Genomic DNA, 269,853 nt, shown 5'->3' with positions numbered 1-269,853 from the left:
GAAGCTCTGAGTTGCCAAGTGACAGCCTCAAAATCTTAATGATTTAGAGATGATCTGCAAAGAGGAGTGGACCAAAATTCCTCCTGACATGTGCGCAAACCTCATTATCAACTACAAAAAACGTCTGACTGCTGTGCTTACCAACAAGGGTTTTGCCACCAAGTAATAAGTTTTGTTTGCCAGAGGGATCAAATACTTATTTCTCACTGCAAAATGCAAATACATTTATATAATTTACACAATGTGATTTTCTGAATTTCATTTTTGATATTCTATCTCTCAATGTTAAAATTAACCTACCCTTAAAATTATAGACTGTTCCTGTCTTTGTCAGTGGGCAAACTTACAAAATCAGCAAGGGATCAAATACTTATTTCCCCCACTGTATATCTTTTGCCCTTCTTCATTTTGAGAATGTGTCCCTTTTAGTGGCTTCCCTTTCATTATTTTTGGGAGTTCTACTTTAGGATGGTCTTGGATTAGAAAAAGAAAATCTATTCCCACCTCCCCCTGCAGAGCCAGCGCCATGTCTGTTAGTAGAGTGCAGCCCATCCCCCTCCACAACGCTGACCGACACTCGGGCACGGATTATGGACAGATGGCGCTGGTTCTGTTCCATGTTTTTATCATGGACCTCACTTACAAGCAGCGTCTGCATAAGATTCTGGAATCTGTAGTTGGGAGGGACGGTCGTTTTATGATCTTCCTATTACGCCTAGTAGCTTTGTTCTTGTATAGTCGCACTACAAGCGCTCGTAAACTCTTCTATAAAACCAATAGGATATTGGTCACAATGAACAGCGAAGCCAAGAAGTGAGAACCATTATTCAGGTAAGATTATCCATGCAATTTACAAAAAAAACTAATAGCAGCTTCAATGAACATTCAAGATGGCCGCCGTTGGCTGTGCACAGCAGGCAGACACGTTACAGGATGGCGGGGGTTACTGCACAACATTGACTCCTACCTTATTAGTACTACCCCAGTAATGTGACGCTGGAAGCCCGATTATGAAAGGATCAGGATGAAAACCAGTGTCGGCAGCTCTTCACGAGAACCCCATGGCTCCGAGCCCCAGATGACATGCAAGGGTTCAAGTACGCGGGACCCAGCTAATCCGCTGACGAGCAGGATGGCTGCAGTGTACAGAGCTCAAATTCCTCCGGAAATACAAAAGGGAGGAGTGACTTCTGGACTACATTCTTAATATCTAATATTGGCTTTTATTTTTGTTTTTCAAAAGTGGTATCCCATTACTTTACTTTTCCTCCCCCCAGTGTATTCTGCAAAAAGTGATGGGAAATGCGATGTGTAGGGCCATCCTATAGGGACCAGAGCAGGTTTCTCAGAGTGCCAATTCTGTGGGGTCACTGCTCTACCTCATAAGGACTAACTTATTTTGTAGTTCTGAAAAGCCGATTAGATCTTTACCGATACCTATTATAGGGGTTGTCTGGGACTCTAACATTGATGGCCTTTCCTTAAGGTACCGTCACACTAAGCGACGCTGCAGCGATACAGACAACGATGCCGATCGCTGCAGCGTCGCTGTTTGGTCGCTGGAGAGCTGTCACACAGACAGCTCTCCAGCGACCAACGATGCCGAGGTCCCCGGGTAACCAGGGTAAACATCGGGTTGCTAAGCGCAGGGCCGCGCTTAGTAACCCGATGTTTACCCTGGTTACCAGTGTAAAATGTAAAAAAACAAACACTACATACTTACATTCGCGTCCCCCGGCGTCCGCTTCCTGTACTGTGTGAGCGCCGGCCCTAACAGCAGAGCGGTGACGTCACCGCTGTGCTGTGCTTTCACTTACGGCCGGCGCTCAGTCAGTGCAGGAAGCGGACGGCGAGGGACGTGTGACAGACATCAGAGGGTGAGTATGTAGTGTTTGGTTTTTTTACATTTTACACTGGTAACCAGGGTAAACATCGGGTTACTAAGCGCGGCCCTGCGCTTAGTAACCCGATATTTACCCTGGTTACCATTGTAAAACATCGCTGGTATCGTTGCGTTTGCTGTTAAACACAACAATACACGCCGATCTGACGACCAAATAAAGTTCTGAACTTTAATCAACGACCAGCGATATCACAGCAGGATCCAGATCGCTGCTGCGTGTCAAACTCAACGATATTGCTAACCAGGACGCTGCAACGTCACGGATTGCTAGCGATATCGTTTAGTGTGACGGTACCTTTAGGAAGGTAATCAGTGTTTGATCAGTGGGGGTGCGACACCCGGCACCCCCTCCGATCAGCTGTTATCGGTGACGGCCGGAACAGCTCAGTTGTGGAGCTGTCCACAGAATAGTGGCTGCAGATGGTACTACACATCCGCCACATATTGATGTCAATGGGTGATGGATTTGTAGTACCCAGGGGGGCTCTGCAGCTCCGGACACCGCTGACACAGGAACAGCTACAGCACCATCGATCAGACATCGATGACCTATCCCAAGTATAGGCCATCAAAGTTAAAGTCCTGGACAACCCCTTTAAAGGCTCCAAATGAGACTCTGAAGTTTTGTTTTGTTCGCAGTCTATGTGTCAACAGTATAAAGTTCCACAAGATGGGACTTATGATATACCATAGCAAAAAACATTAGTCTTTAAGGGATTATTCAGACATAGACATTGGGCCATGGTTTTAATCACACGGTGAAAATCCCATGCTTCTACTGTAAATTGCCGTGGTCTTCTACAGCAGCACAGATCAAGCAATTTATGTTTAAACCATTTGCGCTTTTTTCCAGGACTTTTCTCTTCGAAGCGGCAAGAGCCCTGCATGTGATAGTGATTCTTAACTTAACTAGGAGGTAGGGACCTAATATCCAGTGTCAGGTCCTGGGTGACCACCATTAGTCTACCAGCAACATCTACAGAAGCAAAGCACAGTCACATCGTGCACACTCCAATATCTGCTTATCATGGGCAACAGTGGACCTAAGCCTGGAAACTATGCAGGGATCCATATTTCTAGTACAGGACACTTATGTCAATCACGAGCCTTATAAATGTACAAAGATTTGGAAATGATTCCTGCTCCACAGGACACGTGGATTGAAATCATGAAAGGAAACTGAACACATCATGAGGTTGGCCCAGTCCCTTCTCTAAAGAGAAGATGACTGCTTCTGAATATTCCCAGAGCCTGCAGACACACACTTATGGCGAGCAGCCAGTACTCGATGAACGGGCGCTCATAGGAAACATTTAATAATACGAGTATTGGTCCATCTAAACAGGACCACAATCGGCAGACACTCGAGGAAAGCACGGTTTCATTAGGTGCCATAAGTTTTATCCTTATCGGCAGCACATTGCCCAGTGTAAACTGGAGACGTGCTGCCGATACCGTGTGTCCCCATCATTGCTTCATCATCAATCTGCGTATATGCTTATATATAGCCTATTGTCAGCTGTTCATTTGCCTGGATCAGACCGACTATATAGGACGTTAGTTTCTGGTCTGGTCGATACTCCCCCTCCCCCCAGTATATCCCTACCAGCTCCCATCACACTGTTCCCTATAAATAAATAGAAGCACTAATATATTAGCAAGTGGCTAGTAAGACCTCTAAGCAGTCAGAAACACTGCTTCATCGGAGTCGGGATCCTTCCCACTGTCCTCGCTGGGTAACGAGTCTCCACCACTTGGAGACCGGCAGCTCAAGTCCTCCACTCCAGACTCCTGGTCACTGTTGGCCGACAGGTCAGGGTCCGAGCTCTTCAGATGGTCCTGGGTTAGGATGAGGGCCAAGTCTTCCTCGCCTTGGGATGGACTACGAGAGGGAAACAGCTTCAGATTGGTGCTGTAATCTTGAGGCGTGTTAGCCGGAGAGTGTTTGGTGACGCAGATCTGGAAGTGGTGGATTTTTGCCTGGTCACTGAGATTCTTGTTGGTTTCATTTGTCTCTCGAGTTTCCAGTTTTGTTAATCTCTAAAGGAAAAATTGTTAGACAAGAGCAAAAGTTCTATTAATTTTATCCTTCCATTGGGTCAGGACATGTTAATGTGCCGTTACGTAACCACTGCGTGCTGGCTGATCAGCAATGGTCCCATGGTCTGTTAGGAAGGCCGGCCACACTTATGTTATCGGCAGCACATTTCTCCATTACAAAGCACAATGTGCTACCAACGATCATTTCCAAACTTGCTCAAAAATAAATGCACCAATGAATATTTTGCCCCCACATCGGATGTTTGTTGGCCTGGTTAGACCGCCGATAGTTGGGAATGAGAGAACGCTCCCTGACCCAATTATTGGCCGCCTAACTGAACCTTTACGCCATGAAAAAGCCCTAACGCCTCAGTACTCAGGGATTATGGACGCTGAGTTTTTGTTTTTTTCTTCCCAGGGCCATAACTTTTTTAGTTTTCCGTCAATATGGCCATGTGAGGGGTATTTTTTTCTGAGACGAGTTGTACTTTTGAGCAACACCATTGGTTTTACCACATACTAAAAAACAGGAAAAAAAGTATAAGGCTATGTGCACACGTCAGGATTTTTCCTCAGGATTTTTCCTCAGGATTTGTAGCCAAAACCAGGAGTGGAACAATTAGAGGAAAAGTATAATAGAAACATATGCACCACTTCTGCATTTATCACCCACTCCTGGTTTTGGCTACAAAACCTGATGAAAAATCCTGACAAAATCCTGACGTGTGCACATAGCCTAAAAGTGCAGTGAAATAGCAATAAAAAAGTGCAATTCCACAATAGTTTTCTTGTTGTTTTTCTCCTAGGTTCACTAAATGCTAATCTGACCTGCCATTATGATTCTCCAGGTCATTAGGAGTTTGAAGACACCAAACATTTCTAGGTTCTTTTTTTATTTAAGTGCTGAAAAAAAATCCAAAGTTTGTAAAAAAAAATTTTTGCCATTTTTCGAGACACAGTGTCTCCATTTTTCGTGATCTGGAGCTAGGTGAGGGCTTGTTTTTTGTGTGCAGAGCTGACGTTTTTAATGCTGTCATTTTGGTGCAGATATGATGTTCTGATTGCCCGTTATTGCATTTTAATACAATGTTGCGGCCACCAAAAAACATAATTCTGGCATTTTGATTTTGTTTCTCGTTTCGCTGTTTAACGATGGGATTATTTCTTTTTATATATTGATAGATCGGGCGACTCTGAAAGTCGCGATCCCAAATATGTATTTTGTTTAGTGTTTTATTTTGAATGGGGCACAAGGGGGAGATTAAAAGCTAAATTGGTTTACACTGAAACCGAAGCTGAGGCATAAACATCAAATACGTGTAGGTCAGGAAGGTGGATTTTCAGTGGAAGTCCTGCCATACCTTCTCCATGAACGCCATTTCCTCCTCTAGCTGCTGGGTCTCTTCTTTTACTGCCTGGAGAAAATCCGTCACTGACTGCCGAGGGTGCATTCCTTTCTCAAATCGGTTATAGAGGCCCCTCCAAAACCTTCCATGGGGAAAAATAAGTAAGGGGTTAATGTATGCACAGCTAACCAAGATGGTCATCAAGAAACTCTAATGATAAATGTTCTTAAGCCCCATCACTGAACAGCCTTTTGTGCTAGGTCATTGTACACACATGGGCTCGCTCGCACTGGCGCATGTTCTCTCATGTGAGAGAATCGGGCCAATCGTATTGACACTCGGCGCAGACCGTATCAGAGTGATCCGAGTGTCATCTGAGAGTGATACGATTCTCTCACATGAGAAAATCACAGCGCAGGTACGGAAAAGATGGAGAGATTAACTTCTCCATCTTCTCCATTGTTTCTGTGTCTGTACATCGGACTGCATTTGGATGGTATCCGAGTGCAGTTCAAGGTCTCACACGCTCCCTTATACTTGTATGGGTGCCCATGATCTGATTATCGGAGTCACTCTCAGCTTCTCAGCTTACTGCAATTTTTTTCTCATGCCGATATAGCAGAAATGCATTGCCCCACAGAATAACACTGGGCCGAGTGCTGTCCTATAAAACATCATATAGCACTCGGCTGTGTTATACATGCGTGTGAGGGAGCCCTAACAGGGATTCTTTCTTCTTTCCTCAGATTAGTCCCTCTGGATGATCCATGGCTGGGGGCTTCAGATCAGTGAAAATCTGTGGTGGCTAGTGATGAGCTAGTGTGCTCGTTACTCGAGTTTTCCGAGCAAGCTCGAGTCTCAACCGAGTATTGCCGATGCTCGGATCCCTGCCCTGCATGTTTTGTGGCTGAAACATGGCGACAGTTTACCCGTGTATGGCAGGAAATCCCTGCATCTTTCTTTAAGCCACGCAACATGCAGGGCATGGATCCGAGCATCGCATCCGAGCACCGGCAGTACTTGGTTGAGACTCGAGCATGCTCGGAAGACTTGAGTAACGAGCACACTCGCTCATCACTAGTGGTGCCAAGCTAGGCCCCATTCCCCGGACAGCACACACTGACACCGGCTATCCTTACACTTGCCACATGTCCGCTTTGGTATTTTGGTGACCTTTTCTCCATATATAAACATTTGAGGACCAAATTTGCCCTTCGTCTTCCGAGTTGCAGCCTAGTGCTGTCCTTCATTATTCACTGACCGGCTACTGGAATGAGCTCGGGAAATCTGTCACTTTCTTTTTGCCTATGGAAGAGCCACTGATAAAAACAGACTATGACTGCGGTGCTGACTGGCTTCAGGTCTCCTGACCCAAACTTGACTTTATATGAACAGGACATCCATTTTCCAAGGGGTTGTAGCAAGTATATACGCAATCCCCTATGAACAGGATTTAGGATAACTTATTGGTCAGTTCCATAGAGAATGAATAAAGCAGAGATGTACGTGCTCCACCTCGGCTGTACTCAGATAGGACTCTGCAGAACCTCCTTCTAGGGATTGTTAGGGGTCCCATCCCAGCAGTCGGACCCCCGTAGATCAATACTTAATCTTGTATTTTATTGCAGTCTGAATATGTGGTAAATTAATCACAGTGCCACTAGCTGTCATAGATGTCAATAAATCTGTGTAAAGTGAATGGATCTGTGCCAGGCAGAAGGTGGAGCGGACGCCTAAATTCTGAGGGAACCCCAATAATAAATGTAGACCAGGTTACAGGTGAGAAGTGCGGCGCCTTGCACGTCTCCACTGAGTGACACGTTGGGCTCAGGATTCTAGGTCTGCTTTATTCAGGGCAGAGGAGATCAATGTAACGTCTTACCTGAAGTGGCATGGAGTGGTGTTTGGTCTCAGAGTTCCTTGTGTCTGACTGTGATCCGGCCTGTACAGAGGGTTCATGTAATCCAACCGCTGCTTCCACAAGTAAGACCAAAGGGAGTAGGTTCTCTCCTGAATCCTGGAAGAGGATGATCCCATCACTGACATGTAGTTTTGAGAGCTGGAAATAAACCCTCAGCCCTGCAGCCTGCTCTAACAAGAAGGGCTCATGCAGACCGACATTTTTTGTGTACGAGTCCTAGTTGTGTTTTTCACGGATGGCACTTGTACCTAGAAGAGTGATTGGGGCCATTCACGTGTCTGATTATTGGAGAGATGAAAAATTGAGGCAAAATGTGCAATATTCATTGAAGTGTCGGATCAAAATCTACAATGCAAGTCTATGGGTCAGTGGAAAAAAAAACAACGGCCATCGGAGTGTTGTCCATTCTTAGATGAGAAGAACAAAAAAAAGACTTTTTTTTTTTTTGCTTTTTCTATCAGAGACAAACTGATAAATCTCAGACAATAAAATCGGACACTGACCAAACTCTGGTATATGATGGTATTTATGGTATTTTCTTATATGAATGAGCCCTAAGTTCTAGTGATGAGGGAATATACTCGTTACTCGAGACTTCCCGAGCACGCTCAGGGGTCCTCAGAGTATTTTTTAGTGCTCGGAGATTTAGTTTTCCTCACCTCAGCTGAATGATTTACATCTGTTAGCCAGTGCAAGTACATGTGGGGGTTGCCTGGTTGCTAGGGAATCCCCACATGTACTTATGCTGGCTAGCAGATGTAAATCATTCAGCTGCGGTGATGAAAACTAAATCTCCGAGCACTAAAAAATACCCAGAGGACCCCCGAGCATGCTCGGGAAGTCTCGAGTAACGAGTGTATTCGCTCATCACTACTAAGTTCTCTTCCTTTTAAGACCTTTTCGTGTTTCTTTGTACAGTAGCTGTGTAGCTTGATAAGTCATAATTGGAAAATCCGGCTACAAAAAGGTCAGTACGTCGTGTCGGCCTGAGAGCTCAGGCAGACAAGCGTATAAATCAGATGTGTGCTGTTTGATGGAATAGTACACAGACAGCACACTGACCCAACTCATTCAATAGGGCTATGGATGGAGATGAACGTTTTGTTTTGTGGGTTTTTTTCCGTCCATTGCAGCATGCGCTATTCTCTTCTGAATCTTGGAGGAAAATCACCCATTCAAGTCTATGGATGTAGAGAAAAAAAATAACCAGACTGCACAGAGAACATCCACGTGACACCTGAGGTTACGGATGCATTTCCCTTGTAAACCTAGGAAACTGTATTTGATCATGTACATTTTTTAAGCAGATTGCATACAGACGGCACACGGATGTAAAAAATGGACAAACTGACGGCACACGGAAGATCTGATTTTTCTGGATAAAACTTGGACACTTTTTTTTTTTAGTTTAAATAGTTTTTATTAAGGGAAATGTTAAACTTGGACAATTTTTTGCTACGCTCGTCTGCAGCTGACTAGGATTCCCCCTTGCGTGGCCATATCGTTCAGTACACCTTCCCACTTCTTTTCCTCTCTATTGACAGCTCTGGCTGCATAGAAATAGAAAATACGTAAAATGGAAAATGAGTGGGAAGGTGCAGCGAACTGCTTGGCCCCACCATGGTGCACCGAGCGCCTGTACTTGATTTGAACAGTCTTTCTGGGCTGACGGAGACCCTGTATAAGAGATAACCGGCTGAATGCTGAGATCTGACTGATGGGACTTTCAGCAATGCTGACAATGGGGCTCTTCGGTGATCAGTATAAGGCCTCATTCACACGTACACATGTAAACAGGTATGTAAAAAATGGTATTGGTGTCATCAGTTTTTAGGATCGTTGCATCATCAGACTATGGTCCGCATGTCCGTTTTTACCATCAGTGTATTTTCTCGTATGGATTTATAAATTATAAAGTTTCTCTGATACTTTGTAATGTAAACTAGGGACAGCACCCCGATGCCATCCGTGCTACGATGCCGTCCTACTAGAAGAAAAACAGACCTGTCTCTGTGAGTTTTGCACAGACACGTAGTCCATGAAATTACACGGGCGTGTGAATAGCATTAGCTTATAATGGGTACGTGTTGTGTCCGTGAAAAAAAAACCCAACAGATACCATACGTATGTGCAACATGGACGTCTGAATGAGGCCTCGGTGATGGCTTGACATTTTGAGAATACACCATTAACACCATGATCCTCTAGATACAAGGATGCATCTCATGTCCTTGGCTACTGACATGCAAGTTAGGAAATTTTGTAACCAGGAAAGAAGATCTCCAAAATGTCAGCAGTGCTCAGAACAGAGAGTACCTTCCAGCAGTGTCTTCGTGTGGGCCCTCGGTTACATCAGGACCTGGGTAATGCCTAAATCCATGTACCCAACTTATTTTATTATTGGTATTTTGACTTTACCATTCTACTGCCAGCGACCCGGATGGGCAGGAAAAAACTGAAATGGTTTAGGCTTACGTACACATTCAGTCTCCAGATCAGAGGGAGTCCAGGCGGTCTGACACCCCCACCACCCATGAAGTGATGACATCTCTCCAATACGGTACCACTTTGTACATTCTGCTGCAGGACCTCTGCACAGGTATGGAACATTTGCTGCCAGGTTCAACCTTCCCAGTTTATAGGTGATTGCTGAATCTCCAGACAGTGGGGCACCCTGTGATCAGATCATCATCGGTGACCCTTCAGCCAGCCATATCCTATTCCTATGACCTATAGTGACCATACACAGAGCACATATTCTCTCACCTCAGTTCTTTCCTCTCCTTCTCGCAGTTGCACAGAAAGTTTCCATACTGACAGGAGTATATATGGTGTTGTATGTGGACCAAGAATCTCTCATTAAACTCAAACGCACAGGGAAACTGCTCCATCAGCTGCCAGACACATTCCAGGAACTGGTCTATCACGGGCGACACTTCCTTGGGATCCCCATCTAAATTTCCATACCTAAAGAAAAACATTACGCTGAAGCAATGCATTAGGGCATATGCATACAACATCTTTAGGTGGATGCCACTCCCCAAACTGCCTGAGAATGGGAATAACACAGAAAAATTACAGTAAGTATATTATATTTACATGTTTGGTGGGGTTTTTCTCCTTTTTTTCCCTCAAATAAGAACTTTAAAGCCATCTTATGGATTTAATTAAAGATTAGATTTACTAAAAGTACTGCAATCATAAACAGGCAACAACATAATGTAGAAAAAACACACCCCACAATAGCTGCCTGTAACGTGGGCTGCTCCTGTGTGAGACATATAATGACACCCTGCTCTGATATCTCTGCACTGAGATTACAAGTTGCCATGAGCACAACTGACATAAGTGTGATACTGACACATCTCTGGACAAGCAGTGTTGAGGAGCAGAGATGATTGCTATGATAGGAGATTTGGAATGTGACACTGCTAAACTCTGCTGTGCTGTGCCCCCACCACACTGACTACTGGGACCTTATCTGAAAAGGTGTTGTTTGCTGAGATTAGAGTACAGTACTAATCATGCAGGAGGTTAGACCAGGAAAAGTGGGGCTCTCATAACTAACACACTGAGAAAGCTGCTCTAAGCTATAATGGGAGCTTGTTCTTCTTTCTCTAGTATGTTGTTGCCTGCTAATTGGAGAGCATCATACAAGGAGGCGTACATGCCCCCTCCCTCAGTAAAAGCTCTCTGATAACACCCACTTGGAGGTAATGAAAATTAACTCATTAGGTGCCAAACACTTTGATTGCTAATATCCCTGCAACAGTGAGATTAAAAAAAGAACAAACAAGAACATTTTATTCTGCTCTGAAGCTACAATGTGTTTTCAGTTCAACATGAAACATTTGGTGCAAGGTCCTCTTTAAATAAGCGACATATGTGCAGTGACCAGCGTTACCTGTGATTAAATTTGTGTCCAAATGAAATCCAGTCTTTTTCAATTAACACCTAATAGTAATTTGGAAAAATAAAATTAGAATATGCAAAAAAGTATAAACTCAGTAAATCTCCACCAGTATATAGAGAATATGACCTAAAACCTCTTACCATAAATCCTCTGATGGTTCGGTAATAGGGGTCAAGTAAGAGACTGGATACAGAGCAGACCTGAGCGGTGCGGTCCCATCCATCAGAACAATGAACGAGCACGCTGGCGCCCTCTTCTGACACGGCCTAAATGTGCAAATTAAATGTAAAATATTACACATTTCTACATTTACAAACGCCATTTGTTCTCGGCACTAAGAGGATAATTTTTGTACAGTCCATGCCTAGAGCAGCACAAACCAGACAACCAGCAGTACAATATGAGCAGAGACAACACATCTGAATACCTTTGTAATGAAGATGCCAGCATCCAGGATTGTTTTCACGTGTTTTAACCATCCAGAGGATTCGAGACCCCAAAGAAATTCACCCATCGAAGGAGACCGGAGCTCACAAACTGCAATCATGAGCAGAACAATAAGCTCACTAGATCAGATTCTCTATGTGAAATATTTCTGCTCCAAGACTTGATCTAAATCCTCCAACTACACACAAGATATTTACTTAAAGGGGTTGTTGGAGATTATAAAACCACTTGATGGTGGCCCGATTCTAACGCATCGGGTATTCTAGAATATGTATGTCCACGTAGTATATTGCACAGCCCATGTAATATATTGCCCAGTGACGTAGTATATTGCCCAGTGACAGAGTATACAGCACAGAGCCACGTAGTATATTGCCCAGCCATGTAGCATATTGGCCAGTCACGTAGTATATTGCCCAGCTACGTAGTATATTGCCCAACCACGTAGTATATTGCACAGCGACGTAGTATACAGCACAGAGCTACGTAGTATATTGCCCAGTGACGTAGTATATTGCCCAGCGACGTAGTATATTGCCCAGTAATGTAGTATATTGCCCAGTGACATAGTATACAGCACAGAACCACGTAGTGTATTGCCCAGCCACGTAGCATATTGCCCAGTGACGTAGTATATTGCCCAGTGACGTAGTATACAGCACAGAGCCACGTAGTATATTGCCCAGTTACGTAGTATATTGCCCACCCACGTAGTATATTGCCCAGCCACATAGTATATTGCCCAGTAACGTAGTATACAGCACAGAGCCACGTAGTATATTGCACAGCAACATAGTATACAGCACAGAGCCACGTAGTATATTGCCCAGCCACGTAGTATATTGCCCAGCCACGTAGTATATTGCCCAGCCCACGTAGTACATTGCACAGCCCACGTAGTATATTGCCCAGTAACGTAGTATACAGCACAGAGCCACGTAGTATATTGCACAGCCCACGTAGTACATTGCACAGCCCACGTAGTATATTGCCCAGCCACGTAGTATATTGCCCAGCCACGTAGTATATTGCCCAGCCCCGTATGTCACAGGTTAAAAAACAAACATATACTCACCTTCCAGGGACCCTTGTAGTCCTGTCGCCTCCTTCTCGCGCAGGCGCGCAGGTTCTGTGATGACGTCGCGGTCACATGACAGTGACGTCACGGCAGGTCCTTCTCGCGCACGACCTGTGATGACGTCGCGGTCACATGACCATGACGTCATGGCAGGTCCTTCTCGCAGACCATCCTTAGCACCGGAACCTGCCGCTTGCATGGAGCGGTCACCGGAGCGTCGCGAGGAGCGGGAAAGGTGAGTATATAATTATTTATTTATTTTTTTTATCATTTTTAAACATTAGATGTTTTTACTCTTGACGCTGCATAGGCAGCATCAATAGTAAAAACTTGGTCACACAGTGTTAATAGAGGCGGTAACGGAGTGAGTTACCCGCGGCATAACGCGGTCCATTACCGCCGGCATTAACCCTGTGTGAGCGGTGACTGGAGGGGAGTATGGAGCGGGCGCCGGGCACTGACTGCAGGGGAGTAGGGAGGGACTAATCGGACTGTGGCCGTCGTTGATTGGTCGCGGCAGCCATGACAGGCAGCTATGGCGAGACCAATCAGCGACGCAGGATTCCATGACAGACAGAGGCCGCGACCAATGAATATCCGTGACAGACAGAAAGACGGAAGTGACCCTTAGACAATTATATAGTAGATGCATCCCTCTTGGGTTGGGTAGGATACTCCATTCATGAAAATGTAAGATCTTGGATTATTTATCATATTGGCGGTCAGCCACTTTATATAAAAATTTCCAAAAGGACGATAACATTTTATGTTTCGTACATACACCTACAAGTGAGTTCCCCAGAGTTTGCCAACTTCCTAAGGTGCGCCAGGGACATTTTTATTTTTGTGCTTTTTGTGTTAATGGAGCTGACGTTTTTATTTATACCAATTTGGGGTACATACAACGTCTTGATACCTTTGTACCTTTTTACAATATTTACCAGAAAGGTTAGTTATTATTATTATTATTTATTATATAGCACCATTAATTCCATGGTGCTGTACATGAGAAGGGGTTACATACAGAGTTATAGATATTGTTTACAGTAAACAGGTTTACAGTGACACACTGGTACAGAGGGGAGAGGACCCTGTCCTTGCGGACTTACATTCTATGGGATAATGGGGAAGAGACAGAAGGTAGGGGTGAGGCGGCAGCTCTGGTGGTGGTGAGGCGACAGAATGGTTATTGCAGGCTGTAGGCTTTCCTGAAGAAATGGGTTTTCAGGTTCCGTCTAAAGGATCCGAGGGTGGTGGATAATCGGACGTGTTGAGGCATGAATTCCAGAGGATGGGGGATATTCGGGAGAAGTCTTGGAGGCGGTTGTGTGAGGAACGAATAAGTGTGGAGGAGAGGAGGAGGTCTTGGGAGGATCGGAGATTACGTGAGGGAAGATATTGGGAGATTAGTTCAGAGATATAGGGAGGGGACAGGTTGCGGATGGCTTTGTAGATCAGTGTTAGTAGTTTGAACTGGATTCGTTGGGGAATTGGGAGCCAGTGGAGGGATTTGCAGAGGGGAGAAGCAGGGGAGTAGCGAGGAGAGGTGGATTAGCCGGGCAGCAGAGTTGAGGACAGACTGGAGCGGTGCAAGAGTTAGCGGGGAGGCCACAGAGGAGGGTGTTGCAGTAGTCGAGGTGGGAGATGATGAGGGCATGCATAAGAGTTTTGGTAGATTGTGGACTGAGGAAGGAACGGATTCTGGCAATATTTTTGAGTTGGAGGTGACAGGAGGGGGCAAGAGTTTGGACGTGCGGTTTGAAGGACAGGGCTGAGTTGAGAGTTACCCAAAGGCAGCGGATTTCAGGTGCGGGAGAGAGTGTGATGCCGTTTACCATAATAGATAGATCAGGTAGGGGGGATATGTGAGATGGGGGAAAGATGATGAGTTTGGTTTTGTCTACATTGAGTTTTAGGAAGCGAGAGGTGAAGAAGGAGGATATGGCTGACAGACACTCCGGGATTCTGGACAGCACAGAGGAGACATCTGGGCCAGAGAGGTAGATCTGAGTGTCGTCCGCATACAGGTGGTACTGGAAGCCGTGGGACTTTGAGTTGTCCTAGGCCAAAGGTATAGATGGAAAAAAGTAGGGGCCCTAGGACAGAGCCTTGAGGGACTCCAACAGAGAGAGGGCGAGATGAGGAGGTAGTGTGGGAGAGGCAATCCAGGACAGGGCAAGGTCTTTGATGCCAAGGGAAGAAAGAACCTGTAGCAATAGGCAGTGATCGACTGTGTCGAAGGCAAAGGACAGGTCGAGTTAGTGCCATATTTTCATACATACGACTTTTACGGATGCAGCAAAAGCAATTGTTGGTAAAAATGGGGTCATTTAAAATTTTATATATATTTTTACAAACTTTTTTTTTTTTTTTACATTTTTTTTTGCGCCATTAGGGGACTTAAACCTTTTATCTGTGGATTGCTTATATATACTGCAACACCACAGTATAGGGATATTTACTGGAAATCATGGCCTCCTATAGCACACAGCCTGTGGCCAAAAGTACTAAGAAAAGCCTTAAGGGTAAGGGCATTCTGCCCATAGACCACGTGGCCATGATGGGGCACAGTAGCTGGGAAGGCCCGACGCTGCGTGCATGCTTCTTCCACAGATCATTCTGAATGATGGAGCCTCTTTTTCCTATCGGTCAGCCTGTATGTCTGAGCTCAGTCTCAGGGCTGCAGGTGCCATAATATCACTAGACCAGGCCTTCTGGGTGGAGTTTTTTTATTTTGCCAATAAAAAAAAAGCATACACTGTGTGATCCATTGTACATTGTGTGGGGATTGCGGAGCAGCCGTCATACTGTGTGAGGGAACTGTTGGGGGCCGTCATACCGCACGAGGGAACTATTGGGGGCCGTCATACTGTGTGAAGGAACTATTGGGGGCCGTCATACTGTGTGAGGGAACTGTGAAAGCCATCATACTGTGTGTGTATATGTGCGGGGGGGCTGTAGGAGCACCATACTGTGTGTGTGTGTGGGGGGGGGGGGGGGGGAGTGTAGGTGCATTATTCCGGTGGGGTTTGCCATGGGATCATTTTATTCTGCATGTAGTGAGTATTGTGAGAGAAAAAATATGATGGGGGATTCACTGTGATGTATCCTACTGTTTGGGGGGCATCATACTATATGGGGCTAAAAAGTAACCCATTGATTGACAGCGCACATTCAAAATAGTTAACAGCCGCCATTAGCTTCGTCTGGAGTCATGCAGACTCCTTCTCAGGATGTTACTTCACATCCTCTTGCAGGAAGAAGCATTTTTGCTTTCCCCACTAAGAATGCATTTACAGTGACGGATTAGTGGCAGAAAACTACCACTAATTGGTAAATAATTAAAAGCCTGTTTACACAGGAAGACCACGCTAAACAATGTGCGTTGAATGTTCAGTGGGCATAGGCTACTATTGTTCTTGGCAGTTTCGACAATACAGGACAATGCGCCACCAAGAACAATGATTTTTAAGCCTGATTAAAAATCATTTCACCCTACGATCAAGCATTTTTCTCATTTTACACTATAGCCTAGTTACACTCCACTTCCCAGCAACGCTCGATCGTAATCTTTCAGTGTAAATGCACATTAAGTCACAGCATTGGCTGACCATTCCTGTTCTGTAGAGATTCACACCAGTAATTTTATTATCATCACAGGCAGGATTAAAATCAAAGATAATATCTCTATCATAAAGATAAAAGGTGACCTTCTCCCCCTCTCTGCACAATGACCTCTGCACAGGTCAGAGAGCATGCCTATAAGCCAATGGATATCCACACTCTACAGCATTCTAGTCCATAAATCCGCTGTACGGCTTATCTATGAATCCTGTTAAATGCAGCTCAGGTAAGATTGCCACCTGATCATGTAGAGAGATTAGAATGAGAAAGTCTCGACAATCAGAAATTAAAATGATATTGAAAAAAATGAATATTTATCAATGTCTGGTTTTAATAATTACAAACTTCTAACTGACATATTCTCTTTTAAATAATCAAGGCTTGTATGAGAACGTCGATAGTACTCGGACTTCACAAGCGACCCGGGTCAGATAGTATTTATAAATCTCGCCTCCACTCCGGGTCGAATGACAATCAGTCAGGAAGAAGGAAACCACTAGAATAAAATTCCGCAGGTACAACAAACGTGATTGTATATTATCTTTAGGATATATTTAGTAGCTGTACCGAGAATTATATAATAAAGGCTCAGTGGTCAATGTTCTCCTCTATAAAACATTCACATAACATAAAAATAAGTAACAATGCATAACACTGACAGGGTAAATATAAAGCTTCCTCCGAATAGGAAAATGTCCCACAGTGAGAAGACGACATCTGAAGACTCGACAATGACACATCACGATGGAATGATAATCTCCGCGCTTCTCCTGCTGAGCCCTCACCTCTTTCCAGGACATCGAGGAAAGAAAATACCTGACTATTCAAGGAACCATCCCTGAATAATTCTCAGTATTCTGAGACATTTGGCTGCATCCGTTCGTCATCGAAATAAGGATCTCCAACACCAAACTGTTGTGACATGCGGCAAATGTTCTACTGTGTGGTATACTGGGATCTACGGGGCGTCAAAGTCTGGGGGTGACCATTACTAAGAGGCACAAAGCCCATTGCATAAACTACCAGTCTACTGGTATCTTTAGCTGTAATGGAAGCAAACTACCTAACTGAAGCCCACCATACATATTAGACTAATGTCGGTAGTATAGTCCTTCTGATTAGCAATGTCACTTAGCCCATGTGCATGGCATTAAATTAGCTTAGGCATCCATGGTTACGAGTCCCGACCACCCATAGTTACAGTTAGTTGTTAGTGGTTTTAACCATGGATACATACTGATAGGATATTTAGATTGTGAGCCCCATTGGGGACAGTGATGATAATGTGTGCAAACTGTAAAGCGCTGCGGAATATGTTAGCGCTATATAAAAATAAAGATTATTATTATTATTATTATTATGGATATCTAAGCTACTGCAATGTGCTACATATGGGGTAAGCAACATAACTAATCAGAAGAACTATACTACATTTCTAATTGTAAGTATTTGCTAATATTATTATTGTTACACCTATACTGGGATAATATTTTGAAGATGTGAATACCCCTTTAAGTGTCCGACGCGTACAATTTTGGACATATGATCCGTCTGTTTCCCTGGGGATAAACTATAACCAAAGATGTAGAAGAGCGCTTCTCTTATAGAGAACACAGGAGCCCTCGGCTGAAGTGCTCGTGTATGGGAGAGCCCATTACTGTTGGAATGGATGTGGCATATAAAAGGAGACAATGATTATCACTATCAAAGTTAAGATATTTAGTCCTGACTTTAGGAGGTCTAGGTCCAAAAACAATTATTAACCGGGAACAGTGTATTATCTAGACCACGGCTTGTTCGTCGGCTGATTGCATTGTTTATGGGGGTATAAATAATCCTCACTTCTGCCCATGTAAGCAGGACGTACTGCCGACAGTACACAATCTGTATGGGGGCAGAACGATCGTGTAACAGCTTGCTGGGCAGCCTCAGTGACTACCGCTGACGTCACTGAGCATGCACAGACTCACAGCCTGACCTGAGGTCAACTCAACAGCATGGGAAAAATTTCAGAAACTTTCCCACGCTAGAGAGTTCATGTCCGGTCAGGTGGGGAGGCTGCGCAGGCAGCTTTTCATTCATTACACAGTGGTTTACAGTCGGGGTGGTAGCATTAGCACCGCTCCCGGTTGTAAACCATTTAACCCCTTGTTTAACCCCTTGAGATGGATTGCAGCGTGGGACTTGACTGTACGGCGGACAGGTATGGGATACTGTTGATTTTTTATTTTTTTACAGAAGAACGAGGGCTTGGATTGAGAGTGTAATAAAGATGGAAAACCGGTGTGTTTAATTTTTTCATTAAAAGACTTTAATCTTAATGTGTGTGTTTATTTTTTTAACCCTTTCATACTATTAGATTAATGGATAGGTGTCTTATTGACACCTCTCCATTATTAACCTGGCTTAATGTCACCTTACAATAGCAAGGTCACATTAACCCCTTAGCACCCCATATGCCACCGCTACAGGGCAATGGGAAGAGACAGGCTAAGTGCCAGAATTGGTGCTCCTTTTCTGGAGTGGCTGGGTGCTGGTATTTTTAGCCAGGGGGGGGGCAATATCCATGGCCCCTTCCTAGGCTATGAATATCAGCCCGCAGCTGTCTGTGTAGCCTTTCTGGCTATTAATTATAGGGGGACCCCACGTCAGTTTTTCTTTGGGGGGTCCCCCTATTAGAATAGCCAGTAAAGGCTAAATATACAGCCGCGGGCTGATATTCACAGACTGGGAAGATCCATGGGTGTTAACCCCTCTTTGCAGGCAACAAATATCGGCCCCGGTCGTCGGCTTTCCCTCTCTGGCGAAGAAAATTTTTTAGCTTGTAGGATGGAACTTGTGGAGCCAATAAATAGGCTTCCACATTATTTATTCATGATTTTCTGGGCCGGGATCCATTATATGTCTATTTTGCAAGCAGGCGAGAAAATCTCGCCAAACGGATGTCACACGGATGCTTAGATGCGAGAAAATCGCATCCTCGCATTGCGCACGGATCACTGTTCACATTTCTGCGTTTCTCGGCCGTGAAATACGAACCGATTTTTTATACGGTATGTGGGACTCCAGCCTGAGTGTGGCTTCAGTCCACACATCCACGTATGCAATGCATGACCGCACTCATTCATGTTTATCTGTACTCCTGAGATCTCAAATGAAAGTGACCTGTTTATCTCACCAAAGGTTACTGACGCACTTGGTCTAAACTTAAGGTACCTTCACACGAAGCGACGCTGCAGCGATAGCGACAACGATGTCGATCGCTGCAGCGTCGCTGTTTGGTCGCTGGAGAGCTGTCACACAGACCGCTCTCCAGCGATCAACTATGCCGAGGTCCCCTGGTAACCAGGGTAAACATCGGGTAACTAAGCGCAGGGCCGCGCTTAGTAACCCGATGTTTACCCTGGTTACCAGCGTAAAATCTAAAAAAAACAAACAGCACATACTTACATTCACGTCCCCCTGCGTCCACTTCCTGACTGACTGAGCGCCGTACAGTGAGAGCAGAGCGGTGACGTCACCGCTGTGCTGCTTTCACTTTCACTTTGCGGCGCTGAGTCAGAGGAGGAAGCAGACTGCAGGGGACGCAATGTGAGTATGTGCTGTTTGTTTTTTTTACATTTTACGCTAGTAACCAGGGTAAACATCGGGTAACTAAGCGCGGCCCTGCGCTTAGTAACCCGATGTTTACCCTGGTTACCAGTGTAAAATATCGCTGGTATCGTTGCTTTTGCTTTCAAACACAACGATACACAGCGATCGGACGACCAAATAAAGTTCTGGACTTTATTCAGCGACCAGCGACATCACAGCAGGATCCTGATCGCTGCTGCGTGTCAAACGAAACGATATCGCTAGCGAGGACGCTGCAACGTCACGGATTGCTAGCGATATCGTTATAATGTCGTTTCGTGTGAAGGTACCTTTAGTCCTGCAGTCCTGCTTCACCCATTTGTTTCCTACAGATCATCTTACCTGAACTTATCATATGTCTTCCTAGGCTGTAACCCGAGAGGAGGCAGTACATTGTAAAGACGAGGCCTACAGCGTAACAAGCCCAAACCCAAGAAGCCAACAAGTACCAAGTCCTGTGTACAAAGACATTCCTCCTCGTGTTGTCCTGGTCAGACAAGGAGCTCACATGGCTCATTACAGGACGAGATGGAAGTTCTCCTACAGTGACCCTACACCCTGAACTTAAATGTGACTATACATATCTAATGTTTGGACACCATATCTAATGTGACCGTTCTGTTGCTAATGACTCCCTCTTATCTTATTATTTCCTATAATGGCCATTGCAGAGACATGTGGAGCACTGTGGAAAGTCTGCACCATGCCTCTCCTGCTTTTCTATTGATGGTGCTGGGTCCGTCCCAAAGGAGAGACGTGGATCAGACTTTCCACAACGCTCCCATTCCTCTGTACTGGTCATTATGAGAAAGAAGAAAACAGGGAACTAAAAGAGGGAGGCAGAGCGGAGTGCATAAAGTACGGTGACTATTTATTAAAATATGTACCGTATTTTGCGGATTATAAGACACATTGGACTAGAAGGCGCACCGCAAATTTTAGACAGAAAAATACGAATACATTTTTTTAATAAAATGGTGGTGCATCTTATAATCTGCTTTTACAGTAGCTTATTAAGGGGGGCCGCTGTGAAGCGGGATTCCAGTAGGCAGGGGCTCTGCAGCAGGAAGCTGGCGGCAGCAAAAGGAGTGGGGCAATGCTGTGGGCCCCGGACGGCAAGATCTCAATCTGCATGCACCGCCTCCGACAGTCATTTTCCCGAAGTCAACCGCAGTGAAAAGGATGGGAAATGCGGGGACTACGGTCATTTTCTGAAAATCCAAAGCTCAAGCAGCCTTGCACCGCCAAGCACCCCCTCCTCCCAGCCCAGGGCACGCACCACCACCCCAATCCTGCCGCCGCTGCCAGCTTCCTGCAGCAGCAACCCTGCCTCCTATGACCCTGCTCCAATTTATGTTCATATTTCTACAATTTCTCCCATATTTCAGTTAGCTAAAATTACCATATATTGGAAAAGTCTTGAGACAACACCCTTGGGTGCTGTCTTGTAAGAAACACCTGGGCAACATGATGGCTCAGTGGTTAGCACTATTGTTCTGCAGTGTGGGGCATACTGGATTCCAATCCCACCAAGGACAACATCTGCCTGGAGCTTGTGGTGTCTTCTCACACCCTTCCTGATTGAGTGATTTCTTCCCACACTCCACAAGACATAGGGAATGTAGATAGTCATCACTGCGCTCTATGAGGCCCAATGTTTGCACAGTGTTTTATAAGGAACAGAAAGAAAGTAATGAGAAATATACACATTTCATGCAGTTTTTAGCCTTTGAGTTTACAGAGGCCCACAATCTGCACTTACTTATGCTGAAGAATCTTCAGGAAGCTGTAGACTCTTAGCTGTATCATAGATGTTAGTGTTCCTCAAAGGGTTTCTCTCATGTGGTATATTCAGAGTGCACCGCTCCCGGACTTTGTGCTTTGCTTGGACGGTGCACTCCTGAAGACTGACTGTTCAGATCAGCAGCAAGCTTGCAACGCTGGTCCAAAATGTTTTTTTTCCCAGGCTGCAATCTTTGCAAGGGTTAATTACAAAGCTGCTTTTTTTACAAACACATGTAATTTTACCCATTTATCAACTTGTGACCACCCCTTTTTAAAGCCATCCTGGCATAGGATGTAACAATATTTTTCAAACTGTTCCTGTAAATGAATGTACCAGTACAGCGGGCACAGGAGCTGTGCCTGATGCAATCACCATGGAAGGTCATGTTAACCGCCAGAAGAGCCCCTGCACGCAGCAACACATCCCGAAACACACTGACAGTAGCGTGAGAACCAGCGGCAGTGAAGAGCGGTTGTGTCATTAAGGTTACCGCAAGTCACAGCCAGCAGTTCTAATGCTACCCTCAGTGTGTCCCGGTGGCCGTGGTGAGCAGTAATGCTACCCTCAGTGTGTCCCGATGGCCGTGGTGAGCAGTAATGCTACCCTCAGTGTGTCCCGATGGCCGTGGTGAGCAGTAATGCTACCCTCAGTGTGTCCCGATGGCCGTGGTGAGCAGTAATGCTACCCTCAGTGTGTCCCGATGGCCGTGGTGAGCAGTAATGCTACCCTCAGTGTGTCCCGGTGGCCGTGGTGAGCAGTAATGCTACCCTCAGTGTGTCCCGATGGCCGTGGTGAGCAGTAATGCTACCCTCAGTGTGTCCCGGTGGCCGTGGTGAGCAGTAATGCTACCATCAGTGTGTCCCGGTGGCCGTGGTGAGCAGTAATGTTACCCTCAGTGTGTCCCGGTGGCCGTGGTGAGCAGTAATGCTACCCTCAGTGTGTCCCGATGGCCGTGGTGAGCAGTAATGCTACCCTCAGTGTGTCCCGGTGGCCGTGGTGAGCAGTAATGCTACCCTCAGTGTGTCCCGATGGCCGTGGTGAGCAGTAATGCTACCTGTTGTGAATTTGGATTCTGGGCTCCCCCGGTGGCCGCTTGTGGAATTGGACTTGTCATCCTCTTTCCTGTTTCACCTGGTTCCATCAGTAGTGGGTGTCGCTATTTAAGCTCATTTCTCTGGTGGTTTCTTGCCGGTCAACAATGTTATCTGATGCCTCTCAGTGCTTGTTCCTGCTTCTAGACAACTTCTAGATAAGTTGGACTTTTGTCCATGTTTTGTTTTGCCTATTTGTTCCAGTTCACAGCTGAAGTTTTGTTACTGTGTCTGGAAAGCTCTCGTTGATCAGGGATTGCTACTCTGGCGTTATGAGTTAATGCCAGAGTTTAAGGTAATCTCTGGATGGTGTTTTGTTAGTGTTTTTCTGCTGACCATGAAAGTATACTATCTGTCTTCTGCTATCTAGTAAGCGGACCTCAAATTTGCTAAGACTATTTTCCTGCTGCGTTTGTTGTTTCATCTGAACTCACCGTCATTATATGTGGGGGGCTACTGTCTTCTTTGGAATATTTCTCTAGAGGTGAGCCAGGTCTTATATTTCCCTCTGCTAGCTATTTAGGTCTTAGGCCAGAGCTGGGCATCTAGCGATAAATAGGAAATGCTACCTGGCTATTTCTAGTTGCGCGGCAGGCTTAGTTCATGGTCAGTATAGTTCCATCTTCCGAGAGCTTGTCCCTCTATAGGCTTGCTATGATCTCTGCCTGCAGAGATCATGACAGTTTGACCGGCCAATAAAGTGTTAAAGACCCAGGTTGAGAAAGGAGAGTTATAAGAAGTCTGCTGGAATTTTTTTTTTTTTTTCCCTCCAGTCTGCTTTGCTGCAGTTTTTTTTTCTCTCTCTCCTCCTAATCTCTGTATGCTCTGTGTGCACCTGACAATAATGGATCTCCAGAGTGTAACTGCGGGTTTGAATAATCTCATCACGAAAGTACAAAATTTACAAGATTTTGTGGTACATGCTCCGGTATCTGAGCCGAGAATTCCTTTGCCGGAGTTCTTCACAGGGAATAGAGCTAGCTTCCAGAATTTCCGAAATAATTGTAAGCTTTATTTGTCCCTGAAGTCTCGTTCAGCTGGAGACCCTGCTCAGCAGGTTAGGATTGTGATTTCCTTGCTCAGGGGTGACCCTCAAGATTGGGCCTTCTCATTGCCAGCAGGGGATCCTGCGTTACGCGATGTGGATGCGTTTTTTCTGGCCTTGGGCTTGCTTTATGAGGAACCTCATTTGGAACTTCAGGCAGAAAAAACTTTGATGGCACTATCTCAGGGGCAAGACGAAGCTGAAGTTTTCTGCCCAAAATTCCGTAAATGGTCTGTGCTTACTCAGTGGAATGAGTACGCCTTGGCGGCAACTTTCAGAGAAGGTCTCTCTGATGCCGTTAAGGATGTTATGGTGGGGTTCCCTTTGCCTGCAGGTCTGAATGAGTCCATGACAATGGCTATTCAGATTGATAGGCGCCTGCGGGAGCGCAAACCGGTGCACCATCTGGCGGTGTCTATGGAAAAGACGCCAGAAAGTATGCAGTGTGATAGAATTCTGTCCAGGAGCGAGCGACAGAATTTTAGACGGAAGAATGGATTGTGTTTCTATTGTGGGGATTCTACTCATGTTATATCAGCATGCTCTAGGCGTACAAAGAAGCTTGATAAGTTTGTTTCCATTGGCACCATTCAGTCTAAGTTTATTTTGTCTGTAACCCTGATTTGTTCTTTGTCATCCATTGCCACGGACGCCTATGTTGACTCTGGCGCCGCTCTGAGTCTTATGGATTGGTCCTTTGCCAATCGTTGTGGTTTTGATTTAGAGCCTTTGGAGACTCTTATTCCTCTGAAGGGGATTGACTCCACCCCATTGGCTAATAATAAACCACAATACTGGACACAAGTAACCATGCGTATCGATCCGGATCACCAGGAGATTATTCGTTTCCTGGTGCTGTATAATTTACATGACGATTTGGTACTGGGATTGCCATGGTTGCAGTCTCACAACCCAGTCTTGGACTGGAGAGCAATGTCTGTGTTGAGCTGGGGATGTAAGGGTATTCATGGGGACGTACCTTTGGTTTCTATTTCGTCGTCCATTCCCTCTGAAGTCCCTGAGTTCCTCTCTGATTATCAAGACGTCTTTGACGAACCCAAGCTTGGGTCGTTGCCTCCGCACCGTGAGTGCGATTGTGCCATAGATTTGATACCGGGTTGTAAATATCCAAAGGGTCGTTTGTTTAATTTGTCTGTGCCGGAACATGCTGCTATGCGGGAATATATAAAGGAGTCTTTGGAAAAGGGACATATTCGTCCATCTTCTTCTCCCTTGGGAGCTGGGTTTTTCTTTGTCTCAAAAAAAGACGGCTCTTTGAGACCATGTATTGATTATCGGCTTCTGAATAAGATCACTGTTAAGTATCAATACCCATTGCCATTGCTTACTGATTTGTTTGCTCGTATAGAGGGTGCTAAGTGGTTCTCTAAAATTGATCTTCGTGGGGCGTATAATTTGGTGCGGATCAGGCAGGGGGATGAGTGGAAGACCGCATTTAATACGCCCGAGGGCCACTTTGAGTATTTGGTCATGCCTTTTGGTCTTTCTAATGCCCCTTCAGTTTTCCAGTCGTTTATGCATGATATTTTCCGCGATTTTCTGGATAAATTTATGATAATATATCTGGATGATATTCTGATTTTTTCTGATGACTGGGACTCTCATGTCCAGCAGGTCAGGAGAGTTTTTCAGGTTCTGCGGTCTAATTCTTTATGTGTGAAGGGGTCTAAGTGCGTTTTTGGGGTCCAGAAAATTTCCTTTTTGGGGTATATTTTTTCTCCCTCTTCCATTGAGATGGATCCCGTCAAGGTGCAAGCTATTTGTGACTGGACTCAGCCCTCCTCTCTTAAGGGTCTTCAGAGATTTTTGGGCTTTGCCAACTTTTACCGCCGATTTATTGCTGGTTTTTCGGATGTCGTTAAACCACTGACTGATTTGACCAGACAAGGCGCTGATGTTGCTAATTGGTCCCCTCATGCTGTAGAGGCCTTTCAGGAGCTTAAGCGCCGTTTTGCCTCTGCCCCTGTGTTGCGTCAGCCTGATGTGAATCTGCCTTTTCAGGTTGAGGTTGACGCTTCGGAGATCGGAGCTGGGGCAGTGTTGTCGCAGAAAGGTTCCGACTGCTCCGTCATTAGGCCTTGTGCCTTCTTTTCTCGCAAATTTTCGCCCGCAGAGCGGAATTATGATGTTGGGAATCGGGAGCTTTTGGCCATGAAGTGGGCTTTTGAGGAGTGGCGCCATTGGCTCGAGGGGGCTAGGCATCAGGTGGTGGTATTGACTGACCACAAAAATTTGATTTATCTTGAGACTGCCAGACGCCTGAATCCTAGACAGGCGCGCTGGTCTTTATTTTTTTCTCGCTTTAATTTTGTGGTGTCATACCTACCGGGTTCTAAGAATGTTAAGGCAGATGCCCTTTCTAGGAGTTTTGACCCGGACTCTCCTGGTAATTCTGAACCCACAGGTATCCTTAGGGAGGGAGTAATTTTGTCGGCCGTTTCTCCTGATCTGCGGCGGTCCTTGCAAGAATTTCAGGCGGATAGACCGGATCGTTGTCCGCCTGATAGACTGTTTGTTCCGGATGATTGGACCAGCAGAGTCATCTCTGAGGTACATTCTTCTGCATTGGCAGGTCATCCCGGAATTTTTGGTACCAGGGATTTGGTGGCAAGATCCTTCTGGTGGCCTTCCCTGTCACGAGATGTGCGAGTCTTTGTGCAGTCATGTGACGTTTGTGCTCGGGCCAAGTCTTGTAGTTCTCGGGCTAGCGGACTGCTGTTGCCCTTGCCTATTCCTAAGAGGCCTTGGACACACATCTCGATGGATTTTATTTCAGATCTGCCTGTTTCCCAGAAGATGTCTGTCATCTGGGTGGTCTGTGACCGTTTCTCTAAAATGGTCCATTTGGTTCCTCTGCCCAAGTTGCCTTCTTCTTCTGAGTTGGTTCCTCTGTTTTTTCAGAATGTTGTTCGATTGCACGGTATTCCTGAGAATATTGTTTCTGACAGAGGTACCCAATTTGTGTCTAGATTTTGGCGGGCATTCTGTGCTAGGATGGGCATAGATTTGTCTTTTTCATCTGCTTTTCACCCTCAGACTAATGGCCAGACCGAGCGGACTAATCAGACCCTTGAGACATATCTGAGGTGTTTTGTCTCTGCTGACCAGGATGATTGGGTTGCTTTTTTGCCATTGGCGGAGTTCGCCCTCAATAATCGGGCCAGTTCTTCCACCTTGGTGTCCCCGTTTTTCTGTAATTCGGGGTTTCACCCTCGATTTTCCTCCGGTCAGGTGGAATCCTCGGATTGTCCTGGAGTGGATGCGGTGGTGGAGAGATTGCATCACATCTGGGGGCAGGTTATGGACAATTTGAAGTTGTCCCAGGAGAAGACTCAGCGTTTTGCCAACCGTCATCGTCGTGTTGGTTCTCGGCTTTGTGTTGGAGATTTGGTGTGGTTGTCTTCTCGTTTTGTCCCTATGAGGGTCTCTTCTCCTAAGTTTAAACCTCGGTTCATCGGCCCTTATAGAATATTGGAGATTCTTAATCCTGTTTCTTTCCGTTTGGACCTCCCTGCGTCCTTTTCCATTCATAACGTTTTTCATCGGTCGTTATTGCGCAGGTATGAGGTACCTGTTGTACCTTCAGTTGAGCCTCCTGCTCCGGTGTTGGTTGAGGGTGAGTTGGAGTACGTTGTGGAGAAAATTTTGGACTCTCGTGTTTCCAGACGGAAACTCCAGTATCTGGTCAACTGGAAGGGTTACGGCCAGGAGGATAATTCTTGGGTCAATGCATCTGATGTTCATGCTTCTGATCTTGTTCGTGCCTTCCATAGGGCTCATCCTGGTCGCCCTGGTGGATCTGGTGAGGGTTCGGTGCCCCCTCCTTGAGGGGGGGGTACTGTTGTGAATTTGGATTCTGGGCTCCCCCGGTGGCCGCTTGTGGAATTGGACTTGTCATCCTCTTTCCTGTTTCACCTGGTTCCATCAGTAGTGGGTGTCGCTATTTAAGCTCATTTCTCTGGTGGTTTCTTGCCGGTCAACAATGTTATCTGATGCCTCTCAGTGCTTGTTCCTGCTTCTAGACAACTTCTAGATAAGTTGGACTTTTGTCCATGTTTTGTTTTGCCTATTTGTTCCAGTTCACAGCTGAAGTTTTGTTACTGTGTCTGGAAAGCTCTCGTTGATCAGGGATTGCTACTCTGGCGTTATGAGTTAATGCCAGAGTTTAAGGTAATCTCTGGATGGTGTTTTGTTAGTGTTTTTCTGCTGACCATGAAAGTATACTATCTGTCTTCTGCTATCTAGTAAGCGGACCTCAAATTTGCTAAGACTATTTTCCTGCTGCGTTTGTTGTTTCATCTGAACTCACCGTCATTATATGTGGGGGGCTACTGTCTTCTTTGGAATATTTCTCTAGAGGTGAGCCAGGTCTTATATTTCCCTCTGCTAGCTATTTAGGTCTTAGGCCAGAGCTGGGCATCTAGCGATAAATAGGAAATGCTACCTGGCTATTTCTAGTTGCGCGGCAGGCTTAGTTCATGGTCAGTATAGTTCCATCTTCCGAGAGCTTGTCCCTCTATAGGCTTGCTATGATCTCTGCCTGCAGAGATCATGACAGCTACCCTCAGTGTGTCCCGGTGGCCGTGGTGAGCAGTAATGCTACCCTCAGTGTGTCCCGGTGGCCGTGGTGAGCAGTAATGCTACCCTCAGTGTGTCCCGATGGCCGTGGTGAGCAGTTCTCGTGCTACCCTCAGTGTGTCCCGGTGGCCGTGGTGAGCAGTATCGTTACTGATTTCACCGCTCATCACAGCCTCTGGATGTAGCAGTGTTGGGGAATCTTTGTGGGACGTCCATATTATGGATTACAACGGACTCTTTGGATTACTTTTTTATGGTATTAAATGGAAGTGTCCGGGAGTGCTTGTCCGATGAGGTAATAATGAGGTAATTATGAGGTAATAACTCAGGAACGCTTCAACGGATCCCAGTGATTCTGAGATTGTTTTTTCGTGACATATTGGGCTTCATGTTAGTGGTAAATTTAGGTCGATAATTTTTGTGTTTATTTGTAAAAAATCAGAAATTTGGTGAAAATTTAGAAAATTTCAAATTTTGAATTTTTATTCTGTTAAACCAGAGAGTTATGAGACACAATATAGCTAATAAATTACATTTCCCACATGTCTACTTTACATCAGCACAATTTTGGAAACAAATTTTTTTTGCTAGGAATTTATAAGGGTTAAAATTTGACCAGTGATTTCTCATTTTTACAACAAAATTTACAAAACCATATTTTTTAGGGACCATCTCACATTTGAAGTCAGTTTGAGGGGTCTGTATGGCTGAAAATACCCAAAAGTGACACCATTCTAAAAACTGCACCCCTCAAGGTGCTCAAAACCACATTCATGAAGTTTGTTAACCCTTCAGGTGCTTCACAGCAGCAGAAGCAACATGGAAGGAAAAAATGAACATTTAACTTTTTAGTCACAAAAATGATCTTTTAGCAACAATTTTTTTTATTTTCCCAAGGGTAAAAAGAGAAACTGGACCCCAAAAGTTATTGTACAATTTGTCCGGAGTACGCCGATACCCCATATGTGGGGTAAACCACTGTTTGGGCGCATGACAGGGCTCGGAAGGGAAGGAGCGCCATTTGACTTTTTGAATGGAAAATTAGCTCCAATCATTAGCAGACACCATGTCGCGTTTGGAGAGCCCCTGATGTCCCTAAACATTGGAGCTCCCCCACAAGTGACCCCATTTTGGAAACTAGACCCCCCAAGGAACTTATCTAGATGCATAGTGAGCACTTTAAACCCTCAGGTGCTTCACAAATTGATCCGTAAAAATGAAAAAGTACTTTTTTTTTTTTTCACAAAAATTTTCTTTTAGCCTCAATTTTTTCATTTTCACATGGGCAACAGGATAAAATGGATCCAAAAATGAATTTGGTGGGCAGTTTCTCCTGAGTACACCGATACCTCATATGTGGGGGTAAAGCACTGTTTGGGCGCAAGGCAGGGCTCGGAAGGGAAGGAGTCCCATTTGACTTTTTGAGTGGAAAATTTGCTCCAATCGTTAGCGGACACCATATAGCGTTTCGAGAGCCCCTGATGTGCCTAAACATTGGAGCTCCCCCACAAGTGACCCCATTTTGGAAACTAGACCTCCCAAGGAACTAATCTAGATGTGTCGTGAGCACTTTGAACCCCCAAGTGCTTCACAGAAGTTTATAACGCAGAGCCGTGAAAATAAAAAAATAATTTTTCTTTCCTCAAAAATCATTTTTTAGCCCGCAATTTTTTATTTTCACAAGGATAACAGGAGAAATTGGACCTCAATAGTTGTTGTCCAGTTTGTCCTGAGTATGCTGATACCCCATATGTGGGGGTAAACCACTGTTTGGGCACACGTCGGGGCTCGGAAGGGAAGTAGTGATATTTCGAAATGCAGACTTTGATGGAATGGTCTGCGGCCGTCACGTTGCGTTTGCAGAGCCCCTGATGTGCCTAAACAGTAGAAACCCCCTACAAGTGACCCCATTTTGGAAACTAGGCCCCCGCAAGGAACTTATCTAGATGTGTGGTGAGCACTTTGAACCCCCAAGTGCTTCACAGAAATTTATAACGCAGAGCCATGAAAATAAAAAATAATTTTTCTTTCCTCAAAAATAATTTTTTAAGCCCGCAATTTTTTATTTTCACAAGGGTTACAGGAGAAATTGGACCCCAAAAGTTGTTGTCCAGTTTCTCCTGAGTATGCTGGTACCCCATATGTGGGGGTAAACCACTGTTTGGGCACACGTCGGGGCTCGAAGGGAGGGAGCACCATTTGACTTTTTCAATGCACGATTGGCTAGAATAAATGGTGGCGCCATGTCGAGTTTGGAGACCCCCTGATGTGTCTAAACAGTGGAAACCCCTCAATTCTAACTCCAACACTAACCCCAACACACCCCTAACCCTAATCCCAACTCTATCCATGACCCTAATCACAACCCTAACCCCAACATACCCCTAACCCTAATCTCAACCCTAACCACAACCCTAACCCCAACACACCCCTAATCCCAACCCTAACCACAACCCTAACCCCAACACACCCCTAACCCTAATCTTAACCCTAGTTCCAACCCTAACCCTAATTCCAAGCCTAACTCTAATTCCAACACTGAGCCTAAGGCTATGTGCCCACGTTGCGGATTTGTGTGCGGATTTTTCCGCACCGTTTTTGAAAAATCTGTAGGTAAAACGCACTGCGTTTTACCTGCGTATTTACCGCGGATTTCCAATGTTTTTTTCTGCAGATTTCACCTTTGAATTCCTATATAGGAACAGGTGTAAAATGCTGTGGAATCTACACAAAGAATTGACATGCTGCGGAAAATACCGAGTGGTATTTTCCGCACCATGGGCACAGCAGATTTGGTTTTCCATAGGTTTACGTGGTACTGTAAGCGTGATGGAAAACTGCTACGAATCCGCAGCGGCCAATCTGCTGCGGATCCACAGCCAAATCCGCACCGTGTCTAACCCTAACCCTAATTCCAACCCTAACCCTAATTCCAACCCTAATTCTAACCCTAACCCTATTTCTAACCCTAACCCTAATTGCAACCCTAACCCTAATTCTAACCCTAACCCTAGTGGGAAAATAAAAATAAATATATTTTCTTTATTTTGTTTTGTTCCCTACTTTTGGGGTGATAAAGGGGGGGGTTTATTTATTATTTTTTTATTTTGATCACTGTGACAGGATCTATCACAGTGATCAAAATGAATGAACGAATCTGCCGACCGGCAGATTTGGCGGGCGCACTGCACATGCGCCCGCCATTTTGGAAGATGGCGGCGCCCATCCTAGAAGCCGGACGGACACCGGGAGGGACCCCGGGACTCCGGAGGTATGGGGGGTGGGATCTGACAGCGGGGGAAGGGCGCCGGACAGGACGGAGGGGAGAGGAGGGGAGAGGATTATGGCGGGGGACATAATGGAGGGGAGGATCGCCGCTGTCAGTCACTGGAGTGGGCAGATCGCGGTCTCCAGCTGTGGCTGATGATATTGCAGCATCGGCCATGGCTGGATTGTAATATTTCACCAAGTTTCATTGGTGAAATATTACAAATTGCTCTTAATGGCTGTTTCACTTTCAACAGCCAATCAGAGCGATCGTAGCCACCCCCCTGGGCTGAAGTACCACTCCCCCTGTTCCTGTAGGTCAGGTGAAATTTGAGTTAACCCTTTCACCCGACCTGCAGGAACGCGATCCCTCCATGACACCACATAGGCATCACAGGTCGGATTGGCACCGACTTTCATGACGCCTACGTGGCGTCACAGGTCAGGAAGGGGTTAAAAATAAAAGACTTTGTGTGTGCTTTTTTTCCTTCAACTTATGAGGTTAGTAATGGGTGTGTCTGATAGACACCTCTCCTTTACTAACCCCTGGGCTTGATGTCAGCAGACATTGCAAAGCTGACATGAACCCCAAAACCATTACCTCGATTGCCAATGCACCAGGACAATCGGGAAGAGCTGAGGCTAAATGCCAGAATTGGTACATCTAATGGATGCCCCATTTTGGGGGTGGCTGAGGGCTAGTGTTATTAGTTTGGGAAGGGTCAATTTCCATGGCTCTTCCAAGACTTTTAATATGTGCCCCCAGCCATCTGCTTAAATAGAGGGGACCCCCTTTTTAATAACCAGTAAAGGCTATGCAGACAACTGCAGGATGATATTAATAGTCTGAGAAGATCCGTGTATATTGGTCCCTTCCCAGAATAATAACACCAGTCTCCAGCTGTCTGCTTTCTCTCAGCTGGTTTGTAAAAATAAGGGGAACCCCACGCCATGTTTTTCATTTATATGTATTAGCTAAATACATTGTGCGATAGCACTCACTGAATGTGTTGGGGAGCACTCACTTTGCAACTGGATTAAGGCACACAGGAACGTTTTTTCACTTAAACAGTTCACCCGGTTTATTTAGACACAGCATAAACCGCATAAAGTACAGTCCACTTATTTACATCCAAGAAACATGTTATGACCACCAGTCTGTTCCGATAGCAGATACACCTGTCTGCCTTTCCTACAACCCCCTGGTCCAGGGTTACCTTCCAGGAGCTCCGCTCCACACGCTGACCTGACTTCCAGGGAAAATGCCTTACTGGGACCACTGACCTGTACTATGTCTTGCTCGATAAGCTGAAACCTGTCAGTTCCAGACCCACAGAAGGACAGTGATTTTCCCCAACTCAGATAGCCATCACGGACTTTGCAGGCACATGTCGTCCTCCACGTGCTTCCAGGAAAACCTGTCCTATTCAAGGACCTTCTAACACAGAGACCATGTGACCAAACCACAGTCTCATTATATCCCAAGAGGCATACCCAATGATGGGATGTAGGTGGTTAACCAGACCCGCCCAACTCTCTGGGTAACCTGCAAGCCAAGCCCCCATAAACTAAACTAAACAAGGCACGGGGAACTACAGGTCCCAGAGAAAACATTCCAGGCTTACAGCGCAGAGGACCTCCGCCTCTGCGACACATACCGGCCATTCACAATAACGCTGGTCACTGTCTCACAACATGTAGAATAATCTACACCTGCACTGCACTATATATATCTCACTGACATCTTTCTATTTATTGTGACGGTTCACGCTGTAAATTTAGTGTACTCAGCTGATGAAATGTCGGGTTTCCTATGAGATGTGTGTCGTGCTTTTTTTTTCTTGCACCCATCGGCGAGTTTTGGCTGTTTTACACGGCCATACACAGCATGCTGCGATTATTTCCTCACCCCAAGTCCATGACAGATGAACTCTGCCTCATTGAATTGGTGTGAGTGAAATGTGATTTTTTTTCTCACGTTGCCCTGGCTGATTTTATACGCTGATGTGAATGACCCCTAAGTGTGATGATTTATTTTGCTGATTTACACAAGATTGAACAGTTTTCTCAGTGTAGAAGCGATTTCTTCCCTTTTTTTTAGTATATGCGTCTTCTGCATTAGGCGATGTAGAGAGAGTTTTAGATTTATTTTCTTATGTTACTTTGAGCTCTGCCTTACAAAGCTCGAGAGTCATCAGTGCCTCGATTACAAAATATTACAGACCAGTAATAAACCAACGTCAGCCCCATATTTTAAGAAAAGGGCACGAGATTTCAGATCTCTCATTCACTGTGCTGGGACAATGAAACGATGCTGAGTTTTTTGCTTCAAAAGTGTTCGGAAAAACTGCGACGTGTGAAAATACCGTGAAGAATATTTACCTTCCAACATCTTCTGTAAGCTGTTCCTCATCACATGGATGTTCTCGATGCCAATAAACTGAAACTTGATGTCCGAGTAGTTATCTTCATTCTCGTAGCCTTTTCCTGCTGCTCTGTTTGCCATTGCGTTCAGCTGGAAACACATCAAGAGGTTATTCTAATGGAGCCATGAAAAGCTGGAGTACCGACTGTTGTTTAAAGGGCTTTTTTTTTTTTTACTTAAAGTCATGTATTTGGGGCCAAAAATAATGTTTGCTGGTGGGTTTCATAAAAAATGTTGCACCATTTGCCTACTCTAGCCTCGGTGTACTGTCTATTACTGGCTTCAGAATGGGCCATCTGAGCATCTGTGCAGGAACTCTCCTTTATCTGGCTTTTCTGAGCTCTTCTCAACCGATTTATGACCATAGACCACATCAAAGCTGAATATGCACAGAAACAAAGAGTCTGCAAACAAGATGCACAGTTTTTAATCAAACCTAATAGAAAAAATGATTTTTAGCCCCAAATACATGAATTTAAGTATTAAGGGGTAATCCACTTTTGGCGACATTTATTTTAACTTATATATCTCTAGACTGGATATAGACATTAACATACACTCCTCCTGAGATCATGGAATATAGCCAAATGGCAGATAAATTAGAAAGATTAAGCCCTTTCGTACTGTAACATGTCCTCGGTTCTTTAAAGGGATTGTCCGGTCCAAATCTATAAGTCTGCAGTCACTCCCACCAGCGCAGGCACTATGCACTGCTGGGACCTGCCGGTTTCTGAGTCAGGACAGGAGGGTACGTATGAGTTGTATATACTCCCAGCCAGTGGGGGCAGACTCTCTTCCATGCACTTGCATGGAGCAAGGCCGCACCCTCTAGTTGACCACACACACTGGACAGCCACATCATTAGATGGGGCGTGGCCTCGCTCAATGCAAGTGTATAGACCTAGGTCACACCCACTAGGTGGGTCAGAAACTGGCGACTCCCCGCAACATACTGTGCGTGCGCTGGGGGATCATATATATGCAGTCACACAAAGTGACTGCGGAACTACTGGTTTGGACCTGACAACCCCTTTAAGGAAGTGAAGAATACAGCTAACATGGGTTGTTCCCAATATAAAGCTCCCAGAACCAAATTTGATGTCATGTATGCAATCTGGCTGCCTGTGCCTGACATCCATAGAAAGGCAATTTGGGAGGTCCCGGAAGTCAGCTGTTCAGAAGCTCTGGTACTGTTTTTGGTGATTGGCTGGGAGGACATGTCAGTCAGTGCTCTCCCTGGAAGACTAACACTCATGTCAGGAGAGCCGACGGTCAGCCCGAGGATTCCAATACGATCCTCGCACAAGAATTACAGCCATCTGTCTGCCCCTTAGTAGGAGTATAAAGCCCAGCACAACCTCTGCTATAACACATGCAGCCATCAGTGATTGGCTCTGTACACTGCAATCACTGCGATTACACAGATAACAGGGCAGCTGAACACGCAGGTGGCTCAGTGAGAGCTGCGATTAGGAGACCTTCTCTGGTGGCAGCCAATGCTGGGGTCAGTGATTTTGAAAGATTTATAACAGCAGCTTGTCAGGATCTGAGAGGTAGGGGATGAGCAGTTATCTGCTGTATAGACATCAATGTGCTGGGGAGAGCTGACTAAAAAGCTGGCGGTTAACCCCTCTCCTGGAATGTACTTATTGTGCAGGCTCTAGGCAGACACTGGAGGCCGAGCTCCATGGAAACCAGCTGTACATTATGAAAGATGAAAGCTGTCAGTGCAGGAGAATAACAGCAGATAGAAAAAGAAAGCCAATTGTAAACTTGCTTATCTTTATAGTAACTAAATTAAGTAATTTAATAACATGGGACTGTTCATTTAATAGAGAAAGTCACAGCTTACTTTACCGACAGTTACATCAGTCTGCTACAGAAAAAGCAGTGATAACAGCCATTATTGCAAGTTACATGGGACTGACTGAATACAATGGTTGCCCAGTGCAGGGAAGAATATTGTGGCACTGCTCTTATGTGCTGATATAATATAGCATCTGCACCAAAGGACGTACTGTATGTAGCCTTATGGACACATGACTGTCACCCTATAGAGTACTCATCACCGTTATGCAAGATTAGAAATGTTTTGCTATGGACAACATAATACTAAAAGACACCGATCCCTGGCTACAACGACCAAACAAATATACATACATACTTCAGCACAGCAATGTCACTTTAATAACATATTTAACAATTATATGTAAGCCAAATAGATGAACTTTGCATTGTCTTCACTGTGATAGAGGAATAATATAAATGGCGAGTGCAGCTCACAGAGAAGACGCTGGGTGGCAGCACGTCCTATCTAACTAAGCAGTGCAGGAAAGGAAGGAGGACTACAGGTTATATACACAAGGATTCATCTGCCGCCCATCTACGGATATTTTTGGGTAGGTTTCATGATGCATGTTCAGACACTATCAAAATTATTCAACCCAAATTGCAAAATCGGTTTACTCGCAAAAACTTTCCAAAGTTTCTGCTGTTTACAAGAAAACAAAGAGGAATAATATACAAAGCAGAACACAAGTACTATATCGAGTGGTTTCTTCTAATTCACATGTTAATGACTGCTGTAGTTTCAGAATGGCTCACCCCTTCATGATAAACACATTTACTACTTAGTAGAACATTCTCTGGCTGTTATAACCTGCTTCAAATATAGGCAGCTATTCTTCATGCGCAGCGGCCTCCAGGTCACTAATATTCCTTGCTTTGTGTGCTGCCCCTGCCTTCTTCAAATGCCACCAAAATTTTCTATGGGGTTCAAGTCAGTCAACTGTGACGGCCTCTCCAGAATCTTCCAGGACTTAAAGAAGTTGTCCACTACTATAAAGTTTTTTGTTTTTTTTCATAAATCTTGCTATTATGTGCCACTGAAAACATCTACTGTGTTTATTTTAACAATATTACCTGTTATCATGATGTAGCAGCACATCTTCAGTGCTGGATTCAGCTCTCATGGGGTTAATCGACTACTTTCTTATTGTGCCCTAATACTACAAGTTCCATGATGCTTTGCACTGTCCTCTAAGCCCGAACTTAGCACACCCACTCCAAAACACACCCAAACCCCTCCCTCCTCTCCCTCCTCTCTCTTCAGGCTGATGAGGAGAGGTCACATCTTGGTCACAAGCTGTAAAGCCGCACCAAGAACTGCACAACCATGGTGATCAAGCTTTTAGCTTTTTTTCTTTCTCATCTATTTCATAGTATATATAGTTTAGTATACATATGATATACTGTAAAGAGATCCTACTGCGTATATGTCTTAGATATGTAAATTACACAGTACATGTGTGGTTATATGTGTCCATCTACATACGCTTGTGTGCATGTATATATATTATGTGTGTTCTTATTTTACACTATTTGTGCTCATATACAGGAGAGGCCCCAGTTTCAGAAACAATATATGGGCCATTTGCAGAAATAACAGCTCATCCTAAGTCACAATTCCACCTGCTTTCGAGGTAGAAATGGCCCCCATTGCATTTTAGCTGCACAGATTGCACCAATATGCGATCACACCTTTTATATACACACCAATATATACTTCTATGTGTATGTATGGAATAAATTATTTATTCATATACATACACTTTAATATTTTGTTGCAGGGATATATACATACATATAGAACTTTGAAGGGTTTGTCCACTATTCTAACAACCCCCTCTCAGTCTGTATGTTTACTAGATTCCAGTGCCTGCACGTTCCAATAGTGTCGGCGCGGTGTCTCGCAGCGATTGTACCTGTGGTCAATCAGTGGCCGCATCACTCTCACCACCTTCTAAGCAAACTCTTATATCTGTAGGAAGTGAGTGTTGCTGCATTTTTATTAAGAATTACCAAATGTAAGCCACTTCTTCCTAAGGCGAAGACAGTGAAGCAGCCACTGATTGTCCACAGGGTTCACATAATGACACTGACACAAATTCTCCGTGAGAGAAACCGTGGTGACAACATTGGGAGTATTCAAATCACATCCTTGTATTCACTCTCTGAGTGTAATATGAGTAACCAAAAATCTGCATTCACACTGAGAAATTACAGATTTGTAGACTGTAGTCTACACTGTGCATTTTATAGATTCAAAACAGTTTTAGTATCATATATTAAAGGGATTGTTCAGTACTTGTCCATTACTTTATATTTATGGTCTTTACTTTGGTTATGTCATCACTGGGATTGCGATAACCATATCTTCCACCCTCACCGATGATGCGTTTTTATAGAAAAAAAACTGAAAAAACACCCACCACCATCACGGTGATAAAGGGATCCAAACCCTAACCCTACCCCTAACCTCACCCCTAACCGTTTAATGAACATTTTCTGACAGTCATAGTGCCACGATATTTCAGTGCCACGTATTTCAGTGCCACGTATATAAGTGCCACGTATGTAAGTGCCACGTGCCACGTATGTAAGTGCCACGTATGTAAGTGCCACGTATGTAAGTGCCACGTACGTAAGTGCCACGTATGTAAGTGCCACGTATGTAAGTGCCACGTATGTGCCACGTATTTCAGTGCCACGGATTTAAGTGCCACAGATTTAAGTGCCACGTGCCACGTATGTAAGTGCCACGTATGTAAGTGCCACGTATGTAAGTGCCACGTATGTGCCACGTGACACGTATTTCAGTGCCACGGATTTAAGTGCCACCTATTTCAGTGCCACGTATATAAGTGCCACGTATGTAAGTGCCACGTGCCACGTATATAAGTGCCACGTATGTAAGTGCCACGTGCCACGTATTTAAGTGCCATGTATGCAAGTGCGATGTATGTAAGTGCCACGGATTTAAGTGCCACGGATTTAAATGCCACCTATGTAAGTGCCACGTATTTCAGTGCCACGTGCCACATATTTCAGTGCCACGTACGTAAGTGCCACGTGCCACGTATTTCAGTGCTACGTATTAAAGTGCCATGTATTTCAGTCCCACTCCCGTGTAGCGGTGGGATATGGGGTAATAAGGGGTTAATGTCACCTTGCTATTGTAAGGTGACATTAAGCCGGGTTAATAACGGAGAGGCGTCAATTATGACACCTATCCATTATTAATCCAATACTAAAAAAGGGTTAATGAAACACACACACATTAGGAAAAAGTATTTTAATATTCTTCATTTAACCATACTTACCATACTCCAGCACCTGCAAAAAAGTAAAATAATAAACCGTATACTACCTGTCCGCTGTAGTCCAATTAATAACGAGTGTCCCACGACGATCTCCCCTATAGAACAGTGACATTGGGTGGTGTCACTGCTCTATAGGACCCTCAGTGACACACTGACAGAAGACAATGGCTCCTGTAGTGCATCACTGAGGTTACTAAAGTTCACTGGTCTCACTTTATGGCAAAAAGCTGCGTGGGAACTTTCTCATACAGCATGCCATAAAGTGAGACTAGGGACTATTTTCTCACAGGGGTGTAGGAATACATTGTGGGGAATACATTGTGGAAGGATACCTTCCTCCCCTCATTGTGTTCCTGGAGCCCCTGGAGAGTGGTTGCATCAGCAGAGGCTCCTGCTCTCCACGGGAGATCGTCGTGGGACACTCGTTTTAATTGGATTTCTGCGGATCAGGGAGTATAGTGTTTGTTTATTATTTTAATATTTTTTACAGATGACAATGGCTTCGGGGATCAAAGTGACAAGTGATGGTGAGTATGTAATCTGTTATATGTACTGTATGTCTGTTGTATGTACGTACTGTATGTGGCATGTTTCATGTCGCATGTCACATGTTGCATGTCGTCGCATGGTGCATGTCGCATGTTGTCGCATGGCGCATGTCGTCGCATGGTGCATGTTGACGCATGGTGCATGTTGATGCATGGTGCATGTCGTCGCATGGTGCGTGTTGCATGTCGTCGCATGGTGCATGTCTCATGTTGACGCATGGTGCATGTTGACGCATGGCGCATGTCGACGCATGGTGCATGTCGCATGTTGACGCATGTGCATGTCGTCACATGGTGCATGTCGCATGGTGCATGTCGCCGCATGGTGCATGTTGTTGCATGTCGTCGCATGGTGCATGTTGTCGCATGGTGCATGTCGTCGCATGGCGCATGTCGTCACATGGCGCATGTCATCACATGGTGCAGGTCGCCGCATGGCGCATGTCGTCGCATGGCGCATGTCGCCGCATGGCGCATGTCGTCGCATGGCGCATGTCATCGCATGGTGCATGTCGCATGCCGCCGCATGGTGCATGTTGTTGCATGTCGTCGCATGGTGCATGTCGTCGCATGGCGCATGTCGTCGCATGGCGCATGTCGTCGCATGGCGCATGTCGTCCCATGGTGCAGGTCGTCGCATGGCGCATGTCGTCGCATGGCGCATGTCGTCGCATGGCGCATGTCGTCGCATGGCGCATGTCGTCGCATGGCGCATGTCGTCGCATGGTGCATGTCGTCGCATGGCGCATGTCGTCGCATGTCGCATGTCGTCACATGGCGCATGTCATCACATGGTGCAGGTCGCCGCATGGCGCATGTCGTCGCATGGCGCATGTCGTCGCATGGCGCATGTCATCGCATGGTGCATGTCGCATGTCGCCGCATGGTGCATGTTGTTGCATGTCGTCGCATGGCGCATGTCGTCGCATGGCGCATGTCGTCGCATGGTGCATGTTGTCGCATGGTGCATGTCGTCGCATGGCGCATGTCGTCGCATGGCGCCGCATGGCGCATGTCGTCGCATGGCGCATGTCGTCGCATGGCGCATGTCGTCGCATGTCGCATGTCATTGCATGGTGCATGTCGTCGCATGGTGCATGTCACATGGTGCATGTCGTCGCATGGTGCATGTCGTCGCATGGTGCATGTCGTATGGTGCATGTCGTCGCATGGCGCATGTCGTCGCATGGCGCATGTCGTCGCATGGTGCATGTCGTCGCATGGTGCATGTCGCCGCATGGTGCATGTTGTTGCATGTCGTCGCATGGTGCATGTCGTCGCATGGTGCATGTCGTCGCATGGCGCATGTCGTCACATGGCGCATGTCGTCGCATGGTGCAGGTCGTCGCATGGCGCATGTCGTCGCATGTCGACGCATGGCGCATGTCGTTGCATGGTGCATGTCGTCGCATGGTGCATGTCGTCGCATGTCGTCGCATGGTGCATGTCGTCGCATGGTGCATGTCACATGGTGCATGTCGTCGCATGGTGCATGTCGTATGGTGCATGTCGTCGCATGGTGCATGTCGTCGCATGGCGCATGTCGTCGCATGGTGCATGTCGTCGCATGGTGCATGTCGCCGCATGGTGCATGTTGTTGCATGTCGTCGCATGGTGCATGTTGTCGCATGGTGCATGTCGTCGCATGGCGCATGTCGTCACATGGCGCATGTCGTCACATGGCGCAGGTCGTCGCATGGCGCATGTCGTCGCATGGCGCATGTCGTCGCATGGTGCATGTCGTCGCATGGCGCATGTCGTCGCATGGCGCATGTCATCGCATGGCGCATGTCATTGCATGGTGCATGTCGTCGCATGGTGCATGTCACATGGTGCATGTCGTCGCATGGTGCATGTCGTATGGTGCATGTCGTCGCATGGTGCATGTTGCCGCATGGTGCATGTCGTCGCATGGTGCGTATGTATGTATGTATGTATGTACTGTTTTTTGGGGGTTTTTTTACATTCAACACATTAGCCGGATGATGGGACTACTACTGTCCCATCATTGGCTAATGTGTCACTCACTGTCAGTGTAGCAGGCAGAGCCCATGGGACTTGTAGTCCCATCGGACGATGCCTGCACACACACGCACAGCGCCGGCACACACACACACACGCACAGCGTCGGCACACGCACACACAGCGCCGGCACACACGCACACACAGCGCCGGCACACACACGCACAGCGCCGGCGGGCAGAAGCACCGGCGCCGGCGGTCACAAGCACCGGCGCCGGCGGGCACAAGCACCGGCGCCGGCGGGCACAAGCACCGGCGGGCAGAAACACCGGCGCCGGCGGGCACAAGCACCGGCAGACCCCCGGCGACCGAAGCACAGCCCAGCCACACATCATGATCCCAGCACTAAGCAGTGAGCACACACAGCCCCGCCCGCCCCCAGCCCCGCCCACAGCCCAGTCACTCTTGCTGAGTGACTGCTGACTGTGGGGGCTGGTCACGCCTGCTGCTGACGTCACGTCAATTTTCAGAGCCTGGAAATTGACGTGACGTCGGCGGAAATGAGCGGCGGCTGCAGTCTGGGGGTCATGTGACCCGGACTCAGCAGGAGGAATAGCGCCGCTCACAGGCGAAAACGTCAACAGAAGGTAATGGCACAATTCATTAGGGGCCCCGGGGGGGTACATTGGGGGGTTAATTGAAAGTAGTGGACAACCCCTTTAATCTGAAATCAAGAATTGGTAGATTGAGAGGTATTCTTAGGTTCAGTGTCCTATTAGAAGGTCCAATGACACACAAGCTTCAGTTTCTTCATTGAAGGCATGATGTTTTCTCCTAGGTGGTCCTGATACTTGACTGAATCCATCTTTCCCTCCATATGATGCAGGTTTCCAATGGCAGAGAAAACAAAGCATCACCGAGCCACTGACAGGCTTCACTGTAGGCATCCTCAAGCCTCTGCCATGCTTCACTGTAGGTATCCCTGGACCACCACCATGCTTAAATGTAGATAGGGTGTTTTTTCATCGTACGTCTCATTCTTCCTCCTCCAAACATACCACTCATCTATAGGCTCAAGAAGTTCCAGTTTTGCTCCATCACTCCACAGAACAGAATCCCAACGCTTCTGTGATTTATATCCTTTGAGCATACTGAGCAGAGTTTTCTTGTGCTTTGGGGTCAGTAGAGCTGAACATCTTAAGAGTTCGGGCATACAGATCTTCTCTGTTTAGTATGTGCCTTATGCATTTATCTTGCTGCAGGCTTGCTTTTTGCAGTCACTCAAGGGTTTTTCCTGCTTCCTCATGAATCTGGTGGCAGCCGGTGATAGTTTCCTGGTTTTGCCACATCCTTATGATGCAGCCGGTGTTCCTTTGATCTTCTCTTATACTAGTTGTGCTGAAGGCTTAAAAAAGTTTGCACATTTAACCAATAAGCCAAATTTGCAATGTGGGTGAATAATTTTGAAGGGAACTGTAATTGTAAATTTGTCGATATTTGCACATGCAGTTTTCATAATCAATGCTCAGTATACACCGCTTAACATATACGACGCATAAGACAAAGGAAGCAGAGATCCATTTCACACCCAATATGGCTCCATAAGCACAGTATAAGGCTCGCCTCCAGCGGCAATCTAACAGTACACTTACTTTTGGTCGGGTGTCAACAACATAAAGGAAATCGCTTCCTGGATTTGCTTTTTTGATCGCCTGTAACATCTGCTCATCCTCGAGGCAGCGAGCACTGAAGCCGGAGAGAGGCTGACTACTTCTACAAATGGAGGCCTAGCAAAAAAAAAAAAAGAGTCTGATTTCAGAAACTAAAAACTGCAATCTGCATCACATCACACGGACATTTTAGTGTAAGGCATCCGATCATCTAGGCTTCTTATATCATTAACTGGTCCGGGAAACCATTCATTGGGTCACAGGATGATTAGGGCTCTGTTCACATATACACCATTTTTTATTTTTTAAGGCTATGCTATTTTCTGCAGAGGGCACCAATAGAAAAAAGTTTATTTTATGGTATATATGGCAGATCAAGGTGACATATTCCTCTGCATGCATCCCCGCATGTGTTGTGGCTGCGAGTCATGCAGCGGCGGGGATTAGAACATAATAGTCGAGCACGCTGAAGCCACAGGAGCATGCTCTGATAACGCCTTATCCCAGCACATTCGCTCATCACTGACTGTCATATCTAATACTTACATTGTTATCTTGGCAATAATAGGACAGAGTGGGAAATCGACCTCGGCTCCTGAATTTGGAGCTCCCAACGATGATCGGCACACTGGCAGGTTTAGGTACGTACAGGTCAGTGGGATATGTATCACATACCTGAAAGACACTTCTATTAGTCTTCTAGTACTAGATGAACAGCATATATTATATGTAAAGCAGTAAGGAGAATTACATTAATTAATTCATAACTGTGATTACACTTTGGTGTCATCCCCATTATGGTGAGGGGCCAATTTTACATTGATTTTACATAAATGTACAGTTATTATAAATAATACACCTGGCCCAGTAATATTATCAGCTGTACGTATGCATCCTGGGCACACCAGAATCCCATCTGTATCATATCCTAAATAACGGCAATACATCCATGCACATGCGTGGTTTCTCCGGTCCGGACATTTTATTCATATCTACAGCAAATGACTATGAAAGCAAAGATCCGTAGGAAAACTTTGGTGCGGATGTAGGAGCTGCTTCTCATTGGTCCTGTACAGTTCATAAAAATAGAAGATGGCGCCGGAGCTGGAAGATATCACCATTTACTAGTATTAAAATTTCCCACCTGAACATATCCGGGCGCTCTCCTCCGTTACATGCTCACATTTCTCCCTCCCGTATAATATCTCACATAGGGATTAACAATGTGGTTACACCACGGAGACTTAACGGAAGGTGTCATCAAAATATGATTTAGTCAATTTTTTGTGCTAGATGTATTGTTATTTTTGGGGGCATATCATTATCTGTATTTAAAAAACAAAATTAGACTCATACTTTCTGTCCTTTCAGTAAGAGTTTTCAGCAGGCTCCTTATCAGCAGAGGCATGATTGCAATAACAGGAAACGCCTTCATACAACAGATCCACCAATCACAATTGGCGATGTCACAGCTGACCCTTTACCACTCACCTTCCCAATGACCTTTGCACATGCTTTACTCTGATATGGATAAAAAAAACATTTAACTTAAAAACGATAGGTCATTTTTTGATGACACCATTGCCTTTAGGAATGAGGGAGGGGGAAACACTGTGCATGTCCCTTCATTGGCACTTGTGAAGCCCTGAAAGATAGAGGTGAGTGATCAAACAGAGTAAAACACTCAGACTACACTTGTACGGGGACATATAAGAGAGGAGACCTCCAACAATTGCTGAGGTGGAAGATTTTAATCTTAGAATATGGTGAAAGTTTGGAGCTCTGGGAATATCTTCCACGTTTAAGCTCCAAATTACTATCCACAATGGTAACTCATAAGAATTCTTTGTGTGTTTAGTTAACGTCTGAGCCATTGTTGTCGTCTACCGTTTCCAGCGCTGCTCCGCTCCCCACCTGCATAATGTGACCATCAGCTCCCACAGCGTCTTCAGTGTGGACCAGACGTCACTTTCTCAAGTCTATGAGACTCAGCATGAAGGATCGAATGTTCTCTGTGTAAGGCAGCATGTCAGAGCTGTGGTCACACGAAGCAGGAGAGGATCGCAGCAGCGCTATGAACGGCAGAAGACAGCAATAGGTGTTTTATACGCACACAATACTGATGCCCGACTGCGGATTTGAATGAACATTCGTCGGCCCGTCATCGTCCAAAACAAATGATCACTTGCTTAAATTAAACAGCTGACAATAGTTCGTTATGGTCGAACTCATCTCGTATATTATGGTCAAGTCCCAGCAGCTGAATGATTCGCAAAGCCTCAATAACTGGGGACAGTCAGCTATTTTGGAAGCTATCAGCAATTTTCATTTTATTTTCCCCAGTCATACATTTATGATTTCTCTATCTATCTATCACAAGGGGAAGCCGTCATTAGATTGGAAAAAGGGATTTCAACATGACAGCCGAAATAAACCCTGGGGACTAAAAGTCATGTGCTCAGAGATCATCAGATGGAAGACATAAAGCGTCAGTGCAGACTACAGATAACAGTGCTTCCTCTTATTTGAACAGGCCAATATTCCCAGTTACCAACAATTATGGGAGAATTAGGTGAAATCACATATCTGTGACTCATCTGCTGTGGATTCCGCAGTGGAACAATCTGCAGCAAGCTGCGGGTCTCACTGAGATGTACCACAGGTTTTCATTATTTGCCGTAGAAATCTGCATACTGTATATATGAAATCCACAATGGCAATCAATTTGTGCTGCAGATTTTCTCCCATTTTTTTTTTCCAGGAAATTGGGAAGGAAAAATTTACTGGTCAGGCCATTGATGTGGGTCCTCGACATTTATTTTTCTTACTACTGGGAAAAGATCCCTTTATTCAGAAATATCTGATTTGATCCACTAATTGATTGCTCTTACTTACACGATAGTCACGATTTACATCACTGAGCTGCCACTGGCTTTTTGGTACGCCCATTCGGATATACTCCTCTTTCAAGTTGATTAGCTTCCATCCTTCCTCCCGCTCAGCCTTGTCCAGTTTTGGATTAAACGAAAAGCAATACAGCTCTTCATACTTGACTAAGAAAAAAAACAGGACATGTAGTAATACAAAGAGTACAATAAAGTAAAAAGGGTTAGAGTCAATATACTGGAGGGGTTGGCCACTTTCACAAATGTGCTAGGGACATGGTTTTGGCCAATTACTAATACACTATATGGACACAAGGATTTGGATACAGCTATTCATGATTGAAATCCATTTTTTATCTTTCAGTCCGATTCCCACAGGTGTATAAAACCTAGCACTAAGCCATATAGTCTGCCGTTACTAACATTTGTGATAGAATGGGTGGTTCTGGAGAGCTCAGTGATACCAGCGTGGTTCTGCAATAGGAGACATTGGTGGAACAAGACAGTTTATGATATTTCTTCCCTTCTAAATTTTCCACCATCACCTGAGAGTGATATCAATGAAAAGTGGAAGGAACCAGAGCAACAATGTGGAGACCATATACTACAAGTAGTCCTTTAGTGACTATATATGGTTAAATAGATAGTGGGCAGCACTTACTTAAAGTACTGTCACATTAAGTGACGCTGCAGCGATATAGACAACGATGCCGATCGCTGCAGCGTCGCTGTTTCGTCGTTGTGTGGTCGCTGGAGAGCTGTCACACAGACAGCTCTCCAGCGACCAACGATGCCGAAGTCCCCGGGTAACCAGGGTAAACATCGGACTACTAAGCGCAGGGCCGCGCTTAGTAACCCGATGTTTACCCTGGTTACCAGTGTAAATGTAAAAAAAAAAAAAACACTACATACTTACATTCCGGTGTCTATCGCGTCCCCCGGCGTCCGCTCCTCTGCACTGTGTCAGCGCCGGCCCTAAACCTAAAGCAGAGCGGTGACGTCGCCGCTGTGCTCTGCTTTACGGCCGGCCGGCGCTGACACAGTGCAGAGGAGCGGACGCCGGGGGACGCGATAGACACCGGAATGTAAGTATGTAGTGTTTGTTTTTTTTTACATTTACACTGGTAACCAGGGTAAATATGGGGTTACTAAGCGCGGCCCTGCGCTTAGTAACCCGATGTTTACCCTGGTTACTAGTGAAGACATCACTGAATCGGCGTCACACACGCCGACTCAGCAATGTCAGCGGGTGAGCCAGCGACGAAATAAGGTGCTGGCCTTCTAGCTCCGACCAACGATGTCACAGCAGGATCCTGATCGCTGCTGCGTGCCAAACACAACGAGATCGCTAGCCAGGACGCTGCAACGTCACGGATCGCTATCGTTGTTAAGTTGTTCAGTGTGAAGGTACCTTTAATACAAACGTATACACAAGGATTTGTTCACCTAGCTGGTATTTAAGGAACAAAAATTGAAGCAACTAATAACTCAGTATTAAAACAAAGTTATATTGATTTATAGATAAAAAAAACATTTTAAAATTTCTGGAATAAAGTACTGGAAAATGGAGGCATAATTGAAGTCCACAATAAATAAATTAATAAATGGCATAAATAAATAACAATGAGTTATATAATGACTTCCAAGGTTTTCTTTAAGTAAATAAATCTAGAGCAAATAATAACTGAGCATCAGCACTTTTCTAGGTAAAAATCAACCAAGAATTGGTTTAAAGTGCATCATGTCAAAAGGTGATATTATATAAATGTATCCTGACATAAACATGCCAAAATAAATAGATAAATAATTCAAGGTTAAACAATTCCATAAGGTGATCAATAGAAGGTGCTATTAATTAACAATTCTAAGGTGTCTTATGCATAGAAAAGGAAATCACTTGTCAGACATTCATAGTTGAAAGCCTAGGATCCTCTAGCTGCAAGGCTGTAAGTAAAGGACATCTCTATTCATGTTACATACATTTTTCTGTCCATATAACAGCCTGAACTGACAGGGGTGAATAAGCTTTGTGCCAGATATCACAGTAAGGCCGGTTTCACACGTTAGAGTCTCTGATACCTGTAGTGACAGTTTTCTCACGTACCGGAGACACTGACACACGTAGACCCATTCAAATGAATGGGCCTATGCACATGTCAGCGTGTTTTCACGGACCGTGTGTCCGTGTGGAAAACACGGAGACATGTCCGTTTTTACCCGGACACACGGGCCGCAAAACATGCCACACCCGTGCACACGGAGAACAGTGCACACTGTCTTCTGTGCACGGACGGCCGCTGAGGAAGAAGCGCTACTGTAAGCGCTGTTCCCCTGCGTGTGGTGCTGAAGCCGGCTCTCATCCCTTCTCCCATGTTCGCGAGCAGGGGACAATGAATGAAAGAAAAACCCAACATGGGGTCCTCTCTATGTTTTAAAACCAACCCGGCAAAACTCACAGGTGTGGGCTGCTATTCTCAGGCTGGTAGAGGGCCATGGATATGGCCCTCACCAGCCAAAAAACAGCAGCCCACAGCTGCCCAGAAAATTCAATCCAATTCTGGAGCTTTGCCCGGTTCTTTCCACTTGCCCTGTAGCAGTGGCAGGAGGGGGAATGAGGGGTTAATGTTACCTTCCTATTGTAAGCTGACATTAAGCTGGCTTTGTAATGGAGAGGTGTCAATAAGACACCTCTCCATTACTAATCCGATAGTTGTTAAAGGATTAATAAAACACCACACAGTAAGAATAAAGTATTTTAATGAAATCATACAATACAAAGTTTCCCATCTTTATTATTCAGCCAATCCAAGCGAAGCCCTCGATCTCCTGTAAAAAAAAAAAGTAAAAATAACAAACAACAATATACCCATACCTGTCCGGCGTACAGTCAGTCCCACTACGTAATCCATATCTGGGGAATATATAGTTTACAACCGGGAGCGGTGCTAATGTGACTGCCCCCAGCTGTAAACTACTGCGGAATGAATGAGACGCTGCGGGCACAGGCTCAGTAACTAGCGGTGACGTCACTGAGTCTGTGCTCGCTTGCCGGCATGAACTCCTGTGACCCCAGGACTGTGGGAAAATGCAAGTTAAGAGGTCAATGCAATTCAAACTGTCACAGTGACCTCATCACTTGCATTCTCCCACGGTACTGATGCGGCACACGGTTGCCACACATGTACTGCACAAAGTACACACACGGATGCTGATATCTCCGGTACAGGTTTTTCCGGTACCAGAAATATCAGGATGTGTGAAACCGGCCTAACACAGCATGTATATAAATTTGGAGGTCAGTAAGTTACCTCTACGCCGCTGCCGTGTGTGGAAAAGGTGCTTACGGATTCCAGCCTTCTGGCTCCAGCATGCATTTTTCCTTTAACCCTTATGAAAATGCAAAATTTGGGGCCAAAATAACATTTTTGTGGGGAAAATTTGATTTTTTTTTATTTTCACGGTTCAACATTATAAACTTCTGTGAAGCACCTGGGGGTTCAAGGTGCTCACCACGTATCTAAATACATTCATTGAGGGTTCTAGTGTTCACAATTGTGTCACTTGTGCCAGGACAGGTTCTGAAACTTGCGTAGAAGTGTGCTCCGCACGGTGACTCTTACATCCAGGTAATCCATTGCCCTTCTTTTGCCCATAGGTTGGCTTAATATTTTACTGCTGGTTGTCAATAGGGGCTGTATCCTCCTCCTATTCATTATACTCCATGCAAGGAGTTTACAGCACTCTTTGCCAGTCAGTTTATTACTTATTGTCCATTGCAATTATAGAAACATACAATTCTGGATTCACTAGGCACCAGCACTTTACTGTGTGGCATATTTCTGGTCACTCTTGATTAGTATATATTTTTTTCACATATTGCTATTTTTACACATGATTTTCATTTGTTATTATATATATATATATATATATATATATATATATATATATATATATATATATATATATATATATATATATTTAGATTTAAAAAAAACATTTATTTATATATTATTTCTTTTTTCAATTTTTCATTTCATTATTTTTTGTTATATTGCAATGGTACGATTAATATTTTAATGATAAAACCTTGCGTATTGATTTTCAATATTGCTCTCTTTTTGATTTTTTTTTATCATCTTATGCATACTATTTTATATTTTTGCCAACACAATATTGAGAATTTATTTACCACTTTGTATATATTTGATCATCTACTCACTCTTTAGTGCAATTATGTAGGCACCTCTTTTTTTAGTGCTACATTTTACCCTCACTAATAAAGGTATTTTAAACCTAAATTGTATTTGTTCTATTGTTTTATGACCTTTGTTCAGTGTTTTGTATTTTTAGTTTTATCTTTCGTCTCTATGCAGTATATCACATAGAAACATTTACCAGACAGCTGGAAAATAACAATAGTATGTGTTAAGAAAAGTTCAGAAGACGGGGAACATCTCTTGATTTGTATGAGGCTGGGGAATTAATTCACATTTGTACTTCTCTTTTGGGAAATTTATGAGGAAAAAATAGCTAACCCGATTCTCCAATTGTATTCTTTAAGAGCAGCTACTTGACAAAAGGTCGATACCAGCCAAATCATGGAAGATTTGAGGACATGGCTCCATTTACTATTCAGATGCTGTAATTTCCCCCTCACAGTCCCAGAGAAGACAGTCTCACCAGATTTGGCACTTAATCTGGCAAAGTGAGGCCACATTCACACTATCAGTATTTGGTCATTTTTTTACCTCAGTATTTGTAAGCCAAAGCCAGGAGTGGGTGATAAATACAGAAGTGGTGACATGTTTCTATTATACTTTCCCTCTGATTGTTCCACTCCTGGTTTTGGCTTATAAACACTGAGGTAAAATACTGACCAAATACTGAATGTGTGAACATGTCCAATAATGAGACAAATCACCCGATTTCTTAGTATATGAAATATTTTTTTTAGAAATACACATTATTGTCACTTTTTTGTTTTTCTCAGAAGCGATAGATCCTCAGTAATAGGGTTCTCCAGGAAATAAAGAAAAGTAATTATTAGGAGTTTTATAATGTGCACACAGTGACTTTTGAGGCTGTCTTTTTTAACTGGCCGACATTTTTTAATTCCATTCAACAATAGCAGTTTTTCATGCAAAAGCTGTGACAAAATGCTGAAAAGGATATCGAGATGTCTTCCAGGCATCTTTTGGGGGTTGTACTGTAAAGTCTAGAGCGTCTTCCAAGCAGAAAATATCTGAAGAATGGTATGTTCACTTCTTTTATTTAAATATCGCTTTTGAAAACCTTAAAGAGATTATCCATGATTTCTTTTTACAATGTGCCTAAAAAATAACAGGCAGGTAGCTGCTAACAGAGGCAACTGTTATGCTTTAAACATGCCACTATCACACCCACACCCATCCTCAAAAAAACTCCCTTGACCCATCCCCTGTATCTAGCTATAGCTTCTCCCCTATGCCTCAAAACTACAGGAACAGAATATCCATCTTGAACTCCCACCTCTCCTCCAGCTCTTTCTTTGACCAGTTACAATCTGGTTTCCGACCACATCATTCAACCAAAACTGCCCTAACTAAAGTCAGCAATGATCTACTGACCGCCAAAGCCAAGCGACACTACTTTGTCCTCCTCCTGCTTGACATGTCCTCTGCCTTCGACACTGTGGGTCATTCCCTTTTATTATAGTCTCATCACAGACTTCACCCTATCTTGGATCTCTTCATACCTCGTAGACCAAACATTCAGTATCTCCCCCTCACCAACCATCTCCTCATCTCGCTACCTATCTGATGGTGTCCCCCGAGGTTCAGTTCTAGGACCCTTGCTCTTCTCCATCTTCACCTTCGGCCTTTAGCAGCTCATAGAGTCTCATGGCTTTCAGTATCATCTCTATGCTGATGACACACAGCTCTACCTTTCTGGACCCAATATCGCCTCCTTACTAACAAGAATCCCACAATGTATGTCCGCTATTTCATCTTTCTTCTCTGCTCGATTTCTAAAACTTAACATGGGCAAAACAGAATTCATCATTCTTCCCCATCTCAATCAACCTCCACTACAGACCTATCCATCAAAGTTAATGGCTGCTCTCTCTTCCCAGAATCACAATCTCGCTGCTTCAGGGTAACCCTTGAATCGGCTTTCTCCTTCAAACCACATATCCAAGCTCTTTCCACCACCTGCCGACTTCAACTCAAAAATATTTCCAGGATCAGTACACTTCTTAAACAAGAATCCACAAAAACACTAGTGCATGCTCTCATCTCCCGCCTTGACTACTGCAAATTCCTAGTCTATGACCTCCGTTCTAATACTCTTGCACCCCTCTAATCTATCCTAAACTCGGCTGCCAGACTAATCCACCCATCCCCCCACCATTTCCCAGCTTCTCCTCTATGGCAATGCCTTCACTGGTTTCATCATTGCCCAGAGACTCCAGTTCAAAACCCTAACCATGGAGTATAAAGCCATCTGCAACCTGTCTGCAACCTAGTCTACCGATTACCTGCACACAACCGCCCGTTTCTCACACAATCTGCTTCTCTACTCCCCTCTTATCTGGTCTTCCCACAATTGCATACAAGGTTTCTCCCAACCATCCCAAACTCTCTAACCCAAAATACCAAACTCTTGCCTACTGTGGAAACCTTTAAAAGGAACCTGAAGACCTACCTCTTCAGACAAGCCTAAAACCTATAGTAGCCCTCTTTCCACCACACTGCTGCATGACCAGCTCTACACTCACCTATTGTATCCTCACCCATCCCTTGTAGACTGTGAGCTCTCGCGGGCAGGGTCCTCACTCCTTCAGTACCAGTCGGCGACTTGTACTGTTCATGATTATTGTGCTTCTTTTTTATTATGCATACCCCTTTTCACACATAAAGCACAATGGAATAATTGGCGAAATAAACATAAATAATATTAAACCTGGAAGCGGCACAGAGCGGTCATAGACTGCTCCTGCCGGTGATTCAGCTGCTCCACATCGACAGAACAGCTCTTCTTCCGGGCTGCTGATGTGACGTCAGTGAAAGGTGCTTAATCGCTGGCAGGAGTGGTCAGTGACAACTCTATGCAGGCAGAGACTGGCATCAGGCACAACAGGCAGGTAGTCAGCAACTACCTGCCTGTTTATACTTAGGCATATTTTAAGAAAAAAAATCCTACATAACTCCTTTAAGTGGTTAAAATACATTCAGAAGCCTGAGCTATTTTTACATAGAAATACTGTTCATATGTTCATTCTTTTCCCCATTTTCTGGGCACATTTTCAGGAGATTTTCAAAAGGGGAACTGCTCTAAATCTGCCTGAAAAAACATTGTGTGAACACACCTTAAATAATATAGCTAAGAGATTATATAATATATGAGACAAAGGGAATGTGTTAGTTAATTCATCATATAAATATATTAATATCTCGCAAAAGTTATGCCATTCTCCGGTAATCCTGTTCATATAATACCTGGTCGCGAGAGTCTGGCTAGAGATATGTAGATATCGTGGCAGTCTCTTTCCTGAGGGATGATGAGCTGTATAATCTGGAAGTTCTTACAGCGCAGAAGTAATGGACACCCTGAAGCCGTCGTTGCTTGTTTTTCAATCCCAGAGATCAGACTGTGAAGAATCTATAAATATAAAAGAAATCACAGAAAACCTGATACATCACTGACAACGTGTTAAGTTTACCGCTGACAGATCATGCAGCAGCGACAGAAGATGCAGAAGGTAGAGGTGAGCGTCCAATTACCGTAAACGCCAATAATAGGAAAGTGCAAATAGTCTTGAAGTGTAAGAACATAATGGCAGAGATTCATTAGAGTACGTCCATATATAACACAGAAAAAAAAAATTGCTCGATTTTGTGAGTCTGTTGCGATATCCACAGGATTGACGGCAGAATTAGCTTGTGATTTGCAGTTAATTTCAGGTTACGAAATAAAATCTGCAGTGAAAATCCTTACTGTCAAGCCACAGGCAAGCTTAGCTTCCCACAAGTCAAATAAGTACATGCACCGATCAAGAAAAGTCAAATCTCATCCATTTTGCTGCGACTGTAATAAGATGCGGATTTTCCACATCAGAAAATCCACAACTTACCCACTCTCTGTGAACATACCCTTGCCAAGATAATGGCGTCAAGGTCCATTTACACTGCATAATTATCCTTGGGATTCCTAAGAACGCACGTTTCATGATAATCACGCAGTGTAAACAGGCTGACGATCATCCGACGACTGAGCAAAACACTTGTTTGTTGGGTGAAATGATCTTTTGTGCTGCACAAAAGATCACCGTTCTCGGCAGCACGTCAGCCTATTACAGATCGTCCAGTGCTCTACTGAAGCAGGGTTGGACTGTGTGAACACGTTATTAAACGGCCGCCAATCGGAAAGTATGTTGCCGGTCATTTAACATTGCGAGCCTTTACACTTGCACAGAGACTCACATTTATCAAAGATTATCTAGAGAACTCACTTCGTCTCCGCCACTCCATATTTATCCATATTGCCAAAATCTAAATAGGGTATCCAAATTGCGACTTTTTTTGCAATTTAAAAATGGTTGGAAGCGTAAGTGCATATATTCAGGAGGTAAGCACCCGACCGTGACCACAATCAGGATGGATTCATAGCCTTCCGTCCACCATAAGGTCCCTTTGTAACGAAAAATATATATATACTGCATGGTATACGTCTCTTTGCAGTAGTCGTGATAGGCCAGATAGGGGCCTAAAGAATACAGTGAAAATCACTGATGAAACACTGATGGTAAAACAAGACACACGGACCAAACACTAGTGATGAGCGAATATACTTGTTACTCGAGATTTCTCGAGCATGCTCGGGGGTCCTCCGAGTATTTTTTAGCACTCGGAGATTTAGTTTTTCTTGCCGCAGCTGAATGATTTACATCTGTTAGCCAGAATAAGTATATGTGGGGATTCCCTAGCAACCAGGCAACCCCCACATGTACTTATGCTGGCTAACAGATGTAAATCATTCAGCTGCCACAAGAAAAACTAAATCTCCGAGCACTAAAAAATACTCTGAGGACCCCCGAGCGTGCTCGAGAAATCTCGAGTAACGAGTATATTCGCTCATCACTACCAAACACTAATGAAACTCAGGTACCAAAGACTGAAGACCATTTCTTATCATCTGAATCAGGGCTTACATGTATTTATTCCACGCCTTTTTTTAAGACAACTGTGATCTGTCTAGAATATGCAACTGTTTTGAGAAATTTATACAGAAATTACATTTATAAATATAGTGGATTTTTATGCCAAGAAGTTCACCACAGCGACCTTTCTCATTATTTTGAATTGTTGGCTTAGGTACTAAAATGGTGTAGTAATAGGTGTAAACCACTGATAAGTTTGACTTAGGCTTTTACGTGAATTAAATGTTTTAATTTTTAAACATTTGGTGCAAATACAATAATAAATGTCCCCTAAGGGGTGCAATTCTCAACACCCATCCAATTCTGGAACTAAATTATCGATAAGATAGGCCATCAATATCGCCATAGGGGTCTGACCCACAGCAAACCCACCAATCACCTGAACGAAGGAGCGATAATGCTCTATCAAGCGCCACAACTCCTCCATTGTTTAGCAGGCACTGCTCCATACACTATCGCACGTTACAAATATGGGAAGAAATTAATTAATGAAAGGTAACAAAATGTCCATATATTTTATATATCTCCAAAATACTAAATAAATGTGAACTAACCCAAGTTTCCTTGCGAGTTTCTGAGATATTTTCCACAAAGATGACATGCGTTGCTGTGAGATACAAGGTTCCCAACACTGGCTTTCTAGAGGATATCCGGTCAAGCAGGCGGACATTTTCAACCTTAAGGAGTTAAAAAGAAACAAGAACACAGATTAGTTCATATTGTACGAAATGCCCCCCATTTTCTATGTAAAATAATACACCATGCTTTTTTGTGAACTGCAGTTCTAAAAAGTCTGTAAGAGCTTGCTCACACGGCTATATTTCCGAGTCCTAGTATGTGAAAAAAATGGACAGCACTTGGACTAATGTTACTCAATGGGGCAGTGCAGATGAGCATGGGAAACAAATCTCAGCATGGAATAGTTTTCTTCGTAAATTGGATGAGACTCGCCCATTCAAATCTATGGGTGTGCAAAAAAAACCAAACATCAGAGCCACAGGTTTTTACCGATACATTGCAATTCTGTAACACAGGAAACTGTAAATAGTTAATATCTACTGCTGTAAAAAGAAAAAGAAAAAAATAAGGATTACAAATGGACAACACACAGATTACAAAATAGTCCCACTTTCTGGATGAAAATCGGAACAATTTTTTTATATTGTTGCATGAACCTACCCTAAAAGTGATGAAATGTGACATTTCTTTGGGGATATTTGTAACTATTTTTGTCATTCTCCGACAAGAAAAATGGCCAAACGCAGTTAAGACTTGATCTATAATCAAAAATGTAGTGAAGGTGAAAAGTAAAGGTATGTGCACACATTGCGGATTGGCCGCTGCGGATTCGCAGCAGTTTTCCATCAGGTTTACAGTACCATGTAAACCTATGGAAAATCAAATCTGCTGTGCACATGCTGCGGAAAATACAGCGTGGAAACGCTGCATTGTATTTTCCACAGCATGTCAAATTCTTTGTGCGGATTCCGCAGCGTTTTACACCTGCTCAATAATAGGAATCTGCAGGTGTAAAACCGCAGGTGAAATCCGCACAAAAAACGCACGCAATCCGAGGATTTTTCAAAAACTTAGGCTATGTGCACATGTTGCAGATTTGTATGCGGATCCGCAGCGTTTTTGGAAGCGCGGAACTGCATCAAATCCGCAGTGTAGTGCACAACCAATGTTAGTCAATAGGAAATCCAGAATTCGTGTGCACATGCTGTGGAAAAATCAGCGCGGATTCGCAGCGTTTTATTTTCTGCATGTCAATTCTTTTTGCGGATCTGCAGCGTTTCTTCAACCATTGACTTACATTGAGTCAGTCAAATCCGCAGCAAAACCGTAGGTGTAAAAAGATTTGCGTTTTTGCTGTGGAGTTGTGTGCGAAAAATGCTGCAGATAGGGAGGAGGAAGAGTGTGTGTGCGGAGACTGTGTGTGTCTGTTTGTGGGTGTCTGTGTGTATCTGTGTGTGTGTGCGGGTCTGTGAGTAGGCAGGCATCGTCCGATGGGACTACTAGTCCCATCCGGCTATGTCTGCTGTTACATAGAACAGTGACTGAATTAGCCGATGATGGGACAGTAGTAGTCCCATCATCTGGCTACTGTGTTCAACAGTAAAAAAAAACATATACACATGCAGTACATACTCACCAAACAGCTAATCCCCTACACCCTCGATCGCATGCAGAAAAATTAAATAATAATCCAACAGTATACTCCCTGTGCCGATGTAATCCATTTAATAACGATTGTCCCACGATGATCTCCCATGTAGAGCTGTCACATCGGGAGATGTGACCGTTCTACAGGGCTCTGGTGATACAGTGACCGGAGGTAATCCTCCCGCAGTGGATCACTCCGCCGCCTAAATGTCACTATCACTTGCAGCACCGCTGCGTGAAAAATTCTCACACAGCTGTAGTGCCGTAAAGTGAGAGCACGAACTCTGGTGACCTACACTGCGGGAGTATTATCTCCGGTCAGTGTGTCATCGGAGGCCCCAGTGACAGCTCTACATGGTAGATCGTCGTGGGACACTCGTTATTAAATGGACTACATCGGAAGAGGGAGTATTTGTGTTGGTTTATTATTTTATTTTTATTACAGGAGATCGAGGGCGTCGAAATAAATTAGCTGGATAATAAAGATGGCAAACTGTTTAGTGTTTTATTTCATTAAAATACTTTATTCTGGCTGTGTCTTTATTTAACATGTAACAACTACAACCCCTGGCAAAAATTATGGAATCACCGGCCTTGGAGGATGTTCATTCAGTTGTTTAATTTTGTAGAAAAAAAGCAGATCACAGACATGGCACAAAACTAAAGTCATTTCAAATGGCAACTTTCTGGCTTTAAGAAACACTGAAAGAAATCAAGAACAAAAAATGTGGTAATCAGTAATGGTTACTTTTTTTAACCAAGCATATGGGAAAAATTATGGAGTCACTCAATTCTGATGAAAAACGTTATGGAATCATGAAAAATAAACAAACAAAAAAATACTCCAACACATCACTAGTATTTTGTTGGATCACCTCTGGCTTTTATAACAGCTTGCAGTCTCTGAGGCCTGGACTTAATGAGTGTCAAACAGTAGTCTTCATCAATCTGGCTCCAACTTTCTCTGATTGCTGTTTCCAGATCAGCTTTGCAGGTTGGAGCCTTGTCATGGACCATTTTCTTCAACTTCCATCAAAGATTTTCAATTGGATTGAGATCTGGACTATTTGCAGACCATGACATTGACCTTATGCATCTTTTTTCAAGGAATGTTTTCAGAGTTTTTGCTCTATGGCAGGATGCATTATCATCTTGAAAAATGATTTCATCATCCCCAAACATCCTTTCAATTGATGGGATAAGAAAAGTGTCCACAATATCAACATAAACTTGTGCATTTATTGAAGATGTAATAACAGCCATCTCCCCAGTGCCTTTACCGGACATGCAGCCCCATATCATCAATGACTGGAAATTTGCATGTTCTCTTCAGGCAGTCATCATTATAAATCTCATTGGAACGGCACCAAACAAAAGTTCCAGCATCATCACCTTGCCCAATGCATGATTCATCACTGAATATGACTTTCATCCAGTCATCCACAGTCCACAATTGGTTTTCCTCAGCCCACTGTAACCTTGTTTTTTTCTGTTTAGCAGTTAATAATGGCTTTTGTTTAGCTTTTCTGTATGTAAATCCCATTTCCTTTAGGTGGTTTCTTACAGTTCGGTCACAGACGTTGACTCCAGTTTCCACCCATTCGTTCATTTGTTTTGTTGTGCATTTCCTGTTTTGGAGACATATTGCTATAAGTTTCCGGTCTTGACGCTTTGAGGTCTTCCTTGATCTACCAGTATGTTTGCCTTTAACAACCTTCCCATGTTGTTTGTATTTGGTCCAGATTTTAGACACAGCTGACTGTGAACAACCAACATCTTTTGCAACATTGCGTGATTATTTACCCTTTTTTAAGAGTTTGATAATCCTTTCCTTTGTTTCAACTGACATCTCTGGTGTTGGAGCCATGATTCATGTCAGTCCACTTGGTGCAACAGCTCTCCAAGGTGTGATCACTCCTTTTTAGATGCAGACTAACGAGCAGATCTAATTTGATGCAGGTGTTGGAATGAAAATTTACAGGGCGATTCCATAATTTTTTCCTCAGAATTGAGTGACTCCATAATTTTTCCCCTATGCTTGGTTATATAAAATAACCATTACCGACTACCACATTTTTTGTTCTTGATTTCTTTTAGTGTTTCTTAAAGCCAGAAAGTTGCCATTTGAAATTACTTTAGTTTTATGCCATGTCTGTGATCTGCTTTTTTTCAACAAAATTAAACAACTGAATGAACATCCTCCAAGGCCGGTGTTTACATAATGTTTGACAGGGGATGTATAGGATTAGTAATGGAGGGGGAAGAGAGAGGCTTAGTGCCGGAATTGTAGCATCTTAGAGATACGCCATTTCTGGGGTGGCTGAGAGCTGGTGTTTGTAGCCGGGGGGGCAATATCCATGGTCCCTTCCTAGGCTATTAATATCAGCACGCAGCTGTCTGCGTAGCCTTTTCTGGTTATTAATTATAGGGGACCCCACGTCATTTTTTCGGGGGGCTCCCCTATTTTAATAGCCAGTAAAGGCAAAATATACAGCTGTGAGCTGATATTAATAGCCTGGGAAGCTCCATGGGTATTAACCCCTTCCCAGGCTATAAACATCGGCTGTCACTGGCTTTCCCTCTCTGGTTTTGAAAATTGTGCGGGAGCCCACACCATTTTTTTCCCTTTTTTTAAAATTAAACAAATATTGCGTTTAAGGCCGAGGTCACACTTGCGAGAAACTTGCACGGGTCTCGCACCTCAATACTCGGCAGTGCCGGGTACTGAGGTGCGAGACTCGTGTGAGTTTTTTGCAAGTATGACCCCGGCCTAACGTAGATTTTGAGTGTGTGTGTGTGTCTTTATTTAACTCTTTATGTATCATTTATTATGTTTATTACTAAACATCGGGCTTGGTATTATATATTTATCTATCTATCGATATATCTATAGATAGATAGCTATATCTACAGATAGATAGATAGATAGATATATCTATAGATAGATACAGTGCCTTGCAAAAGTATTCGGCCCCCTGGAACTTTTAAACCCTTTCCCACATATCATGCTTCAAACATAAAGATACCAAATGTAAATTTTTGGTGTAGAATCAACAACAAGTGGAACACAATTGTGAAGTTGAATGAAATTTATTGGTTATTTTAAATTTTTGTGGAAATTCAAAAACTGAAAAGTGGGGCGTGCAATATTATTCAGCCCCTTTAAATTAATACTTTGTTGCGCCACCTTTTGCTGCGATTACAGCTGCAAGTCCCTTGGGGTATGTCTCTATCAGTTTTGAACATCGAGAGACTGAAATTCTTGGCCATTCTTCCATGGCAAACAGCTCGAGCTCAGTGAGGTTTGATGGAGATCGTTTGTGTACAGCAGTTTTCAGCTCTTTCCACAGATTCTCGATTGGATTTAGGTCTGGACTTTGACTTGGCCATTCTAACACCTGGATACGTTTATTTGTGAACCATTCCATTGTAGATTTTGCTTTATGTTTGGGATCATTGTCTTGTTGGAAAATAAATCTCCGTCCCAGTCTCAGGCCTTTTGCAGACTCCAACAGGTTTTCTTCCCATCAATTTTAACCATCTTCCCTGTCCCTGCTGAAGAAAAGCAGGCCCAAACCGTGATGCTGCCACCACGTTTGACAGTGGGGGATGGTGAGTTTGTGGTGATGAGCTGTGTTGCCTTTACGCCAAACATATTGTTTGGCATTGTTGCCAAAAAATTCGATTTTAGTTTCATCTGACCAGAGCACCTTCTTCCACATGTTTGGTGTGTCTCCCAAGTGGCTTGTTGCAAACTTTAAACAACACTTTTTATGGATATCTTTGAGAAATGGTTTTCTTCTTGTCACTCTTCCATAAAGGCCAGATTTGTGCAGCGTACGACTGATTGTTGTCCTATGGACAGACTGTCCCACCTCAGCTGTAGATCTCTGCAGTTCATCCAGAGTGATCATTGGCCTCTTGGCTGCATCTCTGATCAGTCTTCTCCTTGTTTGAGATGAAAGGTTAGAGGGACGGCCGGGTCTTGGTAGATTTGCAGTGGTATGATACTCCTTCCATTTCAATATGATCGCTTGCACAGTGCTCCTTGGGATGTTTAAAGTTTTGGAAATCATTTTGTATCCAAATCCGGCTTTAAACTTCTCCACAACAGTATCACGGACCTGCCTGTTGTGTTCCTTGGTCTTCATGATGCTCTCTGTGCTTTAAACAGAACCGAGACTATCACAGAGTAGGTGCATTTATACGGAGACTTGATTACACACAGGTGGATTATATTTATCATCATTAGGCATTTAGGACAACATTGGATTATTCAGAGATCCACAATGAACTTCTGGAGTGAGTTTGCTGCACTGAAAGTAAAGGGGCTGAATAATATTGCACGCCCCACTTTTCAGTTTTTGAATTTCCACAAAAATTTTAAATAACCAATAAATTTCATTCAACTTCACAATTGTGTTCCACTTGTTGATGATTCTTCACCAAAAATTTACATTTGGTATCTTTATGTTTGAAGCATGATATGTGGGAAAAGGTTGAAAAGTTCCAGGGGGCCGAATACTTTTGCAAGGCACTGTATCTATAGATATCTATCTATATCTATCTATAGATATATCTATCTATAGATATTCACTTATATTTGTTTTGTGTGTGTAAATATTATATTTGAACATGGTATGTGATGATATTATGGTATTCAATGGAGTATGTAAAAGAAGAGGTTGGACAAAGAAATTACATCAAAATTCTTTTTTTTGTTAAATAGTAGATCTTTAATTTAGCTTACAAAAACGCAGACAAATCCGCATGAAAAAAAACCATGAAAATCCGCATCAAAAACGCATCAAATCCGAATGGATTTTCACCTGCGTTTTCTGCCAAGAGAGGAAGAATCCGTGCAGAAAATTCCACAGGCAAATCCGCAACGTGTGCACATAGCCTTAAGAGCTCATTCAGACATCACTGATTTTCTGGTAAGCTAAAAGTGATCTGAGTTTCATCAGTTTTTCATAAGTTTTTCTCGTTTGGAAAAAAACTGATGGAGGTTTCTCCTGCTTCTCCAATCAAATAGTCCTTGAAAATTGGATAGAACACGAATGGCAACTGAGTGCTATCCATGACTCGAATCAAATTGGATTAATCAATCCCCAAAATAGACTCTAATAGATCAGAGTTCTATTTCTATCCGAAAAGAACAGGGACAGAACCTGTACGTGAAAAACTGACGTCTGAGTGACCCCGAAATTGTGAGGTAAATGTACATCTGCTCCATGCTGCACTATTTGCATCACTCATCTCTATAGTATCCTGTTAGATACAAGTATCAGTGGAGGTAATATAGTGGGTACGGAAAGTATTCAGACCCCTTTAAATTTTTCACTCTTTGTTTTATTGCAGCCATATGGTAAATTCAAAAAAGTTCATTCAGAAATTTAGAATTTTTTGCATATTTATTAAAAAAGAAAAACTGAAATATCACATGGTCATAAGTATTCAGACTCTTTTATCAGACACTCATATTTAAGTCACATGCTGTCCATTTCCTTGTGATCCTCCTTGAGATAGTTTTACTCCTTCATTGGAGTCCAGCTGTGTTTCAATAAACTGATAGGACTTGATTTGGAAAGGCACACCCCTGTCTTTATAAGACGTCACAGCTCACAGTGCATGTCAGACCAAATGAGAATCATGAGGTCAAAGGAACTCGCCAAGTAGCTCAGAGACAGAATTGTGGCAAGGTACAGATCTGGCCAAGGTTACAGAAGAATTTCTGCAGTACTCAAGGTTCCTAAGATCACAGTGACCTCCATAATCCTTAAATGGAAGAAGTTTGGAACCACCAGAAGTCTTCCTAGACCTGGCCATCCAGCTAAACTGAGCAATCGTGGGAGAAGAGCCTTAGGGTACTGTCACACAGTGCAATTACGATCGCTACGACGGTACGATTCGTGACGTTCTAGCGATATCGTTACGATATCGCAGTGTCTGACACGCAGCAGCGATCAGGGACCCTGCTGAGAATCGTACGTCGTAGCAGATCGTTTGAAACTTTCTTTCGGCGCTGGATCTCCCGCTGTCATCGCTGGATCGTTGTGTGTGACAGCGATCCAGCGATGCGTTCGCTGGTAACCAGGGTAAACATCGGGTTACTAAGCGCAGGGCCGCGCTTAGTAACCCGATGTTTACCGTGGTTACCAGCGTAAAAGTAAAAAAAAACAAACCGTACATACTCACCATCTGATGTCCGTCAGGTCCCTTGCAGTCTGCTTCCCGCTCTGACTCTGAGCGCCGGCCGGAAAGTGAGAGATCACAGCGGTGACGTCACCGCTGCGCTCTGCTCTCACTGTACGGCTGCACTCAGTCAGAGCGGGAAGCAGACTGCAAGGGACCTGACGGACATCAGATGGTGAGTATGTACGGTTTGTTTTTTTTTACTTTTACGCTGGTAACCACGGTAAACATCGGGTTACTAAGCGCGGCCCTGCGCTTAGTAACCCGATGTTTACCCTTGTTACCAGCGAACCTCGGCATCGCTCCAGCGCCGTGATTGCAAAGTGTGACCGCAGTCTACGACGCTGGAGCGATACTCATACGACGCTGCGACGTCACGGATCGTGCCGTCGTAGCGACGAAAATTGCACGGTGTGACGGTACCCTTAGTAAGAGAGGTAAAGAAGAACCCCAAGATCACTGTTGCTGAGCTCCAGAGATGCAGTAGGGGAATGGGAGAAAGTTCCAAAAAGTCAACTATCACTGCAGCCCTCCACCAGTCAGGCCTTTATTTCAGAGTGGCCCAAGAGAAGCCTCTCCTCAGTGCATATGAAAGCCTGCATAGACTTTGTTAAAAACACATGAAGGACTCCCAGACTATGAGAAATAAGATTCTCTGGTCTGATCAGATGAAGATAGACCTTTTTGTTGATAATTCTAAGCGGTATGTGTTGAAAAAAACAGGCACTGCTCATCACCTTCCCAATACAATCCCAACAGTGAAACATGGTGGTGGCAGCATCATGCTATGGGGGTGTTTTTCAGCTGCAGGGACAGGACGACTTTTTGTCATTGAAGGAAACATGAATGCGGCCAAGTACAGAGATATCCTGGATGAAAACCTCTTCCAGAGTGCTCTGGACCTGAGACTAAGCCGAAGGTTCACCTTCCAACAAGACAATGACCCTAAGCACACAGCTAAAACAACAAAGGAGTGGCTTCAGAACAACTCTGTGACCATTCTTGACTGGCCCAGCCAGAGCCCCGACCTAAACCCAATTGAGCATCTCTGGAGAGACCTGAAAATGGCTGTCTACCAATGTTCACCATCCAACCTGACGGAACTGGAGAGGATCTGCAAGGAAGAATGGCAGACGATCCCCAAATCCAGGTGTGAAAAGCTTGTTGCATCATTCCCAAGAAGACTCATGGCTGTACTAGCTCAAAAGGGTGTTTCTATTCAATACTGAGCAAAGGGTCTGAATACTTATGACCATGTGATACTTCAGTTTTTCTTTTTTTTAATAAATTTGAAAACATTTCTACATTTGGTTTTTTTTCAGTCAAGATGGGGTGCAGAGTGAACATTAATGAGAAAAAAATGAACTTTTTTGAATTTACCAAATGGCTGCAATGAAACAAAGAGTGAAAAATGTAAAGGGGTCTGAATACTTTCCGTGCGCACTGTATGTGCCAGCCTGAATGGCATACGCATGGCCTGCCTAGACTTGATCGGCTGTAGTACAGCAAGAGAATGAGGGGCCCCCCATGTATATCATGGGGGGTACATGGTTACACAGACTCTGTACAGAATAAAATATATTATTTTATTTGATCAATTTTGTGGTATTAACATTAGTGATGAGCGAATATACTCGTTACTCTAGATTTCTCGAGCATGCTCGGGGGTCCTCCGAGTATTTTTTAGTGCTCGGAGATTTAGTTTTCATCGCTGCAGCTGAATGATTTACATCTGTTAGCCAGCATAAGTACATGTGGGGGTTGCCTGGTTGCTAGGGAATCCCCACATGTAATCAAGCTTGCTAACAGATGTAAATCATTCAGATGTGGTGAGGAAAACCATCTCCGAGCACTAAAAAATACTCGGAGGACACCCGAGCGTGCTCGGGAAATCTCAAGTAACGAGTATATTCGCTCATCACTAATTAGCATATGTTTTAGTTAGACGGAATAGGTTAGAAGGTCGTTTGAGCCAGCTGTGCAAGGGCACCAGCAGGTTGGAACTGGTTTGAAGCAGATGTTCTGTGCAGTCTTTTCAAAGGATATGATTGGTCGCCAGCAAAAGAGCGGGAGATTTTCAAACTATTTAAAGCCAGGACTGGGCATCAGCTGGCATTCTCTGACAGAAGAAGATAGAAGACACTCTCCCACCCACCCCCTTTTTCTAAGAAACTGTCGTGATGTGTTTATTAGGCCAGGGTCACACTTGCGAGTGCAATGCGAGAAACTCGCACGAGTCTCTCGCCTCAATGCCCAGCACTCGGGACAGGATCGTTCAGCTACATAGAAATACATGCAGCCACACGCTCCGGTCCCGAGTGCCGGCGGCAGTGCCGGATATTGAGGCGAGAGACTTGTGCGAGTTTCTCGCATTGCACACACAAGTGTGACCCCGGCTGTGAAGAAACCAGATTGTATCTTAATTTCCCAGACAACCATGTTTTTGCAAAACCAAAAGAACTGGCTTTTTATCTGTATATTGGCTTGTGAATTTAAGTGTTTATGTCTGGTGGGTCAAGAAGACAGACTTGCCAACTGATATACTATCTAACATACTGTGTAAGTCTGTAATAGTGACTGTACATTGAGTGTGTTAAGCTTTGTTTATTGATGTGTGCTTATATACTAATAGTGCTACTTAATCCCATCACCATTGTTTACCTTATCTTGATGTTGGACTGAAAGACCCTGGGTAATTCTAAAAATAGCTTACATGCCTTGGGTATAAAAAGACTCAGAGATCACATCCTGGGAGACTGAAGTAACACAGAGCTATCAGCCAGACATTCTGCAAACCACCCAACAGACAAGAGAAAGGACTGCAGCCAATTCATCATGGCAGCATCACGAGGGACACTAATCTATGATTCTATAGGAAACAACCCAGGGGTTTTTCGGCTCCGGTTGGAAGGACACAGATCTGATCCAGTGACCATCTCTGAACCATGGATATGTTTGGAGAAAGCCAGGGTTGGGACCCGCTGGTCGCCTGGTTCCATGGAGATGGTCAGATAAGCCAGGTGGTGACTCTCGTGTCAACAGGCTTTGGACCTTGTATGGACTCTATGGACAGTTCTTGGTCATCTCCCTATGCTTGTCGTTACCCCTTCTCTGTGCGTGCATCCACAGATGGAGTAGCGACCCTGGGAGCTCTGACATCATGTCAACTGGCTTTTGGACCTTGTATGGACTCTATGGACAGTTCTTGGTCATCTCCCTATGCTTGTCGTTACCCCTTCTCTGTGCGTGCATCCACATATGGAGTAGCGACCCTGGGAGCTCTGACATCATGTCAACTTGCTTTGGACCTTGTATGGACTCTATGGACAGTTCTTGGTCATCTCCCTATGCTTGTCGTTACCCCTTCTCTGTGCGTGCATCCACAGATGGAGTAGCGACCCTGGGAGCTCTGACATAACATCTACCATTATCTCAGCGAGTCAGCGGAAGGGTGAGGCCCTGTAATGTGCACCATCTTGGGGTAATTGGTGGGATTGTTCTGTTTGCTATTGTGTGTTGTGGTTCAATAAAGTATTGCCACACTGTTTTACCCTAACCCTGTGTTGTCTGTGTAGTGTATTGCCCACTGGGAGATAGAGAGGGCGTTCAATGGTATGAGCCGTGGTCCATGCAGTCTTGCTAAAGACAGCCGGGCCAGCGAACGAGAGCACCCACTGACCCCGTTTCTCCACAATTGGTGGCAGCAGTGGGACACTACTCAGCCCGACGGAACCGGGGGAGCTGCAGGGGACTGGTGTTCTCACACACCATCCAGGGCTCCACAACAAGGGAGGTATACAGACCGACCCAGCAGACCATTGATGAGGCATGCACAGCAGATTTTGGATGCCACTATATCCAACCCCACCAAATCGACCTTGGGAAGAGGACCAGAGTGGCTATATGACCTCAACAAGAAATGGAAACTACAGGAGATGTTCCAGCTTCAACGGATTGAATAGAATTTAATGCAGGAGCTACGAAATGTGGAGGAAGCCATGCGTGGACCCAATGGATACCAGTTGTTGCGGAACCCCTCAGCACCCAGATTGTGTTGTGCAGTTATATGTGTGTATGGTGGGTTCCATGTGGGAGGCATGTCCCTGGTGCATCGGCCCACGGCCTGCGCACCTGGGCAGAGGGGACAAGATGTCACCCTTCTAACCTTCCCCACCTTTGTGATTCCTACGGTGGATATCGGCAGGCTCCGGCCCCCTGCGGCTATTGTAGTGTGTGTCTGGCCTGCTGCTTTTCAATGGGCCTGCCCTCTGTACCTGTGTGGTGTATATTCTGTGTCCTGTGAGTGGAGTGTTGTCGCACTGGAAATACGTGGAGAAGCAGTGATCTTTTATATGCGTCCATGTAACCAAGGAGTTCCAGCCAGCGTCCTTCATTCAGACACCAGCCAGGGCAGAGTGGGCCTCCTGAGACACGGGGTGGTGCTGAAAGAGGTACTCCAGCACGGTAGACCCCGTTACACCAGTTGTTACTCTTCAATTACGTATGGAGTTTATTTTCGTAAGGAGCATATGGAATATGCTCTAAGGAAACTGGATGATCCGAAGCCTATCATGTCTGGTTAATTAAGATGGCGGAGGAATGTGAAGAAACCAGATTGTATCTTAATTTCCCAGACAACCATGTTTTTGCAAAACCAAAAGAACTGGCTTTTTTATCTGTATATTGGCTTGTGAATTTAAGTGTTTATGTCTGGTGGGTCAAGAAGACAGACTTGCCAACTGATATACTATCTAACATACTGTGTAAGTCTGTAATAGTGACTGTACATTGAGTGTGTTAAGCTTTGTTTATTGATGTGTGCTTATATGCTAATAGTGCTACTTAATCCCATCACCATTGTTTACCTTATCTTGATGTTGGACTGAAAGACCCTGGGTAATTCTAAAAATAGCCTACATGCCTTGGGTATAAAAAGACTCAGAGATCACATCCTGGGAGACTGAAGTAACACAGAGCTATCAGCCAGACATTCTGCAAACCACCCAACAGACAAGAGAAAGGACTGCAGCCAATTCATCATGGCACCATCACAAGGGACACTGATCTATGATTCTATAGGAAACAACCCAGGGGTTTTCGGCTCCGGTTGGAAGGACACAGATCTGATCCAGTGACCATCTCTGAACCATGGATATGTTTGGAGAAAGCCAAACCCGCTGGTCGCCTGGTTCCATGAAGATGGTCAGATAAGCCAGGTGGTGACTCTCGTGTCAACTGGCTTTGGACCTTGTATGGACTCTATGGACAGTTCTTGGTCATCTCCCTATGCTTATCGTTACCCCTTCTCTGTGCGTGCATCCACAGATGGAGTAGCGACCCTGGGAGCTCTGACATCATGTCAACTGGCTTTGGACCTTGTATGGACTCTATGGACAGTTCTTGGTCATCTCCCTATGCTTGTCGTTACCCCTTCTCTGTGCGTGCATCCACAGATGGAGTAGCGACCCTGGGAGCTCTGACATAACATCTACCATTATCTTGGCGAGTCAGCGGAAGGGTGAGGCCCTGTAATGTGCACCATCTTGGGGTAATTGGTGGGATTGTTCTGTTTGCTATTGTGTGTTGTGATTCAATAAAGTATTGCCACACTGTTTTACCTTAACCCTGTGTTGTCTGTGTAATGTATTGCCCACTGGGAGATAGAGCGGGCGTTCAATTGTATGAGCCGTGGTCCATGCAGTCTTGCTAAAGACAGCCGGGCCAGCGGACGAGTGTACCCACTGACCCCGTTTCTCCACACCGGCCTAAGAGGGATAATCGCCCAGCTTTTGCTGGGTGGAGTTGGTCTTTGGTTAATATTGATAATTGATTACTATGAGAATTGATAGTATTTTATTATTATTTAATATGGTATATTTATTAATTATTAAATAACTCTTAAATTACATCACGGCCTAATTTTATCCACACTAATATTGTGTTATTATTGTTATTTATTAAAAAGTAATAACCACGATTCCCATTTTCTGCCCTGGAGGCATTTACAGAAATGATATTGAAAGGGAGAAAAGAGCATGTCCTAACACCTCTCCACTGGAGGCGAGCGTCAGAGTCCCGTTCTCAGACACGTGCAAGATCCAGTGGTAAGGCCTGCATCTATGGCACATTTGTGGCTACCCTGTGGATGACAATACACCCTTTAAAAGCAGCCAAAGTGTCTTAGGACAGGAGATTTTTGTAATAACAGGGTTAAAAAAAATCTCTGTGAAAATGTCACGGGTATGTCACTCCCTGATGTGACTCCTAGAGGATCTGAGATTTGAAGGTCACAACATTTAATAGATTGAAGGTCCTCTTTAGTGTCCGTTTGTCGTTTATCTTGGAGTGGATTTACTTTCATTCTAGGCTGAAAGGGTTAAGGAGCCTTTCCCTTCTGGCTGTGACCTTGTAGCTTGAGCAGCACCTTGTGGTGACCACTCCCTTCCACCATATAACCCCACTCCTAGCTTCAGTCCTTGCCGGTTATAGTTCATCTATACTGACCTCTTTGAAGGAGCCTGGCTCTGGATGATCTGAGGTGTTTGTTCTGTTGCAGCAGTGAAGTTTCTTGTTGGAGAAGCTAAGGAGTGTTATTTGTTGTATCTTTTCCCACTGTTTGTGGTACCGTCCTCATATTGCCTTATTATACTAGTGGGACTAGTGTCTTGCTGGCCTATGCACTAGACGGCCAGAGAGGGCTTAGGCACCTGTTTGCTCGCGGAGGAAGGACCCGTCTAGAGGCGATAGAGAGTGCAGAGATCTGACTCAGGTTTATTTAGGCCTGACTCGTCTCCTTATCGCCAGGGCCTTTCTTGCACATCTTCCCTGGAGTTCCCTTCGTGCTGCGCCACATGCTGAGCTTCCTCTGGCCGCCAGCATGACAGAAGGGTTCAACTTCATCTCTGAAATCTATTTTTTTTTAGATATAGCCCTTATTAATAACAGCTTTACTTCTTGCATGTGATCATATATTCCAACAGCAGGATACAAGCCGTCTTATATGATATCTACACGCATTTGTGAAAGAGCGTCTCCAGTGACAACTAAAACAATAGTGCGATTGATTCTTTATGGTTTTCATGATCTTTTCCTTCCAGGCAGATACTTGGACATAGTGAGAGGACTAGAAAACTCATGGGGCCATCTTGTATTTTACAGTTGTAAGATATTACAGTATAACACACAATGTACGGTATCTAATATATAAAGCTGAATGAGTGTGTGTATGTGTGTATGTGTGTGTGTATGTCCGGGATTGGCATCTGCACCATTGCAGCGCTACAGCCACAACATTTTGCACAGTCACACGTCTGGACCCCGAGAGCGTCATAGGCTATGTTGTGAGGTGAAATTTTAACCCCGCGCGTTCCAATTCACCAAACAATTTTGCCCCTATCTACATAATGGGGAAAAAGTGAAAGGAAAAGTGTTGGAGGAAAACTGACAGCTGCCAGATGTGAACAAGGGGGACTTAATGTTATGACCCCAATGGCAGAGGGTCTCAGAATTTATAACCAAGTCTGCAAACACAAAAAACCAGCTCATAGGGCAGTGGTAACTAGGCTGACCGTATACCTGAACCTAGCACCACAAATAGCAGCAGCCGGGGAACGTACCTACGTTGGTTCTAGACGTCTCGCGCCAGCCGGAGAACTAACTAACCCTAGAAGGGAAAAGATAGACCTTTCTAGAGAGAAACAGAGAAAAGACCCCAAAAGTTGGATACAAGCCCCCAACAAATAATAACGGTGAGGTAAGAAGAAAAGACAAACGCAAGGATGAACTAGGTTTTTTAGCAAAGAGAAGCCCACTGACTAATAGCAGAATATAGGAAGATGACTTATACGGTCAGCAAAAACCCTATCAAAATTCCACGCTGAATATTCAAGAACCCCCGAACCGTCTAACGGCACGGGGGGAGAATATCAGCCCCCTAGAGCTTCCAGCTATAACAGGAATCACATTTGGTACAAGCTGGACAGAAAAAAGGAAGCAGGACTTAGCTTATTTTGCGAGAACCAGGACCAGCAGACAGGAGCAAACAGAAAGGAACTGATTACAATGATGCCAGGCACCAGACTGAAAATCCAGGAAGCTTAAATAGCAACACCCCTGGACTAACGAGCCAGGTGGGTACCAAGCTAGAAAAAGAAGCTCAAAGTGTCATGTCGCTAGTGACCACAAGAGGGAGCCAAAAAGTCCAATTCACAACAGTACCCCCCCTTAAGGAGGGGTCACCGAACCCTCACCAAGACCACCAGGACGATCAGGATGAGCAGCGTGAAAGGCACGAACTAAATCGGCCGCATGAACATCAGAGGCGACCACCCAGGAATTATCCTCCTGACCATAGCCCTTCCACTTGACCAGATACTGAAGCCTCCGTCTGGAGAGACGAGAATCCAAGATCTTCTCCACCACGTACTCTAACTCGCCCTCAACCAACACCGGAGCAGGAGGCTCAACAGAAGGAACCACAGGCACAACGTAGCGCCGCAACAAAGACCTATGGAACACGTTGTGAATGGCAAACGACACCGGAAGATCCAAGCGAAAGGACACTGGATTAAGGATTTCCGAAATCTTATAAGGACCGATGAAGCGAGGCTTAAATTTAGGAGAGGAGACCTTCATAGGAACAAACCGAGAAGACAGCCACACCAAATCCCCAACACGAAGTCGGGGACCCACACCGCGGCGGCGGTTGGCAAAACGCTGAGCCTTCTCCTGTGACAACTTTAGGTTGTCCACCACATAATTCCAGATCCGCTGCAACCTATCCACCACAGAATCTACCCCAGGACAGTCAGAGGGCTCAACATGTCCCGAGGAAAAACGAGGATGAAAACCAGAGTTGCAGAAAAATGGCGAAACCAAAGTAGCGGAACTAGCCCGATTATTAAGGGCAAACTCAGCCAATGGCAAGAAGGTCACCCAGTCATCCTGATCTGCAGAAACAAAACACCTCAAATAAGCCTCTAGAGTCTGATTTGTTCGCTCCGTTTGGCCATTAGTCTGAGGATGAAAGGCAGACGAAAATGACAAATCAATGCCCATCTTAGCACAAAAGGATCGCCAGAACCTGGAAACAAACTGGGATCCTCTGTCAGACACAATATTCTCAGGAATGCCGTGCACGCGAACCACATTCTGAAAGAATAAAGGAACCAGATCGGAAGAGGAAGGCAGCTTAGGCAAGGACACCAAATGGACCATCTTGGAAAAGCGATCACATACCACCCAGATGACAGACATGCCCTGAGACACCGGAAGATCTGAAATGAAATCCATGGAAATGTGTGTCCAAGGCCTCTTCGGGACAGGTAAAGGCAAGAGCAACCCGCTAGCACGAGAACAGCAAGGCTTAGCTCGAGCACAAGTCCCACAGGACTGCACAAATGACCGCACATCCCGTGACAAGGAAGGCCACCAAAAGGACCTAGCCACCAAATCTCTGGTGCCAAAAATTCCCGGATGCCCTGCCAACACCGAGGAATGAACCTCGGAAATGACTCTGCTGGTCCATTTATCAGGAACAAACAGTCTGTCAGGAGGACAAGAGTCAGGTCTACCAGCCTGAAATCTCTGCAACACACGTCGCAAATCCGGAGAAATGGCTGACAAGATTACTCCCTCTTTAAGAATACCAGCTGGCTCTGAAACTCCAGGAGAGTCAGGCACAAAGCTCCTTGAAAGAGCATCAGCCTTCACATTCTTTGAACCTGGTAGGTACGAGACCACAAAGTCAAAACGGGAGAAGAACAATGACCAACGGGCCTGTCTAGGATTCAGGCGTTTAGCAGACTCGAGATACATCAGATTCTTGTGATCAGTCAAGACCACCACACGATGCTTAGCACCCTTGAGCCAATGACGCCACTCCTCAAATGCCCACTTCATGGCCAACAACTCCCGATTGCCAACATCATAGTTCCGCTCAGCAGGCGAAAACTTCCTAGAAAAAAAAGCACATGGTCTCATCACAGAGCAACCAGGGCCTCTCTGCGACAAAACGGCCCCTGCCCCGATCTCAGAAGCATCCACTTCAACCTGAAAGGGAAGTGAGACATCAGGCTGGCACAAAACAGGCGCCGAAGTAAACCGGCGCTTCAGCTCTTGGAAAGCTTCCACGGCTGCAGGAGCCCAGTTAGCAACATCAGAACCTTTCTTGGTCATATCCGTCAAAGGTTTAACAACGCTAGAAAAGTTAGCGATAAAACGACGGTAGAAGTTAGCAAAACCCAAGAACTTCTGAAGACTCTTAACTGACGTGGGTTGAGTCCAATCATGAATAGCTCGGACCTTGACTGGGTCCATCTCCACCGCAGAAGGGGAAAAAATAAAACCCAAAAAGGGAACCTTCTGTACTCCAAAGAGACACTTTGAGCCCTTAACGAACAAAGCATTCTCCCGCAAAACCTGAAACACCGTCCTGACCTGCTTAACATGGGAGTCCCAATCATCAGAAAAAAACAGAATATCATCCAGATAAACAATCATAAATTTATCCAGATACTTCCGGAAGATATCATGCATAAAGGAATGAAAAACTGAAGGAGCATTAGAGAGCCCAAAAGGCATCACCAAGTACTCAAAATGACCTTCGGGCGTATTAAATGCAGTTTTCCATTCATCTCCTTGCTTAATGCGCACAAGGTTGTACGCACCACGAAGATCTATCTTGGTGAACCACTTGGCACCCTTAATCCGGGCAAACAAGTCTGACAACAGAGGCAAAGGATACTGAAATTTAACAGTGATTTTATTCAGAAGCCGATAGTCTATACAAGGTCTCAAAGATCCGTCCTTCTTGGCCACAAAAAAGAATCCCGCACCAAGAGGGGAAGAGGATGGACGGATATGCCCCTTCTCCAGAGACTCCTTGATATACGAACGCATTGCGGTATGCTCAGGTACAGACAGATTAAATAATCTTCCCTTAGGAAATTTACTACCTGGAATCAAATCTATAGCGCAGTCACAATCCCTATGAGGAGGAAGAGCACTGGACCTGGACTCGCTGAAAACATCCTGATAATCAGACAAATACTCAGGAACTTCCGAAGGAGTAGAGGAAGCAATAGACACCGGCGGGGAATCACCATGAATTCCCTGACAGCCCCAACTTGACACTGACATTGCCTTCCAATCCAAAACTGGATTATGGGTCTGTAACCATGGCAGACCCAAAACGACCAAATCATGCATTTTATGCAGAACCAGAAAACGAATCACCTCCCGATGTTCAGGAGTCATGCACATGGTTACCTGTGTCCAAAACTGCGGCTTATTTTCCGCCAATGGCGTAGCATCAATACCTCTAAGAGGGATAGGATTTACCAACGGCTCAAGTACAAAACCACAGCGCTTGGCAAATGACAGATCCATAAGACTCAGGGCAGCACCTGAATCCACAAACGCCATAGCAGGGTAGGAAGACAATGAGCAAATTAAAGTCACAGACAAAATAAATTTAGGTTGCAGATTACCAATGGCGACAGGACTAACAACCCTTGTTAGGCGTTTAGAGCATGCTGATATAACATGTGTAGAATCACCACAGTAAAAACACAACCCATTCAGACGTCTATGATTTTTCCGTTCATTTCTAGTCTGAATTCTACCACATTGCATTAAATCAGGTGTTTGTTCAGACAACACCACCAGAGGATTAGCGGCTTTGCGCTCCCGCAAACGCCGGTCAATCTGAATAGCCAGCGCCATGGAATCATTTAGACTTGTAGGAATGGAGAAACCCACCATCACATTCTTAATGGCTTCAGAAAGGCCATTTCTGAAATTAGCGGCCAGAGCACACTCATTCCACTGAGTAAGCACGGACCATTTCCGAAATTTTTGGCAATACACTTCAGCTTCATCCTGGCCCTGAGAGATAGCCAGCAAGGCTTTTTCTGCCTGAATTTCAAGATTGGGTTCCTCGTAAAGCAACCCGAGCGCCAGAAAAAACGCATCAATATTTGCCAATGCCGGATCTCCTGGCGCTAACGAGAAAGTCCAGTCCTGAGGGTCGCCCCGCAAGAAAGAGATAACAATTTTAACTTGCTGAGCTGAGTCTCCAGACGAACGGGGTCTCAGAGATAGAAACAATTTACAATTATTCCTGAAATTCCTAAACTTAAATCGGTCTCCAGAAAACAGTTCAGGAATAGGTATTTTAGGTTCTGACATAGGACTACTGGTAACAAAATCTTGAATACCCTGCACACGGAGCAGCAAGCTGATCCACACTAGTAATCAAGGTCTGGACATTCATGTCTGCAGCAAGCTCAAGCCACTCTGAGGTAAAGGGGAGGAAGAAAGAGAAAAAAAAAAAAAAAAAAAAACTCAGAATTTCCTTTCTTATTATCCCACTTCTGCAATGCATTAAACATTCACCTTTGGCCTGGCATACTGTTATGACCCCAATGGCAGAGGGTCTCAGAATTTATAACCAAGTCTGCAAACACAAAAAAACAGCTCATAGGGCAGTGGTAACTAGGCTGACCGTATACCTGAACCTAGCACCACAAATAGCAGCAGCCGGGGAACGTACCTACGTTGGTTCTAGACGTCTCACGCCAGCCGGAGAACTAACTAACCCTAGAAGGGAAAAGATAGACCTTTCTTGCCTCCAGAGAAAAGACCCCAAAAGTTGGATACAAGCCCCCAACAAATAATAATGGTGAGGTAAGAAGAAAAGACAAACGCAAGGATGAACTAGGTTTTTTAGCAAAGAGAGGCCCACTGACTAATAGCAGAATATAGGAAGATGACTTATACGGTCAGCAAAAACCGTATCAAAATTCCACGCTGAATATTCAAGAACCCCCGAACCGTCTAACGGCACGGGGGGAGAATATCAGCCCCCTAGAGCTTCCAGCTATAACAGGAATCACATTTGGTACAAGCTGGACAGAAATAAGAGCAAATGCAAATAACCGAAAAAAAAGGTAGCAGGACTTAGCTTATTTTGCGAGAACCAGGACCAGCAGACAGGAGCAAACAGAAAGGAACTGATTACAACGATGCCAGGCACCAGACTGAAAATCCAGGAAGCTTAAATAGCAACACCCCTGGACTAACGAGCCAGGTGGGTACCAAGCTAGAAAAAGAAGCTCAAAGTGTCATGTCGCTAGTGACCACAAGAGGGAGCCAAAAAGTCCAATTCACAACACTTAAAGAGTGAGAGCGATGGCGCCAAAGAGTATATACCATACAGTTGCTAAGGTGGGGCCCCAACATGGGATAATCACCACACACGGGGATATGAACACACACACAAAATGCGCCACACACTACCACGTGCTTGAACACATATATCACCCTCAGCACACATTTCACCACACATACACCAACCTCGCCACATAAAAGTCGAAACACAAAAGTCGCTGCTCAAAACTCGCCACGCGCAAAACTCGCCACATGCAAAACTAGGCTCACGCAAAACTTGTCACACGTACAAAACTCTCCTCATGGAAAACTCGCCACACGCAAAACTTGAACACGCGGAAAAATTGCCACATGCACAAAAGTTGCAACACATGCAAAAGTTGCCTCACACAAAACTTGCACATACTCAAAACGCACCACACATAAAACTCGCCACGCGCAAAACTCGCCATGCGCAAAACTTGCTGCACTAACCTGTCACATGCAACTCGACACACAAAAAGTTGCTACACGCATGTCGCCACACAAAACTCATCTCACAAAAGTCGCTACATGCATGTCGCCACACGCAACTCAACACACACAACTTGACACATGAAACTCGCCCTAAAACACACACAAGTCTGGTAGTATCCTTCAAAAATCAAAATCTGATTAATAAGCAGACAAACTACAAGAGCAACAAATGTACCATATAGGAAATACGGCAGCTGTCAGTCACATGACCAGTCTATTATGTGTATGTGTGAGCTAATACATACTGCCAGGGGGTGGGCTTCCTGTTGGCTGGGGATTTATCAGGCTGCCAATTTAGCTTACAAATACTGAGGTAAAAATACTGACCAAATAATGTGTGAACGAGGACTAATACAGGAGGAGATGACATACAGATATATACTATATACAGGAGGAGATGACACACAGGTATATACTATATACAGGGGAGATGACACACACATATATACTATATGCAGGGGAGATGACACACAGGTATATACTATATACAGGAGGCGATGACATACAGGTATATACTATATACAGGAGGAGATGACACACACATATATACTATATACAGGGGAGATGACACACCGGTATATACTGTATACAGGAGGAGATGACATACAGGTACATACTATATACAGGAGGAGATGACACACAGGTATATACTATATACAGGAGATGACATACAGGTATATACAGTACTATATAAAAGAGGAGATGACACATAGGTATATAGAGGAGATGACATACAGCAGGTATATACTATATGCAGGGGAGATGACATACAGGTATATACTATATACAGGAGATGACATACACGTATATACTATATATAGGAGGAGATGACATACAGGTATATAGTATATACAGAAGAGATGACATACAGGTATATACAATATACAGGAGGAGATGACATACAGCAGGTATATACTATTTACAGAGGAGATGACATACAGGTATATACTATATACAGGAGATGACATACAGGTGTATACTATATATAAGGGAGATGACAAACATGTATATACTGAGGGGAAAATGAGAGGTGTGAGGTGTAAATGAGGGGTGTGAGGTGAAAATGAAAAGGTGTGAGTGCAAAATGAGAGGAGTGAGGGAAAATAGTGGAGTGATAGGAAAATGACAGATGTGAGGTTGAAATGACAAGTGTTAGGGGGGAATAATAGGAGTGAGGGAGAAAATGAGAGGTGTGAGGGGGAAAATGAGAGGCGTGATGGGAAAATAAGAGAAGTGAGGTGCTATAACTAACCACAGATATTTACTATGCCCAGGCAACGTCGGGCTCTTCAGCTAGTAATATAATAATTATAATATATTAATATTGCGTAGAATTAATTTCAAACTATTGGTTCTCCCTACACAACAATCTCGGTCTCTCATGTGGCCCCTGGGGAAAATTGTGCACCTCTGATTTAGGCAGTGTAGAGACTGAATGTATTAATGGTTTATTGACCCCCATATATTAAACAATAATAAAAGTTAAGGATTAGGGCTTGTCAGTGAGGCTATTCTTAAGGCTACATCCCCACGGTCAGTAATCGGCAGCGCTTTGGATGCAGCACATGTCCGCTCGGTCCAAAGTGCTAACGACTTATTAACACAGGTGATTCCGCATGTGTTCATTGAACCGAGCAGAATCACCGCACCCTATACATTGGACTGGTGATATTTATCTTGCGGAGACGCAGCGTCTCCGCAAGATAACTTTACATGCTGCAGTCTAGAAAGACGTGCCGCATGTCCGTCTCCGCAGGGAAGCCGGAGGAGTCTGTGGACGCATAGTGGAGATGAGATTTCTTGAAATCCCATCCACTATGCTGTAACAGCTGGACACTGCGGGTTGGACGCTGCGGATGTACGCAGCGTCCAATCCGCAACATTTACTGACCGTGGGAACATACCCATAGGGTTTCCCAACTGGTTTGAATTAATAGTATTTCTAGTTTATTTTCTGTGCAGTCACTCACCAGATGCTATGGGAGAGGGGCTAGAAGTGTTTCATACAACTTTGGCTCTAAATCAATTATGTATCAAGTAATAAGGAAAAGATTGCACCAATCAAATGTACGAGCAAGTATGTAACAAAATAATACATACATTCGGTATTTTCATTAGTAAAAAAAAAGAAAAACTATATTACTTCTGGGAATTATAACTATATGATCTAGTATTAAAGGGAATCTGTCAGCAGGTGTGTGATGTAATCTGAGAGCAACATAATGTAGGGGAAGAGACCCAGATTCCAGTGATGTGTCACTTACTGGGCTAGGTGTTCTTTTTTCAATAAAATCAGTGTTTTATCAGCATGAGATTATCTATAGAGGACTAGTTGTCTAATGCCATGTAGTCCTCCAGCTGTGTTGTCTGCTGTTATGTAGTCATCCAGCTGTGTTGTCTCCTGCCATGTAGTCCTCCACCTGTGTTGCAACCTGCCATGTAGTCCTCCTGCTGTGTTGTAACCTGCCATGTAGTCCTCCAGCTGTGCTGTCTCCTGCCATGTAGTCCTCCAGCTGTGCTGTCTCCTGCCATGTAGTCCTCCAGCTGTGCTGTCTCCTGCCATGTAGTCCTCCTGCTGTGTTGTCTCCTGTTATGTAGTCATCCAGCTGTGTTGTCTCCTGCCATGTAGTCCTCCAGCTGTGTTGTCTCCTGCCATGTAGTCCTCCAGCTGTGTTGTCTCCTGCCATGTAGTCCTCCAGCTGTGTTGTCTCCTGCCATGTAGTCCTCCAGCTGTGTTGTCTCCTGCCATGTAGTCCTCCAGCTGTGTTGTCTCCTGCTATGTAGTCCTCCAGCTGTGTTGTCTCCTGCCATGCAGTCCTCCAGCTGTGTTGTCTCCTGCCATGTAGTCCTCCAGCTGTGTTGTCTCCTGCCATGTAGTCCTCCAGCTGTGCTGTCTCCTGCCATGTAGTCCTCCAGCTGTGCTGTTTCCTGCCATGTAGTCCTCCAGCTGTGCTGTTTCCTGCCATGTAGTCCTCCAGCTGTGCTGTCTCCTGCTATGTAGTCCTCCACCTGTGTTTTCTCCTGCCATGTAGCCCTCCTGCTGCTCCTCTCCCATCACTGATTAGCAGGTTTCTGCCGATGCACAGTGTACACAGAGAGCTGCCAATCAGAGGTGTGGGAAGGTTATACAGAGCTCAGCATTTATAGCACTGCTAGATCTGCAGCATGTGAAACAGTGATTTTATGAAAATGACACCACTGGAATCAGGGTCTCAGCCCCTACATTATGGTGCTCTCAGCCCCTACATTATGGTGCTCTCAAAGTATATAGATTCCCTTTTATAAATAATGAAGTGAGTCCCTGTACATAGGGTATCTCAATTCACTTACTCTGCCATGTAGAGAAATAATAGCCGATCACAGGCAGCTCTCTCCATGTGTGATACCGGAGGGCGCTCACCTCCATGTACAAGGTTACGTTATATAGAGGTTATTCCGCATGGTCTCTCGTTACGTGGCACTGGGTGACCTTTTTTACTTTGCACTTGGCACATAATAGGTGAGAACTGTGTGCCACCCCCATCTCATACTGAGCCAACAGGCAAATCTGACCTTCAGATAGGGAAGCGGCTGCTGATATTTGGCATTAATAAGCAGTAGTGGAATGAGTGAGCGACGGTGAGCTGCCATGTGTAACGGGGAAATAGTGATGTTGCTTCTTGTAGAAAGAATATTATTCGCCATGTGTCCCCTTCTTCCCACCACACAGACACACAATATGCTAGTCGTGCCATCAATGTCTAATGGGGTCTTCTCTCCCTTCATAGCACCTGGACCATAAAGATGCTGCGTATGTAACATGTCCCCGGCCTCCACTAATGATGGCAGCAGCCCCTTCATGTCCCCGGCCTCCACTAATGATGGCAGCAGCCCCTTCATGTCCCCGACCTCCACTAATGATGGCAGCAGCCCCTTCATGTCCCCGGCCTCCACTAATGATGGCAGCAGCCCCTTCATGTCCCCGGCCTCCACTAATGATGGCAGCCGCCCCTTCATGTCCCTGGCCTCCACTAATGATGGCAGCAGCCCCTTCATGTCCCCGGCCTCCACTAATGATGGCAGCAGCCCCTTCATGTCCCCGGCCTCCACTAATGATGGCAGCAGCCCCTTCAAGTCCCTGGCCTCCACTAATGATGGCAGCAGCCCCTTCATGTCCCCGGCCTCCACTAATGATGGCAGCAGCCCCTTCATGTCCCCAGCCTCCACTAATGATGGCAGCAGCCCCTTCATGTCCCCGGCCTCCACTAATGATGGCAGCAGCCCCTTCATGTCCCCGGCCTCCACTAATGATGGCAGCAGCCCCTTCATGTCCCCGGCCTCCACTAATGATGGCAGCAGCCCCTTCATGTCCCCGGCCTCCACTAATGATGGCAGCAGCCCCTTCATGTCCCCGGCCTCCACTAATGATGGCAGCAGCCCCTTCATGTCCCCGGCCTCCACTAATGATGGCAGCAGCCCCTTCATGTCCCCGGCCTCCACTAATGATGGCAGCAGCCCCTTCATGTCCCCGGCCTCCACTAATGATGGCAGCAGCCCCTTCATGTCCCCGGCCTCCACTAATGATGGCAGCAGCCCCTTCATGTCCCCGGCCTCCACTAATGATGGCAGCAGCCCCTTCATGTCCCCGGCCTCCACTAATGATGGCAGCAGCCCCTTCATGTCCCCGGCCTCCACTAATGATGGCAGCAGCCCCTTCATGTCCCCAGCCTCCACTAATGATGGCAGCAGCCCCTTCATGTCCCCGGCCTCCACTAATGATGGCAGCCGCCCCTTGCTGCGTAGACCCCATTATAGTGCTATTGCATACATGGCAGGCATGTCCTTATAGTGTGTGCTCTGCGTCCTTGATCACAGGGGACATTGTTCCCCCGACCTGTGACCTCTGCGGCAGGACACGTCACCGTAATGAGGCCACATCTGCAGATGACATCACCCCCAGCAGATCACCATCCTCCTATACACAAGGACAGGACTGTGATCGGTGAGGGGCTCCCCAACCATGTTGTTAGGACATTGCCCCCATAAGAACTGAGGTCACACATTCCAATATTGTGATAATCATTATAGCCCATACAATCCCATACAGGCACTGCTCTGCACATGGACAGCGCCATCACATGCAATAGGAGGGACGCGCAGTGATGGATGTCACTGAGGAGAAGCTCCATAATGACCTCATAATCCCAGAGCAGCAGGCCGCACCGCGCACAGGATGCTCCATGGCATCCCGCAGCATCACCAGGGAGCGGGGAAGGCCGGGCGGATGCCGGCTGTGAGGAGGCTCCCTGCTGGGCCGGTGCCGGCTGTGAGGAGGCTCCCTGCTGGGCCGGTGCCGGCCGGCTGTGAGGAGGCTCCCTGCTGGGCCGGTGCCGGCTGTGAGGAGGCTCCCTGCTGGGCCGGTGCCGGCCGGCTGTGAGGAGGCTCCCTGCTGGGCCGGTGCCGGCTGTGAGGAGGCTCCCTGCTGGGCCGGTGCCGGCCGGCTGTGAGGAGGCTCCCTGCCGGCCCCGCTGGCGCACTCACCTTAGGCAGCCTGATGTGCTCCATGTTGTGCTGCGGTCAGTGCAGGAGGATGCTGGAGGCCATTGGCTGCTGCTGGGAGCTGACGCTCAGTGCATGGGATGTGGATGGCGGCAGGCTCCTCCTCACCAGGTGCTGCTCACTAACCCTTACAGCTCTGGCTGCCTCATCGTTATGTGGCTGCAAATCAGCTTTCTGTACAGACACATAGGAAAAGGCAATCGCCAGTGACAGGTCTACAAAGCTAATGTGAACAGTGAGAAGAAAATAACAATACAGGGTCACCTAGAAATGTAGACTAATGCAAATAGGAGAGAAATGGCCATGTGATCAGCGATAATGAACATAGCCTGCTGTCACTGTGCCTGCTGCGTACTATCCATCTAGCATCCATCTATCTATCCATCTATTATCTATCAATCTTCTATCATTCATCATCTATCATCCATCTATTATCTATCAATCTTCTATCATTCATCATCTATCATCCATCTATCATCCATCTATCATCCATCTATTATCCATCTATCATCCATCTATCATCCATCTATCATCCATCTATCATCCATCTATTATCCATCTATCATCCATCTATCATCTATTTCTCTTTCTATCAATTTTTCTATCTATCTGTCATCTATCATCTATCTACAGTGGGGAAAAAGTATTTATTCAGCCACCAATTGTGCAAGTTCTCCCACTTAAAAAGATGAGAGAGGCCTGTAATTGACATCATAGGTAGACCACAACTATGAGAGTCAAAATGAGAAAACAAATCCAGAAAATCGCCTTGTCTGATTTGGCAAGATTTATTTAGCAAATTATTGTGGAAAATCAGTATTTGGTCATTAACAAAAGTTCATCTCAATATTTTGTTTTCTGTAAGGCTGGGTTCAGATTGCGTTTCGGCAGTCCGTTAACGCCACCATTTAGCTCTATTTCGGGTGCATCGTTAGCGATGTGCCGTCATTGAGTGACGGACCCTGGGACACGGGCTGCTGCATTTCCGGGTCCGTCACCACTAGCGCAGATACAGCACCTGCTAGCTCTATCTGCGCTAGCAATATCACATATCGGCACTTGCGTTAACAGCAGTCCGTTAACGCATGTGTTGAATGGGCTGCTGTTAACGCAATGTGAACCTAGCCTAAGTCTTCAAAGGGTGGCACACCCTGTTGGTGGTATGTTGGCCCATTCCTCCATGCAGATCTCCTCTAGAACAGTGATGTTTTTGGCTTTTCGCTTGGCAACACGGACTTTCAACTCCCTCCAAAGGTTTTCTATAGGGTTGAGATCTGGAGACTGGTTAGGCCACTCCAGCACCTTCATATGCTTCTTATGAAGCCACTCCTTCATTGCCCTGGCAGTGTGCTTGGGATCATTATCATGCTGAAAGACCCATCCACGTTTCATCTTCAATGCCCTTGCTGATGGAAGGAGGTTTGCACTCAAAATTTCACAATACATGGTCCCATTCATTTTGTCATGTACACGGATCAGTCGTCCTGGTCCCTTTGCAAACAAACAGCCCCTAAGCATGATGTTGCCACCACCATGCTTCACAGTAGATATGGTGTTCTTTGGATGCAACTCAACATTCTGTCTCCTCCAAACACGACGATTTTTGCTTCTACCAAACAGTTCTACTTTGGTTTCATAAGACCATATGACATTCTCCCAATACTCTTCTAGATAATCCAAATGCTCTCTAGCAAACTTCAGACGGGCCCAGACATGTACTGGCTTAAGCAGGGGGACACATCTGGCAGTGCAGGATCTGAGTCCCTGGCGGTGTAGTGTGTTACTGGTGGTAGCCTTTGTTACCGTGGTCCCAGCGCTATACAGGTCATTCACTAGGTCCCCCCGTGTGGTTCTGGGATTTTTCCTCACCGGTCTTGTAATCATTTTGACCCCACAGGGTGAGATCTTGTGTGGAGCCCCAGATCGAGGGAGATTATCAGTGGTCTTCTATGTCTTCCATTTTCTTATTATTGCTCCCATAGTCTTCCCAGCCTGGTGCAGGGCTACAATTTTGTTTCTGGTGTCCTTCGACAGCTCTTTGGTCTTCACCATTGTGGAGTTTGGAGTGTGACTGTTTGAGGTTGTGGACAGGCGTCTTTTATACTGATAACAAGTTCAAACAGGTGCCATTACTACAGGTAAGAGTGGAGGACAGAGGAGCCTCTTAAAGAAGACATTACTTGTCTGTAAGAGCCAGAAATCTTGCATATTTTTAGGTGACCAAATACTTATTTTCCACCATAATTTGCAAAATAAATCTTGCCAAATCATAGAAGGTGATTTTCTGTTTTTATTTTTTTCTCAATTCCCTCATTGTTGTGGTCTACCTATAATGTCATGATGTCAATTACAGGCCTCTCTCATCTTTTTTAAGTGGGATAACTTGCACAATTGGTAGCTGACTAAATACTTTTTTTCCCCACTGTAAATGTACCAGAAGTTCCTAGGTTCTGTATAGTAGCATTAGCGTTGTGAACGGTAGTGTCCACCGCTGGTTCATGGGCATGCTAGTGTATGGTGAGAAGTGAGGGGTTAAACGGGACCACGGGATTAATTGCGGTTTCTACCAATCAGGAGGCCGGCATGTGACCGGAAGTGACATCGCGTGTGACGCGAAAAGGTCCTGTTCACCAATAGGTATCGTATAAGAAGAGGCGGTGAAGTGTAAGTGCAGCACCCCCGGTTACTGGTTGCTGCAGTGAAGTTACTTTTCCTTCGGGGAAGGTGATGTCATGCTCAGAGGCAAAGGAGTTCTCTTCACCAGGTAAGGCACACACATGCAACACATTCTGAATCCAGGCCAGGAGGGGGAGTTCAATACCCGGATTAAGCGGAACTTCCCTGTATAAAGATCCTGACCTGGAGGAGGAGCTAGGGAGTTGTTCAGAGACACTGAAGGAGAAGGAAGTCTGGAACTGAGAGCAGACAGAGAGGCCTGGCAGCCACGGGGGAGCTTCAGCCTCTGGAAAGGACAGATAACCTGGAAGGGTTGTTGAATGTAGAGTAGCCGGAAGGGAAGGAGCACAGGAGAGAGACAGAGCTCAGAGGGGAACTGTGGCAGGGCACCCTCAGAGCTGAAGCGCAATAGCCGGGAACTGGGAGCCTGAGGCTCTTGTGGGACTCTAGGACACAGAGCAGAACCGGAGGGCACGACACTACAGGTTACCTGTCCGAACCACGCCTGAGACGCAGCAGCACCTGAGGAGCCCGGGGCATGTTAGAGTCCCTGTAAAAAGGCTCAAGCTGCCCGTCGTGCAAGTACCTGTCCCAGGACAGGGGGAAACTGGAGGACCCTGTAGTAAGCTTCAGGCAGCAGGGGCCTCACCTTGAAAGGCGCAAGTTGGAAAGGCTCACGGACCTCTACTGGTACAGGAGAACTCTCACTTGCCTTTGAGCTGGACCACCATCATCTGTGCCTGGTACCCTGGACTGTGGCCAGCAACCTGCAGTAAACCAGGTAAAGACTTACAACTTGTCTCCTCTCTTTCATTCACCGGCTATACTATCCACACCATAGGACCCCTGGAGACCCCGCTTCACCTGTGGGAAGTGTAACATCTGGGCTGCCGCAACATCCCCCAGGGGACCCCTCTAATGCAGCGTCGGTCCTACTACTGACCGAACTCCACAGGTGGCTTCACGACAAACTTTAACGTTGATGCCCAGGGCCATAGACCGGGTCGCAGCCACCGTGACATCCCTCTTTGCAGCCGGACCCGGTACCGAGTATCCCACTGCCTTGTGGGCGCGTCATAAACCTGTACGGCTTTCGTGTCAGTCGGCAGGGAGTTTTTTCCACCATATGTAAAAAACAGATCGGCATGGTAATGATGGTAAATGGCCTAACCAGGTAGTACTGTAGAATAATAGCGTATGGCAGGAGACATCGGTGGGAAAAGTGAATTTATATGAAGATCTAAGTTTGATTCTGAAATAAAGGAGAGAAACAAACTTTTAGAAACATGCTAAATTGTGAGAGGACACCTGGCAAGAAAAGGAATGTCAAGTAAAGTAGAAAAGATCTCAAAATGAATAATGCATTAGGGGAGATGTAGAGTTATGTCATATTAATACACTAACAATATAAACCAATATACCACATTCATATGAAAACCTGAAGGTCATATTCCCTATTTTAGCCTTTTGGAGCCAGTGAATTCAATTCATGGATCCAAAAGGCTTCCCTGCATTCTAAAAGGTGGATACTATCACCTCCTTGGCGAGGTGGGGGGGATATATTCAATAATTAAAAATTTTAATTGAGTGAATTTGTGTCCTGCTGTGATGAAATTATATTGTAAGGGTAGTGGAAGTGTCAAGGAGTTTTCACAACAGAGCACTGCCAGAAGGCCAGAAGGTTTTTCTTTCAGCAGGACAGGGGTTAATCGGCCATGTGGAAATCCCTGCATTCAGCTGTGCTTGGTTAGCCACTCCTGTCTCTATAAAAGCTAGGCCTTCTGGCCAGATCCTTGTCTGAGTTAGCACTTGCTAGATAGATCTGGAGAGTGAGCAGTTGGTGTCTGGAGAGCTGGAGGAGTTTATTGTGCGACTGTTGCTTGGTTTGTATGCTTGGAAATTCCTCATCCTTACCTGCCTTATTTTCTTCCCCCGTCCTTCACACCCTGGTGAATACCGCTGTTATTTGTGAGAGTATATTTGTGTGAGTGCAATTTTCTTTTACCCTTGTCTTTGTTCCCCTGTCTGTCGGGTTGGTGTACTGCGGTACACGGTAGCGCCTCTCTTCCTCGGATGGGGAAGGGGACAGACACAGGGCTGCAGCTAGGAGACAGGGCAAGGGCGGAGGCCCCGGGATCCTCGCCATCTGAGGTATCCCAGGGAACACGGCGAGCTAGGGCGCCCCCTAGTGCTAGAGCCAGGAAATGTGCCCCTGGTCCCAGTTTACTCGCCAGTCCTATCGTGACATTAACTTAGACCAAAAGCCTTTTTCTGATCCATTATGGATCCTATCACAGCGCTGACAGGGCAGTCGTAGCAGCTCAGTTTGGAGGTGGCGGATTTACGCACGGTGGTTTCACAGCACCCTGTTATATCTGGTGTGGGATCTCGCCCTCCAGTCAAACCATTGTGGAGCCCAAGGTCGCGCTGCCAGACAGGTTTTCTGGCAGGCGGGACAAGTTTGTTGTGTTCCGTGAGGCCTATAAACTTTATTTCCGGCTGCGTCTGGTATCCTCTGGTACAGAGGAGCAACGGGTGGGGATTGTTATCTCGCTCCTGCAGGGGGACCCGCAAGCATGGGCATTTTCTCTCTCATCTAACTCACAGTCACTCCAGACAGTAGAGGGCTTCTTTCAGGCTTTGGGCTTGGTGTATGATGACCCTGATCGTGTCTCCTTGTCTGAGTCATCTCTGCGCCTACTTCAGCAAAGAGACCATCTGGCATAGGAATACTGCTCTGAATTCCAGCGGTGGGCCACTGACACTAGGTAGAATGACCCAGCCCTCCGTAGTCAGTTCTGCGAGGGTCTCTGTGTGAGAGTAAGGGATGTGTTAGCTCTCTATGAGACTCCTGACTCCCCTGAGGCGGCCATGTCTCTGGCAATTCGCGTTGATCGCCGTCTTCGTCAGAAACATAGGGAGTCACCTCTGGGGGCAGGAGGTCCAAGATTGAGCGTGATCAGTACTGATTCCACTGTGGAATTCATGCAGGTAGATGCGGCGTCCCCACCTAGCAAACTTGCATTAATCCGGCGTAAGGGGGAGTGTGTTTCTGTTGTGGCAAGAAGGGTCATTTTGTGAGCACATGTCCTACCCGTCACTTGTTTAAACAACCGCCGGAAAACTAGGGGGCCCGGGTTGCGGGGAGGTTGTAAACTTGTGTTTACTCATAACCTAGGTGGGAAAGGCTTGTTTTTTCCTTCCAGCTATTTTATACGTGGGTGAAAATAAGGTGGACGTTTCCACCTTCTTGGACAGTGGGGCGGGGTTTAATTTGATCGACGCTAGGATCGTTCGGGACCAAGGCCTTGTCCCACATACCTTGTCCAGACTGATACCCATTACAGCTATCGATTCCGGCCCTCAAAAACAGGGGCACTTCAATCAGGTGGTCCATGACTTATGGCTACAGGTGGGGGCCATACACTTTGAGGTGCTAAACTGCTATGTGCTTGAGGGCCTGCCCTCACCTGTGGTACTGGGACTTCCTTGGCTTGCTCTGCACAATCCGGTAATTGATTGGCAGACACAGGAAGTGGTAAAGTGGAGTACATACTGTCAAGGACACTGTTTGGGCCTAGAGCTTCCCCCTCATCGTCCTTATGATTGGGCCATTAATCTGGTTGCTGGTGCCAAGCTGCCCAAGAGCAGACTCTATAACATCTCAGGTCCAGAAAGGCAGGCCATGAAGGACTATATTACAGAAAGTCTGGCTAAGAGTCATATCCGACCATCCTCTTCTCCCCTTGCTGCGGGGTTCTTTTTTGTCAAGAAGAAGGATGGGGGGTTACGTCCTTGCCTGGATTTCTGGGAACTTAATGCCATCACTGTCCGTGATCCGTATCCGCTACCTCTGATCCCCGACCTCTTCAATCAAATTGTTGGGGCAAAGTGGTTCTCTAAGATGGACCTCAGGGGGGCGTACAACAGAGGGAGATGACTAGAAGACTGCGTTCAATAGGCCAGAAGGACACTACTAGAATCTGGTGATGCTTTTTGGGTTGACGAACGTGCCCACCATCTTCCAGCACTTTATTAATGTCATCTTTAGTCACCTAGTAGGCAGGTTTGTTGTTATCTACCTGGATGATATTCTTGTTTATTCACCTGACCTTGAGTCACACCAGCGACATGTCAGACAAGTCCTACACATATTACATGACAATAAATTGTATGTCAAATCGGAGAAGTGTATGTTCTCGGTTGAGGAGATCCTTTTCCTTGGATATGTATTATCTGCCACCAGTTTTCGCATGGATCCGGCGAACGTATGGGCAGTATTGGAGTTTGATCGTCCAGAGGATTTGAAGGCCTTACAAAGGTTATTGGGTTTTGCCAATTACTACTGCAAATTCATAAGAAACTTTTCGGTAGTAGCCAAACCACTCACTGATATGACTAAGAAGGGGACGGACTTCTCCAGGTGGTCCAGTCCTGCCAGGGAGACATTTGACACATTGAAAAGGTGTTTTGCTTCTGTTCTGCTTCTTAATCAGCCTGATGTCACTCAGCCTTTCATTGTGGAGGTGGATGCATCCGAGATGGGAGTGGGGGCTGTATTGTCACAGGGTGCGTCTCCTGGTAAATGGCAACCATGCGCATACTTTTCTAAAAAACTTTCGCCAGCTGAGAGAAACTATGATATTGGTAATAGGTAACTCTTAGCTATCAAATGGTCATTTGAGGAGTGGCATCATTTTTTGGAGGGAGCGGTTCACCTAGTGATGGTGATCACTGACCATAAGAGTCTGGTTTACTTGGAGTCGGCAGAACGTCTTACACCTCGTCAGGCAAGATGCGCATTATTCTTTACCAGGTTTAACTTCTTTGTTACTTTTAGGCCGGGGAGCAAAAATGTTAAGGCAGATGCTTTGTCCCATTGCTTTCCTGGGGGAGGCGATAAGTGTAAACCGGTACCTATTTTATAAAAAGGGGTAGTGATGGCGTCTATATGCTCCAGTCTTGAAAGAGAGGTTGCTGACGCTCAGGGGGACGCCCCTGCTACCTGTCCACTTGGCAAACTGTTTGTACGAGGCTAATCTCCGTCTTAGAATCCTCAGTGAACATCATGATACGGTGCTGGTTGGACATCTAAGGAAGAAGGCCACCGCAGATCTACTTACTCGGTGTTTTTGGTGGCCAGGTGCTTATAAGGATGTTCAGGAGTATGTGGCCGCCTGCAATATCTGTGCGCGTTCTAACACCTCACATACTCGTCCATCAGGGGCTCTCCAACCATTGGAGATTCCCAGCAGACCTTGGACTCATTTGTCGGTCGATTTTATTACGGATCTACCTGTGTCTGCAGGGAACACTGTAATCCTAGTGGTGGTGGACAGGTTCAGTAAAATGTCTCATTTTATTGCTTTGCCTAACTCCAAAACTATGGCTCAAATCTTCATCAGGGAAATAATCACACTGCATGGGATTCGTACAGATATTGTTTCGGATCTGGAGGTGCACTTTATCTCCAAATTCTGGAGGGCGTTTTGCACCCTTCTGGGGATCCATTTGTCTTTTTCTTCGGCTTTTCACCCGCAGTCTAATGGGCAGACTGAACGGGTTAATCAGTATTTAGAGACACATCTTAGATGTTTTGTGTCTGAGAATCAGGAGGACTGGGTGACCTACTTACCGTTGGCTGAATTTGCAGTTAATAATCGCTGTCAGGAATCAACCGGTAAGTCCTCGTTTTTCGGGGCATATGGGTTCCATCCGCAGTTTAGTTTGTTCAATGGTGATCGCCCTTCTGGTTTACCAGAGGAGGAACGGTTTTCTTCTTCTATTTCTACTATATGGCATGGGGTGATTTAGGGTATGTGCACACGTTGCGGATTTGGCTGCGGATGCGCAGCGGATTCGACGCTGCGGATTCCCAGCAGTTTTCGATGCATTGTACAGTACCATGTAAACATATGGAAAACAAAATCCGCAGTGCACATGCTGCGGAAAATACCGCGCGGAAATGCTGCGGTTTATTTTCCGCAGCATGTCAATTCTTTGTGCGGATTCCGCAGCGTTTTACACCTGCTCCATAATTGGAATCTGCAGGTGTAAAAACGCATTTGAAAACCGCACAAAAACCACCGTTAATCCGCAGGTAAAACGCAGGATGTTTTACCTGCGGATTTTTCAGAATTTGCGTGGAAAAATCCTCACACGAATCCGCAACGTGTGCACATACCCTAATAATTTGCGAAAAATGGGTTCCAAATATAAGGCCGGCCTCACACTAGCGAGTTTTACGGACGTATGAGCGCATAAACTACGTCCGTAAAATACGCATTAAACATGGCCCAATGATTCCCTATGTCCCAGCTCCTATCTGCCGTATTTTACGGATCCGTAATATACGGTCTTGTACGGCCGTAGAAAATCGCAGCATGCTGCGTTTGTCACCGTGTTGCGCAAAAAAATCGCCAATGAAAGTCTATGGGTGCGTGAAAAATACGGATTACACACGGACCAGCAGTGTGACTTGCGAGAAATACGCCAGCCAACGCCAGGTGCAAGGAATTGAGCCAAGCCCTCAATCATGAATCCCAGACATGCTAATTAGCTGAAAACGCCACACAGACATCCCGGAAGTCTGGGGCTCGCCTCCACAGAGTTGCATGCATCATGGCCAGTCTAATTAATGTGGACATGCTCCTCATCCTGGTCCAAGAAAGGCCAGAAATATGGGACCAGCGGGATCCAAACTACTCCAACCGGGCCAGGAAAGAGGCAGCTTGGAGGGCCATCTGTGGCCTCCTATTCCCTGATTATGCCCAACGGCCACGTGCGGAGCAGACAAGACTAAGTAAGTACACTCATGTATTCCCCAGATTTGACTTTACAAGATGCTTTCCCTACATGATGACTTGAAGAATCATTTTTAGATATCTGTGTCATTTATGTCCATTTTGTCAAATCCCAAAGCTGATTAACAAGGCCAAGTGTTTATGTACATAGGTAATCTTGATGTTGCGCGGATAAATATTTCTTGGTACTCATACCTCGCCCAGAGGGGTGTTGCCCCTTGTCTTTATTTGTCCTAAATTGTCACATTAGGCTAATTCTTGCAGAAGGCATTTTTATTTCACATTCACAATCCGACCTAATGTATGTTTGCAAGAACAGGGTTCTCTCCCCTCCCAGTCTGTGACTGTAAAGTTTCCAACTGTGACCGATATATAGACCACTGCATGTAACCCCTTTCACATCTGCTGCACCATGTAAATAATGGTGCAAGAAACCCCCCCCCCCAAAAAAACAAAAAAAAAAAAAAAATCACTGACAACTGTAAGAAGCTATGTTCCTACTGATCTTGCTCAATATTTTTGAACATGTAATTGCAGTGGATGATGTAATGACACGATGGCGCAGCATCCGGGACCAATACCGGCGTGAAAGACAGCAGCGGGCAAGAAGTGGGTCATCAGCCCCACTCAAGAAGCGGAAATATATCTACTATGACCGTCTTTCATTTTTGGATGTCAGTATGAATCTGAGGCAGTAAGTAATAACCTCTCCACACATTTTGATTGATAATCAATCTTATCTTGTTATTTTTACGGTTCTTACATTGCCAATTACATGTAAGGATGTGTAAATATAGTGCAAAATATAATGTAAACAAGGCTAAATTCAAAAAGGATCCTGGATGAGAGAGGACCCTGCCCGCCAAACATCACTACCTACTACAAGGGATGGATGAGAAGGTAGTAGGCGAGATTAGAAATGTTCATGCAGTGGTTTGTTAGTTGGTTTGTTACTGGATGTTCTGTGATTGTTTGAAGATGTGGGTCTTCCTGTTTTTGTTTGAGCTTGAAATGTTAGGCCACATTATGATGTGTTGTGATAGTGTTGTTAACCTTTGGTGTGATCCCACAGAAAAATCTGGTATATTCATGTGTGAATTTGAGATAAGAGTGGAGTAGATGTTGGTCTGATATGAGGTTGTGTGTATGTTTTTTGACACAATATAGCTCACAGATGTGTAATTAAACAATGGGCAAAAACTAATCCCTTTTTTTTTGCATTTTATTAACAGAACACAGTCTAACCTCACAGAGAGGGAGACCGGGTCGGAATCGGAGGCTCTGATCGATCCTGTAAGTGTTGATGAAGAGGTGGCAGGCCCATCTTTCCAAGCTTCAGCATCCATCCTTGAGGACCCATCAGCATCATCATCACAGCAGGCAGCAGCAAGTGAGGAAGATGCAGCAGCACCACCACCCTCAGCACCACATGATGCTGAAAGGCCTGAGGAACATGCCCAGAGCAGCAGCCCTCCACACCCACTGGTGTCATCCCCACAGGCAGCTGGGCCTTTACGGAGAGCCCGCCGAAGGAGAGAGCTGCAAGCAACAAGAAATGATGTTGACGCTGGGGTCCTCAATTATTTGGCCAGGGCAGCAACGGATGATGGAGAGGAGGCCTTTGCCCGCAGCCTTGCCCGTTACCTTAGACCCCTTCCCCGTGAGGTGAGGCTACGTGTGAGAGGGTGTATGCAAATCCTGATTGATTTAAGCACAGCTCCAAATAACCCCTATGAGGTGTTTGAATATCTTGAGCGAAGGCAGCTTTCCCAAACCAACCTCTTGCGCCTTCAATTCCCTCAACAGGAGCAAGATCAATCAGGATTTGCAGCACCTCCTCCACGTATGCCTCCACCTCAACCCCTCCCACCACCAAATATACAAAGGCCATCAGTCTACCAAATGGCAGCCTACAACCCCCAATCCCAATATGGCAACTTTTCCAGACCCAGTGATGTAGGCTGGTCCCAACCTGGGTTTGGACAACATGGCCATTTTGGGCTTGGGTATGATGCAAGCCAATATGTCCGTCAGCATGAGGCACAGAGACAATTGGCTTATGGACACCACCCAACTGGCCAATATGGACAAGGCCAGTATTCTGTGCCACAAGCCAGTGCATCCTCACAGGATGAAGTCACATTGGCCCAACAAAGGCCCCCTGACCAGGACCCAGAGCAGGCACCATCTCCCCCGCCAACTTACAGGGATTTGTAATGTATTGTTGTTTTGTGGCCTAATCTTTATATTTGTGAGCTGCCTACCATGGTTTTGTGTTATTTTTGGCACCATTTAACCTTTTCTGTTTTTTCTGGTTTTAAACTTCACCCTAAAAAAGGAAAACTAACATATGAAAAAAATATGTTAACAGGGAAACCAAAAAAGGCTGGTTCTTTAAGTAAAATGTTTTTGAAAAAGCTAAATGATGTTTTGGTCAAAATCATTATTGCATCACACACATATTCTAGAAACATAAACATAGGGTCAATAAGGAAACACAACACACACAGTACTTTTTCTGGGGCATAAAAAATTATATTTCACAAAGACATCAAGAAAATAAGAAAATTACAACTGAGAAACAGCATAATCTTGCCAGGGAGTAGAACCCTGAGGAGATACAAAATAATTTGTCAAAACATCCCTAACTTTGACTCCAGAAAGGGGACGGCGCGGAGGAGGGCCATGTGGTGTTGGCCTAATTACACTACGCAACATGTGTTCATCATTACCATCTGCAAAGCAATCATGTATGCGGGTAAAGTTGTGCAAAATGACTGATGCTTTGATAACTTCAGTGACGGTAGCCTCACTGAGCTGTATGGCAGTCTGGAGGACACGCCATTTTGCCACCAGAATACCAAATGCACACTCAACCAGTCTCCGCGCCCTAGAAAGGCGCAAATTAAATATCCTCCGACGGTGGTCCAGGTTGCGCCGGGGATAAGGCCTCATGAGGTGTCTGGTCAGTTGGAACGCCTCATCACCAACCAAAAAAAAAGGCATTGGTTCTGCAGTGGAGCCTGGGAGTGGTTGTGGTGGTGGGAGATGTAACTGGTTGTCACGTAGCCACCGACCCATTATAGACGAATTGAATACCCTAGAGTCTCCAGTTCGGCCATAGGCCCCAATGTCTACAATTATAAACCTGTAGTTACTGTCAACTACAGCTAACAGTACTACAGAGAAAAACTGCTTATAGTTGTAGAATTGGGAGCCCGAGTTTGGCGGCTTACGTACCCGGATATGTTTCCCATCCACCGCTCCAATGCAGTTTGGGAAGTCACAATTCACCTGGAACCCATGGGCTATTTTGAGCCAATCAGCCTGTTTTGGCTCAGGCATCACAAGGTCCTTGAGTCTATCCCATATTTGCCGACATGTTAAACGCACAATGCCAGAAATGGTTGATTGGCCAATCAAAAACTCCAGGTGGAGTCCCGCAAATGACAATCCAGTGGCCAGGAATCTGAAAGAGAAACACATACCAAAAAATTACATATGGGTCAAGAGTGCACACAAAACATTTCTCATAAAAAAATCCCAAACAATGCTGGGACAAACCAAAATTACAAAGGGAGCTTAACTAAAATATTTTATGATCTTTGTCACATCTGCTTGTGACCTAATGTACACATATTCTGGGTCAAAAATAAAGGAAACAAACCCATAAATACAACAAAAGGTATGTGAGGATGTAGAATACATACCGTAATGTAAGGAGAAGACGTTCCTCGGCGGAGATGGCTTTGCGCATCATTGTGTCCTGAAATGTTATTCCTGGGCGTAATATCTCCAACAATCTGTCAAATGTTTGGATTGTCATGCGGCAGTAGAGATAGAACTTTTCTGGATGTGCCCGCAGAGCTGTATATAGCCGATGAAAATGGCCTTTAGTGAGGCGTTGGGTCAACAGAGGATGCACCCACATTCTTCTGCTCCTCCTTCGCGGATCCACAATCACAGGGTATGGCTGGCCAAACCGACGCGACAAGACCCAGTTAAACAAAACCCGCTGTGTTGGGGTGAACTGCAGGTGGTCAGACATGGTCCAAATGTTAACCCAACACTCCAACAGATGGCAAACCACAAAATGACCATATGGGAGGGAGACACCTGTTGTAGGGGCCTTAAATAGGGTTGATGATGGTAATTTAAATCAAGTTCAGCCTCAAAAACCGTTAATTGTCCATTTTGTCAAGTTGCGTGAAAAAAACGCAATACGGTGGACATACGGATTACATACGCAACATTACCTGCGCAAAATACGCCACCACACCTTGCCTACGGAGTTCGTACGGATCACCGTATTTCGAAGCTTGAGGCGTATTACGGCCGTAAAAAACGGACCGTAATTTTATACGCTGAGTGTGAGGCCGGCCTAAGAGTGTGGCTGATCGGAGACATTTGGTGGGTCCGGACCTGTGTGTTGGTGACTTAGTATGGCTGTCCTCAAAGAACATTAAGCTGAAGGTTCCGTCTTAGAAATTGTGTCCCAGGTTTATTGGTCCTTAAAAGATCTTAGCCGTCGTCAATGCGGTGGCATTCCACCTTGCTCTGCCACCTACTTTTAAAATCCATAATGTTTTTCACCGTTCACTTCTCAAGAAGTACGTGGCATCTACAGGACTTTCTCCTCTGCAACCTTCTCCTGTCTTTGTCGATGGTAATCTCGAGTTCTAGATAGCAAAATTCTTAGACTCTCGTCTTGTTCGTCGGTCACTTCAATACATGGTACATTGGAAGGGGTACGGTCCTGAGGAGAGTATGTGGGTTCCAGCTTCTGATGTCCATGCTGCCAGACTGGTTCGGGCCTTTCATGTGGCACACCCAGATAAACCAGGCCCTGAGGTTCCGGAGGTCCCTCGTAGAAGGGGGGTACTGTCACGGAGATACCGCGACAGAGCAGTGTCAGAAGACCACAACATCTGATGGCTCCTGCTTCGCCGCTGAAAAGAAGTGCAGCGCCCCAGAGTCCTGGTCGTTGCAGTACTGATGCTCCGCCGCTAAGGGGAGTGTTGGTATGTCTGATGGCACTGAAGGAGTTCACCTGACCAGGTATCACAGACACCAATACACTTCACAGTCTGGCCTCCAGGGGGAGCTAAGGGTGCTATGTATTAGGCCACTCCTCACAATCTGGTTAAACTGGGGGTTAGATAGGAAGTTAGTCAGAAGCTGACTGGGTTGGAACCAGGCAACATCCTGTGGCAGAGGGTGTTGCAGGGGAAGATTCAGGGGGGTCCCTGTCAGGGGTGGGATCCTGACAGAGGCCTAGCGAACAGAAAGAACGTAACGGGACCGCGCCTGCACTTCATTGCGGCGGTACCCCAAGAAAGGACAAGAAGCGAGGTTTATTGTGAAGAGTGAGAAACGAGATCAACGCAACAAGGAGAAAACACCAGTAGGAGTCGTGCTGTAAGACCGAGGCAACATCCTACTGAGGCGCGTAGCCGGTGGCCGGAAACGCCGAGGAAGTATTGAGCTCCAGGCCTTACTTCAAACCTACGGCAGGACAGTCAGTTATAGGCGGGCTGTCTCACCCAAATCACCTAAGCAGACATAGGGGGCAACAATTGGAGAGGGGCGACTCTAGGGTCCCAGAAGACCTCCAGGCCTACCTGTCATACGGGTGCGTCCTAGCCATATCATCTGGGGGACGGAGAAGAACATCAGAATCAGTTGTGAGGGAACTTCAGAAACAGACACAACAGTTGTGAGGACTATCCCGTGGTGCTAAGCAGGGAAGGACTACAACACACAAGCGCTAGAAGGTAGGCACAGATTTCCACCTGCAAAGGGAACTCTGGAGGTGCCATCGGACCGGCCAGTCTCAGTTAGCCCTGTTAACCGTACTTCGGATTGAGGATCCTGAAGCCTTCAGTAAAGAGGTAAAGAGACTGCAACCTGGTGTCCTCGTTATTCATCGCGACCTGCACCACACCATCCTCACTCTCCACTTTCACTGGACGCCCATCAGCAGGGTCACGGACCGGGTCTAGCCACCGTGACAATCCCAGAACCAAGACAGAGAGGCCTGGTACCGGGTACCCCTCGGCCCTGCAACGGTGGGGGCGCTCCAGAAGCACTTCTCCGGTGTATTAAATGTGATTGTTTTCTTTCAGGAGGACAGGGGTTAATCGGCCATGTGGAAATCACTGCATTCAGCTGTGCTCGGTTAGCCACTCCTCTCTCTATAAAAGCTAGGCCTTCTGGCCAGATCCTTGTCTGAGTTAGCACTTGTTAGATAGACCTGGAGAGTGAGGAGCTGGTGTCTGGAGCACTGGAGGAGTTTATTGTGCGACTGTTGCTTGGTTTGTACTCTTGGAAATTCCTCATCCTTACCTGCCTTATTTTCTTCCCCCGTCCTTCACACCCTGGTGAATACCTCTGTTATTTGTTAGAGTATATTTGTGTGAGTGGAATTTTCTTTTACCCTTGTCAGTGTTCCCCTGTCTGTCGGGTTGGTGTACTGCGGTACACGGTAGCGCCTCTCTTCCTCGGGTGGGGGAAGGGGACAGACTCAGGGCTGCAGTTAAGAGACAGGGCAAGGGCGGAGGCCCCAGCAACCTCGCCATCTGAGGTATTCCGGGGAACAGGGCGAGCTAGGGCGCCCCCTAGTGCTAGGGCCAGGAAAGGTGCCCCTGGTCCACAGTTTCTCTGTAGTTTCTCTGATGTATAGGAGTTCACATGGGCATTTAATTAAGTAAACCACATATGAGCTATCACAAGTTGTATATGCAGCGCCCCAGAGTCCTGGTCGTTGCAGTACTGTCGCTCCGCCACTAAGGGGAGTGATGGTACATCTGATGGCACTAAAGGAGTTCACCTGACCAGGTATCACAGTCACACATTACGCTTCACACTCTGGCCACCAGGGGGAGCAAAGGGTTCTATGTATTAGGCCACTCCTCACACTCTGGTAAAACTGGGGGCTGGATAGGAAGTCAGTGAGAAGCTGACTGGGTTTTGCCCAGGTAACATCTAGTGAGAGAAGAGCGTTGCTTGGGAAGATCCAGGGGGGTCCCTGCAGGGCCGGACTGGGACTAAAATTCAGCCCTGGCATTTGAAGTTACACAGGCCCACTTGTCACATGGTGACTGTATAATATCTTTGTACACTTGTAGGCAGGGCCGGTTTTAGGCAAAGTGGGGCCCTAGGCAAAGTTTAAAATGGGTCCCCAAATGCTAACATATTGCACATCACACAGAAGCCTTTCTGTTGTATTTACGTGCGCTGAGTTCAGGCCGCTAAACGAGTTTGATCGACAATACTGAAGTTGTTCAACGCTTGTTTCCCGGCCTCTTTCCACCAGCTGAGGAATAATGATGAGACAGAACGATCACTAATAGATCACCATACAGTATCATGTTTTCAGCAGCACATCTACAGTTTACACTGGCAATGTGCTGCTGACAACAAGGCTTTTTGTTCCAGCAAAAACAATCCGAATATGCAGCATTTTACTTGTTTAGTAAAATACACCCCATAGTCCTCCATATATTATAATGTGCTCCATAGTCCTCCATATAGTATAATACACTCCCTATAGTCCTCCATATATTAAAATACACTGCTCAGTCCTCCACATAGTATAATACACTCCTCATAGTCCTCCATATAGCATAATACAATCCTCATAGTCCTCCATATAGCATAATACAATCCTCATAGTGCTCCATATAGTATAATGCACCGCCACAGTCATCCATGTAGTACAATTCACTTCCCATAGTATAATGCACCCCATAGTTCTTCATATAGTATAACGTATTCCCCATAGTCCTCGATACAGTATAATGCAGCCCACATATAGTATAATGCAGCCACCCCAGAGTATAATGCAGCCACCCCAGAGTATAATGCAGCCACCCCAGAGTATAATGCAGCCACCCCAGAGTATAATGCAGCCACCCCACAGAGTATGTAACCCCCATAGAATATAATACAGCCCACCTCCCCATAATATATAATGTAGCCCCCCATAGAATATAACGCAGCCTCCCCCATAGAATATAATATACCCCCACAATAGTATATAACACAGCCACATAGTACATAACATGGCCTCCCCCATAGAATATAATATACTCCCCATAGTATATAGCAAAGCCCGCATATTATATAGCACAAACCGCATAGTATACAGCACAGCCTGCATACTATAGCACAGCTCGCGTAGTAGATAACACAGCCCACACAGCAGTATTCAGCACAGACCACACAGTAGTATACAGCACAGACCACACAGTAGTATACAGCACAGCCCACGTAGAAGTATACAGCACAGTCCACACAGTAGTATACAGCACAGCCCACAGAGTAATATATACAGCACAGCCCACAAAGTAATATATACAGCACAGCCCACAAAGTAATATATACAGCACAGCCCACAGAGAACTATATACAGCACAGCCCACAGAGAACTATATACAGCACAGCCCACAGAGAACTATATAAAGCACAGCCCAGAGTACTATATACAGCACAGCCCAGAGTACTATATAAAGCACAGCCCAGAGAGTACTATATACAGCACAGCCCAGAGAGTACTATATACAGCACAGCCCACAGAGTACTATATACAGCACAGCCCACAGAGTACTATATACAGCACAGCCCACAGAGTACTATACACAGCACAGCCCACAGAGTACTATATACAGCACAGCCCACAGAGTACTATATACAGCACAGGCCACAGAGTACTATATACAGCACAGCCCACAGAGTACTATATACAGCACAGCCCACAGAGAACTATATACAGCACACAGTAGTATACAGCACAGAGCACAGCCCACAGAGAACTATATACAGCCCACAGCAGTATACAGCACAGAGCACAGCCCACAGAGAACTATATACAGCCCACAGCAGTATACAGCACAGAGCACAGCCCACAGAGAACTATATATAGCACAGAGCACACAGTAGTATACAGCACAGAGCACAGCCCACAGAGAGCTATATACAGCCCACAGCAGTATACAGCACAGAGCACAGCCCACAGAGAACTATATACAGCCCACAGTAGTATACAGCACAGAGCACAGCCCACAGAGAGCTATATACAGCCCACAGCAGTATACAGCACAGAGCACAGCCCACAGAGAACTATATACAGCTCACAGTAGTATACAGCACAGAGCACAGCCCACAGAGAACTATATACAGTCCACAGCAGTATACAGCACAGAGCACAGCCCACAGAGAACTATATACAGCCCACAGCAGTATACAGCACAGAGCACAGCCCACAGAGAACTATATACAGCCCACAGCAGTATACAGCACAGAGCACAGCCCACAGAGAACTATATATAGCACAGAGCACACAGTAGTATACAGCACAGAGCACAGCCCACAGAGAGCTATATACAGCCCACAGCAGTATACAGCACAGAGCACAGCCCACAGAGAACTATATACAGCCCACAGTAGCATACAGCACAGAGCACAGCCCAGAGAACTATATACAGCCCACAGCAGTATACAGCACAGAGCACAGCCCACAGAGAACTATATACAGCCCACAGCAGTATACAGCACAGAGCACAGCCCACAGAGAACTATATATAGCACAGAGCACACAGTAGTATACAGCACAGAGCACAGCCCACAGAGAGCTATATACAGCCCACAGCAGTATACAGCACAGAGCACAGCCCACAGAGAACAATATACAGCCCACAGCAGTATACAGCACAGAGCACAGCCCACAGAGAGCTATATACAGCCCACAGCAGTATACAGCACAGAGCACAGCCCACGGAGAACTATATACAGCCCACAGTAGTATACAGCACAGAGCACAGCCCACAGAGAGCTATATACAGCCCACAGCAGTATACAGCACAGAGCACAGCCCACAGAGAACTATATACAGCCCACAGTAGTATACAGCACAGAGCACAGCCCACAGAGAACTATATACAGCCCACAGCAGTATACAGCACAGAGCACAGCCCACAGAGAACTATATACAGCCCACAGTAGTATACAGCACAGAGCACAGCCCACAGAGAACTATATACAGCCCACAGCAGTATACAGCACAGAGCACAGCCCACAGAGAACTATATACAGCCCACAGCAGTATACAGCACAGAGCACAGCCCACAGAGAACTATATACAGCCCACAGTAGTATACAGCACAGAGCACAGCCCACAGAGAACTATATACAGCCCACAGCAGTACACAGCACAGAGCACAGCCCACAGAGAACTATATACAGCCCACAGTAGTATACAGCACAGAGCACAGCCCACAGAGAACTATATACAGCCCACAGCAGTATACAGCACAGAGCACAGCCCACAGAGAACTATATACAGCCCACAGTAGTATACAGCACAGAGCACAGCCCACAGAGAACTATATACAGCCCACAGCAGTATACAGCACAGAGCACAGCCCACAGAGAACTATATATAGCACAGAGCACACAGTAGTATACAGCACAGAGCACAGCCCACAGAGAGCTATATACAGCCCACAGCAGTATACAGCACAGAGCACAGCCCACAGAGAACAATATACAGCCCACAGCAGTATACAGCACAGAGCACAGCCCACAGAGAGCTATATACAGCCCACAGCAGTATACAGCACAGAGCACAGCCCACAGAGAACTATATACAGCCCACAGTAGTATACAGCACAGAGCACAGCCCACAGAGAGCTATATACAGCCCACAGCAGTATACAGCACAGAGCACAGCCCACAGAGAACTATATACAGCCCACAGTAGTATACAGCACAGAGCACAGCCCACAGAGAACTATATACAGCCCACAGCAGTATACAGCACAGAGCACAGCCCACAGAGAACTATATACAGCCCACAGTAGTATACAGCACAGAGCACAGCCCACAGAGAACTATATACAGCCCACAGCAGTATACAGCACAGAGCACAGCCCACAGAGAACTATATACAGCCCACAGCAGTATACAGCACAGAGCACAGCCCACAGAGAACTATATACAGCCCACAGTAGTATACAGCACAGAGCACAGCCCACAGAGAACTATATACAGCCCACAGCAGTACACAGCACAGAGCACAGCCCACAGAGAACTATATACAGCCCACAGTAGTATACAGCACAGAGCACAGCCCACAGAGAACTATATACAGCCCACAGCAGTATACAGCACAGAGCACAGCCCACAGAGAACTATATACAGCCCACAGTAGTATACAGCACAGAGCACAGCCCACAGAGAACTATATACAGCCCACAGCAGTATACAGCACAGAGCACAGCCCACAGAGAACTATATACAGCCCACAGCAGTATACAGCACAGAGCACAGCCCACAGAGAACTATATACAGCACAGCCCACAGAGAACTATATAAAGCACAGCCCAGAGTACTATATACAGCACAGCCCAGAGTACTATATAAAGCACAGCCCAGAGAGTACTATATACAGCACAGCCCAGAGAGTACTATATACAGCACAGCCCAGAGTACTATATACAGCACAGCCCACAGAGTACTATATACAGCACAGCCCACAGAGTACTATATACAGCACAGCCCACAGAGAACTATATACAGCACACAGTAGTATACAGCACAGAGCACAGCCCACAGAGAACTATATACAGCCCACAGCAGTATACAGCACAGAGCACAGCCCACAGAGAACTATATATAGCACAGAGCACAAAGTAGTATACAGCACAGAGCACAGCCCACAGAGAGCTATATACAGCCCACAGCAGTATACAGCACAGAGCACAGCCCACAGAGAACTATATACAGCCCACAGCAGTATACAGCACAGAGCACAGCCCACAGAGAACTATATATAGCACAGAGCACACAGTAGTATACAGCACAGAGCACAGCCCACAGAGAGCTATATACAGCCCACAGCAGTATACAGCACAGAGCACAGCCCACAGAGAACTATATACAGCCCACAGCAGTATACAGCACAGAGCACAGCCCACAGAGAACTATATACAGCCCACAGCAGTATACAGCACAGAGCACAGCCCACAGAGAACTATATGTAGCACAGAGCACACAGTAGTATACAGCACAGAGCACAGCCCACAGAGAGCTATATACAGCCCACAGCAGTATACAGCACAGAGCACAGCCCACAGAGAACTATATACAGCCCACAGTAGTATACAGCACAGAGCACAGCCCACAGAGAACTATATACAGCCCACAGCAGTATACAGCACAGAGCACAGCCCACAGAGAACTATATACAGCCCACAGAAGTATACAGCACAGAGCACAGCCCACAGAGTACTATATACAGCCCACAGTAGTATACAGCACAGAGCACAGCCCACAGAGAACTATATACAGCCCACAGCAGTATACAGCACAGAGCACAGCCCACAGAGAACTATATACAGCCCACAGCAGTATACAGCACAGAGCACAGCCCACAGAGAACTATATACAGCCCACAGTAGTATACAGCACAGAGCACAGCCCACAGAGAACTATATACAGCCCACAGCAGTATACAGCACAGAGAACAGCCCACAGAGTACTATATACAGCCCACAGTAGTATACAGCACAGAGCACAGCCCACAGAGAACTATATACAGCCCACAGCAGTATACAGCACAGAGCACAGCCCACAGAGAACTATATACAGCCCACATCTCTTCTCTTCCTCCCCTCACCTCCTCCGAGAATGGCCCCACAGTCCAGAAAAAAAAAAAACTCTCCTCACCTCTCCTCGTGCCCAGCATTGCTTCCTGGTTCCTGCTCCTGTCTCAGCAGCTGCAGTCTGCCCGGGACACAGCAGGTGCGCGATGATATGACATCATCGCCCACCCGCAGTGTCAGAGGCAGAGCGGGGAATGATGGGAGAGGAGCATCTGTAGACGCTCTCTCCTCCATCATTGCATTCAACTGTACCGGCGTCTATACGCCGGTATAGTTGAATGCGACGGCGGGGGCGGCGGATTGAGCGGCCCACCACTGGCACCGGCCCTTCTGGCATTTGCCAGAAGTGCCCTATGGCCAGTCCGGCCCTGGGTCCCTGTCAGGGGTGGGATCCTGACAGAGGCCTAGCGAAAGGACAGATCGTTACGGAGCCGCGGCTGCACTTCATTGCGGCGGCATCTTAAGAAAGGACACGAAGCGAAGTATATTGTGGAGAAGTGAGAAACGAGATCACAGCACAAAGGCGATAGAACCAGTAGGAGTCGTGCCCCGAGATCGGCAACATCCTACTGAGGCGCGTAGCCGATGGCCGGAACGCCGAGGAAGTATTGGGCTCTACGCATTACTTCAAACCAACGGCAGGGCAGTTAATTTTAGGTTGGCTGCCTCACCTTAATCACCTAATGAAGACAATGGAGGCAATTGTGGGAGAGGGGCGTCTCTAGGGTCCCTATAAAATAACCCCAGGCCTACCCCGTCATACGGGTGCGTCCTATCCATATCATCTGGGGGACGGAGAGAAAGAACAGAAACATACACGACAGTTGTGAGGACTATCCCGTGGTGCTCAGCAGGGAAGTACTACAACACCCAGGCGCTAGTAGGTAGGCACTGATTTCCACCTGCAAAGGGAACTCTGGATGTGCCTTCGGACCGGCCGGTCTCAGCCAGCCCGGTTAGCAGTGCTCTGGATTGCGGATGCCGAAGCCTTCAGTAAAGAGGTAAAGAGACTGCAACCCTGTGTCCTCGTTATTTACTGCGACCTACACCACCACCTACACCTTTTATTGGGCGCCCCTTAGCAGGACCACAGACCGGGTCGGGCCACCGTGACATCCTCAGAACCGAGAGACCCGGATTCGAGAACCCCGCTGTCCTGCGCTTGGGGGCCGCTCCATATATTCTTTGATGTCATATTTTTTGCCTGTTTAGGGGTGGTGTATTAAGTTAGTTCTTAGTACATTGTTGCACTTATGGCATTGGAGACATGGAAATGTGCCGGATTTTGGAGATTGAAGAAATCTCGGACTGGTATTTCTGAGTGTTTTACCAAAGTCAGACTGTACAAGTGTGTCTCTAATGTTGGGTGCTCGTTTAAAGCATGGTAGAAATGGTACCTGAAATTCTTTTACTGTGGGATATGCTGTATGGAGAATATTCCATTGTTTACGGATGGTTTTATGTAAAATGTGAGTAAACGGGTGGTAGGTGTGTACGAAGTGAATGCGATTATCAACAGAAGGACAGGTACATGAGGTGGATGTCAATACAGCAGAGGATTCTTTTAAAAGATTAGGTGGATAGCCACTTTCTGAAAATGTCTTGTTCATTTCCTCTAATTTCTGCTTTCTTAAGGAGGGATAACTGACAATAAGTCTCACCCTTTGGAATTGGGACTTGGGAAGAGACCGTATTGTTGAGATGTGTTGAAGACTTCAGTAATGTAGCAGACCATTCCGGTCAGTACGCTTAGTATATAGCTCAGTTGTCAAGTGTCTCTTAGTGTCCTTAATGAATAAAGTGTCCAAAAAATTAACATGACATTGTGACATGGTGAAAGTCAAATTGCTCCAAGAGGAAATGAGAACTTGTAAAAAGGTGACAAGAGACTCAAGTGGGACGGCCCCTCCATATGCAAAAAATGTTGTCATAGTTCTGCTACTGCAGTCTTCATTTTGAGATCCCCCCCACCTTGACGAGGAGGTGATAGTATCCGCCTTTTAAAATGCAGGGAAGCCTTTTGGATCCATGAATTGAATTCACTGGCTCCAAAAGGCTAAAATAGGGAATATGACCTTCAGGTTTTCATATGAATGTGGTATATTGGTTTATATTGTCAGTGTATTAATATGACATAACTCTTTATCTCTCCTAATGCATTTTTCATTTTGAGATCTTTTCTACTTTACTTGATATTCCTTTTCTTCCCAGGTGTCCTCTCACAATTTAGCACGTGTCTAATAGTTTGTTTCTCTCCTTTGTTTCAGAGCCAAACTTAGATTTTCATATAAGTTTACTTTTTACCACTGGTGTCTCCTGCCATATGCTATTATTCTAAAGTACTACCTGGTTATGCCATTTACCATCATTACCATGCCGATCTGTATTTTACATATGGTGGAACGCAAATTCCTGCCGACTGTCACGCAAGTCGTACAGGTTTACACTGCACCAGCACTTCATATACGATACATATTGGTGAACAGGACCTTTTTGTACAGCGCCCCAGGATCCTGGTCATTGCAGTAATGTCATTTTCCTCTAGGAGAGAGTGATATTACGTTTGGAGGCAAAGAAGGACAACTGCATCCAGGTATCACAAACATGCAACACATTTCACACTCCAGGCCACCAGGGGGAGCTCTGCTCCTATTTATTAGGGCTCTCCCCACACTTAGGTAAAACTTGTGACTTGGGGGATAGTTAGTCAGTTGCTGGCTGAGCTTTGCTCAGGTAGTTGGTCCCTGACAGGGGTGGGATCCTGTCAGAGATCGAGGAAGAGGGACACGGAGCTGTGCATGCCCTGAGAGCTGCAGCTTCCAGAAAGAGACACTGAAGGAGAACTGTATTGCAGAGAGGGTGAAAGTCGTAGCAAAGGAGTGGATGCCAGGAGTGGAAAAGCCCTACACAGGCTGCCTCCTTCTGAGGCGCAGGATCCCGGTAGTCGGAACACCGAGGGAGCAACGATCCTTTATGCCTTGCTCCAGAGACTGGCAGGACAGCTAATTTCACGTTACCTGCCCGCCCTACACCCTGGAGGCAAGGTGGCACCCCTTAGAGGTTGGGGCATGATAGAGTCCCTGTAAAACGCCTCAAGCCACCGGTCATACGGGTTTGTCCTATCCTATCCGGAGGACAGAGAGAGAGAGACATAACATCTATAACATCTGTGAGGACCTTATGAGAAGCTTAGCAACACCGCAGCGCTAGAGGAAGGCTACTGATTTCTACCTGGAGAAGGGAACTCTGGACGTGCCTCCAAACCGGCCGGACTCTGCCTGCCCTGTGATCTGGTGCTCTGGACTGTGGATGCTGAAGTCTTCAATAAAGGTAAAGAGACTGCAACCTTGTGTCCTCGTTCTTCACTGCGCCTCTCACCATCCACCATCTCTACACTGGGAAGCCCTGGGGACATACTTCACCTGTGGGAAGGTATACCATCTAGCTGCCATAACATCACCCCAGCAGACCCCTTAAAGCAGCGTCGGTCACCCTGACCGAATACCACAGGTGGCGTCACGAACATTTCCCCTTTAAAGACCTTTCCCTTTTACATGGACATCCCAGGGCCACAGACTGGGTCAGCCAGCATGACATCCCCCCTGTGAACCGATGGACCCGATACCGAGTACCCCGCTGCCCTTGGGGACGCTCCATTTGCATCACACGTGATGTCACTTCCGGTCCCATGCCGGCCTCCTGATTGGTTGGAACCATGGTAAATCCCGCCGTGGTCTTTATAAGTATGATTTTTTCCATTAAGATTTTTCTTTTTCTAGTTCTTTTTCCTTTTTTCATCTGTTAGCTTTTTTCAGTTACATTCTCACTCAGTGAATGAAATGATTGTTTTGTGATTCTTGGTGATCCCTATCTGAATATTTTATATACTTTGTCTATACCTCTGGGTGTATCTATTTTTTTTACATTCTTATATTGTTTTCTATGTTTAATTTTATTTTAGTACTCTGCTGAGGGTTCTGTTTACCGAAACGCCATCCCTGTACTATTACACTGCTATTAAACTATTTAAAAATTCCATCTTCTGCCTGAGTGCCAAGTTTACCCACAATATTGTCAGGTGTGGGTATAAAAGGGACTTCTCTCCCTCTCCGAGGAGACTCTACAGGACGGCAGTCGAGGCATCATGGCTCCAACTGGAGGAATACAGATTTTCTCCATTGACCATCACTGAACCCACGGAGATGTTTGGAGAACCCAGGTTGAGACACTCAGGTCACCTGGTCCCATACCTCAGTGTACACTGTCAGCTGTCTAAGCTTGCCGGTACCTCCTCTCTGTGGGTGCCCCCCATAGCGGGGTGCTACTGGCTGGGGTAGTTGGCCCTGGAAGCCCCGAAGTCGCAGATGTTCTCATTCCCGGCGAGTCAGCGGAAGGGTGAGACTCTGTCATTTGCACCATCTTGTGTGTTTACTGGGACTGTACTATATTTTGTCGACTGTGGGTGAAGCAATAAAGTGCCATCAAACTGTGACCCTGTGTTGCCTGAGTAGTATTCTGCCCCCGAGTAAGAAGTACGAGCGTTCAGTGGGATGAGCCCTGTTCCATGCGGTCTAAAGATAGCGAGGCCAGCACATGACAGCACCCACTAACCCTCATGTCTTCACACTATCGTCTGTCGTCATTTCTTAAAGAGAAATACCTCTTTAATGATCATATACAGTACACCCCACTATACTGTGACCTTTAGGGCTGCAATATCCTGTATAGCTTTGGTGTTGTGAGGCACTGAGGCCATGATGTATGTACACATCATTTGCAGCTGCCTTTATGCTACAGCTAATTACTCTAATTACTCATTACTAAGATATCTGATTATCCTTTTACCCTAACACTAAGTAATAACTTCCCATAACATAGATGCAAATCTCTCAGTCTGGAGTGGAAATACAGATGTAATGAGGAATCGTTTCATTTTCTGGGAAAATCTTTCCATCTATTAATGTTAGGCATTTAGTTCCTTTACTGAACAAATGAAGGGTGCGGCCTTCTGTCTGCTGTATCCTTTAGGGACATGTAAACATTTTTACAAGCAAAATGTTCTAAATATTAACTGTGTTCATTAGGTACATTTTTAGCCGCCAAATTACAGCAAGGAAAATTAAATATATATTGTTTAAAGTGCATATAATAAGTAATGTTCAAGATGCATCTCTGTTGAAACAAAACAATGTAATATATATCTTATATGGAGAAGCTCCGAGAGGCCAAAAGCTCAAACTAGCTATAAAAGCCACCTGAGCGCCAGCGCATAGACACAGTGAATGAGTGATTAACTGCAGTACTGGGCAGCGGCCACTAAACTATTCCCAGAGCTGCGATGCTACACCCCGTACATTACTGACATCATCCCACCACTGTTGGGGCAGATTTGTGATGATCAGTGATGGTGCGAAGTGTCCAACCCCACCGATCACACAGATTGATCATCAATTGTTTAGTCCAAATCAATCCCTTTAAAGAACAAGACCTGTGTGCACATATTAATTGGTTGTCCAGTTAAAGATATATCCTTAAATGTGCTTAAAATAATACAACTTAATAATGTACTTTAAATAATAAAGATTCATTCATATGAAGTATTTCATCACTTACATCTTTTGCTTGAGAAAGGACAGTTTTTCCTGCATTGACAAGTCATCAGAGCTGTGTGTGATGGGGCTGACTGCTCATTTCAATAGCTACACCAGCCTCCATTTAAGCCATGACATAAGTGGTTTGGGTTAGATATTGAAATGATGTAGTCACACAGTAACGCTGACTTATGCCAAATACCAGGACATGGAACTGGAGTGCATAACTGAGGATCAGAGAGCCTTTAAAGGGATTGTTCAGGACTTTAACATTGATGGACTATCCTTAGGATTGGTCATCAATGTCTAATTAATGGGGGTGCGACATTCAGCACCCGCGCCGATCAGCTGCTCCCAGTGTGGCGGCCACCGGAGATGCTCAGTTACGGAGCTATATCTAAGGATAGGCCATCAATGTTAACTTCCCAGACAACCTCTAATACTTTAAGCACATTTAAAATGTTATCTTTAACTGGAGAAACCCTTTAAAACCCATATTACAAAATCATAATTTATCAGCACTCACTTTAGAAGGACCATTGAAAGATGTTCTTATATCTTATTTGCTGCAACGGTCACATGTTCTGCTGTCAGGATGATGCTGATGCAGCAGAAGGCTGAGGCAAAATTGGTTCGAGACGTGTGAGGTAAACCCCTTTTTAGTAACAGAAATAATTTGGAGCTGCTTAAAACAAACCAAAAAAGCCCAAAACTTTTCTTTGTTGCACAAAACTCTTCGATACCTTTAGCTCCTTCATCCCGATGCCTGAAAATACGTCCAGAAAATACGCATTGCACACGGCCCAATGATTCTCTTTGGTGGCAGCTCCTATCTGCCGTATATTACGCATCTGTAATATACGGTATGTTACGGGCGTAGAAAATCGCAGCATGCTGCGTTTGTCAGCGTATTGCGCAAAAAATACGCCAATGAAAGTCTATGGGGGCGAGAAAATTACAGATTACACACGGACCATGGGTGTGACTTGCGAGAAATACGCACCGGTGTTCTATAGAAAAGCCGATAATTCAGCGCGGTGTACAGTAAAATCACACTGACAGAATAGAATAGGTAGAATAAATGTGTACACATAGAATGTGTGTATATATATATATATATATATATATATATATATATATATATATATATATGTCAGTGAGACATATATATATATGTATATATATATTTATATTTAATTCAGCGCTAGATAGCAGAAAAGCCGGTAATTCAATTGCCGGCTTTTCCTATCTCCTTCACAAACCCAACAGGATATGAGACATAGTTTACATACAGTAAACCGTCTCATATCCTTCTTTTATTACATATTCCTCTTTACTAATGTAAGAAGTGTCTCTGTGTAAAATTTGGGGGCTCTAGCTATTAAATTAAAGGGTTAAATCCCGGAAAAAAATTGGCGTGGGCTCCCCCGCAATTTTCTCCGCCAGAGTGGGAAAGCCGGTGACTGAGGGCAGATATTAATAGCCTAGGGAGGTACCATGGTTATAGGACCCCCCCTGGCTAAAAACATCTGCCCCCAGCCACCCCAGAAAAGGCACATCTGTAAGATGCGCCTATTCTGGCACTGAGCCTCTCTCTTCCCACTCCCCTGTAGTGGTGGGATATGGGGTAATGAAGGGTTAATGTCACCTTGCTATTGTAAGGTGACATTAAGCCAGGTTAATAATGGAGAGGCGTCAATTATGACACCTATCCATTATTAATCCAATAGTACGAAATGGTTAATAAAAAACACACACTATTAAAAAGTATTTTAATGAAATAAAGACACATGGTGTTTTAATATTTTATTATACTCTTAATCCACCTGAAGACCCTTGTCACCTGAAATAAAGTAAAAAAAAACAAACAACAATATTTCATACCTTCCGTCGTTCAGTCTTGTCCCACGCTGTAAATCCATCTGAAGGGGTTAAATCATTTTACACCCAGGAGCTCTGCTAATGCAGCTGTGCTCCTGACTGTAAAATCTGGGGAATGAATGGAATGCAGGGGAATGTACTGTAGTTACCTCAAGTCGCGGTGATGCGCCCTCTGCTGGATGAACTCATATGAACTCGAGCGTGGGGACTTTTCAGAATATTTTCCCATGCTCGAGTGACTAAACAGGGGAAACCCCCCACAAGTGATGCTAGACCCCTTTGGAAACTTATCTAGATGTGTATTAAGCACCTTGAACCCCAAGGTGCATAACAGAAATTTATAGCGTTGAGCCGTCATTATAAATTTTTTTTTTACATTTTTCACAGATAAATCTACTTAGCTCCAAATTTTGCACTTTCATAGGGGTAACAGAAGAAATTGCTCAATACAATTTGTTGTGCAATTTCTCCTGAGTATGCTGATACCCAATATGTGGAGGAAAAAAACTGTTTGGGTGCACGGCAGGGCTTGGATGGGAAGGAGCACCATTTGACTTTTTGAATGCAAAATTTGACGGAATAATTAGGGGATGCCATGTCTTGTTTGAAGAGCCTCTGATATGCCTAAACAGTGGAAACCCCCACAAGTAACACCATTTTGAAAACTAGACCACTTATGGAACTTATCTAGATGTGTATTGAGCACCTTGATCCCACAGGTGCTTCACAGAAATTTATAATGTAGAGCTGTAGAAATAAAAAAAATCACATTTTTCTTAAATAAATCTTTTTAGCTCCAAATTTTGCATTTTCATAAGGGTAACAGGAGAAATTGCTCCATACAATTTGTTGTGCCATTTTTCCTGAGCACGTTAATGCCTCATATGTATGGGGAATACTACTGTTTGGGTACACTGCAGGGCTTGGAAGGGAGGAGCGCCATTTGACTTTTTGAATGTAAAATTTTCTGGAATAATTTGCAGACCCCATGTCGCGCTTGGAGAGCCCCTAATGTGCCTAAACAGTGAAAACCCCCACAAGTGACACACTTTTGGAAACTAGACCCATTATGAAACTTATCTAGATGTGTATTGAGCACTTTGAGCCCACAGGTGCTTCACAGAAGTTTCTAACGTAGAGACATAGAAATAAAAAAAACACATTTTTCCCACAAAAATCTTTTTTAGCTACAAATATTGTATTTTCACAAGGGTAACAGGAGAAAATGGACCCCAAAATTTATTGTGCAATTTCTCCTGAGTTCACCGATACCCCATATTTGGTCAAAAACTACTTTTGAGGCACAGTACAAAGCTCAGAAGGGAAGTAGTACCATATTGCAGTGCAAATTTTCCTGCACTTGTTTGAGGGCGCCTTGTCACATTGGCAGAGCCCCCGAGGTGCCAGAACAGCAGAATCCCCTATAAGTGACCCCATTTTACAAACTAAACTTCTCAATGAATTCACCTAGGGGTACAGTGATTACACAGGTGTGTCACAGACTTTTATACCATTGGGCAGTGAAGAAAAATTAATTCACATTTTTACCACCAAGATTGTGTGTTAGCCCCAAGTTTTATATTTTCATACTGGGAAAAGGGTAAAAATGGCACCAAAATGTGTCCCACAATTTCTTCTGAATTTAGAAATACCCCATATGTGGCTGTACAGTACTGCTTAGCCATACGGAAAGACTCAGGAGAGACGGAGCGCTATTTTCCTCCTGGAGAGTAGATTTTCCTAGACTAGTTTGCGGATTCCATATAAATAGCACCTAAGTGCTAGAAGAGCACATTCCTCCCTCAAGTGACCCCGTTTTGCAAATTATAACCCTTTGGGAATTTATCTACAGTAGTAGATCTACTATCTGTAGTGACGATTTTGACTCCATGGGTGTTTTCCAGAAACAAACAGCAGTGGATGTTGCTGAGTGAAAATTGAAAACTCCCGTTGTAGTGACAGTACGTTCTAGTAACCAGTATATTGCAGTCACCAGTACTTTATGCCCAGCTCATGCTTCTGGAGACACACACCTGTAAATTAGGCGAGCTCTCATCCCTACAGAAATGCCAAACATGTGGGTGCTAAATGTGGTTTAGGCACACTGGGGCTCAGAAAGGAGGGGGCTTTTGGATTTTTGAGCGAAAAGTTTGCTGAAATTCTTTTGAGGATCGAGGAGCCATTTAGCTTTCCAGAGCCTTTGTGCTACCAGTAACGTGGAAGCCTACTAAAATTCCGTTAAGAGATGACGGACCAGAGTGGAGACTTTTAATATAACGTTTGGGATCACATTTATCCGGCGCTCCATGCTGAGCACTTACTTTGTGGTTTTCATTTAAATCGCTAAGTGACGTGACAGATGAAACCCCGAGGGATCCATTCACTATAATGAGGCAGCAGAGTTACTGTGGACTCCAACTGGCCTCTATTGTGTTGTCCTTTTCAGAAGTGCACTTTTATGGAATCCTAAAAAGACTGACACCGCCGGATCACATGTCCTATTGGCGTCCACAGTGACTCCATCTGCCTCATTATAGGGAATCTTCCGCCGGGGGTTCTGTCTGAATCACGTATTTCTGAGATTTACAAGGAAAACCCAGTGTAAGTGCTCAGCGCAGAGCACAGGATAAATGTGTGCTGAGCCTTACTGCGATCTTTGTGAGACAGAATGAAAAGATCAACAGCATGTGAAGAATTGGTTTTATTTATTTTTACACTTTTCTCATGCTGTATAAGTGATTAGGCAACTTTATTCTTTGGATCGGCGCGATTACAGCGATATCTGATTTATATCGGGTTTTTATGTTTGGCTGCTGTCACACACTAAAAACGCTTTTTATTGCGATAACTTGTTTTTGCATCACAATATTTAGACAGCTATAATTTTTCCATATTTCGGCTGACAGAGTCATGTTATGGCTTGTCTTTTGTGTGACAAGTTGACGTTTTTATTTTTTACTATTTTCAGGCACATGACATTTTTTGAAAGATTTCTATACCGATTTTTATGAGACAGAATAAACAAAAACCAGCAGTTCAGAAATTTATTTTTATTTTTTTTTATACTGTTCCTCGTGTGGTAAAATTGGTAAGGCAGCTTTATTCTTCTGGTCAGTACAATTACAGCGATACCCTATTTATATAGTTTTTTTATGTTTTGGCGCTTTTACACAATAAAATGGGGATGGGGGAGCCATGCGTACAATGACAGGGATGGGGGATGGGGGAGCCATGCATACCAGGATGGGGATGAGGGAGCCATGCATATCCGGCTTATACTCGAGTCAATTAGCTTACCCAGTAATTTGTGGCAAAATTAGGTGCCTCAGCTTATACTTGGGTCGGATTATACTCAAGTATATACGGTACTTCTGACATTACATGAGTGATATCTATTGTAAATTCTACAATAGCTCAGAAACTGGAGAATCCTCGCAGTGCACAGTGCGTGCACTGGAGGGATTAGAAAGTTTTAATTGAAGGCCGAGCACTATATCCTCCATACATTATTATGAGCACCACACAGTCCTCCATACAATAGTATGTGCACCACAAAGTGCTCCATACAGTATTAGGGGAACCACATAGCCCTCCATACAGTATTAGGGGCACCACATAGTCCTCCATACAGTATTAGGGGCACCACATAGTCCTCCATACAGTATAATGGATTCCATATCTTGCTCCATACAGTGTAATTAGCCCCATTAAGTGCACCATACAGTATAATGAGCACCATATATTGCTCCATACAAAATAATGGGCTCCATACAGTGCTCCATACAGAATAATGGACCCCTTATAATGCTCTGTACAGAATAATGGATCCCATATAATGCTCCATATAGAATAATGCACTCCATATAATGCTCCATATAAAATACTGAGCCCCATATAATGCTCCATACAGATTAATTGACCCCATGTAATGCTCCATACAGAATAATGGACCCCATGTAATGCTCCATACAGAATAATTGACCCCATATAATGCTCCAAACAGAATAATGGACCATATGTAATGCTCCGTATATAAAAAATAAATAATCAAATACTCACCTCTCCTCATTCTTTGCTGGATGCAGCTCTAGTCTGCTCAGCATCTTCTGACCCTTTGCAATGCTCAGAGCAGAGGGCGCGCTGTAGTGATGTCATCGCATCCTATGCGCTGAGACATCACAGAGTCAGAAGACTCAAGAGACTGGAGCTGAGGAGGAACAGGGAGAGGTAAGTATTTCAAACAGTTTAAAGCATGATGAATGCTGCCACCGGGCCTCTTTGACACATGGGTCCCATAGTGTGCCCGTGTACCCGACGGCTAATGGGGCCCCCCGCTTGCTCATGGGCCCTGGACTAGACCGGGTGCACCGGGTGAGGAAGCCGGGCCTGGCTAACTTTGTAGCTTTACATTATTAACTCAACTCTCCTGCACTTCTCCACAATGGCAGCGCAGAATTGTTTAGTGAGTACTGCTGACAAATCCTTTTATGAAACTGCAAATTACACTTTTTTGATGCTTAAAGCAGAAGATAATCCTTTATCATATGTATCAACAGAGTATTTGCAGTATCATATCACTGATCTCTCAGAAGTAGCTAACAAATACAGCTCAATTAATCTCTTCCCCTGTATAAAGAGCCCCCTCCTGCAGTATATCTCTTCTCAGCCCCTCATATACAGCCTTATCCTGTAGTATATCTTTCCTCTCAGCACTTCTATACTTACTATGTGCAAAAGGAAAAAAAAGAGCATGAACCGCACATCCCAAAATCATATGTTGATCTAAAGCCGCTAGGCAAAAATTTAAATACTGAACATGAGGTTTTCAGTTTAACATTCTGATCAGACTGTATGAAGCCCACTGCCCCTTCACGGCAAACCTCGTAGTGGGTCCTAACGCCCTAATGGAGCGGAGCCGTGCGGCGACCACCGCCGCAGCGGCCATGCACCAGCAGGGCGGACGGCCTGTTGCCCCACAGCACCCATGCTGCGAGACTGAGCCCCCAAGACTCCAGACCGCGCCGCCCCACCAGCACAAAGCCACAGCAACAATGGCCGCCACACAGCACCAGCACCAAAATGAAAAGGAGTATTTAAACTCACCTTCCTCCAGCTCTTCAGTGAGAGCCAAAATGGGCTAGACCCCTTACTTTGCAGTCTCCTGCTAATTAAAATCACCTGAGCCAAATGGGAGGAGTGCTGGTCCAAAAAAAGAGACAAGTACATGCTATGTGCAAAAGGAAAAAAAAGAGCATGAACCGCACATCCCAAAATCATATGTTGATCTAAAGCCGCTAGGCAAAAATTTAAATACTGAACATGAGGTTTTCAGTTTAACATTCTGATCAGACTGTATGAAGCCCACTGCCCCTTCACGGCAAACCTCGTAGTGGGTCCTAACGCCCTAACGGAGCGGAGCCGTGCGGCGACCACCGCCGCAGCGGCCATGCACCAGCAGGGCGGACGGCCTGTTGCCCCACAGCACCCATGCTGCGAGACTGAGCCCCCAAGACTCCAGACCGCGCCGCCCCACCAGCACAAAGCCACAGCAACAATGGCCGCCACACAGCACCAGCACCAAAATGAAAAGGAGTATTTAAACTCACCTTCCTCCAGCTCTTCAGTGAGAGCCAAAATGGGCTAGACCCCTTACTTTGCAGTCTCCTGCTAATTAAAATCACCTGAGCCAAATGGGAGGAGTGCTGGTCCAAAAAAAGAGACAAGTACATGCTATGTGCAAAAGGAAAAAAAAAGAGCATGAACCGCACATCCCAAAATCATATGTTGATCTAAAGCCGCTAGGCAAAAATTTAAATACTGAACATGAGGTTTTCAGTTTAACATTCTGATCAGACTGTATGAAGCCCACTGCCCCTTCACGGCAAACCTCGTAGTGGGTCCTAACGCCCTAACGGAGCGGAGCCGTGCGGCGACCACCGCCGCAGCGGCCATGCACCAGCAGGGCGGACGGCCTGTTGCCCCACAGCACCCATGCTGCGAGACTGAGCCCCCAAGACTCCAGACCGCGCCGCCCCACCAGCACAAAGCCACAGCAACAATGGCCGCCACACAGCACCAGCACCAAAATGAAAAGGAGTATTTAAACTCACCTTCCTCCAGCTCTTCAGTGAGAGCCAAAATGGGCTAGACCCCTTACTTTGCAGTCTCCTGCTAATTAAAATCACCTGAGCCAAATGGGAGGAGTGCTGGTCCAAAAAAAGAGACAAGTACATGCTATGTGCAAAAGGAAAAAAAAGAGCATGAACCGCACATCCCAAAATCATATGTTGATCTAAAGCCGCTAGGCAAAAATTTAAATACTGAACATGAGGTTTTCAGTTTAACATTCTGATCAGACTGTATGAAGCCCACTGCCCCTTCACGGCAAACCTCGTAGTGGGTCCTAACGCCCTAACGGAGCGGAGCCGTGCGGCGACCACCGCCGCAGCGGCCATGCACCAGCAGGGCGGACGGCCTGTTGCCCCACAGCACCCATGCTGCGAGACTGAGCCCCCAAGACTCCAGACCGCGCCGCCCCACCAGCACAAAGCCACAGCAACAATGGCCGCCACACAGCACCAGCACCAAAATGAAAAGGAGTATTTAAACTCACCTTCCTCCAGCTCTTCAGTGAGAGCCAAAATGGGCTAGACCCCTTACTTTGCAGTCTCCTGCTAATTAAAATCACCTGAGCCAAATGGGAGGAGTGCTGGTCCAAAAAAAGAGACAAGTACATGCTATGTGCAAAAGGAAAAAAAAGAGCATGAACCGCACATCCCAAAATCATATGTTGATCTAAAGCCGCTAGGCAAAAATTTAAATACTGAACATGAGGTTTTCAGTTTAACATTCTGATCAGACTGTATGAAGCCCACTGCCCCTTCACGGCAAACCTCGTAGTGGGTCCTAACGCCCTAACGGAGCGGAGCCGTGCGGCGACCACCGCCGCAGCGGCCATGCACCAGCAGGGCGGACGGCCTGTTGCCCCACAGCACCCATGCTGCGAGACTGAGCCCCCAAGACTCCAGACCGCGCCGCCCCACCAGCACAAAGCCACAGCAACAATGGCCGCCACACAGCACCAGCACCAAAATGAAAAGGAGTATTTAAACTCACCTTCCTCCAGCTCTTCAGTGAGAGCCAAAATGGGCTAGACCCCTTACTTTGCAGTCTCCTGCTAATTAAAATCACCTGAGCCAAATGGGAGGAGTGCTGGTCCAAAAAAAGAGACAAGTACATGCTATGTGCAAAAGGAAAAAAAAAGAGCATGAACCGCACATCCCAAAATCATATGTTGATCTAAAGCCGCTAGGCAAAAATTTAAATACTGAACATGAGGTTTTCAGTTTAACATTCTGATCAGACTGTATGAAGCCCACTGCCCCTTCACGGCAAACCTCGTAGTGGGTCCTAACGCCCTAACGGAGCGGAGCCGTGCGGCGACCACCGCCGCAGCGGCCATGCACCAGCAGGGCGGACGGCCTGTTGCCCCACAGCACCCATGCTGCGAGACTGAGCCCCCAAGACTCCAGACCGCGCCGCCCCACCAGCACAAAGCCACAGCAACAATGGCCGCCACACAGCACCAGCACCAAAATGAAAAGGAGTATTTAAACTCACCTTCCTCCAGCTCTTCAGTGAGAGCCAAAATGGGCTAGACCCCTTACTTTGCAGTCTCCTGCTAATTAAAATCACCTGAGCCAAATGGGAGGAGTGCTGGTCCAAAAAAAGAGACAAGTACATGCTATGTGCAAAAGGAAAAAAAAGAGCATGAACCGCACATCCCAAAATCATATGTTGATCTAAAGCCGCTAGGCAAAAATTTAAATACTGAACATGAGGTTTTCAGTTTAACATTCTGATCAGACTGTATGAAGCCCACTGCCCCTTCACGGCAAACCTCGTAGTGGGTCCTAACGCCCTAACGGAGCGGAGCCGTGCGGCGACCACCGCCGCAGCGGCCATGCACCAGCAGGGCGGACGGCCTGTTGCCCCACAGCACCCATGCTGCGAGACTGAGCCCCCAAGACTCCAGACCGCGCCGCCCCACCAGCACAAAGCCACAGCAACAATGGCCGCCACACAGCACCAGCACCAAAATGAAAAGGAGTATTTAAACTCACCTTCCTCCAGCTCTTCAGTGAGAGCCAAAATGGGCTAGACCCCTTACTTTGCAGTCTCCTGCTAATTAAAATCACCTGAGCCAAATGGGAGGAGTGCTGGTCCAAAAAAAGAGACAAGTACATGCTATGTGCAAAAGGAAAAAAAAGAGCATGAACCGCACATCCCAAAATCATATGTTGATCTAAAGCCGCTAGGCAAAAATTTAAATACTGAACATGAGGTTTTCAGTTTAACATTCTGATCAGACTGTATGAAGCCCACTGCCCCTTCACGGCAAACCTCGTAGTGGGTCCTAACGCCCTAACGGAGCGGAGCCGTGCGGCGACCACCGCCGCAGCGGCCATGCACCAGCAGGGCGGACGGCCTGTTGCCCCACAGCACCCATGCTGCGAGACTGAGCCCCCAAGACTCCAGACCGCGCCGCCCCACCAGCACAAAGCCACAGCAACAATGGCCGCCACACAGCACCAGCACCAAAATGAAAAGGAGTATTTAAACTCACCTTCCTCCAGCTCTTCAGTGAGAGCCAAAATGGGCTAGACCCCTTACTTTGCAGTCTCCTGCTAATTAAAATCACCTGAGCCAAATGGGAGGAGTGCTGGTCCAAAAAAAGAGACAAGTACATGCTATGTGCAAAAGGAAAAAAAAGAGCATGAACCGCACATCCCAAAATCATATGTTGATCTAAAGCCGCTAGGCAAAAATTTAAATACTGAACATGAGGTTTTCAGTTTAACATTCTGATCAGACTGTATGAAGCCCACTGCCCCTTCACGGCAAACCTCGTAGTGGGTCCTAACGCCCTAACGGAGCGGAGCCGTGCGGCGACCACCGCCGCAGCGGCCATGCACCAGCAGGGCGGACGGCCTGTTGCCCCACAGCACCCATGCTGCGAGACTGAGCCCCCAAGACTCCAGACCGCGCCGCCCCACCAGCACAAAGCCACAGCAACAATGGCCGCCACACAGCACCAGCACCAAAATGAAAAGGAGTATTTAAACTCACCTTCCTCCAGCTCTTCAGTGAGAGCCAAAATGGGCTAGACCCCTTACTTTGCAGTCTCCTGCTAATTAAAATCACCTGAGCCAAATGGGAGGAGTGCTGGTCCAAAAAAAGAGACAAGTACATGCTATGTGCAAAAGGAAAAAAAAGAGCATGAACCGCACATCCCAAAATCATATGTTGATCTAAAGCCGCTAGGCAAAAATTTAAATACTGAACATGAGGTTTTCAGTTTAACATTCTGATCAGACTGTATGAAGCCCACTGCCCCTTCACGGCAAACCTCGTAGTGGGTCCTAACGCCCTAACGGAGCGGAGCCGTGCGGCGACCACCGCCGCAGCGGCCATGCACCAGCAGGGCGGACGGCCTGTTGCCCCACAGCACCCATGCTGCGAGACTGAGCCCCCAAGACTCCAGACCGCGCCGCCCCACCAGCACAAAGCCACAGCAACAATGGCCGCCACACAGCACCAGCACCAAAATGAAAAGGAGTATTTAAACTCACCTTCCTCCAGCTCTTCAGTGAGAGCCAAAATGGGCTAGACCCCTTACTTTGCAGTCTCCTGCTAATTAAAATCACCTGAGCCAAATGGGAGGAGTGCTGGTCCAAAAAAAGAGACAAGTACATGCTATGTGCAAAAGGAAAAAAAGAGCATGAACCGCACATCCCAAAATCATGTGTTGATCTAAAGCCGCTAGGCAAAAATTTAAATACTGAACATGAGGTTTTCAGTTTAACATTCTGATCAGACTGTATGAAGCCCACTGCCCCTTCACGGCAAACCTCGTAGTGGGTCCTAACGCCCTAACGGAGCGGAGCCGTGCGGCGACCACCGCCGCAGCGGCCATGCACCAGCAGGGCGGACGGCCTGTTGCCCCACAGCACCCATGCTGCGAGACTGAGCCCCCAAGACTCCAGACCGCGCCGCCCCACCAGCACAAAGCCACAGCAACAGCACTCCTCCCATTTGGCTCAGGTGATTTTAATTAGCAGGAGACTGCAAAGTAAGGGGTCTAGCCCATTTTGGCTCTCACTGAAGAGCTGGAGGAAGGTGAGTTGAAATGCTCCCTTCATTTTGGTGCTGGTGCTGTGTGGCGGCCATTGTTGCTGTGGCTTTGTGCTGGTGGGGCGGCGCGGTCTGGAGTCTTGGGGACTCAGTCTCGCAGCATGGGTGCTGTGGGGCAACAGGCCGTCCGCCCTGCTGGTACGTGGCCGCTGCGGCGGTGGTCGCCGCACGGCTCCGCTCCGTTAGGGCGTTAGGACCCACTACGAGGTTTGCCGTGAAGGGGCAGTGGGCTTCATACAGTCTGATCAGAATGTTAAACTGAAAACCTCATGTTCAGTATTTAAATTTTTGCCTAGCGGCTTTAGATCAACGTATGATTTTGGGATGTGCGGTTCATGCTCTTTTTTTTTCTTTTTGCACATAGCATGTACTTGTCTCTTTTTTTGGACCAGCACTCCTCCCATTTGGCTCAGGTGATTTTAATTAGCAGGAGACTGCAAAGTAAGGGGTCTAGCCCATTTTGGCTCTCACTGAAGAGCTGGAGGAAGGTGAGTTGAAATGCTCCCTTCATTTTGGTGCTGGTGCTGTGTGGCGGCCATTGTTGCTGTGGCTTTGTGCTGGTGGGGCGGCGCGGTCTGGAGTCTTGGGGACTCAGTCTCGCAGCATGGGTGCTGTGGGGCAACAGGCCGTCCGCCCTGCTGGTACGTGGCCGCTGCGGCGGTGGTCGCCGCACGGCTCCGCTCCGTTAGGGCGTTAGGACCCACTACGAGGTTTGCCGTGAAGGGGCAGTGGGCTTCATACAGTCTGATCAGAATGTTAAACTGAAAACCTCATGTTCAGTATTTAAATTTTTGCCTAGCGGCTTTAGATCAACGTATGATTTTGGGATGTGCGGTTCATGCTCTTTTTTTTTCTTTTTGCACATAGCATGTACTTGTCTCTTTTTTTGGACCAGCACTCCTCCCATTTGGCTCAGGTGATTTTAATTAGCAGGAGACTGCAAAGTAAGGGGTCTAGCCCATTTTGGCTCTCACTGAAGAGCTGGAGGAAGGTGAGTTGAAATGCTCCCTTCATTTTGGTGCTGGTGCTGTGTGGCGGCCATTGTTGCTGTGGCTTTGTGCTGGTGGGGCGGCGCGGTCTGGAGTCTTGGGGACTCAGTCTCGCAGCATGGGTGCTGTGGGGCAACAGGCCGTCCGCCCTGCTGGTACGTGGCCGCTGCGGCGGTGGTCGCCGCACGGCTCCGCTCCGTTAGGGCGTTAGGACCCACTACGAGGTTTGCCGTGAAGGGGCAGTGGGCTTCATACAGTCTGATCAGAATGTTAAACTGAAAACCTCATGTTCAGTATTTAAATTTTTGCCTAGCGGCTTTAGATCAACGTATGATTTTGGGATGTGCGGTTCATGCTCTTTTTTTTCTTTTTGCACTTCTATACTTACTCCAATCCTGCAGTACATCACTCCTTTTAGCCTTTCTATATACTGCCCATACGGTACATTGCTTCTCTCCATTACCATCACGCTGACACACGTGATCATCTCATTCTGTCTGAATCCCATGCCCAGATGTGGAGCGGACCAGACAGAACAGACAACAAATACTCACTGCATGTCAACAAAGGATTACATGTCCCACACTGAGATGCGCTAATAGAAGAAGCACAGGTAATGAAAATTATATCAGAAAAGTTATTGTTCTCCTTCCCAGACCTTTACACACTGTTGTAAAAAGAAGAGGGGATTTTACATAATGGTAGACAACATGTACTGGTCCCAACTTTTTTGATATGTGCTGCTGCCATTAATTTCCAAATGAGTACATATGTATTCTATGAACACTTCATATTTGCTTTGTAATTTCAGACTTTATAACTTAGCCTTCGGGATTGTTAACTGCAACTTAGCATCCAAAGAAGAATAATGAACTTGTGAGACGTGCAGAGTTATTTTTAACTTTTTCAAAGTAAATATGGCAGAGCACTTTCAGGAGCTGGCTGCTGGAACAGACCGTGGCCACAAAGTTCTATTACAGCTTATTTGTAAGCAGTCACACACTTATACATCTGAGATGATAACTCCCCTCGTCTTGATATGCTCTTAGATATTGGCACAGCCTGTGAGAACTGAGCATTTCCTATGCAGCCTTTGGATTGTTGTGACACATATGCTGCTGTAACAGATGTCCTTGATAATTTCAGAGTGTTTTATGGTTTTGTTAAGTTTCTAAATACTCTCAATTAGGAATTATATTTTGGGAAACATGCTTTTTCTTATTCTCCATAGGCTAAATGTCATGCATGTGAGAGTCTTTATATATCAATATTTAAACAAAGAGCAGATGGGAGCACTATGTAGAGACAGGAATGAGGAGCAAGAGGTCAGACTGGGAAATGGCAAAGAAATCCAGTCACAAGTAAAAGTATACCATTCATGGGATTACTGCTGATATGGGCCTTATACAGTGACAGAACTAGAGACCTATGGGCTACGGTGCAAAATTTGAACCTGGACTCCCAGATGTAAGATGTCAGATGTAAGGCCGTTATCAGGGCATTACTGCCCTTACTGTAGTATGGGGCCTGACGAGCAGGAAAGAAGGGGGGGCCCAGACCCAGTCCTGGCACCCACTCTTGTGCTTTTGCTCACTGGGCCCCAGGGTACAACAAAGTATCATGCGCCAGAGCGTCGCCACTGGCGGTGCACATTTTGGCGCACAGGACCTTCTTTTAGCTCCACAGCCGCCAAAGTTGAATGGCCGTGAAGCTCCAAGGGAGTCCCTCCGCGTCTTCTGTGACATGCTGGTGACAGTGCGTACACAATGATGTCATCCCATACGCGCCAGCATATGGGTGCTCCACTCGCCGGGACACCAGTCCAGAAGTGCAAGGGATGATATGAAAGGTGAGTATGAAAAATATTTATTTTTTTATGACATGAATTAAATGAGCTGGGGGGGGGGGGCGCAAATGATGCTGAATTGAGGGTGTGGGATGGGGGACAGTGAATGATGATGTATTCAGGTGGCAAATGTAAATAATTAATTGGGGGTGGGGACAGCAAATGATGAATTGAGAATGGGGGACGGGGACAGCAAATGATGAATTGATGGCGGGGACAGCAAATGATGAATTGAAGGTGGGGATAGCAAATAATGACTTGAGGGGGGTTGGAAAAGCAAATAATGATGAATTGAGGGTGGGGTACAGCAAATGATAATGAATTGAGGGTGGGGGAGAGCAAATGATGATGAATTGAGGGTGGGGACAACAAATAATGAAAAAGTGTGGGAAGAGCAGATGATGATGATGATGAATGTAGGGTGGGGTGGGAGAGAGCGAGGATATGATACAATGAATCTGGATGGAGAGGGGCATGTAAATATAATGAATCCGTAGAGTGGGAGGTACAGAGTGGGGGAGTTGAGGATGCAGGAGTGGGAATTGGGGGAAAAAGTACAGGTGCTATTTAATTTATATATTTATTGGTTGAGGAACGTGGCTATTTATAGTAAGTGGGGGTGCAGTGGTGTATTACAATTTATATTTGGAATGGTGGGTTGCATAATAACTGTAACGCTAGCCATTTCTCACGACCAAGCCGTGAGTTAGAATGGTGAAGAAGTCCAAGGTCAGAAGCCAGGAAGGTACGTCATAAACAGAAGGAAGAGACAAAAGCGTGGTCAGGTAACGTTCCGAGGTCAGAGTACCGGGAGGATAATGGATCAAAGCTGAAGGGGTTAAACAGACGGATGATCAGAACAAAGTCCAAGATCAGGCAAGAACAGATCAACTATACAGAACTCAAGGCACAGAGACCACAAACCTCACAAGCTGAATGTATGTCTAGCAGAGGTCTGGGAGACACAGCTCAGTTAAGTAGCATGGCAATCACCTGGAATAATGAACACATGGAGACAGCTGATGCCTCATAGATTCAGATTGGATAGTCGAACTGTCAATCAACACACAGACAGCTCAGCACGCCCCTGCACCACATTGGATGGCCAAGCTGTCAATCAAAGTACTGACAGCTTCAGCACACCCCTATACCAGATTGGATAGCCGAACTGTCAGTAACTGTATCCCAGACACTCTGAGGGGTGGAACAGTGACAATAATTAATTATCTATTAATGGTGGGTGCACATCTGCATTCAGCTGCATAGTGTATAAGATGGGGAATGTGCTCTAGATAACTGTGTTATTTATGCAGAGTTGAGTCCTAACTGGAAGAAGTGATGGCAGTATGCGCTGGATGAAGAAGAAAAGCAAAGATGAAGCATTTCAACTAGAGACGTCACCAGTGAGTCAGAGTCATGAGGATGTCACATCCCCCTGGGTGATCTGGACTTAGAAGGCCACATCGGGTAATGAATCGCAGGTTCTTTTTAGAGATGGTATGATTCGTGTCATATTTAAAATGGATCTTCTTTCCATTAGTGCTGAAAGAGTTAAAGGCTCTTTCGATGCTGCTTGGGAACTTACAGCATTGTTGCTCTCTACATATACTAGTTTTTGGCATTTCTTCCTTGCCAGTGAAAGAATCTTCTTCCTGGAAATGTTGAGCTTTGTTTTGTTTGAGTTGAGAGTAGTTGCTGGAGTGTTTTGTGTGCAGTAGTTTTGTAAGTGTTTATCTCTTCATCCTTATTCCTATTTAGTTTATTTATTCCTCCCTTTCCCTATCCTCCTCCCTATTGGTGATGAGCAAGTACGCTCGTTAATCGAGTTTCTCCAAGCACGCTCGGGTGGTCTCCGAGTATTTCGGCGTGCTCGGAGATTTAGTTTATGTCGACACAGCTGCATGAGTTGAAACTGCTAGACAGCTTGAATACAAGTGGGGATTGGCTGTTTGTTAGACGTTATCAAGGAAATTTTTGACAAGATATGTACCCCCTATCTACTCTTTATAACCATCCCCAATTAATGTACTGTAAAAAGTATATTTTTAACTGGTGGTCTCCCACCATGAACTGTCAGACATCTGGTCCTAGCCAACCAGCAACATCAGTTACATGTGGCCTGCATGGGCGTAGCATCCTCACAGCACAAGTCCACAAACCGAGCCAGGAGCCCCTCCGTCATATAACAAGCTGGGGCGTAAGATAGGAGTACCTTGACCACGTCTAACACCCTGCAACCTGTTAGGCTACGTTCACATTTGCGGTCCGCGCCGCAGCGGCGCCGCATGCGTCATGCGCCCCTATATTTAACATGGGGGCGCATGGACATGTGGTGCACTTGCGTTTTGCGCCGCATGCGTCACTGCGGCGCACGCGTCCGGGCGCAGAGGACGCAGCAAGTTGCATTTTTGCTGCGTCCAAAATCAATAGAAAAAAGGACGCATGCGGCGCAAATCGCTGCGTTGTGCATGCGTTTTGCCGCGTTTTTGTTTGCGTTGTGCGTTGCGGCGCCGACGCTGCGGCGCACAACGCAAATGTGAACGTAGCCTTACATAGGCACACACACACACACAGAGCGGGCGCTCCCATCCCTTGCTCCTGTCTCCATTGCCGCTTGCTGCACATATGATCAATAGTCAGCTGCTCGTTACTTTTGTGATCCTGGGTGCAAGCCTTTGACTTAAATATCATCACTAGTGATGCAGGCGCAGACCACAGAAAGTGGCCTGCGCTGAATATACGTGGTGGTCGCAGGCGAATATGCCACATTTTATTATTTTTTCAGAATCCAAGTTGGGTGAAATATCACAATTTCTTCTAAACTGTGCTCTGCAGAAATAATTTAAAGGATTCTAGACTCTGGAGAGAGGGCAATGTGTTCGTTCATAAATGTGGTGGAGGTTAGGCTACCTGCATGCAACGGAAACTCTGCCCACTGCGGTGACCAATTGTCATTTGATTTTGTTTCACATTTGTATGATCATTGACTCTCTGTGGTTGGGAGGAGCATCATCCACATCTCTGCTGTACCCTATTGTTCTGTCTTCATACACGTTGATACGGTGTGTGATCCGACATACGGCATAAACCACTTCTGTCTCCCAAATAAGCGGACTGTTCTCTGTAGTCTAACTTGTTTATTGGTAAACATGAGCGTGGTAAAACTAGAAGAATACAAATGATATGTATAAGTATTGGGCTAAACGATAACACAACTGCAAATAACAGGGAAACATACAGTATGGTGCAACCTCTACATAACTACATACAGCAGATTTCTGGTAACCACATTTCCTGTGTACTGGCTGCTATACAGTAATCACATTCTATAGAACAATATATTACCAGAACAAGGATCGCAATCTTACCGGATAAACTAACCAGGGTGGCAGGTAAATGAAGTAGTTCCAACACAGCTGAATAACACGAGTGAACAGGAAATACAAGAGAAAAGGCTGGGGAATTCCCCAATCCCATGATGCTTTGCTGAAACCCACAATGCAACACTCTATTATTCATGGAAAACACAGGTTATAAATTTATCCACCACTGGGTGGTGCTATAACACAACAAAACCAGAACTATAATAATAGTTAACCTTTTAATGCTTGAAACGAACCCCTGTCCTTCATTAGGAAGGGCAGAACACTCCCCGCTTGGCATCAACCGATGCCACCTACAGGTTCTTTTGGCGAAAACAGTAAGACGAGTTCCGCCACTGGTCTGAGGAATAGTTTGCTTTCCCCGGACTTGCCTACTTTGACCTCGACCTTACGGATCTTCCCATCTTTGCTTGGGAATACTTTAGTGATGAGGCCTAGTGGCCACTCATTACGGTGTGACTGGCTGTCTTTCATGAGAACGACATCACCGGTTTTGATGTTTGGTTTGTCGGTCTGCCACTTCTTCCTTGGTTGTAAGGTGGAGAGGTACTGCTTCCTCCATCTGTCCCAGAAGGTATTGGAGAGACTTTGGACTTGTCTCCACTGTTGTCTGTAGAGGTCCTTGTTGCTAAATTCTCCAGGTGGAGCGCTGAGAACGCTGGCTTTCTGAGTAAGTAACATGGCAGGAGTAAGAATGGTCGGATCCTCAGAGTCACTAGAAAGTGAAGTCAATGGTCTGGCATTAATGATGGCTGAAACTTCTGCTAGGAATGTGGTCAAACTTTCATGTGTGAGTCTTGCACTACCTGCTTGCAAGAAAATGGAGTCGAGGATTCTGCGTGCTATTCCTATCATCCTCTCCCAGGCACCTCCCATGTGAGAAGAGTGTGGTAGATTGAAAGTCCAGGTACATCCCTGCTCACTCAGGTATCTTTCCACACCGGTGGTGTCTAGGTTGGAAGGGATTTGAAGTTCTTTCACTGCTCCTACAAAGTTGGTACCTCTATCGGAGCGTATGTGCTTCACGGGACCTCTGATGGCGATGAAACGTCGGAGTGCATTTATAAACCCTGAAGTGTCCATGGACTCAATTACTTCAATGTGGACTGCTCTAATGGACATACAGGTGAACATAACAGCCCAGCGTTTGGCATTGGCCTGGACTCTTCTAGTGTTCCGTGCAACCACAGACCATGGCCCGAATACGTCCAGTCCGACGTTGGTAAATGGAGGTTCTGTACTAAGTCTGTCTGGTGGGAGATTGGCCATCTTCGGCTTTTGAGTCCCGCCACGGAGTTTGCGACAAATCACACAATTGTAAATGAGTTTACTCACGCATCGCTTTGCTCCGACTATCCATAGTCCAGCAGTTCGTAGATTTCCTTCAGTAAACAGTCGTCCCTGATGTTTCACCAAGACGTGGTGGTGTTGCACAAGCAGGGTCGTGACATGATGATGTCCAGGAATTATTATAGGGTGTTTCTCCCCAAATTCCACTTCAGCTTCTTGAAGACGACCTCCAATTCTTAACAGCCCATCCTGGTCAATGATTGGATCAAGCTTCTTCAAGACACTATCTCTAGAAACAGGTTGGCCTTTATCGAGGTTATCTATTTCTTTGGCGTAGCATTCACGTTGTATGGTACGGATTATAAAGTTCTTGGCATTTTCCATGCTTGGAACGGTAAAAGCAAGCTTGCAGTGGTGCCAACCTTTGCAAGGTTTCTGGATGGCGGGTGACGTTGACTTGTAGGATCGAGCCACATGAATTAAACAAACGAGGGCACGAACAAGTGAGTCCCAAGTTGAGAACCTGTTGAAGCGGTGGGATTTGAGGTGATTGTCTTTAGTCACAGTACGTAGAACGGATACCTGAGGGCGGATTTCCTCATCTGCCTCTGGATCCACCAATTCAAAGATGTTTGACTCGTCCACATATGGCGTCGAACGGTATAAGAATGTAGGGCCGGTGAACCAGGTTGTGTCCTTAAGTTGTCTTGCTTCAACGGATCTGGTTGCGTGGTCCGCCGGATTGTGGTGCGTGGACACATAGTGCCACTGTTTAGGTTCGGTGGATCTCCTGATCCTTAGCACCCGATTGCTGACATAGACATAGAAGCGACGAGTTTCATTGCAAATGTACCCCAGCACTACCTTGCTGTCAGTGTAGAACTCGACTTCCTTGATTTCCAGGTCCATTTCTGTCGAGATAAGCTCAGCTAACTCTACTGCCAGCACAGCTGCACAGAGTTCCAGTCTGGGTACCGTGTGTTCACGGAGTGGGGCCAATTTTGTCCGGCTCATAACAAGCCTTACGTGGCATTGTTCATTGATGTCAGTTGTTTTCGAATATGCCACTGCTGCAATTGCCTTGGTTGAAGCATCGCAGAAGATACAAAGCCTTTGCACCTTGATTTCTGATGAAGGCACAGAAGCATATGGTCGTGCCACGTAGAGACTTGACAGGGTTTCTAAAGAATTTTTCCATCTTTCCCACAATTCTTTTTTATCGCTGGGAAGCGGATCATCCCAATCGGATGTCTCTTGGGTGAAGTCTCTCAACATCATTTTACCTTGGATAGTTACAGGGGTTACAAATCCCAGAGGATCGTACAAGCTGTTCACAACGGACAGGACGCCTCTACGCGTGAAGGGTTTCTCTTCTTCGCTGATCTGGAAGGTGAATGCATCCTTTTTCAAATCCCAGAGTAGACCCAGGCTCCGCTGCATGGGAAGGGAGTCTGTGCTTAAATCCAAGTCTTTTAAATCGGTTGAGTAATCTTGAGAGGGAAAGGCTGCCATTAGTTTCTGGCTGTTGGAAGCAATTTTGTGCGTAAGGGAGACAAATCGACTGTAGACAAGTTCTCTGTTGTTGGGTAAGCGTTGCCTCTGTGGTTTGAATGGTAAAGGTGCGACCCAACTCTTTGATTCATCTCTTACTATCTCTCGCTCCATGATGTCCAAGAGCAGTCTGTCCTCTATGGACATTGCTACCTGGTTGTCTTCTCTTTTCCTGTGGAAAACTGTGCACCCTATATGATCTTGCTCACCGTCGCATGCATGGTCTTCACAGGAAGGATCAGCTAACGGACAAGGTGGAGGGGTGTGGTGTGGCAATTCTTTAACCAGGAAACTGCTCTCGCATGGCTGGAAGAGAGACGGGCGTCCATTCTCGAGGGTATTGGTGAGCATGCTGTTGACTGATGTCGGCCTGTGTGCTCCACCCAAACAGACATCTCCCACAATGACCCATCCTAGGTCAAGTCTCTGAGCATATGGGGCGTTTTGTGGGCCGTTGATCTGTCCTCTAGCCTTGTGGACCCGTAGTATGTCTCTTCCGAGAAGTAAGACAATAGGAGCTCCTTGGTCGAGCTCTGGTATCAGGTGAGCTATACATCTCAAGTGGGTGTGATGAGCTGCTACCTCTGGTGTAGGTATCTCAGACCTGTTGTCTGGAATCTGGTTGCACTCCAGTATTGATGGCAAGGATAAGCAGGTTTGACCGTCTATAGACTCTACTTTGAATCCAGTTGCTCTCCTCCCCGCCGTCTCGACAGTACCTGCACATGTCTTCAAGGAGTATGGAGAGCCGGGACCAGCAATGTTGAAGGTGTCGAAGAGAAAGGATTTAGCTAGAGACCTGTTGCTCTGATCATCCAAGATTGCATATACCTTGATCGCCTTATCCCGTTGGCTCGCTGGGAATACTCTGACAAGACAGATCTTTGAGCAGGATCTTCCTGCTACGAGTTCCTTGCAGATTTCTGTGCACCGAGAAGTGACCACTGGGGTGTCCACGTCGGGGTCCGTCTGTTTTTCGGCAGACTCTTCTACCCGTGACGATACCCCTGAGGGTGGTCCAGGATGTAAGGCCGTGTTGTGCTCCACACTACTACATTCTGTGCATTTCACACTGGTTTCACAGTTCTTGGCGAAGTGTGAGGTTGTCGCGCAGCATCTGAAGCATATCTTGTTTTCCTTTAGGAAACTCTTACGGTCTTCTAGAGACTTCTCCCTGAAGGCTCTACATTTTAGGAGAGGATGAGGTTTCTTGTGTAGGGGGCAGTGTTTGCTGAGATCCTGCGGTTTGTCCTCTTCTGGAGAAGACTTACTTGCCCTGTAAGGAAAACCTGTGGAGGTAACATTAGTTTTGTGGACTGCCACTGGTGTTTTACTGGGTTTTACACCAGAGGCAGCGGTACATGACATAGTGAAATCGAAACTAGGGTCATTTCTAACTTTAGCCTGCTGAGCAACAAAGTCTACAAACACCCTGAAAGGAGGAAATGGTACCTTATGAGCCTGTTTGTAACGGGACCCGTGACTGACCCACTTTTCTTGTAAGTTGTAAGGGAGCTTTTGGACAATCGGGTTGACACCTCTGGCAGTGTCCAGAAATGCCAACCCTGGTAGATCACCTTCTGCCTGAGCAGCATGTACCTCCATTAACAAGTCGCTCAGTTCCCTGAGCTTTTGATAACCCTTATTTGCTATCTTGGGGAAATCATCAATTCTTTTATACAAAGCATTTTCTATAGCTTCTATTGACCCATAACATTCTTCGAGTCTCTCCCACACCATACGAAGTCCTGTGTGTGGGTACTTTATGTTAATGTTCCTGATTCTTTTGGCGTGTTCAGCTGACTCGCTCCCAAGCCACTTAACCAGAAGATCTAACTCTTCACTACTGGAAAGATGCAAGTCTCTGATGGCATTCTGAAAAGAGGCTCGCCATGCTCTGTAGCTTTCAGCTCGATCAGTGAACTTTACAAGTCCCTTGGTCACCAGCTCCCGGCGGGTAAAGAACCTTGCAAAGTTCATAGTGGCTGAGTCTGTGCCGACGTGAGCTGGTGTGCTGTTGTTATGCTGTGTTTGTGGTGCATCCTCATACCTGGTAGGAGCTTCTGGCATAGGAAAGTCTGTATAAACCCGTTCAGTGGCGAAGGGTGTCCCTGTCAGTCTGGGTGGAGGCCGTACCTTCTGTTCCGTAGGACGGTAGTGGTGATCAATGTCGTTTCGCAGTATACTTTCCTGCTTCCAGTACGGTGTTTGGAGGAAGGATCTCTGGTAATCTGTATAGGCTGGTTGGTGTAACGGATCAGAGTTGTCTTCCACTTTGGAATGTTGGCGGACATATTCTGTGACGCGTTGAGCAGGGTCCTGATGATCAAGGTCTGGTCCGCGTATGTCGCTGCCTCGCTCGGATTCAGGGAACTCCACGGCTTCTAAAAACTCAGCTTTGGCTATTGCGGCTGCTGCTTCTTTTTCAGCGGAAAGCCTTTCTAAGGTCGCTTGCAGGCGGGCTCTTTCTGCTTCTTGTTCTGCTCGCAGGCGGGCTCTTTCTGCTTCTTGGCGGGCTCTTTCTGCTTCTTGGTCTGCTTGTCTTAACTTTAACTGCATCTCTTGTGCAGCGAAGGAGGATCTCACTTTCGCCGCCTCAGCTTCTGCTCGGGCGAGGGTGGCAGACCTTTTCGAGGAAGACTTGCTAGAGCGGCTTGTTTGGGACCTCGTCCTGAGTGAAGATGTTTGACTTGCAGACATTTTATGTCCGTTTGCAGGCTGTAGGACGTCTCGGAGCGGGTAGGGGTGACTTCAGCGTGGACTGAGACGTGTGGTGCTTGGTGGGCTGCACTCTCGGTACTTGTGACTGTATGGCGGCCGCTGTGGTATCTGCAGGCAGTGCGGTGTGGTACAAGCGGCTGCGTAGGTGGTATTTGCTATCGCTGGCGTCTAGCCTCCCTTTACTGTAATCCCGGCGCCTAGCTCCCGTTTTACTGGCCTCCGCTGGTATTAAGTCTCCGTTTTACTGGCCTCCGCTGGTATTAAGTCTCCGTTTTACTGTTCTGTCTTCATACACGTTGATACGGTGTGTGATCCGACATACGGCATAAACCACTTCTGTCTCCCAAATAAGCGGACTGTTCTCTGTAGTCTAACTTGTTTATTGGTAAACATGAGCGTGGTAAAACTAGAAGAATACAAATGATATGTATAAGTATTGGGCTAAACGATAACACAACTGCAAATAACAGGGAAACATACAGTATGGTGCAACCTCTACATAACTACATACAGCAGATTTCTGGTAACCACATTTCCTGTGTACTGGCTGCTATACAGTAATCACATTCTATAGAACAATATATTACCAGAACAAGGATCGCAATCTTACCGGATAAACTAACCAGGGTGGCAGGTAAATGAAGTAGTTCCAACACAGCTGAATAACACGAGTGAACAGGAAATACAAGAGAAAAGGCTGGGGAATTCCCCAATCCCATGATGCTTTGCTGAAACCCACAATGCAACACTCTATTATTCATGGAAAACACAGGTTATAAATGTATCCACCACTGGGTGGTGCTATAACACAACAAAACCAGAACTATAATAATAGTTAACCTTTTAATGCTTGAAACGAACCCCTGTCCTTCATTAGGAAGGGCAGAACACCTATCTTTAATTAATTGGGCTCCTTAACATGATTATTAGGCTGTTATAATTCTTTCCTTTCCAGGTACTCAGCTTATAGGCAACAATGAGAGACAGTATTTAGTCCAAAGAAATCCTTTAAAGTTAATGGGGTCCATCAGGCATAGAGCCAGTGTTAGTGGAGAAAAATCGCCGACTGCATAGGTTCCCCATCCCAAAAAGGCCCCCAGCCTTTATAAGCTAAAAACGGAACAAATAATGCCAGTCCTGCGTTATCATTGCAGTTTCTGAGGATCGATTTGTCAGAGGACCTTTGTTAATATCACGATCACATGACCAAAGGTTCTGCACGAGGATGTACTGAAGATATGAGAGAGCCCTGTGTGTCCTCTGCACTGCGTGTTGTTCTGTGTGTAGTAACATGCAGTGTGTTTGTGTATAACATGTAGTGTGTATGTATAATATGCAGTTTATGTGTAACATGCAGTGTGTGGGTATGTAACATACAGTGTATGTAAATTGTAATGTGTAACATGCAAAATGTGTGTATTGTGCAGAATGTGTGTGTGTAACTTGTGTGTGTGTAATGTGTGTGTGCTATTTTTCTAAAAATCTGAGGCACCAAAATACTTCTCTTTATGAAAAACATTTTATACCTCCCTTAGAAATACACACTAGCCACAAAAATGCTTGGCAACGTTTAGGTTATTTTGGGCATTTTTCAAGCCAAAATTTCAGATATAACACAGTCAGTATGAAAAACAAACCATTTCAGCTATTTCTGCACTATTAGAAGTGGGCTCCACCTCTTTCGCCTCCTCTGAGCCCATCCCCATCGTCATGGCAACTGTCAAGCTATCCCGTTTGTACACCAAAGCCACATTTCCATCACAATAAATCAACAGATAACTTGTATATAAAATATTCATAGGATTAAAAACACAAATAAATCACTGACACCCCCCACATGCTCCATAGGTCATTCAATTATCACCTCTATAATTAATATCCAACTCACAGGTGTCTTTCTCATGAAACATCTAGTCTTAACAGCATGCACCCTGTCAGTTCTGAGGCCAAAAAAAGAAGTATATAGATCACAGTAAACAAAACAATTGGCGTCCAGCCATAGCTGGGGTAGGGTTTTAATTCAGGGGAGTGAAACTTCTGAATGGGCCTCTAACAAGGAAATCCTGATTACAGCTATGGTTGCGCACTGTAAAGTGGATGTAGAAGAAACTCAGCAGATGACCGCGCGTTAAATATGGTGACCATATAGTGGTAGATAGTGCTGCAGAACATGTAAGAGACTACAGTACAGTTACAGATAGAACATCAGCTGTGAGTCACTTTCTGGTGGAGTCGTTCACTTTTTCCGTCTTCTCCATCTGGCCCAGACCAACATGATAACTTCTCCAGCCACGACTCAGCTGCAGAGATTACAACAAAGACACATTTGTCTTCTCACATTTCCATCTATTCTCAATCTATTCTCAATCTGCACAAATTCCTTATATTATTGATACCCAAAAGCTGAGCCGCTGCTGCCGTATTTGCCCCTATTACTGAACCTTCTATGTGGTACTGAGTGCCCTCTAGATGGTAAAACAAACTTCTAGGGTATGATAATGCCCTGTACAAGTGTCCTAGACAACATGCCCACATTTGTCCCCTAGAAAGTAATAATGTCCTCTGTGTGCCCCTTTGACAGTCACAATAACCTGAGTTGCCCTATAACAATAAATGCTGATTTAATATTTAATAATGTCCCGAGTCTCCCCCCCTGTACAGCTCTCCTCTACATAGTATGATGCTCTCCTATACACAGTATAAAGCCCCACAGTGTATGGTACCACCCACACAGTATACTGACCCCTTAGTAGCTCCCAAAACTGTTTGATGGCCCCAACACTGTATAATGGCCCCCACACTGTACAAAAGCCCCACATTAGCTCCCACAGTGTATGATGGCTCCCACACTATATGATGGTCCCCTCACAGTAGTTCCCACACTGTATGATGACCCCTTAAGTAGCCTCCATATGGTATAATGCACCCCACAGTTCTCCATACAGTATGATGCACTCCCCATATTCCTCAATATAGTATAATGTATTCCCCATAGTCCTCCATATACTATAGTGAACTCCCCATAGTCCTCAACATAGTTTAATGCACCACCATTTTCCTCAATTTAGTATAATGCACCCCTTAGTCCTCCATATAGCATAATGCACTCTCCATAGTCCTCCATTTAGTATAATTCACCCCATAGCCCTCCATATACTATAATGCACTCCCCATAGTCTTCTATACTGTGTAATGCACTCCTTGTGAAAAAAACACTCCCTCTTCCATCATTGCTTTCAATGGTATCGGCATACAGTTGAACTTGTGATAACGGGCAGGGGGCCCGCTGTCGGCGCTGGCACTGACCCCCTCGGGCTCTCAGGCACCATAGCTACTGCGTGACAGTGCATGGAGATCACCGGAGAGGTTACCTTCTGGGGACCACAGGCCCATTTTGCCAGTCACCACACCTCTAATTCCTCCTTATACTTCAAGCACATGCATGCAGCATTTACTACTGAATGCTGTGGCTCATGCAATGAAGGATTACGTTCTAATTCCGGCCAGTGTTCTATGATGAAGACAGCAGTCACAGTGCCTCCAATGTTTGATGTACAGTGGGTACGGAAAGTATTCATACCCCTTTAAATTTTTCACTCATTGTTTCTTTGCAGCTATTTGGTGAATTCTAAAAGGTTCATTTTTTTCTCATTATTGTACACTCTGCACCCCATCTTGACTGGAAAAAAACAAACGTAGAAATTTTTGCAATTTTATTAGAAAAGAAAAACTGAAATATCACATGGCCATAAGTATTCAGGAATGATACAAGTTTTTCACACCTGGATATGGGGATCCTCTGCCATTTTTCCTTCCAGATCCTCTCCAGTTCCGTCAGGTTGGATGGTGAACATTAGTGGACAGTCATTTTCAGGGCTCTCCAGAGATGCTCAATTGGGTTTAGGTCAGGGCTCTGGCTGGGCCAGGCAAAATGGTCGCAGAGATGTTCTGAAGCCACTCCTTTGTTATTTTAGCTGTGTGCTTAGGGTCATTTTCTTGCTGGAAGGTGAACCTTCGGCCAAGTCTGAGGTCCAGAGCACTCTGGAAGAGGTTTTCATCCAGGATATCTCTGTACTTGGCTGCATTCATGTTTCCTTCAATGACAACCAGTCGTCCTGTCCCTGCAGCTGAAAAACACCCCCACTGCATGATGCTGCCACCACCATGTTTCACTGTTGGGATCGTATTGGGTAGGTGATGAGTAGTGCCTGGTTTTCTCCACACATACTCCTTAGAATTATCACCAAAAAGGTCTATCTTCGTCTCATCAGACCAGAGAATCTTACTTCTCATAGTCTGGGAGTCGTTCATGTGTTTTTTAGCAAACTCTGTGCGGGCTTTCATATGTCTTGCACTGAGGAGAGGCTTCTTTCAGGCCACTCTGCCATAAAGGCCCAACTGGTGGAGGGCGGCAGTGATAGTTGACTTTGTGGAACTTTCTCCCAACTCCCTACTGCATCTCTGAAGCTCAGCCACTGTGATCTTGGCATTCTTCTTTACCTCTCTCAAAAAGGCTCTTCCCCCATGTTTGTTCAGTTTAGCTGGACAGTCAGGTCTAGGAAGAATTCTGATGGTCCCAAACTTCTTCCATTTAAGGACTATGGAGGCCACTATTCTCTTAGGAACCTTGAGTACTGCAGAAATTCTGTTGTAACCTTGTCCAAATCTGTGCCTTGCCACAATTCTGTCTCTGAGCTCCTTGGCCAGTTGCTTTGACCTCATGACACTCACTGCATCTAAAACTTCACCTTGGTTAACAAAGTTCCCAATGTGACTGCCTATCAGGAAGCAGTTTCTTTTTGCTGGGGCTTACCAGCAAAATTTACATTAACTAAGTTCCCTATGTGACTGCCGATCAGGAAGCAGTCCCTTTTTGCTGGAGCTTCCCATTCCCACTGTGGGCTAGTCCCAAACTTTAACTATGTCTGTCCCTACGTTTGTAGCTGACTGATCTCCTTCACAAACGTTATGCAGACATTTACATATATTAAACATATTACATCTATAATGCTTTTTTTATTATTTATTATGCTTTGCTCATAAGGCGCTATCATATTCTGCAGCGCTTTAAATACATTATTACTGTCTCCATTGAGGTTCACAATCTAAATTCCCTATCAGTATGTATTTGGAATGTGGGAGGAAACTGGAGAACCGGGAGGAAACCCACGCAAACATGGGGAGAACATACAAACTCCTTGCAGATGTTGTCCTTGGTGGGATTTGAACCCTGGACCCCAACGCTGCAAGGTTGCAGTGCTAACCACTGAGCCATCGTACTGCCCTTACCACAGTCTACCTTACATGGGGTTACTACCTTATGTCCTAAAACCTTACCTATGTCTTACTCTTTACTTTATACCTTACCATATCTCAGTACACACTAAAAACCGCAGGGCATAATTCACACTTCACATGACACAATATATGTATACAAATGCATGACATAACTTATATAACGTGATTGCTGTTTTCAGGGGCAGGAACGCGACAGTACAGTCAATCCCTCTTACACAGTCACTAGACCACAAGTATGCGAATTTCATAATTCTGGTCACTTTCCAACTACAGTAGACATGCTCGGCCTCTATCAATTCACTTGTATTGAGCGAGTTCAAGCGCGTCTAGTTGGAATGTGGCTGGAAGTACGCAAATCACATACTTTAGGTCACGTAACCGTCCACTCTTGCCAGCAAGACTGGAGAATTTGGTCAGTGTGCAGTACGTACACTGTAAGTATTCAGAAGTCTGCAGTTACACAGAGTGCCTGCAGACTTTAATCCAATGTCCGGACAACCCCACAAAGAGTAGTGATGGTGGCACAAATAGACTTCAGCAATACTAAAATCCCTATGCTGTCCCCTGAAAATGAATGTGTATAACTTTAAGCACAAGCTACTGCAAAAATATATTTTTGTACATCCAGAGAAAATTTTATTTATAATATCCCCCCATACCATAAATCTACACAAAATATGGTCCAACAAGTATACTATGAAAGATATTGACCCAGAATAATTGTAAATGATTAATGGCTATCCAGCGCACACATAGTGGTATTATAATATATTCCAGCAGTTCCATGGTTTTATGCTCCCACAGAAATGCCACAAGAAATTTTTATAGTATCCTATCTAAATGTTTTACTTTATCTTATTCTATCAGGCAGCTACTGGTTTGTAAGATGCGGTGGTTGTTATATGCTTGTGGGGATGGTGCAGAATAATAGAAGATGGACATGGAGTTCATTAATGTATCAACATAAAACCTTATTGTATTACTGAGTCCTTATTACAATACTCATAGAGGTTCCATAAAAACATATTTACATGGCTGAAAGGATGTGGTTACAGTCTGTCATCAGGAGGCACTTAGCATGTCAGTTGTGGTAATAGCAAGCTCAGTTTAACAGACCACAGATAGCTGTTAATAATGACTCATTATAAATCAGCCTGATAACAGTGGAGGATTACAGGCCTCTCTTAGGCTACTTTCACACTAGTCCGTCGGTACGGGCCGTCGCAAACCGTCGGCCGACGTACCGACGGACAGTGTGTTAATTATGCACAACGGGGGCAGCGGATGCAGTTTTTCAATGCATCCGCTGCCCCATTGTAATGTCCGGGGAGGCAGAGGCGGAGTTCCGGCCACGCATGTGCGGTCGGAAATGGCGGACACGACGCACAAAAAAACGTTACATGTAAAGTTTTTTTGTGCCGATGGTCCGCCAAAATACGATGCAACCGTTGCACGACGGTTGCGACGTGTGGCACTCCATCGCGATGCGTCGCTATGTATAAGTCTATGGAGAAAAAATGCATCCTGCGGGCAACGTTGGAGGATGCGTTTTTTCTGCATAACGACGCATTGCGACGTGCGTTGTACAACGCTAGTGTGAAAGGAGCCGTAGGCTGGTTTCACATTTGCGGGTGGAGGTGCTGCGGAGGGCTGCGAACGTCCTCGGTGAAGCTCCGCCCACCGCTACACCTCCTCAGCTCTGCCTACGTCAGCATGCGGCGGGCGTACCCTATCTTTACCATTAGGTATGCAGGCCATGCCGATGTATGCGGATGCCTCCACATGCGTCGTTTTGACGGTGCGGCGACTGCACCAAAATGCAACCGACGCATGCGGAGGCATCCACATACATCGGAATGGCCTGCGTACCTAATGGTAAACATAGGGTAAGCATGGATCGCCCCCCAAGGGCCGTGGAGTACTCGGTACCGGTTCCTGCAGTTCACAGGGGTTGTCACGGTGGCTGACCCGGTCCGTGGCCCTGGGACGTCCGTGTAAAAGGGAGAAAGGTCTTTAAGGGAAATGTTCATGATGCCACCTGTGGTATTCGGTCAGGGTGACCGACGTTGCTTTAAGGGGGTCCGCTGGGGTGATGTTATGGCAGCTAGATGGTATACCTTCCTACAGGTGAAGTATATCCCCAGGGCTTCCCAGTGTGTAGATGGTGATATGGTGATATGGTGAATGGCACAGAGAATAACAAGGACACAAGGTTGCAGTCTCTTTACCTTTACTGAAGGCTTCAGCATACGTAGTCCAGGGCACCAGATCACAGGGCAGGCAGAGTCCGGCCGGTTTGGAGGCAAGTCCAGAGTCCCCTTGTCCAGGTGGAAATCAATAGCCTTCCCTTGCGCTGTAGTGGTGTAGTCCCTTACTGCATAAGCTTCAAATAAGGGTCTCACAGATGTGGTGTCTCTCTGTCCCCCCATAGTTGGATAGGACAAAACCCGTATGACTGCTGGCTTGAGGCTGTTTATTGGGACTCTAGCAAGCCCCGACCTCTGAGGGGTGCCATCGTGCCTCCTGGGTGTAGGTGCGAACAGGTAACCTGCAATTAGCTGTCCTGCCGGTCTCTGGAGTAAAGCATAGAGGTCCTTACTCCATCGGTGTTCCGGCTACCGGGATTCTGCGCCTCAGAAGGAGGCAGCCAGAGCAGGGCTGGTCCCCTTCTGCTATCCTCTCCTTTGCTTTGCTTTCCGTGCATTCTCACTGCAATACAGTTCTGTCTTTCAATATCTCTTTCTGGGAGCTGCAGCTCTGAGGGCATGCACAGCTCCTTTAACCTTCTATCCTCCTCAGACTCTGGTCTGGAACTGACTGAGCTGAGCTCAGCCAGCACTGACTGCTGTCTGGAACTCCCTGACTTTCCCTACAGACTACCAGTTATATATATATGGGGAGTGACCTAATAAATAGGAGCAGAAGCTCCCCCTGGTGGTCTGGAGTGTGAAATGTGTTGCATGTTTGTGATGCCTGGATGCAGTTGTCCTTTCTTGCCTCCAAACGTAGCATCACTCTCCCCGAGAGGAAAGCAATACCACTGCGATGACCAGGACCCTGGGGCGCTGCACTCCCCCCACCCCGTTAAATCCAGTACTCCCGGACTGGGAAAATAAAACAACAGTTACAGGTTAGCAAACAGACATACAAATTTTTGAAATGCTAGAAAACAAATTAATACTATATCTAAGCTTCCCTTTATGGGAGGTGAGGACACTTGAGCGTTGCAATAACTATTTACATTGTATGCATACTTTCACGAATAGAAAACTTTAATAAAACTATCTCTTAAGTGCAAAGTCTTCATCCAACCCCCCGCTGGTTACTTTATTCTCTGCATTTTATCAAAAGTGCATCAGGATACCAGCTACATAAAACACGACTCTATCTAAAGTGAAATCTCAGCTTTCATCACTATTAACTATATTAACCCTTTAATATGTTCTAGCAAAGTGCAACGATTAAACATTCCCTTTAAGGGTTCCAACAATATTCAAATCTCTTTTACTGAGGTAGTGCAAAGTATCAATCACATTAATATTTAAGTCAATTAAAACTTTAGAAACAGCAGCAATGATGCGAGGGACCTGTCATTAACCCTCAATGTTGGCTTTGGCGGGCTAAGAGGCCTGTATCCAGACCTGGAATCCTGCCACACCAAACGGGTTTTTCTTCAGGTCTCTGAAAAACAAAGCACTTTCACAGCAAAATTAGAAACAGTCTCTTTAAAAGCTTATTTTGTAAAACCAGTAGGAAGCACCTTTAAGAAGGTGCAAACTATTTACAGCAAAGTCTTGATCATGCACAGTTCATGATTCCCAGATCGTTAAGGCAACTTGTGCAAACATGTGAAAAACTTAGGATCCTCTTGAAAACTGAGGACCCCTTTAAGAAATAACCTTGGCCGGGTTCAATAAACTTTAGCAGCAAAAAGGTAGCAGTAAACTATTTAGTCATTTTTCAAATTTTCCTGTGGTTTACTGGGGTAGCACTGGTAATGGCAGCCCCTTAGGATACGGGCAGCTACCTGGTGCTACGTATGGCGCGCCTTCACGTCTGATGGGGTTTGAGTGCCCACTGATCTGTGTTCCACAACAGCTTGGGTGCAGGTTATGGTTGGCCCAGTGGCTACTGCAGTCTCTGTAGTGGTAATAGTGCACACCATAATTTTTGTAGTAGTGCAGGCAGGGGTGACACTAGGAGTGGTGGTAGTTGCAGCTTCTTTAGCACAAGCGGGTGCTGTTACTGCATGAGGAGGCACGGTTGGCGTCTTGGGGCTAGACAGTCTTGAGATGGGGTCTCTGTATTTGTGGACGTTGAGAGAAACCACCCTTTTGCGCCTAAGTGCCTCGTGTAGGTGACACGATCCCCTGGGTACAGATCCCTATCCGGGTGTCCTTCCCAAAGGTGGGACTCCACATCCGTCCTGTTAACAAAGACTTCGGCATACAGTCCTTGCTCTTTTATGAAGCCCCAGTCTCTTTTCAGTTTAAAGACTACCACTATGCCCTGCTTAAGCGGGGCCTGGTTGACATGACAGTCCTTGCGGGCTTGGACCTTGGCCTGCAGATCCCTTTTATCAAAGGCTCTGCGCTGGGCCTGGTGTTCCTCCTCCTTTTCCTCCCATCTGCGGGTGAGCTGCCGCTGGTACTCAATGGCACGCTCTTCTTCTCCAGCGCTCCTCATGGTGCTGTAATGGCAGCAGTTTTGGCGGCAATTTTGTCGGTCTTTTGCGATACATAGTCTTTCAATAAATCACAGTTCTGGCACAGTCTTTAGGCGCACATGACCCAATTTACGGGGTTTAGTAGATCCTTTTCGTGACGCCAAGTTGGATTGCCCCCCAAGGGCCATGGGGTACTCAGTACCGGGTCCTGCGGTTCACAGGGGGATGTCACGGTGGCTGACCCGGTCCGTGGCCCTGGGACGTCCGTGTAAAAGGGGGAAAGGTCTTTAAGGGGAATGTTCGTGACGCCACCTGTGGTGTCATGGTTCCCAATGGCAAGGGAACGTAAGAAACATATAAATAACGAACGAGCTCTCGGGTGATGGAAACTCAAGTTGACCGTGAGCTAAATCTACCACACAACTAATAGTGGCCAGGGAGCATACCTACGACTTCCTAGATGCCACGCGCCAGCCGGAGGACTAACTACACCTGGTAGAGGAAGAAACAGACCTGGCTTACCTCTAGGGAAATACCCCAAAAGATGATAGCAGCCCCCCACATGTAATAACGGTGAATTAAGAGGAAAAAACATACACAGTATGAAAGTAGATTTAGCAAAGAGAGGTCCACTTACTAGATAGCAGAAGGATACAAAAGAGGACTTCACGGTCAACTGAAAACCCTTTCAAAAACCACCCTGAAATTACTTTAAGACTCCTGTGTCAACTCATGACACAGGAGTGGCAATTTCAGCCCGCAAGAGCTTCCAGCTACAGAGAATTACAAAAACTGCAAACTGGACAAAAGATACAAAACAAAAGGACAAAGTCCACTTAGCTGATCAGCAGACTAGTAGCAGGAACATGCAACCGAAGGCTCTGGTTACAATGATGACCGGCAAGGAAATGACTGGAGAGCAAGGCTAAATAGGAAACTCCCAAACACTGATGGAAGCAGGTGAACAGAAGCAGTAAAGGCAAACAAGTCACCAGTACCACCAGCAACCACCAGGGGAGCCCAAAAAGCGGATATGCAGCGCCCCAGAGTCCTGGTCGTTGCAGTGCTGTGGCTTCGCCGCTAAGGGGAGCCATGGTACGTTCGATGGCACCGAAGGAGTTCCTCCAATCAGGTATCACAGACACCAATATGTTTCACAGCTGGGCCTCCGGGGGGAGCTAAGGGTGCTATTCATTAGGCCACTCCCCACCATAGTGGGTAAACTGGGGGTCAGGCAGGAAGTTAGACAGAACGCTGACGGGATTGAGCGGAGCAACACCCTGTGGCAGGGGGTGTTGTGAAGGGAGAGACTGTAGAGTCTCTGCCAGGGGTGGGATCCTGGCAGAGGCTTGGCATAGAAAGAACGTAACGGGTCCGCGCAGGCTCCTGGAAGCGGCGGGACTCAAGAAAGGACTAGAAGCGAGATAGATTGTGCTGAGTGAGAAACGAGATCAAGCAGAAGGAGAATACCAGCAGGGGTTTTGTTGAAAGAGGCAGCACCCTGCTGAGGCGCAATACCGGTGGCCGGAACGCCGAGGGAGTGGATTAGAATACAGCTTCAAGCCATACTCCAAACAGCGGCAGGACAGTCGGTCTCAGGCGGGCTGTCTACCACATATCACCTATGAAGTCTTGGGGGGCAATTGCGGGAGAGGGGCGACTCTAGGGTCCCGGAAGAACTCCAGGCCTACCTGACAAACGGGTGCCATTCCAACCTGAATACAGGGAAGGGGTGGATTACAGAGGAACATCAAATCGAGTTGTGAGGGAACTTAAGAAACAGACACAACCGTTGTGGGGTTACTTTCCGTGAGCACAGCAGGGAAGGACTACAACACATAGCGCTAGAAGGAAGGCACAGATTTCCACCTGAGAGGAGAACTCTGGAGGTGCCATTGGACCGGCCGGACTTGCGTAGCCTGGTGAACCGTGTTCTGGACTGAGGACTCAGAGATCTCCAGTAAAGAGGTAAAGAGACTGCAACCTGGTGTCCTCGTTATTTACCGCGACTTACACCCCACAACCGCACCGCTACCATTACTACCACCTATTACACCGGACGCCCCCCACTGACGGACAGGGTCATGGACCGGGTCTAGCCACCGTGACAACCCCGAGACTGAGAACTAGAGGCCCGGCTCCGGGTACCCCTCGGCCCTGCGGCGGTGTGGGGGCGCGCCGCAGACTTGGCGTCACGAACAGGATCTACTTAAGCCTGAAGAATCAGGTCATGTGTGCCTAGAGACTGTGATTTGTTGTGCTTGGACTGTACTTTATTACAAAGACTGTGCTGCGCCAGTTGCCGCCAAAATCCGCCGCCATTGCAGCGCTGAGGAGAGCGCAGGAAGAGAAGAGGGGCGTGGAGTGGGCGTAGACGAGCTGGAGAGCGCGAAGAATAATGGCCGCCCAGTCTAAATATTTCTGTGCAGTGAGGACGTGTCCGTCAGCAGCAGAGATCCGCCTCCTAATCCTTAATGGGGGGCGGAGGCAGAGAAAACGAAACTGCTCACGCAGGAGAGAGCGGGAAAAAGACCAGGAAGCGACCCACGTGGAGGACGCTATGGCCAGCAGCTCCGAACCCGACAGCGGGGTTGAAGTGGAAGTCCCCCCTGACTACCCGGATGAGCCCAGCAGCCTGTCCTCCGTGGATAACACCAAATTCCTGAGAGCCGAGATGGAGGATTTATATAACCAGCTCCTCCAACTGCATGTAAGAGTCCAGGCCCCGCATCAGGTGGGACCGGCAGTGGATTCCCGGACATCGGAAGAACCAGCGGGACCTGTTGCGGAAGGTGGAATCGTACCAGTGGGTGAGTCCGCCGATCCTGCCCCACCAGCAGAGGGTGTGTTAGTGGGTCCCGTAGCAGCACCACCTCTCCCGGGGACCCATAGACTTCAGCGCCTGTTACCATGGGAGGAAGCCACGGGCATGGAACACCGTATGCGAGCCCCAATCACCCCTACTCCCTTGCCGTGTGAGGTCAGCGCGGAGCGCACGGTGTGCCGCTGGGTGAACCCTGGATCCAATCTCATGGGGTTCCCCGGGGTGGAGACCCAGAAGGGAGAAATGGTACAGGCCCTAAGCTGGGAAGAATACCAGATCCAGCTAGAACAGCGGTGGCGAGAGGAAGAGGAAACACATCAGGCTAAACGGGAGGCCTACCATCAAAAAGATTTGGCGGTCAAGGACCGGGCCCGTAAGGACCCCACCACTCACCAGGCCCCGCGCAGGCAGGGCATCATCACCGTCTTTAAACTCCAAGGAGGCTGGGGCTTCATTAAAGAACCGGGGCTATACGCGGAGGTCTTTGTTAACCGACGGGATGTCGAGTCACACCTTAGAGAGGGTCACCCCGATCGAGACCTCTATCCGGGAGACAGTGTTACCTACACCCGGCATCTTGGGGAAAAGGGGTGGTTCGCTCTGAACGTCTACAAGAAAGAGAAACCAGCCCCTGTGGCCAAAGTGCCGCCGTGTGACCGATCTGTGACCACCCTGGTCGGCCCCACCTGCCTGACCACAGAACTTGCGATCTGCCACCCGATCGCCGCCACCACCGTCGTGCCTAAGGAGGTGCCCCTTCGAGTGACCGATGTTCCGGATGTACCAGCACAGAGAGAAGTGGGGACACAGACCTTGATCGCCGCGCACGACCTGGTCGTGCAACAGACCCGCACCCATGGGGTGTATCTGGCAGCGGGAGTGGACCTGAAACCTGAATTGCAGGGGTCCGCCCGCCAGGTGGCGCCTCATGGAAACTTCTGAAAGAAGAGTAAGATTTCGCTTTGTGAAAATGTAAATAGTTACTGTTTGTTCTTTTAAGTTGCTGCTAAACCTGTCCAGGGTTAATGGATCCCTTTGTTGACCCGGGATCCCCTTTGTTTGTTTTTCTTTTTCTTGAAGTTTTTGCACCAAGTTACACAAACTGCAGAAATCATGGACTGTGCATGATTCGAACTTTCTTTTGTAAATAGTTTGCACCTTCTTAAAGGTGCTCCCTACTGGTTTTAGCCAAAGACACTTTGCGAAGATATTTGCCCTATTGGTTTGAGCCAAAGACACTTTGTGAAGATACCTTTCCTACCGGTTCTAGTTAAAGACACTTTGCGAAGATACCATACCGGAACCTTTGCGTGGGCTGGTAGGCTGAGAAGACGAGCTACCTCAGAAAGACTTGGTCCCCTCTTAAAGGGGATGTGTGAAATTGAACTTGAGAAAGATACTGTTGCAGAACAGTAATGTGATAATGAAGCTTGAAAAAGAAATGTAACTGTTTTACATGCTAAGTTATATGTGTTGAATTTGTTGAAATGTGAAATCTAAATAATGTTTTGCAGAAAGAAAAGATGCAGAGAGCCCGTAGGGGTAGAGATAGAGATCTGCATAGCTGAAAGTAAGGAAGTAATGATGAAGGTGAGGATAGAAGGTCAACCCTGCGTCCCCATAGAAAGTTACTTTGTTACTAAGGACAGAAGGCGAACCCGTAGGGGTTAGAGAGTGAGTCCTTAAAGGAGCCGAGTAGAGCTGGCTCAGAGTTCTTTAAACGAAAGGAATGTTATGTCTATACTATGTATAGTAGCGAAAGGCAGTAGGCCCTGGCTGAACGGGGCGGTCCTGTAAAAGAAAGGAGAGGCAGTAGGTCTGGTGCCATAGGGACAGGCGGTCCTGCAGGTTCAAAGTAGGAGAATGTGAAGTTACCTTACCCTGTAATGTGATTATAGGAAGGCCTTTGGTAAACTAAGAGTGTATGTTTCTTAAAGGCAATGTTAATTTATTGTTCCAGAATTTGCACTAAGTAGAATACCCGGTTGGGTAACAGGAGTTATGCATAGCCTGTAATTTATAATGTTGACCATGTTTGTAACGTTAAAAGTGTCCTCACCTCCCATAAAGGGAAGCCTGTTCAAGTATACTTATCGTTTTGCACTCAACAAAATTGTATGTCTTTTTGCTAATCTGTATTGTTGTTTTTCTTCCCAGTCCCGGAGTACTGTGTTTAACCAGGGGGGAGTGCAGCGCCCCAGAGTCCTGGTCGTTGCAGTGCTGTGGCTTCGCCGCTAAGGGGAGCCATGGTACGTTCGATGGCACCGAAGGAGTTCCTCCAATCAGGTATCACAGACACCAATATGTTTCACAGCTGGGCCTCCGGGGGGAGCTAAGGGTGCTATTCATTAGGCCACTCCCCACCATAGTGGGTAAACTGGGGGTCAGGCAGGAAGTTAGACAGAACGCTGACGGGATTGAGCGGAGCAACACCCTGTGGCAGGGGGTGTTGTGAAGGGAGAGACTGTAGAGTCTCTGCCAGGGGTGGGATCCTGGCAGAGGCTTGGCATAGAAAGAACGTAACGGGTCCGCGCAGGCTCCTGGAAGCGGCGGGACTCAAGAAAGGACTAGAAGCGAGATAGATTGTGCTGAGTGAGAAACGAGATCAAGCAGAAGGAGAATACCAGCAGGGGTTTTGTTGAAAGAGGCAGCACCCTGCTGAGGCGCAATACCGGTGGCCGGAACGCCGAGGGAGTGGATTAGAATACAGCTTCAAGCCATACTCCAAACAGCGGCAGGACAGTCGGTCTCAGGCGGGCTGTCTACCACATATCACCTATGAAGTCTTGGGGGGCAATTGCGGGAGAGGGGCGACTCTAGGGTCCCGGAAGAACTCCAGGCCTACCTGACAAACGGGTGCCATTCCAACCTGAATACAGGGAAGGGGTGGATTACAGAGGAACATCAAATCGAGTTGTGAGGGAACTTAAGAAACAGACACAACCGTTGTGGGGTTACTTTCCGTGAGCACAGCAGGGAAGGACTACAACACATAGCGCTAGAAGGAAGGCACAGATTTCCACCTGAGAGGAGAACTCTGGAGGTGCCATTGGACCGGCCGGACTTGCGTAGCCTGGTGAACCGTGTTCTGGACTGAGGACTCAGAGATCTCCAGTAAAGAGGTAAAGAGACTGCAACCTGGTGTCCTCGTTATTTACCGCGACTTACACCCCACAACCGCACCGCTACCATTACTACCACCTATTACACCGGACGCCCCCCACTGACGGACAGGGTCACGGACCGGGTCTAGCCACCGTGACAACCCCGAGACTGAGAACTAGAGGCCCGGCTCCGGGTACCCCTCGGCCCTGCGGCGGTGTGGGGGCGCGCCGCAGATACACAACAGTACCCTCCCCTTAAGGAGGGGGCACTGAACCCTCACAAGAACCGCCAGGGCGATCTGGATGAGCCCTATGAAAGGCACAAACCAAATCCGAGGCATGAACATCAGAGGCAGTTACCCAAGAATTATATTCCTGACCATAGCCTTTCCATTTAACCAGATATTGAAGTCTCCGTCTGGAAATACGGGAGTCCAAGATCTTCTCTACGACGTACTCCAATTCACCCTCCACCAGCACAGGAGCAGGAGGTTCAGTAGAAGGAACCACCGGTACCTCATATCTCCGCAACAACGACCGATGGAACACATTATGGATAGCGAAAGATGTCGGGAGGTCCAAACGAAAGGAAACAGGGTTAAGAATCTCCAAAATCCTATAAGGACCGATGAACCGAGGCTTAAATTTGGGAGAAGAAACCCTCATAGGGACAAAACGGGAAGACAACCACACCAAGTCCCCAACGCGAAGGTATGGACCAACACGACGACGACGGTTAGCAAACTGCTGAGTCCTCTCCTGGGACAATTCCAAATTATCCACCACTTGTCCCCAAATCCGATGCAACCGATCCACCACCGCATCCACTCCAGGACAATCCGAAGATTCAACCTGACCAGATGAAAACCGCGGATGAAACCCTGAATTGCAAAAGAAAGGAGAAACCAAAGTGGCAGAACTAGCCCGATTATTAAGAGCAAACTCCGCCAACGGCAGAAAGGCAACCCAATCATCCTGATCCGCAGACACAAAACACCTCAAATAAGTCTCCAAAGTTTGATTAGTTCGCTCCGTCTGGCCATTGGTCTGAGGATGGAATGCAGACGAAAAGGACAAATCAATGCCCAACCTGGCACAGACTGCCCGCCAAAATCTAGACACGAACTGGGTACCCCTGTCAGAAACGATGTTTTCCGGAATACCATGCAAGCGAACCACATTTTGAAAAAACAGAGGGACCAACTCAGATGAGGAAGGCAACTTAGGCAATGGCACCAAATGAACCATTTTAGAAAAACGGTCACACACCACCCAGATGACAGACATCTTCTGAGAAACAGGGAGATCCGAGATAAAGTCCATAGAGATGTGCATCCAAGGCCTCTTAGGAATAGGCAAGGGCAACAACAACCCACTAGCCCTAGAACAACAAGGCTTGGCCCGAGCACACACATCGCAAGACTGCACAAAAACACGCACATCTCGAGACAGGGAAGGCCACCAGAAGGATCTAGCCACCAAATCTCTGGTGCCAAAAATTCCCGGATGACCTGCCAGAGTAGAAGAATGAACTTCCGAGATGACTCTAGTGATCCAATCGTCAGGAACAAACAGTCTACCAGACGGACAACGATCCGGTCTATCCGCCTGAAATTCTTGCAAAGCACGTCGCAAATCTGGAGAGACAGCAGACAAAACCACCCCATCCTTAAGGACACCAGCAGGTACAGAATTCCCAGGAGAGTCAGGTTCAAAACTCCTAGAAAGAGCATCTGCCTTCACATTCCTAGAACCCGGTAAGTACGAGACCACAAAATTAAACCGGGAAAAGAACAACGACCAACGTGCCTGTCTAGGATTCAGGCGCCTGGCAGACTCCAAATAAATTAAATTCTTGTGATCAGTCAAAACTACCACCTGATGTCTGGCACCCTCAAGCCAATGACGCCACTCCTCAAATGCCCACTTCATGGCCAAAAGCTCCCGATTACCAACATCATAGTTTCGCTCGGCGGCCGAAAATTTTCGCGAAAAGAACGCACAAGGTCTCATCACTGAGCAGTCGGAACTTCTCTGCGACAAAACCGCCCCCGCTCCGATCTCGGAAGCATCGACCTCAACCTGAAAGGGAAGAGAAACATCAGGCTGGCGCAACACAGGGGCAGACAAAAAGCGGCGCTTAAGCTCCCGAAAGGCCTCCACAGCAGCAGGGGACCAATTGGCAACATCAGCACCCTTCTTAGTCAAATCCGTCAGAGGTTTAGCAACGCCAGAAAAACCAGCTATAAATCGACGATAAAAATTAGCAAAGCCCAAGAATTTCTGAAGACTCTTCAGAGAAGTAGGCTGCGTCCAGTCGTAAATAGCCCGAACCTTGACAGGGTCCATCTCAATAGAAGAAGGGGAAAAAATGTACCCCAAAAAGGAAATTTTTTGAACCCCAAAAAACACACTTTGAACCCTTTACACACAAAGAATTCTCCCGCAAAACCTGAAAAACCCTCCTGACCTGCTGAACATGAGACTCCCAGTCATCAGAAAAAATCAAAATATCATCCAAGTACACAATCATAAATTTATCCAAATATTCACGGAAAATATCATGCATTAAGGACTGAAAGACAGAAGGTGCATTAGAAAGGCCGAAAGGCATTACCAAATACTCAAAATGGCCCTCAGGCGTATTAAATGCGGTTTTCCACTCATCCCCCTGCTTAATTCGCACCAAATTATACGCCCCACGAAGATCAATCTTAGATAACCACTTAGCCCCCCTTATGCGAGCAAACAAATCAGTCAGTAAAGGCAACGGATACTGATATTTGACTGTAATTTTATTCAGGAGTCGATAATCAATACAAGGCCTCAGAGAGCCATCCTTTTTAGAGACAAAGAAAAAACCGGCTCCTAAAGGTGATGAAGAAGGACGAATATGTCCCTTTTCCAGGGACTCCTTAACATACTCGCGCATAGCAGCATGTTCGGGTACAGATAGGTTAAACAAACGACCCTTTGGAAATTTACTGCCAGGAATCAGATCTATGGCGCAATCACAATCCCTGTGAGGAGGGAGTGAACCAATTTTAGGCTCTTCAAAAATATCACGATAATCAGACAAAAATGCCGGAATCTCAGATGGAATAGATGACGAAATGGACACCAAAGGAGTGTCCCCATGAGCCCCCCGACATCCCCAGCTTAACACAGACATAGCTTTCCAGTCAAGGACTGGGTTATGAGACTGTAGCCATGGTAATCCAAGCACCAAAACATCATGTAAACTGTACAACACAAGGAAGCGAATCACCTCCTGATGGTCTGGAGTCATACGCATAGTCACCTGCGTCCAGAACTGTGGCCTATTACAAGCCAAAGGCGTAGAATCAACACCCTTCAGAGGTATAGGGACTTCCAGAGGCTCTAAATCAAACCCACAGCGCCTGGCAAAGGACCAGTCCATAAGACTCAGAGCGGCGCCAGAGTCCACATAGGCATCCACGGTAATAACTGATAATGAACAAATCAAGGTTAGAGACAAAATAAATTTGGACTGTAAAGTGCCAATTGAAATAGACTTGTCAACCTTCCTAGTACGTTTAGAGCATGCCGATATAACATGAGCAGAATCACCACAATAGAAGCATAACCCATTTTTACGCCTATAATTCTGCCGCTCACCTCTGGACATAACTCTGTCACATTGCATTTTCTCTGGCGTCTCTTCAGAAGATACCGCCAAATGGTGCACGGGTTTGCGCTCCCGCAAACGCCGATCAATCTGAATTGCCATTGTCATGGACTCATTCAGACCTGTAGGCGCAGGGAACCCGACCATAACATCTTTAACGGCATCAGAAAGGCCCTCTCTGAAATTTGCCGCTAAGGCGCACTCATTCCACTGAGTAAGCACAGACCATTTACGAAATTTTTGGCAGTATATCTCTGCTTCATCTTGCCCTTGAGATAGGGCTATCAAAGCTTTTTCAGCTTGAATCTCCAAATTAGGTTCCTCATAAAGCAACCCTAAAGCCAAGAAAAACGCATCCACATTGAGCAGCGCAGGATCCCCTGGTGCCAATGAAAATGCCCAATTTTGAGGGTCACCTCGCAGCAAAGAAATTACAATCTTGACCTGCTGGACAGGATCTCCTGAGGAGTGAGGTCTGAGAGAAAGGAATAATTTACAATTATATTTGAAATTCAGAAACCGAGATCTATCTCCGGAAAATACCTCTGGTGTAGGGATTTTAGGTTCAGAAATAGGAGTATGCATAACAAAATCTTGTAAATTTTGAACCTTCGTAGCAAGATTATTTAAACCTGCAGCCAAACTCTGAGGATCCATCTTTAAACAGGTGAGCTCAGAGCCATTCAAGGATTATAAGGAGAGAAAGGCAAAGGCAGTAATTAGAGCTGAAATACAACTGATCCAACTATGGAGCAAGCATAGGGAAAAAGGAAAAAAAAATTTTTTTTACAGACTTCTTTTTTCTCTCCTTTCTTCTGCCAATAAGTTTAACACCGGCCGGTCATACTGTCATGGTTCCCAATGGCAAGGGAACGTAAGAAACATATAAATAACGAACGAGCTCTCGGGTGATGGAAACTCAAGTTGACCGTGAGCTAAATCTACCACACAACTAATAGTGGCCAGGGAGCATACCTACGACTTCCTAGATGCCACGCGCCAGCCGGAGGACTAACTACACCTGGTAGAGGAAGAAACAGACCTGGCTTACCTCTAGGGAAATACCCCAAAAGATGATAGCAGCCCCCCACATGTAATAACGGTGAATTAAGAGGAAAAAACATACACAGTATGAAAGTAGATTTAGCAAAGAGAGGTCCACTTACTAGATAGCAGAAGGATACAAAAGAGGACTTCACGGTCAACTGAAAACCCTTTCAAAAACCACCCTGAAATTACTTTAAGACTCCTGTGTCAACTCATGACACAGGAGTGGCAATTTCAGCCCGCAAGAGCTTCCAGCTACAGAGAATTACAAAAACTGCAAACTGGACAAAAGATACAAAACAAAAGGACAAAGTCCACTTAGCTGATCAGCAGACTAGTAGCAGGAACATGCAACCGAAGGCTCTGGTTACAATGATGACCGGCAAGGAAATGACTGGAGAGCAAGGCTAAATAGGAAACTCCCAAACACTGATGGAAGCAGGTGAACAGAAGCAGTAAAGGCAAACAAGTCACCAGTACCACCAGCAACCACCAGGGGAGCCCAAAAAGCGGATACACAACACTGTGGTATTCGGTCAGGGTGACCGACGCTGCTTTAAGGGGGTCCGCTGGGGTGATGTTATGGCAGCTAGATGGTATATCTTCCCACAGGTGAAGTATATCCCCAGGGCTTCCCAGTGTGTAGATGGTAATATGGTGAATGGCGCAGAGAATAACGAGGACTCAAGGTTGCAGTCTCTTTACCTTTACTGAAGACTTCAGCATCCACAGTCCAGGGCACCAGATCACAGGGCAGGCAGAGTCCGGCCGGTTTGGAGGCAAGTCCAGAGTCCCCTTGTCCAGGTGGAAATCAATAGCCTTCCCTTGCGCTGTAGTGGTGTAGTCCCTTACTGCATAAGCTTCAAATAAGGGTCTCACAGATGTGGTGTCTCTCTCTCTGTCCCCCGTAGTCAGATAGGACAAAACCCGTATGACTGGTGGCTTGAGGCTGTTTATAGGGGCATGCCCTGGCCTCTGAGGGGTGCCACCGTGCCTCCTGGGTGTAGGTGCAAACAGGTAACCTTCAATTAGCTGTCCTGCCGGTCTCTGGAGTAAAGCATAGAGGTCCTTACTCCCTCGGTGTTCCGGTTACCGGGATTCTGCACCTCAGAAGGAGGCAGCCTGAGCAGGGCTGGTCCCCTTCTGGTATCCTCTCCTTTGCTTTCCATGCACGCTCGCTGCAATACAGTTCTTTCAATATCTCTTTCTGGGAGCTGCAGCTCGGAGGGCATGCACAGCTCCTTTAACCTTCTACCCTCCTCAGAGACTGGTCTGGAACTGACTGAGCTGAGCTCAGCCAGTAGTGACTGCTGTCTGGAACTCCCTAACTTTCCCTACAGACTACCAGTTATATATATGGGGAGTGACCTAATAAATAGGAGCAGAAGCTCCCCCTGGTGGTCTGGAGTGTGAAATGTGTTGCATGTTTGTGATACCTGGATGCAGTTGTCCTTTCTTGCCTCCAAACGTAGCATCACTCTCCGAGAGGAAAGCAATAGCACTGCGACGACCAGGACCCTGGGGCGCCGCACACACGCCGCATGCCGACATTGGCGGAGCTGAACAGAGGAGGTACGGCGGTGGTTGGAGCTTCATGGAGGACATATGCAGCCTTCCGCAGCACCTCCATCCGCAAATGTGAAACCAGCCTTGGGCCTCTGATATCTTCAATCAAGGGTTTCTGTAAGAATCTGTTTTGTTTTTTGACCATCCGCCATCTTGTTGTGGTTTTCTGGCTGCTGGTCTTTTTCCCTTGGTACTGGGTTGTCTTGGTTAGGTGATTGTATCACTCTTTATTACCCAGCACCTGCCTCCCAGTCCTTGCTGGACAACAGTGTTAATCCACTAGAGCTCTGGCTAGGTGCTTTGATAGCTTTCTGTGTTTGATATTGTGCAGTTCTGGGACCCCCAGTTCTGATATCCTTAGTTTCTGTTTGTTTGGTTTCTGCAGCCTTCTCTGTGTTTCTATTAGGAGGTGACCTGTTTTTATACCCAGTCCTTAGATCTTTCAGGACCTCCTTCCCCCTATCTATAGGTCTTCGTTGAGATTAACCTAGGATCGTCGGCGGGTCTATTCGCAAGGAATGGGTTGCCCACTCCATCGTAGGGTATCAGCCTAGTCTCAGTGCAGGGTCAGTTTTCCCCCTTCTATCCTAGTTCTGTCTTGCAGTTCCGTAACAGTTTCTCCTCCAGCTCTATCTCCACAGATCATCATACTCTGTAGAGAGCTGTGTAGGAACATTATACTGTGTGGGGGACTGTGGGGGCATCATATTGTGCTTTGTAGCTGTTGATTAATGTACATGGATGGCTATCAGGAGCAGTATGATTTAGCATTTTTATAAACTATATAAAAGCAAACTATATGGTTTTGTTTAGCTGCCACAGGTAAGAATCAGTTTTACAATAAGCCTATGGTCACATGTATTAGCAGTAGCAGCTAGTCAACAGGCATACTGCTCAATATTAAGTGATATCATTTAATATAAAACAATAATAATGAGCAGAATTACGTTTGGCCTGTTGGTTTGTCCCTCTAAACAGGCACGGTCTCTCATGTGGTGCCTTAGGAAAATTAATTGCTCACCTCTACACTGCACAGTCTACAGATTTTTTCTGCTGCACCCCTAGACACTGCTCCATTCAGACTGGTACTTCTGCAAAGAGAGATTTCCTTTTCATTGGCATCTTTCAACAGGCTGTCTTTGTCTCACCTTTACAGGCCTTTGCAGGCCATCTCTTTTCTGCAGGCTGTCATATTTTGTCTGGCTCTATGAGGACTCTTTTTTCATGGATGCAGCATGTATCCATTGTAATCTATACTGCTGTTCACATGACCATGATTTTCTTGGACCATGTGTCCATGCAAAACATACAGAGAATAAGAGAGAAATGTCAGTTTCCGGCAACACAGATGAAAAGGGCCAATGCAGGTCAATGTGTCAATGAACAGCATGTACAGCACACTGATGGTATCCGTGTGCCATACATATGTTGTCCATGTTTAACAATGCAAAGTATAGGAGAAGCTTTGTCATTTATTTATTTCTCTATCCATCTATGAAAAACACTGGTGACAAACTGATGTAAAAACGGACACACAGATGACACCCTGAAGTAAAAAGGGATATATGTGTAGAGCGGCGCGGGGCGCTACCTGAAAGTGGAGGTCCAGGCTGGATATGTAGTCTTATACAATGAGGGCATCATACCCATGAAGGCCGCATGTAGACGGTGGTGTGGGCTGGCCAGGACCATGTGTTTTAAGTTTGAATGAGGGAGACTTCCGTTCCAACAAAAACTCTTTACTGGGTGATAACTTGGTACAAGTTATATACAAGGGATAGCGGGTACAAAGTCTTATAGATATGTCTACTACAGTATAAAGGATCGTTCACTCTCAGTATTCTTCCTCCGTAGATTACTCCAGGGCTTTGCAGACACACTGTTTCGTCCTACTCCATCCACCCCAACCCAGCTTGAACGCCGCAGACCTGATCAGCAAGTCTCTCTACTTGCTCTGCTGTTTTGCATCCTATTTCTTCCACTACCGGCGCCCTGGATCCACCTCTGGAAACTGCCACAAGTCTCACCATCTCAGTCCTGTTTAGGTACATTACCTTCAGCGTTAGAAGCTCCGGGATTTGTAACTCGGCGTTCTATTGAAGGACACCTCTGCGGAAGGCCATTCTGTCTCATCAGCCACTTCTCTTCAGGATCACACTATCTCTCATCCTTAGTCTCTTCTCACTTAGGGTCACCCTCCTTAAGAGGCCCTGCACACTATACTTTCTAGGCACTATCTCACTAACTACTAGGAACTTTGTCACCGTCCCTAACACTAACTCCACCACCTATGGGCTAGTCCCAACATTTACTCTATCTTACCCTAACTTCTCTACCTAAACTACAGTCAACTATCTATCCCTATACTACTTATCTTTAACTCTACAGTATGCCTTACATTATCACATCCTACACTGTCTATTACTTATAACTCTACTACACACTGTCCATAACCACATAAATCACATGACACGATATAAACAAAGACGAATTACATAATACACATTGCAATACAACAGAGCACGATTGGTGTCTTCAGGGCCAGGAATGATTCAGCACAGTCCACCAACCTTACACGCGGATGACACACTGAAAAAGGACATACAGATGATACATGGATGTGGAGTGGTGTTGTAGAGTAAGGTATTCTAATCATTTCTCATGCTGGATCAATAAATATTTTAGGGACATTGGCTCATTAATTGCACTTTGCTCTCTGTGACAACAATGTCTATCTCCACATTCGGTGTAAATAAATCCTCCTCCCAGGTCACATTTACTGATCACTGGAACATTTCATATGTAGCAAGACCAGATTAGAAGTCTGCCATAAACTCAAACCCGTTACTGTCACAGTCAAAAGTATTACTGTATGGACAATGAAACATAGCTTTTTCAGCCTAAGAAAAAAACCGTCCCTCGGCCGGTGGTAGGGGAAGCTGTAAATAGCATTATGCTACTTATAGAAATGGAGCAGCCTTGAATTCCTTTCCTCAAGTGATTTGTAGAGGGACGATGGGACTTGTGGGACGTACACAAACAAAGCAACGCCGTGCACAGTGAAAAATAGGACAACCCAAACACCCTGATCATAGACACACCAGAGATTAGCACCACACCAGGGAATAAAATTAAAAATTTGCTTTTATTACATAATTATAGTAGCAACAATAAATTCATAAAAACATGTATCATATAAAATGCTAGTACGCACCACAGGACATATAAAAATGGATAAATTAGAGCAAACCCAATATTTCATTAATAGATCCCCACTAATATCGTAAAAAAATTAAATATAACCTATGTGGTATACAGAAAGTGCTATGATTTATGTAAAAAAAAATATATATATATATATATAAACCACTTAATATAAAGTGCAACGTGTTGAAGAAAATTAGATTGCACATATGCTATACATATGAATAGCAATCATAGGCGCAGCTGAAGAAAAAAAGTGCTATGTGCTAAATATTTAATATAAACTACAACGGTGCTTGCAAGCTCCCGCTACCATGAGCCTGGAAGAAGTAGTTAAAGTGACCAACATATGAACAGCAATCATAAGCCCAGCTGGAAAAAAGTGCTATGTGCCAAATAATAAACTCCAAGAGTGCTTGCAAGCTCACACAACCAAGAGCCTGAAAAAAATTATAAATATACAAAGTGACCTACGTGCATAGGGGGGGATCTATAAAAAATATATCGGTCAATACCTTGGGTGGCTAGGTCCTGTGGTAGCGCCCCGATGCGCGTTTCGGACAAATTCCTTCGTCAGGGGGTGTTAGATAGAGGTCCGAGGAAAGTTTATATACTGGCGTTCCCCTATCACTGGCGCCCTCGGTACTTCCAGCGCATGCGTAGTCAGGAGGATCCGGGAACCTGCGGCCACGTCCCACGTGACCGGACGTACGGGACAGAGAACCCGACGTTACCAAGGACACTGGGACACGACAACAGACCCCGGATCGCAGACCGCGCATGCGCTCTACCCAGGAGCGCAGTATAGGAAACAACGCATTAGTGAGTGCAACTAAACTATAAGGTAACTAGTATCATAAAAAAAGGGAGTAGGTGAATACATGTATACGCCATGTCACTAGAGCTCCATATCTATATTACATAGTAGGAGCATATTGCTATATACACACACTGCACTGCAATGTTTAATTGCTCAAAACAAACATGCAGATGTTTCCTCGGACCTCTATCTAACACCCCCTGACGAAGGAATTTGTCCGAAACGCGCGTCGGGGCGTTACCACAGGACCTAGCCACCCAAGGTATTGACCGATATATTTTTTATAGATCCCCCCCTGTGCACGTAGGTCACTTTGTATATTTATAATTTTTTTCAGGCTCTTGGTTGTGTGAGCTTGCAAGCACTCTTGGAGTTTATTATTTGGCACATAGCACTTTTTTCCAGCTGGGCTTATGATTGCTGTTCATATGTTGGTCACTTTAACTACTTCTTCCAGGCTCATGGTAGCGGGAGCTTGCAAGCACCGTTGTAGTTTATATTAAATATTTGGCACATAGCACTTTTTTTCTTCAGCTGCGCCTATGATTGCTATTCATATGTATAGCATATGTGCAATCTAATTTTCTTCAACACGTTGCACTTTATATTAAGTGGTTTATATATATATATATATATATATATATATATATATATATATTTACATAAATTATAGCACTTTCTGTATACCACATAGGTTATATTTTATTTTTTTACGGTATTAGTGGGGATCTATTAATGAAATATTGGGTTTGCTCTAATTTATCCATTTTTATATGTCCTGTGGTGCGTACTAGCATTTTATATGATACATGTTTTTATGAATTTATTGTTGCTACTATAATCTAATATATAATTGCCTAGAATACTACTTCCTGCAATTTGTGCCAACTTCCGTGGCTTTGTCCGGAGCTAATGTCCGGAGCTAATGTCCGGAGCTAATGTCCGGAGCTAATGTCCGGAGATATGTGACGTCACCAGTGTCCTACACCCAGGCAGAGCACAGGGGCCCCAGGCAGCATATGGGGCCCCAGGCAGAGCACAGTGGCCCCAGGCAGAGCACAGGGGCCCCAGGCAGCATATGGGGCCCCAGGCAGAGCACAGTGGTCCCAGGCAGAGCACAGGGGCCCCAGGCAGCCTATGGGGCCCCAGGCAGAGCACAGTGGCCCCAGGCAGAGCACAGGGGCCCCAGGCAGCATATGGGGCCCCAGGCAGAGCACAGGGGCCCCAGGCAGCATATGGGGCCCCAGGCAGAGCACAGTGGCCCCAGGCAGAGCACAGGGGCCCCAGGCAGAACATGAGGCCCCAGGCAGAGCACAGGGGCCCCAGGCAGAGCACAGGGGCCCCAGGCAGCATATGGGGCCCCAGGCAGAGCACAGGGGCCCCAGGCAGAGCACAGGGGCCCCAGGCAGCATATGGGGCCCCAGGCAGAGCACAGGGGCCCCAGGCAGCATATGGGGCCCCAGGCAGAGCACAGTGGCCCCAGGAATAGCACAGGGGCCCCAGGCAGAACATGGGGCCCCAGGCAGAGCACAGGGGCCCCAGGCAGAGCACAGGGGCCCCAGGCAGCATATGGGGCCCCAGGCAGAGCACAGGGGCCCCAGGCAGCATATGGGGCACCAGGCAGAGCACAGTGGCCCCAGGCAGCATATGGGGCCCCAGGTAGAGCACAGTGGCCCCAGGCAGAGCACAGGGGCCCCAGGCAGCATATGGGGCCCCAGGCAGAGCACAGTGGTCCCAGGCAGAGCACAGGGGCCCCAGGCAGCTTATGGGGCCCCAGGCAGAGCACAGTGGCCCCAGGCAGAACATGGGGCCCCAGGCAGAGCACAGTGGCCCCAGGCAGAGCACAGGGGCCACAGGCAGAACATGGGGCCCCAGGCAGAGCACCGGGGCCCCAGGCAGAGCACAGGGGCCCCAGGCAGCATATGGGGCCCCAGGCAGAGCACAGGGGCCCCAGGCAGCATATGGGGCCCCAGGCAGAGCACAGTGGCCCCAGGCAGAGCACACACCAAATCGGAGGCCGAGGGGCCCCGCCAACCAAATCGGAGGCCGAGGAGCCCCGCCCACCAAATCGAAGGCCGAGCAGCCCCGCCCACCAAAGCGGAGGCCGAGGGGCCCGGCCCCGCCCACCAAAGCGGAGGCCGAGGGTCCCCGCCCACCAAATCGGAGGCCGAGGGTCCCCGCCCACCAAATGGGAGGCCGAGGGTCCCCGCCCACCAAATGGGAGGCCGAGGGTCCCCGCCCACCAAATCGGAGGCCGAGGGGCCCCGCCTACCAAATCGGAGGCCGAGGGTCCCCGCCCACCAAATCGGAGGCCGAGGGTCCCCGCCCACCAAATCGGAGGCCGAGGGGCCCCGCCCACCAAATCAGAGGCCGGGGGTCCCCACCCTCCAAATCGGAGGCCGAGGGGCCCCGCCCACCACATCGGAGGCCGAGGGGCCCCGCCCACCAAATCGGAGGCCGAGGGTCCCTGCCCACCAAATCGGAGGCCAAAGGTCCCCCCCACCAAATCGGAGGCCGAGGGTCCACACCATCCAAATCGGAGGCCGAGGGGCCCCGCCCACCAAATTGGAGGCCGACGGGCCCCACCCACCAAAGCGGAGGACGAGAATCCCCGCCCACCAAATCGGAGGCCGAGGGTCCCCGCCCACCAAATCGGAGGCCGAGGGTCCCCGCCCACCAAATTGGAGGCCGAGGGGCCCCACCAACCAAATCGGAGGCCGAGGAGCCCCGCCCACCAAATCGAAGGTCGAGGGGGCCCGCCCACCAAATCGGAGGCCAAGGGTCCCCTCACACCAAATCGGAGGCCGAGAGTCCCCGCCCACCAAATCGGAGGCCGAGGGGCCCCGCCAACCAAATCGGAGGCCGAGGGGCCCCGCCAACCAAATCGGAGGCCAAGGAGCCCCGCCCACCAAATCGAAGGCCGAGCGGCCCTGCCCACCAAATCGGAGGCCGAGGGGCCCCGCCCACCACATCGGAGGCTGAGGGGCCCCGCCCACCAAATCGGAGGCCGAGGGTCCCCACCCACCAAATCGGAGGCCGAGGGTCCCCGCCCACCAAATCGGAGGCCGAGGGTCCCCGCCCACCAAATCGGAGGCCGAGGGTCCCCGCCCACCAAATCGGAGGCCGAGGGTCCCCGCCCACCAAATCGGAGGCCGAGGGTCCCCGCCCACCAAATCGGAGGCCGAGGGGCCCCACCAACCAAATCGGAGGCCGAGGGGCCCCGCCCACCAAATCGAAGGCCGAGCGGCCCCGCCCACCAAAGCGGAGGCAGAGGGACCCCGCCCACCAAATCGGAGGCCGTGGGGCCCCGCCAACCAAAGCGGAGGCCGAGGGTCCCCGCCCACCAAATCGGAGGCAGAGGGACCCCGCCCACCAAATCAGAGGCCGAGGGGCCCCGCCCACCAAAGCGGAGGCCGAGGGTCCCCGCCCACCAAATCGGAGGTCGAGGGTCCCCGCCCACCAAATCGGAGGCCGAGGGTCCCCGCCCACCAAATCGGAGGCCGGTCCCCGCCCACCAAATCGGAGGCCGAGGGTCCCCACCCACCAAATCGGAGGACGAGGGGCCCCACCAACCAAATCGGAGGCCGAGGACCCCGCCCACCAAAAGTAAGTGCGGCCCCAAAAGTAAGTGCACCCCCGGGTGCAAAAGTAAGTGCGCCCCCGGGTGCAAAAGTAAGTGCGCCCCCGGGTGCAAAAGTAAGTGCGCCCCCGGGTGCAAAAGTAAGTGCGCCCCCGGGTGCAAAAGTAAGTGCGCCCCCGGGTGCAAAAGTAAGTGCGCCCCCGGGTGCAAAAGTAAGTGCGCCTCTGGGTGCAAAAGTAAGTGCGCCCCCGGGTGCAAAAGTAAGCGCGCCCCCCAGTCCCGTGTGTGAAAAGTGCTGCTGTAAAGCTGGTAGCGCTGTTCAAGCACCATGTATTTCCTTCAGGAAATGCCCATCTAATATATAATTGCCTAGAATACTACTTCCTGCAATTTGTGCCAAGAAAGAACATACCAATATACATTAGTTATTGATACATATTATTTATTATTTACATTATTGTTCTTAAGCAAAGAACCGTTGTTGTGGCATTTGCCACAACACGCAAAGTTGTTGTCTGATGTCTTTCATCACTCCCCTCATAAGCATGTTCATGGATCCTGTGTAACTATACCTTAAATAACAAGAATTGTCAAGAGCTGGTGAGTGCAGCCATTTTTTGTTCTTTCTTACTATTATTTATTAATTGTATTATTCTTACATTTGAATAAATAAAGTATATATGGATTCTAGACTCCCGATTCTTTAGAATCGGGCTGCCATCTAGTTATGTAATAAAAGCAAATTTTTAATCTTATTCCCTGGTGTGGTGCTAATCTCTGGTGTGTCTATGATCAGGGTGTTTGGGTTGTCCTACTCCACGTGGTGGTGGTAATCACACATATTGCACAGAGTACCCGTAATAGTATGAAAATTAATCTTGATCTATATAGATATATAATACATTTCTTGATAGTTGTTGGTACTTCTGTGTTTTAACATTATATAACTTTTGCTGTGTTTTGCACAGGCCTTTCTCCCCTTCGCTGTGATTATGGACTTTAAAACCAGGGAGGTATCCTGGCAGGGACAGATCAATGAGGTTTTCTCAAGTAACGATGTGGCAACTTTAACAACTGGTGCTTCACAATTTGAGGAGATGTTTAAAGTAATAAAAAACTTAGCATATAAGAGAACCCGTTCATGGTGGAATAGGGCCTTTTTAGAAAACTACATCCAGCATCATTTGATCCCGAGGGGATTACGCATACATGTTACCCCAGCATTTCCAGTAAATGATGACGAATTTATCAAAAATTGGGAGGAGGTATGCAATGTTGCATCAAAACAACTGATGGATTTATTGGTAAAACATAATTCCAGGAATTTATTGGAGGTGGATAAATTACTGGATGAAGAGTTTATTAAGGCCAAGGCTTGCCTACCAAATGATCAAATTTCATCTATGGATGGTCAACTTGAAAAATTGATGGATCAATGGATAAAAGAGATCCGAATAAACCAAACAAATAAATTAGTACGAGACCAGAAGGATTTCTCAAGTGGAAAGATCTATAGATGGCGGAAAGATAATCAAAATGGGGACATTAGGAGCCGGAATCTTTCAGCGTCCTCTAGCACTGCGGTTGTGGATATGTCTGGTGCCTCCTCTTCCGCCTCAGGGTTTACAACCACAGCTTCAACGCCTGAACGTAAACGTGAGCCACGATATGCAACAGCAAAACGAAATTTTGGACAATCTCCTGAGGTGATTAATTTAAGTTCTCATGTGTTATCAATGAATGAAATTAATGTCCTGCAGAGAGGTTTGATGTTTTGTCCAACGGCCAATTTCAATAAGTTTGAGGCTGTTAAGGACTTGCATCTATTTGCAAGGAAACTTTTGTTTACAATTTCATAATGAGGATACGTTACGGTTGTTCCCTACAGAGGCAGAACAGGAGGCACTAGCCACCTTGGAGGAATTGGCTCAGGAACATAAGGAATTAATAGGAGGTAAGATTCCAGCGTCCATCCGTCCCAAATCACGTAAGTTCCCACCCTTGTCAGCTTGCTCTACAATTGAGGTTTTTGTGAAAACTGTGAGTAAGGCCTTTGATAAAATTCCTAAATTTCCTCAGAGTGATAATTTGAGTATGGGTGAAAAAGTCGCTTTAAAAAATTTACAAAATATGAGGGATGTAATATTTAAGCCGGCTGACAAGGGTGGGAATGTAGTTGTATGGCCCAAATGCCTCTATGAAAAAGAAGCCCTCCGTCAACTTAGGGATGAGGTATGCTATAAAAAGATGACATTTAATCCGCTGGTAAAATTTCAAGGTGAACTCCTAGGTATGCTTCGTGATGCCTATGAGGGGAAGGTGATCTCTAAGGATCTGTTTTTGGCCCTTCAAGTAGTGGAACCTACAGTACCAACTATGTATTTGTTACCTAAGGTCCACAAAGATCGTAGTAATCCACCTGGGAGACCTATAATCTCAGGGTGTGGTAATTATGTAGAAAAAATAAATAAATTTGTGGACAAAAAATTAAAACCACTGGTTGCGGAGCTTCCATCGTTCATTAAGGACACCAATGAGTTTTTAAAAAAAGTGGATGGCCTATATATTGGCGTAGATTCCTTGTTGGTGTCCTGTGACGTTGAAAGTTTATATACGAATATCAGGCACAATGACGGGACTCGGGCCGTGAAGTATTTTTTGGAGTCATCTATTTTGCCCGTGTCAATGAGACAATTCACTATTCAATTGCTGGAATTCTCACTGACAAGGAATTTCTTCCTTTTCAGGGGGTCCCTCTACCTACAGCTCCAGGGCACTGCAATGGGCGCGGCCTTCGCGCCCAGTTATGCAAATCTGTTCCTGGGGTTGTGGGAGAGGGACCTTTTGATGTCAGGGCCTGGGTCATCAATGGATCGCATCCCAATGTGGGTGCGATTCATTGATGACATATTCTTTATATGGCAGGGTTCAGTTGAATCTCTTAAGGACTTTATGTCAGAATTGAATCAGAACTCTCGTAATTTAAAGTTAACATACAAATATGACACAAATATGATGGAGTTTTTGGATGTTAGTATACACAGGAATAATGAGAACTGTTTGCAGACTAGGATGTTTCGCAAGGCGACAGCTGTAAACTCACTCCTGCATGCAACATTTGCACATCCTCCCACAATGATCAACTCCATCCCTATTGGTCAGTTCTTACGATTGAGGAGAATTTGTTCTGAGGATGTTGAATTTGAAAGACAGGCTTCTGAGCTTAGAGATAGATTCCTGGAAAGCGGGTACAGCCGACGTTCAGTGAAAAAGGGTTATAATCGGGCTAAAAATATTTCACGGCACCAAGCACTTTATGGAACAAAGCCAACTAAAACCAACCAGGTGGTAAGATATATAACACAGTACCATGGGCAAAGTGAAATGGTAAGATCTCAGTTGAGTAAGTCTTGGGGAATCTTAAAGGTGGATCCTATTTTATCCAAATATATAGGTGAGAACCCCACTATTACGTATAGGACGGCAAAGAACTTAAAAGATTGTTTGGTGAAGAGTCATTATCCACACAATCAGACTCCCCCTTCTTTCTTGGATAACGCGAAACAGGTCCTGGGGTGTAGGCCATGTGGTTAATGTGTGGCATGCCCAAATATAGCAAGGGAACAGACATTTAGTAATTCTGATGGCACAAATATATTTCAAATTAGACATAGTATAACATGCACGTCTAAGGCAGTTATTTACTATGCCACATGTCCCTGTTCCCTGATATACGTGGGCATGACCACAAGGCAGCTCAAAACACGTGTCCGTGAACATGTGTTGGGAATTGTAGCGGCAAAAGAAGCCGAAGATGTTTCACTTCTGAAAACTATCCCGAAACATTTCAGAATCTATCACAATTGTGATTCCTCATTATTTAAAGTGATTGGTATTGACACCATTAAAAATGGGGAGCGGGGTGGACCAATTACAATACCACTATCAAAAAAGGAAACAAGATGGATTTGGGTTCTAAACACAGTTTCACCAATGGGCTTAAATGAAAATTTAAGTTTTGCCCCTTTTCTATGATGATGGATAACCAGTTTTATGTATCACATTCTGTATATATTGTTTTTATATCGGTCCTGGATTTTAATTTTTATTCTTTTATATATATTTTAGATTACACTTACCTAATTTGTGAATTGTTGTGAGTGCTTTGGGGTTCTGGATGGAGACATGTCGAGATATATGGAGCCAAGTGGAAATCGCCAGTCCCTGTGGAGAAGATTTTGATATAGATATGATTATTATGTATATTATACATTGTATAAATTAGGATAAAGAGGGATAGATCTACTTTTGATGTACTATGTTTGGTATGAACAGGATATATATATACACTCACCGGCCACTTTATTAGGTACACCTGTCCAACTTCTTGTTAACACTTAATTTCTAATCAGCCAATCACATGGCGGCAACTCAGTGCATTTAGGCATGTAGACATGGTCAAGACAATCTCCTGCAGTTCAAACCGAGCATCAGTATGGGGAAGAAAGGTGATTTGAGTGCCTTTGAACGTGGCATGGTTGTTGGTGCCAGAAGGGCTGGTCTGAGTATTTCAGAAACTGCTGATCTACTGGGATTTTCACGCACAACCATCTCTAGGGTTTACAGAGAATGGTCCGAAAAAGAAAAAAAATCCAGTGAGCGGCAGTTCTGTGGGCGGAAATGCCTTGTTGATGCCAGAGGTCAGAGGAGAATGGGCAGACTGGTTCGAGCTGATAGAAAGGCAACAGTGACTCAAATCGCCACCCGTTACAACCAAGGTAGGCCTAAGAGCATCTCTGAACGCACAGTGCGTCGAACTTTGAGGCAGATGGGCTACAGCAGCAGAAGACCACACCGGGTACCACTCCTTTCAGCTAAGAACAGGAAACTGAGGCTACAATTTGTACAAGCTCATCGAAATTGGACAGTAGAAGATTGGAAAAACGTTGCTTGGTCTGATGAGTCTCGATTTCTGCTGCGACATTCGGATGGTAGGGTCAGAATTTGGCGTAAACAACATGAAAGCATGGATCCATCCTGCCTTGTATGGAGCAGCTTTGGGATGTGCAGCTGACAAATCTGCGGCAACTGTGTGATGCCATCATGTCAATATGGACCAAAATCTCTGAGGAATGCTTCCAGCACCTTGTTGAATCTATGCCACGAAGAATTGAGGCAGTTCTGAAGGCAAAAGGGGGTCCAACCCGTTACTAGCATGGTGTACCTAATAAAGTGGCCGGTGAGTGTATATATAAATATATATATATATATATATATACTGTATATATATATATATATATATATATATATATATATATATATATATATATATATATGTTGTATACTTTATATTTGATATGTATTTTGATATGATGTTTATGCTTTATTCTAACAAGTACATTATAATTCTATAATGGTTAATTTTGATGGGGAAAGACAAATATTCCTTATTTTTATAGTAATTAATAAATTGTTGATACCATCTAGTTCACTCTGTGCTTGAAAGAGAGTGATAGCAATATACCCTTTTACATATACCCATATAGAATGATTTTATTGTTGTTAGTATAAATAGCATACACCCGTACTTTATTCTTACTAGCATAAATAGCATACGCCCATAATATGCATCTGCATGTTTGTTTTGAGCAATTAAACATTGCAGTGCAGTGTGTGTATATAGCAATATGCTCCTACTATGTAATATAGATATGGAGCTCTAGTGACATGGCGTATACATGTATTCACCTACTCCCTTTTTTTATGATACTAGTTACCTTATAGTTTAGTTGCACTCACTAATGCGTTGTTTCCTATACTGCGCTCCTGGGTAGAGCGCATGCGCGGTCTGCGATCTGGGGTCTGTTGTCGCGTCCCAGTGTCCTTTGTAACGTCGGGTACTCTGTCCCGTACGTCCAGTCACGTGGGGCGTGGCCGCAGGTTCCCGGATCCTCCTGACTACGCATGCGCCGGAAGTACCGAGGGTGCCAGTGATAGGGGAACGCCAGTATATAAACTTTCCTCGGACCTCTATCTAACACCCCCTGACGAAGGAATTTGTCCGAAACGCGCGTCGGGACGCTACCACAGGACCTAGCCACCCAAGGTATTGACCGATATATTTTTTATAGATCCCCCCCTATGCACGTAGGTCACTTTGTATATTTATAATTTTTTTCAGGCTCTTGGTTGTGTGAGCTTGCAAGCATTCTTGGAGTTTATTATTTGGCACATAGCACTTTTTTCCAGCTGGGCTTATGATTGCTGTTCATATGTTGGTCACTTTAACTACTTCTTCCAGGCTCATGGTAGCGGGAGCTTGCAAGCACCGTTGTAGTTTATATTAAATATTTAGCACATAGCACTTTTTTTCTTCAGCTGCGCCTATGATTGCTATTCATATGTATAGCATATGTGCAATCTAATTTTCTTCAACACGTTGCACTTTATATTAAGTGGTTTATATATATATATTTTTTTTTTTACATAAATCATAGCACTTTCTGTATACCACATAGGTTATATTTTATTTTTTTTACGGTATTAGTGGGGATCTATTAATTAAATATTGGGTTTGCTCTAATTTATCCATTTTTATATGTCCTGTGGTGCGTACTAGCATTTTATATGATACATGTTTTTATGAATTTATTGTTGCTACTATAATTATGTAATAAAAGCAAATTTTTAATCTTATTCCCTGGTGTGGTGCTAATCTCTGGTGTGTCTATGATCAGGGTGTTTGGGTTGTCCTACTCCACGTGGTGGTGGTAATCAAACATATTGCACAGAGTACCCGTAATAGTATGAAAATTAATCTTGATCTATATAGATATATAATACATTTCTTGATAGTTGTTGGTACTTCTGTGTTTTAACATTACAGTGAAAAATAAAAATGTATCTTAGGCTACTTTCACACTAGCGTTAACTGCAATACGTCGCAAATGCGTCGTTTTGCTGAAAAAACGCATCCTGCAAAAGTGCTTGCAGGATGCGTTTTTTCAGCATTGACTAACATTAGCGACGCATTTGCGATGCATTGCCACACGTCGCAACCGTCGTGCGACGGTTGCGCCGTGCTGTGGCGGACCGTCGGGACCAAAAAACATTACATGTAACGTTTTTTGCTCCCGACGGTCCGCTGTTTCCGACCGCGAATGCGCGGCCGGAACTCCGCCCCCACCTCCCCGCACTTCCCCGCACCTCACAATGGGGAAGCGGATGCGATGGAAAAATGCATCCGCTGCACCCGTTATGCGGCGGAGACAACGCTAGCGTCGGGAACCTCGGCCCGACGCACCGCGACGGGCCGAGCCCGACGCTAGTGTGAAAGAAGCCTTATCCAAACATACATGCAGATATAGAACTCTTGTACATGGCATATTGCCTGATTAATAGGATTTAACAAATATTGAAATATTAAATAATAATATTTACAGATTGAATAATCTAGAGCTATCCAATCACAAGCATTTCCTAATTATGTATATATTGTCAGCTGTTATCTATGGAAGTTGTTTAATTGTTACTTACGTGTTAGCTGCATAGCACCATTTGGCCTAAGTTTCCATGATTGACTCTACTTTAGCTGCACTGTATATTGGGAGTCTCTGGTAGTCTGAAATATTCCTTATTTCTCATTGGCGTCTAACCACAAGCTCAACCGGCAATTACCACATACATTGCGTGCACAAATATTAGGCAATTTGTATTTTTAATGATTCATTTTATTATTGAACAACTCCAGTGCTGTCAGTCAGTCCAAAGGTGAACTGAAAAATTAACCTGAAACCTGAATATTTAAGAAAGTAAAAGTGAGGTTTTGAAAATAAAAGAAGATTGCGATAGCACTCACAAGGTTGCGTGTGGTTCAATTCTTTATTGAAGACAAATGTTCATGACAGCATATTCACGGCTCGGGGGAGTGGAGGTGGAGAGGAGGTGAGCAGGGATTGACGACGGCCGTTTCGCGCTATGAGAGCGCTTCTACGGGTCTAGCATGCTGGGAAATGACGCTGGCAGAAATAGGTGAGTCACAAATGATCACTCCCACCTCCAACCTATGCCCATATCTCTGCATATGAAGTACATCATGTGCAAAACGTAACAAATACAAAAAGTTAAAAACAATAAAAGCCCTGGACAATAATCATGAAAGACATTACAAGAACCAACTAGGAAAACTTCTTACTCTCTTAACAACTAATGCAAAAAACGATCTTACAAAGGGCTACAGATTACACCGTAGCACAACAAATGGTCTGTCAGATAATAATGTATGGATTTAGCCATGGAAATTCAATGCGGGGAGTACGAGTAATACTCAGGGTAACGGGGTACGCTTAATTAGACTAAGAGAAGTTATAAAAAAATGGACATATCTGTTCTGTCATTGAAGCCGGCAGGACCTGCGGCTCTCGTGTGCATAATCCACCGGGCTTCTTGTCTTAGTAAAAGCCTATGTAAGTCCCCTCCTCGCGCAGGTAATGTTACCCTCTCTAACCCTGCAAAAGTGAGGACCTCAGGCTTACCCTCATGGGCTTCCCTCACATGATGGATAAGTCTGGGTACACCTTTACCTGTGCGGATGGATCTCAAATGCTCTCTGAAACGTACAAAAAGCTGACGTATGGTTTTACCCACATAAAATCTCTTGCAGGGACAGAAAATGACATAAACGACATAGTCTGTCCTGCAAGAGATAAATTGCTGAACAGTGTGTCTAATGGGACCTATATTAATGACTCGTCCGGTAATATGACTCGCACAAAAATGACAGTGGCCACAGCGAAAGTTACCTTTTGGGGACAATTGTTCTAACCAACTGGCCTGAGGACCCGGCGTCTGATTACGGACCATAATGTCCCTAATTCGTGTACTTCGTTTGTTAGAGATTAGAGGACCACCGGCCACCCTGCCAGAGAGATCCTTGTCCCGCTCCAGGACATGCCAGTGCCTTCTAATAGATGCTCTTATTGCCTGGTCCAAAGGACCATATCGGAAACAAAAATTAAAACGTGGTTCATCTGGTTTTTTCCTACCCTTTCCCCGTCCCTGTTGGTCATCATTCAGTCGATTCATAGCCACTTGCAAAAGAGTGTTAGGATAACCTCTATCACGCAGTCTTTGGCACAGCTCCCCAGACTGTTGTTCAAACCCTCTTTGAGTGCTATTAACCCTCCGTGTACGGAGTAGCTGGCTGTAAGGCAAGGCACGTTTTGTATGTGCGGGATGGAAGCTATCGAAGTGTAGGACAGAATTAGAAGCAGTGGGTTTGCAATAAATAGATGTACAGATATCCCCATCCTGAATGGTAATTAGCACATCTAAAAATTCTAAGCTATCTCTCCCAAAAATGGAAGTGAAGCGCATCCCCATATTATTGGTGACATTTAGATAATCTACAAACAAATCAAACTCCTCCTCGGTTCCGTCCCACACCAGGAAGACATCATCGACATACCTTAAAAAGAGTCTGATGTGTTTCAGGAAAACATTCCTTTCGGAATACACATAATCTTCCTCAAAAACCGCTAAATAAAGATTAGCGACAGTGCATGCGACCGGGGTCCCCATGGCAGTCCCAGTGGTCTGGAGATACCAGATATCCAAGAAGGTGAAAGTGTTATGGGTAAGTATAAAACTCAATCCATCGCACACAAAGTCGATGAAGGCATGACTCCTATCAGTAGTACTGAGAATACGCCTGATGGTGTCAACCCCCAATCGCTGAGGGATACTGGTATAAAGATTGACCACATCAATGGACGCCAGGGAGATCCCCGGCTGCCATGCAAAATCACGGATATAATCCAAAAACGAATTAGTGTCCCTGGTGTAGGACGGAACAGAACGGAGCAAGGGGCGCAACACCCAATCCAAATATTGGGAGAGAGGTTCAGTTAGGGACCCCATCCCTGACACAATTGGTCTGCCGGGGGGTTGGGTGACCGATTTGTGTACCTTAGGGAGATAATACCAGTATGGTTTGGTAGGAAACTGTGGAAAAAGTTTTTCTGCTTTTTTCTGAGTTATAACTTGCCGTTCCATGGACACCCTCAAGAATGATTGTAATTTTCCTTTAAATTTATTTGTGGGGTCTCTAGGCAGTCTACGGTACGTATCAGCATCAGAAAGCTGCCGTTCAGCTTCTGACAGGTATGCATCTCTGGGCAACAAAACGGTCTTTCCCCCTTTGTCGGCCGGGCGTATAATTACATCAGACCATCCCGCCATCTCCTTTAAAGCCGTCCTTTCAGAGGCACTCAGATTATATGGTGCCTCTTTATAAACCAAAGCTTCTATGTCTTTCAAAACTAAAGTTTCAAACAGGTCGGCCATATTACCCGGGGAGGTTTGTGGCATATATGTCGATGGCACACCACCAACAAAGGGGGTGAAATCATCACATGAACCCTCATTTAGCAAAGTGACAGAAGAATCATTTAAGCTCAACAGTAGAGCGGCATCGTCATGAACATTAGCTAATACTGTACTTCTTCAGTAGACCCCGCAAGGAAACCCAAAGGTCCTATCTTGCAAGGACGCTCACCTTCCAGGGTAGTGTTATTATTGGAACCAGATAAAAAAGCCTTATATAAATGAATTTTCCGTATGGCCTTAAATAAATCAATCTGAAATTCCGAAAAATCAAATCTGTCTGGGATACAGTAATTTAAACCTTTGGCTAATAAGTCAAGTTGCGCTGGTTCTAACACGCGGTCCGTTAAATTAATGACACAGTCCTCAGGTGATGAAGATGTTAATGTCCCTGCCTCCAGGAGACATTCTTTCTCTTGTGTCTCCAGCCGGGGACATAGCCTCTGCTTCCTCTTCCCCCGACGGGTTCTTCTCCTAAAGGGGGTACTGCGGTCACAGAAGTCTCAGAGGTCGAGCCTTCCGTTTGTTCTAGGCTCATAGCCCCTCCTTCACTTAAGCTTGAGTCAGACTCAGTCGTTAGGTAGTCCTTACGGCGATAATGATTGCGTTTTCTGAATTTTCGTTTTTTATTGCCTGACTGGCTCATGTTGGAGAAAGATGACTGATTCTCCTTTTGTGATTTTTGCCAAGAGAAAACCTGCCCGGAGTCATAATCATTTTTGTCCCGAATAAATTTATCTCTTTTTCTCTGCTTTATCTCAGCTTGAATCGGAATTAATTTCCCATCCAATTTTTTAGTGAAGGATACCCATTGGTTCTCAGTAAGTCTGCTTTTTAATTCTGATTGAGTCTTAATAATTTCTGCATTCAATACATCATAGTTCTGTATATTAGATTTCAGGACTAATGACAATAGCTCCTGAGAGCTTTTCAACATAATTCGTTCCCATTCTGATTTGAAGGTGACATCATGGCTAAAATGAGATATTTCTTTCCAGACTCGAAGTCCTCTGGGGACCCGACTATTGTCTATGTAAGACTGGAGAGAGTTGTTGATCCAAAACAAACGAATTTCTCTTTCAGATAAATTCATCAACTTATATTCCAGGGCTTTGGTACTCAACATGTGTACCTGGTCCACCTGCTCACACTCCTTGAAGTAATTAGCCACATCCTGCCGGCCGGCTTGTAATCCCACGCAAACTGAGGTAACTTCAGGATCCATCGTACGGTAATCACCGTTACAAATATAATGGGACAAACACCGCCACTCTGGTTATAGGCGTGCTAGCACAAAAAGCATTGCTACTATTGGGAACAAAAAGAAAAAAGTAGTGCTGCACAGCCTCTCCACCTAGAGCGAATGACAAACAGTCCAAGCGCGGTGTATTTAAGCAAATCCTGACTTCAGTGCTGGATGTGCTCGCATGAAAAAAGATAAACCAATCATGAAAATAAAAGAAGATTGCGATAGCACTCACCAGGTTGCGTGTGGTTCAATTCTTTATTGAAGACAAATGTTCATGACAGCATATTCACGGCTCGGGGAGTGCAGATGGAGAGGAGGTGAGCAGGGATCGACGACGGCCGTTTCGCGCTATGAGAGCGCTTCTACGGGTCTAGCATGCTGGGAAATGACGCTGGCAGAAATAGGTGAGTCACAAATGATCACTCCCACCTCCAACCTACGCCCATATCTCTGCATACGAAGTACATCATGTGCAAAACGTAACAAATACAAAAAGTTAAAAACAATAAAAGCCCTGGACAATAATCATGAAAGACATTAACAAGAACCAACTAGGAAAACTTCTTACTCTCTTAACAACTAATGCAAAAAACGATCTTACAAAGGGCTACAGATTACACCGTAGCACAACAAATGGTCTCTCAGATAATAATGTATGGATTTAGCCATGGAAATTCAATGCGGGGAGTACGAGTAATATTCAGGGTAACGGGGTACACTTAATTAAACTAAGAGAAGTTATAAAAAAACGGACATATCTGTTCTGTCATTGAAGCCGGCAGGACCTGCGGCTCTCGTGCGCATAATCCACCGGGTTTCTTGTCTTATGTCTATGTAAGTCCCCTCCTCACGCAGGTAATGTTACCCTCTCTAACCCCGCAAAAGTGAGGACCTCAGGCTTACCCTCATGGGCTTCCCTCACATGATGGATAAGTCTGGGTACACCTTTACCTGTGCGGAGGGATCTCAAATGCTCTCTGAAACTCTGAAACGTACAAAAAGCTGACAGTGGCCACAGCGAAAGTTACCTTTTGGGGACAATTGTTCTAACCAACTGGCCTGAGGACCCGGCGTCGGTGTAATCTGTACCCCTTTGTAAGATCGTTTTTTGCATTAGTTGTTAAGAGAGTAAGAAGTTTTCCTAGTTGGTTCTTGTAATGTCTTTCATGATTATTGTCCAGGGCTTTTATTGTTTTTAACTTTTTGTATTTGTTACGTTTTGCACATGATGTACTTCGTATGCAGAGATATGGGCGTAGGTTGGAGGTGGGAGTGATTATTTGTGACTCACCTATTTCTGCCAGCGTCATTTCCCAGCATGCTAGACCCGTAGAAGCGCTCTCATAGCGCGAAACGGCCGTCGTCGATCCCTGCTCACCTCCTCTCCACCTGCACTCCCCCGAGCCGTGAATATGATGTCATGAACATTTGTCTTCAATAAAGAATTGAACCACACGCAACCTGGTGAGTGCTATCGCAATCTTCTTTTATTTTCATGATTGGTTTATCTTTTTTCATGCGAGCACCTCCAGCACTGAAGTCAGGATTTGCTTAAATACACCGCGCTTGGACTGTTTGTCATTCGCTCTAGGTGGAGAGGCTGTGCAGCACTACTTTTTTCTTTTTGTTCCCAAAAGTGTCGTTTGTAAGAGTGTGCAGAATTATTGGGCAACTATTAGTGAGCAGAATTAGTATGCAACTAATTCAAAATTGTAAATTTTTTTCATCTCAGTTGATTGTTTCCATCCGTTAAGGTTAGAATAATAAGCAAACATTTCAAAATACACAAACTTACATTTCAAAAATATATCAATGACCAATATAGTCCTTCTTCTTTTCAATTAACAGCCATAATCCTTCCATCCGTGCAGTTCATCAGTTTCTAATCTATTGATGATCAATGTTTTGGGCAGCGCCAACCACAGTCTCCCAGACACTGATCAGAGAGGTGACTGTTTTCCTTCATTGTAAATCCCCCATTTAAGAAGAGCCCACATGTTGTCAATAGGATTTAGATGAGGAAGGGGCCATATCATTATTCTTCCATCTTTAAGGTCTTCACTGGTAGCCGAGGAGTGAAGACTTCAATTTATATGATGGAGCATTGTCCTGCATAAAAAAGTCATGGTTTTATTGAAAGATGCAGACTTTTTCCTGTACCACTGCTTGAAGAAAGTGTCTTCTAAGAGCTGGCAGTAGGTTTGGGAGTTGATTTTGAGTCCATTTCATCCCAAAAATATTCAACTAACTCGTGTTTAAGTATACTAGCCAATAGCAGTACTCCTAAACCTTGCTGGTGCTTGAGTTGAAGTGAAGGTCTTTGTCCATTTCTTATCTAGCCACGGTTCATCCATCTGGTCCATCAAGAGTCACTCTCATCTCATAAGTCCATAAAATCTATAACCCCTTACTGACATGACGTACCGGTACGTCGTATGCCAGATACCTGCCTTTGATGCAGGCTCGCACTCCGAGCCCCCATCTTTCCCCCATAAGACGGCTGATTTAATCAGCCATCACGTGTCTCTAACATCTGAGGGTGGATCGTAGCCCTGCCTGCTGCTTAGCTGTTAAATCCCGCTATCAATCTCTGACAGTGACACTTATCACACGAGGGCAGCGGGTGCATCATTCCACGCTCCCTTCGGCACATCCATGACGTGACTGTGGGGCGCTAAACAGTTGTCATGACAGCCAGGGGGTCTGTTGAAGACCCCTGTGCCTGTCATTATGATACTCTAGTCAGTCTAGTGAAATCCAGCCTGCACCTGGCATTCATAGGAGATCATAATTTTCTCTATACATAGCAGGGCTGATACCTAGTCATATTTAACGTATAGGGAACATGGTAAATAAAAAACCTCCAAAATAATTGCTAAATTGCACTTTTTCATTTCATCGCACTTTGAATTTTCTCCTGCTTTCCAGTGCTTCACATATTAAAATGAAGAGTATCATTCAAAAGTACAACTGCAAGAAACAAGCCCTCATACGGGTATAGGGACAGAAAAATAAAAAAAAGTTGTTGTGGCTTTTGAAAGAAGGAGAGGAAAAAAAAAATTAAAAATGGCGTGAAGGGGTTAAAAAAATCAGTTTTTAGATATTTCTTGGCCCAGTCTTAATGTGTTCCCTTCTGTGTCTTGTTCAGTGGTAGTCAGGATTCAGCCATCTTTACCTCGGCCATGTCTTTCAGCGCTGAACACCTCCATGGAGGTTGAAGTTCTGGAATATGACAGCACTGGAGGATAATGGGTTACTGGTCGCTTCACGTTTCATTCTTCTCAAATCTTTGGTATATAATGTACGGCTTTTATTTTCAACATGTTTTTTGCAAACCTTTCTGACGATTTGCCATAAAACCTTTCATGGAATCATAGAATGTTAAAGTTGGAAGGGACCTACATGGTCATCATGTCCAACCCCCTGCTCAAAGCAGGATTCACTAATCCATCTCAGACAGATGTCTGTCCAGCCTCTGTTTGAAGACTTCCACTGAAGGAGAACTCACCACCTCTCGTGGCAGTCTGTTCCACTCATTTTTCTAATATCTAATCTGTATCTTCTCCCTTTCTGTTTCATCCCATTGCTCTCGTGTTTCCATGTGAAAATTAGAATAAGGATGATCCCTCTACACTATGACATTCCTTCAGATATTTGAAGACAGCTATTGGGTCACTTCTTAGCCTTCTTTTTTTGCAAGCTAAACATTCCCAGATCCTTTAACCATTCCTCATAGGACATACTTTGCAGTCCGCTCACCATCATGGTAGCTCTTCTCTGAACTTGCTCCAGTTTTTCAATGTCTGTTTTTAAAATGTGGTGCCCAGAACTGGAAACAGTATTCCAGATGAGGTCTGACCAAGGAGGAGTAGAAGGGGATAATTACTTCACATGATCTAGACTCTATGCTTCTCTTAATACATACTAGAGTGGTGTTTGTCTTTTTTGGTGCTGCATCACACTGTTGACTCATGTGCAGTCTGTGATCTATTAATTAATTAATGGAATATAGAGATTACAAATTGAAAGACATATTCCCTGAACTACCACTTCTCTCCTACAAACGGCCCCCTAACTTAAGGAATCTCTTTGTAAGAAGTGTCCTCTCATCACCATCAGTGACTGGCACATTCCCCTGTAACAATAAAAAATGCAAAACTTGTACCCACATATTACCAACCGATATAGTCCGTGTACCAAACACGAATCAGGACTATAAGGTCATGGGTTCCTTTTCTTGTACATCCTCCAATGTGGTGTACATGATACAATGTACGAGGTGCCCTGGAAGTGTTTATATTGGGGAAACTATGCAAAGACTACAAACTAGGATGAATCTACACAGACACACAATCAAGAATTAAATGGACACACCAGTGGGAAAACATTTCTCTGGACCTGGACACAGTATGACAGATTAAAAAGTCTTAATACTAAAAGGTAATTTTAACCCCTTCCTGACATCAGACGTACTATCCCGTCGAGGTGGGGTGGGCCCGTATGACCGCTGACGGGATAGTACGTCATCACCGATCAGCGGCGCTCACGGGGGGAGCGCGGCCGATCGCAGCCGGGTGTCAGCTGCATATCGCAGCTGACATCCGGCACTATGTGCCAGGAGCGGTCACGGACCGCCCCCGGCACATTAACCCCCGGCACACCGCGATCAAACATGATCGCGGTGTGCCGGCGGTATAGGGAAGCATCGCGCAGGGAGGGGGCTCCCTGCGGGCTTCCCTGAGACCCCCGGAGCAACGCGATGTGATCGCGTTGCTGCGAGGGTCTCCTACCTCCTTCCTGGCTGCAGGTCCCGGATCCAAGATGGCCACGGCATCCGGGTCCTGCAGGGAAGGAGGTGGCTTACCGAGTGTCTGCTCAGAGCAGACACTTGGTAAGCCTGCAGCCCTGCACAGCAGATCGTCGATCTGGCAGAGTGCTGTGCACACTGCCAGATCAATGATCTGTGATGTCCCCCCCGGGACAAAGTAAAAAAGTAAAAAAAAAAATTTCCCACATGTGTAAAAAAAAAATAAAAAAAAATTCCTAAATAAATAATAATAAAAAAATATATATTATTCCAATAAATACATTTCTTTATCTAAATAAAAAAAAACAAAACAATAAAAGTACACATATTTAGTATCGCCGCGTCCGTAACGACCCAACCTATAAAACTGCCTCACTAGTAAACCCCTTCAGTAAACACTGTAAGAAAAAAAAAAAAAAACGAGGCAAAAAACAACGCTTTATTATCATACCGCCGAACAAAAAGTGGAATAACACGCGATCAAAAAGACTGATATAAATATCCATGGTACCGCTGAAAACGTCATCTTGTCCCGCAAAAAACAAGCTGCCATACAGCATCATCAGCAAAAAAATAAAAAAGTTATAGTCCTGAGAATAAAGCGATACCAAAATAATTATTTTTTCTATATTTTAGTTTTTATCGTATAAAAGCGCCAAAACATAAAAAAATGATATAAATGAGATATCGCTGTAATCGTACTGACCCGAAGAATAAAACTGCTTTATCAATTTTACCAAACGCGGAACGGTATAAACGCCTCCCCCAAAAGAAATTCACGAATAGCTGGTTTTTGGTCATTCTGCCTCACAAAAATCGGAATAAAAAGCGATCAAAAATGGTCACGTGTCCGAAAATGTTACCAATAAAATCGTCAACTCGTCCCGCAAAAAACAAGACCTCACATGACTCTGTGGAGCAAAATGTGGAAAAATTATAGGTCTCAAAATGTGGAGACGCAAAAACTTTTTTGCTATAAAAAGCGTCGCTGGTTTCACACTTGCGTTTTTGTCTGCAGCGTTTTTTGCACAAAAAAACGCATGCGTTCTTTCCCTATATTTAACATTGAAAACGCATGCGGTTTTTTTGTACGCGTTTGGTCGCGTTTTCAAACGCATGCGGTTTTTTTCTGCATGCGTTCATTTTCAGAAATACAACCTGCAGTATTTTCTTGCGTTTTTAAGCACATGCGTTTGTTTGCGTTAAAAACGCATGCATTTTTTCGAAAAAAAACAGAAAACACACTGAAAAGCCACCCACCACCATCAAGGTGATAAAGGGATCCAAACCCTAACCCTAACTCTACCCCTAACCTCACCCCTAACCGTTTAATGAACATTTTCTGACAGTCATAGTGCCACGTATTTCAGTGCCACGTATTTCAGTGCCACGTATTTCAGTGCCACGTATTTCAGTGCCACGTGTTTCAGTGCCACGTATTTCAGTGCCACGTATCACGTATTTCAGTGCCACGTATCACGTATTTCAGTGCCACGTATCACGTATTTCAGTGCCACGTATTTTAGTGCCACGTATTTCAGTGCCACGTATTTCAGTGCCACGTATTTCAGTGCCACGTATTTCAGTGCCACGTATTTCAGTGCCACGTATCACGTATTTCACTGCCACGTGTTTCAGTGCCATGTATTTAAGTGCCACGTATCACGTATTTCAGTGCCACGTATTTCAGTGCCACGTATTTCAGTGCCACGTATTTCAGTGCCACGTATTTCAGTGCCACGTATTTAAGTGCCACGTATCACATATTTCAGTGCCACGTATTTCAGTGCCACGTATTTCAGTGCCACGTATTTCAGTGCCACGTATCACGTATTTCAGTGCCACGTGTTTCAGTGCCACGTGTTTCAGTGCCACGTATTTAAGTGCCACGTATCACGTATTTCAGTGCCACGTATTTCAGTGCCACGTATTTCAGTGCCACGTATTTCAGTGCCACGTATTTCAGTCACGTTTAGGGTTAGGGTTAGGGGTAGGGTTAGGGCTAGGGTTGGAGGTAAAGTTAAGGTTGGGGCTAAAGTTAGGGTTGGGGCTAAAGTTAGGGTTTGGATTACATTTACGTTTGGATTAGGGTTGGGATTAGAATTATGGGTGTGTCAGGGCTAGGGGTGTGGTTAGGGTTACCGTTGGGATTAGGGTTAGGGGTGTGTTTGGGTTAGGGTTTCAGGTAGAATTGGGGAGTTTCCACTGTCCAGGCACATCAGGGGCTCTCCAAGCGCGACATGGCGTCCAATCTCAATTCCAGCCAATTCTGCGTTGAAAAAGTAAAACAGTGCTCCTTCCCTTCCGAGCTCTCCCGTGCGCCCAAAAAGGGGTTTACCCCAACATATGTGTTATCAGCGTACTCGGGACAAATTGAACAACAACTTCTGGGGTCCAAGTTCTCTTGTTATCCTTAGGAAAATAAAAATTTGGGGGGCTAAAAATCATTTTTGTGGGAAAAAAAAGATGTTTTATTTTCACGGCTCTGCGTTATAAACTGTAGTGAAACACTTGGGGGTTCAAAGTTCTCACAACACATCTAGATAAGTTCCTTGGGAGGTCTAGTTTCCAATATGGGGTCACTTGTGGGGGGTTTGTACTGTTTGGGTACATCAGGGGCTCTGCAAATGCAACGTGACGCCTGCAGACCAATCCATTTAAGGCTGCATTCCAAATGGCGCTCCTTCCCTTCCGAGCTCTGTCATGCACCCAAACAGTGGTTCCCCCCCACATATGGGGTATCAGCGTACTCAGGACAAATTGGAAAACAAATTTTGGGGTCCAATTTATTCTGTTACCCTTGTAAAAATACAAAGCTGGGTGCTAAAAAATCATTTTTGAGAAAAAAAATAAAAATTATTTTCACGGCTCTGCGTTATAATCTGTAGTGAAACACTTGGGGGTTCAAAGCTCTCAAAACACATCTAGATAAGTTCCTTAGGGGGTCTACTTTCCAAAATGGTGTCACTTGTAGGGAGTTTCAATGTTTAGGCACATCAGGGGCTCTCCAAACGCAACATGGCGTCCCATCTCAATTCCAGTCAATTTTGCATTGAAAAGTCAAATGGCGCTCCTTTCCTTCCGAGCTCTGCCATACGCCCAAACAGTGGTTTACCCTCACATATGGGGTATCAGCGTACTCAGGACAAATTGCACAACATTTTTTGGGGTCCAATTTCTTCTCTTACCCTTGGGAAAATAAAAAATTGGGGGCGAAAAGATCATTTTTGTGAAAAAATATGATTTTTTATTTTTACGGCTCTGCATTATAAACTTCTGTGAAGCACTTGGTGGGTCAAAGTGCTCACCACACATCAAGATAAGTTCCTTAGGGGGTCTACTTTCCAAAATGGTGTCACTTGTAGGGGGTTTCAGTGTTTAGGCACATCAGGGGCTCTCCAAACGCAACATGGCGTCCCATCTCAATTCCAGTCAATTTTGCATTGAAAAGTCAAATGGCGCTCCTTTCCTTCCGAGCTCTGCCATACGCCCAAACAGTGGTTTACCCTCACATATGGGGTATCAGCGTACTCAGGACAAATTGTACAACAACTTTGGGGGTCCATTTTCTCCTGTTACCCTTGGTAAAATAAAACAAATTGGAGCTGAAATAAATTGTGTGTGAAAAAAAGTTAAATGTTCATTTTTATTTAAACATTCCAAAAATTCCTGTGAAACACCTGAAGGGTTAATAAACTTCTTGAATGTGGTTTTGAGCACCTTGAGGGGTGCAGTTTTTAGAATGGTGTCACACTTGAGTATTTTCTATCATATAGACCCCTCAAAATGACTTCAAATGAGATGTGGTCCCTAAAAAAAAAATGGTGTTGTAAAAATGAGAAATTGCTGGTCAACTTTTAACCCTTATAACTCCGTCACAAAAAAAAATTTTGGTTCCAAAATTGTACTGATGTAAAGTAGACATGTGGGAAATGTTACTTATTAAGTATTTTGCGTGACATATGTCTGTGATTTAAGGGCATAAAAATTCAAAGTTGGAAAATTGCAAAATTTTCAAAATTTTCGCCAAATTTCCATTTTTTTCACAAATAAACGCAAGTTATATCGAATAAATTTTACCACTAACATGAAGTACAATATGTCACGAGAAAACAATGTCAGAATCGCCAAGATCCGTCAAAGCGTTCCAGAGTTATAGCCTCATAAAGGGACAGTGGTCAGAATTGTAAAAATTGGCCCGGTCATTAACGTGCAAACCACCCTTGGGGGTGAAGGGGTTAAGGACCACAGGGAAAGAAAAATTTGGGAATACAAACTAATGAATATGTTTAATTCGTTGACACTAGGACTCAATTTAACACCTGGATTTATGAGTCACTACGTGGATACAATTCACACCTCCACCAGAGGGACTCCAGATAACTAAGAACATTAAGGCCCCGTCTCACTAAGCGATTTACCAACGATCACGACCAGCGATACGATCTGGCCGTGATCGTTGGTAAGTCGCTGTGTGGTCGCTGGGGAGCTGTCACACAGACAGCTCTCTCCAGCGACTAACGATCAGGGGAACGACTTCGGCATCGTTGAAACTGTCTTCAACGATGCCGAAGTCCCCCTGCAGCACCCGGGTAACCAGGGTAAACATCGGGTTACTAAGCGCAGGGCCGCGCTTAGTAACCCGATGTTTACCCTGGTTACAAAAAAAAACAAACAGTACATACTTGCCTTTCGGTGTCCAGGTCCCTTGCCGTCTGCTTCCTGCTCTGACTGAGATCCGGCCGTACAGTGAGAGCAGAGCGCAGCGGTGACGTCACTGCTGTGCTCTCACTTCTCACTGTACGGCCGGCAGTCAGTGAGAGCAGGAAGCAGACGGCAAGGGACCTGGACACCGAAAGGCGAGTATGTACTGTTTGTTTTTTTTGGTAACCAGGGTAAACATCGGGTTACTAAGCGCGGCCCTGCGCTTAGTAACCCGATGTTTACCCTGGTTACCAGTGAAGACATCGCTGGATCGGTGTCACACGCACCGATTCAGCGATGTCAGCGGGGCCTCAACGACCAAAAAAAGGTCCAGGCCATTCCGACACGACCAGCGATCTCGCAGCAGGGGCCTGATCGCTGGTACGTGTCACACATAGCGAGATCGCTACTGAGGTCGCTGTTGCGTCACAAAACTTGTGACTCAGCAGCGATCTCGCTAGCGATCTCGCTATGTGAGACGGGGCCTTTATTCTCACTGCCTCTCCATTTGTAAGAAAATGCCTAATTTGATTACCTTGGCTTATCTATGGACTCATCACACTTCCCACCCCCTAACAAATGTCCTACTGTAGTATTCTTTAAATTTTGTGCTTGTTTCTTATTAATCTATTTGTAATCTTGCCTGAAGAAGGAGCCACTGTGCTCTGAAAGCTTGCAAACATATTATTTTCTGGTTAGCCAGTAAAGGTATCACTCCTAGAATACTTCTGTCATCATTGGGCAGAAAAGTATTCACATCGATTTTTCTGGCTAACACGGTACTACAATACAATTTGTTATTGTACATCATATTAGTTGCTGCACATTGTTCAAGTTTACCTAGATCCTTCTGAATCCTTTCTCTGTATTCTTTAGTGTTAGCTATCCCTCCTAGCTTTGTATCATCTACACTCTTCTAATTGGATGAGCAATCATTTATTACCACCCTTTGAGTACGATCAGTAAGCCAAAGGGTGGGTAATTGTAGCCTTTTTAATCCCATACTTGGTCATTTTTCAATAAGGATAGCATGAGATTCTTTATAAAATGCTTTGCTGAAGTCGAGATATACTATATCTAGTGCATTTCCCTGATCCACCCAGTCAGTAATTCCATAATATAAGGAAATTAGATTAGTCTGGCATGACTTGTTTGCTATAAATCCATGCTGGCTCTGGTTAATTACTGTATTCGTATCCAAGTACTTACAGTTGAAACTAGAAGTTTACATACACTATATAAAAAGACACATATGCATGTTTTTCTTAAAATCTGACATGAAATAAACCTTCCCTGTTTTAGGTCAATTAGGATTATCATAATTATTAATATTTGCCAAATTGCAGAATAATGAGAGAGAAAGAATGGTTTAAGGCATTTTTAATACTTACTGCAAAGTCAAAATTTTACATACATTTCATTAGTATTTGGTACCATTGTGCTTAATTTGAATGACTTGGGTCAAACGTTTGGGATATCCTTCAACAACCTTCTCACAATAGTTGGTCGTAATTTGGGCCCATTCCTCCTGACAAAACTGGTGTAACTGATCCAGGTTTGTAGGTCGCCTTGCTCACACCTGCCTTTTCAGTTTTTCCCACAAATTTTTCAATAGGCTTGAGCTCAGGGCTTTGTGATGGCCACTCCAAAACATTGACTTTGTTATCCTTAAGCCACTTTGTTACCATTTTGGCAGTATGCTTCCTTCTAGTCATTGTCCATTTGGAAGACCCATTTCCTCCCAAGCTTTAACGTCCTGGCTGATGTTTTGAAATGTTGCTTCAGTATTGCCATATAATCTTCTTTTCTCATGATGCCATCTATTTTGTGAAGTGCACCAGTCCCTCCTGCAGCAAAACAACCTCACAACATGATGGTGCCACCACTGTGTTTCACAGTTGGGATGGTGTTCTTAGGCTTCCAAGCTTCTCCTTTTTCCTCCAAACGTAATATTGGTCATTATGTCCAAAAAGTTCAATTTTGGTTTCATCAGATCACAAGACATGTCTCCAAAAATTAAGTGCTTTGTTCGTGTGTGCATTTGCAAACCTTAATCTGGCTTGTTTTATGTTTCTTTTGGAGTAATGGCTTCTTCCTGGCAGAGTGGCCTTTCAGCCCATGTTAATACAGTACTCGTTTCACTGTGGGTATTGACACCATCTTACCAGCTTCCGCCATCATCTTCACAAGGTCTTTTGCGTTTGTCCTTGGGTTTCTATGCACGTGTCGAACCAAAGCACGTTCATCTCTGGGACACAAAACTTATCTCCTTCCTGAGCGGTATGATGGCTGGACATTCCCATTGTGCTTGTACTTGCGTATAATTGTTTGTACAGATGAACGAGGCACCTTCAGGTATCTTATAATTGTATCCAAGTATGAGCCAGACTTGTGTAAGTTCACAATTCTCTTCCTGATATCTTGGCTCATTTCTTTAGACTTTCCCATGATGCTGCACAAAGAAGTAGTGTGTTTAAGGTGTGCATTAAAATACATCCACAGGTATGTCTCTAATTAACTTAGATGTTGCCAAAAACCAATCAGAAGCTTCCAAACACATGACATCATCATATGGACAGTCCAGAATTGTTTAAAGGCATAGTAATCTTAGTGTATGTAAACTTTTGACTTTTCAGTAAGTAATAAAAATGCCGTAAACAGTATCTCTCTCATTATTCTGGCATTTGGCAAATATTAACCCCTTCCCGACCTGTGACGCCACGTAGGCGTCATGAAAGTCGGTACCAATCCGACCTGTGACGCCTATGTGGCATTATGGAGGGATCGCGTCCCTGCAGATCGGGTAAAAGGGTTAACTCCAATTTCACCCAATCTGCAGGGACAGGGGGAGTGGTACTTCAGCCCAGGGGGGGTGGCTTCACCCCCCCATGGCTAAGATCACTCTGATTGGCTGTTGAAAGTGCAACAGCCAATCAGAGCAATTTGTAATATTTCACCTATGAAATTTGGTGAAATATTACAATCCAGCCATGGCTGATGCTGCAATATCATCGGCCATGGCTGGAGACTGTGATCTGACCTCCCTACTGACTGACAGTGGCGATCTGCTGCCGCTGTCAGTCTTTCGTCCCCTCCGTTCTGTGCTCCGCTGCCCTCTGCTGCTTTCCTCTCCCTTCCTCTCCCCCCCGGTGCCCCCCCCGCTGTCCTATCCCACCCACCATACCGCTGGAATCCCGGGAGTTCCGTCCGGCATTTTCGATGGGCGCGGCCATCTTCCAAAATCGCGGGCGCATGCGCGGTGCGCCCGCCGAAACTGCCGGCCGGCAGATTCATTACAGGTACATTTTGTTCACTGTGATAGGTTATATCACAGTGATCAAAATAAAAAAAATTGTAAATAAAGCCCCCCTTATCACCCCCATAGGTAGGGAAAATAATGAAATAAATATAATTTTTTTTTTTCCACTAGGGATAGGGTTAGAACTAGAGTTAGGGTTAGGGCTAGGGTTAGGGCTAGGGTTAAGGTTAGGGTTAGGGCTAGGATTAGGGTTAGGGCTAGGGTTAGGGTTAGAATTAGGCTATTGTTGTGAATTGGACTTTTTGGCTCCCTCTTGTGGTCACTAGCGACATGACACTTTGAGCTTCTTTCCCTAGCTTGGTACCCACCTGGCTCGTTAGTCCAGGGGTGTTGCTATTTAAGCTTCCTGGATTTTCAGTCTGGTGCCTGGCATCGTTGTAATCAGTTCCTTTCTGTTGCTCCTGTCTGCTGTCCTGGTTCTTGCAAAATAAGCTAAGTCCTGCTTCCTTATTTTTTGGTTATTTGCATTTGCTCTTATTTCTGTCCAGCTTGTACCAAATGTGATTCCTGATATAGCTGGAAGCTCTAGGGGGCTGATATTCTCCCCCCGTGCCGTTAGACGGTTCGGGGGTTCTTGAATATTCAGCGTGGAAATTTTGTTAGGGTTTTTGCTGACCGTATAAGTCATCTTCCTATATTCTGCTATTAGTCAGTGGGCCTCTCTTTGCTAAAAAACCTAGTTCATCCTTGCGTTTGTCTTTTCTTCTTACCTCACCGTTATTATTTGTTGGGGGCTTGTATTCAATTTTTGGGGTCTTTTCTCTGGAGGCAAGAAAGGTCTATCTTTTCCCTTCTAGGGTTAGTTAGTTCTCCGGCTGGCGCGAGACGTCTAGAACCAACGTAGGTACGTTCCCCGGCTGCTGCTAATTGTTGTGCTAGGTTCAGGTATACGGTCAGCCTAGTTACCACTGCCCTATGAGCTGGTTTTTTGTGTTTGCAGACTTGGTTATAAATTCTGAGACCCTCTGCCATTGGGGTCATAACACATCACCCCAAGAACACCATCCCCACAGTGGAACCTGGTGGCAACATCATACTATGGGGATGTTTTTCAGCAGCAGCGACAGAGAAAGTGGTCTGAGTCGAGGGGAAGATGGATGCTGTGAAATACAGGAATATTCCTAAACAAAATCTGTTTGTCTGTCAGTGTTTTGAGACTGGGATGAAGGTTCACCTTTAGTGATGAGCGGGTGTGCTTGTTGCTCGAGGTTTCTCAAGCGTGCTCGGGTGTCCTCCGAGTGTTTGTAACTGCTCGGAGATTTGGTTTTCATCTCCGCGGCTGAATGATTTGCATCTGGTGGCCAGCATGGGTACATGTGAGGGTTGCCTGGTTGCTCTAGGTCCTTTTGGTGGCCTTCCTTGTCACGGGATATGCGGTCATTTGTGCAGTCCTGTGGGACTTGTGCTCGAGCTAAGCCTTGCTGTTCTCATGCCAGCGGGTTGCTCTTGCCTTTGCCTGTCCCGAAGAGGCCTTGGACACACATTTCCATGGATTTCATTTCGGATCTCCGGTGTCTCAGGGCATGACTGTCCTGGGGTAGATTCTGTGGTGGATAGGTTGCAGCGGATCTGGAATCATGTGGTGGACAACCTTAAGTTGTCACAGGAGAAGGCTCAGCGTTTTGCCAACCGCCGCTGCGGTGTGGGTCCCCGACTTCGTGTTGGGGATTTGGTGTGGCTGTCTTCTCGGTTTGTTCCTATGAAGGTCTCCTCTCCTAAATTTAAGCCTCGCTTCATCGGTCCTTATAAGATTTTGGAAATCCTTAATCCAGTGTCCTTTCGCTTGGATCTTCCGGTGTCGTTTGCCATTCACAACGTGTTCCATAGGTCTTTGTTGCGGCGCTACGTTGTGCCTGTGGTTCCTTCTGTTGAGCCTCCTGCTCCGGTGTTGGTTGAGGGCGAGTTGGAGTACGTGGTGGAGAAGATCTTGGATTCTCGTCTCTCCAGACGGAGGCTTCAGTATCTGGTCAAGTGGAAGGGCTATGGTCAGGAGGATAATTCCTGGGTGGTCGCCTCTGATGTTCATGCGGCCGATTTAGTTCGTGCCTTTCACGCTGCGCATCCTGATCGTCCTGGTGGTCTTGGTGAGGGTTCGGTGACCCCTCCTTAAGGGGGGGGGTACTGTTGTGAATTGGACTTTTTGGCTCCCTCTTGTGGTCACTAGCGACATGACACTTTGAGCTTCTTTCCCTAGCTTGGTACCCACCTGGCTCGTTAGTCCAGGGGTGTTGCTATTTAAGCTTCCTGGATTTTCAGTCTGGTGCCTGGCATCGTTGTAATCAGTTCCTTTCTGTTGCTCCTGTCTGCTGTCCTGGTTCTTGCAAAATAAGCTAAGTCCTGCTTCCTTATTTTTTGGTTATTTGCATTTGCTCTTATTTCTGTCCAGCTTGTACCAAATGTGATTCCTGATATAGCTGGAAGCTCTAGGGGGCTGATATTCTCCCCCCGTGCCATTAGACGGTTCGGGGGTTCTTGAATATTCAGCGTGGAAATTTTGTTAGGGTTTTTGCTGACCGTATAAGTCATCTTCCTATATTCTGCTATTAGTCAGTGGGCCTCTCTTTGCTAAAAAACCTAGTTCATCCTTGCGTTTGTCTTTTCTTCTTACCTCACCGTTATTATTTGTTGGGGGCTTGTATTCAATTTTTGGGGTCTTTTCTCTGGAGGCAAGAAAGGTCTATCTTTTCCCTTCTAGGGTTAGTTAGTTCTCCGGCTGGCACGAGACGTCTAGAACCAACGTAGGTACGTTCCCCGGCTGCTGCTAATTGTTGTGCTAGGTTCAGGTATACGGTCAGCCTAGTTACCACTGCCCTATGAGCTGGTTTTTTGTGTTTGCAGACTTGGTTATAAATTCTGAGACCCTCTGCCATTGGGGTCATAACAGGCTATATGCACACGGTGCGGATTTGGCTGCGGATCCGCAGCGGATTGGCTGCTGCGGATTCATGGCAGTTTTCCATCACGTTTACAGTACCATGTAAACCAATGGAAAACCAAATCAGCTGTGCCCATGGTGCGCAAAATACCATGCGGAAACGCTGCGTTGTATTTTCCACAACATGTCAATTCTTTGTGCGGATTCCGCAACGTTTTACACCTGTTCCTCAATAGGAACCTGCAGGTGAAATCCACACAAAAAACACTGGAAATCCGCAGTAAATCTGCAAGTAAAATGCAGTGCGTTTTACCTTCGGATTTTTCAAAAATGGTGCGGAAAAATCCGCACACGAATCCGCAACGTGGGCACATAGCCTTAGGGTTAGGGCTGGAACTAGAGTTAGGGTTGGAATTAGGGTTAGGGTTGGAATTAGGGTTAAGATTAGGGTTAGGGGTGTGTTGAGGTTAGGGTTAGGCTTGTGGTTAGGGTTATGGTTAGGGTTGGGATTAGGGTTGGCTGTGTGTTGGGTTTAGGGGTGGAATTAGGGTTAGGGTTGGGATTAGGGTTAGGGGTGTGTTGGGTTTAGGGTTGTGATTAGGGGTGTGTTGGGGTTAGGGTTGTGATTACGGTTATGGTTAGAGTTGGCATTAGAGTTAGGGGTGTGTTGGGGTTAGTGTTGGAGTTAGAATTGAGGGGTTTCCACTGTTTAGGCACATCAGGGGGTCTCCAATCACGACATGGCGCCACCATTGATTCCAGCCAATCTTGCATTCAAAAAGTCAAATGGTGCTCCCTCCCTTCCGAGCCCCAACGTGTGCCCAAATAGTGGTTTACCCAAACATATGGGGCATAAGCGTACTCAAGAAAAATTGTACAACAATTTTGGGGGTCTAATTTCTCCTGTTACCCTTGGAAAAATAAAAAAATGGGGGCTAAAAAATTATTTTTGTGGGGAAAAAAGATTTTTTATTTTCACGGCTCTGCATTATAAAATTCTGCGAAGCACTTGAGGGTTCAAAGTGCTCACCACAAATCTAAATAAGTTCAAATAAGTTTTCTGTTCCAGCTTGCTAAAATGTAATTCCCTCGATTGCTGGTTGCTCCAGTGGGCTGAGTTTCACCCCACACACCGTTAGTTGGTGTGTGGGTTCTTGAAATCTCAGGATGGATATTTTGTAAGGGTTTTTTATTGATCGCATAGACCCCTGCTCTATTTTCTGCTTTCTAGTACTAGTGGGCCTCTTTTGCTGAATCTGATTTCATCCCTATGTATGTGCCTTCTTCTTACTTCACCGTTAATATTTGTTGGGGGCTTCTATATCTTTGGGGATTATTTCTCTGGAGGCAAGCGAGGTCTTTCTTTCTCTTTATGGGTAGCTAGTTCCTCAGGCTGGCTCGAGACGTCTAGGAATTTTTTAGGCACGTTCACCGGCTACCTCTAGTTGTTTTGGATAGGTTCAGATTTGCGATCAGTCCAGTTACCATCTCCCTAGAGCTCGTCCTTAGTTTATTCACTTGCTGGTCTATTTGTGATCCTCAGCCATTAAGGATCATAACAGTACAGCCGGCCGGCAAAGTGTTAATTGCATGGCAGAAGCAGGAGAAAAGAAGCCTTGAGAATTTTTATTTATTTTTTCTTCTTGTTGTTGCCGTGTGTCTAGCTGCTGTGCTAGCTTCTCTCCTCCTCTTAATCTTGGTGTGGCTCTGAGTTCAGCTGCTGACATGGATGTCCAGAGCTTGGCTTCCAGTCTGGATCATCTTGCTGCTAGGGTTCAAAGTATTCAGGATTTTGTTGTTCACAGTCCTAAGTCTGAGCCTAGAATACCTATTCCGGAGTTGTTTTCTGGAGATAGATCTAGGTTCCTGAATTTTAAGAACAATTGTAAGTTGTTTCTTTCTTTGAAACCTCGTTCCTCTGGTGATGCCGTTCAGCAAGTTAAGATTATCATTTCCTTTTTGCGTGGTGACCCACAAGATTGGGCCTTCGCATTGGCGCCAGGGGATCCTGCATTGCTTAGTGTAGATGCGTTTTTTCTGGCCCTTGGATTGCTCTATGAGGAACCTAATCTTGAGAACCAGGCTGAGAAAGCGTTATTGGCCCTCTCGCAGGGGCAAGATGAAGCAGAGGTGTACTGCCAGAAATTTCGGAAATGGTCGGTGCTTACTCAGTGGAATGAGTGTGCCCTGGCTGCAAATTTCAGAGAAGGTCTTTCTGAAGCCATTAAGAATGTCATGGTGGGGTTCCCTACGCCTGCAGGTCTGAATGAGTCAATGACTCTGGCCATTCAGATTGATCGGCGGTTGCGGGAGCGCAAACCTGTGCACCATTTGGTGGTGTCTTCTGAACAGACACCTGAATCTATGCAATGTGACAGAATTCTGACCAGAAGTGAACGGCAAAATTATAGACGGCAAAATGGGTTGTGCTTTTACTTTGGTGACTCAGCTCATGTTATCTCAGCATGCTCTAAGCGCACAAAAAAGATTGATAAGTCTGTCACCATCGGTACTTTACAGCCTAAGTTCATTTTGTCTGTTACCCTGATTTGTTCCCTGACATCTTACCCGGTTAATGCCTTTGTAGATTCAGGTGCTGCCCTGAGTCTGATGGATTGGTAATTTGCCAGGTGCTGTGGTTTTGATTTGGAGCCTTTAAAATTCCCTATTCCACTAAGGGGAATTGACTGTACACCATTGGCTACGAATAGACCTCACTACTGGACACAAGTGACCATGTGCATGACTCCTGTTCATCAGGAGGTGATTCGCTTTCTTGTATTGCATAATTTGCATGATGTCGTCGTGTTGGGTCTACCATGGTTGCAGACTCATAATCCAGTCCTGGATTGGAAAGCTATGTCTGTGTCAACTTGGGGTTGTCAGGGAATTCATGGTGACGCTCCTGTGGTGTCAATTGCTTCATCCACTCCTTCTGAAGTCCCTACGTTTTTGTCAGACTACCAGGATGTATTTGAGGAGCCCAAACTCAATTCTCTACCTCCTCATAGGGACTGTGATTGTGCTATAAATTTGATTCCTGGTAGTAAGTTTCCTAAGTGACGACTTTTCAATTTATCTGTGCCGGAGCATGCTGCCATGCGGAGTTATATAAAGGAGTCTTTGGAGAAGGGACATATTCGCCCATCCTCTTCCCCTCTTGGTGCAGGATTCTTTTTTGTGGCTAAGAAGGATGGTTCCCTGAGACCTTGTATTGATTATCGCCTTTTGAATAAAATCACGGTCAAATTTCAGTATCCTTTGCCATTGTTAACTGATTTGTTTGCTCGCATTAGGGGGTCTAGTTGGTTCACCAAGATAGATCTTCGTGGTGCGTATAACCTTGTGCGTATAAAACGGGGTGATGAATGGAAAACTGCCTTTTATACGCCTGAAGGCCATTTTGAGTACCTGGTGATGCCTTTTGGACTTTCTAATGCTCCTTCAGTCTTTCAGTCCTTTATGCACGATATCTTCCGTGAATATCTGGATAAGTTTATGATTGTGTATCTGGATGATATTCTGTTTTTTTCGGATGATTGGGAGTCTCATGTTAAGCAGGTCAGGATGGTCTTTCAGGTCCTGCGTGACAATGCCTTATTTGTGAAGGGCTCAAAATGTCTTTTTGGAGTCCAGAAGATTTCTTTTTTGGGTTTCATTTTTTCTCCTTCTACTATTGAGATGGACCCAGTCAAGGTTCAGGCTATTCATGACTGGACGCCGCCTACATCTGTTAAGAGTCTTCAGAAGTTCTTGGGTTTTGCTAATTTTTACCGTCGCTTCATAGCTAATTTTTCTGGTGTTGTTAAGCCTTTGACGGATTTGACCAAGAAAGGTGCTGATGTGACTAATTGGTCCTCTGCGGCTGTGGAGGCCTTTCGGGAGCTGAAGCGCCGGTTTTCTTCGGCTCCGGTCTTATGTCAGCCAGATGTTTCACTTCCCTTCCAGGTGGAGGTTGATGCTTCCGAGATTGGAGCGGGGGCTGTTTTGTCGTAGAGAAGCTCCGATGACTCTGTGATGAAGCCATGTGCTTTCTTTTCAAGAAAGTTTTCGCCTGCCGAGCGGAATTATGATGTCGGTAATCGGGAGTTGTTGGCTATGAAGTGGGCATTTGAGGAGTGGCGACATTGGCTCGAGGGAGCTAAGCATCGTGTGGTGGTCTTGACTGATCACAAGAATTTGATTTACCTCGAGTCGGCCAAGCGGCTGAATCCCAGACAGGCTCGTTGGTCGTTGTTTTTCTCTCGTTTTGATTTCGTGGTTTCGTACCTGCCTGGCTCGAAGAATGTGAAGGCTGATGCTCTTTCTAGGAGTTTTGTGCCTGACTCTCCTGGAGATTCAGAGCCGGCTGGTATCCTTAGAGAAGGGGTGATTTTGTCTGCCATCTCCCCAGATTTGCGACGTGTGCTGCAAGAGTTTCAGGCGGATAGACCTGATCGCTGTCCACCGGAGAGACTGTTTGTCCTGGATAGATGGACCAACAGAGTCATCTCCGAGGTTCATTCTTCGGTGTTGACGGGCCATCCTGGAATATTTGGTACCAGAGACTTGGTGGCCAAGTCTTTTTGGTGGCCTTCCTTGTCGCGGGATGTGCATTCCTTTGTGCAGTCTTGTGGAATTTGTGCTCGGGCTAAGCCTTGCTGTTCTCGAGCCAGTGGTTTGCTGTTACCTTTGCCTGTCCCGAAGAGGCCTTGGACGCACATTTCCATGGATTTTATTTCTGATCTCCCTGTCTCTCAGAGAATGTCTGTCATCTGGGTGGTGTGTGATCGTTTTTCTAAGATGGTTCATTTGGTGCCCTTGCCTAAGTTGCCTTCCTCCTCCGAGTTGGTTCCACTGTTTTTTCAAAATGTGGTTCGTTTGCACGGGATTCCTGAGAACATTGTTTCTGACAGAGGATCCCAGTTTGTGTCTAGATTTTGGCGGACCTTTTGTGCTAAATTGGGCATTGATTTGTCTTTTTCATCGGCCTTCCATCCTCAGACGAATGGCCAAACCGAGCGAACTAATCAGATCTTGGAGACTTATTTAAGATGTTTTGTTTCTGCTGATCAGGACGACTGGGTTACTTTTTTGCCGTTGGCCGAGTTTGCCCTTAATAATCGGGCTAGTTCTGCTACTTTGGTTTCTCCTTTTTTTTGTAATTCGGGGTTTCATCCCCGTTTTTCCTCGGGTCAGGTGGAGCCTTCTGACTGTCCTGGAGTGGATGTTGTGGTTGATAGGTTGTATCAGATTTGGAATCATGTGGTGGACAATTTGAAGCTGTCTCAAGAGAAGGCTCAGCTCTTTGCCAACCGCCGTCGCTGTGTGGGTCCCCGACTTCGCGTTGGGGACTTGGTGTGGTTGTCTTCTCGCTTCGTTCCTATGAAGGTCTCCTCTCCTAAGTTCAAGCCTCGGTTTATCGGTCCTTATAAGATTCTGGAAGTCCTTGGCCCTGTGTCATTTCGTCTGGACCTCCCAGCATCATTTGCTATTCATAATGTGTTCCATCGCTCGTTGTTGCGGAGGTATGTGGTGCCTGTGGTTCCTCCGGTTGAGCCTCCTGCCCCAGTGCTGGTTGAGGGAGAATTGGAATACGTGGTGGAGAAGATCTTGGATTCTCGTATTTCTAGACGGAGGCTCCAGTATTTGGTTAAATGGAAGGGCTATGGTCAGGAGGATAATTCTTGGGTTGTCGCCTCTGATGTTCATGCAGCCGATTTGGTTTGTGCCTTCCATGTGGCTCATCCTGATCACCCTGGCGGTTTTCATGAGGGTTCGGTGACCCCTCCTCAAGGGGGGGGTACTGTTGTGAACTCTGTGTTCAGGCTCCCTCTTGTGGTCACTGGTGGTATGGTGTGACTTTTGCTTTGGGCTCCCCCTGGTGGCTTTGTCTGTTATCCTGCTGGTCTCTGGCTATCAGCTAGTTCGTTATCCTCTGGGAGGTTCCTATATAGCTCTGTTTTACTTCCACTTGTTGCCGGCTGTCGATGTATTCAGTGCTACTCAGGTTCCTTCTGACTACCTTGCTCCCAGTCCATTCAGCTCAAGCTAAGTTTTGTTTGCTCATTTTTTATCAGCAGTGTTTTTCATGTTTTCTGTTCCAGCTTGCTAAAGTGTAATTCCCTCGCTTGCTGGTTGCTCTAGTGGGCTGAGTTTCTCCCCACACACCGTTAGTTGGTGTGTGGGTTCTTGAAATCTCAGGATGGATATTTTGTAAGGGTTTTTTATTGATCGCATAGACCCCTGCTCTATTTTCTGCTTTCTAGTACTAGTGGGCCTCTTTTGCTGAATCTGATTTCATCCCTATGTATGTGCCTTCTTCTTACTTCACCGTTAATATTTGTTGGGGGCTTCTATATCTTTGGGGATTATTTCTCTGGAGGCAAGCGAGGTCTTTCTTTCTCTTTAGGGGTAGCTAGTTCCTCAGGCTGGCTCGAGACGTCTAGGAATTTTTTAGGCACGTTCACCGGCTACCTCTAGTTGTTTTGGATAGGTTCAGATTTGCGATCAGTCCAGTTACCATCTCCCTAGAGCTCGTCCTTAGTTTATTCACTTGCTGGTCTATTTGTGATCCTCAGCCATTAAGGATCATAACAGGTTTCTACTGTTTAGGTACATCAGGGGCTCTGCAAGCGCAACGTGACGCCCGCAGACCATTCCATCAAAGTCTGCATTTCAAAACATCTAACGGCTAATGGCTAAAATTATTTTTTATTTTCACGGCTCTGCATTAAAACTTCTCGTGTTACCCTTTTGAAAATAAAAAATTGTGGGCTAAAAAAATCATTTTTGAGGAAAAAATTTTTTTTTTTATTTTCATGGCTCTGAGTTATAAACTTTTGTGAAGCACTTGGGGGTACAAAAAGTGCTCACCACACACCTAGATAAGTTCCTTGGGGGGTCTAGTTTCCAAAATGGTGTCACTTGTGGGGGGTTTCTACTGTTTAGGTACATCAGGGGCTCTGCAAACGCAACGTGACGCCCGCAGACCATTCCATCAAAGTCTGCATTTCAAAACGTCACTACTTCCTTTCCGAGCCCCGACGTGTGCCCAAACAGTGGTTTACCCCCACATATTGTGCATCAGCGTACTCAAGACAAACTGGACAACAACTATTGGGGTTTAGTTTCTCGTGTTACCCTTGTGAAAATAAAAAATTGCGGGCTAAAAAAATCATTTTTGTGGAAAAAAAATATTTTTTATTTTCATGGCTCTGCATTATAAACTTTTGTGAAGCACTTGGGGGTTCAAAGTGCTCACCACACATCTAGATAAGTTCCTTGGGGGGTCTAGTTTCCAAAATGGGGTCACTTGTGGGGGGTTTCTACTGTTTAGGCACATCAGGGGCTCTGCAAACGTAACATAACACCCGCAGACCATTCCATTAAAGTCTGCATTTCAAAAAGTCACTACTTCCCTTCCGAGCTCTGCCAAGCGCACAAATAGTAGTTTACCCCCACATGTGGGGAATGAGCATACTCAGGACAAACTGGACAACAACTTTTGGGGTCCAATTTCTCCTGTTACCCTTGTGAAAATAAAAAATTGAGGGCTAAAAAATAATTTTTGAGGAAAGAAGAATATTTTTTATTTTCATAGGTCTGCGTTATAAACTTCTGTGAAGCACTTGGGGGTTCAAAGTGCTCATCACACATCTAGATAAGTTCCTTGGGGGGGTCTAGTTTCCAAAATGGTGAAAAATTGAGGCTAAAGGAATTTTTTTGTGAAAAAAAGTACTTTTTAATTTTTACGGATCAATTTGTGAAGCACCTGGGGGTTGAAAGTGCTCACTATGCATCTAAATAAGTTCCTTGGGGGGTCTAGTTTGCAAAATGGGGTCACTTGTGGGGGAGCTCCAATGTTTAGGCACACAGGGGCTCTCCAAACACGACATGGTGTCCGCTAACAACTGGAGCTAATTTTTCATTCAAAAAGTCAAATAGCGCTCCTTCCCTTCCGAGCCTTGCCATGTGCCCAAACAGTGGTTTACCCCCACATATGAGGCATCGGTGTACTCAGGAGAAATTGCCCAACAAATTTTAGGATCCATTTTATCCTGTTACCCATGTGAAAACAAAAAAATTGAGGCTAAAAGAATTTTTTTGTGAAAAAAAAGTACTTTTTCATTCTTACGGATCAATTTGTGAAGCACCTGGGGGTTCAAAGCGCTCACTATGCATCTAGATAAGTTCCTTGGGGGTCTAGTTTCCAAAATGGGGTCACTTGTGGGGGAGCTCCAATCTTTAGGCACACAGGGGCTCTCCAAACGCAACTTAGTGTCCGCTAAAGATTGGAGCAAATTTGTCATTCAAAAAGTAAAATGGCGCTCCTTCCCTTCCGAGCCCTGTCGTGACAGTGATTCCCCCCCACATATTGGGTATCGGCGTACTCAGGACAAATTGTACAACAACTTTCGGGGTCCAGTTTATCCTTTTACCCTTGGAAAAATAAAAAAATTGTTGCTAAAATTCATTTTTGTGACTAAAAAGTTAAATGTTAATTTTTTCCTTCCATGTTGCTTCTGCTGCTGTGAAGCACCTGAAGGGTTAATAAACTTCTTAAATGTGGTTTTGAGCACCTTGAGGGGTGCAGTTTTTAGAATGGTGTCACTTTTGGGTATTTTCAGCCATATAGACCCCTCAAAGTGACCTCAAATGTGAGGTGGTCCCTAAAAAAATGGTTTTGTAAATTTTGTTGTAAAAATGAGAAATCGCTGGTCAAATTTTAACCCTTATAACTTCCTAGCAAAAAAAATTTTGTTTCCAAAATTATGCTGATGTAAAGTAGACATGTGGGAAATGTTATTTATTAACTATTTTGTGTCACATAACTCTCTGGTTTAGCAGAATAAAAATTCAAAATTTGAAAATTGCAAAATGTTCAAAATTTTTGCCAAATTTCCATTTTTTTCACAAATAAACGCAAAAAGTATCGATCTAAATTTATCACTGACATGAAGCTCAATATGTCACAAAAAAACAATCTCAGAATCACTAGGATCCGTTGAAGCGTTCTTGAGTTATTACCTCATAAAGGGACACTGGTCAGAATTGCAAAAAATGGCCAGGTCATTAAGGTCAAAATAGGCTGGGTCATGAAGGGGTTAATAATTATGGTAATCCTAATTGACCTAAAGCGGGAAAGGTTTATTCTGATTTCATGTCAGATATTGAGAAAAACATGCATATGTGTCTTTTTATATAGTGTAAGTAAACTTCTAGTTTCAACTGTACATACATGTTGTTTAATAATTTGTTCAAAGATATTTTCTGCTATAGAAGTAAGGCTCACTGGCCTGTAATTTCCTGGCTCTATTTTCTTTCCTTTTTTGAATACTCCAATCTTCTGGGACTTCTTCTGTTCTCCAGGATTTTGGCTAGTGCTTCTGCGTTATCCTCTGCTAACTCTTTCAGTACCATGGGGTGTAATTCATCTGAACCAGGAGATTGAAATTAATTTAAATTAGCTAAGTGTTCCCTCATATCTCTCTGTTTAAAGATAGTGTGGATTCTTTTATTCCTTTGATAGCATTGTGATGATGAGTTGATGTTACAATTGCTTTCTTAGAGAACACAGATGCAAAATAGGAATTTAAAAGTTCGTCCTTCAAAACATCATTTTTGACCACTTCACCCTTTTCATCTTGTAAAAATCCTGAAGCATTTTTTACTTTTCTTTTGCTTTTGACATACCCCCAAACCTTTGATGGTTCTGTGATGACTAGTATTGAGCGATACCTTCCGATATTCAAAAGTATCGGTATCAGATTGGATCGGCCGATATCCAAAAAATATCGGATATCGCCGATACCGATACCCGATACCAATACAAGTCAATGGGACACAAATATCGGAAGGTATCCTGGATGGTTCCCAGGGTCTGAAGGAGAGGAAACTCTCCTTCAGGCCCTGGGATCCATATTCATGTAAAAAATAAAGAATAAAAAAAAAAATATGGATATACTCACCCTCGGACGGGCCCTGGACCTTAGTGGTGCAACCGGCAGCCTCCGTTCCTAAGAATGCAGTGAGGAAAGGACCTTCAATGACGTCGCGGTCACGTGAGCGGTCACATGAGCGGTCACGCGACCAATCACAAGACCGCGACGTCATCGCAGGTCCTGTACACTCACTGCATTCTTAGGAACGGAGGCTGCCGGTTAAACCGCTAAGGTCCAGGGTCCGCCGGAGGGGTGAGTATATCCATATTTTTTATTTTTATTCTTTATTTTTTACATGAATATGGATCCCAGGGCCTGAAGGAGAGTTTCCTCTCCTTCAGACCCTGGGAACCATACACTGGGAACTTCCGATTCCGATTTCCGATATCACAAAAATATCGGGACTCGGTATCGGAATTCCGATACAGCGAATATCGGCTGATACCCGATATTTGCAGTATCGGAATGCTCAACACTAGTAATGACGCCTCAATATCTTAACAACTTTAAGAATGCTGCATCCCTCTGTAAGACTTTTTAAAATTTCTGACTTTTCAGAGTCCATGAAATCTCTTTCTTGGTCCATTTTGCCTGAGGAAAACAAGCTGCCTAATAATTCTGCACACCTTCATAAAGGTGATATATCCTTATGCCAAACCCTCCCTCATTGCACAAATACACATCCCCTGATCTGCTCCATCCAATAAGCATCCAAGTTTATACACAGCGGAGATGGAAAATCTGCACAAAAATGCTGATATGGTCCGATTACTCACTTGCAATTGTGCAACCAGCGTATACCATATGTGCTGTAACTCAACCTCTTCCAAAGGAGCAAAATATATAAAGGCCCTATTCATCGTTGCCTTTGCACCTGTTTTTTGTCTAGTTATGTGTTTTGAGTCTTTTTTAATGTTGCACCCAATTGATTATTCAATTTTTGCCATTTTTTAACTCTATTTGATATGTGCTTGCCTGTGTTTTTTAGTTTTTGGCTTTGTGGGCAGAGTTTAGTGGTTCCAAATGTTTACACCTGATTCATCAATTGCAACTTTTTAAAAAGTATAAAAATTTGGCACAACTTCACTCTAGTACTTCCCTTAAGGTATATTTGAGAGTGCCAAGTTTTTGGTGCATTTTTGTGAAAGTGTTAAAGGTCGCAAAGCCAATTCAGGAAAAAGTTTTATCTGGATCACCATATAATACACACCATTTCTTTTCCATACCGTTAACACAAAATATACCGTAATTGGTTGTAAAAACACACTCAACTATCTACAGTGGCATGTAAAAGTTTGGCCACCCCCAGGTCAAAATTGCTGTAATTACTAACAGTTAAGGAAATTGAAAATGAAATCATCTCTAAAAGGCATAAAGTTAAAGATGACACATTTCCTTCGTACTTTATGCAAAAAAATTTTTTTTCATTTAAAAAATTACAGAAAATGAGCAGATGCAAAAGTTTGGACGAAGGGGAGCATAATACTGTATTCAGGAGTATGGGGTGCATTGTACTGCATGAAGGACTATGGGGAGTGCATTATACCATATAGAGGACTGTGGGGTGCATTATGCTATATGAAGGACTATAAGGAGTGCATTTTACTGTATAAAATGAGCATAAATCACACCCTGACAAATTAAGCACATCCCAAGTACTTAATGCTGCCACCACTCATCAAACACAGGGAGTGATGAGTCCCCAAAATATCTCCAACAAAGTGTTAATCCGCTCAGCGGGGAAGCCCACTCAGTGCACAGGTAACTGCATGAACTGATGCTGCAAGCATATATACAGCAATAAGTGCTCCGTGAGTCGGGGTGCCACTCCAAAGAAATAGCCACAATGGATACAAAAGTTGAAAGAAACGTATGGCACTCACTGGTTAAAAAACTTCTTTATTCCAATACTTTAAAACATCAGCATCCGAGCAGGAGTGGAATGGAAGACAGCCGTTTCGCGCTGCAGTGACGCTTCTACTGATGTGACCAGTATACTGACACCTGCTGTCATACTGGCCAGCAGCTGCCTAGGGACCCCACTGTTCCAGGGGGCCCCAGCCAGTGGTGTATCACTAATAGTGGCACTCCCAGCAGCTATGGGGTCCCTGAGTTGGGGGGCCCATCCGGTGTCAGCTGAGCAGCAGCTGGAGACAGGAGCCTGTCCCTGCTGCTAAAGAAAAATGAATATTCACGTTTCCCCACGCCCCCATGGGTGTTGAGATGAGTGAGTATTCATTTAACATAGCGGGCAGTGTTAGCCACAGGCTGAGGCTAACACTGCCCGCATGTAAATCCAGAGCGGCTGCATTGGGGCCCCGAAGGTGGGCCCCTGCAGAGCGGCTAATCCCTGCAGCTTGGCAGCAAAGCGAAGCTACAGGGATCCGATGCTGTGACCACTGCCCAGCGCTTCCGGTCTGACACAGCACGGCTGGATGACATCATCATTCAGCGCGGCTGTTTCAGAGAGAAAGCTGCTGGCACCGACGATGCTGCTTCCTGGATGTGCTGCAGGGAACATACAGATAGGTGAGTGTTGCTGTGTCTCTGTTTGTCTGTCTGCGTGAGTATATGTGGTGCGGTGCTGTGTGTGTGTGAGTTGCCCGCCAGGGCGTATGGGTACTCGGTACCGGGTCCGGTCATTGTTAAAGGGGAGGTCACAGTGGCTGCGACCTGGTCCGTGGCCTTGGGCGCCCAAATAAAAGGGATAGTTTTTAAAGGGATTGGTAAAGTAATGAAAGTTCGTGACGCCACCTGTGGTTCTCGGTCCTCTGGGGGTGATGGTACGGCAGCAAGATGGTATCGCTTCCCACAGGTGAAGCTGGGTCCCCCCGGGCTCCCGGTGAACTGGGCAGGGATGGTGTGATGGATGCTGGCAAATAAATGGAGGACACAGGATTGTAACGTCTTTACCTGGTTTACTCGTTGAATCAGGCCACAGTCCAGGGTACCAGCAACAGGTGGTGATGTGGTCCGGCCGGCCTGGAGGCAATGGTGGGTCCCTCTCCCAGGTGACATCTGTAAGCCTTCCTGCTCGCGCTCGTATGCGAGGTCCTTGCTGCCTGCGGCTCCCTGACAAAGTCCTCTTTCTCCTGTCCTGGGACAATTACCTGTATGGTGGGCAGTACGAGCCTTTTTATAGGTTCTCCATCATGAACTGGGCTCTTCAAGTACTGCTACACCTTCAGGTGTGGGTGCTGTTGTGAACTCTGTATTCAGGCTCCCTCTTGTGGTCACTGGTGGTATGGTGTGACTTTTGCTTTGGGCTCCCCCTGGTGGCTTTGTGTGTTATCCTGCTGGTCTCTGGCTATCAGCTGGTTCGTTATCCTCTGGGAGGTTCCTATATAGCTCTGTTTTACTTCCACTTGTTGCCGGCTGTCGATGTAATCAGTGCTACTCAGATTCCTTCTGACTACCTTGCTCTCAGTCCATCCAGCTCAAGCTAAGTTTTGTTTGCTCATTTTTTTATCAGCAGTGTTTTTCATGTTTTCTGTTCCAGCTTGCTAAAATGTAATTCCCTCGCTTGCTGGTTGCTCTAGTGGGCTGAGTTTCTCCCCACACACCGTTAGTTGGTGTGTGGGTTCTTGAAATCTCAGGATGGATATTTTGTAAGGGTTTTTTATTGATCGCATAGACCCCTGCTCTATTTTCTGCTTTCTAGTACTAGTGGGCCTCTTTTGCTGAATCTGATTTCATCCCTATGTATGTGCCTTCTTCTTACTTCGCCGTTGATATTTGTTGGGGGCTTCTATATCTTTGGGGATTATTTCTCTGGAGGCAAGCGAGGTCTTTCTTTCTCTTTAGGGGTAGCTAGTTCCTCAGGCTGGCTCAAGATGTCTAGGAATTTTTTAGGCACGTTCACCGGCTACCTCTAGTTGTTTTGGATAGGTTCAGATTTGCGATCAGTCCAGTTACCATCTCCCTAGAGCTCGTCCTTAGTTTATTCACTTGCTGGTCTATTTGTGATCCTCAGCCATTAAGGATCATAACAGTACAGCCGGCCTACAAAGTGTTAATTGCATGGCAGAAGCAGGAGAAAAGAAGCCTTGAGAATGTTTTTTTTTTTTTCTTGTTGTTGCCGTGTGTCTAGCTGCTGTGCTAGCTTCTCTCCTCCTCTTAATCTTGGTGTGGCTCTGAGTTCAGCTGCTGACATGGATGTCCAGAGCTTGGCTTCCAGTCTGGATCATCTTGCTGCTAGGGTTCAAAGTATTCAGGATTTTGTTGTTCACAGTCCTATGTCTGAGCCTAGAATACCTATTCCGGAGTTGTTTTCTGGAGATAGATCTAGGTTCTTGAATTTTAAGAACAATTGTAAGTTGTTTCTTTCTTTGAAACCTCGTTCCTCTGGTGATGCCGTTCAGCAAGTTAAGATTATCATTTCCTTTTTGCGTGGTGACCCACAAGATTGGGCCTTCGCATTGGCGCCAGGGGATCCTGCATTGCTTAGTGTAGATGCGTTTTTTCTGGCCCTTGGATTGCTCTATGAGGAACCTAATCTTGAGAACCAGACTGAGAAAGCGTTATTGGCCCTCTCGCAGGGGCAAGATGAAGCAGAGGTGTACTGCCAGAAATTTCGGAAATGGTCGGTGCTTACTCAGTGGAATGAGTGTGCCCTGGCTGCTAATTTCAGAGAAGGTCTTTCTGAAGCCATTAAGAATGTCATGGTGGGGTTCCCTACGCCTGCAGGTCTGAATGAGTCAATGACTCTGGCCATTCAGATTGATCGGCGGTTGCGGGAGCGCAAACCTGTTCACCATTTGGTGGTGTCTTCTGAACAGACACCTGAATCTATGCAATGTGACAGAATTCTGACCAGAAGTGAACGGCAAAATTATAGACGGCAAAATGGGTTGTGCTTTTACTGTGGTGACTCAGCTCATGTTATCTCAGCATGCTCTAAGCGCAAAAAAAAGGTTGATAAATCTGTCACCATTGGTACTTTACAGCCTAAGTTCATTTTGTCTGTTACCCTGATTTGTTCCCTGTCATCTTACCCGGTTAATGCCTTTGTAGATTCAGGTGCTGCCCTGAGTCTTATGGATTGGTCATTTGCCAGGCGCTGTGGTTTTGATTTGGAGCCTTTAAAATTCCCTATTCCACTAAGGGGAATTGACTGTACACCATTGGCTACGAATAGACCTCACTACTGGACACAAGTGACCATGTGCATGACTCCTGTTCATCAGGAGGTGATTCGCTTTCTTGTATTGCATAATTTGCATGATGTCGTTGTGTTGGGTCTACCATGGTTGCAGACTCATAATCCAGTCCTGGATTGGAAAGCTATGTCTGTGTCAAGTTGGGGTTGTCAGGGAATTCATGGTGACGCTCCTGTGGTGTCAATTGCTTCGTCCACTCCTTCTGAAGTCCCTACGTTTTTGTCGGACTACCAGGATGTATTTGAGGAGCCCAAACTCAATTCTCTACCTCCTCATAGGGACTGTGATTGTGCTATAAATTTGATTCCTGGTAGTAAGTTTCCTAAGGGACGACTTTTCAATTTATCTGTGCCGGAGCATGCTGCCATGCGGAGTTATATAAAGGAGTCTTTGGAGAAGGGACATATTCGCCCATCCTCTTCCCCTCTTGGTGCAGGATTCTTTTTTGTGGCTAAGAAGGATGGTTCCCTGAGACCTTGTATTGATTATCGCCTTTTGAATAAAATCACGGTCAAATTTCAGTATCCTTTGCCATTGTTGACTGATTTGTTTGCTCGCATTAGGGGGTCTAGTTGGTTCACCAAGATAGATCTTCGTGGTGCGTATAACCTTGTGCGTATAAAACAGGGTGATGAATGGAAAACTGCATTTAATACGCCTGAAGGCCATTTTGAGTACCTGGTGATGCCTTTTGGACTTTCTAATGCTCCTTCAGTCTTTCAGTCCTTTATGCACGACATCTTCCGTGTATATCTGGATAAGTTTATGATTGTGTATCTGGATGATATTCTGGTTTTTTCGGATGATTGGGAGTCTCATGTTAAGCAGGTCAGGATGGTCTTTCAGGTCCTGCGTGACAATGCTTTATTTGTGAAGGGCTTAAAATGTCTTTTTGGAGTCCAGAAGATTTCTTTTTTGGGTTTCATTTTTTCTCCTTCTACTATTGAGATGGACCCAGTCAAGGTTCAGGCTATTCATGACTGGACGCAGCCTACATCTGTTAAGAGTCTTCAGAAGTTCTTGGGTTTTGCTAATTTTTACCGTCGCTTCATAGCTAATTTTTCTGTTAAGCCTTTTGACGGATTTGACCAAGAAAGGTTCTGATGTGATTAATTGGTCCTCTGCGGCTGTGGAGGCCTTTCGGGAGCTGAAGCGCCGGTTTTCTTCGGCTCCGGTCTTATGTCAGCCAGATGTCTCACTTCCCTTCCAGGTGGAGGTTGATGCTTCCGAGATTGGAGCGGGGGCTGTTTTGTCGCAGAGAAGCTCCGATGACTCTGTGATGAAGCCATGTGCTTTCTTTTCAAGAAAGTTTTCGCCTGCCGAGCGGAATTATGATGTCGGTAATCGGGAGTTGTTGGCTATGAAGTGGGCATTTGAGGAGTGGCGACATTGGCTCGAGGGAGCTAAGCATCGTGTGGTGGTCTTGACTGATCACAAGAATTTGATTTACCTCGAGTCGGCCAAGCGGCTGAATCCCAGACAGGCTCGTTGGTCGTTGTTTTTCTCTCGTTTTGATTTCGTGGTCTCGTACCTGCCTGGTTCGAAGAATGTGAAGGCTGATGCTCTTTCTAGGAGTTTTGTGCCTGACTCTCCTGGAGATTCAGAGCCGGCTGGTATCCTTAGAGAAGGGGTGATTTTGTCTGCCATCTCCCCAGATTTGCGACGTGTGCTGCAAGAGTTTCAGGCGGATAGACCTGATCGCTGTCCACCGGAGAGACTGTTTGTCCCGGATAGATGGACCAACAGAGTCATCTCCGAGGTTCATTCTTCGGTGTTGGCGGGCCATCCTGGAATATTTGGTACCAGAGACTTGGTGGCCAGGTCTTTTTGGTGGCCTTCCTTGTCGCGGGATGTGCGTTCCTTTGTGCAGTCTTGTGGAATTTGTGCTCGGGCTAAGCCTTGCTGTTCTCGAGCCAGTGGTTTGCTGTTACCTTTGCCTGTCCCGAAGAGGCCTTGGACGCATATTTCCATGGATTTTATTTCTGATCTCCCTGTCTCTCAGAGAATGTCTGTCATCTGGGTGGTGTGTGATCGTTTTTCTAAGATGGTCCATTTGGTGCCCTTGCCTAAGTTGCCTTCCTCCTCCGAGTTGGTTCCACTGTTTTTTCAAAATGTGGTTCGTTTGCACGGGATTCCTGAGAACATTGTTTCTGACAGAGGATCCCAGTTTGTGTCTAGATTTTGGCGGACCTTTTGTGCTAAATTGGGCATTGATTTGTCTTTTTCGTCGGCCTTCCATCCTCAGACGAATGGCCAAACCGAGCGAACTAATCAGACCTTGGAGACTTATTTAAGATGTTTTGTTTCTGCTGATCAGGACGACTGGGTTACTTTTTTGCCGTTGGCCGAGTTTGCCCTTAATAATCGGGCTAGTTCTGCTACTTTGGTTTCTCCTTTTTTTTGTAATTCGGGGTTTCATCCCCGTTTTTCCTCGGGTCAGGTGGAGCCTTCTGACTGTCCTGGAGTGGATGTTGTGGTTGATAGGTTGTATCAGATTTGGAATCATGTGGTGGACAATTTGAAGCTGTCTCAAGAGAAGGCTCAGCTCTTTGCCAACCGCCGTCGCTGTGTGGGTCCCCGACTTCGCGTTGGGGACTTGGTGTGGTTGTCTTCTCGCTTCGTTCCTATGAAGGTCTCCTCTCCTAAGTTCAAGCCTCGGTTTATCGGTCCTTATAAGATTCTGGAAGTCCTTGGCCCTGTGTCATTTCGTCTGGACCTCCCAGCATCATTTGCTATTCATAATGTGTTCCATCGCTCGTTGTTGCGGAGGTATGTGGTGCCTGTGGTTCCTCCGGTTGAGCCTCCTGCCCCGGTGCTGGTTGAGGGAGAATTGGAATACGTGGTGGAGAAGATCTTGGATTCTCGTATTTCTAGACGGAGGCTCCAGTATTTGGTTAAATGGAAGGGCTATGGTCAGGAGGATAATTCTTGTGTTGTCGCCTCTGATGTTCATGCGGCCGATTTGGTTCGTGCCTTCCATGTGGCTCATCCTGATCGCCCTGGCGGTTTTCATGAGGGTTCGGTGACCCCTCCTCAAGGGGGGGTACTGTTGTGAACTCTGTATTCAGGCTCCCTCTTGTGGTCACTGGTGGTATGGTGTGACTTTTGCTTTGGGCTCCCCCTGGTGGCTTTGTCTGTTATCCTGCTGGTCTCTGGCTATCAGCTGGTTCGTTATCCTCTGGGAGGTTCCTATATAGCTCTGTTTTACTTCCACTTGTTGCCGGCTGTCGATGTAATCAGTGCTACTCAGATTCCTTCTGACTACCTAGTCCATCCAGCTCAAACTAAGTTTTGTTTGCTCATTTTTTTATCAGCAGTGTTTTTCATGTTTTCTGTTCCAGCTTGCTAAAATGTAATTCCCTCGCTTGCTGGTTGCTCTAGTGGGCTGAGTTTCTCCCCACACACCGTTAGTTGGTGTGTGGGTTCTTGAAATCTCAGGATGGATATTTTGTAAGGGTTTTTTATTGATCGCATAGACCCCTGCTCTATTTTCTGCTTTCTAGTACTAGTGGGCCACTTTTGCTGAATCTGATTTCATCCCTATGTATGTGCCTTCTTCTTACTTCACCGTTGATATTTGTTGGGGGCTTCTATATCTTTGGGGATTATTTCTCTGGAGGCAAGAGTGGTCTTTCTTTCTCTTTAGGGGTAGCTAGTTCCTCAGGCTGGCTCGAGACGTCTAGGAATTTTTTAGGCACGTTCACCGGCTACCTCTAGTTGTTTTGGATAGGTTCAGATTTGCGATCAGTCCAGTTACCATCTCCCTAGAGCTCGTCCTTAGTTTATTCACTTGCTGGTCTATTTGTGATCCTCAGCCATTAAGGATCATAAAAGGGTGCGGGCAAATTACATAAAGTCCTTTGCCCTCCGGTTGTGCTGTGTGACCTAGAGTTCAACACAACCTCGGGCTCCCGGTGCCTGGTTCCTCTGCTTCGGCTCAGAGGGTGACTGGTCACAGTTCCCCCTCAGCCTTTTTCTTTGCTCCTTTCCTCAGATGCTTACTAACATTCCAACCCTTAGGTTATCTTCCGTACCTGGAGCTGCAGCACACACGTGGCTGCACAGCCTCACTCTTTGCTCTCACTCCTCTCTCCTCCACTGTCTCTGAACAACTCACTAACTCCTCATCCAGACCAAAATACATATATCTGGGGGAAGCTCTCCTGAATTCGGGTTCAGAGCTCCACCTTCTGGCCTGGATTCAGAATGTGTTGCATGTAGGTGCTTACCTGGCAAAGGAACTCCTCCTTGCCTCCAAGCATGACATCACCCTCCCCGAAAGGAAGGCAACATCACTGTAACAAACAGTTACCTGGGGTGTTACATGTGTGTGTGGTGCTGTGTGTGTATTGGAGATTGGCAATGATGTTGGTGATGGAGAGAGCAGTGATGGGAATGGTGGGAGAGAGAGGAAATGTAGGTGGTGGTGGAAAGGATGATGGGGTGGTGGGGGAGGAGCCAGTGATGGAGGTGGTGGAATGGGCATTGATGGGGTGGTGGGGGAGAAAGCAGTGATGGGGTGGTGGAAAGGACAATGATGGTAGTGGTGGAAAGGACAATGGTGGTTGTGGGGGAGGAGGCAATGATGGAGGTGGTGGAATGGGCAATGATGGAGGGTGGTGGGGAAGAAAGCAATTATGGAGGTGATGGAAAGGAAAATGATGGTAGTGGTGGAAAAGACAATGGTGGTGAGGGAGGAGGCAATGATGGAGGTGGTGGAATCGGCAATGATAGGGGTTGTGGGTGAGAAGGCAATGATGGAGGTGGTGATGAGAACAATGATGAAGGTGGAGGGGGCTGCATTATACCCTCTGAGGGGAGCTGCATTATACTTTAAGGGGGTTACATTATATTCTGTGGGGGGGCTGCAATATATTCTGTGTGTGGGCTACATTAATCTCTCAGGGGGCTACATTATATTCTGGGGGGGCTACATAATACTCTATGAGGGGACTGCATTATGCCCTATGAGGGGGCTGCAGTATATTCTGTGGGGGGCTGCATTATACCTTATGAGGGGGTTGCATTATACTCTGAAGGGGCTACATTATATTCTGTGTGGATGGGCTGCATTATACTGTATGAGGGGGGCTGCATTATACCCTATAAGGGTGCTATATTATATTCTATGGGTGGCTGCATTATACTTTATGAGGGGGTCGCATTATATTAAGTGGGTGCTGCATTATACTCTATGAGGGGGCTGCACTATATTCTATGAGGGGCTGCATTATATTCTGTGAAGGGGGCTACATTGTATTCCATGAGGGGGGCTGCATTATATTCCATGAGAGGGGCTGCATTATATTCTATGAGGAGGCTACTTTATATTCTATGAGGGGGTTACCCCAACCCCTGCTAAATAATTAAGACGTGTGCTACCTTATATTATACCCTGATATTAGTGTGTTTTAACACACAATTGGTGGTCTTGTATTTAATTTTATGTAGCTACATAGTGGGCCCCAAGAATGATTTTCTCTGGTGGGCCCAAGGTGCTCCAGTCCAACGCTGCAACAATCACCTGAGATATTATTATTATTTATTATTATAGTGCCATTTATTCCATGGCGCTTTACATGTGAAAAGGTGTATAGATAATAAAAACAAGCACAATAACCTTAATCAATACAAGTCATGACTTGTACAGGAGAAGAGAGGACCCTGCCTGCGAGGGCTCACAATATACAAGGGATGGGTGAGGATACAGTAGGTGAGGGTAGAGCTGGTCATGCAGCATTTCGGTGGTTACTGCTGGTTGTAGGCTTGTCGGAAGAGGTAGGTCTTCAGGTTCCTTTTGAAGGTTTACATGGTAGTCGAGAGTCTAATATGTTGTGGTAGAGAGTTCCAGAGTAGTGGGAATACGCGGGAGAAATCATGTATGTGATTGTGGGTAGAGGCGATAAGAGGGGAGTAGAGAAGGAAATCTTGTGAGGATTGGAGGTTGTGTGCAGATAAGTACCTGGAGACTAGTTCACAGATGTAAGGAGGAGACAGGTTGTGGATGGTTAGGGTTTTGAACTGGAATCTCTGGGTAATGGGGAGCCAGTGAAGGGATGACAAGAGATGAGAGGGTCTTTAGTAATAGGGAATGGACCACTGTACCAAAGGAAGGGGACAGGTCCAGGAGGAGGAGGACAGAGTAGTGTCACCTGGCTTTGACGGTTAGTAGGTCTTTGGTGACTTTAGTCAGGGATAATGAACACCTGGAGACAGCCAGCACCTCCCATTCTCAGATTGGACGGCTGAGCTGTCAATCAACACACTGACAGCTCAGCACGCCCCTGCACCAAACTGGATAACTGAGCAGTCAGATCTATTTTAGGAATATTAATAGCAAATATAGCCTCATGCTAAATTTCTTTTACTTGTTCATCTGGTTTCAGCTGGTGGAGATGATGGGATATTGGTTATACCCATTAATTTATCATATAGATGGCTCAGGAGGGTTGATACTACTAACAGATTCCCTTTAAGTCAAGAAGGAATATCAAATAAAGTTTTATTCAAATAGTATGAGTGCCTATGCACTTCATAAAGAGAGAGGAATATTTTATTTTCTTCCTTTTTCATTTTGTTTCTTAAAAAAAAATACCTGTAATCAAATATATATTCCCTAAGCTACCACCATAGTGTTTTAGTGCTATGTAGAGTAATAATCGCTTTTCACAATTTAAAATAATCCTTCAAATGGGCCTTAGAGTATAAAGGAAATAAAGTAATACCATAGCTCACACTACCTGTAAATAGTGAAGGGAATATTCCCTGTCTCTTCCTGATGTGATCAATATTAGCATGTTAAGGTAACTCCAGCGCATGTCCGGAGTCAGTGCTTCTCGCTTCATTATGTATGCTCCAGATGTCAATGAAGCTGATGCAATGCCAGAACTTCATTACCCTGGAGGAGACTGCAAAAAGTCAAGAAGCTGAGCACAGAGGATTAGTCTTAGAGACAGGACAGGCTACTAGAATGTATGCATCCTACTGATGCATAAATTGTAGATGGAAAAATATAGGGATAAACTTTACATTTGTCAAAATACTGCATCCTGCCCATCATGGAAAGATGCTACCTGAGCCGAGGCTGTTTAGTAGGTGCCTTAGAGGGAATAAATCACTTGAGTATTGCTAACATTTTATTTATTAAAATTAAATACAGATATTTAGGGATATTATTATACAACGGTCATAAGTGCCACAAGAGCCTGAAGATTAGAGTTTTTCATTGACTTCTTTGATGGAGTGTTGTGAGCATGTTCTGTAACTTGTGCAGAGATCACTATGCAGAGAGGGAGAGGAGGTGAGCTGTGTCCATACCCATTTGACAGTATTGTGACCCTATGACGCTTCTTTCACACATGCTTTCTTACCTTGGTTTAGTTAAGACAACATGAATTGTAACCATTTTCATTGTGTTTTTAACAAGGTTTTTGATACAAGCATTTCAGTTAATCGTATTCGAAAAATACATTTTTTTGCCTAGCATTTTTCAAGTCAAGAGGTCTATGGGAAGAAAACAAGAAAATACCAAGTCATTTAAATAAAAAAAAGACACTTAAACACCCACCATCCTCCCGTTCCCCCCCAAAAATACTAAAAGACACCAAAATCCATCCACTCCCATCCACACATCCACTCACAGCTGAATCATCTTACTAGCACATATATTCAGATTCAGGAGTCTAATCCAGATGTAGTCTGATCCATGCATCTTTCAAATTACTATTTTTAATTACTTTGAATTAGACTGAATTCTAGAATGCATTTGGCCACTTATCACTGCTACAATATTATCATCATCATCATCGGTACCATCTAATCGAGCTATTCTCCTCTTCCCACAGGTATGCAATGAAAGTCTCCAGCTTTGCCTAGACCCTTAATGTCCATCTGTACTGCATTTTTTTTCTCTTTTACGCACTGAATTTCTCCAGCTTTGCCGAGACCCTGAATGTCCATCTGTACTGCATTTTTTTTTTCTCTGGTATGCACTGCTCAACCTTCACTTTGGATCCATAATGTATTTCACTTCTCTGGTGTCTTCCATGCATACCCCTGAGCGGTCACTCTAACTCCTCCCCCCTTTTATGACCTTTTGTTTAACTCTGAACATGTGTTCTGATTGCACACCCCCACATCCACTCACAGCTGAATTATCTTACTAGCACATATATTCAGATCCAGGAGTCTGATCCAGACGTAGTCTGATCCATGCATCTTTCAAATTCCATCTTTCACATTACATATTTTTAATTACTTTGAATTAGACTGAATTGGACTGGAATTGACTCAAAGGTAACAGATATCAAACCACCACAATGTTTTGGTTTCTTTTCTCTTTCACCCCCATACTACTTTCCTTCTTCTTACAATCTCCTGCAATCCCTCCACCTAGTAAAGAACTAGTCATTTCTCCATCAATACTCCCCAGCCATCTCACCTTCTCCTCGGAACTGTTCCTCCAAATACACTCCTCTTTCTCCAGACACACACTGCCCCATCATGTCCTATCCTGCTCCCACTTTCTAACGCTCTGTCTGCTACTCCTCATCTTTGGTGACGTATCCCCAAATCTCGGCCCTCCTCAACACATCCCCACACTTATTTCTAACCCCCTGCCACGATCCTCTGCACATTTTCCCAACCATGATAACCTCCTACCCATTCATCCAGCCCCACCTCCCCCGGTCCCCCTACCTGGAGCACTATGGCATGCACGCTTTGTCTGCAACAAACTGCCATTTATCCATGACCTCTTCATTACTAACAAACTCTCCTTCCTTGGCATCACTGAAACCTGTAAAAGCAAGGAACACAAAACAGGCAAAAATAATGTAACCATAAAAACATGATGACCAAAAAAAGAGATGGAAATACAGTTATCAGAAACCTGTTGATTGGATAGTATGGAACACACCCATGCTAAACGAGCAAAAACCACTTAAAAATGGTGCACAAAATCCAAATAATGATGAAAATAGATTTTATTAAATATATCAACATAAACGACAAGGGAATGGACAATAGTGGGTAAAACTACCTACAACCTACATGGAGCACATGGAGAACAAACAAACTCCCCCATATACGTCAATGTCACAGTAAACATAAGATGTAAGGCAACGGTATATCCACCCTGCATGTTTAATATAAATTACCATATCATGCTGTTAGTATGAGCTTTAAATACGCAGGTACAACAGTGCATCTATAAATATACATGCACCCAATGTTAAGTAAACATAACCCTGATAGGGAACATACCGGCAGTATAACAGAGGGAATGTGTGAGCTCCAGCCCACCCCTATCACTGAAATCTGGCTCACCCCCTCTGACTCAGCCTCTCCAGCTGTGCTTTCTTATGGCGGATTCCACCTCTCTCATACCCCTCGCCCCAGCAACAAACGTGGTGGAGGAGTTGGCTTGCTCCTGTCCGACACTTGCTCCTTTACCCCAATCCCGCTACCTCCCTCCGCTACTCTTCCCTCGTTTGAGGTGCACTCCATCCGCATCTATTCCCCCTCCAACCTCCAGCTGGCTGTCATCTACCGCCCCCAGAACTAGCCATCTCCACCTTTCTCGACCACCTCACCACCTGGCTACTTCATTTTCTCTCTGCTGACATCCCCACTATCATCATGGGTGACTTCAATATCCCTATTGACACTTCCACCTCAGCTGCCTCTGAACTTTTATCACTGACTGCCTCCTTTGGCCTCACTCAATGGTCCTCTGAGGCCACTCACAAAGATGGCCACACGCTGGACCTCATCTTCACCCGCCTCTGCTCCCTTATAATCTCATTGGTATTCTCTTCCCTCTCCTCTCCTAGTGTGCAACCCCCACTCCACAAACTCACCCTCGCAGAAATCTCGAACACCTCAATTAACAATCACTCTCTGAGTCCCTTCTCCCTCTTACAGACATAGCCTCCCTTCATGACACAGATGCTGCTGCCACTTTTTATAACATCACAATAACAGCAACACTCGAGTCGGCCACCCCCTCATGCATAGCAAAACTCGTACACTCAACAGGCAGCCCTGGCTGACCAGCCTGACCAAAGAACTGAGACGGCCTTCCAGGTTCGCTAACTGGAGATGGAAGTGATCCCGCTCCGCCGACCACTTCACTGCATACAAGCAGTCTCTCGCCAGCTTCAAGTCTATGCTCACTGCCGCAAAACAAACTTACTTCTCATCTCTCATAGCCTTCCTGTCTCACAACCCTAAACAGCTTTTCAACACTTTTAATTCTCTACGCTGTCCCCCCGCACCTTTCTCTCCCCTCTCATTTCTGCTGAAGACTTTGCCTCTTTCGTTAAACAGATCGATACGATCAGAGAAAGATTTGGCCCACAGCGCCCAATGCCCCTCCTAGCTGCTCAACCCTGTTCCTCCAAAACCAGCTTCTCCACCATGGCAGAAGATCAGCTCTCCACTCTCATGTCAAGATCACACCTCACCACTTGCACGCTTGACCAGCTCCCGTCCTACCTCATCCCTAACCTTGCCACAGTCTTCATCCCAACCCTAACACACCTCTTCAAGCTCTCACTCACAACAGGTGTCTTCCCCTCATCCTTCAAACATGCCAAGATCACACTCATCTTCAAAAAGCCCTCCCTCGACCCAGCCTCTGTGTCTAGCTATTGCCCGATATCTCTTCTCCCTTATGCCTCAAAATTACTGGAACAACATGTCCATCTTGAACTGTCCTCCCACCTCTCCTCCTGCTCCCTCTTTGACCGGTTACAATCAGGCTTCCGACCCCATCACTCAACTGAAACTGCCCTGACTAAAGTCACCAATGACCTACTAACTTCCAAGGGAAAGCGACACTACTCTGTCTTCCTTCTCTTGGACCTGTCTTCTGCCTTTGACCACTCCTTTCTGCTACAGATCCTCTCATCTCTTGGCCTCACAGACTTGGCCCTATCCTTGATATCTTCACATCTGACAGACCGAACATTCAGTGTCTCCCTCCCCCACACCACCTCCTCACTCCGCCGCTTGTCTGTTGGTGTTCCTCAAGGCTCTGTTCTAGGACCCCTACTCTTCTCCATCTACACCTTTGGCCTGGGAAAGCTCATAGAATCCACGGTATGCAGTATCATCTCTACGCCGATGACACGCAGATCTACCTATCTGGACCTGACCTCACCTCCTTACTTACCAAAATCCCACACTGTCTGTCTGCTGTCTCGGCCTTCTTTTCTGCTCACTTTCTAAAACTGAACATGGATAAAACAGAATTATCATCTTTCCCCAACTCACTCCACCCCTCCACCAGACCTATCCATCAATGTCAATGGCTGCTCACTTTTCCCAGTCCCACATGTCCGGTGCCTCGGGGTGATCCTTGACTCTGCCCTCTCTTTCAAGCCACATATCCAAGCCCTTGCCTCCTCCTGCCATCTCAAACTCAAAAATATTTCCCGGATCCGCGCATTCCTTGACCGCGACACCACAAAAACACTAGTGCATGCCCTTATCATCTACCGCCTTGACTACTGCAACCTCCTACTCTCTGGCCTCCCCTCTAGCACTCTGGCACCACTACAATCCATCCTACATTCTGCTGCCCGACTAATCTACCTCTCTCCCTGCTATTCCCCAGCCTCTCCCCTATGCCAAGCCCTTCACTGGCTTCCTATCGCCCAGAAACTCCAGTTCAAAACCCTTACAAAGACATACAAAGCCATCCACAACCTGTTTCCTCCATATATCTGTGACATGGTCTCCTGGTACTTACCTAGACACAACCTCCGATCCTCTCAAGATCTCTTTATCTACTCCACTCTCATCTCTTCTTCCCACAACCGCATCCAAGACTTCTCACATGCTTCCCCCATACTCTGGAACTCTTTACCACAACACATCAGACTCTCGCCTACCACAGAAACCTTCAAAAAGAACCTGAAGACTCACCTCTTCCAACAAGCCTACAGCCTGCAGTGATCCCCGGTCTACTGAACCACCGCACGACCAGCTCTACCCTCTCCTAGTATATCCTCACCCATCCCCTGCAGACTGTGAGCCCTCGCTGGCAGGGTCTTCCCTCCTTATGTACCTGTGTGCCTTGTTTTTTGCTCATGTTTAATGTATTTGTCTATATTTGCCCCCTTTTCACATGTACTGTAAAGCGCCATGGAATAAATGGCGCTATAAAAATGTATAATAATAATAATAAAAATAATAAAATGCCATAAGCAAAAATAATTACTGTAAATATTGCATCTTACCACAATCATATGAAAATATGCCATGAATAGTGTTGAGCGATACCTTCCGATATCGGAAAGTATCGGTATCGGAAAGTATCGGCCGATACCGGCAAAATATCGGATCTCGCCGATACCGATACCCGATACCAATGCAAGTCAATGGGACGAAAATATCGGAATTAAAATAAACCCTTTCTTTCCTTGTAGGTTCATTCTACATGAAGGAAAACAACTAATAATAATGTAGGATGTATTGGGGGACGTGGCGGAGACATTAAAGGCATAGAGGTTTAGCCCAATCAAATAGAATAGCAGGAATTTTAATTTTTTTTAAGACGTTCGGAGCTACAAAGATATTGACTATGTTAAGATTTTTTTTATTTTGTCAGATATTGATGTTTCACTACTTCCACGCCCTTCACCCTCTTTTTTACTTCTCCCACACTTTCTTCTTCATCATCATCAGCATCTTTGACATCAAGTTCTTCTTCACCTTATTCATCTTCTTCTTCATCTTCTACCTATAATTTTTTTTTGTTACATTGTTCATATTCTTTTTATTTAACTATTATTCTTCTTCATATTCAACTTCTTCATCATATTCTTATTTGTGACAGGCATTCCCGTAGTTGTTATCTATAAAAGTTTGAAGATTACACCTTCCGTTCTGCCTGTCACAAAACAGATTTGTCCGCGTTCAGTTTGGCCTGCAGCATCAGGCTTTATCCAGGGGCACCACGAGGAGGAACGGACTCACCCCCATACACTGCTTAGTCTTCTTCTGCTTATAATTTAGATAATATCTTTTGCTCTGATATTTAGTGTTATGCTTAATGTTCTTCTGCTCTTTGTTCTGCAGCCTCTTGTTCTTCTGCTTCTCGGTCTCCCATGTCGTCGTCTCCAGGGTCGTCGTCTCCGGGGTCGTCGTCATCGGGGTGGTCTTCAAGGTCATCGTCTCCAGGGTCGTCGTCATCTCAGTGGTTGTCGTCTCTGGTGTCGTCATCATCTTAGGGGTGGTCTCCCGGGTCATCGTCTTTAGGGTCTTGAACTTGGAAATGTAGCAGAAGGTACAAGAAGGCTGAGAAAATGCCGAGAAACAGCTGATGGAACTGGAACTCGGATGGCTACCCGAAGGTCTAAGAGCCAATGGAACTACCGAGGACCAGCTGACGTTACTGGAACCCGGTTACTAAGCAGGAGGTACCCGTGCCTGAAAGCACTACCAAGGACAACCTGACATTGGTGGAACTCGGATACCCAGAAGGAGGCACCTAAGCCAAAGGCTCTACCCGGAACCAGCTGACGGTACTGGAACCAGGATGGGGAACTATTCAAGCTTGTCTTCCTAGAGCCCCAACTAGTGGTGTTGGAGCAAAGGGTCAGCAGGGGGAGCAGAGTGTAGGCCGAAGCCTGCACTGGAGGCATTTGGAGGTCTGTTGTGTCCGCGTGGCTTTTGCAGGACACGATGCCGGCTACACAGCAGGGGAACAGCTGGCGGTGCTAAACCCCACTGACAGAGTGGCGGGTGTTTTGCTCTGTGCAGCCAGCACTTCCGGGCACCAACTGGCAGTGTTAGAGCCCAGGGACAGCAGGAGGAGAGGGAGCAAAGTGTAGGCCGAAGCCTAATTGAACCAATTTTAAAGGTAACCTTTAACACCCCCTCAGGTGTTACAAACTAGAAGAGCCACACCTTGGGCAGCAGTAATGCTGCCCAAGTCAAAGGTTGCTCTTTTAATTTTGTTCCTTGCACACGCTGAATGAAACACGTACCACATTTAGGCCCTTATACAGTCAAAACTGTCTTGGAGGAGGGAGTTCCCTTCTTAATGAGACACAGCACAGCTGGCAAAAATACCACCTTGGTGCTTGGCGCGGCCTCCTGAGCATCGCATTTTGCTGTACAGGAGTCTGCGCTGTTGCGTTATCCCTTGGCCATGCGCTGTCCGTCTTCTGACATCATTTGATGTCGGCTGGTGCTTTTCGCGATGCCCATGAATCCCAGCCCAGCAGTGTCTTTACATTGTTTCACACTGCGGGACTGGGATTCATGGCCTTGCGCAGTACATATGTTCGCCTCTCACTCGGGTCCTTACACCTGCTTCAGACTGTGCGGCGCCAGCTGATCCCTTATGGCATGCCACGGCCATGAGGCCGCACAGTGTGAAGAAGGCGGAAGGAGATGAGTGACAACAGGCGAAGATATGCACTGCTCATGCCCATCAATCACACCCTCGCAGTCAAAATAAATAAGACACCGAGGGGCGTTGTGTCGGGCAGGGCGGCCGCAGAGGCGCAGCCAGCCAAACAATGATGTCAGAAGACGGGCAGCGCTACCAAGGGGGGTGCAGCGTGTCATTACAAAGGAAAGTCACACCTCAGGGACGGTTTAATGGTCTCAGGAGACACATTTTAGACGTGTTGCGTTCGGCGTGTGCAAGGAGAGTAAATTAATGAGCCACCTTGTACAAATGCAGCATTACTGCTTACTGCTGTACAAGGTGGCAGCTTTGTGTCCGCGTGGCTTTTGCAGGACACGTTGTCAGCTACACAGCAGGGGAACAGCTGGCGGTGCTGAACCCCACTGACAGAGTGGCGGGTGTTTTGCTCTGTGCAGCTAGCACTTCCGGGCGCCAACTGGCGGTGTTAGAGCCCAGGGACAGCAGGAGGAGAGGGAGCAGATTGTAGGCCGAAGCCTAATTGAACCAATTTTAAAGGTAACCTTTAACCACCCCCTCAGGTGTTACAAACAAGAAGAGCCACACCTTGTGCAGCTGTAATGCTGCATAAGTGAAAGGTTGCTCTTTAAGTTTTGAATCTTGCACATGCTGGATGAAACAGGTTTAACATTTAGCCCCTTATACAGTCAAAACTGTCTTGTAGGCGGGAGTTTCCTTCTTAATGAGACGCAGCACAGCTGTCAAGAATCCCACCTTGGTGCTGAGCGCGGCCTCCTGAGCTTCATTATTTGCTGTACAGGAGTCTGCGCTGTTGTGTTATCCCTTGGCCTTGCGCTGTTACCGCTGCCCGTCTTCTGACTTCATTTAATGTCAGCCGGTGCGGTTCGCGATGCCCATGAATACCAGCGTCGCAGTGTCTTCTCATTTATTCACACTGCGCGGCTGGTATTCATGGCCTTGCGCAGTCCATATGTTCGCCTCTCACACTCGTGTCCTTACACCTGCTTCAGACTGTGCGGCGTCAGCTGATCCCTTATCGCATGCCACGGCCATGAAGCCGTACAGTCTGAAGAAGGCGGAAGGAGATGAGTGACAACAGGCGAAGATATGCACTGCTCATGCCCGTCAATCACACCCTCGCAGTCAAAATAAATAAGACACCGAGGGGCGTTGTGTCGGGCAGGGCGGCCGCAGAGGCGCAGCCAGCCAAACAATGATGTCAGAAGATGGGCAGCGCTACCAAGGGGGTGCAGCGTGTTATTACAAAGGAAAGTCACACCTCAGGGACGGTTTAATGGTCTCAGGAGACACATTTTAGACGTGTTGCGTTCGGCGTGTGCAAGGAGAGTAAATTAATGAGCCACCTTGTACAAATGCAGCATTACTGTTGTACAAGGTGGCTGTTATACATGCCAATGCCTGGGGGGGGGACAGGTTCCCTTCAATTTCAGTTCTTGTGTCTGCATGGCTTTTGCAGGACACGTTGCCGGCTACACAGCAGGGGAACAGCTGGCGTTGCTGAACCCCACTGACACATTGGCTGATGTTTTTCTCTGTGCAGCTAGCACTTCCGGGTGCCAACTGGCGGTGTTAGAGCCCAGGGTCAGCAGGAGGAGCAGATAGGAGGTATTGCAGCACACACAGCAGGGGAGCAGCTGACGTTACTGAACCCCAATAACAGAGGAGCGACTGTTGACTGTGCGGACAGCACTTCCAGGCACCAACTAGCGGTGTTGGAGCCCAGGGACAGCGGGAGGAGCAGATAGGAGGTATTGCAGCACACACAACAGGGGAGCAGCTGACGTTACTGAACCCCAATAACATGGCAGCAAGTGTTAACTGTGCATCCAGCACTTCCAGGCACCAACTGGCGGTGTTAGAGCCCAGGGACAGCAGGAGGAGAGGGAGCAGGGTGTAGGCCGAAGCCTGCACTGGAGGCAGTTTTAGGTCTGTTGTGTCTGTGTGGCGTTTGCAGGACACGATGCCGGCTACACAGCAGGGGAACAGCTGGCGTTGCTGAACCCCACTGACACATTGGCTGGTGTTTTTCTCTGTGCAGCTAGCACTTCTGGGCGCCAACTGGCAGTGTTAGAGCCCGGGGTCAGCAGGAGGAGAGGGAGCAGAGTGTAGGCCGAAGCCTGCTCTGGAGCAAGTTGAAAGGGAACCTTTAACCCTCACCCCAGGCGTTTGTTGCTGAAAGAGCCATCTTCTACAGCACTAATGATGCAAAAGGAAAAGGTGGCTCTTTTAATTATGCTCCTTTCAAAGGCTGAACTAGACACTTATGAAATGTGTCCCCTCACAAAGTTAAACCGTCCCGGAGGTGGGACTTTCCTTTGTAATGTGACGCAGCCCAGCCGTCATTCCTACCCCCTTGGCGCCGTGCGCCGCCTCCTCAGCGTTGTTTGATTCTGTCCCTGAGCCCGCGCTGTTATGTTATCCCTTGGCCAGGCACACTTAGCGCTGCCCATCTTCTGACATCATTTTGCGTCAGGCTGGCTGCGCCTGTGCGGCCTTGCTGGCCGAGATCCCGCCTCACAGTGTCGTCTAATGTAATCCCACCGCGGGCCTGGGATCCGTGGCCATGCGCAGTGCATATCCTCGCCTCTCACTCCCCTCCCTCCGGCTTCTTCAGACTATGCGGTGTCACGGCCGTGGCATGCTATTAGGGATCAGCTGACGGCGCACAGTATGAAGAAGGTGGAGGGAGATGAGTGAGAGGCGGAGGTGAAGATATGCACTGCGCATGCCCATGGATCCCAGGCCCGCAGTGTGATTAAATCAGAAGACACTGCGAGGCGGGAACTCGTCCGGCGCGGCTGCACAGGCGCAGCCAGCCTGACACCAAATGATGTCAGAAGACGGGCACCACAAATTGTGCCTGGCCAAGGGATAACATAACAGCGCTGGCTCCGGGACAGAATTAAACAACGCGGAGGAGGCGGCGCACGGCGCCAAGGGGGTAGGAATGACGGGTGTGCTGCGTCACATTACAAAGGAAAGTCCCACCTCTGGGATGGTTTTACAGTATCAGTGGACACACTTTAAAAGTGTTAAGTTCTGCGTGTGCAAGGAGCTAAACAAAAATAGTTACCTTTTCCTTGTGCAGCATAACTGCTGCACAAGGTGGCTATTTCAGTAACAAATGCCTGGGGGGGGGGACAGGTTCCCTTAAATTTCAGTTGTTGTGTCAGCGTGGCGGCCGCAGGACACATTGCCGGCTACACAGCTGGGGATCAGCTGACGTTACTGACACCCAATAACACTGGGTCGTATGTTTTGACTGTGCAGACGGCACTTCTGAGCCTCAACTGGCGGTGTTGGAGCCCAGGAATTACAGTTCAGGTGGTAGAAAGATGAACACATCAGGAGACCTGGATACTGTAGACAGTCACCCAATTATTTAATCAGGAACAGGAGTGGCAAATTCCTGCGAGATCCAGGCCTGGTTCATTTTCAGGAAAGTAAGCCGGTCAACGTTATCAGAGGACAGTCGCATGCGACGGTCAGTTAGTACACCACCTGCAGCACTAAAGACGCGTTCCGATAATACACTAGCCGCAGGGCAAGCCAGCACCTCCAATGCATACCGGCTTAGCTCTGGCCATGTATCCAGCTTAGAGACCCAAAACTTGAAAGGGGAAGAGCCGTCTGGGAGTACAGTAAGAGGGCAAGACATGTAGTCTGTCACCATCTGACGGAACCGTTGCCTCCTGCTGACTGGAGCCGTCTGTGATGGTGTAGACATTTGTGGCGGGCACAGAAAACTGTGCCACAGTTGGGCCATACTGGTCTTGCTTTGGGCAGAGGCACTGCTTCTGCTCCCTCTTTGTGCAGAGCCTCCTCCACTGCCTGGATGCACTGAGCTGCTTTGTAAAGCACTAGCAGCACTTCTCTCAGTTGGACTGGAGAAGATGATGGAATTCACCAGTGTGTCTTGGTACTCCCGCATTTTACGCTCCCGGTTCAACGGTGTGATGAGGCTTTATACGTTGTCCCGGTAGCGAGGATCGAGGAGGGTGAACACCCAATAATCAGACATGTTGAGAATGTGGGCAATGCGGCGGTCGTTTCTCAGGCACTGCAGCATGTAATCAACCATGTGCTGCAGACTGCCAACTGGCCAAGAAACGCTGTCCCCTGCTTGAGGCGTGATCTCTGCCCGCTCGTCATCACCCCACCCTCGCTGTACACACTGACTACTGGACAATTGTGTAACTCCCTCCTCTGGACAGATGTCTTCCTCCTCCATTGACTCCTCCTCATCCTCCTCACAAAGTGTCCCCTGCCTACGCGTTTGTGAGGAACCACGTGGCGCTGACTGTCCAGAAGATGATGGAAATGGTGAATCCTCATCCTCCACCTCTTCCACAACATCATCCCTTAGCGCTTGCAGTGATTTTTCAAGCAGGCAGATAAGGGGGACAGTCATGCTGACTAGTGCATCATCTGCACTCGCCATCCGCGTGGAATAATCGAAGGGACGCAAAACCTGGCAGACGTCCTTCATAGTGGCCCACTCTGTGGTTGTGAAGTCTGAACTGCGCGGAGTGCGACTTCTTTGCGCCTGATGCAGCTGGTACTCCATTACTGCTTGCTGCTGCTCACACAACCGCTCCAACATATGTAACGTGGAATTCCACCTGGTAGGTAAGTCACATATGATGCGATGTTCCGGAAGGCGGAATCGGCGCTGCAGAGCCACAATGCGCCATTTTGCCGTGCTGGAACGCCGCAAGTGAGCACACACTAGGCGGACCATGTGCAGCAGTGCATTAAGATCCGGATAGTCCCTCAAAAAACTCTGCACGACCAAGTTGAGTACATGTGCCAGACATGGGATGTGAGTGAGGTTGCCGAGGCCCAGAGCTGCCACCAGATTTCGGCCATTATCACACACTACCATGCCTGGCTGGAGATTCGCTGCCACAAACCACACATCGCTCTCCTGCTTGATGGCATTCCAGAGCTCCTGCGCTGTGTGGCTTCGATTCCCCAATGAAATTAATTTCAAGACGGCCTGTTAACGTTTGGCCACGGCTGTGCTCATGTCGGTCGTAACAGGTAAACGTTCACGGGTCCATGTGGAGGTGGACTATGACAGCTCCTGCAGCGATGATTCTGAGGAACTTGTGTAAGAGGAGGAGTCAATGCGTACAGACTGGATTCCTGCAATCCTTGGAGTGGGCAAGACACGTCCTGCGCCACTCGCACGATCTGTACCCGTCTCAACAACATTAACCCAATGGGCAGTGAGGGAAAGGTATTGCCCCTGTCCATGTTGACTGGTCCACGCATCGGTGGTGAGGTGGACCTTGCTACTGACGGCGTTCAGTAGTGCGTGTTTTATGTGTCCCTCCACATGCTTGTGCAGGGCAGGGACGGCTTGCCTGCTGAAATAAAAGCGGCTGGGCACATTGTACTGTGGGACTGCCAATGACATCAAGTCACGGAAGCTGTCAGTCTCCACCAGCCTGAATGACAGCATTTCCAGTGACAGAAGTTTGGCAATGCCTGCAGTCAGAGCCTGTGCTCGTGGGTGGTTTGCCGAGAAAGGCCGCCTTTTCTCCCATGCCTGTACTACCGATGGCTGTAGACTGGGCTGGGAGTGTGAGGATGACTGGGAACGTGGTGCTGCAGGTGGAATTACAGTGGGTCTCTGGACAACAGTGCCAGAGGTTCTTCCATGGCGATCCTGGGAGGAAGCCGGACCAGCTGCGTGTGAGCTGGAGGAAGAGGCAACACGAGCTGAAGAGGTGGTAGCTGCCGCTGTTGGTTGGCCTAGTTCTTCAGTGTGTTTCTGTAACTCCGCCGCGTGCCTGGTCCGCACATGTTTCCACATGTTGGAGGTATTGAGGTTGCTGACATTTCTCCCTCTTTTGACTTTGTGATGACACACCTTGCATTTGACATAGCAAATATCATCTGCAACTGTGTCAAAAAAGGACCAGGCACTGCAAGTCTTGGGAGCGCCCTTTTTGGCTTTTGTAAGAGACACGCTCCTAATGGGTGCCAAAGTGGAGGCTACAGGATCCGCAGTCTTCCCCCTCCCTCTCCCTCTTTGGCCCATTCGGGGAATCTCTTCCTCAGAGCTGCTCCCACCACCTTCCTGTCCCTCACGCCACGATGGGTCAAGGACCTCATCATCTACACTACCCTCTGCCACCAACTGCTCCTCCTGGGTAGTCTTAGCAGCAGAGCACGCACCAGAAAGTGGCACCTGAGTGTCATCAGCGGATGCGTTCTGTGGTGCCGGAGGCACTGGCCCACCCGCCTCTTCAGACTCAGAGAGAAAAAGCTGTTGGGCATCACTGCACACTGCCTCTTCTTCCATTTCTCCAATGCTGCTTGGCTGGCCCCGTTTCCAAGCCAAGAGATTCAGAGAACAGAAGTAGAGACGGCTCCTGTCCTGGGCTCTCTGTCTGCTTGGGCAATTTGGCAGGTGGTGAAGAGACAGATGGGTGCTCTCCAGTGCTCTGTGTCTGAGAGGATGTGGCACTAATTGAAGTCGATGCGTTAGCTGCCATCCATCCGACAACGGCTTCAATTTGGTCTTCACGCAGCAGCGGTGTACGGCGCTCTCCGACAAAGCTGCGCATGAAGGACTGTTCCCTGCTGAAACTGGGTGATGATGAGTCACCGGTGCCCGCAGCAGGCACAGAATCCCCACGTCCTCTCCCTGCTCCGCGCCCACGCCCATGTGCCTTACTCCCTGCCTTCTTCATCTTGGTTGACTGATAAAGATAAGCAGAAAAGTACTAACGACTTAGTGTGCTTATTCCTGAACAGCTCCTAACAGGTATAAGAAACACTAATTTTCTAAAGTGTGGACTAGACTTTAATATGAGCTAATTTGGCCTACACAACTGTAAAGTGGTGTGTTTGGTAAACTTTATTCTTTATTTATTTTTTGGGGGATGAACTGACAACAGGGAGAGCTGCACTCACACGGAGACCGTGCAGACAGCCGTAAACGGCGCTGCAAGGCCCCAAAAACCTCCTCTACGTTATCCTATGTAGTGTTTTTCCACAATTTAGCTGGATACGGGTGGAAAGTCACTAATAGGAATTATTTGAAAAAAATGTGCAGCAGCCTGCACTACTTGCAAAAAAGGACAATGGAATGGATAGAACTGTATGAGTCAGTGAACCACCCTGAGCTGGATATAACCGGCTGTGGCTGCACACAGACTACAGGGCGAGCTGCACGCACACGGAGACCGTGCAGACAGCCGTAAACGGCGCTGCAAGGCCCCAAAAACCTCCTCTACGTTATCCTATGTAGTATTTTTCCACAATTTAGCTGGATACGGGTGGAAAGTCACTAATAGGAATTATTTGAAAAAAATGTGCAGCAGCCTGCACTACTTGCAAAAAAGGACAATGGAATGGATAGAACTGTATGAGTCAGTGAACCACCCTGAGCTGGATACAACCGGCTGTGGCTGCACACAGACTACAGGGCGAGCTGCACTCACACGGAGACCGTGCAGACAGCCGTAAACGGCGCTGCAAGGCCCCAAAAACCTCTTCTACGTTAACCTATGTAGTGTTTTTCCACAATTTAGCTGGATACGGGTGGAAAGTCACTAATAGGAATTATTTGAAAAAAATGTGCAGCAGCCTGTACTACTTGCAAAAAAGGACAATGGAATGGATAGAACTGTATGAGTCAGTGAGCCACCCTGAGCTGGATACAACCGGCTGTGGCTGCACACAGACTACAGGGCGAGCTGCACTCACACGGAGACCGTGCAGACAGCCGTAAACGGCGCTGCAAGGCCCCAAAAACCTCCTCTACGTTATCCTATGTAGTGTTTTTCCACAATTTAGCTGGATACGGGTGGAAAGTCACTAATAGGAATTATTTGAAAAAAATGTGCAGCAGCCTGCACTACTTGCAAAAAAGGACAATGGAATGGATAGAACTGTATGAGGCAGTGAACCACCCGGACCTGAATACAACCTGCTTTGGCTGCACACAGACTACAGAGTGGGCTGCACTCACACACACACACACACACACACACAGAGACTTTGCAGATCGCTGTGAAAACAGCGCTGCAAGGCAAAAGCAAGGTGAACACACAGCGGTTGCTAAATTAGCATGGGAAAAGCACAAAGAAGCAAATCGCTATCTCAACTGGCCCTCAGTCAGAACACAGCGTCCTGTCACTAACTGAATTCACAGCAGAGTGAGCCCAAAATGGCGCCAGCGACTTTTAAACTGCAGCATGACATCATTTCAGCAGCCAATCACAGCCTTGCCAGTAGTTTCATGCCCACCATGCTGAACAGCATGTGCCCACACTTGGAATCATTCCTCATTGGCTGAATTCGTGCAGTTTGAATCCTGGGAACTTCCGATTCCGGTATCCGATATGCGGCAAGTATCGGATCTCGGTATCAGAATTCCGATACCGCAAGTATCGGCCAATACCCGATACTTGCGGTATCGGAATGCTCAACACTAGCCATGAAACATAGTGCTTTTCTAGGAAATCCAGTGTGTGTAATCAACCTAATAAGGGTATGTTTACACGTTGTGTTTTTCCTCTTTTTGCCACGAAAAGTGTAGAATTTTACTGATTTCTGAAATCTCATGTATATTTTGCTTATTTATTTCCTGCAGACTTAAAACAGTTTCACATCTGCAGCCTGTCTATTCTTTCAGTATTTTTGCAGTGTTTTCACCCATACTAATATATGGGGAAAATGCATTAAAATGGCATGAGAAATGAAATGCACAGAAAAACAAGTGTTCTTTGTGCAGTGTTTTTCTTGCCTAGAGACAAATGTCTGCGGCAAATGCTTAACATATGCACAAGCCCTTCCAGTATTTTATTTCATTGCGATCCTGACTGTGATGATAATAAGATGACTACTGAAAAGAGATGAACCAAGAAAACAGGAAGTGTCAGCGTATTATAGGGCTCAGTGGCCAAATTGAAAATTTCAAGATTTCAGGATTATTTGCTAAATATAGGCAAGGAGATGACAAATTAAAAAAAAAAAAAATTGAACAAAAAAATACATAAAACTTAATTTAAACAAAGGATCGTTTTCTGATGACATCTTCCCTTTCATGTTCACCTGCGCAATAGAATCTCGTTGCTGGCAATCACACTTGAAACCTGGTTTGTCAACCTTTGCTTTAGTCAGTGCACAGGTTGCATAACATCACATGTCTGCCAAGTTACTCTGCATTCTTCCAGGCCTTACTACACTGATATTGGGATGTGAGGCCGACAAAAATGATTGCTGTATACTCACACACCCCTCACACACCCCTCTCACACCTCCTTATACCTCCCATCACAAGACAGCCAGATGCAACTGCCATGTCATGAGAAGATCCACCGGGCCTTATATAGTACCTGCTGTCACACCATTGTAAATACAAGGATTAAGTAATTCTGCCTGCTGTGAACGTGCCCGTACCACATGCAGAACAACCATAACTAAATAAAAATATTCAAACCACCACTCCAGAATTTTATTTTTACTTATTTTACTGCTGGAGTGGTGCCACAAATCTAAGTTCCCGGTATTTAGGTCACATTCACATGTTCAGTATTCTGTCTGTATGTTATCTCAGTATTTGTAAGTCAAAACCAGGAGAGAAACAATTGGAGGAAAAGTATAATAGAAACACGTCACCACTTCTGTATTTATCACCCACTCCTGGTTTTGGATTACAGATACTGATTTCAAATACTGACCAAATACTGAACATGTGAACATGGTCTTAGTCTCATACTTACCAGCCGCCATCTTTGTCTGTTATCAGCCCCGCTCCGCTTGGCCTCCAGCAGTTTGTGCCAGTGAAACAGGCCAAATTAACCCCAGGCCAGAGTTTCCCCCAGGGGATAAACTGTCGTAGGCCAAACTATACCTGGTTGTGTAAAATAGCCTAGGCCAAACTATACCCCTCTAGGCTACAATACACCCCTCTATTTTATGAGCCCTTGTAAATTAGACAGATTTTAGATGCCATTTTTTAATAACTTAAAACTGACTTACACTTTGTGGTAAGATATTTGTGTTCTTAATCACATGATGAAGATTGGATCTTACACAATGTGACTGGCAACGGACAACAGTCATTACATCTGAGACTACACTTTTGTCCTTTAAAATAAGTGCTTTTAATTTAATGTGTAAACGCTACTGAGAAGTGTGATAGTCATCTTTTATCTTTGTGGAAGTCTAAGGCCATGTTCACACTTTGCGGGTTTTACCGCGGACCCGCTGTGCACATGCTGCGGGAAAAACCACGCAGAAACGCAGCGGTTTACAACCCGCAGCATGTCACTTCTTTGTGCAGAATCGCAGCGATTCTGCACATATAGAAATGCATTGATCTGCTTACTTCCCGCATGGGGCTGTGCCCACGATGCGGGAAGTAAGCGGATAATGTGCAGTTGCTACCCGGGGTGGAGGAGAGGAGACTCTCCTCCAGACCCTGGGAACCATATTTGTGGTCAAAAAAAAGAATTAAAATAAAAAATAATGCTATACTCACCTCTCAGCGCGGCATGCGGCCGTCCGGTCTCAGTTGCTGTGCGAGCAGGACCTGCGGTGACGTCGCGGTCACATGACCGTGACGTCGCGGTCACATGACCGTGACGTCACGAAGGTCCTTCTCGCACAGCATCTTTGGAACCGGACCGCCGCGTGCAGCGCCGAGGAGATCGGGACGTCATTGGGTGAGTATATAACCATGTTTTATTATTTTTAACATTACTATTGATGCTGCATATTGCTGCATATGCAGCATCAATAGTATAGGAGTAAACCCGCAGCGGAAACCGCAAAACAAACCGCGATAAATCTGCAGGGATAACCGCAGCGGTTTTGCCCTGCAGATTTATCAAATCCGCTGCGGGAGAACCCGCAGGGACCCTAACCTACGTGTGCACATGGCCTAACATCTGAGATGTGTATGTTTGTGTAATTACTTATATGTTAGAGTTCCACAAAGCTAAAAGATGGCTAGCACACTTCTCAGTAATGCTTACTAGTGATGAGCGAATATACTCGTTACTCGTGATTTCTCGGGCATGCTCGGGGGTCCTCCGAGTATTTTTTTAGTGCTCAGAGTTTTAGTTTTTAGCGCCGCAGCTGAATGATTTACATCTGTTAGCCAGCATAAGTACATGTGGGGGTTGCCTGGTTGCCAGGGAATCCCCACATGTACTTATGCTGGCCAGCAGAGGTAAATCATTCAGCTGCGCTAAAAACGAAAACTCCGAGCACTAAAAAAATACTCTGAGGACCCCCGAGCATGCTCGAGAAATCACGAGTAACGAGTATATTCGCTCATCACTAGTGCTTACACATTAAAGTAAAAGCACTTATCGTATTATTTGGACTATAAGACGCACCGGACCATAACACACACCTAGGTTTTAGAGGAAGAAAATAGAAAAAAAAGAAGCAAAAAATGTGCCCAATTCTGTATTACTATCCGCCGTCCTGGTATATATATATCTCCTCAATCCAGGTATACATGGTTCCCTCATCCCCATCTTGGTATACATGGCCCCGTCATTCCTAACCTGGTATGCATGGCCCCCTCATCCCCATCCTGGTGTGCATGGCCTCACCCCCATCCTGGTATGCATTTGCAGCGCCCCCACCGCCGCAGGGCCGAGGGGTACCCGGTACCGGGCCTCCGAGTCTCTGCTCTGGGGTTGTCACGGTGGCTAGGCCCGGTCCGTGACCCTGCTGGTGGGGAGGCGACGTACAGTGAATGATAGATAAGGATGGTGATGCGGTGTAGTGCCGGACGCGGTAGAATAACGAGGACACCAGGTTGCAGTCTCTTTACCTCTTTACTGAAGATCTCTGGGTCCTCAATCCGGAATACGGTTAACCAGGCTGCGCAAGTCCGGCTGGTCCAATGGCACCTCCAGAGTTCTCTTTGCAGGTGGAAATCTGTGCCTTCCTGCTAGCGCTATGTGTTGTGGTCCTTCCCTGCTGTGCTTACGGAAAGTCCCCACAACTGTTGTGTCTGTTTCTTAAGTTCCCTCACAACTCGATTAGATGATGTTCTGCTAATCTTCCGTCCCTCCCTGATGTTACGGTTAGGACGGCACCCGTATGACGGGTAGGCTCGGAGCTCTTCCGGGACCCTAGAGTCGCCCCTCTCCACTAGTTGCCCCCTATGTCTTCGTAGGTGTTTTAGGTGAGACAGCCCGCCTATGACTGACTGTCCTGCCGTTGGTTTGAAGTATTGCTTGAAGCTAGATTTATGAATACTTCCTCGGCGTTCCGGCTGCCGGTTGTGCGCCTCAGTAGAATGTTGCCTCGGTCTTGCAGCACGACTCCTACTGGTATTCTCCTTGTTGCTTTGATCTCGTTTCTCACTCAGCACAATCTATCTCGCTTCCAATCCTTCCTTGGGCACCGCCGCTATACTGAGCAGGCACGGTCCCGTTACGTTCTCTCCAGTTGCCAGGCCTCTGTCAGGATCCCACCCCTGACAGGGACCCTACCGAATCTTCCCTCACAACACCCTCTGCCACAAGGTGTTGCCTGGTTCCAACCCAGTCAGCTTTCTAACTAACTTCCTGCCTGATCCCCAGTTTTACCAGTATGTGAGGAGTGGCCTAATGAATAGAACCCTTAGCTCCCCCTGGAGGCCCGGCTGTGAAATGTATTGGTGTCTGTGATACCTGGTCAGATGAACTCCTTCAGTGCCATCAGACGTACCATAGCTCCCCTTAGCGGCGGAGCCACAGTACTGCAACGACCAGGACTCTGGGGCGCTGCACTCCCCCCCGGTTAAATCCAGTACTCCTGGACTGGGAAGAAAACAACAATACAGGTTAGCAAAAAGACATACAATTTTGTTGAGTGCAATAACAATAAGTATACTTGAACAGAGCTTCCCTTTATGGGAGGTGAGGACACTTGAACGTTACAAACATGGTTAAATACTTTTAAATAACTTTTCTATAAATAACTCTCTTTACCCAACCGGGTATTCTACTAAGTGCAAAATTTTTAGACATTAATTCAACATTGCCTTTAAGGATGTACACTCTGAATCCGCTAAAGACCTTCTTATAACACATTATAAGGCAATTAACTTCATTCTCCTTCTTTAAATCTGCAGGACCGCCTGTCCTAACGGCTCCAGACCTACTGCCTCTCCTTTCTTTACAGGACCGCCCCTTTCAGCCCGGGCCTACTGCCTTTTCAACTACTATACACAGTATAGAACATATATTTTTTTCTTTCAATTTAAGGTCACTGAGCCATCTCTATATGGCTCCTAAGAGGACTCACCAACTAACCCGTACGGGTTCACTTTCTGTCCTCATTTTCTATCAACGTTATCAAACATTTCTTACAGTCAACTAGTTAGGTACATATAACTTTTACATGTCAACATTATTACTTTCTTTCAAGGCATCATTATCACTTTACTGTTTTAAGGCAGTATTACTCGTAAGTACACAGGTGAACATCCCCTTTAAGAGGGGACCAAGTCTTTATGAGGTAGCGCATCTTCTCAAGCTACCAGTCCATACTCAGCAAAGGCTCCGGTGCGGTATCTTCGCAAAGAGTCCTTCTTTAAGTAAAACCAGTAGGAAGCACCTTTAAGAAGGTGCAAACTATTTACAAGCAGTTTGTATCATGCACTGTTCATGATTCAGCAGTTCTTTTCAACAATGAGGAAACAGGAAACAAAAGCAAAAGCAGAGGAAGGGATCCCGGGTAAACAAAGGGATCCCTTTAAGAGTTAACCCTAGTCGGGTTTAAAGCAGCAAAAAGCAGGGAAACAAACAGTTAACTATGTACAGTTTCAGGTTTCCGAGGTTTAGTTGAACGGCTTCCAGGGCTGCACCTGGCACTTAACCCTTCTTGGCCTGGGAAGAGTGAGGTCCAGGGTTACACCCAGTGCTGGACAAACGCCGTTAATCCGTCTTGCATGTACTGTTAAATCGGGCGCAGCGATGGAGGTCTGCGCAGCTTGAGTAGGGGCATTTGCTGCAGCAGAGGTAGCGGCTGCTGCAAGATCAGTCACTGGAATGGAGTCAGCAGTTGTGGCACTAGCAGTCACTGGAGTGGTGTCGGTTGTCAGGGCAGGGTCGTCCTTCATACCTGCTTCAGATGCGGTCCCTCCGGTGCCGATCTGCTCCGTCTCCGCTGGGGTCTGGAACGCTGGTTGTGGGGCCTTGTGCTGCGACGTTGTCATCTCTGCTCGCAGCATACCCCTTTCCGGCAGGGCCTTGCTTTCCAGCTTCGGAGCGCTGGGACTTCTTTCCTGCTCCGGACCAGACGAGGCTGCCGACAGATGTCTGGTGAGGCTCCCGATGATGGTCTTCTTCCACCCGGCCTCAGTGCTCAGCTGCGTCTGCGGGAGTTGGTGGATCAGCTCGTCCGCTCCGGTCTGCAGGAGGTCAGCGTCAACTATGGAGGTCTGGCTGCGGTGCCTCTCCGGGTAGCTGGGGGAGTCCTCGGCTCCGACCCCACGCTCCGGCTCCGGGTGGCTGGCCATGGCGTCCTCCATGTCGCTGAATTCTTCTTCCTGGTCCTTTTACCGCTCTCTCCTTCGTGGGCGGTTTCGCTTCCGTTGTCTCCACCCCCCATTGAGGATCAGGAGGCGGATCTCGGCTGCTGACGGACACGTCCTCACAGCACAGTAATACTTAGACTGGGCGGCCATTGTCTTTCGCGCTCTCCAGCTTGTCTACGCCCACTCCACGCCCTTCTTCTTCTCCTGCGCTCCTCTTAGCGCTGTAATGGCGGCGGTTTTGGCGGGAACTTCTGGCGGCAAGTGGCAATCCACAGTCTTTTCAATAAGTCACAGTCCAAGCACAGTAAATCACAGTTCCAAGGCACACATGACCTGATTCTTCAGGCTTAAGTAGATCCTGTTCGTGACGCCAAAATTGCAGCGCCCCCACCGCTGCAGGGCCGAGGGGTACCCGGTACCGGGCCTCCGAGTCTCTGCTCTGGGGTTGTCACGGTGGCTAGGCCCGGTCCGTGACCCTGCTGGTGGGGAGGCGACGTACAGTGAATGATAGATAAGGATGGTGATGCAGTGTAGTGCCGGACGCGGTAGAATAACGAGGACACCAGGTTGCAGTCTCTTTACCTCTTTACTGAAGATCTCTGGGTCCTCAATCCGGAATACGGTTAACCAGGCTGCGCAAGTCCGGCCGGTCCAATGGCACCTCCAGAGTTCTCTTTGCAGGTGGAAATCTGTGCCTTCCTGCTAGCGCTATGTGTTGTGGTCCTTCCCTGCTGTGCTTACGGAAAGTCCCCACAACTGTTGTGTCTGTTTCTTAAGTTCCCTCACAACTCGATTAGATGATGTTCTGCTAATCTTCCGTCCCTCCCTGATGTTACGGTTAGGACGGCACCCGTATGACGGGTAGGCTCGGAGCTCTTCCGGGACCCTAGAGTCGCCCCTCTCCACTAGTTGCCCCCTATGTCTTCGTAGGTGTTTTAGGTGAGACAGCCCGCCTATGACTGACTGTCCTGCCGTTGGTTTGAAGTATTGCTTGAAGCTAGATTTATGAATACTTCCTCGGCGTTCCGGCCGCCGGTTGTGCGCCTCAGTAGAATGTTGCCTCGGTCTTGCAGCACGACTCCTACTGGTATTCTCCTTGTTGCTTTGATCTTGTTTCTCACTCAGCACAATCTATCTCGCTTCCAATCCTTCCTTGGGCACCGCCGCTATACTGAGCAGGCACGGTCCCGTTACGTTCTCTCCAGTTGCCAGGCCTCTGTCAGGATCCCACCCCTGACAGGGACCCTACCGAATCTTCCCCCACAACACCCTCTGCCACAAGGTGTTGCCTGGTTCCAACCCAGTCAGCTTTCTAACTAACTTCCTGCCTGACCCCCAGTTTTACCAGTATGTGAGGAGTGGCCTAATGAATAGAACCCTTAGCTCCCCCTGGAGGCCCGGCTGTGAAATGTATTGGTGTCTGTGATACCTGGTCAGATTAACTCCTTCAGTGCCATCAGACGTACCATAGCTCCCCTTAGCGGCGGAGCCACAGTACTGCAACGACCAGGACTCTGGGGCGCTGCACATTCCCCCCTCTTCCGTATCCTGGCATATATGGCCCCCTCATCTCTATCCTGGTATGCATGATCCCCTCATCCCCAGCCTGGTATACATTGGCCCATCCTGGTATGCAAGGCCCCCGCATCCCCAGCCTGGTATACATGGTCCCCTCATCCTCATCCTGGAATGCATGGTCCCCTTATCCCTATCCTGGGATGCATGGCTCCTTTATCCCTATCCCGGTATGCATGCCCCTCATCCCTATCCTGGAATGCATGGACCCCCTCATCCTTATCCTGCTATGCATGGCCCCCTTATCCCTATCCTGGTATGTATGTACCCTCATTAATATCCTAGTATGTATGGCCCCCATCCCCATCCTGGTATGTACGGCTTCCATCAAAAAAACATAAAAAAAAATATAAACCATTCTACTGACCTTCCTACTCTCCCTCACAGCATCTTGTTCTGATGCCAGCAGCTGATTTATTCTTGTAAGTGGAGCACCCGCTAGGACCGTGGAGTACTCGGAACCAGGCCAGTTCTTAAAGGGATGTGTCACAGTGGCAGTAACCTGGTCCGTGGCCCTGGGCATCTAATAAAAGGGGAATAATGGAAATGGGAAATAAAGTCTATTGTGGTTTAGTCTTCGTGACACGTCCTGTGGTAGTCGGTCACGGATGGCCGATGCTGCTTTAAGGGGTCCTCTGGGGATGATGGTATTGCAGCAGAGGTGGTATAGTTACCCACAGGTAGAACTTGGTGTCCAGGGCTCCCAGTGTATTTGGAAAGTATGGTAAATGATGAGGTGCAGGAAAGAACTAGAGGACACAAGGTTCCAGTCTCTTTACCTTTTACTGGTAGTATGCAGGCACAGTCCAGGGTACAGATTACAGGTGATGGTGAGGTTCGGCCAGCCTGGAAGCGATTCGGAATCCCCCTAACCAGGTGGAGTTGGAAGCCTTCCTTACTGTGCTCTAGTGTGCGTCCCTTGCTGCCTAAGGCTTCACACAAGGTCCTCTCTTTCTCTCTGTCCTATTAGTAGGACAATATCCGTATGGCAGGCAACTCAAGCCTTTTTACAGGTGTCCCTACTTGTGGCGACTCCGGGCTCTTTATGCTGCCGTGCCTTCGGATGTAATGGTGTACAGGTGACTTGAAATCTCCTGCCCGCCGGTTTCTGCTGTAGGGCATACAGTTACCCCCACAACCTCGGAATTCCTGTTTCCATTCTCTTGCGCTGATTCTGGAGTGAGCTCTCTCGCAGCTCCACTCCCAGTATCTTTCCTCTCCTTTACTTCTTCTCCCCTCACAGTCTCTCACAGACTGCTCTGTTATGAGCTGCAGAACCACATGTCTGCACGGATCCAGTTCTTGTCTAGACTGACCACCTAACTCCTCCTCCAGCCAGAATATCTAGGGAAGCCACCCACAAACTGGATCAGAGCTCCCCCTTCAGGCCAGGAGTCAGAACAGTGTTGTATGTTACCTGTTAAAGGGATCTTCCTCGTTTCCAGGCATGGCATCACACTCCCCGTGAGGAAGGCAATACCACTGTAACCACTGGCTTCCTGGGGTGTTACATAAGCAGCACATGGCAGTGACCTCATGCGCTGCTTGCAAACCGAGGACAGCTGCCGGAATACTCACTGCTCCCCACGCCCGAGACTATAGAAGTGAAGAGCAGTGAATATTCATTTCTCTTTAATAGGGGGCACACGTGATCGTCCAGCTGCTGCAGGAAGCCAGCAGCTGCGACTAACAGTGTGTATGCTATTAAATATAAATTAATATTCACTGGTCTCAACGCCTATAGTCCCTCCCATCTCTTGGTGCCGACTTAAAAGGAACCTGTCACCCCCAGCTGCTAAAGAGAAGTGAACATACTTCTCCCCACGCCCATAATCCCTCCCACCTCTATGCATTTAAAGGGAACCTGTCACCCCCCCAGGGCGTTTTTAAGTAAAAGAGCCACCTTCAGCAGCACTAAGGCTGCATTCTGTGAAGATGGCTCTTATGCTTAGTATCCCTAAATGGAAACTGCCTGAAGAACAAACTGGTCACTTCTTTTAGCCTAAAGTGGTTAAAAGATTGAACATATCCACAGCGACATATGTCATTCACTTTGCCATTTTTTAAACACTTTTTCAAATGAGTTCCTGATCCTGAGCAGACCCACCTGAAAAAGAAGCACATACCCTAAAGTGGCAATAATACTCTATATACTTTGTTGTTTGATTTCCTTAAAGGGAACCTGTCACCCCCAAAATCGAAGATGAGCTATGCCCAGCAGCATCAGGGGCTTATCTACAGCATTCTGGAATGCTGTAGATAAACCCCCGATGTATCCTGAAAGATGAGAAAAAGAGGTTAGATTATACTCACCCAGGGGCGGTCCCGCTGCGGTCCGGTCCGATCCGGGGCCTCCCATCTTATTACAATGACGTCCTCTTCTTGTATTCACGCTGGGGCTCCGGCCCAGGCGTACTTTGTCTGCCCTGTTGAGGGTAGAGCAAAGTACTGCAGTGCACAGGTGCCGGGAAAGGTCAGAGAGGCCCGGCACCCGCACACTGCAGTACTTTGCTCTGGGCTATATTCACTCAACAGAGGATAAAGGAGCATCCTTATTTTACTTTCTATCTTTGAATGTAGTCTATTATGCTATTTCATGCTGCAAACAAATAAGGAAAACTGATATATATAGGCTGAGAAGGATGCTCCTTTATCCTCTGTTGAGTGAATATAGCCCTTTAGATACATCTGGACTAAGGTGTACGCCGCTAGGTTCAGATAGTGGCGGGACAGGTCTCATGAATTCACAGCTTTGGACATCCTTGGTGCTCACATATAACAGTCAGATGAAGGACTTCAGAACCCCATTCTTAGGATCGGTGAGTGTCCCAGCAGTGGGTTTTCCCCAGTGATCAGCAAATTGGGAATGTCAGAGAAAACCTTATGCACTGTGTTGTGGCTTATGCTTCGGAGGGGAGCAGTACATGACATAGGAATTCATTGAAAACAGTGGACATCACTCACAGTTTCAATATGTATGCATTGACCCATATATTGCTTTTCTGTATCATCACACAAATAAAGCTGGTGCAGTGCTACATGAAGAGTTTTGCCATGACAAGCAAATTGCAAAAACTCTGACTGGGTCTGACTCTTGTTTCAGTCGCAGTACCCTAGGGGTTTCAGCATGACCCTATTCCCTTGCAATAAGCTGCGATGTAGCAGTAGCACGTGGCAATTTTTGGCAACGTCATCTGTTGTTATGCGCTTTTTGAGGATTGACCACAGGTTTTCAATGGAATTGAGATCTGGGGAGTTTCCTGGACATGTACTCAAAGTATTGTTCACTGAGCCTTTGCCTTGTGACATGTTGCTCAATCATGCTGGGGACAGCATTGTTATGTCATTAAACTGCTCCTGGTTCGTTGAGAGAAGTTGCTCTTAGGGGATGCTTAAATACCATTCTTTATTCATGGCAGTGTTCTTAGTCAAAATTGTGAATGAGTCCACTCCATGGATGAAAAGCAACCCCACACATGAATGGTCTCCGGATGCTTTACTGTTGGCATGACACAGGGCTCATGGGTGCATAGAATCATAGAATCATAGATTGTTAGAGTTGGAAGGGACCTCCTGGGTCATCTGGTGCAACCCCCTGCTCAAAGCAGGATTCACTAAATCATCCCAGACAGATGTCTGTCCAGCCTCTGTTTGAAGACTTCCATGGAAGTAGAACTCACCACCTCTCGTGGCAGCCTGTTCCACTCATTGATCACCCTGTCAAAAAGTTTTTTTCTAATATCTAATCTGTGTCTCCTCCAATTCAGTTTCATCCCACTGCTTCCAGTCTTTCCTTGTGCAAGTGAGAATAAAGATGATCCTTCTACAATGTGACAGCCCTTGAGGTTTTTGTAGACAGCTGTTAAGTCTCCTCTCAGTATTCTTTTTGGCAAGCTAAACATTCCCAAATCCTGTAACCGTTCCTCATATGACATGGTTTGCAGACCGGTCACCATTCTGGTCGCTCTTCTCTGAACTTGCTCGAGTTAGTTGATGTCTTTTTTAAAATATGGTCCCCAAAACTGGACACAGTATTCCAGATGAGGTCTGACCAAAGAGGAGTAGAGGGCAATAATGACTTCACGTGACCTAGACTGTATGCTTCTGTTAATACATCCCAGAATTGCATTTGCCTTTTTTGCTGCTGCATCACACTGTTGACTCATGTTCAGTGTGTGATCTATTAGTATACCCAAATCTTTTTAACATGTGATGTTGTTTAGCCCTATTCCTGCCATTCTGTATATGCTTTTTTCACATTTTTATTGCACAGATGTTATACTTTGCATTTTTCGTTGTTAAAAACCATTCTGTTAGTTGCTGCCCACTGCTCCAGTTTATTTATATCTTTTTGAATCCTCTCTCACTCTTCTCTAGTATTAGCTATCCCTCCTAGCTTTGTGTCATCAGCAAATTTAATCAGTGTACCCTCAATTCCTTCATCTAAATCATTGATAAAGATGTTGAACAATACAGGGCCCAGAATAGAACACTGTGGTACCCCACTTGAGACATTCTTCCAACTGGATGTCCAGCCATTTACGACCACTCTTTGGGATCACTAAGCCAGTTATGAATCCACCTAACAGTTGCCTTGTCCATTCCATACTTAGTCATTTTTTCAATAAGGATGGTGTGAGATACTTTGTCAAATGTTTGCTGACGTCAAGATATACAATATCTACAACATTTCCCTGATCCACCCAGTCAGTGATTCTGTCATAGAAGGAAATTAAGTTAGTCTGACATGACTTATTAGTTACAAACCCATGCTGACTCTGGTTAACCCCTTTCTGACCTCAGACAGGATAGTACATCCGAGGTCAGAACCCCCGCTCTGATGCGGGCTCCGGCAGTCTGAAGGGGCTTCATCAGTGAAAATAACTTGTCCTGTACTATCCAATCACTGTAATTCCTGTCGATTCTTTACCTGTTCTACGTGGTTTTTACTTGGAGAAAAGTGGCTTCTATGGAGCCCTTCTTGGCACCAGGCCAGTCTCCTAAAACCTTTGCTCCATTATTCGTACAGGTGTGCTAACACCTGACTGTTGCCATTCCTGTGCAAGCACTGTACAGGTGTTAAACTAATCACATAGCCGAATCCTCTATAGAATATGATCCTGGCACTTTCTCAATTTTCTTGGGCTCCCTGAAGCCTTCTTGACAACAATTATACCTCTCTCTTTAAGGCCTGGGTCACACTAGCGTATTGCATCCGATGCGAGAGCTCCTGCTCTGCTGCGAGTGGGAGCCGAGTGTCATGCGTCTGTGCTCCGAGCCTCTCGCACAGAGCGAATCGGAGCACAGCTGCAGAGGAGGCGGAGAAATGACTTTCTCCATCTCCATTTCCGGGGTCTTCAATTTCATTCGCACACTGAAAACGGCTGAGGAAAAAACCGGGGATGTGAGCTGCCCCATAGAAGAATACTGGTCCGAGTGCTATGCAATTTTCTATCACATATCACTCGTCCGTATTACGCTGTAGTCTGACCCCTGCCTAACCTCTTCACCCCGAAGCCTGTTTTCACCTTCCTGACCGGACCAATTTTTACAATTCTGACCACTGTCACTTTATGAGGTCATAACTCTGGAACATGTCAACGGATCCCTGTGATTCTGAGATGGTTTTCTTATGACATATTGGTTTTTTTTTTTTATCAGATAGATTTTTATTATCTGCAAAGAATAAACAAATCAGAATAATTCTCATGACCATGTTACATTAAACATTTACAGATAACTTTTTATCCCCGCCCCAGAGCCCCCCATCCCACCCAACCCCCAGAGACCTCAGCCAGAGCCACCCCAATTCCCATCATCATACAAGCATTTGAATAAACATCCATTATATTTCCATTGAATACTAGGCTCCCTATAGTCTCATTTATCATCCTAATTCAAGTCCATCCACGGCTTGTGGAAGATGTCCAGCTTATTCCTTTTGGTGTAGATACTTTTCTCCAATGTAAGTATATGCTCCGTTTGCTGAAGAAAGTCTCTCCTTGTTGGAGGTTCCTCTCTAATCCAAAATTTGGCGATCAATTTTCTAGCAATGAATAACAATCGTGCAATAACTATTTTAAACATGTTGTCTGTAACGATTTCCTCCACATATCCCAATATGCAAGTCAGTGGATTCCTAGGGACAGAACATCCATACACCAGTTCAATACGATTTAAGACAACTATCCAGAAGGAGGACAGTCTGGGGCACTGCCACATCATATGCAATATCCCCACTTGGGATTGTGAGCACCGAGGGCATTCCGAGTTTTGCCTAAGCCCAGCCTTGAACAACCCTTATAAAATATTGTTAGTGATGAATATACTCATTACTCGAGATTTCCAGAGCACACTTGGGTGTCCTCCGAGTATTTTTTAGTGCTCGGAGATTTAGTTTTCATCGCCTCAGCTGAATGATTTACAGCTATTAGCCAGGCTGAGTACACGTGGGGGTTGCCTGGTTGCTAGGGAATCCCCACATGTAATCAAGCAGGCTAGTAGCTGTAAATCATCCAGCTGCGCCGAAGAAAGCTAAATCTTCGAGCACAAAAAAATGCTCTGAGGACACCCAAGCGTGCTCGGGAAATCTCGAGTAACGAGTGCATTCGCTCATCACTACATATTGTACTTCATGATAGTGGTAAAATTTCTTTGATATGACTTGCGTTTATTTGTTAAAAAAACGGAAATTTGGTGCAAATTTTAAACTTTTAATTTGTATGCCTTTAAATCAGAGAGTCATAGCACAAAAAATAGTTAATAAATAACATTTCCCACATGTCAACTTTACATCAGCACAATTTTGGAAACAATTTTTTTTTGTTAGGAAGTTATAAGGGTTAAAAGTTGACCAACGATTTCTCATTTTTACAACAAAATTTGCAAAACCATGTTTTTAGGGACCACCTCACATTAGAAGTGACTTTGAGGGGCTATATGACAGAAAATAGCCAAAAGTGACACTATTCTAAAAACTCCACCCCTCAAAGTACTCAAAACCACACTCAATGTGGGGGAAATCTACTGTTTGGGCACACAGCAGGGCTCGGAAGGGAAGGAGCACCATTTCACCTTTTGAATGCAAAATTTGCTGGCATAATTAGCAGACGCTATGTCATGTTTGGAGAGCCGCTGATGTGCCTAAACAGTGGAACTTCCCCCACAAGTGATACCCTTTTGGAAACTAGACCCCTTAGGGAACTTATCTAGATGTGTACTGAGCACCTTGAACCCACAGGTGCTTCACAGAAGTTTGTAACGTTAAGCCATGAAAATTAAAAAATAAAAATTTTTCCTAGATGTTTTTCGCTTCCAATTTTGCATTTTCATAAGGGTAACAGGACAAATTGCTCCATACAATTTGTGGTGCAATTTCTCCTGAGTGCGCAGATACCCAATATGTGGAGGAAAACAACTGTCTGGGTGCATGGCAGAGCTTGGAAGGAAAGGAGCCCCATTTGACTTTTTGAATGTAAAATTTGCTGGAATAATTAGCAGTTGCCATGCTGCATTTGAAGAGCCCCTGATGTTCCTAAACAGTGGAAAAGTGACACCATTTTGGAAACTAGACCCCTTATGGAACTTATCTAGATGTGAATTGAGCACCTTGAACCCACAAGTGCTTCACAGAAGTTTTCCCACAAAAATCTTTTTTAGCTACAAATTTTGCATTTTCACAAGGACAAAAGGAGAAATGCACCGCAAAATTTGTTGTGCAATTTCTCCTGAGTTCACTGATACCCCATATGTGGTCAAAAACTGCTTTTGAGGCACAGTGCAAAGCTCAGAAGGGAAGTAACGCCATATTACAGTGTAGATTTTGTTGCACTTGTTTGAGGGTGTCATGTTACACTGGCAGAGCCCCTGAGATGCAAGAACAGCAGAACCCATTTTACCAATCAAACCTCTCAATAAATTAATCTAAGGGTGCAGTGATTATATTGACACCACAGGTGTGTCACAGACTTTTATACCATTGGGCAGTGAAGAAAAAATAGCTTATATTTTTACCACCAAAATTGTGTGTTAGTGTAACACCTCAGGGTTCTGGTTGTTCCAGTGACATTGCTTTCCTCACAGGGAGAGATGTCACGCTTGGAAGCGAAGGAAGATCTTCTTTATCATGTAAAGACACACATACAACATGTTCACACACCATGCCAGATGGGGGAGCTCAGATCCAGCTTATGGGTGGCTCCCCTATATATATATTCTGGTCTGGAGGGAAAGTGAGTCAGTCAGTGAGAGGAAGGAGTGAGTGCTAGACAGCAGACTGGAGCAGCCTGAGGCAGAGAGGAAAGCAGGGGAGGCGTGCATCCAAGAGGGTGCTGCAGCTCCTGGACAAAGATAACACAGAAAGAAGAACAGCTTGTAGTGAGCGTGCAGGAGAGCGGAGCATAGGAGAGTGGGACCTGGGGAGAATAGCTGCAACAGAGCTACCTCCTTGCAGAGCACAGACAACGGTAGCCGTAAGACCAGGGTTGTGTCGAACTTCAAGTGGCACAGCAGAAACCTGCAGGACAGCTGGACTGTACGTCACCTGTCCGCCCTAACACCTGGAGACACAGTGGCGCATAGAGCCCGGGTCGTGATAGAGACCCTGTAAAAAGGCTCGAGCCACCTGTCATACTGGTTAGTGTCCTACCCTTTAAGGAGGACAGAGAGATCAGTGAGGACCTTGACAGAAGCCACAGGTAGCAAGGGACTACGCCACTGCGCTAGTAGGAAGGCTTCTAACTCCACCTGGTAAAGGGGACTCTGAACTCGCTTCCAAGCCGGCTGGACCCTGCCTGTATCCGTGATCTGGTGCCCTGGACTGTGGTTGCCTGAAGTCTTCAGTAAACCAGGTAAAGAGGCTGCAAACCTGTGTCCTCCGTTTCTTACCTCACCACCCACCATCTTCATCTACACACCGGGAGCCCTGGGGACCCAACTTCACCTGTGGGAAGTTATACCATCTAGCTGCCATAACATCACCCCAGCGGACCCCCTTAAGCAGCGTCGGTCACCCTGACCGAATACCACAGGTGGGTCACGAACAAACTTTATTCTCAAAACCCCTTTAAAGACATTCCCTTTTACATGGGTGCCCAGGGGCACAGACCAGGTCGCCGCCGCCGCAACACATCCCCTTAAGTACTGGACCCGGTACCGAGTACCCCTAGGCCCTGGCGGGTGTTCCATTAGCCCCAAGTTTTACATTTTCACGCTGGGAAATGAGTAAAAATGGCACCAAAATTTGTCCCTAAATTTCTGCTGAATGTAGAAATACCCCATATGTGGCTGTACAGTACTACTTTGCCATACGGAGTGACTCGGGAGGGACAGAGCACTATTTGCCTCCTGGAACGAAGATTTTCCAAGACTAGTTTGCGGATTCCATATAATGAGCCCCTAAGTGCTAGAAAAGCAGAATTCCCCCTCAAGTGGGGTGATTCCCTTTGGAAATTTATCTACAGATGTAGTGACGATTTTGACTCCATGAGTGTTTTCCAGAAACAGGCAGCAGTGGATGTGAAAACTGCAAACTGCCGTTGTAGTGACCAGTACGCTGTAGTGACCAGTACGTTGCAGCCACAAGTACATTGTGCCCAGCTCATGCTTCTGGAGACACGCACCTGTTAGTTAGGAGGGCTCTCATCACTACAGAAATGCCAAACATGTGGGCGCTTTATGTTGTTTAGGCACACTGTGGCTCAGAAGGGAGGGGGGAGCATTTGGATTTGGGAGCAAAGAATTTGCTGAATTTCTCTAGTGGAGCGAGGAGCCATTTAGCTTTTCCAGAGCCTTTGTGCTACCAATAACTTGGAAGTCCTCTATATTTCTGCTAACAGATGACAGACCTGAGTGAAGGTTTGCTTTATTTTGTGGATTGAGTTGAAGCTTTTATTGGGACCAGTTTACATAATGTTTGGGATCACATTTTTCTGGCGCTCTACGCTGACCACTTACTTTGGGGTTTCCATCTAAATCTCTGAGAGGCGTGATTCAGATGAAACCACTGAGGGATCCATTCGCTATAACGAGGCAACAGATTTACTCTGGACTCCGCCTGGCCTCTGTTCAGCGGTGTCCTTTTCAGAAACGCACAAAACTGTGGCCAATGGCACTTTTATGCAATCCTAAAAAGACGGACACTGCCGGATCACATGTCATATGGCATCCACAGTGCCTCCATCTGCCTCATTATAGTGAATTTTCTGATGGGGGTTCTGTCTCAATCATGTATTTCAGAGATTTACACGGAAACTCCAGTGTAAGAGCTCTACGCAGAGCGTAGGATATATGTGCGCCGAGCCTTACTGCAATCTTTGGGAGGCAGAATGAAAAAATCAACAGCATGTGAAGAATTGTTTTTTTAAAATTTTTTATGCCAATCCTCATGGGATATATGTGATTAGACGACTTTATTCTTCGGGTTACAACGATATCAGATTTATATCAAGTTTTTATGTTTGGCAGCTGTCACACACTAAAAGACGCTTTTTATTGTAAAAACCTAGTTTTCGCATCACCATATTTTGAGAGCTATCATTTTTCATCATATATTTCGGCCGACTGACATATTCACAGACCCATTCACTTGAATGGGTCCACTGGTATATGTGTCTCCGGTACGTGTGAAAACTGTCACCACCAGAGACACAGATGTGTGAAAGAGGCCTAAGGGTACCGTCACACCGTGCAATTTTCGTCGCTACGACGGCACGATCCGTGACGTTGCAGCGTCGTATGAGTATCGCTTCAGCGTCGTAGACTGCGGTCACACTTTGCAATCACGGCGCTGGAGCGATGCCGAGGTTCGCTGGTAACCAGGGTAAACATCGGGTTACTAAGCGCAGGGCCGCGCTTAGTATCCCGATGTTTACCGTGGTTACCAGCGTAAAAGTAAAAAAAAACAAACCGTACATACTCACCATCTGATGTCCGTCAGGTCCCTTGCAGTCTGCTTCCCGCTCTGACTGAGTGCAGCCGTACAGTGAGAGCAGAGCGCAGCGGTGACATCACCGCTGTGATCTGCTCTCACTTTCCGGCCGGCGCTCACAGTCAGAGCGGGAAGCAGACTGCAAGGGACCTGACGGACATCTGCGCTTAGTAACCCGATGTTTACCCTGGTTACCAGCGAACGCATCGCTGGATCGCTGTCACACACAACGATCCAACGATGACAGTGGGAGATCCAGCGACGAAAGAAAGTTTCAAACGATCTGCTACGATGTACGATTCTCAGCAGGGTCCCTGATCGCTGCTGCGTGTCAGACACTGCGATATCGTAACGATATCGCTAGAACGTCACGAATCGTACCGTCATAGCGATCGTAATTGCACTGTGTGACAGTACCCTAAGACAAGCCAAAATTCTCCTTTTTTTTTTTCAAAGTTTCGAATTTGTTAAGCCCCTACAGTAAACAAAAGACAAAACTGCACTTTTGGCATTGCCATATTCCTACTGACCTGAGGAATGATGTTATGATGGCATCAAAATAAACGCCGCAAAAATTAAACAAAAAAAAAACAGATTTTTTTTCACCATTTTATCTCACTTGGAGTTCTTTTTCCCCCTATTTTCCTATACATTATATGGTAAACTAAATGGTGTCTTTCAAAACTATAACTTGTCAAGAGAGGCCGTACTGGGCCCCTGGCACCTAAGGGGAGGCCGACATGACCAGGTTACGTGGGACCGAGTGAGCTGATGGTGGTAATTGGCTGGGTATAGGAATAGTGGGGGTTAATTGGTATGTGAGGGGAGGGATAATGGTCAGTTTCAAACTAAGAAGGAGGTGGGGTTAAGATTGAGGGGAGGGGCAGTATAAGAGGGAGCACATACCTCACGCTGGAATCCATTTTAAGTACCCACCCGACGTGTAAGGAATTTCTCACCCACCCTCCCTTTTTTGCTTGTTAGAAGACGGGGTTGAAGGCTTTCGAAGGGTTCGGTTTCTACTCATTCAGGGAGTGTTTTAAAGCTAATCGTATTGATTAATACTAACTTTGCAAATTGTCATGGCAGTGTGGCGGGGGAGGTCCTCGAAGTCGGTGGAAATGGAAAATGGCGGATTACTGGGGGGGGGGGGATCTTGAGAGGTCCTGGACTCCCCATGAGTGAATTTAACTAGGCGTGGTTCGATTATCCCGCTGGAGGGGTATTCAAGGGACCCTTGGATGGGTTTTTTGGTGGACCAGGTTGGTTGTTATCTATCCCTGAGCTGGTGCTTAACGGCTGGGGGTAAGACTTAACCTGGGGGGACCAATGTGGAATTTGGATATTTGAGGTTTATAACTTTGGGGCTTCGAGGACCACCCCTCCTATTTTTCCGATTGTTAAAAATTGTTTTATACTTTATGTTAATAAAAGGCTGCTGTGGCCATTTAAATCCAAATAACGACTTTGACTGTTTATTGGGGTAAGGAAGAGTTTTTTATTATATTGGGATGGAAAGGCTGGGGGAGCTTGTATTAGAGGTTATTGGGAGGGTTTATTTTAGGTCACGGGACTCACGTATACCGTTATGTCATGCAAAAAACAAGCCCTCATATGTATATATGGTTTGTTGCAGAGGGGAGGAAAAAATGAAAATGCAATAATGAAATATTTCTCCATAAAATGTATTTATTTTAAAGCAATAACATAAAGGCCATGTTCACACGATCCTTTTTTTGCTGCTGATTTTTCAGGTCCTGTTTTTGAAAATCCGCAGTGCAAAACCGCGGTGCTTTTGCAGTGCTGATTTTCCTGCTTTTTCTTCTGCGGATTCCTCTGCGGGTTTTCAACAGCACTTTCCTATTGGTGCATGTTGAAAACAGGAGCGGAATCCGCAGAAAGAATAGACATGGTCCTTCTTTTTTTCTGCAGGCAAATCCGCGCGGATTTGCCTGCGAAAAAAAGGATAGTGGGCACAGCGGTTTTTGTTTTCCATAGGGTAACATTGTACTGTACCCTGCATGGAAAACGGCTGCGGATCTGCAGCCTAAAAACAGCTGCGTATCCGCAGCAAAAAAAGGATCGTGTGAACATGGCCAAAAAGCAAGAAACAAAGTCATTAGCAGCTCAAAATGGTACCAATAAAAATGTATACTCATCCCATGAAAAATGAGCTCATTGACAGTAAAATAAAAAGTTATGGCTCTCAGAATACGGTGGTGCAAAAACATTTTTTCTTTTTTTAATGTGTTTTGCATTGCACAAAAGAAACATAAAACTGCATTTGGAATTGCTATAAATGTACTGACCAGCAGAATAAAAACAAGAAGTTATTTATACTTCACTGTGGACACTTAAGAAAATAAAAACAGAGCCAGATTTTTGGTCAATCTCGCCTCTTAAAAAAAACCTGAACCGCAAGTAAAATTTGTTATGTTCCCCAAAATGATAAAAATGAACAAGTCAACTCATCTTTCAAAGAAAAATGTACACAGAAAAAAACTCTTAGAATAGGCTGTCATAAAACAAACAAATGATTTTTATAAAATCCATAAAAAAAACCTACACACATTTGATATTGACTAGAAGATGGGCGAGCACTAAAATGCTCGGGTGCTCGTTACTCGAATCGAGCAAATCGTAATGCTTGAGTGCTCTTTTCGAGTAATGAGTATAAAGGAAGTCAATGAGAAATATGAGCATTTTTCCAGCAGACTGTACCAGGAGGTCGGGGGGCGGATCACTGAAATGGATGGAAACACCGCTGGAATGGAACAGCATGGGGAAGACACCTGGACGCATATCTGACTCCCAGGTCGCTGCTGGTAACAATGTTGTCAGAGTATTATGCCACTTTTACGGACTGACAATAAAACATACAAAAATGAATATAAAATGAATTTTGCAGGAAAAAATGTTAAGAAACATTCTTTCCTGTATATGACTTGTATATAAGGCAAAATAAAAAAAAGAGAAGAAAAACAAACAAACGCTATCTCTCACAGTATTTCACTGTGGTTTTTAGCAATAAATAAATAATTTAAAACATTGATGTGGGGTTCCCCCAATTTTTAATAACCAGCTAAGGCAATGCAAACAGTTGCAGGCTGATATAATCAGGCTTAACCTTAGTGACGGAATTTAAATCTAACCAGTGTCACTTTATGTGGTAATAACTCTGGAACGCTTCAACAAATCCCAGTGATTTGAGTTTGTTTTTTGTGACACATTACACTTTGTGATAATGATAAATTTAAGTTGATATGTTTTGCGTTTATTTATAATAAATATCAGAAATTCGAGAAAAATGTTAAAAATTAGCAATTTTTAATTTTGTAATGATTATCCCTTTAAAGAGAACCTGCCACCTCCAAAATTGAGGGTGAGCTAAGCCCACCGGCATCAGGGGCTTATCTACATCATTCTTTTATGCTGTAGATAAGCCCCCGATGTATCCTAAAAGATAAGAAAAAGAGGTTAGATTATACTCACCCAGGGGCGGTCCCGGTTCCCGGTCCAGTCCGACGGGTGTCGCGGTCCGGCGCCTCCCATCTTCATCAGATGATGTCCTCTTCTGGTATTCACTCTGCGGCTCCGGCGCAGGCGTACTTTGTCCTGTTGAGGGTAAAGCAAAGTATTGCAGTGCGCAGGTGCCGGGCCTCTCTGACCTTTCCCTTTTCACTGCAGTACTTTGCTCTGCCCTCAACAGGACAGACAAGTACGCCTGCGCCGGAGCCGTAGCGTGAAGACAAGAAGAGGACGTCATCCTATGAAGATGGGAGGCCCCGGACTGGACCGCAACGCCCACCGGATCGGACCGCCGCCCAGGTGAGTATAATCTAACCTCTTTTTCTTATCTTTTAGGATACATCGGGGGCTTATCTACAGTATTACAGAATGCTGTAGATAAGCCCCTGTATCTGGTTTACTTGTGGGTGACAGGCCACAGTCCAGGGTACCAGCAACAGGTTGGTTAGGAGCAGGGCCGGCCTTTGCCCTGTGTGACCTGTGCGGCCGCACAGGGTACCAAGGCTCGTTAGCATACAAGGGGCGCATTTATTGAGCTCAGCAGATTAATGTCACATTACATCAAAATCAGGGGTGGGATTCAGCCGGTACGACCCGGTACGGGGCAGCCGTTTTCTAAAATTTCCATCTGCCAGCGTTCCGGTTACCACGCCCCCGGTCATCGGGCCCCCCCTGGCAGTGGTGTAGGAAGAGGGCGGCACAATGCGGGGGGCGGCACAATGCGGGGGGGCGGGTCGCCGGCGGCGCAGAATTTACCTGGCTGTTCGCTTCTCGGCTTCAGAAAAATGGCCGCCGCGATCTCCATCTGCGCATGCGCGGCATCCCGCGGCCATTTTCCTGAAGCCCCGGGCAGCAGAGCACTCCACCTGCGCACGCGCGGCCTCAGGAAGATGGCCGCCCCCACCGATAAGCAGATAGAGCAGGATCGCGGTCAGGTAAGAAGAACTTGTTTTTTTTTTTTAATTATTATTGAGAGCGGCGATCGGGAGGGGGGGGGGCAGGGCAGAGCGCTGGACACAGGGAGGCAGAACGCTGGACACTGGGGCAGAAAGCTGGACACTGGGGCAGAAAGCTGGACACAGGGGGGGCAGAGCGCTGGACACTGGGGCAGAACGCTGGACACTGGGGCAGAACGCTGGACACTGGGGCAGAGCGCTGGACACTGGGGCAGAACGCTGGACACTGGGGCAGAACGCTGGACACTGGGGCAGAACGCTGGACACTGGGGCAGAACGCTGGACACGGGGGCAGAACGCTGGACACGGGGGCAGAACGCTGGACACGGGGGCAGAACGCTGGACACTGGGGCAGAAAGCTGGACACTGGGGCAGAAAGCTGGACACTGGGGCAGAAAGCTGGACACTGGGGCAGAAAGCTGGACACGGGGGCAGAACGATGGACACTGGGGCAGAGCGCTGGACACTGGGGCAGAACGCTGGACACTGGGGCAGAACGCTGGACACTGGGGCAGAACGCTGGACACTGGGGCAGAAAGCTGGACACGGGGGCAGAACGCTGGACACGGGGGCAGAACGCTGGACACTGGGGCAGAACGCTGGACACTGGGGCAGAAAGCTGGACACTGGGGCAGAAAGCTGGACACTGGGGCAGAAAGCTGGACACTGGGGCAGAAAGCTGGACACTGGGGCAGAAAGCTGGACACTGGGGCAGAAAGCTGGACACGGGGGCAGAACGCTGGACATTGGGGCAGAACGCTGGACACTGATGCAGAACGCTGGACACTGGGGCAGAACACTGGACACGGGGGCAGAACGCTGGACACAGGGGCAGAACGCTGGACACTGGTGCAGAACGCTGGACACTGGTGCAGAATGCTGGACACTGGTGCAGAATGCTGGACACTGGTGCAGAATGCTGGACACGGGCAGAATGCTTGACACAGGGGCAGGATGACAGACATGGCGTCATGACTGGAGACACTGGAGGCAGGATTGGAGACAGATGGGGCAGGATTTATACGATGGAGACAGATGGGGCAGGATGGGAAGATCATATGGGGCAGGATAAATACTCATTAGGGCAGGATGGGAGAATATATGGCTGACGCCAGGAATGAGACACACGGGGGCCAGGATGGCGAATATTATTACCATAGGGGCTAATTAAGGGATATTATTACTGCAGTGATGTATTTATTTTATTTTTTGAGTATACTGTTTTAAATGGAGGGGCGGTCCTATTACTGTGTAGAGTGACACTATGTCGCCTTCTTCATGTGGTGTAATGTAGAAGTTGGGAAAATTAAGTAATGTGTTCTGCAAGTGGAACTCGAGATAACTGTGTTATTTCCTGCAGAGACGAGTCCTGGCTGGATGAAGTGATGGCGGTCTGTGCGGGATGAAAGATGAAGGACTTCACCTAGAGATGTCACTGGTGAGTCAGTGTGTTACCTATACACTGACACTATACACTGTATACTATATACTGAGGTCCTGTGTATGTCACCGGTGATCACTGTATTACCTATACACAGACGCTGCATACTAAGTACAGATCTCCTGTGTATAATGGCACTTATGGTGATAATATTGTGGTTTTTTTTATTATTGATCAGTATTGTAGTATTCAGTCACTATGTGGTGGTAATATGTGGTCTGGTCATGATGTTGTGGTATTCGTTCCTTGTATTTGATATTATTCGATCACTGTGGTGGTAATATGTCATCTGGTTATGGTGTGGCGGTGTTTGGCCTTGCAGGCCGCCGCTCTGCACTCTGATTGGCTGTCAGCCCATATGGCTTTGGACCAAGCGTCATTTTTTCCTTTTGGTCCGCTTTAAAGCACTTTATAATTCCCGTTATTGCAATATTAGTGTTTCTTCAAGTGTTTTGCAGGGAAACACAAGTTTTCTAAGTAAACGTGTTGTTGTGAATATTAAAGAGTTATTGTTTTCTTTCAAAGTTTGGAGGGGGGGGGGGGCGCCGTCCTGCAGTCTCGCACAGGGCGCCTTTTGGGCTAAGTCCGGCCCTGGTTAGGAGTCCGGGCAGTCCAGAGACAAGCGAGGTCCTTTGGGTAGGTCAGGTAGGGACCTTCCAATCTGCGCTCACTGTCTCTGAGGTCCCTGCTTCCACTAAGTGTCTCAAACAGGGTCCTTATTCATTCTCCTGTCCTGGGACAGGTACCCGTATGGCAGGCAGCTTGAGCCGTGCCTACTGGGGTCCTTTCACGGTGACTCCAGGCTCCAAGGTGCTGCTGTGCCACAGGTAAATATGGGCAAAGTCCATGTAATTCAATGCCCTCCGGTTCTGCTCTGTGTATTATAATCCACATAAGCCTCGGGCTCCCGGTTCCCGGATTCTCTGCTCACTGACTCCCTGGGGCCTCCTGGAGTCCTGTTTCTCCACTCTGCTCCATCCCTGTCTGTCCTCGCACACAGACTGTCTGCACTAACTGAACTCGCTCCTCCTCCAAACCAGGATCTTTATTGAGGGAAGCTGCCCTAAAACAGGGTTTTGATCTCCCCCTCCTGGCCTGGATTTGGAAGGTGTTGTGTGTGTGATAACCTACCAAAGGGAATCTCACTTGTCTCCAGACATAGCACTACCCTCCCAGAGAGGAAGGCAGCATTAGTGTGGTACCCGAACTCCTGGGGTGCCACATATTTTTTTAGGGACTCATCCATGTTTGAAGTGCCTTTAGGGGTCCCATATGTTGGGAAACCCCCAAATGTTATACCATTTTAAAAACAGCACCCCTTGGCATACTGAAAACTGCTGTCAGGTAGTTTATTAGCCCTTCAGGTGCTTTTCAGGAATTAATGCAAAGTAGCATGACAGAAATAAAAATCTTTATTTTTACCACATTAATGCCTCTAACTTCTGAATAGATTACTACAGCCGTCAGACTCCAAGGCTGCTTTGTTCTTGAATTGCAATACCAAATATCAGGACCACACAATCAGGATCTGAGCACCAACTGGGATAAAGAAGAAGCCCTCACACTCAGTGCCAACACTGATCGTGGCTGATACAGCAAGTTGTCCGCTGTAGTGTACAGCCAACAGATGCTGGATTGTCACCTGTATGGGGATGCTATTCTCTTATATCTCAGGTCAGTTAAAAGGCAAATTAGCGGTCATTAAGGGGTTAAGGGCCATGGTCATTCCCAGCCTAAAAATACCAGCGTTGAGTCGCCCATAAACTGGCACATCGCATTACATGCATCAATTCTGGCACCCTGTCTCAGCTCTTCTCAATTGCCTTGGTGCAATTACGCTAATGGGATTAAGGGCTGATGTTGGTAGCTGGCACGGACACCAAGCACTGGGGTTAGTAATGGAGAGGTGTCAGTCAGACTCCCCCATTACTAACCCTGTAAGTAAAAATCACCATCTTTCACTGAGCTGGGCATTATATTGATGGGGTCTCCTATAGCTGTGTGTCCACTATCTGGGCCCAGTACTTCTAAGCCCTTATCCACATGGAGGCAGTTGAGAAACAGTAAGGTTTTTAATATTAGAGTTAGGACAGTCCAATTTAGAGTCTCCGTGAAGTGGTGAGATGGCTTTTGCAATTTTTTAATCAAAAAACATGTTAACTAGGTACCGTATATTATTTTCATGCACTATGCTGTTTAGTTACTGCAGGATATTTAATGATGATATTTCTGTCTTTGTTTTTTTCTGTTTAGTGACTAGTGTGAATGTGGCGCCCCAGGGTCCTGGTTGTCGCAGTGGTATTGCTTTCCTCTCGGGGAGAGTGATACTGCATTTGGAGGCAAAGGGTAACTGCATCCAGGTATCACAAACATGCAACACATTTCACACTCCAGATCACCAGGGGGAGCTTCTGCTCCTATTTATTAGGTCACTCCCCACATAGGTAAAACTGGTCGCCTGAAGGGAAAGTTATTTAGTTGCTGGCTGAGCTCAGCTCAGTTAGTTGGTCCCTGACACGGGTGGGATCCTGTCAGTGAACGAAGGAGAAAGGACACGGAGCTGTGCTTGCTCTCCGAGCTGCAGCTCCTAGGAAGAGACATTCAGAAGGCAGAACTGTATTGCAGCGAGCATGAAGGAAGTCGTAGCAAAGGAGAGGATACAAGAAGGGGACCAGCCCTACACAGGCTGCCTCCTTCTGAGGTGCAGAAGCATGGTAGCCGGAACACTGAGGGAGTAAGGACCGTTATGCTTTGCTCCAGAGACCGGCAGGACAGCTAATTGCAAGTTTTCTGTCTGCCTTACACCCAGGTGGCAACCCATGGAGGCCGGGGCGTGATAGAGTCCCTATAAACAGCCTCAAGCCACCAGTCATACGGATTTGTCCTATCCTATATGGGGGACAGAGAGAGAGACATTACATCTGTGAGGACCTTATGTGAAGCCTTAGGCAGTAAGGAACTACAACACTGCAGCGCAAGGGAAGGCTACTGATTTCCACCTGGACAAGGGGACTCTGGACTTGCCTCCAAACCGGCCAGACTCTGCCTGCCCTGTGATCTGGTGCCCTGGACTGTGGATGCTGAAGTCTTCAGTAAAGGTAAAGAGACTGCAACCTTGTGTCCTCATTCTTCTCTGCGCCTCTCACCATCCACCATCTACACACCGGGAAGCCCTGGGGACATACTTCACCTGTGGGAAGGTATACCATCTAGCTGCCATAACATCACCTCAGCGGACCCCTTAACCCCTTCACCCCCAAGGGTGGTTTGCACGTTAATGACCGGGCCAATTTTTACAATTCTGACCACTGTCCCTTTATGAGGCTATAACTCTGGAACGCTTTGACGGATCTTGGCGATTCTGACATTGTTTTCTCGTGACATATTGTACTTCATGTTAAAGGTAAAATTTATTCGATATAACTTGCGTTTATTTGTGAAAAAAATGGAAATTTGGCGAAAATTTTGAAAATTTTGCAATTTTCCAACTTTGAATTTTTGTGCCCTTAAATCACAGACATATGTCACGCAAAATACTTAATAAGTAACATTTCCCACATGTCTACTTTATATCAGTACAATTTTGGAACCAAAATTTTTTTTTGTGACGGAGTTATAAGGGTTAAAAGTTGACCAGCAATTTCTCATTTTTACAACACCATTTTTTTTTAGGGACCACATCTCATTTGAAGTCATTTTGAGGGGTCTATATGATAGAAAATACTCAAGTGTGACACCATTCTAAAAACTGCACCCCTCAAGGTGCTCAAAACCACATTCAAGAAGTTTATTAACCCTTCAGGTGTTTCACAGGAATTTTTGGAATGTTTAAATAAAAATGAACATTTAACTTTTTTTCACACAAAATTTATTTCAGCTCCAATTTGTTTTATTTTACCAAGGGTAACAGGAGAAAATGGACCCCCAAAGTTGTTGTACAATTTGTCCTGAGTACGATGATACCCCATATGTGGGTGTAAACCATTGTTTAGGCGCATGGCAGAGCTTGGAAGGGAAGGAGCGCCATTTGACTTTTCAATGCAAAATTGACTGGAATTGAGATGGGACGCCATGTTGCGTTTGGAGAGCCCCTGATGTGCCTAAACATTGAAACTCCCTACAAGTGACACCATTTTGGAAAGTAGACCCCCTAAGGAACTTATCTAGATGTGTGGTGAGCACTTTGACCCACCAAGTGCTTCACAGAAGTTTATAATGCAGAGCCGTAAAAATAAAAAATCATATTTTTTCACAAAAATGATCTTTTCGCCCCCAATTTTTTATTTTCCCAAGGGTAAGAGAAGAAATTGGACCCCAAAAAATGTTGTGCAATTTGTCCTGAGTACGCTGATACCCCATATGTGGGTGTAAACCATTGTTTGGGCGCATGGCAGAGCTTGGAAGGGAAGGAGCGCCATTTGACTTTTCAATGCAAAATTGACTGGAATTGAGATGGGACGCCATGTTGCGTTTGGAGAGCCCCTGATGTGCCTAAACATTGAAACTCCCTACAAGTGACACCATTTTGGAAAGTAGACCCCCTAAGGAACTTATCTAGATGTGTGGTGAGCACTTTGACCCACCAAGTGCTTCACAGAAGTTTATAATGCAGAGCCGTAAAAATAAAAAATCATATTTTTTCACAAAAATGATCTTTTCGCCCCCAATTTTTTATTTTCCCAAGGGTAAGAGAAGAAATTGGACCCCAAAAAATGTTGTGCAATTTGTCCTGAGTACGCTGATACCCCATATGTGGGTGTAAACCATTGTTTGGGCGCATGGCAGAGCTTGGAAGGGAAGGAGCGCCATTTGGCTTTTCAATGCAAAATTGACTGGAATTGAGATGGGACGCCATGTTGCGTTTGGAGAGCCCCTGATGTGCCTAAACATTGAAACTCCCTACAAGTGACACCATTTTGGAAAGTAGACCCCCTAAGGAACTTATCTAGATGTGTGGTGAGCACTTTGACCCACCAAGTGCTTCACAGAAGTTTATAATGCAGAGCCGTAAAAATAAAAAATCATATTTTTTCACAAAAATTATCTTTTTGCCCCCAATTTTTTATTTTCCCAAGGGTAAGAGAAGAAATTGGACCCCAAAAAAATGTTGTGCAATTTGTCCTGAGTACGCTGATACCCCATATGTGGGTGTAAACCATTGTTTGGGCGCATGGCAGAGCTTGGAAGGGAAGGAGCGCCATTTGACTTTTCAATGCAAAATTGACTGGAATTGAGATGGGACGCCATGTTGCGTTTGGAGAGCCCCTGATGTGCCTAAACATTGAAACTCCCTACAAGTGACACCATTTTGGAAAGTAGACCCCCTAAGGAACTTATCTAGATGTGTGGTGAGCACTTTGACCCACCAAGTGCTTCACAGAAGTTTATAATGCAGAGCCGTAAAAATAAAAAATCATATTTTTTCACAAAAATGATCTTTTTGCCCCCAATTTTTTATTTTCCCAAGGGTAAGAGAAGAAATTGGACCCCAAAAAATGTTGTGCAATTTGTCCTGAGTACGCTGATACCCCATATGTGGGTGTAAACCATTGTTTGGGCGCATGGCAGAGCTTGGAAGGGAAGGAGCGCCATTTGACTTTTCAATGCAAAATTGACTGGAATTGAGATGGGACGCCATGTTGCGTTTGGAGAGCCCCTGATGTGCCTAAACATTGAAACTCCCTACAAGTGACACCATTTTGGAAAGTAGACCCCCTAAGGAACTTATCTAGATGTGTTTTGAGAGCTTTGAACCCCCAAGTGTTTCACTACAGATTATAACGCAGAGCCGTGAAAATAATTTTTTTTTTTTTCTCAAAAATGATTTTTTAGCCCCCAGCTTTGTATTTTTACAAGGGTAACAGAATAAATTGGACCCCAAAATTTGTTTTCCAATTTGTCCTGAGTACGCTGATACCCCATATGTGGGGGGGAACCACTGTTTGGGCGCATGACAGAGCTCGGAAGGGAAGGAGCGCCATTTGGAATGCAGACTTAAATGGATTGGTCAGCAGCCGTCACGTTGCATTTCCAGAGCCCCTGATGTACCCAAACAGTACAAACCCCCCACAAGTGACCCCATATTGGAAACTAGACCTCCCAAGGAACTTATCTAGATGTGTTTTGAGAACTTTGAACCCTCAAGTGTTTCACTAAAGTTTATAGCGCAAAGCCGTGAAAATAAAACATCTTTTTTTTCCCACAAAAATGATTTTTAGCCCCCCAAATTTTTATTTTCCTAAGGATAACAAGAGAACTTGGACCCCAGAAGTTGTTGTTCAATTTGTCCCGAGTACGCTGATAACACATATGTTGGGGTAAACCCCTTTTTGGGCGCACGGGAGAGCTCGGAAGGGAAGGAGCACTGTTTTACTTTTTCAACGCAGAATTGGCTGGAATTGAGATTGGACGCCATGTCGTGCTTGGAGAGCCCCTGATGTGCCTGGACAGTGGAAACCCCCCAATTCTACCTGAAACCCTAACCCAAACACACCCCTAACCCTAATCCCAACGGTAACCCTAACCACACCCCTAGCCCTGACACACCCATAATTCTAATCCCAACCCTAATCCAAACGTAAATGTAATCCAAACCCTAACCCTAACTTTAGCCCCAACCCTAACTTTAGCCCCAACCCTAACTTTACCTCCAACCCTAGCCCTAACCCTAACCCTACCCCTAACCCTAACCCTAAACGTGACTGAAATACGTGGCACTGAAATACGTGGCACTGAAATACGTGGCACTGAAACACGTGGCACTGAAATACGTGGCACTGAAATATGTGGCACTGAAATACGTGGCACTGAAATAAGTGGCACTGAAATATGTGATATGTGGCACTTAAATACGTGGCACTGAAATACGTGGCACTGAAATACGTGGCACTGAAATACGTGGCACTGAAATACGTGGCACTGAAATACGTGGCACTGAAATACGTGATACGTGGCACTTAAATACGTGGCACTGAAACACGTGGCACTGAAATACGTGGCACTGAAATACGTGGCACTGAAATACGTGGCACTGAAATACGTGCAACTGAAATACGTGGTACTAAAATATGTGGCACTGAAATACGTGATACGTGGCACTGAAATACGTGGCACTGAAACACGTGGCACTGAAATACATGATACGTGGCACTGAAATACATGGCACTGAAATACGTGGCACTGAAATACGTGGCACTGAAATACGTGGCACTATGACTGTCAGAAAATGTTCATTAAACGGTTAGGGGTGAGGTTAGGGGTAGAGTTAGGGTTAGGGTTTGGATCTCTATCACCTTGATGGTGGTGGGTGGCTTTTCAGTGTGTTTTCTGTTTTTTTCGATAAAAATGCATGCGTTTTTAACGCAAACAAACGCATGTGCTTAAAAACGCAAGAAAATACTGCAGGTTGTATTTCTGAAAATGAACGCATGCAGAAAAAAACCGCATGCGTTTGAAAACGCGACCAAACGCGTACAAAAAAACCGCATGCGTTTTCAATGTTAAATATAGGGAAAAAACGCATGCGTTTTTTTGTGCAAAAAACGCTGCAGACAAAAACGCAAGTGTGAAACCAGCGACGCTTTTTATAGCAAAAAAGTTTTTGCGTCTCCACATTTTGAGACCTATAATTTTTCCACATTTGCTCCACAGAGTCATGTGAGGTCTTGTTTTTTGCGGGACGAGTTGACGTTTTTATTGGTAACATTTTCGGACACGTGACCGTTTTTGATCGCTTTTTATTCCGATTTTTGTGAGGCAGAATGACCAAAAACCAGCTATTCATGAATTTCTTTTGGGAGAGGCGTTTATACCGTTCCGCGTTTGGTAAAATTGATAAAGCAGTTTTATTCGTCGGGTCAGTATGATTACAGCGATATCTCATTTATATCATTTTTTTTATGTTTTGGCGCTTTTATACGATAAAAACTATTTTATAGAAAAAATAATTATTTTGGTATCGCTTTATTCTCAGGACTATAACTTTTTTATTTTTTTGCTGATGATGCTGTATGGTGGCTTGTTTTTTGCGGGACAAGATGACGTTTTCAGCGGTACCATGGATATTTATATCAGTCTTTTTGATCGCGTGTTATTCCACTTTTTGTTCGGCGGTATGGTAATAAAGCGTTGTTTTTTGCCTCGTTTTTTTTTTTTTTTTCTTACGGTGTTTACTGAAGGGGTTAACTAGTGTGGCAGTTTTATAGGTTGGGTCGTTACGGACGTGGCGATACTAAATATGTGTACTTTTATTGTTTTTTTTTTTAATTTAGATAAAGAAATGTATTTATGGGAATAATATTTTTTTTTTTTTTTTCATTATTTTGGAATATTTTTTTTTATTTCTTTTTACACATTTGGAAATTTTTTTTTTTACTTTTTTACTTTGCCCCAGGGAGGGACAATACAGATCGGTGATCTGCCAGTTTGCATAGCACTCTGACAGATCACCGATCTGCGAGAAGTGCAGGCTGCTTCACAGTGCCTGCTCTGAGCAGGCGTCTGTGAAGCCACCTCCCTCCCTGCAGGACCCGGATCCGCGGCCATCTTGGATCCGGGTCTGGAGCAGGCAGGGAGGGAGGTAAGACCCTCGCAGCAACGCGATCACATCGCGTTGCTGCGGGGGGCTCAGGGAAGCCCGCAGGGAGCCCTCTCCCTGCGCGATGCTTCCCTGCATCGCCGGCACATCGCGATCATGTTTGATCGCGGTGTGCCGGGGGTTAATGTGCCGGGGGCGGTCCGTGACCGCTCCTGGCACATAGTGCCGGATGTCAGCTGCGATATGCAGCCGACACCCGGCCGCGATCGGCCGCGCTCCCCCCGTGAGCGCGGCCGATCGGCTATGACGTACTATCCCGTCGGCGGTCATACGGGCCCACCCCACCTCGACGGGATAGTACGTCAAATGTCGGGAAGGGGTTAAAGCAGCGTCGGTTACCCTGACCCAATACCACAGTTGGCGTCACGAACATTCCCCTTAAAGACCTTTCCCTTTTATACGGGCGTCCCAGGGCCACGGGCTGGGTCAGCCACCGTGACATCCCCCTGAGAACCGCAGGACCCGGTACCGAGTACCCCACGGCCCTATGGGGGCACTCCATGAACATGCTCTTACCAGTTTATATCCCAGTTCATACCTTTGGGTTTTTTCAGTCTGTTTGCATCATGTGCATATAAAGGCATGGCCTGCCTTTCGTTGAGCTGGGCATTATCCACATGCACCATACGTTAAGAGTGCAATGAAAAGGGAATCTAAGAGCTTTGTATGGGTTGCAGGGAAGGACTGGCCATCGGGCAGTTCTGGCAAATGCCAAAAGGACTGGTGCCAGTAATGGGCCACTGCACGCCGACTCACCCTTCCCCCCCAGCGCCGCCGCCACATTCAACTATACCGGAGTCTATGACATTGGTACAGTTGAATGCAATGATGGAGGAGAGAGCGTCACCTGACGCTCCCTCTCCCATCACTCCCTGCTCTGCCTCTGACACTGCGGGTGCGCGTGCACTCACTGTGTGCCAGGCAGTGCAGCGGCAGCCACCGAGACAGGAGCAGGGAGCAGCATGGGCACGAGGAGAGGTGAGGAGCTTGTGTTTTTATTTTACTGGACTGTGGGGCTATTCTAGGGGGAGAGGAGAGATGTGGGCTCTGCTGTATACTATGTGGGCTGTGCTATATGCTACTGTGTGGGCTCTGCTGTATACTACTGTGTGGGCTGTGCTATATACTACTATGTGGGCTCTGCTGTATACTACTCTGTGGGCTCTGCTGTATACTACTGTGTGGGCTGTGCTATATACTACTGTGTGGGCTGTGCTATATACTACTGTGTGGCCTCTGCTATGTACTACTGTGTGGGCTGTGCTGTATACTACTATGTGGGCTGCGCTATATACTACTATGTGGGCTTTGCTATATACTACTATGTGGGCTTTGCTATATACTACTGTGTGGGCTGTGCTGTATACTACTGTGTGGACTGTGCTATATACTACTATGTGGGCTGTGCTATATACTACTGTGTGGGCTCTGCTATATACTACTGTGTGGGCTGTGTGGGCCAAAATCGGGGCTGAAGTAAGGGCATTCTTTATAGTCTGGAAGGCCTCGTCTTGTCCCTGTGCCCAGGGGATGCGCTGGGTCTTCAGCACTCCAGCGGTCCCCCTCAGCCACTCATTGAGAGGACCCGCCACCTTCGCGAAGTCTTTAACAAACCGGCGATAGTACCCAACGAGTCCCAGGAAGGCACTGGCCACTTCTGGATAGCAGCCACTTTTTCTGGCGAGGGTAGAACTCCATCTTGTGACACTATGTGGCCCAGGTACTCGATCTCTCTCTTGAAGAGGTGGCACTTCTTTGGCTTCACCTTCAGGTTATGAGCCCGCAGTCTTCCGAGTACCTGTCCAAGCCGGGCAAGGTGTTCTTCAAATGAGGCCGAAAACACATTGATGTCATCCAGATAGATCAGGGTAGCCTGTTGTGAATTTGGATTCTGGGCTCCCCCGGTGGCTACTGGTGGAATTGAACTGGTGTCTTCATCTTCTCTGTTCACCTGTTCCCATCAAGATGGGGGAGTCGCTATATAACCTTGCTGCTCTGTTAGTTGCTTGCCGGTCAACAATGTTATCAGAAGCCTCTCTGTGCTTGTTCCTGCTCCTAGACAACTACTAGATAAGTTGGACTCTTGTCCATGTTTGTTTTTGCATTTTTGTTCCAGTTCACAGCTGTAGTTTCGTTACTGTGTCTGGAAAGCTCTTGTGAACAGGAATTGCCACTCTGGTGTTATGAGTTAATGCCAGAGTTTTAAAGTAATTTCTGGATGGTGTTTTGATAGGGTTTTTAGCTGACCATGAAAGTGTCCTTTCTGTCTTCTGCTATGTAGTAAGTGGACCTCAAATTTGCTAAACCTATTTTCATACTACGTTTGTTATTTCATCTTGATTCACCGCCAATACATGTGGGGGGCCTCTGTCTCCTTTCGGGGTATTTCTCTAGAGGTGAGCTAGGACTAATATTTTCCTCTGCTAGTTTTATTTAGTCCTCCGGCTGGTGCTGGGCATCTAGAATCATCGTAGGCATGCTACCCGGCCACTGCTAGTTGTGCGTTAGGTTTAGTTCATGGTCAGCTCAGTTTCCATCTTCCAAGAGCTTGTTCCTATATATGCTGATGCTATGATCTCTTGCCATTGAGATCATGACAGTTTGACCGGCCCACTAAAGGGTTAAAATCCTTGGCTGAGAAAGGAGAGAAATAAGTAGTCTGCTGAAATTTTTTTTTTTTTTCTCTCCTTTGAATGGCTCTGTGTTCACCTGTTTGCAATGGATCTTCAGAGTGTAACTGCAGGTTTGAATAATCTCGCCACGAAGGTACAAAATTTGCAAGATTTTGTTTGTCATGCACCTGTATCTGAGCCGAGAATTCCTTTGCCGGAATTTTTCTCGGGGAATAGATCTGGGTTTCAGAATTTTCGAAATAATTGCAAATTATTTTTGTCCCTGAAATCTCGCTCTGCCGGAGATCCTGCACAGCAGGTCAGGATTGTGATTTCCTTGCTCCGGGGCGACCCTCAAGACTGGGCTTTTTCATTGACACCAGGGGATCCTGCATTGCTCAATGTGGATGCGTTTTTTCTGGCCTTGGGGTTGCTTTATGACGAACCTCATTTGGAGCTTCAGGCAGAAAAAACTTTGATGTCCCTATCTCAGGGGCAAGATGAAGCGGAAATTTACTGCCAAAGATTCCGTAAATGGTCTGTGCTTACTCAGTGGAATGAGTGCGCCCTGGCGGCGACTTTCAGAGAGGGTCTCTCTGATGCCATTAAGGATGTTATGGTGGGGTTCCCTGTGCCTGCGGGTCTGAATGAGTCCATGACAATGGCTATTCAGATCGATAGGCGTTTGCGGGAGCACAAACCAGTGCACCATCTGGCGGTGTCCACTGAGAAATCGCCAGAGAGTATGCAGTGTGATAGAATTCTGTCCCGAAGCGAGCGGCAGAATTTTAGACGGAAAAATGGGTTGTGTTTCTATTGTGGTGATTCTACTCATGTTATATCAGCATGCTCTAAGCGCACTAAAAAGCTTGGTAAATCTGTTTCCATTTGCACCTTACCGTCTAAGTTTATTCTATCTGTGACCCTGATTTGCTCTTTGTCATCTATTACCACGGACGCCTATGTCGACTCTGGCGCCGCTTTGAGTCTTATGGATTGGTCCTTTGCCAAACGCTGTGGGTATGATTTAGAGCCTTTGGAGACTCCTATTCCTCTGAAGGGGATTGACTCCACCCCATTGGCTAATAATAAACCACAATACTGGACACAAGTAACTATGCGTATTAATCCGGATCACCAGGAGATTATTCGCTTTCTGGTGCTGTATAATCTACATGATGATTTGGTGCTAGGATTGCCTTGGCTGCAATCTCACAACCCAGTCTTCGACTGGAAAGCTATGTCTGTGTTGAGCTGGGGATGTAAGGGGGCTCATGGGGATGTACCTGTGGTTTCCATTTCATCATCTATTCCCTCTGAAATTCCTGAGTTCCTGTCTGACTATCGTGACGTCTTTGAAGAATCCAAGCTTGGTTCGTTACCTCCGCACCGAGAGTGCGATTGTGCCATAGATTTAATCCCGGGTAGTAAATACCCAAAGGGTCGTTTATTTAATCTGTCTGTGCCTGAACATGCTGCTATGCGTGAATATATAAAGGAGTCCTTGGAAAAGGGACATATTCGTCCATCGTCATCTCCCTTAGGAGCCGGTTTTTTCTTTGTGTCAAAAAAAGACGGCTCTTTGAGACCATGTATTGATTATCGGCTTTTGAATAAAATCACTGTTAAATATCAATACCCATTGCCGTTGCTGACTGATTTGTTTGCTCGCATAAAGGGGGCCAAGTGGTTCTCTAAGATTGACCTTCGTGGGGCGTATAATTTGGTGCGAATCAGGCAGGGGGATGAGTGGAAAACCGCATTTAATACGCCCGAGGGCCACTTTGAGTATTTAGTGATGCCTTTTGGTCTTTCAAATGCTCCGTCAGTTTTCCAGTCCTTTATGCATGATATTTTTCGCGATTATTTGGATAAATTTATGATTGTGTATCTGGATGATATTCTGATTTTTTCGGATGACTGGGACTCTCATGTCCAGCAAGTCAGGAGGGTTTTTCAGGTTTTGCGGTCTAATTCTTTGTGTGTGAAGGGTTCTAAGTGTGTTTTTGGGGTACAGAGGATTTCCTTTTTGGGATATATTTTTTCCCCCTCTTCCATTGAAATGGATCCTGTCAAGGTTCAAGCTATTTGTGATTGGACGCAGCCCTCTTCTCTTAAGAGTCTTCAGAAATTTTTGGGCTTTGCTAACTTTTATCGTCGATTTATTGCTGGTTTTTCGGATATTGCTAAGCCATTGACCGATTTGACCAAGAAGGGTGCTGATGTTGCTGATTGGTCCCCTGATGCTGTGGAAGCCTTTCGGGAGCTTAAGCGCCATTTTTCCTCTGCCCCTGTGTTGCGTCAGCCTGATGTTGCTCTACCTTTTCAGGTTGAGGTCGACGCTTCTGAGATCGGAGCTGGGGCAGTGTTGTCGCAGAAAAGTTCTGACTGCTCCGTGATGAGGCCTTGTGCCTTCTTTTCCCGTAAATTTTCGCCCGCTGAGCGGAATTATGATGTTGGGAATCGGGAGCTTTTGGCCATGAAGTGGGCTTTTGAGGAGTGGCGCCATTGGCTTGAGGGGGCCAGATATCAGGTGGTGGTATTGACTGACCACAAAAATTTGGTTTATCTTGAGACCGCCAGGCGCCTGAATCCTAGACAGGCGCGCTGGTCATTATTTTTCTCTCGGTTTAATTTTGTGGTGTCATACCTATCGGGTTCTAAGAATGTTAAGGCGGATGCCCTTTCTAGGAGTTTTGAGCCTGACTCGCCTGGTAACTCTGAGCCCACAGGTATCCTTAAGGATGGAGTGGTATTGTCAGCCGTTTCTCCAGACCTGCGGCGGGCCTTGCAGGAGTTTCAGGCGGATAGACCTGATCGTTGCCCACCTGATAAACTGTTTGTTCCTGATGATTGGACCAGTAGAGTCATCTCTGAGGTTCATTCTTCTGCGTTGGCAGGTCATCCTGGCATTTTTGGTACCAGGGATTTGGTGGCAAGGTCCTTCTGGTGGCCTTCCCTGTCACGAGATGTGCGAGGCTTTGTGCAGTCTTGTGACGTTTGTGCTCGGGCCAAGCCTTGTTGTTCTCGGGCTAGTGGATTGTTGTTGCCCTTGCCTATTCCTAAGAGGCCTTGGACGCACATCTCGATGGATTTTATTTCAGATCTGCCTGTTTCTCAGAAGATGTCTGTCATCTGGGTGGTGTGTGACCGTTTCTCTAAGATGGTCCATTTGGTTCCTCTGCCCAAGTTGCCTTCTTCTTCCGAGTTGGTTCCTCTGTTTTTTCAAAATGTTGTTCGTTTGCATGGTATTCCTGAGAATATCGTTTCTGACAGAGGGACCCAATTCGTGTCTAGATTTTGGCGGGCATTCTGTGCTAGGATGGGCATAGATTTATCTTTTTCGTCCGCTTTCCATCCTCAGACGAATGGCCAGACTGAGCGGATTAATCAGACCCTGGAGACATATCTGAGGTGTTTTGTGTCTGCTGACCAGGATGATTGGGTTGCTTTTTTGCCATTGGCGGAGTTCGCTCTCAATAATCGGGCCAGCTCTGCCACTTTGGTGTCCCCGTTTTTCTGTAATTCGGGGTTTCATCCTCGATTTTCCTCTGGTCAGGTGGAATCTTCGGATTGTCCTGGAGTGGATGCTGTGGTGGAGAGATTGCATCAGATCTGGGGGCAGGTGGTGGACAATTTGAGGTTGTCCCAGGAGAAGACTCAGCTTTTTGCTAACCGCCGTCGTCGTGTTGGTCCTCGTCTTCGTGTTGGGGACTTGGTGTGGTTGTCTTCTCGTTTTGTCCCTATGATGGTCTCTTCTCCTAAGTTTAAGCCTCGGTTCATCGGCCCGTATAAGATATTGGAGATTCTTAACCCTGTTTCCTTCCGTTTGGACCTCCCTGCATCCTTTTCTATTCATAACGTTTTTCATCGGTCATTATTGCGCAGGTATGAGGTACCGGTTGTGCCTTCCGTTGAGCCTCCTGCTCCGGTGTTGGTTGAGGGTGAGTTGGAGTACGTTGTGGAGAAAATCTTAGACTCTCGTGTTTCCAGACGGAGACTCCAGTATCTGGTCAAGTGGAAGGGATACGGCCAGGAGGATAATTCTTGGGTGAATGCATCTGATGTTCATGCCTCTGATCTGGTTCGTGCCTTTCATAGGGCCCATCCTGATCGCCCTGGTGGTTCTGGTGAGGGTTCGGTGCCCCCTCCTTGAGGGGGGGGTACTGTTGTGAATTTGGATTCTGGGCTCCCCCGGTGGCTACTGGTGGAATTGAACTGGTGTCTTCATCTTCTCTGTTCACCTGTTCCCATCAAGATGGGGGAGTCGCTATATAACCTTGCTGCTCTGTTAGTTGCTTGCCGGTCAACAATGTTATCAGAAGCCTCTCTGTGCTTGTTCCTGCTCCTAGACAACTACTAGATAAGTTGGACTCTTGTCCATGTTTGTT

General features: G+C 46.1%; 2 protein-coding genes and 1 long non-coding RNA gene across 3 annotated transcripts; 2 read left to right on the top strand and 1 right to left on the bottom strand.

The window, feature by feature from the left end:
- Positions 1–2,593: 2,593 nt before the first annotated feature.
- On the bottom strand, positions 2,594–83,264 carry MTMR7 (myotubularin related protein 7). Its single transcript, XM_077279685.1, has 14 exons — positions 83,112–83,264; positions 56,099–56,221; positions 53,824–53,986; positions 46,356–46,513; positions 44,007–44,135; positions 43,443–43,577; positions 34,076–34,208; positions 11,551–11,660; positions 11,264–11,389; positions 11,115–11,164; positions 9,977–10,177; positions 7,172–7,306; positions 5,305–5,431; positions 2,594–3,943 (listed from the first exon to the last, which is right to left on the bottom strand). The coding sequence occupies exons 1-14, from the start codon at positions 83,133–83,135 to the stop codon at positions 3,581–3,583; spliced, it is 1,977 nt and encodes a 658-aa protein (XP_077135800.1). The 5' UTR covers positions 83,136–83,264; the 3' UTR covers positions 2,594–3,580.
- An 8,767-nt stretch (positions 83,265–92,031) lies between these two features.
- On the top strand, positions 92,032–95,520 carry LOC143793070 (uncharacterized). Its single transcript, XM_077279684.1, has 2 exons — positions 92,032–93,302; positions 93,841–95,520. The coding sequence occupies exons 1-2, from the start codon at positions 93,100–93,102 to the stop codon at positions 94,823–94,825; spliced, it is 1,188 nt and encodes a 395-aa protein (XP_077135799.1). The 5' UTR covers positions 92,032–93,099; the 3' UTR covers positions 94,826–95,520.
- A 74,829-nt stretch (positions 95,521–170,349) lies between these two features.
- Positions 170,350–255,874, top strand: LOC143784664 (uncharacterized). The gene is made up of 3 exons (XR_013217871.1): positions 170,350–170,580; positions 254,174–254,251; positions 255,705–255,874. It is a non-coding gene; the product is annotated as an uncharacterized LOC143784664 (long non-coding RNA).
- Positions 255,875–269,853: the final 13,979 nt, after the last annotated feature.

The sequence above is a fragment of the Ranitomeya variabilis genome, chromosome 1 (assembly GCF_051348905.1).
Source record: "Ranitomeya variabilis isolate aRanVar5 chromosome 1, aRanVar5.hap1, whole genome shotgun sequence".
NCBI lineage: Eukaryota > Metazoa > Chordata > Amphibia > Anura > Dendrobatidae > Ranitomeya > Ranitomeya variabilis.
The sequence above is the reverse complement of the archived record's forward strand: the minus strand, read 5'-3'. Positions and strand labels throughout refer to the sequence as shown.

Bases quoted from the DNA above. Each gene is read 5' to 3' on its own strand.
- MTMR7 (XM_077279685.1), bottom strand. From the start codon at position 83,135: ATGGAGCACATCAGGCTGCCTAAG. The intron at 34,209-43,442 runs GTAAGTGTACTG...ATGTGTTTCCAG, and splicing joins TTGTTGACACCCGACCAAAA to CTGAACGCAATGGCAAACAG. The intron at 11,661-34,075 runs GTAAATATTCTT...TCATGATTGCAG, and splicing joins CTTACAGAAGATGTTGGAAG to TTTGTGAGCTCCGGTCTCCT.
- LOC143793070 (XM_077279684.1), top strand. From the start codon at position 93,100: ATGTTCCTACTGATCTTGCTCAATATTTTTGAACATGTAATTGCAGTG. The intron at 93,303-93,840 runs GTAAGTAATAAC...TTTTATTAACAG, and splicing joins GTCAGTATGAATCTGAGGCA to AACACAGTCTAACCTCACAG.